The 288,358-nt window shown below is 45.7% G+C and overlaps 3 protein-coding genes across 3 annotated transcripts; 1 reads left to right on the top strand and 2 right to left on the bottom strand.

Moving 5' to 3' along the window:
• Positions 1-71,627: 71,627 nt before the first annotated feature.
• On the top strand, positions 71,628-119,367 carry APCDD1L (APC down-regulated 1 like). Its single transcript, XM_060396973.1, has 4 exons — positions 71,628-71,826; positions 111,667-111,793; positions 114,134-114,686; positions 118,365-119,367. Exons 1-4 carry the CDS (start codon positions 71,778-71,780, stop codon positions 119,256-119,258), a joined length of 1,623 nt encoding a protein of 540 aa, XP_060252956.1. The 5' UTR covers positions 71,628-71,777; the 3' UTR covers positions 119,259-119,367.
• A 10,753-nt stretch (positions 119,368-130,120) lies between these two features.
• VAPB (VAMP associated protein B and C) lies at positions 130,121-182,807 on the bottom strand. The gene is made up of 6 exons (XM_027977012.3): positions 182,441-182,807; positions 157,656-157,808; positions 144,915-145,018; positions 141,323-141,403; positions 139,364-139,540; positions 130,121-137,064 (listed from the first exon to the last, which is right to left on the bottom strand). Exons 1-6 carry the CDS (start codon positions 182,496-182,498, stop codon positions 136,906-136,908), a joined length of 732 nt encoding a protein of 243 aa, XP_027832813.1. The 5' UTR covers positions 182,499-182,807; the 3' UTR covers positions 130,121-136,905.
• A 22,453-nt stretch (positions 182,808-205,260) lies between these two features.
• RAB22A (RAB22A, member RAS oncogene family) lies at positions 205,261-257,021 on the bottom strand. Its single transcript, XM_004014439.5, has 7 exons — positions 256,721-257,021; positions 255,646-255,725; positions 225,680-225,761; positions 217,394-217,465; positions 217,195-217,301; positions 216,537-216,646; positions 205,261-212,360 (listed from the first exon to the last, which is right to left on the bottom strand). Exons 1-7 carry the CDS (start codon positions 256,754-256,756, stop codon positions 212,263-212,265), a joined length of 585 nt encoding a protein of 194 aa, XP_004014488.1. The 5' UTR covers positions 256,757-257,021; the 3' UTR covers positions 205,261-212,262.
• Positions 257,022-288,358: the final 31,337 nt, after the last annotated feature.

A 288,358-nucleotide genomic window follows, 5' to 3' on the forward strand; every position in this document is an offset into this window, starting at 1 on the left:
GAATAAAATGATGCTTCAGTTCAGTTCATTACCAAGGAGGAAAGGGGTGGTGGGATGAATTGGGATTGACGTATATACACTACTGTGCATAAAATAGGTAATTAATGAGAGCCTATTGTGTAGCACAGGGTACTCTTCTCAGGGGAGGAAATCCAAAAAAGGGGAGATATGGATAGCTGACTCAATAGCTGATCTATAGCTGATTCAGTTCGCTATACAGTAGAAACTAACACAGCATTCTAAAGCAACGATACTCCAGCGAAAATTTTTACAAAGAAAATAAAGGGGAAGAGGGTTTTAAAAATGTCTGTTCTACCAAAAGCGTCAAAATGTAGGCAGGCAAGAAGCAGCTTGAAGGAGAGGGTGGAGGGAGAGTGGGAGGAAGACTGAGGCCGGGACCCAAGGTGGGATGGGAGTGTGACATCAGCCGCACTGTCACGGCCAAGCTTTGGCCAAGGACTTGCTCTGTGCCCTGCACGGTACTAAGAGCTGAACATCCCCATGTGCTTCATTCACTCAACAAGCACCAGGAAGCTGTTTCTCATGAGCTAGGTACTGAGGACACCATGGTGAATATGCCTTAACCAGGGAGACCATCTTCCCAGTAACCCACAAGGATGGGGAACAGCTGCTGCAGGCAAGTCTCAGAGGCTTTCTCAAAGCCACAGAGCCGAGAGTGTAAGGCAGGGCCCCCTGACTCCCATGCCCAGTCTCTGCTGAACCAGTGGGCAAAGGAACGAGTTTAAAGCACGATCAATCCCATTAGGAAATCAGTGACGTGCCCGGGAGAAAGCAACGTTGGCAGAGGCCAAGCTGGATGCTCATGATGGATGGAAAGTGGAAAGAGGTGCAGCCAAGAAGACAGAGCGGCCGGGGCCACGTGGGTTCTGCCTGTGACAGCAGCGTCTGGCCCCCGTCTCTCACCCTGGGGCCAGCTAATCCCATTATGGTCCAATCCTTCCCGGCAAGCTGACTGCTGATGGTCAAGATCTCTCTCTCCAGCCACCCCCTCCCCACCCCGACCTCTTCTCAAAGGACAGCTTTGAACAGCTGTGGGCAAGACCCTGTCTCCTTTGCAGAAAGCCTTTGAGGAGCACAGAGAGCTGAAAGACCGCTGGGGGTGCTATGATACCAGTGGATGGTGTGGCCAAGAACAGTGCAGATGGCCACTCAGATGTGACCCAGAGGGGACAGCTCAGCCCCGTTGGCCACCGTCTGTGTCCCCACCCCTCTGCGTTCCTTCAAGCACCCCCAGCTCCCTGTGGTGCTGCGGTTTGGAATCATCTCTCCAGATACAGTCTCTATGAGCTTCCTGTGGCTGCTGTAACAAATGGCATGAAATTAGTGACTTCAAGCCACACAAATTCTTTATCATACGGTTCCAGAAGTCCAAAGTCCTAAATTCAAGAGGCTGATTTCCTCGTGGAGACTCTGAAGGAGAATCTCTTTCTTTGCCTTTTCCAGCTATAAAGCCAGCACATGCCCCTTCAATCTCCCTCTTACAGGGACCCTGTGACACATTGGGATAATCCAGGAACCTCTTCATTCTCCTGGTCCTTAGTCACATCTCAGAACCTCTCTGACATGTAAGGCGATATGGTCACAGGTTCTGAATTTTAGGGTGAGCACATCTCTCAGGGGCTGACTTCAGAGTCTCGCCCTCAGGCCTCTGGACTTCACTGGTGGCCTGTCCTACTGCTGAGGGCATGAGCCTGAGCTTGGGGTCTGGAGGGTTGCAGGCGACGCCTGGAGGAATTTGCTCTTTGTCCTCCAGGCTCCCCCAGAATGCCGCACGGGCTGAATCTGGCCATCTATTTCCTCTGGACTTGGACCCAGTTTCTCCTCTGTAAATAGGGTTCACATTTATAGAACCGCTCTTGGGAGGACGAAATGGTACAAGCACCCCTCCTGGAATACTCTAGATGCACAATGAACGTTGGCCAAGTGAATGAATTGCTCTGGATGAAATGACTGCTGGACCCTGGAGCAAATACCTTCCCCTGTGAAATTGGGGTATTCACCCCAGCTCCTCCTCCAGAGGCCTGCTGTGCCCCTCACCCACCCTACAGAGGTGAGGAAAAGCTCAGAACAGCACCCCAGAGAACAAAAGGTTAAGGCTGCTGGCCATAGCACAGCCTGAGAAAGCTCAGCCTTCCTTCATGTCAGGGATGCTCCCGCTGATCCTGGGGCAGGTAGGGGTCAGACCTGAAGTTCAGCGTGGTGAGTGAGCTGCCTGAAGACCCGAATAAGTGGTGAAGTCAGGACTCCAACTCAGGACACTGGGTTCCTGAAGCTTATGATCTGAACCTCTAGGATGGGCGGCCTCCAAACTCCAGCAGAACCAAGAGGAGAGATATGGGTATAGCTCACAGACCAGGGGACAAGCAAGCACAGCAGGACAGAGGGACCATGTGAGAGCAAAGAAGTCTGAAATGTTCAAAGTACACAGTGGTGAATCCCTTTCCTGAGAGCCAGAAGGGAACTCTCAGTGGCAACAGGAGTGGCAGGTGGCAACCACATGACCCCCACCATGACCGGTGGTGTCCGCAGGGAGGGCGCTCTGTGCTGGGACAACTATCCCAGCTGACCCAACCTTTACCGCCACCCTCTAAGTCACTCCTATTCACACACATTTTCTCAAACAAATTTAGAGGTAAAAATAACCTGGGAGAGGGGGCTTTGTATTGCTCAAGGTCTCCATCCATCGTTAAGACCCAATCAAAAATGTTTTTTTAAGATACTAAAACCAGCTTTTTAAGGTACACTCTTTGAGCCAAGAACTGGTTCTAAAGAAATCACTGTGGATGTTCCCAAAGGCCCATAAACAGGCATATTCACTGCAATATTGTTCACAATCATGAAAAATGGAAGCAACCTAAACGGCCCACAGAAAATCGGTTAAACAAATGCAATGCATTCACACAATGCGATACCGTACAAGCAGTAAAAACGGTGGTGTAGGAGACTCATGTTTATTGGCACAGAACAGCGTTTATAATAAATCGTTAGGAAAACAGAAAGTCACAAAGTAGTATATTTAGAAGGATCTCATTCCCATTTGAAATGTGTGTATTGATAGATGATAAGTAGATATAATTGACAGAGAGATGATAGACAGATGGATGGATGGACGGACAGTCCTGCAGAAGAGACAGCTATTCATAGTTTTGCTTAATTCCAATGTATCTGGTCACAAGCCCTCTCTCCTGCTCAGCTTCTCTCAGCAACTTCTAGAAGGACTATCCTGAGGCACACAGACACTCAGGTTCTGTTGGCAAGTAAAACTTTGCTCTGTCGTTTTTAACTTTCTGGTTTGTGCTAAGAAAACTGCTCCATTGCCAGTTCCTCTAGGGCAGTGATGATGACCTCTTCCTTCTTCTGCGTCCTCCAGGCCTGACATCCACACGGAGGAGGCACAAAACAAATCTCCCTGAGAAGCAAATGAATCAGTTCACCGTTTGTTTAAACTGGGGAGTTCTATAGCTGGCTTGGGGCGGGTGGGAAAAGAACTGTTCTCCCCTTGGAAAATGTGAGGTGAACGATATTTAATAAAGTACAAACTTTTGGTACAGATGGAACACAAACCAATGACATCAACAGAACCACCAGCCTCTTATTAGAGCTACACACAGAACCCAGCGGCCACAGCACCGAAAACCTAAAGGCTCTGGGAGGCACAGGCCCCAGCCTGGTGGAAATCAATGACAGGTCACAGAGGTGAGGCCGCCAAGGACCCCTGACGACTGTCATCCCTCCACAGTGTTTATAACAAATTGTTAAGGGAAAACAGAAAGTCACAAAACAGTATGTTTAGAAGGATCTTATTTCCATTTAAAATTTGTGTTGGATGGATGGATGGAGGGATAGATAGTCCTGCAGAAAAGGCAAGACTGGTCACCTGGCTTGAGAGCCTTTATACGGAGGGCAGGGGGTTGGCTGGAGAGGAATTCTCTTTCTGCTCTAACCACTGAAGAGTAGAATCCAAACTCCTCCCCAGGGCCCCAGGCTCTGTGGGATTTAGCACCTGCCTGCACAGCCCACCTCCCCATCCTCCGCCCACCCTGATCTATCCCCTCTAACCTCACCAAGCTTGTTCCTGCCTCTGGGTCCTTGCGCCTGCTGCTCCTGCTATGTGGAAAGCTCTGCCCAGAGCTTTACTTGCTGCCCCTTCTCATCACTCAGGGATCAGTTCCAGTGTCCCTTCCTCAGGAGTCCCAACTGGCAACCCCACCTCTCACAATGTAGCCTGCAGGCTCTTTTATTCTCTTTAGAGCATTTCCATTTTCTGAACATCTTTGTGTCTGTTTTCTTAAGAACTGCCTAGAAGGTGGCCTCCACAAGGACAAGGACCACATCTACCCTTGCTCTTCACTGTGCAGCTGGCTACCAAGAAAAAAGTGAAAGTGAGGTAAAGTCGCTCAGTCATGTCCGACTCTTCAAAACCCCCATGGACTGTAACCTACCAGGTTCCTCAGTCCACGGGATTTTCCAGGCAAGAATACTGGAGTGGGTTGCCTTTTCCTTCTCCAGGGGATCTTCCCAACCCAGGGATCGAACCTGGGTCTCCCTCATTGTAGGCAGATGCTTTACCGTCTGAGCTACCAGGGAAGCCTCAAATACCTGAAATGATGAAAGAAGTGAGGGAGGGAGGGGTGGAGGGGAGGAAGGAAAGGAGCAGATGAATGGATGGCTCATATGACTTTGCCTCCATTACATGATGTGGGTTCTTGGGTGAGGCCAGTGACAGAGGAGTACAAACTGTAAAAATGATCTACATTGGTGTGTGTGTGTGTGTGCGCGCGTGTGTGTGTGTGTGCATGTGTGTGTGCGCATGTGTGTGTGTGCGCGTGTGTGTGTGTGCGCATGTGTGTGTTTTCCCCCAAAGCGAAAGTACAGAATCGTAGCAAAGATCGGGTTAAGTTCTTACAAGGTACTTAGGCAGCATTCTGAGTACTTTAGATACATTTTCATAACTTAAATCATCATCCTAACAACCCTCCGAACTAGTTTCCATTCTTATACTCACTTTACAGATGAGAAAGCTGAGGCTCAGAGAGTTTGAGTCTTTCACCCAAGGTCACTCAGCCTGGGGCACGTCCACCCCTTAGGCTGGTGCCCAGCTAGGACCCCTCTTCCTGGTGTGACCCCCCACTTTGTCAGAACAACATCTACATTTACAGCTTAGTGACAGGAGTGAACTATTGTGTATGGCCCCGGGGACCCCCAAAAGGCAGGGAGCCCTGAGAGTTCAGTTCCTGCCTTCTTTCTCCTGATTGCGGAACCCCGCAAGTGGACTGGGTCCGTCCATTGTGCTGTGTTGGTGCATGGCCCAAGGGAAGGCAGAAACACAGGAAGGCCAGAGTAGTGTTTGTGTGGAATCACAACTCAGGGCCACGTGCAGGACAGATGAACCCCAAGGCGTGGAGAGGGCTGTCGGATACATGAGCCGCCCCACTTCTGCAGCAGATGGATCCCTCTGAACCGGAATTGCCAGCAGGTGACCCCGAGGCCCAGCGTCCCAAGGGTTAAGCCCCCTGTGCTTGACTGTTCTGACTGCCCTCCCTCCACCCCCAAGGGTATTGAGGGAAATGTCAGTAGAAAAGATGCCTGGGAGCCCTACAGAGAAACTGCCCTATTGAGTTTTTTAAATTAAATCTATTTATAATTTATACCCTGCCTGCTTCCAAATAAAGGATTGGAGGCGGTTTACGATAAACGACACATGAAATGGGAAGGCTGTTAACTAGAAACAGAAAAATCAAGACCACCACCCAGGAGGAGGGTCAGAAAAGCTCCCGGATACTTAGGTTTAGGGAACTGGCCACACATTTAAATAGTTCAGCTTGCATCCTGGTAGATGAGAAGCCACAAAGGGAATCGATGCTCTGGGCCGTGCAACTCTCTCTGAGTGACTTGGGGAAGCTCGGTGATGCACTCCAGCTCCTGGGCTGGCACTGCAGGAAGCAGAAGGCAGGCTGGCTCTGCAGTCGCTGCTGCCCCTTCTCACACCTCTCTCCCCTGCTCCTCTGCTGTTTCCAGCAAACTGCTGCCATGTTCTAGGAGTCCTGACAACAGCCTCTCCTCCTCCCTGTTGGTTCCACTTGTGGGGGCCCCTGGGTCACTCCATGTCAAGGATGCTCCGCCCAACACCAGTACTTCTTCTGTGGAATATCCCGATTTTACCACCATCATCTGCTCCCAGTGCATATAGTGGAGGTCAGACTTACCTCCTGATCCCTGGCTCCAGGGGTGGGTATGTGACCCGAGATGGTCCAATCAGAGTTAATCCTGTGACTTCCACAGGGACTATGAAGATTGCTGAGCTAAGGGAATGTAAGCCAGAAGCTGCTGCTTGGCCATCATTCAGGGACAGTCTGCCCGAGGGTTGGGCCAACATAAAACCTTCAGGTTGATGGTGAAGGGATCCAAGTCCTGATGACATCATTGGAGCACCTGGATCCAGTCATTCCTGAAGCTGATACACTCCTGGTCTTTTCTGGTAAAGGAGCTAATAATGTCCCCTTTTCTGGCTTATACCTGTTTGAGTTGGATATTCCCTGATAGCTCAGTTGGTAAAGAATCTGCCTGCAATGCAGGAGATGCCAGTTTGATTCCTGGGTTGGGAAGACCCCTCTGGAGAAGGGTTAGGCTACCCACTGCAGTATTCTTGGGCTTCCCTTGTGGCTCAGCTGATAAAGCATCCATCTGCAATACGGGAGACCTGGGTTTGATTCCTGGGTTGGGAAGATCCCCTGGAGAAGAGAAAGGCTACCCACTCCAGTATTCCAGCCTGGAGAATTCCATAGACTGTATAGTCAATGGGGTCGCAAAGAGATGGACAGGACTGAGCGACTTTCACTTTCACAGTTTCCTTGCAAACAAATGCCAGTTCACACCTTCCACATCCACAGCTTTGAAGCATTTCTACCCCAGGTCCCACCAACATGGTTTTACATGATTACCAGTAAGAGTTCTCCTTGTCCTTGTCTTACAGGTGAGGAAACTGAAGTGTACAGAGGTTACAGCAAGCTGCCAAAGGCCCCACTGCTGAGCAAGTTGCAGAGTTGGGACTGAAGGCAAGCAGCCTGGTTCTCCAGCTAATCTCGCTACCAGGTCTTCCTCTCCATCTCTCCCGAGAGCCTTTCCTTCCTTGACATGGGGTGGCCTGGCCCATCTGGGAGATGACTGTGCAGACTGGCCCTGATTCTAACTTGCAGGTTGATACCTGATTCCCCATTTGCTTGACCTCTTCAGACCCATAACTTGTGGGATATTAAACACTGTGTTATTCCCTCCCTTTTATACCTTCAGCTGCACCTTTATGGAAGGTTCTTTGCTTCCTTCTTACCCCCACTAACTCCTATTCCCATAGATGTGCTGCGGCTGCTGCTAAGCCACTTCAGTTGTGTCCGACTCTGTGCGACCCCATAGACGGCAGCCCACCAGGCTCCCGCGTCCCTGGGGTTCTCCAGGCAAGAACACTGGAGTGGGTTGCCATTTCCTTCTCCAATGCATGAAAATGAAAAGTGAAAGTGAAGTGTTTCAGTCGTGTCCGACTCTTCGCGACCCCATGGACTGCAGTCTACCAGGCTCCTCTGTCCATGGGATTTTCCAGGCAAGAGTACTGGAGTGGGGTGCCATTGCCTTCTCCGCCCATAGATACAGGGAAATACAAATAAAAATGACAAGGTGGTATCACTTTGCACCTGTGAGATGGGCAGAAGGTATCAATGCTGATAATAGTCGGTGAGCATAAGGATGAGGGGAGAAGACAGACGACTGCACATCCCGTTAGCGTGGATGGGACAGGGTGGTGATAGCAGTGAGACTGTCAATGTGCAGGTCGGTCAGCCCAACAGAGCTGTGTCTACAGACCCAGAGCACGTGTGTGGGCACCCAAAGGACACGAAGAATCTTCTCATGGCAGCATGACTCAAAATGGTAAAAAAACAGCAAACGACTACAATTCCATTGATAGGGGAGTCATGAAATAAGCTCCTATGAGCCACAATCTGGAATACTAGGCAGCAGGTAAAAAGAGTGATGACTCCTCAATAAGATACTTGTGGAGTTTCCATATGGCCAAGTCTATGCCCTGGTATACCCTCCACCCCCAGAGAAAGGAAAAGCAGGGATCCTATGGAAGCTTTTGCACACATGTTCACAGCAGCACTTCTCACATAGTCAAAAGCTGGAAATAACCCAAATGTTCATCATCAGAGGAATGGATATAAAAGATGTGGTCTAGCCATACAATGGAATACTCATCAGCCATAAAAAGGATTGAAGAATTGATACATAGACAAATCTCAAAAACTTGATGCTAAGTAAAAGAAGTCAGACACAAAAGGCCACACCTTGTATGATTCCATTCATGGGAAGTTCCCAGGAAAAGCAAATCCACAGAGATAGGAAGTGGATCTGTGGTTGCCAGGGACTGGTGGGGGTGGGGATGGGGATGGGGTTGAGAGCTAATGGTGGTAGGGGTTTCCCTTTATGGTAATGATGTGAACTAGACAGCAATGTGGATTCACTTAATGCCATTGAATTGTGTATGTTAAATAGAGACAATGGTATATTTTACATTCTATGTATTCATCACAATTTTGAAATGATAAAGAATGGGGTAAAAACTAATCAGGGTGATTTGTTTAAAAAAACTGGGGGCACTTCTTGGTATGGCTTGTAAGGGCCTCTGAGACATACTAAGTGGAAAAGACAAGTTGCAGGATGAACTTAAAATACAGTCTGTTAATGGAAGAAAATGGTTCACATGCGAAGTGTTCACACTTGATAATGAGGCTGCCTTCGGGGAAAATGAAGGACCAGCTCCTCACTGAAGCGTCTGGGAAAGGACGCACCCTTGGATCCTTGAGTCCGTACTGTTTCCCGCTCTTTGCATCCTCTCCTTCCCCGCCCTCCAGCAAATCCCTCCAGTGGACTCACTGGCCTTTCCTGGGATCATTTAGGGTATTTGCTAGGGACCCCCTTTCACTCTTTACGTTTTCTTTCCCTTCTGTCTCACACTCCACCAACCTTCTCTGCAGCTTGTTCTGGCCAACCAAAGGCAAGATGCCCAGCCCACTGCCCCCAAGAACTCCCATCCAGCAAGGGAGGAGTCCCCCAGCAGGCCACTCCATGCAGAGGATGGCAAGCAGCCACAGAAGGACCCTCGTCTTCTCTCAGGGCATCAAATTCAAAGATGCTTTCTGGCTAGAAGATTCTAGATGAGCCTCCTGAAGACCTGCGGCTGAGGACACTCATGGTTACCTGAGAGGCTTGTGAAAGCCCCTACACCCCAAGCTGGACCCCAAATCCACTGAACCAGTATCTGCAGCCCAGGGGTTCCTCCATCCAGGCAAGTTCGGGGACACTGGCCATTGGCCACTCTAGCTGCTGCCTCCTGTCCTCAGGGCACCTCACACTTCTCTGCTGCAGGCAAGACACTTGGCCTGCTCATCCACAACTGACCCACCGTCCGCCAGGGCCCTGGGGTGACGGTAATGCTCGCTTCACATCAGCTTGGTTGGCACTGGCCTCTGGTTCCACAGAGGCACCTGAAAATCAAGGATGTCCCAAATCTGGAGATTTTCCAGCCGGACCAGGGGGCCTCTGGGTCAACGGCAGACCACCCTCCTCAGCGGGATCAGTAACCAGTAGCTGAAAACCATCTGGGTTCTGAATGAACGTGAGGTTGGATCCAAGCTGTCAATTAGCCCTCAGCCCCAGCCCCTACCGGTGGGCCTGTTTGTTCAAGGTGATGGTCTGCTTATGGAAGTTATGAGCTTTTTATGTGCCAGCCCGCACCCTCCCAGCCTCCTGGCAGGGCCATTCGGCTGTCTAAATCAAGACATCTCCGTCTGCAGCGACCGTTAGTATGTTCGCGCGTCGGCCGCCTTGCTCCCCTAGTAATCTAAATCTAATTTATTGGCCCAGGGCTGCAGGGAGCAGTCGGCGCACAAAGCTGGTGTGCACTGAAGAATGTAATATACAGCGTTGCCGTGTAATAAGGCTCTTTATAGAAGGCATTAAGGAGGGTCTGGCTCAGAGCGCAGAAGAAACCGTGATTAATTCCTGCCTGGAAAATACCTACGGCACAGACCTTGGGAGGCTCAGTGGGGACAGCACAGGGCCCGGCGCGTCTGAATTCTCACACTGCTTTACCATCTGGGCTGGTTATAAGATTAGATGTGCTTAAGCTCCCTGAAGGCAGGAGTGGTGTTTTACAGCCCCTACTTCCCCATGTAGCCATGATGAAAGGTGTACAATAAACTCACTGAATTCATCTGGATGGAACTGAAGTGCAAAGCTACTCTTTGTACACTTGCTGTGACTTTGGGGTTGGCTTGCTCGGCTGATGAGGAACTGCATCTCCAGAGGCCCATTAATCTGGATGTCACTCGAGCCAGGAAACCTGGCCCCTGCCAGGACCCCTGTGACCAGCTGGCATGAAGAAATCCTGGATTTCCTGGGGCCCTGGTTCCCACTCAGTTGCCGTGGGACAGCGGCAGTCTCCAGGAAGAGCCAAGGCTTCTTGGAGGACGTTCACGAGATATTCATAGAACCCATGGCTGGGGACTCAGCTTCCCTGGCCAACACTCAGGGGCACCCACTCAAATGTATCATTCACTCACTCACTCATTCATTCACTCAGCAAATATTAGATCTCCTTGATGCTAAGATTAAGATGTGCAGCTTTTCATATTATAATTTCTCTGAAACCAGAATGGCTTGTAACACTGACATTGAATCAACAACATACTGTAGGAGTTCACAGACTGAGACCCACAGCCCCAATCTGGCCCACCAGTTGTGTTTGTAAGTAAAGTTTTATTGGAACACAACCACAACCATTTGCATGTTGTCAAGGGCTGCTTTTGCACTTAGCCACTGGGTCAGAGACGGTGGTACTGCCTGAAAGCCAACAGCGTTTGCATCTGGCCTTTATAGAACAAGGTTGCTGACTCCTTTTATCTGGTATTTATGAAGTACCCACAGTGGCACCTGTCAGCACAATGGTTAGAGGCCAATATGGTGGCTTCGGGGGCAGTCAGCACTGGATTTAAATCCTACATCCCCCTCTGGCCAGCTGTGTAGCCTCCAGCAAGCTGCTCTCTGTATCCCAGTTTCCTGATAAAGATTAAGTAAAAGTTTGGTGCCTGCCACATGTTAGTCATTCCTTAATGAGAGCCTTCTCCTTTTTTGAGGACATGACTGAAGTGACTTAGCCCACACACATGCAGCATTGCTATTATTGATGCAGGCTAAGCCTGAGCTATAAAGGCTTGGGAATGGAATCTTGAACAAAACAAACTCTTTGCCTTTAAGGTGGACTTTACAACCCAGGTGAAAGGAAGGGGGAAAGGAAGGTACATTACAGAGAAACAAACCCTGCATAGAAGACCCCAAAGGGAGCCCAGTGGCAGCTCCTAATCCAGTTGTGGGTAAGTCAGGGAGGGCTTCCTGGAGGCAGTGAGGTCTATGCTCAAATCTAAGGGATGTCTAGGAATGAGCCAGTGTTCAAGATAAGAGCAGGGGTCTTGAGAATTTGTCAGTCCTGAGTTTGAGTCTCTACCTTCATACTTTCTTGTGCAACCTTAACTAAGTCTTTTAATCACTCTGCTTCTGTCTCCTTACTTATAAAACATGGGTGAGGACTGATGATAACAATTGTTATTACTAGTGGTAAAATAATAACAATACCATCCCCAAAGGGCTGTAACAATAGTTATTTAACAAATATCCATCCATCATTTTCTGTTTGCTTAGCTCCAAGAATAAGGTAGAAAACACATGCCAGTTCTCAGGAAGGGAGGGAGACAGCAAATAAACAGGTAAAACAGAATGCAGGAGTAAACTGGGATAAATGCTCTAAAAACTGTGTGGCGGTAGAGAACAGGGGGTGCAAGATGGGATGGGGTCAGGGACACAGGCATGGGTGTGAACACCCAGAAAGTGCCAGGGTCGTAGTTCACAGCAATAGGTTCAGCTCAGTACCCAACACCAGCAGTCCCCCCATCCCCGATGCCCACCTTGGGCCCTTCCTGGCCAGGAGAGTAAGTTTAGCTTGATGCTTCACACGTGTCCATCTCATGGTCCTCACTGCCCAGAAGCCCATTAACCAGCCACTCAGGAGTGACAGCCAGCTCACAGACAATTTACATTTGTCCTGCCCATAAAATGTTTTCTTTTCAAAAACTTGACTATTAAAATTCGAAATCAAGAGAAAGCTCATAATGGGATCTCCTTGGCAGTCCAGTAATTAAGAATCCACGTTGCAGGGGCTTCCCTGATGGCGCAGTGGTAAAGAATCCAGCTGCCAATGCAAGGGACACAGGTTCGATCCCTGGTCCGGAAAGATCCCACATGCCTCAGAGCAACTAAGCCCATGTGCCGCAACTACTGACCCTGTGCTGAAGAGCCCAGGATCCACAGCCCAGGTGCTGCAGCTACTGAATCCCAAGCACCCTAGAGCCCATGCTCCACAACAAGAGAAGGCACCTCAATGAGAAGCCTGTACACTTCAACTAGAGAGGTGGGCCCTGATCCCTGTAACCAGAGATAGTACATGCAGCCACAAAGACCCAGCACAGCCAAAAATAAACAAATAAAATTTTATATATATATATATACATATATATATATATATATATATATAATCCGCCTTGCAATGCAGGGGATGCGGGTTCAATCCCTGGTCTGGGAACAGAGATCCCACATGCCATGGAGCAAATAAGACTGGACGCTGTCAAATAAATAGACAGCTCATAAAAAATTAAAAAAAAACAACTTCCAGCTTCTATCAAAAAAAAAAAATCCTGGAGATACGCCCCTCTCCTTCCCAGGGTGAACACATTCATTTGCCACACTCTCTACCCCTCCTTTACGTTGCTTACCTGCAATATATAGATCTGTGCTGGCTCAGCTCCAGTGATCCCCTCAGAGCCACATCTGCCCTCCCCTCGTCCTGGCTGCAGGAGGCTGCTCCATATGGACTTTTGGCAGGCCACAGCCCACCGGCTTCTGGGTTCTTTGGCCAGTGGAGTGACCCACCAGAGAGCTGAGGGCATTTCCTCTCCAGGCTCTTTTCTGGCCAGGTAGCCAGATGCTGGGTCCTCTTTCTAAAGGCCAAGGCTCCTGCCAAGCAGCTCCTGTAGAGTCGCCCTCCCTGGGCTCCGGGCATCGCCCCGTCCCCTCAACCCCTCCCCCAGGGGTGGGAACATCTCCCCACTGGTGCCGGTCCTTGCTTTCCCTAAACCCTGCCCATGCCACACTCCTTTTAAGAGTCAGTTTATCACTTTGTAAATGACCCCACTCCCGGCCAGCTTTGAGCCATGGGCTTGGCACGTGGTGAAAGCTCGGTGTGTAGATGCCAAAAGAAAGGATGGAGTTTTGCCCCCATGTTCTCTGGGCTTCTCCTTTGACAAAGGAGCTGGTCACCTGAGGTCCCCATCCCACCCCCCAGTGGTTACCCCTCCACCTTCTCAGCCTCAGGGCCGCACCCCAGAAACAGCTGCAGCCCCGAAACCACCCCGTCTCCCTCTCCCAGGATCCACTGAACTGCTTCACATGCAGGTCTCGTCCTCCCGCAAGAGCATAAACAAAGCGTGTTTTAAATCATTTCGACGTGGGCCGGCACTCATTCGCAGGTCTCTGGGAGGGAGTCCCAGCTGCCAGCAGGTATTTTAATGTAGCCACGGAAAGCCATGGGCAGGCATGGGTGATGCCTGGCCTTTGTTGGCGTGACAAGCGGAGGCTGTCACAGAGGCGGGGAGGTCAAGCCACCTGACCTGGGTCAGCAGTTTCCTGCGTCTCTGAGGACAGAATCAGAGAGTAAAAACACCACTTCCCTGCCCCCACTGTGGGCACCCAAAAGGACCTTGCTCCAAAGCACTGCCAGTCCTCTCTGGAGCCCGAGCTTTGCCGTCAGTCAAGAACAGGGGCCATAAATCTTGCATGGTGTGTTGGGTGCCTACTCGGCAGGCCCTGTTTTATCTCCAGTTTACAGAAAATTAACCGAGGCTCGAGGATGACAGGGCTCTCTCCCAGCATCGAAGAGCTAACTGGACGAGGAGTGAAGGTTGAGACTCCCCAGCCTGCGATTGAGACCCCTGCTTGCCATTATGGCCCTGACACGGAAGGGTGCCCTCCCAGGAACAGCCAGGCGGACCCTCTGGGAGTTGCAGGGAAGGGGGTCTGCTTGGGGACCCTGCCCAGGCTGCAGATATTGATAGAGGATGCCAGACTGCAAGGCAGTGAGGCGTGAACCTCCTCGGGTCACGCCAGCCGTCTGCAGACATCTGGTTTCATGAGGCTCCTTGGACGGCCCTGGAGAATTGATGGAGGCAGAGCTGAGGCCAGCCCGGTGTGGGGGAAGATGGAAGTCCAACATTAAACAACCGGAATGGAGCAGCTGGTCCATTTCTGCAGGCGTGAGACAGGAAATGAAGCATGAACTCAGAGAATGGTTCCTCCGGGGCATCTCAGGGAGGCGGTCGCTGTCCTGGGATCTGAGGACTCCTTCCTCACTAAACATTTACTGAGCACATACTAAGTGCCAGCCCCATGCTTGGCACAGGGGTTAGACATAAGCAGAGTCCCTGCCTGCAAACAGTTCACCGTCAAGTGACCCTCACAGATATGCATTTCAAACATATAAGTCAAACTTATTCAAGAAATTAAGAAAGAATCTCACACTTTAACTTGCATTTTTTCGTAGAACAACAATAAAAATGATACTAAAGAAAGAAACCCAAAGAACAGAACAGGAAAACTTCTGGTAGAGTGGGGGAGGGGAGCCTAAGAGCTGTCTTTAGATGATTTGGGCCAAGTGGAAATTACCCTGTGAAGGAGGATGGATTGGGGTTTGAAATTCCTGAAGAGCCCTAATGTGTCCACAAGAAATTGCAGGTGGCACTGCAGATAAGACAGACGAATGTGAATAAAAGGTCAGGACCCATTTCTTTGCTGAGAGAGGGCTCGGGTGGTTCTGGTGAACACCTGAGGGTGAAAATGCATTATGGCACCACTGCCAACTTGCACTGAGAAATTCTGTTGGACTCAGATTGAAACGGTCTATGTTTCACCCTAAAACAGAAATAGCGGCACCTGTGAGCTCTTGCTGGCCTTTGAAAGTCTGAGAATCACAGCTTACATTCTATTTTTTTCTCCCACCCAGTTTCCCTCTGAGACTCATTCACTTCACCTCCACTCACTCCTGTCCCAACACCACAGAGTCTTTTCTTTTCCCTCTTTCCTTTCTCTCCTCATTCTTTTTTAAATGTAGGTTTGCAGCCTATCTCACCAAATAAAAGAGATGGTCCCCTTCCCTCCTCTTATCCAAATTTCTTCAGCCCTTTCTCTGGGTCTTGGCATTTGGTTGACGGGACATAATCACTACAAAATGTACAAGTGGTGGTTAGGTAGATATATGGATGGATGGATGGATGGTTGGATAGATGGGCAGATAGATGGTGAGATGGATGGATGGATGGACGGTGAGATGGATGGATGGATAGATGGACAGATGGATGATGAGACAGTGGGATGGATGGATGATGGGATGGTGGAAGGGATAAATGAATGGATGGGCTTTAGAGAAGCCAGCTAGGAACCTATTGCCATCATCCAAAAGAGAGAGTGGTGACCTGGAAAGAGATAGTGATAGAAAGAAGGGGTTGGTTTGAAGAGTTATCTAGGGCCATACTCTGCTGACCCCTGTTGTAGGATAGAAAATGGAAATTCGCCACATGGACATTTTACCTCAAATATCCGTTCTCAGATTTGTACCTATCAGTCAAAAATGGGCATTTACTGCAGTCTGGATGCTGTCTGGTGTTTTCTGCAGAAAGATGTGTAAGGAATCTCACCTTGGTATGTCTCCATGGGAGATACTGAGCTGATAGGGTTTTCTGATCGAATGCTAAGCCTCCAAATGGCTGGGTTCATGAAAAGGTTTTCTTTTTTCCCTCTTTCAACGTCTTTTAGGGAAATAAGCCACTATTTCTGTGTGGGTGAGGGGGAAAGGCTGTGGTGGCCTGACAAAGACAGGTCATCTCCTCAGCCACTCAACCGACCGCCATCTTGGAGCTGCACCTCTCCTGGGAGGACACCGCTTATGGAAATAAATGTGATTTTCGGTGGAAAGAAAGTTCAGATGTGTTCCTCAGACGAGCATATTGCTTCTGGACACCAGTACTGGAGCTCTTGGAAATATTTTCCAGAGCGCAGGGCTGGTAGGGTTGAGGCCACTTTCTTACTAAAGCTTAGATCTTCTGCCGTCTTTCCATGGTGCTGGGGGCTTCCAAAGTCATCACTGCGTAGGCAGGAGGAAGGGAGGGGTGGGGGGAGGAGCACAGAACATGGGCCTTTTGGAACCCTGGGCACATTTATAACAGAATGGTAACTGTACAATGTTATTGTATCATTTAACTGACATGTCTACTTTGGAATGTTTATAACTACCGTAAATCAGGAGGCCGCAAAGCCAGGGCAGCAGCCACGTGTAGACATTCCAAGGAAAACGTATAAAATAAATAAAACAATCACACAGGATCAACATTCCATTCCTGCCTAGAAAACGGAAAATGTAACGGCTCCGGCACAAACGCAAGTGTCCAAAAGCGAGTTTGGTGGGAGCTGAGGCAACAGGGGCCTCCTTGCTCACTCTCAGTAAAGATGTGAGGGCAGAAAAAAGTCATTAAAGCAGTAAGAACAAAATGCCCAACCCCAGAGAGCAGCCTCACCACCTGGCTTCATGGGCACCCTCTCCCACATTCCCCTCTGGGGCACAGACACATTTCTAGACCTGAGGGTCCATGATCTTCTGAGTCTGGGAGTGGATAGGAAACCACAACCATTTTGTTATTCCCTGTTTAGGACATCTGCCCAGTTTACTGAAAGAAAAAATAAAGATTTGTTCTTCCCAGCCATCAAACTTTGTGCATTGACAAACTGCTTGCTTTCTGACTTTTGTAGCAGTTTGTATCATACACAGCTAAATGAATTCTGGCTAAATAAACATCTGGTTATTAAAACTATGTGGGCTCTGGGTTTGAAGGGAGGAGCTCTATAATCCTTCTGGGTTCGTCAGCACTTTCAGGACACCTGGAGCCTGTAGCTTTCTTTTACCCTATTAACTGGGACCTGGAAGAATACAGTTAGAGCAATGAATCCGAAAACTGTAGCGTTTCTTGGCATTTTTTCTGGTTTATTTGTTTTTTGTAAGTATTTGCCAAATTCTTTTGGGCCATCTTTCCTGTCTTAGGGCCTTTGAGGCAGAATGCATAAGCTTGGGTAATTAAAGCCATCAAAAGTTAAAAATTAATAACCTTGAGGAATTAATCACCTCTTGGAGAACTTTGAAGCCGTTTTTCTTTCTCCCAGGAGAGGGTCTCTGCTTTCTGACTGGAAGAAAATGCCTGAGAATATTTCCCCTGAAAGGTTCAAGAGGACTATTGCAAGATAATTTTCAATGTCTCATTTTGTCCTTTTGACTTCAGTTATCCTTTGGTCATCAAATCAGGGAAAAGGACAGACTTTGGGTTTTCCAAAGCTTGGGATCTGAAGGTAGGAATCTGGGGTTGTTTTCCCCAACCTCATCAATGGCTTGGAAACAGTTTAGCAAGTTTAGAATAAAAGAGGCTCCAAGCACACAGAAAAGAGAATTTCCAGAGGGACTCAGCACAGATAACCGAGACCCTGGGCAAATTGCAGCCAATTCAGCCTCCTGGAGGGCAAAGCATCTTCTCCTTTCCCTGACCTTAATTCCAGAAGGAAAAAGACAAAATCCTCAGATTCCTGGTCTAGAATTCATCATTTTAGCCCAGGATAGAAGCCCATAGGACAAGTGCAAATATTTGACCAAGCCTGGCTTCTTTCTTGGGGCTCTTCAAACCTCACTGGTTCTGAGGGTATTTTTCCCAGGCCTCTGTTGGTTCAGGTTTCTTTGGATCATCAGTCGCTGAGGGTAGAGACCTGACCGATGATGGCCCTGCACCCTTGGAGCTCCTCAATGACAATCGCACTGAGAGATCTGCTTTCCCCAAACGCCTTGCTCTCTGCCCATGAACAGAGAAGACATTGTGCCTGATTAGCATTCCATTTCTAAACAGATCAGGCAAAGAGAGAGACTGCAGAATTCCAGATGTTGATATTTGTATTATTGGATCATAATTACATTTCAAAACAATCACTGCTCCCTGGAAGTTAGAGCTATTGTCCCTTCTTTGTCCTTTGTCAGTCTCCTTGAGCAGCCCTCTGGTGATTTATTATTTCACAGACCCCAGAGGGGACACGCCACTGCCTCTCTGGAAAGGTCACACGCTGAATGCAGACTTTATCCGGGTCAGAAGTTGCCCTCAGACACCGAGGGGAAACTCCTGGTGAAGTTAATCAACATCCAGTCCAGAGCGGGTCAGTGATCAGGTGCTGGATGTGGGTGGGGAACTCGCCCTCGTGGTGAGCAGGTTTTCTGCACCACCCACCTCCCTCTGGATGAAGAAACTGCTGTTTCCATAAGATTTACAGTTCTGAAACTAACCTTACTTGCAGATGAAACCATTGGAAATTCATTATCCATGGAATGATGCATAAGAAGATCATTTAGCTTGAGGCTTCCCCCCACCCCAGCCCACCATAGGTAGTTGAAGACTTCAACTATGTCTGGGGCAGGTCAAGCAAGCCAAGGTCCCAAGGCTGCCCAAGGTGAAGTTGGGCCTGCTTGGTAGGACCAGCCAAGCAGATAGAAGAGGTAAAAAGTAAAAGCCAACAGATAACTCCCCAGCCAGAGCTGACCCCCACAGTTCCAGGTAGAGGCAATGTCCTGACAACCTTGCAGAGCCCACAAGTCCTGCTCTCGGGGTGATGCTTCTAAGCTTTAGCAGGGTTCGAGCCCACTGCCACCCATACCTGTCCAGTCTGAGAGGTTCTTCCATGGCCTCGGAGGAGAGAGTCCAGTCTACCCTGACCCAGGCCAAGACCACAACTTAGACACTTCATTTTAACCGGCACACAGCATGGCGAAGAGTATCCATGGGAGTATTTTGTGTCTGAGAAGGTCCAGGACCCTCCTCGGGCCCCTAAGTTTCCTTTCTGTGGTTTTCTCTGGTTAAAGAGATGCAAGCAGGGAGGCAGGGAAGCCTGCTCGGGGTGATAGCTCTTAAGTAGATGACGGGAGGGAAGCAGCATGAAAGATAGCTGGGTTTAGGGAAATCATCCTTAATTCCATTAAAAAATGCCCAGAAACCCCAAAAGCAGCGCCTGGCCCTTCCTCTCCGTTCCGGAAAGAGATGTAAGAAGGGACAGCGGCTGCTCAGATCCACCTGCCTCCCCAGGGGCTTCGAGGACACCTCGGGACTGGCAGCCTCTCGTGGAACTAAGCTGGCCTCACCAGCCCCGGGCACACACCGGATGGAGCTTTCATGCGGCTTCCAGGGCTGAGACAATGCGGGCAGAGAACAAGCCAGGATCAGTACAATCACCGTCACTGGCTGTCTCCAGCTCGATATTAATCTTTCAAAAAAGGCTTCACTCTGGAGGCAAGGTATTAGGTGGCTCAGCCAGCTTCTTGAAAAGTTCCTCTTTCTTTACAGAATGTCAAGTGAGATTTCAAGGGGGTGTACTTCATAACCGAAAGCATGTTTTCCTTAGGACAAGAAACCACTGAGAAACTTATTCTCCCTCCTGCCCGCCCCAACTCTCCCGGACTTCTAGCCAAAAACCCTCCCATGTTTTGCAGAGAAATAACAACACCAAAAAACCTGTAGGTGTTTTTTTTTTTTTTTTCTTCAAGTGTAGTGAAGGTCCCTCTTGGGTGGCAGAGGAAAGTTAGGCGAACTTTGTAAATCTGGAGGGAGAGCTGGTTTAGGCGGTATTAAGGAGCCAAGAGGTGTTTTTCAGCCAGCATTGTTTTAAATGGTACCCAGAGGAGCTCCATCACCTTCGGCACCCCTAGCCCTGTGTGCAGAAGGGCAGCCACAGAGTAAAAAGTCAGGTTGCCCTGTCACCTGGGTGACCACCATCTTCTCCAGGGCGTCCACTAAGGAGAGCCAAGATCAGGGGTCTGAAGGGATAGAGTGGGGAAATGGGAGTTAGGTGGAGACAAGAACCAGTCGATGTAACTGCCCTCATCATGGGAGCCACACAGCACAGGGCATGCTTAGTCGTGTCCAACTCTGCGGCCACGTGGACTGTAGCTGCCAGGCTCCTCTGTCTATGGAATTTTCCAGGCAAGAATACTAGAATGGGTTGCCATGTCCTACTCCAGGGAATCTTCCCAACCCAGGGATCAAACCTGTGTCTCCTGCTCGACAGGCAGATTCTTTACCACTGAGCCACCTGGGAGGCCCCCAAACAGCACAGACCCAGGTATAATTTGTGCCAACTGAGTAACAGCCATCGCCCTGGGGAGCAGCTTTGTTGAGATTATGGACACACCCTCCTGCAGAAATCACAGGTGTGATACTCTAAAGACTTTCCACACTCAGTGGAAAGAAGGCCCCTTTCTCGTAGCCCTGTGAGGCTGAGGGGACTTTTCAGGGGTAGGGGACGGTGGCAGGTAGGAAGAGGGGCGGTAGGCTTGGGAGACCACGGCTGCTTGGCTGGGAGGAGCAGGCAGGGGTCTATCCCCTGCTTCCTGCAGAGCAGCCAGGACTTGCCCAAGGTCACAAAGCAAGTTAGGAAGAAACAATCAGCTTAAGCTCAGTCCCTCACAAGCAGAATCCTAAAAAAAAGAAGAAAATGACCCTGGGGATTTGAACAAAGGAGCCGGGCTATAAATCCACTCTCTGAATAGCTGCTGGTGATCTTCCTAAAATGCACATCGGGGGCCTCCACGCGGCCAGGAGGTGCCCTTCAGAGGTGCCGGAGCCTGCGGGAGAGAGGCCCACATCCTCAGTCCAGGCTGCAGGGCCAGGTGATCTGCAGCCCAAGGGCATCTGGATCCCACTGCCAGCCCTCTGCCCCTCCTTGCTGTCCCCACTCTAACCACGCAGGCCTTCTTGGAGTTCTCTCTGTGTGTGCGTGTCTCTCCGTGTCTCTGTGTGTCTTCTCTGTCTCTCCCTGTCTCTGTCTCTCTGATCTAGGGACTCATTTCCTTGTGCAACCACAACTTCCCAGGCACTCACAGCTGGCTGCGTGCTGTGTGGCACCAAGGACACGATGGGGAGCAGTGGTATACCCCTGTCCTCTGGGGCATCCAGTGAGCAGGGGAGGCAGAAGTTAAACAAAGAATCACACAAATAATTAAAATGTAAAACTATGTACATATATATCTTGAAATACCAGCCCAGGGGCCAGGAGGGGATTCCAGAGGCCCTGCTGTAGTAAGGGCTGGGGGACACGTCCCTGAGAAAGGCAGTTTTGGGGACTGAAGCGTGACCAGAGCTGGAGGCCAGGGAGACAGGTATGTTCCCAGGTGAGCCCAGAGCCTGAAGGGGGGGCACCCTGATCCAAGGGGGCCAAGGGGCCCGAGAGGAGATTGGATGGAGTCTCAGGCCAGGGGGGTTGGGTGTCAGGGTCCTGGTCTGAAGGCTGAGCACGTGCCTCCTGGGAACGTCTGGTTCTGACTCTCACGTGTGGGGCGCAGGCTGACTCCTTGACCTTGGCTCACAGTTCCCACGCCCTTGTTGACAGGTACTTGCTCCACCCCTGTCCTGCTCCCTCTCACCCACCACAGCCTCATGAGGCAAGTTCTGGGGAATCTGAGGGCAGGGGGAGCTCCGACACCTGCCTAGGTACAAATCCAGTGGGTGGCAGAAGTGGAACTCAAACCTGAGACCCTGGGGTGCGAGCGACCGCTTCCCATCCCTCCTCCAGCTTCCTCCCAGGCTTCGCCTACACCTGGCACATCACAGAGATTGGTGACTGAATGAGCAAGCAACCTCAACCTGCTGGGGGCTCACGCTTCTCGGGGTGAGACTAGGCCTTTGTTTGTGGGCTGCAGCATCCCCAGGCTGAGGGCAGAGACAGACTCCGGGAGGGGAGGGGCGCTGGTTTGTGTCAAAGCCTTGCGAGGCCAGAGAAGAGCGGCCAGCTCAGCTCATTACCTGCCCTGCTGTGGAGCCCACACTTTGAAGACGGAGTGTGGACCAGCTCGTGGGGATATGAAAGGATGTGCTGAAAGCCATCGACACGGCGTGCGGACTCATATCGATCACAAGGAAACCTATTGTTTTGGAGGAGGGCTTGGTTGGAGAGAAGACAGTATGTTAAGACTAAGCTTAGGGGTGGGAGTGGGGCCCAGACAAACCGAAAGAGGAATCAGAGAAAAATCAAGAACATACATCCTTATTCCCTCTCACAAGTGAGAGGAGCTGAAACCCAGCTGGGTTTGGCCCAATAAGCAGGGGACCGAGGTGTCATCCCTGGGCTGAGAGGTGCCCCCTCGTGCCACCCCACCCACAGGTGGAGGACATGTATCTTCTCTCGCAGGAGAGAGCGAGGCAAGGCCAGGGGACAGGGTGCACGACTAGGGCAGCCCCACAGAGCCCTGGGCTCAGGGCATCCCACACTCGGTTTTAATGCACTGATGTCTCCACTTTGAAATTCTGAATGTTATTTGAATGAGTGCCTCACATCTTCATTCTGCACCAGGTCCTGAAACTCCTGCAGCTGCTCGTGCTTGGAAAGGAAGTGGACAAAGAGGGATGCCTTGGGGGTGGAGGCTGACAGCATGTTCAGACACTGGGGCCCCACCATCTGCTTGGAGCCTTCCTGGGACAGCTGCAGGAGGTGTGGGCTCGCCTGCCGGATGCGACTTCCCACTGCCACGGGAACGTGCTCAGGAAGAAGTGGAGCCCATTTACCTGGGACTTCGGTCACTTCTCTGATGTTCACACTCACTGTGGCTGCTTGCTCTCGCTGGGGAAGGGGACACCCCTCGGAGGGGAGCAGACAGGGAGGAAAAGAAAAGCTGTTATCTCCTGAGAAAGGGAGAAGTCCCCGCAAACGGCAACAGGAAAGCTTGAAGGGGGTCTCTCTGTGCGGTGCCTGACTCCCAAGCCCTCTCCTCCCTCTTGCAAGGGGAGGGGACCTGGCCTCTTGGGGAACCAGCTCTAGACAGCGTGGCTTCATCCACAAGGGCTGTTAGCTAGGCTAGTACTGACCCTACAACGGGGCCCCTGGACCTGATGACTAGGCCTGGCATCACACCACGGCCTGGCATTCGAGGCTCAGCACATCTGGTACAGAATGCACTGTACTCAGGCTCTCCCGCCATCCTCCCAGGTGGCCACTGGGCTGGTCACCTAGAAAAACTAGCTGGGCTTCAGACTCTTCTCTGCTGCTCAGAGCTTCGAGACTCAAGATCCCGTCTAACTCTGGGAAGCCCGCCTGCCCCTGCAGCCCCTCCCCAGCCTCCCCCATCCAGCTCAGTCTCTGCGCGGAGCTGACTGCTGAGTTCAAGGTTCACACTGTCAGCTCAGCACTTGTGAACACATTGGAGCCAGGTCTACCCAGATCTGAATCTCAACACTGTGCCAGCCCTGGGGACCCAATGGTAATCACAGAGACAGTTCCTGTCGTGGCAGATGACATGAGATAATGTGCGAATAGGGCATAAAGAACTGGAGCCAGGAAACAGTCATAACAATAGCATCCTCGCTCTCATTAAGAACTCAGCAGATTGAAAGCAGAATTAGAGAGAGGGTGCTACAGATAAGAACACTGACAAGAATTTACTCTGACAACCCAACGGCAGAAACCAGCTAGAAAAACTATCACAATTACATGAGCACATAAAAAGACATACTGCTCTGAGACCCAGCAGGGCAGTGTGTGGTTGTAGCAGACCTGAACCATTAGTGGAGTTGATGACCAGCAAATCTCCAATGATCACCAACCAGGGGCACATATGCAAAGCAATTGGATTGTTGGATCAAATGATAAGAATATATTTCACTTCTTAAGGATCTGTCCAGCTTCTTTTCCAAACAACCACGTAGGAAAATTTACCCTTTCATATCCTCATCAACACTTGTTGTTATCTGTCTTTTTAATTTTAGCCAGCTTATGAGCACAGTGGTATTGCACTGTTGTTTTAATTTTCATATCACTGATGACTAATGATGCTGAACATCTCTGCATGTGCTCATTCTGTTCAGTTCAGTCGCTCAGTTGTGTCCAACTCTTTGCGACCCCAAGAATCGCCATTCATACATCTTCATTTGTGAAGTGTCTTTTCAAATCCTCCACCTACTTTAAAAACGGTTTATCTTGTTATTATTGAAGCATAAGAGCTGTTTTACTGTTGAAGAGTAAGAGGCCTTCCCTGGTGGCTCAGTCGGAAAAGGGTCTGCCTGCAATGTGTGAGACCCAGGTTCGATCTCTGGGTTGGGAAGATCCCCTGGAGAAGGAAATGGCAACCCACTCCATCGCCTGGAGAATCCCATGGACAGAAGAACCTGGCGGGTTACTGTCCATGGGGTCACAAAGAGTTGGACACAATTGAGTGCCTCAAACTTTCACTTTTTGAGAGTTGTTCATATATTGTAGACCCAAGTCCACTGTCAGATGTGTGTGCTTCAATATTTTCTCCTGGTCTCCCCGCTCTTGTCCTTTGTTTTCTTTTTAATATCTGTTTTGTTTATTATCTGCTGCATGCGGGATCTCCCATCTTCATTGCAGCATGCTGACTCTTGCTTGCGGCACGTGGAACTTTAAGTTCCCTGACCAGGGACTGAGCCCAGGCCCCCTGCATTGGGAGCACAGACCACAAGGGAAGTCTGTCTTTCCATTTTCTTAACTGTGTCAGAAGTTCTTTTTTCATACTCAAAAAAATTCCTTCATGCCCCTTACAGATTGCCGTTACAGAGTGTTCTGTAAATGGAAGCATGTAGTACGTACTCTCTCAAGCCCGGCTTCCTTCAGTCGTCATGATACCGTTCACACTCAGCCAGTTGCGGTGTGTTTCAGTATTTTGTTTCTCTCTGTTGCTAAACTGTGCCTCTGTATGAATTTCTTTTGTATGGATGTACCACAGGGTATTTATCCACCCTTAGCTGATAGACATCTGGGTTGTTTCCAGTTTGGGGGAGTTATGAATCTGTACACTATAAACTTTTATATACACTCTTTCCGTGTATTTTTTTAGGGGGTGAATACCTATAAGTGGGATTGCTGGGTGTTATAGTAAGTGTGTATTTAGCTTTGTAAGAAACTGCCAAACTATTCATCAAAGTGGCTGTACTGTTTGACGTCCCCATCAACCAAGGGTGAGAGTCCAGTTATTCTGCCTACAGCATTTTCGGTCTTATTTTTTAAGTTATGATCTATCTTGGTAAATATTCCACATGGATATAAAAGAAAGTGTTTCCTGCTCTTTGGTGGAGGGTCCTATACATAAAAACCTCAATTAGACTAAGTTATTCAGCCCTTCTATATCCTTACCAATTTTCTTTCTACTTCTACTGACTCAGGGGATGTGGGGATTTCCACCCTATATTTGAATTTGTCTATTTCTTCCTGCAGTTCAGCACTTTTGACAAACACCTGTGACTCTGATGGAGAGGATGACCACTCTGTCTTGTGAACAAGGACTCTGGAGCCAGGCCGTTGTCTGGTCCCAGTTCCCTGGTCACAGGACCCCTGTATCCCAGAGTCTTCACCTGTACTGCATATATAAAAACCTCCTTGGGAGGTGGTGAGAGTGGACCCTGGACTCAACAGGCTTCTCCTTCACATCCATCTCTCCATCCTCCCCTTGTTCTAACTCTTCCAGCATCCATCACCATCTCACTGCTTGTCAGGCGATGGCAGGGGCTGCATCACTGCGCTTACCTCTTCTATTCCATGGGGTGGGTGGAGGTGTCTCGTTTTGCAGTGACAAGTAGCCCAGGCTCTCACAGAGACTTCAAGAAACCAGGCTGATTCGGCCACACTCTGATAATATGTGGTGGGGGGGGGCGCTGATCAAGGGATAGTTCAATACTCAAGTGGGGAGGAGAGTCATTTAAAACACAGCAGCCATTTAAAAGACAGGGTTCTCACAGGCCAAACTGGAACCGACCCCTCCCCACCCACCCCACTGACCCTGTTCAACTGCTTTGGAAAAACCCATCCAATAAATTCAATATGACCCTTGGCAGGAGTTAACCTTCCTGGCCCTGGGGAAGGTTCCGGATGACTGAACATGTTCCTGACAAATCGGAATTTCTCCTGTACTCGGGGAGGGCAGGTTTGGAGGTGAGAAAGCCATAAACCACTGCGGTGCCTTCAAAAAATGAGACGATGCACTCAAGCGGTACCAGCATTAGACCAACAGGGGAATGGCTGAAATGCTATTTCCTCGGGAGGGACCACGTGCTCCATGGCCCAGGGGGCCACAAAAAGCAAGGAAGTTATGGGGTGGGGGTGGAGGGGGCCAGAAATCACAGTCTCCTGGACTCCCGGGACTTTTCCTTGAAGCAAATGATAACTTAATGGGGCGAAAAACTTGGGCTGTTTTGAAATTCAAGCACAACTCCTCCCCCCCGCCTGCCCCCCTTCCCCGACTGAGCCAAGGGCACGGTTTCAGCCACTATTATTGATGTTTTAATGCCGCCCACCGTCCAGATCTGACAGCTGGAAGGGGGCAGCCATGGGGGACCGTGGGGAACAGCGACAGAGGTGGCTTTAACCAGAATGACGGCAGAGACCATCCACGTGGCTGTGACTCAAGTCCAATTTCTCCCTCTCTGCCTCTCGCCTTGGATAAACTCCACGTAGGTGATACCAGAGTGATTGTCTGGCTGCCATTTGAAGGCACTGTGACATATAATAAGCCACTCAAACCATAAGTCAACATTTATCTGTAGGGAGCCACATTCTGCATGTCCAGAAAAGGCGAATCTTCCAGATGAGAGGGACCTTGAAGATTCTCTACTTCAGTGGTTTCCATCCTGCCTGCTGCCGAGCATCACTTTGTTCTCCTCCCCGCCAGACCTCATGTTTTCAAAGATTGTGTCGTCTAAACTGCCTTCGTTGAGTAATAATTAATTTGTTTCCCAATTGTTCAATTAATCAAAGACATAAATAACTGCCAACCTGAGCTTTTAATCAGTGTGTGTGTGGTGCGGCGGGAGAGGGAGCCAAAACGCTGACACTTACAAAGCACCTGCCGTGCACCCGTCCCTGGCCAGACACCCTCCCTGTTTCCTTTTTTCTCGTCCTTACACAACCCTTCCAGGTGAGGTTGCAGACACAGAGAGGGAGAGAAGCCAGTCTCCTCATCCAAGGTCACACAGGCAGCCAGAGGCAAAGCCAGGACTGAGCCCATCGGGTCTGCTCGGTGTCAAAGGGTTCCCTCTTTCTAATCTGTTACTACCTCTCTGCTCACCACCCTGGAGTGATGTAAATCTAGCTCACAGCAGGGGGGAGGCAGTGCAGTCAGCCTGGAACACTGAAATTGACTCCTATGTTGGGTTAAGACTCTTTCCACTGCAGGTGACAGAAGCTGGACTGAAACTGATGCAGGAAGCCAAGGAGGGGGTGGGATTCATATGACTAGAGCTAGACAAGGTGGTCAAGCTTCAGGTATGGCTAGATCCAGGAGCTCAGACCAGAGTTGTGCACTCTCCCGCCTACCATGCCACTTCCCGACTCCAGTGGGTTCTGCTTCTCCTGGTTCCCAGACTTCCCCATTAAATCCAGACTTATACATGCAACTTCTTCCTTGATGTCTAAAACGCATCTCTCATGCAACAGGGTCATGTGGAACTCTGACTCTCCTGCCTCCCAAACCTGCTCTCCCCACCTGCCTACAGCCCAGGAAGTGCGGCCACATCTACCCAGCTTCTGAGGCCCTGATTTGAGTAAACCTTCAGGCACCTCTCTCTCCCACCTATAACCAATCAATCAGGCTTCACCTCCACAACAACCTCAAACTCTTCCCTTCTCCCCAGATTCCCTGACAATGCAGTCCAAAGCCTCTGGTCCTGCAGCCCGTCATTGGTCCCCAGGCTTCGACTGCCATCCCCGTCACACCCCTCAACCCCACATATAGAGCAAGGATTTCAAAATGAAACTCTGGACTTCCCTGGTGGTTTAGTAGTTAAGAATCCACCTGCCAGTGCAGGAGACACAGGTTCGATCCCTGGGCCAGAAAGATTCCACACGTTGCAGGGCAACTAAGACCATGTGCCGTAACTACTGAGCCCGTGCTTAGAGCTCAAGCTCCATGAGAAGCCACCTCAACGAGAAGCCTGCACACTGCAACTAGGGAGTAGCCCCAGCTAGCCACAACTGGAGAAAGCCTGTGCCCAGCAATGAAATCCCAGCGCAGGCAAAAATAAATGAATAAATGTTTTACAAGAGAGCAATTTAAAAATGAACAAAACAGAGCTACTCACCTAAACCCCCCTGTAGCTTTTTACTACACTTAAAATCAAAACTCCTTCCCATGGCCTACAGGTCCTACTTGATTTTGGCCTCTGCCCAGCTTCCCAGGTGGCGCTAGTGGTAAAGAACCCACCTGCCAGGGCAGGAGACGTAAGAGACACGGGTTTGATCCCTGGGTCAGGAAGATCCCCCAGAGGAGGGCATGGCAACTCCACTCCAGTATTCTTGCCTAGAGAATTCCCTGGACAGAGGAGCCTGGTGGGCTACAGTCCATGGGGGTCACAAAGAACTGGACACAACTGAGTGACTTAACACACACACCTCTTACCAGTGACTTTCTGTACTGTCCCTCACCTTGTTTGAGGCCCTCTTGCCACACTGAGACTTCTGCTTCTTAAAATGTCTTAGTTCCCCTCTATCCCAGGGCTTTGCACTGGCTGTTCCTTCCTCCAGCCCTTCCCTTGTCTGGCTCCTTCTTGGCACCCGTGTCTTGGCTTACACCTGCTTGGGAAGCCCTCCCCGACTACCTCTTAACTCACTCTCTAAAATTGTCCTCCCCTAAACTCACCCTCGTGTACATCGTTTGAGAGTTTATGTCAATGTGCAATTATCCCACTGAGTTGTTTGCCGGCTTAGCGTGTGTCTCCCCTCATTAGAATGCTGCACAAATGGTTCTATTGGGTAAAATTTCTCTGCAGAGGATCAAGGCTCTTCTCTCCTTCTGTGTGTGTATGGGGATCTCATCAACTCTCTGCTGCCTGCCCGGGGGCAGAAAGTCCCGGAAAATCAGCATCCAAGGGTCCAGGTGCATAATGCTGGGTGCCAGGTGGAGACAGGCTAATGCACCCCCAGCGTAGCTGCAGGTGAGGCTGAGGGCCCTGTCCCTGAGGGCTGTGATGACAAGCACACCTCTGCGTTTGATTCTAAACGGAACTGCGTGTTCTTGAAGCCAGCACCAAGGAAGGCACTTGGACTGAAGAACGAGGGTTTGTTAGAGACCATCTTGTCAGTGCTGGGGCCTCTGGGCAGCAGTTTTCATCACTGCTGCAGCCATGACTCAGCCAAGCAGAGATCTGATGAAGAAGGGTGTGCAGGGTGACCCTCCATCAGCCTGCCCTTGTGGCCATGTGGTCCTCTGTTCATACTGGTCTCAACTGCAGGCAGCCGTCACCCAGCTCTTTCTCTCCACATCCAAATCTCTCCTCCAACTAAACGGCCACCTCCTCTTCCAAGGATTCACCTGAGGAGGGGAGCTTTTGCCTTCTTGAGCTTCTAGCACTTCATTTCCCCAAAGACAAAAATCACTTCCAACGGACGTCTGGTTATTTGTACACCAGAAGATCCCCAAAGGCACCTTAGACCTACCAAAGTCCTATTATTGAGCCCAGAGCATGGAAAGACCCATTCAGGAAACATCTGTCAGCTAGATGCTGCTAGCTGGCTATCCAAATGACAAGTGGATGGATGGTTTGTTGGATGCATGGATGGATGTTGGATGGATGGATAGATGGATGGCTTCATGCATAGTTGTGTGAGTGGGTGGGTGGGTGAGCGGGTAGGTGGATATTTGGGGATATGGGTGGATGGAAAGACGGATGACTGATTGGATGAATGGACAGATGATTCAATGACTAAGTGGTTGAATGGATGAATGAATGGTTGCTTGCTGCCATTATAAAATTTATTCCTGATGACAACAGTGGTAAATGGGGCAATAATATCAGATTAAAGCAGCAAATCTCAAGCTGATTCCCAGGAAGTCCTCAGTCCCTAAGATATATATCTCAAAACAAATATTCATACTTAAATAAGTTTGAGTGACACTGTATACCATAACCTCCTATGTAATGGTCATGGTGCCTATCAGCATATTAACAGAATTAGTGGTGAGGGAACGTGTTTAGTTCAACACCCTTTTTACTGTTGGCTTAAAGCCTTTACTCACAGAGCATCCCTCATCCAAGGTTTTTAAAACTGGTTAGCATTCTAAGCAGGTGGATGAGATGGTGAAGACCCCAAGCTCAAGGACTGGGGCCAGGCACCTGGATGTCTGGTAAATGAAAAATATGTTTGGAGCCTGGGAAGACATTTGCTCCCACCAGCCTGTATTCCTCTTGCACCCAGGCTGGAGAGGGGGCTGGTGATGCTGTCTCGCTTTCCTGAGCTCTCACAACCCAAAACTGAGTCATCCCACTTTATCTTCCCTTTGTTACACTGGCAAGCATTCAGATGGTTTTAGCTGTAGCTATGATACAATGCCACAATGATAAAATACTGTCTATTCTCCTTGGAACAAGAGGTCGTGAGGAATCTGATCATTTTTCCTGAAGAAATCATCTTACATTTCAAACTAAAGGCTCTCCAACCTCTTCAGGGGCTCCGGAACACAAAAACTTAAGATGCAAAGGCTTAGAAACTTCAGAAGAAATCTACCTGTCACCCCTTCCCCACATCCCCTAAGGGGAGGGAGGCAGTCTATGGAGACCGCGCCTGCAGAACTTGGGAGGGCGGGTCCTATTGAGGCCAGTGTCAAAAAGGTCCAGCTCTTCTCACCTCTCCCTTCCCTGCCTCAACGCCTCCAGTCACATGGACCCTCTGCTGATTTCTGAAATGCCCCATTGGCCTCTGCATATGCCCCTGTTTCTGTTTGGACCACCCTCCTCCCACTCAGCAGAAGGGTCTCTAAGCATCCTTTGGTCAGCTCAGCTGTCCCCTCCAAAGAATTGTCACTTGGACCACCCCCTTCTACTTCCTCCTTTCTCAGAGTTTGTTCCCATCTGGAGTTATATCTATTTGTCTGCATCTTTGCCCTCGCCGACCTCCCTCTCCCGATGACCAAACTTGTGTTTACAGTACTTCACCTCACACATTACCTGCCCCTGACATAGTGTTTGGCTTCGCTCACCCACTCACATGCCTGCACGTGTGCTAAGTCACTTCAGTTGTGTCTGACTCTGTGATCCTATGGAGGGTAGCCCCCCAGTCTCCTCTGTCCATGGGATTCTCCAGGCTAGAGTACTGGAATGGGTTGCCATGCCCTCATCCAGGGGATCTTCCCAACCCAGAGACTGAACCTGTGTCTCATGTCTCCTGCTTTGGCATGTGGGGTTTTTGTTTTGTTTGTTTGTTTGTTTGTTTTTACCACTGAGCCACCTGGGAAGACCTGCTTGGCACATAACAGATGCTTAATAAAGATTTGTCAAATTAGTAACTACCTAAAAGTGGCATATCCATGCAGAATTGGAGAGTGGTATTTTGAGATGGCGTTACCCATCACCACTCAAAAATCTACCTGCCCACCTGGCACTACCTCCACCTTGAAGGTCACTCATGGGGCCGAAAGAAGTTGTTGGGATGATAATCCATCTTTCCTCTTTCCTTCCTTCTGGCCAAACATGGAGTGATGGACCTGAATATTTATTTCAGAAAGAATTTCACTTTCATCCCAAAAAAGGAAATTGCTCCTTGTCAAGAGCCAAGATGAGAAGTTGGAACAGAGTACCCAGCACAGGGCTCACTCTGCCATGCCTCACACCATCACACAGATTTTCAGTGCAAGTGTCTAGAATCCACTGTGATTAACCCCAGAAAGAGAAAATGCATGCAAGTCCTGGCCTTTGGGTCTGCGGATGCTGGTATTTCAGTCCTGGCAGTTTAGATGCTGGTTTAGAAGCCACTCCACGCACACCATCCAACCCGCTGCGCAATGAGTAACCGCACCCTTGCAGAATGCTGCTCTGTAATTAGATCCCTCCAGCAGGACCTGGCTGGAGCCATTTCAGAATTCTCTCTTGCTACTTCAAAGCCTTGGGGTTCCCCCCACCCCTTCCTTAATTAGATAATGATAGAGGGAAGCAGCTACGTAATCTCACCAGCAGAATCCTTTTCTGCTTGTGGTTTTGCTCTCACTCCTTGGAGAATCCATCTTTAGCTTTCAAAAGGGGTTGTGGGCACTAAGCACAGAAATCTTCAAAGCCATTCCCAGCTCCCTGGCCCTAATGAAATCCCACCCACTAGAAAAAAGCTCCCTGCACCCACCCCAGCAAGGCAGAGCTGATGAGCAGCTAGGCACCATCATGCTCCTTCCTATTCTCTCTCTTCTGCTTCCACGAGCCCCACATCCCACCCACCAGCTAGTTTGCAAGTCCTAATATTCCCTGGATATGCCATCATCAATCTCAGCTTTGATCCTTTGCATATAGAGCTTCTGTTCTTGAAATGAACTTCCCCTTTACTGAACTCAAGGACTCCTCGGCACCCATCAAAACCCCAAGCTCAACACCCCTTCTTCCAAAGATCCATTGCTGACCTCCCCAGTGGGTTTCAGTGACCTTCCCTGTGCTTCCCCAGCCCAGCAACCATGTCCCAATTATCCTCCAGCCCAGCAGTGTGGCAAGACTGTCTTTGTACAATCCAGCACCAGACTGCACCCCAGGGTTTCTGGGGGAACCAGGAACACGTAGGCAGCACTAGTTGCGCTCTGCTCCCGGCTGTGCACTGCACCTGGAGTTTCTAATCCTTGGTTTAAGTCCTGGATTTGGCACTGGTTATTCACACTACTTCAGGCAAGTCACCTCGCTTCTTGGGCCCCCAAATTTCCTGTCTTGCAGGAGTGTGGTGGGGGTTGGGAGAAAGGATGACTATGGATGTCAGATGAAGACACGGCTTCACCTTTCAGCAACTGAAGGAATAAAGGCACTGTTATGACTGCTTCCTCTCCCTTTTTTCCTTTCTCTCCTCTCCTGTCCTCTGGACCTTCCTACTTCCTGCATCACACAAATAAGGTCTTCGAGAAAACTTCCCCAGTCCTTGAAGGAAAACACTAGCTGACACCCCCAAAGCTGCCTGGTTCTGGGGTTGAATTCCTCCTCCCGGTGAAGCTCTGCCAGGTCCAGGCACGGAGACGCCGAGCCATTTCACCACTTTGTTAAGACTCCATCGATCTCTCCAGGAAAACCTCCTGCAACAGCAAAACTGCGGCCAACAGATTACAGGGGGATTAATCACCCCGCCCCGCTGTGCCCAGGACATTCTGTACCACCTCCTCTAACTACAGTTAATCAAAGGATGGACGGAGGGCCTCCCCTCGCCCACCTCGGGGACTTCACTTCATGTTTTAAGACTTGGCTCAAGGCTACCTCCAGGGGGAAACTTCTCCCAGCCCCTCCCCCTCAAGTATCTGCTCAGGGCCTGCAGAGTCTCCCCAGCCACCACCCCTGCCCACAGCACACCGTCATACCATCTTGCTGGCCTGACCTGTTGACTTCTCTTTGTTCATGGGGTACAGGTGCCTGGGGGAACCGCTGCAGGGCTTGGAGACCAGCCCCCCACCCCACCCCCAGGTCCCCTTAGACCTACTCCAAATTTCCTGTCCAAGCAAATCCTATTTCTTTAACCTGTAAGCATTTATGTAAGAAGTAAGGTTTCTGCGGAAGACCCCAGATGTTTCATTTACCCACTCTGAGCTTTGAGTTCCTCATCAGTTAAGGGGGGTTCAGGGAGTGGGTCATGATTCTTGCCTCTGGGGGTTGACATGAGCTGTTGTAAGTGACACTTGAGCATGAGGCCTGGGCCCTCGAAAGGCAGAATAAATACAAGCAAATTGTGTTACTATTATCGAGACAAATGCAAACTGATGCATCTCATGGGGAAAACAGGAGTCACGGGAGGAGAAACAGGATCAGTCTGTCGTGATGGATGAAGTGTGCTAGGCTTCAGCTCTGATCACGATTGTCGGTGTGTGGGGTGGTGATCAGGATACAGTTGCCCCTTGGGGGAGATTTCTTCAGCTCAGCCTCCCAACGACTTCTCCCCTTAGATTCCAGCCCAGTGAGGTAATGTGTGGTAGCCACTGCAGTCGGGTCCGACTCTGTGGGACCCCATGGACTATAGCCCTCCAGGCTCCTCTGTCCATGGGACTCTCCAGGCAAGAATCCTGGAGTGGGTGGCTTTGTCCTCCAGGGGATCTCCCTGATCCAGGGAGTGAAGCTGCATCTGCTGTGTCTCCTCGATTGGCAGGCAGGTTCTTTACCACTAGGTCCACCTCAGAATCGCCCTACAGGGGGGCAGCATTTGACCCACTTGATTGACGAGGAATCTGAAGACCGGAGAGATCGGCCCTGATATGCAATGAGATGCTGATACAACTTGAGACGCTGAGTGAGAGAAGCCAGAATCTTAAGGGCCAAGGTGGGAGGACTCCATTTACAGAAAGTGTCCAGAAGAAGCAAATCTGTAGGCACAGAAAGCAGATTAGAGGTTGCTTAGGGCTGGAGCGGATGGGGTGTGGGGTGGAGGTAGCTAAAAGGTACAGTTTCTTCCTGAGATGATGGAAATGTTCCAAAGCAGACTGAGGAGATGGCTGCATACATCAGTGACTATATGAAAATCCATTAAATTCTAATTCTTTAAATGAATGAATCACATGGCATGTGAACTACGTCTCAATAAAGCTGCTCAAACAGAAAGGAAATGCATCAGCTTGCAGCCACACAGCCAGAAAATTGAGGCCTGACTCCACCTAGGTCTGCTCCCTGAAAGACCATCATCTAAGGGATTTCCTGAGAGTTGGACCGTAAAGAAGTCTGAGCACTGAAGAACTGATGCTTTCAAATTGTGGTGATAGAAAAGACTCTTGAAAGTCCCTTGGACTGCAAGGAGATCAAACCAGTCAATCTTAAAGGAAGTCAACCCTAAATATTCATTGGAAAGACGATGCTGATGCTGAAGCTGAATCTCCAATACTTTGGCCACCTGATGCGAAGAGCTGACTCATTGGAAAAGACCCTGATGCTGGGAAAGATTGAAGGCAGGAGAAGGGGATGACAAAGGATGAGATAGTTGGATGGCATCATTGACTCAATGGTCATGAGCTTCAGAAAGCTCTGGGAGATAATGAAGGACAGGGAAACCTGGCATGCTGCAGTCCATGGGGTCGTAAAGACTTGGACATGACTGAGCAACTGAACAACAACACCTTGGTGGTCCAGTGGTTAAGAATCTGTCTTCCAACGCAGGGGATGCCAGTTCAATCCCTGGTTGGGGAACTAAGAGCCTACATGCCACAGAGCAACTAACTCCACCAGCCACAACTACTGAACCTGCCCACTCTGGAGCCTGTGTGCTACAACGAAAAGATATCCTGCATGCTGCAACTAAGACCCAATGCAGAAAAATGAATTACATTAAAAAAAAAAAAAGGACCACCATGTGAGCCCCGTGTGCTCTTTTATAGCCCCACCTTCACAAACAGCTCTTGAGTCTCTGCATTTGGAGCACATCTGTCCCCGCCCACCCCTGTCTCCCATCCGACCAGAGCCCTGTTTTTCAAAGTATGTCTGATGATCCAGTTCCTGGTCACACAAACAGACTGAGGATGGTACTTTCAGGAAGCCCCCCGCTTCCCTGAGTCCCAGCTTATCTGATCTGGTGCAGACAGCTATAAATAAACAGTTACAGACTGCCCTGTCTGGATGAGCCATTTTCTGAGATCATATGAACTTGCTTTTAAGTACCAGCTTTTCACAGATCGGTTGCTATGAGGCACTTTATTAAAAACCACCCATTTGCAGCTAAATTCCAGCTCCAACCAAATCCAATTTTCGTATCTACTGCGTTTTTAGACATAATGATCAGAACATCGTTTCTGTTTCTATGGGGAAGAGTAGATTCAAAGGGTTGTTTTTCTGTGTTTTCTCTTTCTTAACAGGCAGGTGGACTGTGCATGTTTAAGGCTGCTATTTGCCATGGCCCTGGAGGCCTTCAATAGAGAACAAATATTTATGCTTTGTTAGTGCACACAGACATTCTCAGCAATGTTGATTAGTGCTTGGGGCTGGTCCAACCAAGGTCAGGGGCTCGTGGTCCCCCACCCTGAAACTGGGCCTATTAGCTTTTCTTAAAGGTAAGAGTCTGGCTTTAGCCTCCCCTGCTGACAAACATATATTACTGATCGTTTTAAGAGACTGCGTGGAATACATTGGTGGGTAAAAAATGCTCTGCACCAGGACAAAAACAAAGAACATATCTTTTTGTAAGGGTCCTCCACAGGACCTGTGCCTCACACAGCCTTTACAGGAGCCCAGGGACCACAGCTTGTCAGTGGGAGGGGCCTTGAGTCCACCCCCAAGGACTCATGTATTTGCTTAGGGTCTCCTGCTGTGTGATGGTAGCTTAGGCTTTCTAACCATCCACCACTTGACCTACAGCCAGGGTCAGTGCAGGACGTACTTCAGATGATTTTCTAGGGTCAAAACAAGCTCCTGCATGCAAAGTCCTTGGCATGGAGCTCAGGAGAGACCTGATGCTCAATCCATGGGAGCCATGATGACAATAATGATTAGTACATTCCCAAGGGGGCCAGTGTACATTGAGGTCTTTTCAATTCTTTTTTTTTTTTTTTTAATTTGCAGTGAGGTAGGTCAGAACTGATCAGAGCTGGAAACCATTTCTTAGCCTTCTGTTTATCAAACCCTCCTTCCCTTCTTTCTTTCCTATCGATTGGGTTTGAATATATGTGCATTCATTTAAGATGTATTTGCAGAGAACTATTGGGTGTCAAGGGCTTCCCCAGTGACTCAGTGGTAAAGAATCCACCTGCAATGCAGGAGACGTGGGTTTGACTCCTGGGTCGGGAAGATCCCCTAGAAGAGGCCATGGCCACTCACTCCAGTATTCTCGCCTGGAGAATCCCATGGACAGAGGAGCCTGGTGGGCTACAGTCCACAGGGTCACGCATAGGCAGACACGACTGAAGTGACTGAGCAGACAAGCCCTGGGAGTTCAGCTCTTGCAAGGAAATTCAGCCAAGCAGAAGCTGACCATGCCGTGGGTCACATGTGTCTCCCTGATGAACCAGAAACAAATCTGGGGGATGAACACAGTGGTCAGATGGATATCAGGTCCATAGGAAGCCAGGGCTGCCCCTGCACTTGGGGGTGGGACGTGGCCCCTGGATTAAGGTTTTAAAACACAGGGGACAAGGTGGGGCAAGATGTACTGCAGGAGAATTGTGCACAGGACATCCTGTGTGTGGGTCTGGAGCTCAGAAGACAGATGACCCCTAACGCTGTCCTTCAAGAAGCCTTGTAAACCTCCATACCCCCATAGCGCCCAACCAGCTGCTGCACCTGGGCCCACTCACAATGGCTTTCTCCCAAGCTGGGCTTCATCTGGAGAACAGTCTCTGGACTTTAGCGCATTGGTGGGCGTGGAGGGTGGGAGGAGGGTGGAGGGCGGAATAGCTCTCTCCTCAAAAAAATTAAAACTCACGGTCATCAGGCTGAAATAAAACTCTTGCCTCTGCCAACAACTTCAAAGTATAGATTAAAGGCTGATCTTGAGACTTAAGGCCACCCAGCTGACAGCTTTGGGTGGGAGCTGGTTTCTGCAGAATTAATAGTAATAGCAATTGTACAAACAGGATCTAATAATAGCACTCAGGAGAGACACACTGTGTCCTGAGGTCTCCAGATGATAAAGTGGATGGAAAGCACTGATTTCCCTCACCAAATTCACTAACAGAAAGCAGTTAGCCAGGGCAGATCGCGGGTAATGATGCTCGGTTGTCTGTGAATTAATTTCGGGACAGTACTGCCAGGAGCTAATGCGTTTTTCAGGGAAAAGGGGCATCAAGAAATGTTGATGCTCATGTGGACTGGTTCATCGTAATATTGACATCTTCTCAGTGGAGCAAGGGGCCAGCTGGAATGTCCTCTGGGATTAATGGACATTTTGGAAAATGTGAGAATGTAGGCTTGGCAGGGCAAGATTTGTAAGCCGTCTCTTCCAACTCCAGGAGCGGGGATGTTCTGCCTGTTGTCAGGACTGCTGAATTGCTGCCCAGTCATCTTGGAATTAAAAACACATCTACCTTCTGATTAGCAGAGTTCAGCTTCTTTTGTGAAACTTCTCAGATAGTCTTATTCCCTGGTTCCCTCCACGTTTATTCTCAAATCTGTCCTCCAAGGAGAGGTCGGCGTCAGGTCAGAATTGATTTGGCAGCTTAGTGTTAACCTGATTTATTGATACCGGTGTGTGATGATGTACAAATCTGGCTTATCATTTTGATGTATTGGCCATACCCGATGATAAGGTATGCATTCCTATAAAAATAAACTCTTCGGGGCTTCTGAATGCCTGGGTTGTTTTTCTTTTTTTTTTCTTTTTGGCTGCCCAGCATTCCTGGGAAATGATTAATAAGATGTTTCACTTAAGTAGCAAGCCATCTAGAAACTGAACAGGAGCCCAGGCGCCCGGATGCAGGAAAGCCTGAAATTAACAGGCAGCCATAGAAAGTATAAGATTAATTTCATTTTCTTTTCTTATCTTATGCTCTCTTTTATGTCTTTGCCTACGCATAGGGGAGATTAATTAATCCAGGAACAATCTTTTTGTTGGCAATTTTATATTATGTTTGACTACTTAATAGAAATCTGAACTATAGCGGGTGCGGCACAGAAAGTGTATCCTGAAGGATGGAGGGCAAAGTCATTTCTGAGAGGAGACGGCAGATTTCAAGGCTACTGTCAAAAGCCAAGAGCTGGAAGGATAAAGCAAACCAGGCATTCATCCCTTCCTGGAGTCATTCCTTTGGAGACACCGTCTGACACCTGCAGCAGAACCTCCCTGACTCTGCCCTCTCCTCGAGAAATCCTTGGAGCTGCATCTGACCGAGTTTTAGGGTGATTTGGAGCAGATCTGAAATGCAATTCCATTCAGTAAATATTTATTGAGTGGCAGCCATATGTTTGGTACCATCCTGGCTGTGTGGGGATATCAAAAGGGGTGAGACGTGGTGCCTGTCACCGAGAATCTCCCATCTAATTGGGGAGATGAGATATACACACACAATACCAGGCAATTATGGTAATAGCATGCATTTAAATACCGCTCTCCTGTTTACCCACATTTTCATATCACTCTCTCAGACATTGTGGGAACCTCTCAGCAACTCAGGGAGGGGAGGCAGGGCAGATTCAGTGAGTCTCATTTTGCAAATGAGGGATCAGAGGCTCAGCGGGGTGGGGAAGCTGGCCTCAAATCACCCAGCCATAAATGACAGCGGCGGGCCACCAGCCAGGGTCCTCCACCATTCTGTGGTATGTTGCAACTAATCAGTTACACTGATTAAATGCTGAGAGAGGGGGTGCAGAAGGCAGGCTAGAGGAGTGCCGATCCCCCTCACTGCCCTGGCCCCAGAGAAGTCTGCCTCTGGGGGGGGATGGGTGACGTTGATCTTGCTCTTGATTCCCGCCCCAAGTTTCCAGCAAGCATATTGAAAGACAGCTTCCTTCTCTTCAGTCCCAAGCCCAGTGACATGACCAGCTCAGCAGGAGGGGAACGGTGGGTAAGAAAACATCAGCCTTCGTGAGGGCGTCCCAGGGAACCAATGACTGGTCCAAGAGCACTGAACGTGGAAAAGTGGAGCAAAGTCTTACAGATCCCCTCTTTACATCAGGAGCAAGCATCAGTTCTAGGGGACCATGTCAGCCAGGACAGATGATGCCGGGGCTCAGGTATCTCCGGGATCCGAGCACAGGGCACAGTCTGGGGACTTATAGGCAAGCACCCGAATGAATGAGTCTGGCCACCTTGACTGTCAGATGCCTGGCTGTCTTTGTTCAGGCTCTCCTTCTGTCTCTTGTTCCGAGTCAGAAGGATGGATGAAATCATTCCTATTCAGCCCCATTAACCACACAGATCAATGGCAAAGAATAAAGTTTAGATTTTTCAAAAATCTTTGCAGAGATGGCCCCAGGAGACCAATTGCTGGCTAAAATATTACAAGATTCCTAATTAAATATAATTAAATAAGCATTAAGAGAAGGACTGACGCTCTATCCCCACACTACACCACAATGTGCCAAAGAGTTCAAAACTGAGAATGTCAGATTCTGGGAAAAACCACCGTGATTGTTGACCTAGCTGAGAAGTCTAAGGACAGAGTTATGGCTGTGACTTCAACCAGGGCCAACGACAGAAAGCTGATGGAGAAGATCAGACTCATGTACCAGTAGAGGTGATGCCGTTAACTTCTTAAAGATGTTGCCACTAGGATGCTGTGTGGCCTTGGGCAAGTTGCTTAACCTCTCTGTGCCTCTTTTCTTCCTCTAGACCAGCACTATGCAATAGAAATATAACGCACGCCACAGCTGTAATTTTTATTCTGTGGCAGCCAAATTTTTATACAATTAACAACAAAAGTGAAAACCCTAAAGAAGATAATTTTATCATGTTTTATATAACACAATATGTCCAGAATAGTAGCATTCTAGAATGCATAATCAGATTGAAAATTAATAGTTCACATTCCTTTTTTTTTTCCTCCCAAATCTGAAATTCAGTGTGTGTTTTACTCTCAATGTGGACCAGCCAGACTTCCAGTACTTAAGAGCCGCTCGCCATGAGCTGTCATGGTATTGGCCAGTGCAGGTCCAGAGAACACGCCCAAGGATCGAGTCTAACTCAGGTTTCATGTTTGAAAACAAACAAGACAAGCAAGCATTTACCAGTACCTGTGTGTCACCAGCACCCAGGAAACATCAGCTGCGATTATGATCAGAAAACTAATGTCAGACAGTTCATCCAGAAAGAAGTGTGATCCAGGGCTCCTATTTCTGAAATTTTCACTCTCAAATCCCTTCCACAAAAACAGCCCCAGACAGAGCTTACAGGGTGGGCTATGGAGGATTGAGGGGAGGGCAGGGATTTCTTTAGGCTCTGGGTAAAGCTATTCAAAGCAAATGGCAGCCTCTGGGGCTTGCCCTTAAAGCAATCGGGGGATCCCAAGATTAAAATTCAACTGCGGCCAAATTCTGTTATAAACGGCTTCACTCCACCTGGGGTCTGGAAGCCAGGCAGATGTAATCCCCTCTGCTGGGCACAGGCTGATGAAAACCCCGCCTCACTCCATCACCCATGGCTTTAAATCAGCCGTTATCCCGGGGCCTGACGCTACAGTCACTGCAAGGTTTTACTCCCCTCCGTCAGGCTCTCAGTTATGGGGCTGGAGCCTCCTAAGGCTTCTTCGTAGCCAGCAATCCAAATACAAATAGCACTATTGATCACAAAGGCATCAATAACGTCAGCCCTACAGCTACTCATGCACATTTTTAATTGTCCTGTCCCTTTTTATATCTGCAAATATTACCATAAGCTTCCAGGAGACACATCACCCCTGGCTGTTGGGGGAGGGAACCGCCCTCCTGGCTCAGACCCACTCATCTCAGCGTGGTAGGGAGGGTGGCTGGCGCACTATTAATAATCTTGAGGTCCCTCTTCGTAAAAAAGAAAATAAAACACCGGCTAATCCCATTTGGGGGCTCGGTGTTATAACTCGTCAGGAAATGCTGCCCAATTACACCTAATTTCTCCTTGTTTTTCCGACTGGTCCGCGTCCCGGCAATTATGCTTCATTTGCGGTAACAGAGAAAAGTAAAATACCCAGCTGGTAGGCAATTTCCCCGTGATTAAAGCATAGGGCTGATCAGAAAGCTGCCGTCCAATAAATTAATCAAGAAATAAGGAATGAACGCCCGTGTTTGACGTTTGGGGATCACACATGTGGATCTCCAGATGGTTCGACTTAATTTTTACCTCCGTGAAAACGAAGGAAGAGAAAACCAGGAGTGACTCTGACAGCCAGGGGAACCACCCGGCCTCTGAGCACACACCCTCGACCCCAGCACAGTGGCTGCTCTGCAGCCTCTGGAATCCTCTTCTCACCTTCTGGCGAGAGCAAGGCTGCTCCTCAGAGCCTGAAGCACGGGCCTTTCTGGGGCCTGTGCAAGCGCGTGCCATGTGAAGAAAGATGATCGGCTCTGCAATTCGACACGAAAGCAGCAAAATCAAAATTAATAAGTGCTTCATTAAACGCCTGCCAAAGGCAGCAGTGAGCCCCGCCGCCCCACCACCCCCACCCGCGGCTCGTTGGCTGCAGTGTTACGATGTCATCGTCATAAAATCTTCATTACCTTTGCGAAAACAGTTTCGAGCATTCCTCAGGATGCTATTGGTTCTGGGAGGGATCAGGGTAATTGCGACGTTGATGAATTACCCGCCAGCCAGATAATTGAAGAAGCAAAATCATTAAACTCCTTTCAAATATTTTTACTGCCAATAAATTACAGTTAAAGTGTGGGTGTGTTTTAATTTGTGGGAGATGATGGGGAGTGAGACATCGGAAAGAAATTCTTCCCAAGGGCTCCCATACTTCAGATGTTACCCACGCACAGAAGGGGGCCCCTGAGATGCTCAGAGAGGGCCCCACAATCTGCCAGAGCCCAGGGGCTGCCTGTCAACAAAGGCCCAGTCCCTGTCATCTCCACTTTCAAGACCACTTCCCCCATCCCCCCCTTCCTGCAAGGAGCACCCTGTTCCCCTGTGTCCCGTGGCTGAGGGTGCAAACTGGTAATTACATGCAGCAACACATCCAAACAGCTCACAGCACTGATTAACCACCTGGTTTGCAGACACAGCTCAAAGGGACACCTGGAAGGCGGGCCACCATGACCGGCAGCAAGGTTGTCCCAGCAAAAAGATAATCCCTGAGTCAGAGCATCTCTGATGCCTGCCACCCCACAGCCTCACTCACCTAACCCAGTTTCTGAGGCTTTCAACCACCCAGTGAAAATGAAGGGACAGCAAGGGGCAGCCTTGAAAGGGCTCATGGGACCCCACAGCTCCATGAAGGACTACCAGACTGACTTTGACTTCTGGAGCCATTTGGCCATGACTGGAGACATTTGGGGTTGTCCCAACTGAGGCAAAGGGGCAGCTAAGAGCATCCAGTGGGTTAGGGTTTGGGATGCTGCAAAAACCCCTACAGTGTACAGGATGACCCCACAACACTGGATGGCCCAGCGCCGAGGACCAGTAGCACCGTGGCTGGGAATCCCTGCCCTAGGGAACCAACCAGACCAAAGCAGCCTGCCTCCTGAAGGGTCTTTCTTGTGGACTATTGGACTATTTACAACTCAGAAGGGCAGGAAAACTCAAATTGAGGGACCTCACAATTTCACGTCACACATTACACCCAGGTCCCCTGGCTGGAGGAGACACTGTGTGGGGTCTCACAGACGGCAGAAACCCACCTTTTTTGGCAGCTCTTGCAACTAGACATAATTTTGATGGAGTCAGACCCCCAAATGAGGTCGTGAATCACCCACTTGCCAGAAGAAAGAGCTCTCCATTTCTAAGCCATAAATTAAGGGACCCGGCCTTCCAGCGTCTTCCGTGGCCTCCAGACCTCCCCCCACCCAAGTGTGTTCATGTCTTTTCTTCTCCACAAACATTCTCTTCTTTCACCTAGATTTCCCTTTTCAGGAAAGTTGATTTTGTCTGTGGCTGGTTTTAGATTATTCTTTCAAATAAAATAACATCAGAAGAGATTAATCATAGCCTGCAACAGAAAGGAATGAAGCCACATCCCACTGTGACCTTATAATTTCCACCACGATTGCCTGCCCAGGCTCAGGAAGAAGACACGGCCCTGGGTGGGTGGAGAGTTTTTGCCAAGTGGCCCTCGGCTCTGAACCCCACTCCTTGTGGTGACTATGACAGCTTCTTGGATTTATGAATTAAGTGGCAACCTCATAAGTATGAGTTTGGAGCCTCACAATGGAAATAGTGATAATAAATACCACTCATCAGCAACTACGCTATCAGATATAATTTGGGGGCTGTTGGTGGATTGCCTTCCGCCAACAAAGGTAAGAGATTAGCCCTCTGAAAAACAGTGACTAATTCCTGTGCTACTATGAGTAGGGTTGATATTAACTCTATTTTCCAGAAGATGAAACTAACACAGAAAGGTTAGACAAAGCCTGCCCTGCTCCACAGGGAACTGAATCTGGGGTGGAAATTAGAACCCCAATGTTGTGGGCACCAGACAAGAGATAAAACGTTCATCCACATGATAAATTACAGTTTGAGAACTCCGTGTGTCCGTGTTCAGGCTTGAGAGCACAACACAGCCAAGGATTCGAATAAAAATCAGGATGGAGAAGAAAAAATGGTGGTTGGGGAGTGGGCTGCTCCAGAGAGAGGGTGGGAGTGGGCAGAGGCCTTCCTCCTAGCAAAATGCAGAAACCATCAGACTAGAGTGAGAATTTACCCACCCAGCTACACCCCAGCCTTTTCCCTAAATCTAAGCCCTTTCCTTGAAATCAGAGACTCCAAGAAGCATCTTGGAAGCAAAGCCCAGTCCTCTAGTCTCAGGGCTCCCAGCTCCGCAGCAAGACGGATGAAAGACCCAAGACTGATGATTATTAATCGTAAGACATGAAGTTCTGAAAAATGACTCCTCGCTTGCTTTCATAACTTTTTAGGAAATGCGGCACAATTATCTTTTCTCTTCTCTCGATTAAAAATCGAAACTGAAATTAATTTTTTTTAAACAAGCCAGTTATAAAAGAAAACCATAATACCTTGCCACTGAGTAATTCCTCCTTGATTAAAGATGGGGATGTTGATAAAACTGATGCCCACTAAACTCATAACAGATGAAGACCTCTGTCTGATGCTCATTTGTGGCCGGATGGGTTTTCCAGGCAGAGAATGGACATTTGGGGAAGTGAGTTTTCTTATGAGGGCTTCCCTGGTGGCTCAAACAGTAAAGAATCTGCCTGCAATGCAGGAGACCTGGGTTTGATCCCTGAGTCGGGAAGATCCCCTGGAGAAAGGAATGGCTAGCCACTCCAGTATTCTTGCCTGGAGAATTCCATGGATAGAGGAGCCTGGAGGGCTGTAGTCCATGAGGTGGCCGAGAGTTGGGCACAAATGAGCGACTAAGCACTACCCAGAACAGCATTCTCCCTTCAAACTGGGAGTGGGTGGATTCCATGGTTGAAGGGTAAAGGAAGAAATGGGAAAGATGACGGATTTTTCCTGCTCAGAATTGACTCTTTTTCTAGTAATAACCCTCCATTTTACTTTAAAGGCTCTCAATTCAAGAAGTTCATTCCAGGTAGCCTTGTAGCAGCCTATCCCACCTTCCCTGCCTTCAGGGAAGGACACACATCCTAGCCTGGACATTGGCTCTCGATTTCCTGCTCCTATTATTGAGGATGAGGTACTCTCTCTCGGAGGGCATTATGAAACGGGCAGAAAGTAAGCCTGGTCCTGCTGAAATCACTGGTAACACAAAAACGGAGAACCTCCTGAGAATTGAGCCACTCTGGAGGAATTTAAGACCTGAGAACCAGCTGGAGCCACCACATACAGCTGGGCAGAGTGTGCACTGCACAAATCTTCCCACGGAAGGGGCAAGTGGGGCTGAAAACTAGCCCATGCTGTGCGTACTCATGTCCCCTTTACCACGTGCAAAGCCCACCAACACACCAGTTTCTGCACAAGTCTATGAGCTATATTACTATCATCACTAGAAACATAAGGGATAAAACAGAGGTGGTCTGGTTCCAGAGTCCATGCCTTTAACCTCTAAGTTATTCTGCCTTTTGTCAGATTCCAGGGCAGAGAGAGCAGAATATTCAGGAGACTCCAGCCTGGCTGAAGGCAGGGAGGCAGAGATGATGGCCCATGGGGAGGCTACAGAAGTAATGAGGTTAGAACACGAGGGCCAGAGAAAGAGGAGCCATGAGGGTGATGTGATCAGACTTCTCTTTGGATTAGATTCACTTTTCCATTGAGTCACATACTAATGGCAAAGGGTCATATACCCAGATTATATTAATACCAAGAACTACTACAAGTCAAAGAGAAGATACAAGTAACCTAATGCCAAAAAAAATGGGCAAAAGACCTGAACAGGCACTTCACAAAAAAGATATGCAAATAACCAATAAGCAAAGGAAAAGAGACTTAACCTAATCAACCATCAGGGAAAGGCAAACTGAAGGCACAATGAAGTGGATGCAACCTCAATATCCATGGACAGAAATGGAAAGAGAGGCATGCATCTGTACAATGGGAAGCTCTTCAGCCTTAGGAAGGAAGGGAATCTGATATCTGCCACAACGTGGATGAACCTTGAGGACAGGATGCTCAAGGAAATAAGTCAGACGCATGGTTCCACTTGTACAAGGTATCTAAAATAGTCAAATTCATAGAGACAGAGAATAGAATGGGGTTGCCAGGGGCTGGGGCGGGGGGTGGGTAGGGAGCACAGAAAGATTGCAAGCTGTCATTTGATGGGTAAAGAGTTTCAGTTTTGCAATATATAAAATTTCTACAGATTTATTGCAGGTTACTTAATGCGTGTGTGCTCAGTCATGTACGACTCTTTGCGAGTCCATGAACTATAGCTTTCCAGGCTCCTCCGTCCATGGAATTTTCCAGGCAAGAATACTGTGAGTTACCAGTTCCTACTCCAGGAGATCTTCCCAACCTAGGGATTAAACCCACGGCTCTTGCATCTCCTGCATTGGCAGGTGAATTCTTCACTGCTGCACCACCTGGGAAGTCCCAATAGTTAACACTACCATGGAATATACTTTAACATGATTAAGATGGTTTAAAAAATTGAACACATAAAAGCACAGGAAGATACTATATCCACCCAGAGAATGATAAACTAAAGACACAAAAATAAACACAAAACCACCAGACAGCAGGAAGTGTTTCAAGGGTACAGGACAGCTAGAATTCTGGTACACCGCTGGCAGGCAGATAAACTAGGAGCACGGCTTCAGAAAACTATCTGGCCATCTATAAAAACTGACCATACCCTATAACCCAGAAAATCAACTTGTGCCAACAGAAATAAACAAGTATATTTACATAAGTGTTGTTTGTAGGAGCTTCCCAAATAGAAACAACCCAAACAGCCATCAGGAACACAATGGGTACACAAATACTAGCAAATTCATCAAAAGAATACTATATGGCAAAGCAGCAAAAGAACTATACCCACACACAACAGCACACTTGAGTTTCATTTTATAAATGTTATGCAATACAGAGTGAAGTAAGTCCGAAAGAGAAAAACAAGTATCACATATTAACGCATATATATGGAATCTAGAAAAATGGTATTGATGAACCTATTTGCAGGGAAGGAATGGAGACTCAGATGTAGAGAATGGACTTGTGGTCACAGTGGGGGAAGGAGAGAGTGGGACGAATGGAGACAGTAACACTGACATATATACACTGCTGCTGCTGCTAAGTCACTTCAGTCGTGTCCGACTCTGTGCCACCCCAGAGACGGCAGCCCACCAGGCTCCCCCGTCCCTGGGATTCTCCAGGCAAGAACACTGGAGTGGGTTGCCATTTCCTTCTCCAATGCATGAAAGTGGAAAGTGAAAGGGAAGTCTCTCAGTTGTGTCCGACTCTTAGTGACCCTGTGGACTGCAGCCTACCAGGCTCCTCCGTCCACAGAATTTTCCAGGCAAGAGTACTGGCGTGGGTTGCCATTGCCTTCTGCAACTACTGTGTGTGAAATAGATATCTGGCGAGAAGTTACTACATAACACAGGATGCCCAGCCTGGCGTTCTGTGATGACCTAGAGGGGTAGGAAGGGGGAGGGGTGGGAAGCTAAAGAGAGAGGTGATATATTTATAACTATGGCTGATTTGCATCGTTGTATGGTAGAAACCAACATAACATCGTAAAGCAATTTTCCCCCGAATTTAAAATAAATTGAAAAACATACTGATGTTAGAAAAAGAGAGAGGGAGCAGGGGAGAGAAAGAAGTGAAGGACAAACAGGGAACAAGAAGGAAGAAATTCTATCTATTGTTTGATATTTCAAAGGTCTTTTTCAGATCCTAAATAGAAGACTGGGGATCATTTGTTTAATGCCACTAAAAAACTTAATCTTGTCTAGAAAATGTAGCTCATGGGATTTCTACCTGTACAGTCTTAACCTCGCTTGGAGGAGGTGGTCAATGTTGGTCCCAGTAAAAGTACAAAGTAGAATTTGGCAAACCTGTAGGACATACCTAGTACCTCTGTTCTATAAATAAAGTTATATTGAAACATATACCAAAAAAATGTTGGGCAAAAGGAACCAGATGTAAAAGAACACAATCTCAATTACTCTCTGCTGTGGTGGTGGGTGAAGAAGCTGTAAGACATGTTAGTGAGCAAGGGCTGGACAACACTGACCTGCGATGGGGATGCCCAATGAAGGGCCAAGCACCATGCCTGGGCCAAACGGCTTCATCCTCCTAATACCCTTCGGAGGAAGGGCCATTTTCTAGATAAAGAAGATGTGATATATACATACAGCAGAATATTACTCAGCCATGAAAAAGAACGAAATAATGCCACATGTAGCAACACAGATGGACCTAGAGGTTATCAAACCAAGTGAAATAAGACAGAGAAAGACAAATATCATGATATTGCTTATATCTGGAATCTGAAAAATGGTACAAATGAAATTACTTACAAGACAGAAACAGACTTGCAGACACAGGAAAAAAAAAAAACAACAACAACAACTTATAGTTACCAAAGGGGAAAGGTGGGGAAGGGATAAATTGAGAGTTTGGGATTAACATATACACACCACTATATATAAAATAGATCAGCAACAAGACCTACTACATAACACAGGAAACTATACTCAGTGTCTTGTAATAATCTATAATGAAAAGGATCTAAAAAATAATGTATATATATTTATCACTTTCACATACATTTACGTATGTATGTATAACTGAGTCACTTTTCTGTACACTTGAAACTAAGACAACATTGTAAATCAATTACACTTCAAAAAAAAAAAAAGCCCACTTTGTACCTGGACCACTTGACCTTTAAGAAAAGGTTTGCCAAGTCTTGGTTTAACCAATCAGAGAAGAATCATATTTGGTGATTTAAAAATATACTGATAAAGATGTGCACTCTGGCTGGACAAAAAGAACTGCAAAGAGATCTTAAACTCTTTTTAGGAATAATGATCTTGTTAGTAATAATATTGCTATCATTACTTTGAAATGGCTACACGAAGGGCTTCCCTGGTGGCTCAGCAGTAAAGAATCTGCCTACAGTGCAGAAGACTCAGGTTCGATCCCTGGGCTGGGAACATCCCCTGGAGGAGGCATGGCTACCTACTCCACTATGCTTCCCTGGAGAATCCCACAGACAGAGGAGCCTGGTGGGCTACAGTCCATGGGGTTGCAATTCAGACTCGACTAAGCGACAGAGCACCCAGCTACACAAAACCGAAAGAGAGTTATTTTAATTATTTGCAGCCTAAGAGAGAAAAGACCTATTGATACAAATATAAAATCACAGCACTCAAATACTCATGGTCAGGACTCATGGTTTGGTTGGGATCCAGCCTATAGCGCCTGGCCCCTGCGTGGGGGGCTTGTGTTTCCACCTGTCCTTCTCCCCAAGATGTTCTCCCACAGCCCCACCTCCTCCACCCCACTGCCCATGTCCTAGTCACCTGCTTGCCCTTCAAACCTCCGCTCCAAACTCACATTCTCAAGGAAGTCTCCGCAAGCCCTCAGACCCTCCAGGGTGTCGTGTCAACCTCTGGAACGAACAATTGTCATTGGCTCCGTGTGTGTGTGTGTGTGTGTGTGTGTGTGATGACTTGTGACCACAGGTCTGAGTCAGTGCACCCATCATAATATTCCCCACCCAGCAATGCCTGGCACATGGGAGAAGCTCCATACAGATCTACCAAGAGAAATTATAAACACATCATAACAGCTAGTGTTTACCAAGCACTTACTATGTGCTGAGCTACAGTGAGTGTTCTCTCACCTCATCCTTGCCCCAGTAATAATCTAACATCTATGGAGAGCATACTGTTTGCCAGGCCCCACCCTAAACGCTGTACAGATAACCCCTTATCTTCTTTCCTTCAATTCTGTGCATCTGGGATGGACAGTGGCACATGTCCGTCTGGCTGGTTTACTGCACCTTGCTATTCCACCAAACATGAACCTAGGTACTGCGGTGAAGGTATTTTGTAGATGAGTGAGCATTGACAGGTGACATTTAAAAAATTTTTTATTGGAGTTCAGTTCAGTTCAGTTTGATTCAGTCGCTCAGTCGTGTCCAACTCTTTGTGACCCCATGAACCGCAGCACACCAGGCCTCCCTGTCCATCACCAACTCCGGAGTCCACCCAAACCCAAGCCCATTGAGTCGGTGATGCCATCCAACCATCTCATCCTCTGTCATCCCCTTCTCCTCTTGCCCTCAATCTTTCCCAGCATCAGGGTCTTTTCAAATGAGTCAGCTCTTCACATCAGGTGGCCAAAGTATTGGAGTTTCAGCTTCAATATCAATCCTTCCAATGAACACCCAGGACTGATCTCCTTTAGGATAGACTGGTTGGATCTCCTTGCAGTCCAAGGGACTCTCAGGAGTCTTCAACACCACAGTTCAAAATCATCAATTCTTCAGCACTCAGCTTTCTTTATAGTCCAACTTTCACATCCATACATGACCACTGGAAAAACCATAGCCTTGACTAGACGGACCTTTGTTGACAAAGCAGTATCTCTGCTTTTTAACATGCTGTCTAGGTTGGTCATAACTTTCCCTCCAAGGAGTAAGCGTCTTTTAATTTCATGGCTGCAATCACCATCTGCAGTGATTTCGGAGCCCCCCAAAATAAAATCAGCCACTGTTTCCACTGTTTCCCCATCTATTTGCCATGAAGTGATGGGACCGGATGTATCATTGCTTAATAATGTTGTGTTAGTTTCTGCTGTACAGCAGAGGGGATCAGCCAAACGTATACACGCATCCCCTCTTTTTGTTATTTCCTTCCCATTTAGGTCACCGAAGAGGACTGAGTAAAGTTCCCTGTGCTATACAGCAGTTTCTCATGAGTTATCTATTTTATTCATAGGCAGCACTAGTGGTAAAGAACCTGCCTGCCAGTGCAGGAGACAGGAGAGGTACAGGTTTGATCCCTGGGTTGGGAAGATCCCCTGAAGGAGGGCATGGCAACGCAATCCAATATTCTTGGAGAATCCCAGGGACAGAGGAGCCTGGTGGGCTACAGTCCACAGGGTAACAAAGAGCTGAACACCCCTAAAGATGCAGTGTATATACATTTTTTCATGCTTAATAACGAGCACTCATGAATCACACAAAGCTTAAGGGGAAGAATTTGGTGTTCTCTTACTTAATTTTCACGACATTCCTACAGGACCTATACTATTATTTTCTCACATTGTGCTCTTATTAAATGATATAGAGGAAGGTTACACAATTCCCAACGACCGTAAAGTACCAAGAGATAAATGTGACATCGAATCCATCTCCGTGTCCCCAGATGCTCGGCTCTTCGCCACCCCATGTCACACATGCAGCTGAGAGACTGGATCAGAGCCCAGCAAGGCGCCTTTCTGCATACATTTGAACTCCATGTGCCCTTTTCTTTATTTTTTTGAGCTGTAAATTGACTTCATTCAGAAAACAAAATTTGAGAGGCTTCCTTGCTGGCTCAGTGATGAAGAGTCCTCCTGACAATGCAGGAGACTTGGGTTCGATCCCGGGTCCGGGAAGATACCACATGTCGAGGAGCAGCTAATCCTGTGTGCCACGACTGTTGAGCCTGTTCGCTACTGAGCCTGCACGCCATAACTACTGAAGCCTGCACACCCTAGAGCTCACACTCCAAAACAAGAGAGAAGCCACTCCAATGAGCAGCCCATGTACAGCAACTACGGATTGCCCCCTTCCAGCCACAGCTGGAAAGAAGTCTGTGCAGCAACTTAGACACAGCACGGTCAAAATTAAATGAATAAATAAAACAAAATTTTTTAAAGGAAAAGAAAAACTTTAAACTGACGTGTGACCTTCACCCCCAATTTTATGGGTTATATGAGTAAACTTTTTACTCTGTGGTTCCACTGCTAAGTCATGTCCAACTCTTTTGTGACCCCATGGACTGTAAGTCGCCGGGCTCCTCTGTCCATGGGATTTCCTAGGCAAGAATACTGGAGTGGGTTGCCATTTCCTTCTCCAGGGGATCTTCCCCACCCAGGAATTGAACATACATCTCCCACACTGCAGGCAGAATCTTTACTGCTGAGTCATTGGGGGAAATTTTTTTTTTTTTGGCTCTAAAAGAAGTAAAAAATTAAATATCTTTTTGAAAAAACAAGACAGGTGCCTTTAAATAAAGGAGATGGTCCATGATAACGTGAGGGATTCACCCAATTGGTTGAAAGGCAGAACGGAAGTTTCCTTGAGGAAGGTAGTCTGCCTGTGGACAGCAGCCTCAAGCATCAGCCTGCAGATTTCAACCTACCCCCTCTCCATCCTGTAATACAATTCCTTAAAATGCATCTCTTAGGGCTTCCCTGGTGGTGCAATGATTAAGACTCCATGCTTCCAATGAAAGGGATACAAGTTCAATCCATAGTCAGGGAACTAAGATCCCACATGGTACGTGCCATGTCCAAACAATAAAAATAAATAAATAAATGCATCTCTTAATATAAATACCCTACTGGCTCTGTTTCTCTAGTATAACCCTGACTGATATATCGTCCAAATTTCTAAACAGGGAAACTGAGGCAGAGGAGAGTTTCTACGGCTGATCTGCAGTTAGCATAGTATAGGTTGAAGTACAGGCTCGGGCTGGGTTTCAAACCCAGGCAGTTGGGCTCCAGAGCCACAATTAACCTCCAGTGTTCAGTCTCCAGCAATGAGAGCTTCCTCCTCCAACTAGCCTCCTTGATTAAAGAGAGGGATGGTTGCAGGGGAATGGGGGTGGGGGTGCAGGGGGAGGGAAGAGGGGGTGGCAATGGAGAGAGAGAAGGTCTAGAACAAAAGTTGAGTTAGAAATTCCTGCCGCAGTTGGCTGTGGGTTGAGTTGGGTCAAGGGTGGCAATCAATAAGATGAATACAGCATAACTCGAGTTTTTATTCCCTTTGTCGTGATGGATGAGGCCTTTGAAGCAACTGGCGGAGGCCTCACCCTGAGCGTCCAGGAAAGATTTGTGGACACGTTTATATGAAGGATCTCCCTCCAGCTCCCACGAGTGTTTAAGATGACTTGCTTCAAACCAAGATCAAAGAACAGGCTGGAGATATTGTTTCACCGATTTGTATAAATCAGCCAGACAAACCGTGGCCTCGACAACTACTGATGTTTCTCTGGTTGGAGGTAACTTGTTAAGAAACATGTCAGGCAGCTGCAAGAGTCCCAGTGCCTCCTTGGGAGAGAAGCTTCAAAAAGAATTGATCATGTACCGACTGGCTTCACCTTAACTATTCCTGAAGCCGTAATTGAGAAGGCCCTGAGGTCCACTATCCACATATCCTTCACCCTTTCAGCATGGATTGGAGTGATCATTTTTAACACTAACGTCTTCTATGTTTGTGGAATCTTCACATGGTTGAAGACACTGCCCCATATTAACCTCATAACAATCCAGGAGCTAAGTGAGGGCAGCAAAGATGTCTGCCATCTTGCTGGTGGGAAATTGAGTCTCAGAGAGGGCAAGGGTCTTGCCCAAGTTCAACCAGACGCATGACTGACAAAAATAAGACTAAGCCGGGAGTTTAGCCCCAGCCCTAGCTGACTATTTCCTCTTTTTCTCATCTTGCCAGTGTTTGCTGAGTGCTTTCTAGATGCCCCATGCTAGGCTGACTACATCCACCTTCTCTCACTCCTTAAAACAGTTCCTGATCTAACCATTCTCTTAGGATATGATTCCAAGGTGGGGGTCGTGCAGAAGCTTCCTCACGCTGGTCAGAATGGCCATCACTAAAAAGTCTACAAATGATAAATGCTGGAGAGGGTATGAAGAAAAGGGAGCCCTTCTCCTACACTATTGGTGGGGATGTAAATTGGTGCAGTCACTATGGAAAAGAGTATAGAGGTTGCTTAAAAAAGCTGAAAATAGACTTGCCATATGATCCAGCAATCTCACTCCTGGGCATATATCCAGATGAAACTATAATTCAAAAAGAAACATGTACCCCTATGTTCATAGCAGCACTATTCACAATACCCAAGACATGGAGACAACCTAAATATCTATCTACAGATGAAGGGATAAAGAAGATGCTGAACATGTATATTATGCCATATCACTCAGCCATAAAAAAGAAGGAAATAATCCCATTTGCAGGAACATGGATGGACCTAGAGACTGTCATACTAGGTGAAGTAAGTCAGAAAGAGAAAGGCTAGAATCATGATGTCACTTATACGTGGAATCTAAAATATGACACAAACGAACTTATCTATGAAACAGAATCACAGACATAGAGACTTGTGGGTCCCAAGGGTTAAGGAGGGTAGGGGAGGGATGGAGTGGTGGTTTGGGATTAGCAGATTCAAATTATTATATATAGGATGGATAAACAACAAGATCCTACTGCACAGCACAGGGAACCTTTATTCTATATCCTCTGATCAACCTTTATTCTATATCCTCTGATCAACCATAATAGAAAAGAATATGAAAAAGAATGTATATATTTATATAAGTGAGTCACTTTGCCATACTAACAAAGTACACTGTAAATCAACTATATTCAGTAAAATAAACTTAAAAAAAAAAAAAAGAAAAGAACCCAGTCATTTCTTATCTGTGGGCTTCTAGAAGTGCCTCCCACACTGTGAAAACAGTTTTCAGATTTATGAAAACGAATAACCTCCCTTTACTGAGCACGGAGCATGAATCATGCCCCATACCAAGCACTTTCTATATATTCCCAGGCTCCTCCATCCATGGGATTCTCCAGGCAAGAATAATGGAGAGGGTTGCCATTTCCTGCTCCAGGGAATATTTCCCACCCAGGGATCGAACCCGGGTCTCCTGCACTGCAGGTGGATTCTTTACCACTGGGCCATGAGAAGTCAATTAGCTCTTTTAATTCTCTGGAGTGGTCACATTTGATTCCCAGTGTACAAAAGAAGAAATGGAAACAGAGACTTACTGAGGTCAAGTCCCTCACCCAAGGTCACACCCAAGGTTACACAGTCATCTTGTGGAATGATGGTTCCAAAACTCCTGCCCCTACCCCACAGTTTTTCTAGATTACAACCTTGCCTATCACCTCCCCCCTCCTTTTTTTTTTTTTTTTTTGGCCATTTCCTTGTACTACCCTTGGTTTCATGTTATGAATTTATTATTTAAAGGAATATTTTTTATTTAAAAAAGTTAACTTTAAAAGAAGTCACACAGCTTCAGATGTAGAAAGCTAGAAAGAGCATCATTTCCATCCTTCAGTTCAGTTCAGTTGCTCAGTTGTGTCCAGCTCTTTTCGACCCCATGAATCGCAGCACGCCAGGCCTCCTTGTGCATCACCAACTCCCGGAGTTCACTCAGACTCACGTCCATCGAGTCAGTGATGCCATCCAGCCATCTCATCCTCTGTCGTCCCCTTCTCCTCCTGCCCCCAATCCCTCCCAGCATCAAAATCTTTTCCAATGAGTCAAGTCTTCGCATGAGGTGGCCAAAGTACTGGAGTTTCAGCTTTAGCATCAGTCCTTCCAAAGCAACCCCAGGGTTGATCTCCTTCAGAATGGACTGGTTGGATCTCCTTGCAGTCCAAGGGACTCTCAAGAGTCTTCTCCAACACCGCAGTTCAAAAGCACCAATTCTTCGGCACTCAGCTTTCTTCACAGTCCAACTCTCACATCCATACATGACCACAGGAAAAACCATAGCCTTGACTAGATGGACCTTAGTCAGCAAAGTAATGTCTCTGCTTTTGAATATGCTATCTAGGTTGGTCATAACTTTTCTTCCAAGGAGTAAGCATCTTTAAATTTTATGGGTGCAATTACCATCTGCAGTGATTTTGGAGCCCAAAAAATAAAGTCTGACACTGTTTCCACTGTTTGCCCATCTATTTCCCATGAAGTGGTGGGACCGGATGCCATGATCTTCGTTTTCTGAATGTTGAGCTTTAAGCCAACGTTTTCACTCTCCTCTTTCACTTTCATCAAGAGGCTTTTTAGTTCCTCTTCACTTTCTGCTATAAGGGTGGTGTCATCTGCATATCTGAGGTTATTGATATTTCTCCTGGCAATCTTGATTCCAGCTGTGATTCTGCCAGTCCAGCGTTTCTCATGATGTACTCTGCATAGAAGTTAAATAAGCAGGGTGACAATATACAGCCTTGACATACTCCTTTTCCTATTTGAAACCAGTCTGTTGTTCCATGTCCAGTTCTAACTGTTGCTTCCTGACCTGCATACAGATCTCTCAAGAGGCAGGTCAGGTGGTCTGGTATTCCCATCTCTTTCAGAATTGTCCACAGTTTATTGTGATCCACACAGTCAAAGGCTTTGGCATGTCAATAAAGCAGAAATAGATGTTTTTCTGGAACTCTCGCTTTTTCCATGATCCAGCGGATGTTGGCAATTTGATCTCTGGTTCCTCTGCCTTTTCTAAAACCAGCTTGAACATCAGGGAGTTCACGGTTCATGTATTGCTGAAGCCTGGCTTGGAGAATTTTGATCATTACTTTATTAGCATGTGAGATGAGCGCAATTGTGAGGTAGTTTGAGCATTCTTTGGCATTGCCTTTCTTTGGCATTGGAATGAAAACTGACTTTTTCCAGTCCTGTGGCCACTGCAGATTTTTCCAAATTTGCTGGCATATTGAGTATAGCACTTTCACAGCATCATCTTTAAGAATTTGAAATAGCTCAACTGGAATTCCATCACCTCCACTAGCTTTGTCTGTAGTGATGTTTTCTAAGGCCCACTTGACTTCACATTCCAGGATGTCTGGCTCTAGGTGAGTGATCACACCATCGTGATTATCTGGGTCGTGAAGATCTTTTTTGTACAGTTCTTCTGTGTATTCTGGCCACCTCTTCTTAATATCTTCTGCTTCTGTTAGGTCCAGACCATTTCTGTCCTTTATCGAGCCCATCTTTGCATGAAATGTTCCCTTGTTATCTCTAATTTTCTTGAAGAGCTCTCTAGTCTTTCCCATTCTGTGTTTTCCTCTATTTCTTTGCACTGATCGCTGAAGAAGCCTTTCTTATCTCTTCTTGCTATTCTTTGGAACTCTGCATTCAGATGCTTGTATCTTTCCTTTTCTCCTTTGTTTTTCGCCTCTCTTCTTTTCACAGCTATTTGTAAGGCCTCCCCAGACAGCCATTTTGCTTTTTTGCATTTCTTTTCCATGGGGATGGTCTTGATCCCTGTCTCCTGTACAGTGTCACGAACCTCTTACTAGGATCACAAAAGAAGAAGCCAGACAACTTGAAATTCTGCAACTTTTCTTTAACCCAGCAGAGATCTGAGGGTGTCAGGGAATCAACTCACTGAAATCTAAGGAAGATAGATGCCTCCAGGCACAGACAGAGCTGGGGCACTTGCTTACCCAGGGTACTTGCCATTGGACAAACAGCTAAAATATTTCACAAACTGCTAAAGGTTCAATGTGGGCTAGAGAGACAATGCAGGACATCTGGGAGCCAAAGACATAAGAGAAATTCATTCTACATGTGGGGTTTAAATCAATTATATTTAACTTTTAAATTTTAAAATTATATTTAATTTAATTTTAAAATAAATTTCCTTAAATGGATTATTTACTTATTTTATCTGGGCGGTGCTGGTCTTTGCTGCTGCTTGGCTTGTCTCTTGTGGAGAGCAGGGGCTACTCTCCGGCTGCAGTATGCAAGCTTCTCACTGCACTGGCTTCTCTTGTTGCGGAGCACGGGCTCTGGACCACAGGCTCAGTAACTGTGGTACATGGGCTTAGCTGCTCTGCAGCATGAGGGATCTTCCCGGATCAGGGATTGAACCCATGTCTTCTGCATTGGCAGGTGGATTCTTTACCACTGAGCCACCAGGGAGGTCCTGTACATGCAGGCTTGTTTCTACCACTGAAGTGGTATTCAGATAAAGATAAGACAAGGCAGGCTGAAGATTCTGAGAAAGCTCCCTCATAGGGCAAGACTGAAGGATGGGAACGGTGGCCACTGCAGGAAAAGCACAAAGCCCCACCCAGGTCTTTCTCCCCATCTTCTAAAAGTTCTAGGGGCAGGGCAATAAAACCTGGTACCCTTAAGACACTGGTGAAGACCAATGAAGCTGATTGAAGGAAATAACAATAAACCCCCTCTATTCCTGTGGTCGGGAAATGCAAAGGAAGACATCCTGAGCCCAGACCTCCAGCTGGGGCTGGACAGGATCACACAGGGCCTGGCTGTGATCAAGGCATATTCAGAACAGAGAACACTTCCACCACCGGGCCCATCAGTGCAGAGTCACTGACATTTTAACAGCATCTGCTGCCAGGAGAGGGGCGAAAGGGCGCAGAGGGATTTTCTCTCTGGTGAAGTGCAAAGGAAGACTTCAGCTGAGGGTGGAGCAGACATTAAGGAAAATGCTCTCACAAAGCAATCCCCAAAATAAACACAAGCTAACAAAAGAGGACTCTGAAGCTAGTGGTGCATTGAGGGTAACCATAGCAACAACAAAACCTTAAGATCAGCTGAACTCTTCAGTGATTGACTCATCTCCCCATCCTAAAGACCCGGCAGAAATAAAGGCACATTCCGATTCCAGACTTTAGAAACTATTTATCTCAGTCCCTATTGTCTGACACTCGATGTCTGGCTTTTAATTAAAAAAAATTTGAGGGCACTCAGAGGGGGGAAAAAAAAGGCAACAAACTGTCAAGAGACAAAAGAATCAACAGAATCAGACTCAGATATGGTACCTTGTATGTGTGTGTGTTCAGTTGTGTTCAACTCCTTGTGACCCCATGGACTTTACAGGCTCCTCTGTCCATGGGATTCTCCAGGCAAGAATACAAGGGAGTGGGTTCCCATTCCCTTCTCCAGGGGATCTTCTTGACCCAGGGATTGAACCTGCATCTCATGAGTCTCCTGCATTGGCAGGCGGGTTCTCTACCAGCTGAGCCACTGGGGAAGCCCAGATATGGTACAGATGTTGGAATTATCAGACAGGAACGTAAAATAACTGATGAATATGTCAATGGCTCAAGTGGAAATGATCACAGGGGTGATTTCAACAGAAGAGTAGAAACCGTAGGAAAGAATCAAAGATTTGGCAACAACGAAAATAAAAACCACAGTAACAGCGATTTTGACAGAGTCGTTAAAAAATACAAGGCAGGTAATAACAAACTTGAAGACAGACCAAGAGAAATTATTCAAATTGAAACTCAAATAGGAAAAGAGTTTTTAAAAAATCAGAGCATCCAACGGTTATGGGACAAAAACAAATGGTCCAACAGAAGTATATTTTGAATCAAAGAAAGAGAGGAGAGAATGAGGCAGAAAAACTATTTGAAGAAATAATTATTTCACTGACATGTTTAGAAAATTCCATCCCAGTACACAAGGAATATTCAGCAAGACAAACCGTATTCTGAGCCAGGAAATCAATGCTAACACTTCAAAATTAATCATCAAAATCAAACAGAAAGTATTTTCCGAAGCTAATGACTGACATCAAACCAAAGATCCGAGGAGCTCAGAGAACACCAACCAGGATGAAATAAATAAAAATGAACACCAAGATACACATATTCAAACCGCTGAAAACTAAGGACAAGGAGAAAACCAAAGGCAAACAGAAGGAAAATAAACACCTTTCATATAGAGGAACAAAGATAATTATTACATCAGACATCTCATCAGAAGCTAGGCAAGAAAAAAGACAATGGAAACAGCATCTTTGGAGTGCTAAAAGGAAAAAGGACGTACCAAGCCCAAATCCATTCCCGAGTTTGCGGGCCATATTCCACCTGCTGTTTATTTCTGTACATAAAGCTGTATTGAATTTACACAATTCAAACATGTATTGGCTGTGGCTGCTTTCACGTGGCAACAGTAGAGTCAAAACCCTGACGGAAACCACATGGCTTGAAATCCTAAAATATTTACTGACTCTAAAGAAAAAATTTGCCAACTCCAAAAGATAACTGATTTTCAAAAAAGGAGTAGCAAAAGTATTGGCAAGCTTCTGTGTGCTCATATCATATATGAAAGTGAAATACTTGACCCCCCACTGACACAAAACATTTGAATGAAGAATTACTAGTATATTGTTGTAAGTTTCCTAGACTAGACATAAAGCAGTATCATTTTAACTGAAGTCAAAAATTTTAATTTAAGATTTACACTGTAAAACCTAGGGCAACTGCTAAAAAAAAATTAAGATATAAATACTAAGCCACTAGGGAAGATAAAATAGAATCATGAATAGAAGAATGGAGATAATAAAGATAAGAGCAGAAACTACTGAAATTGAGGACAGATGAATAATAGGGAAAACGGATGAAACCCAAAGCTGCTTCTTTGAAAAAATAAAGCAGATAAACCTCTAACTAGATTAACCAATAGGAAAAGAGAATAACACAAGTTATCAATATCAGGAATGAAAGATTGGACCCTCACACTGCAAAGATTAAAAGATAATAAGGGAATATTATAAGCAACTCTATGCCTAGAGACAGAGTAATCCCTGAGAGGCACCAACTGCCAAAGCTCATTCAGGAAAAAATGAATAATCTGAATAAACCTTCACCTATTAAATAAATAAAATGTACAGTTAAGACCTTTTTAAAAAAGGAAATCCCAGACCTGGACGGCTTCAAAGGTGAATTCTACTAAATATTTAAGGAGGAGATAATACCAATTTTACACATATTGTCCTGGAACATGAAAGAGGAACGGATACTTCCCAACTCATTTTATAAGACCAGCATTACCCTGATGCCAAACACAAAGACATCACAGTAAAAGAAAATTATAGATTAGTAACCTCAGTGTTCTTTGGAAGGAATGATGCTAAAGCTGAAACTCCAGTACTTTGGCCACCTCATGCGAAGAGTTGACTCATTAGAAAAGACTCGGATGCTGGGAGGGATTGGGGGCAGGAGGAAAAGGGGACAACAGAGGATGAGATGGCTGGATGGCATCACCTACTCGACGGACGTAAGTTTGAGTGAACTCCGGGAGTTGGTGATGGACAGGGAGGCCTGGCATGCTGTGATTCATGGGATCGCAAAGAGTCGGACACGACTGAGCGACTGAACTGAACTGAACCTCTGTGAAGACAGATAAAAATCTTTAACAAAATATAAGTACATCAAATCCGACAATGTATATAAAGGATAATTCATCACAGTCAGGTGGGCTTTATCCCAGGAAGGTATGGCTGGCTCAACATTCAAAAAGCAGTCAGTGAAACTCACTGTACCAACAGGTTAAAGAAGAAAAATCAAATGATCATGACAAAAGATGCAGAGAAAGTATTTTATAAAGACACATCCATGATTTAAGAAAAAAAAAATCTCTCAGAAAACAAGGACTAGAAGAGCATGTAAACTGATAAAGGGCATCTACAGCTAATATCACACATATAAAGACCAAATGCCTTACTGTTGAGATCCAGAATAAGCAAGGATATTGGCTCTCAAATAGTCCAGAGGGAAAAAGAGCATATTCATTGGAAAGAAAGAAATGAAACTGTCTGTATTTATAGATTACATAATTATCTACACCAAAAAAAATTCCAAAAAATCTATGAAAAACTTACTAGAACCAAACTGTTGGGGAAGATTGAGGGCAGGAGGAGAAGGGAGTGACAGAGGATGAGATGGTTGGATGGCATCACCGACTCAATGGACATGAGTTTGAGCAAACTCCGGGAAACAGTGAAGGACAGGGAAGCCTGGTATGCTGTAGTTCATGGGGTTGTGAAGTGTCAGACACAGCTTAGGGACTGAACAACAACTGGAACTAAAATGCAAATTTAGTGAGGTCCTAGGACGGAAGGTCTATATGCAAAAACTGATTGTATTTCTGGACACTTCCAATTGAAAATGAAAATATTTGAAGGTACCATTAAATACAATAGTACCAAAACCATGAGTGATTAAGTATGAATCTTACAAAATAACATGCAAAACCCATATGCTGAAGACAAAACAGTAGTGATGAAGGAGACCAAAGACCTCAATAGATGGAGAAAGATGCGATGTTGACGGATTGGGAGACCATATTAAGGTGTCAGATCTTCTAAAACCAATGTATAGAATCAGCACAATTCCAATCAAACAGTCCCGTGTTTTCTAGAATGGAGGTGTTGATTTCTTCGTGAAAACCCAAGTCTTGGCTCCCCTCCCATTCCAGCCTCAACAAGGGTCTGCTGAATGAACGACTGAAGGACGAGTAGATGCTGGTCTTCCTGGGGGCTGTTTCTGCTTATTACAATTTTCTGTAATAGAAAAGTATTTTAGGCTGGAATTAGAAAAACAGAAAGAGAGGGAGAGGAAAGAAACCTGTACCACTGGAGACCAGAAGTTTCAGGCTGTCAGCTTCTCAAGATCACTTCTTACCTCCCTCCAACGCACTTTGGATGTTTTATGGACAAATAGGCAAAGTCCAAAAGGAGGCAGGGACTTGCTGAGGTCACTCTTATGGTTTGACTGGGCTGGAGCCAGAACTCCTAACACCCTGCCTCTTTCCGTTCATCATTATTGTCATCGAAAATCGACACCATTCAACAGTCACCATAGGCCAAGCACCAGGACTGCAGCTTTACATGCATCTTCTCATTTACTCAGAACAGCCATTGGAGACCCATCGATGCGGTCCAACAAAACGTGCATCTTAAACACCAGGATCGAGCCAGCCCAGGGCACCTGCGTCCCACCGTGTCCACCCTGGGGCAAAGCTCAGCCCATTAACATTTCTGCTAGAGCACAGATGGCTGAAACCCACCACACACTCTGCATGCGTACCAAGTTGCTTCAGTTGTGTCTCTTTGTGACCCTATGGGCCATAGTCCACCAGGCTCCTCTGTCCAAGGGATTCTGCAGGCAGGAATACTGGAGCAGGTTGCCATGCCCTCCTCCAGGGAATCTTCCTGATCCAGGGATCGAACCCCCATCTCTTAGGTCTCCTGCCTTGGCAGACAGGTTCTTTACTACTAGTGCCGCCTGGGAAGCCCCCACACACTTTACTTTCAAATAAACCACACAGCCCAGCCTGGAGACACTTCCAGAACCTATGAATTTAAGTGGGGCGGGAGTGGGCCACCCAGTGTGGTGTCAGGGACCAGCTTCCAATGAAAAGCCCACTGGCTCTAGGAGTATGCGGGGAGGTGGGGGGGCGCGGGGAGGGAGGTGGTGGTGTGTGTGTCAGTTGCAGACCGCATATACCCCGCCCCGCCCTGTGCTCCCCCTCCTTCCCATTCCCTGTCTCCTCCTCCACTTTGGGAGCCTCCATCAGAAAGGACAGGACCACTGACGGTGTCTCTTCAAGATCCCAGGCTTTTGGCGGGGTCTTTGGTTTGACTCTGCTTACATTGTTCCCTAAAACTAACGGCATGCTTCTTAATTTCCTGGAGCTTTGGGGTAATGGGCCAGGGAGAGGGGGGAAAAGGTCTCTGATTCATTTTCTCTCCACCTTCCACAAATGAAAGAGAAACCGGAATGAATGGTGTGGTTGATAAATGAGAGCAGCTTAAATCAAAGACCTGCTTGCCCCACAGCGAGATAGCACTGCATAGTTCCCGAGGGACCTGGAAGCCGCTCCTCTCAACAGGTTTCAATCTGAGACCCCGCCAGCCTTGAGGCATAGCAATCTCAGCCGCATCAAAGCCACCTAGAGAGCTGGCCAGGAGATGCTTGGAGAGGGGAGGGGCAGGGGAGGCAGGAACAGTATCTTGCTAACCCTTTTCCTTAGGGGCATTTTGCACCATCACCCCAGGTTCCATTTACCTTGGCGTCGCAGAACTGGGACATTCTGCAGTACACTCTATAAATTCTTTTTTAAGCCAGCTTGAGCCAAATATAACAGGTAAGCCGTCCAGACCTGTTTAAAAAGGATAAACCCCAGCTAAGAGCATAAATTACACCCCACTGCTTTTATCATATAAACACGGCCAGAGAGCCAAGTGCATTAAAGAGGCGAGACACAGGCCCTGGTTGCTATCTCATTAAGCCCATTAAATATTAGGAAAGAAAATACCTTCACATCTTGGGTCTGGTTTAAACTATCAGGGAACAGATTAGAGTTAATTAATGTCGTGAACTCTGAAGCCGCCAGCCAGGAGGCTCCCGGCGGAATCCACACCTGTCACAGACTCGATTTCAGAAAATCTAAGTGGACACCCAGGAGCCCTCCCCTCCTCCCTACCTCCCCTGGATGTGGGAGCCCTAGGTACCTAATCTGTAATTCCCGAATCTGGATCAAGAGATAAACCCCACCCCTGAGACAGAAAGTCGGTGCAGTCCAAGCAGAAACCGTGCAAAGGTCTCTCACTGGGCACTCCGGAAATTGCCAGGGGTTCCAGGCCGCAAGGCGAGACAGCTAAGTTGCTTCTGGCAACTTGGAAAGAGCTTATCAATTATTCATGCAACTGGATAAACAGGGATTTTATCTTGTAGCATGAATCAAGAGATAAAAATTCCATTTCAAGAGGGAGGGTGGAGACTGAACTCTGAATGTTAATTGTAAAAAGAAAAAAAGAAAAAGAAGGAAAGGAAAAAATATGTAAGGTCTTCTGCTTGGGCTGTGCCTTGAGCCCTTGTAAACTTTCCCCCACCCCCAAATTTCTGTCTGTTCACCGACTGTAGCTCACCTGCTCCCCAGACAACGCGCTGTCTCTTCTATTGATGTACCAAAGCAGCCGCAAAGCCTCCACTTGGGAGGGGCCCTCCGGATGGATTTCTCAACCCCCAAACACCACCACCTTCGAGGTATTTCTATTTAAAATCAATTTGCTAAAAAAAATAAAAATTAAAAAAAATAAAATCAATTTGCTGCTTCCAGACTGAAATTGGAAGCAGAGGAAAGTTTACAAACAGATGCCTGTCAAAAGGCTCAAACAAAACAAGAGCTAGTCCCACTCTTGGGACACGCAGGCCAGGAAAAAGAATATGACTTCCATTGCTGGCCTCTTGTCCCCTCTCCCCATGTGGCCCTGCACCTGACAGTTCCTTAAAGGCTGGAAAATTAAGCCAAAAGATGAAATTGGGGGATTACTGATTTATTTAGACATTCACTTTATTAAATTTGACCACAGGTTGGAAAATACACACACAAATGGAAAAGAAAGTGGTAATGTCCCAGTGTCAGCTGCACTCATCCTCCTGTGGCCAGACACCAAGTGACTTTCATTTCTATCCATTCTACTTTGTATTTTCCAAGAAAATTTATTAGGAACGTGTTATAATGGGAGAGAAATAATCAACTTTGTGCTTTTTAAACACTATGTTAGGTGTATATATAGATGTTTCTAATTAGGGCAATGTGGGAGACCTGGGTTCAATCCCTGGGTCGGGAAGATCCCCTAGAGAAGGCAATGGCAACCCACACCCTTGTATTCTTGCCTGGAGAATCCCATGGACAGAGGAGCCTGGCAGGCTACAGCCCACGGTGTCACAAAGAATCGGATATGACTAAGCACTACCACCACCATAACATTTATTGTTAAAAAAAAAAAAAAATCAACCATCTGCAGTCATGCGTGCCCCCAACATTTTTTTTTCATAATTTTCCTCCTCTGACAAAAGCTCCTCAAAACAGGAATCGTCACAGTAGGTTTGCCTTCTAGACACTCGGCTGGTGGGTGGGCAAGGGGCCGATGGCTGGGGAAAGGTAAGTCTCTGCTCTGGGCAGCCCTCTTGCAAACACCACAGACAGGAGAAGTTGGCACCTGCACGGTGCCCCAGGGTCGAGGAGGAGAGATGAAGAGCAAAGAACCACCTGGGCGGTGCCTCCTGCCCTTGCTGCATCTCAGTTGCCCCTGTTCAGGAAGGGGAGTCCACGTTCTCCTCTCTCTTTTGTTCATCTTACTTTTCAGACTCTGAGCAGAAAGCTGCAATCACGTAACTGAGTTCATGGTGAGCTAATAACTCAGCTCTGTGTGAGGCCTCTCATTTGTTGTATTTTATCATTTTTCCCTTCTCCCACCCCATGCCCACTTCCCTCCTCTCATGCCTGAAGGCAGCCTCTCAAATCTGTCGGACGTGTTGCCTTAGATACACACACATGAAAACCTGTGGATGCAGCTTTATGTCTGGAGCTTCCGTGAAGAAGCCCTTCTGCTTCCTACCTCTTTCTCAAGACACTACATTTTCTAGATCTCTCTGTTTGGTTGTGTATATCTCATTGGTTTCTCTGACAGCATCAGGAGCCCCCCTGCAGTTTAGCTAGGCAAACCCCTGGACACTGCTGCTAAGTTGCTTCAGTCGTGTCCGACTCTGTGCGACCCCATAGACGGCAGCCCACCAGGCTCCCCCGTCCCTGGGATTCTCCAGGCAAGAACACTGGAGTGGGTTGCTATTTCCTTCTCCAAGGCATGAAAGGGAAAAGTGAAAGTGAAGTCGCTCAGTCGTGTCCAACCCTCAGCGACCCCACGGACTGCAGCCTTCCAGGCTCCTCTGTCCATGGGATTTTCCAGGCAGGAGTACTGGAGTGGGGTGCCATTGCCTTCTCTGCCCTGGACACTAGGAGGAAGCTACTCATATGGGAACACATGGCCCCACCTCTGTGAATGAGGACACCTGTGGATGAGGGACTGGGATGTATCTCCACAGTGTGGGGACAGGCAGCCCAAGGGTGAGTTGGTATGTTAGTGAATTATTACGAATCAGTTAATAAATGAGAGGATAAAATCAACAAACCAGCTTGGGGACCACCCAGAACAACAATCATGACAACTGTAATGCTATTCATTCTATCCGTCCATCCACCCATCCATCCAATCACCCACACAAACATGTATCTATCCATCCATCCACCTACTCATTCATCTACGCATCCATCCATCCAAAATGTGTTCACTCAAAACCTCTGTGTCTGTGTGCTGAGTTGATCCCTCCAATGTCCCCTACCCCTACTACCGCCTGATGGGGGAAGAAGACTGAGGTGTGAGGGCTGGTGGGGAGGTTTCTGGGCATCCCAGGACGTTCTCACAATCTGCCTCCCCAGGAGCTGGTGAACTGGAAGTCATCCAGGACTCAGGCAGTTTAGGGTCAGGTTGAGGAGCAGGACTCTCAAGCCCCAGAGCAAGTTCTCATTCAGGCTCCATCTCACACCAGCTGTGTGACCTTTGACTTTCCTCCAGGGAGTCTCAGGGCCTGAGAAGACTGGATCCTATACCCAATGTCTACTTCTGTAGACACTGTCTTCTTAATCCTTCAGGGTCACGTGGGCATTATCCCCATTTTACAGAGGAGGAAACTGAGGTGGGGAGTTGCAGGCTAGGACCAGATGAGGCCAGGGAGGCACCCAGGGCTCAAAATGTAGGTGGTGCTTAGCTTCAGGCACCCACCCGGTACCTCCATAGCCTGAGAGTGAGCAACCCCTCAGCATTCGAGCCCCAGTCCCTCACCCTGGCTGTGGCCCTGGTGAGCTGCTAAGTGGTAGCATTAAGTTTTGCAATTGAGGGACTTCCCTGATGGTCTAGTGGATAAGACTCTGTGCTCCCAGTACCGGGAGCCTGGGTTCGATCCCTGGTCAGGGGACTAGATCCTGCATGCTACAACTAAGACCTGGAGCAGCCAAATAAATAAATAAAAGTCTTTTTTTAAAAAGACTTGCAACAGAGTCTTCTGACAGGGCCCAGTGCTCATCCTGTGACAGTGTGTTTGATCATTTACTCATTCATTCAACAAAATGTAGTAAGTCCCCATCACACACAAGGTGAGATGTACCAGTGCCATGGGGGACTAGATGGACAACTGCGGGAGGATCGAGGGCTCTCCCAAGGGACAAGAACACAGGCTCCCTGCCTCAGTTTCTCCGTCTGAAACAGAGGGGTGGTCATGAGGCTCTGGGGGGCTCCAGGACAGGCAGTGTGATGCTCTGCAGGCAGAGATGGTCACCAAGTTGGGGGAAGGGTGTTCAACCTGCCCCTCACTTCATCTAGAGCAGCCCCCGCCTGCCTTTCCCACCAGGGAAGCTGGCCTGGATGTTTACTGGGTTATTAGATAACCAAGCCCGGGCAAAATTTCTTTGATCAGACACCCCTGATAACGAGCAGGGGAAACAGACCATTTTACAGCAAGATTTCGTGGGGTGATCTTATCTTCCCGTGGTGCTGTTAATATGCAGGAGGATGAGGAGGTAAGTGTTTGGTGGGGAGGGGAGAAAGAGGCCCATTCTGCAAAGCTCTCCTATTGGGCCAGCCCCGGGCTTTGATTTGGGGGGAGGGGAGGGTAGACGTTTGGCTCAGGGCCCCTCCCTCACACCAGCTGTGCATGGCTCCAGAAAGCCTGCCCTGTGTCCCTGCACTGTTCCTGCAGCTTTGACCACTTGGGAAGACCACTGCAGTGATCAGCCCAGAGAAGTCAGCTCTGGAGGCCGATGGTAAAGCCCACAGACATGACTCATGGCTAGCAGAGTCGAGACTCAAGAAAAAACCTGCTTCTCCCTCAGACAACCTTATAATTACTAATCATTTCAAATGTTCTCGGTGACAGGTCTGTAGGTACGAAAGGGGTCAGGAATCGAGCAATTAATACCCTTCCTGCAGCAATGTCTGGACAATACAACTTTGGGGGGTTAAAAATAAATATCTACGTTTGAAGTCAAGAAAGTTTAGCTTCAGTTCCTTCTCTCTCTTTTGTTGGATCTTCTAATGATCAGAGGGTTGTTCAAACACTAATTGTTCATTTTCTTTCTTTTTTTTTTTTTTGGAGTAAAATCTGCATTGAACAGGGAACTTATCTGACCCTGTGATTCTGTTTTCTCACCTGTAAATCCAGGAGAGCAGCACCAGTGGGCCTTGAAGACCCCGCCTAGCTTCTCCCATCCTTCCAAGCATCACCCACTGTTCATGTCAGGCTGGGTGAGTACGATACCACCTATAATTCTCAATCTCAACAGAGGAGTTTGGCTAAGACCTAGGCAGCACTTTGCAATAGGGCTTCCCTGCCATTCCTAAGCCTCTTCGAAGAAAGGGTGTTATCATATTAATAGAATGGGCTTTCTCATTTAGGAACTTGAGATTCAGAATGGAGCCAAGAGCCCGGTCAGTCAGGGAATCCCATGGAGACACAGAGCATCCCAGACACAAGCAGGGTCTAAGGCGTTCTGCCACCTTCCAGCTGTGTGGCCTTGAGGCAGTGGCCCAACCTCTCTGAACTCAGTTTCCCTGCTCTGTAAAATGGGGCCAACAATACTTCTTACTTCTCATCAGGCTGTCCAGATATAAAGTCTATGCTTCAAAGCATCTGGCCCACACCAAGGTCTCAATGTGGGTGTTAGTTGCTCAGTTGTGTCCAACTCTTTGCAACCCCATGGACTGTAGCCCTCCAGGCTCCTCTGTCCATGGGATTTCCCAGGCAAGACTACTGGAGTGGGTTGCCATTTCCTTCTCCAGGGTGCAACAGTTATCAGCAATTCCTCTTATAAATAAGCCAGTATAAATAAATAAGCCAATATAACAATTAATACATGAGCACCAGGCTTTGCAGGGAAGTTCTATTTTCTAATAGTAGTACAGTAGGTTCTGAAAGTACCAGATCATAACCCCACGTTGCATCAGTGTAACACCCACCTCCCAAGCCAAACCATTCATACTCAAAGCCCCATCAGTGACCTAGGACTGCAAAATGCCCTCAAGCAGGAAGCCCAGAAAGTACAGCCTCAAACAGTCAGGGCCAAAAGAGCATGCAGTTGTTAAAACTATCCATAATTGTAAATTTTTTTAATTTAAAGGCACATAATTGCCACAAACAATCACCATTATGCAATTATAAATAATCACACCCCACCCCCCCTGCCCACGTTACCCCTTTCACCGAAACTTAATATGTGGCGCGCGACTGCTGTCTGCCGGGGAGCTGATGGCATCTCGGCTTCAGCAAGGCCACCTCGAGCCTCATGCTGTTCTCAGCAATCCATAGAGACCAGAAAAAATGTCATTTTCAGGAAGGGAATTGATCGTTTCTCTCACATTTCCATTTGTGTAAAATCACGCTGTGGCCTCCTTCCACACTTATTGAGTCTGTTCCTCCAGAGAAAAGGAAAGCTAAGGACATCCCAGGGACGGGGGTCCCTGGCTGGGGGTTCCCTGGTGGAAGTTGAAGGGCTCCAGAGGCCCAGGGTAAAAAATCAAGAGACGGGGTGCTGTCTACTGACCCCCAGGGTCAAGCAGCCCACAAGCATAGACAGGTGGGTCTATAAGCCCTTCAGAGGGCAGGCCGGCTGCCTGGACACACACCCTGGGCACAGACATGTCCCCACCTGGCCAAGTCCTCCCCAAGGGACATCCTCCATCTCTCTCTCTCCCTCTTCCCCCCTCTTTTTCATTCTGTTCTTCTTCCTCCCTTTCGGACCTGCCTTCCTGTCTGCCTCTCTTCTCTGCCTTTTTTCTTTGTCCCTGCCTTTCTCTCTCCCTCTCTCTGCCCTTTTCTCTTTCCTTATCTTTCTTCTCCCTCTCTCCTTCTAGGTTCTCTCTTTCACCTCTCTTTTGGTTCTGTCTACTCTCTCTTCCTCTTTCACTGTTAAGGACAACACAATGGAAATGGACACCTTGATCTACGCATCTCAGCCCCCCAGCAGCCCCCACTTCGCGACTTGACTTCTGTCCTCCTGGTGATCCCCGCAGGTGGGAAGCGCGTCAACTTCCTCTTCTCCAATCCAAGTGATTTTGTCGCTTCTTCATTCATAAATCCAATAACTTGGGAGGCTCCTTCCCAGATGCTACTCCTGTCCAAGACTTCCCTACCACTGAGGAGCTGCCTGGGGGAGCCCAGACCCTGAGGTCAGGCCCTGAGGTGGCCTGACCCATCCATCTCCCTCCTCCTTCTCCCAGCTGCCTTGCCTCTGAGCAGCCACCCTCAGCTGACTCACTCAGATGGGGATTAGGGGTGGGGGCAGGAGGAGGAGTTGGGGGTGGGGGGAACCGCCCTGGTCGGCTCCACACTGTTTGCCCAGATGCTCTTTGGAGCAGAGAAGAGCTAATTACAGGGAGCGGCTGTGGGCTGCTGGGCGCCCAGGTTGGCCACATTCACTGCGCTCCTGCGCTCCAAGTTGACGCGACTTTTCCAAAAGTGTCTGGAAGGCCTGAAGAGAAGCCTTAGGGGTCTGAGGACCCAGCGGGCACAGATGAGCTGCCCCCCGACCCCCTAGCCCTTGGAGGGGACAACCTGCATAGGGGTGCGCTTTGGCGGAGGAGCGCACCGTACCGTCTGGCTTGGCCAGGACAAGAGTTTTCGGGAGGCCTCCTGGCTCAATGCAGAGACTTGGTGGGGAGAGGAAAGAACCAGGGCACGGAGGGGGGTCGACTGGGTTCTGAATGGCAGGAGGAGCTGCGCCAGAGGGCTGGGCGCGCTGCGAGGCTGTGCGCGCAAGGCCGGGGGCTGTCTCCACCTCTTCTGGAAAGTTGGACCTATGAGTGCGCTGCTCTCCTTACAACTATCAACAGCCCAGGAGGGCGAGCGCGTGCGAGCGCGGAGGGGGGCGCAGGACCCTCGCGACTTCTTCGCAGGGCCCCAGCCGGGCCGCCGCTGTCCGAGGCCGCCTGAGAGCCCTGCGCCGGCGCCTCGTCTCCACGCAGTGTGGAGGCGCCCCAGGGGCTGTCCTGCCACCCTCGGCGGGATGCCGGCTGCCATGCTCCCCTACGCTTGCGTCCTGGTGCTGTTGGGAGGTAGGTGCCACCCTCCCCCCACTGGCTCGCCGCCTGAGGTCAGAAGGGAGGGAGCTGCCGTCTGATATTCCTTGGGCTTCTTGGGGACTGCTGTGTGGGCAGGTGAGCCAGGCCGGCGGTTCTGCGTCTTGCGCGCTCTTCTCCAGCCTCACCTGGCCGGGCACCTGCTGCACCTCCAGCCTCCTCCTGGACCCTGTGCTGGGAAGCCGGGCGCCGAACCACGTGCGCGCCCCTCTGTGTTCAGTGCCCGCGCGGCCTGACCTCCAGGGATCCCGAGCCCACTGGGAGCCCCTCAGCAAGGCGCAAGCTCCATGTCACTGGGCTGCGGAATCTGGTCTTGCCCACTGCATCCTAGATGGGCTGGGACTCAGAGATGGTGTCCTACAGCAGAGCCGCAGCAGAAGTGAGGGGAGGGCACAGCGACCCTCACACCCCTCCTCAAATTCTGGTGCCCAGAAGGCTTAGGGTAGGGGGGCAGGGAACCCAACCCCCCGAAGAGGGGACCGCGTCGACTCCAGAACTAACTGCCCTCCAGCTGCCTCTTCTTAGAGGATAGGAAGATCAAAATTCTGTAATGCCCGCTGACCGTGGTGTACCACCATTGGCAAAAATGACAATAATAACCACAGTGTGCCGGGCTCACCCCCAAGCACCCTCACTTTGTGAAGGATTAAGAATCCTACCCCTGGAGTCAGATCACCTAACTCAGAAGTCCAGATCAGCTTCATATCACCCTGTGTGAACTTGGACAGGCATGTCCATCGGTTCTCTTAGCCTCAGCTTTCTCATCTGTCAAACTGGCTCACGAGATCCTCACCTCTGTCTGGGGTTATTGTGAGGGTTACAAGAAGGAGAGCAGGAGAAGCGACTAGCACACTGCCCAGCCCTGAGGCGTCCATCCTGCAGGAGGACACAGCTGAGCACACTTTTCTCCACTTACAGGCAAGGAGCAAAGTCAGGTCTCTCTGCAGCTCTTCAATCAGCCCAGAATTTCTCAGCTAGATATCGGAAAAAGAGATGAGCTGGGTCTGAAGGAAGGTCGAGGGACGATGTGTAGGTGGTTTGAAGAGCTGCAGACGTCTCCGCCAAAAGGGGACATTTACCTCAGGGCTGGGGCGAGAGGTCCCACGGCTGTCCATGGCCAAGCAGTTCTCACTGGGCACAAAAATAGGCCAGGAAAGTAAGACTGGAAGGAAGGGGGCGCGGAGGGGATGGCTGGGCAAAGAGTGTGTGTGCTTGCCCTGTGGGCACAGAGCTGGGAGGGGGAGGAGGAGGAAGCTGTGTCTTCATTTCTCCTCCACCTCCTCCCAGGTGGTTCCATCCCGTGGGGATGGGATGGGCCAGCCCAGTAGGGCACATTTCCCCAGAAACCTGCAGCCTTGGGCACAGCACAGGGCCGTTGTCCTTGGCAGGCCCCGTGCTTCTGTCTCGCCAATAAAATCACCGCCAGTGTGGCTCTCTGGAGTCCTGCTGCTTCGCTCCCAGGTGGCCTCTCGCCACCCCAAGTCAGGCAGATTCCACAGGAGAGAAGCCTAGAGTACCCAGAGGCCTGGGTGTACAGAAAAGGCGGCTGCGGAGCCTGCGGTTGAGACCCAGGGTCTCAACCCTGGGGTGACAGACCCTTGTGGGCTGCCTTCACAGCTCCTCGCTCTGAGCTGGGCCTCATTTTCCACTGAACCCTTTTCCCAAAGCCCTTCTCACCACTGGCTGCATCACCAGGCAACAAGTTCCTTGTGCTTTAATGAAAGGAAACAGAAACCTTTTACTCCTTCAGATACTTAGATAATTGAGGTACCTGAGCGAAGGCAAGCCTGGACTTCATGTCTCCAGGTTCAAGAAACTACTGTAGGCACACCAATGGCCGCACACACACACACACACACACACACACACACACCCCACCAGGGTTTCTCAGCCTCAGCACTGTTGACACTGTGGTCCAGACCCTTTTCTGCTGGGGGCCATCCTGTGCCCTGGAGGACATGGAACACCATCTTTGGCCTCCACCCCCCACACGCCAGTAGCAACACCTCCCAGCTATGAAAACCACAAACGTTCCCAGAAGCTGCTGGATGTCCCCCGGGACATCCATTGTCCCCGGCTGAGACCCACTGGTGTGGGCAGATCAAATTCAACGTTCAGATGAATCTGTCGAAAATCACCAGGTTGGATGGATTTTGTTATTCTTGCTCTGAGCAATCAGGAAATCAAAGGCTCAGTGGGACCTCAAGAAAAACCACACAGTCGAAGTAGTTTCTAATCTAGACGTTGATTTTTCCCACTTGTCCTCTCTCCCCTGGTCTCTGAAAATGTCCTCCCTGGGGGTGACAGGAGCTAGCTGTGGGTGAGGGTGGCTAGTTACCGGCTGCAGCAGACCCTCGTCAAAACCCTGCATCGCCAGATGTGTCTTGTGCCAGTGCAGCGGCTTCCAGCTTCGGTTCACTCCTCAGCAATTTCTGGCTCTTAAAAATCTCCTTACTCAACAATTTATGCTTGAGGGGGAAAATGAAAAACCACAGCTTCTTTTTTTCCCCCTCTCATTTATATTTCTTTTTTCTAATTTCAGCCCTGCTTTTATCTCTAGCCATATACTTTGCAATGGCAAGTTATCATTTAAAGACAGATTAACTAGGACAAAATCACAGGCTATTCCATAATAAATTGTTTGTGGATATGGGGCTCTGTTTCAAAACTGAGAGTGAAAGCTGGGGAGAAAATTAACTTAGTAGATGGGTCCAAAAAATCAAAGGTGAAAGGAGATCGGTAATTGTATTTATTACTTAAAACAACAAAAAAAAATGTTTTTGAATGAAAACTTCCTCTCACCACTTGGATCATTGTGGCCAGCTGTTTCACTTGTATTCTGACTGACGCTGGAATCTCCAAAGTCTAAATAACTAGCTCAAGACAAACAGAACAGCTTCGTTGGTTTCCAGACCATCCGGATGGCAAACTAGTAAGAAGCTACATGTGAAGAACTATTTGGGAAATGTATTGGACGCTCACTATGTTCATGGAAACTGAAAGCCAAATGAGCCCCTGTTAAGATTTCCAAGATATAGTAGAGCTGAGTCCCTTCATGGTTCATCTGAAACTATCACAACATTGTTAATAGGCTCTACCCCAAAGCAAAGTAAAAATTTAAAAAGGCAAAACATAAGATAAAAGACCTGGTGCAGCCAAGTAAATTAATCAATCAATCAACTAAAAAGACCCCAATGCAAAAAGAGGTCACTGAGTTCGGTTTGAACTTGAGGGCAGTTCAGGCTGAGCTGGGGGTAATCCGGGGAAGGGACTGAATTCTGAAGCTGGTGCCAGAGGTGGCCATGAGTTGTAGCCAGGTGGTGGGCAGTGTGACTGATCCTCAAACCAGAATGGCTTTCAGAAGCATATTGCACAAAGCCAGCCCCCGACCCAGAGTGGGGAGTGCAAGGGTCATGGTGAACAGATGTCCCAGAGAACGTCAGACGTCCCTGTGTGAAGGACCACCACGGGTACACCAGGGAGGCAGGACTAGTCCTCCAGGACCTCCACCAGTGCACTGGGAGGTTGGTTGGTCTTGGCTGAGTTTAACACGTCTTGTGTGCTATGGAGAGCTTGAGAGCAGCATCTTAGGAACTGAACAGACCTGGGTCCCATCCTGGCTTTGTCACCTTCCGGCCCTGTCACCTATGTCCCCATTAGCGAGTTGGGAATGATGATAGCCCCACCCTCCAGGGACACTCGGTCCCAGCCAGAGCCTCTGTCCAGCTCAGCTGTGTTCATACCCGTGCCTTCTAGCTTCCCTGGTGGCTCAGGGGTTAAAGCGTCTGCCCGGAATGCGGGAGGCCTGGGTTCGATCCCTGGGTCAGGAAGATCCTCTGGAGAAGGAAATGGCAACCCACTCCAGTACTCTTGCCTGGAGAATCCCATGGAGGGAGAAGCCTGGTAGGCTACAGTCCATGGGGTCGCAAAGAGTCGGACACGACTGAGTGACTTCACCTCACCTCTCCTTCGAGCCCCTGTCAGTGCTCCTGATCCCTGTGTGACCCTCCTCCCCTCACACTTCACAGACAAGCTTTCTTCCTCCTGAGAGAAGGTATCACCAGCCACCACCAGGATATGGAAACACACTGTCAGCCTGTCCTTCAGGCCATGCCCCTTTCCACCACAGCCTATACACACACACATGCTGTTCCTCTGCTTAGAACACTGTTCCCTGCCCCAGCCTCCCCTTCTTCTGCAGATTTGGATGTAAATCCCTAGTCGTGAAATTGCTGCAGCAAAATATGTGTATAAATTCTCCCCAGAGCCTTCCTTTCTAATGGCTTGCACAGTCAACAACCTCCATGGATGGGCTATGAGACCCTGTTCCCCACATCCTTGCCAACCTTCATCATTACTTTTCTTTAAAAATCTTGCCAGTGGCAATGCCTGGTTTATTTATACTTGCATTCCATCAGTTATGAGTAAAGAAGAATGTCTGTATATTACCCCTTTCATTGACTTTCCTATGACACGTCCAGTAATCTCCTTTGCCCATTTTTATATCGAATTTAAAAAAAATATTTTCTTCTTATTGATTTGTTAGTGCTTTTTATATAGAGAGAAGTAGCTGTCTCCCATATACATTTTCCCTAGCTTTCTGTTTGTTCACCCGAACTTCCTTAAAGAGAATTTACTCTTTGTTCCTGGTCTCTTTCACATTTATTCCACTGAAACATGCGAAGGCATGTGGTTTCTAAGCAAAATGTGCATTTTTTCACCCAAGAGGAGAATAGATGGCCAGATAGTCTTACTAGGAATGACCACATATGGTGTCTGTGTGTGAAGGAGAAACTGACTTTCCTTGGGGGGAGAGATATAGCCCAAGCACTATGTTAACAAGCATCTCATAAGTGATACCCCATGATTCTTGCAACCTCCTGTGCCATGGGCACCATTCTACAGATGACACAAGCAAGGCCACACACCCAAGGTCATCCAGCCTGCAAGCCCAGGGGCTGAGATTTGTGGGCCCCCGAGCTTCCTGCTTCAGCTGCCCTCTCCTGGGGCAGTTCAGCTCAAAGCTCAGGCAAGAGGCTCCCTGCCCTGCTGCTGCTCGAAAGAACTGGGCTTTTGAGCCAAGTTTGGGCGCCGGGAGATCCACAGGCTCTGTGGCATCTGGGCTGATGGTTTACATAACACGACTTAATGGGGAAGATCGCAGCGCAGAGACCACAGGCATGCTAACAAGAACAGCGTTTTAAATCCCCAATTAAATGTTAATCTGAGAGTTGTTGAAGAGGGAAGGATCCTAATTGTCCATCTGCAAAGGCTGCAGAGCTGCTGGGCTCTGGAATTCGGCTTCCCACATTCCAATTCCGGCTGCTCCATTTGCTGCAGATTACCTCATCCTTCCATGCCTCAGTTTCCTCCTTCATGAAGTTGACCCCAAGGGACTGCTATGAGAAGTCGGTATTGCTATCCATGTGGAGCATTTAATACAGCACCAGGCACACAGCAAGGGCTTGGTGAGGTCACTCACATCACTGTTAAGGTGACAGGACACTGCCCTGCAAGGTCCAATCTGGGGAGTATGCTATCCTTCTCCTTGCGGGATTGGGGGGCAACTGCAAGGCAGTCTGGGATGTCAGGAGTGTGGCTGGGGAGGAGGGGTCAGAGAGGCTGATGGACAGAGTCAGAGGAGGACAGGGATGCAAAGTACGAAAAGGGAGTCAGAAGCCTGAGTTCCTGCTTTCAAAGGCATGTGGGGGTTTGGGTTGCCTTTGCCTGGTAGTGGACCCAAAGTGCCCATCCAGTGGGTGGGGTGGCACCATGTATTTCAGGAAGGAGGGATGGGGGAGGGTCTTTGTGAGGAAAGCTATGACAAACCGAGACAGCGTATTAAAAAGCAAAGACATCACTTTGCCAACAAAGGTCCAAATACTCAAAGCTATGGTTTTTCCAGTAGTCATGTATGGATGTGAGAGTTAGACCATAAAGAACGCTGAACGCTGAAGAATTGATGCTTTTGAATTGTGGTGCTGGAGAAGACTCTTAAAGTCCCTTGGACTGCAAGGCGATTAAACCAGTCAATCATAAAGGAAATCAACCCTGAATATTCATTGGAAGGAGTGATGCTGAAGCTGAAGCTCCAATGCATTGGCCACCTAAGCTGACTCATTGGAAAAGACCCTGATGCTGAGAAAGATTGAAGGCAGGAGGAGAAGGGGGCAAGAGAGGATGAGCCCTGGGTTGGGAAGATCCTCTGGAGAAGGGAATGGCTACCCACTCCAGTATTCGTGCCAGGAGAACTACGTGGACAGAGGAGCCTGGTGGGCTATAGTCCATGGGGTCCCAAAAAGTCGAACAAGACTGAGCAACTAACACACATGCACAGAAAATGGACTTGTCGACACAGTGGGGGAAGGAAAGAGTGGGACAAACAGAGAAAGTAACACCGGCATAAACATACTACCATGTGTAAAACGGATAGCTGGTGAGAAGCTAGTGTATACACAAGGAGCTGAGCGTAGGGGTCTGCAGTGAGCTAGAGGGGTGGGATGGGGGAAAGGGAGGAAGGCTCAAGAGGGAGGTGATATGTATATAATTATGGCTGATTTGCATTGTTGTATGGCAGAAACCAACACAAGATTGTAAAGCAATTTTCCTCCCATTAAAAATTAAAAAAAAAAAGTAAAAAAGTCAACATCCACTGGGCACCTGCTTTTGTTAAGCATTGTAGGAGCATTATATTACTTCTTTACGATTGCCTTATTGTTTGCACACCGCAGTCATTGCCATTTCATGCCTGAAGAAATGGAGGCCAACAGGCTAGGGTTCCTAAAAAGTTTGCAGACCAGTGAGCTCTTTGTTGCTCAGCAACCATCCACAGCATGTGAGATACCAACCCAGTAATTCCACACAACTCACTGCTCCCTGGTGGCCCTAAGGTACTAATAGTCTGTCTACACAGTTAGCTCAGGGACCAGGAGACCCATTCCTCATCTCCGAGAGGAACCAGGGGAGGTGGGATCCTTCACAAATGTCAGGGAGATCCATGGTGCTACCTGTTGGTCTCATTAGCAGTGGAGGGTGTGCCCTGAGTAATCCTCTCCCGCCACCCCCTTCTCAAGTCTTCTTCTGTTTGAAGCCAAACTGCAGTGGACAAGTGCTGGGTCTGCCTGCCTAGGTTTCTTGCTCCCTTTTTCTGCCAACAGCAAAGTTTCCCTTATTGACTCTAGTCCTGGAGGACTTGTGAGCCAAGGTGCCTCCCCTCCTACCTGGGACATGAATCTCAGGCCTGTGCCCATAGCTATCCCAAGAGCTCAACATGCATTACAAAATCTGAGCTGCCCTCTCCAAACCTCAATATTAAATTATACAAAAAGGGAGAAGCAAAACAGTCGCTCACACCCAACCCTCTTCTTGCCCCCAAATACGGGTAAAAACAGAGCTCAACACAGAGATGTATTTAGCTTGGAATTACCAGTGACCACAGCAAAACGAAATTACTTGTCCTCTGAAATGTACAATTAAGAGTTGTTTTAACATGTGTTTTTGGTGGTTGGGTGTGGTTTCTAGATAGTTTGAAACTGAAGTCTACTGTTTGGTCCATCAGCTCTAACCGGATTCAGATGGGCTCCGCTTTCCTTAGCAGCAACCCCAAGTTAACTGAAATGAAGACCAACTTGCCAGGGGGTGAGAGTGCCTGGGCTTTTCCGGTTGATGTTTGCCCTTATTTTTTTTTTTTACGATAGTTTTACATTTCATCTGCTTTTACAGGGAGGTCAACTTAAAGTAACCAATGAAAGCTCAGAAAACTGTTAACCTGGTGATGGAGTGACTACCTGCGTTTTCCTAGTTAACCCCACCCCAAGCCTTCAGGGACTATAGATGCCTGTTTGGCGCCAATTCAGAGATGTATTCATCTCTGCCATAGTGAAATGCCATCATGTTTAGCAGTGAATTCCTGAAAACTTCCTGATGCTGACTTCCTGAAAACTTGGTGTTCTAGATACCAGGTAAAGAGCTTAAGCCCAGTCCCATTATATCAGGCTATCCATTATCACTGGGGATAGTGAATAGAGGGAATAGAGGTTAGGGGCCTCAGGGAATAGAGGTTAGGATACCGAGCTTCCAGAATCCTTTAAGGGCTTCAACAAAACGTGGAATCGCTTGGAATTTGCATATTCATCATCATAGAGCTTCTCAGAGTGTTTGAGGCCAGAGCTGCTGGAGATCATTATTAAGAGGGTAAAACATATTCCCCTGTTTACACAGATAATTTGCTCAGAAAGTTCTTTTTTTTTTAATCCCACTTAAGTACAAACTTCTTTCTCTCTCTCCTCCAAATTCTAATTTAGAAGAATTAAATGAATGAGTATGCATTTACTATGTTTTTGGATAACTTGGTATAATTTCAACTCAACGATGGAAATATTTCTTCATTCAAGTATTCTTCAAGGGGTGTTCAGTGGATGCTGACACCGTGCCAGGCACTGTTCCACGTCTTGGGGACACAGGCATGAACAAGATGGGCCTGGTATGGCTTTCGTGGGGCTTGCCTTCCAATTGAGTGGTGGGTTGGGGTGGGGAAGCGCAGACGATAAATAAGAAACGAGAGAATGACTGACGGCAGAGGCACTATGGAACGAAGGAAAGAGGGTGACTGGGGAGGTGTGGCTGCAAGAGGAGGTGAATTGAGCTGCTTGGTGATAGGAAGAGGGGGTGTGAGAGAGACCTGAGAGGACCTGACTAGGTCTGAGGCCCAGGAAAGGAGGTTGAAGATCCCAAAGGAGAGAAGAGCTAGAGGGAGGGGCGTCTGGGCCAGGGGACACCATGCTCCCGGGTCACATGCTCTGAGAACATGGGGGCCTGCTGTCTTGGTGGTGGGGTGGGATGTGGAGCAGAGCCTCAGGAGCCTATGCTGGTGAAGGTCACAGCCAGGGACAGGGCAGAGCGGAAGGCTTGCGTCTGGAGAGCTCTGCCGGACACAGCAGACATACCAGCCCCAACCGCAGATGAGAAATGAATGTCCACCCGACCTTGGTGACTGCTGCTGAGGGTCTTGACCACAACACCCAAAAGTGGTCCTGATGCAGGTGAAGGGAGTGAGCAGTCAACAGGGTCTGAAGCCAGGATGAGGCCAGCCTCCGAGGTGGACACGGGATGGAGATGAGACTCCACAGAGGGCATGGAGATGTGAGAGTGGGGCCCATGGCCTTGGTGAGAGAAGGACAACAGCTGGAGGTGACGTCTAGCAGGAGGTGATGAGGGTCAGGGCAGCCTCCGCGGATGATAGGCTTTGGTCAGAGGGAGGAGGACCTGTGATCTCCAAGCAGCACCGGCTCAGGACCTGCCATCAGGGAGGCTGGCATTCAAGTGGAAACCAAGGTTCTCAGGGATGGGAGGTGTGGGTTTGGCTGGTCTCCACGTCCAAACCGGACTCCGCGTCCAAACTGGCAGCCAGTTCAGGCAGACACCTTTGAACTTCCTCCTCCATCCCTCCCAGCCCCTTCAACCCTTTTCCTGGCCAGGTGTGTCCCATCAGCTCCCACTGGACAAATGGCCTTTCTTTGTGTACAAGGGCCAGTTCAGGATAACCAAGGGTGTGAACAGAGTCCTTCTTCCCTTAAGAAATTATATCTTTGTTAATCAGAAATGCAGTATCTGAAGCCGCGCTTAAGCATCATCTAATAGGTCCCCAATTACTGAAGGGGTGCATTTCGGGGGCTGAAATTTCAGCCGCACCACCACCAGTCTGATTATCTTGCTGCTTCCCTCCCCGTACCGAAAACATTTCATTATTGAGCAACACGCTTTCGAAGCTAGTTTACATTGTCTTTGCTTGGCTGACCTTGTATGCTATTGAGTTGGAAAATGTGGTTTGTATTGTAAGGCCTCTTAATAATGTTTTTTTTTTTTTTTGAAACGAGGGACTTTTCCATTGCAAATGAGACAACACCATATTTAGCACAAAGAACGCCTCTGTCTGTTTTGAAACATAATTTTCATTAGCTAGGTTTTTCACCGTAAAGAGGATTTAAATCTTGTTTTAAAAACAGTCTGCCCCCCACCCACCCACCTGCAACACATATTTCTGTGTATCCCTCCATAACAAAGGTCTAGAAAGACAGACAGATTGATAGTAATGGTCTGCTGGGAAAGGAGGTTGAAGGCTGATTAAAGGGAATTCTGCTGCCCTGCCTTATTTCTTAGTAATGCCAATACACTAATAGGGGCTAGATAGAGTCCTGCCTCCACCAGCCCCGCAGGCAGGGGCCAGTGTTATGGGTTGAATCGTACCCCTCCACCCTGCCCCCCAAAATTCGTATGATGAAGTCCTAACCCCAGAACTCCGTAATGTGCCCTTCTTTTCGGAAAGGGTCTTTACAGACTGATGGCATTAAAGTGAGTTCATGGGAAGGGGAACTGTAATTCAAAATGACTGACATCCTCATAAAGAGGAGAACCAAGGTGAGGATGAGGGGAGGGAGTCATCTGCAAGCCCAGGAGAGAAGCCTCAGAGGGAACCCCCCCTGCCACACCTCTACCTGGGACAGCTGGTCTCCAGAGGGAGGGAGAATCCATTTCTGTTGTTTGAGCCCCCAGTGTGGGGGGCTAGGTGATGCTCCCCTGGGACCTAATGGAGTGAGGCATGGGTGGGGCGGGGGTCCAGTGTCCTCCTCCCTGAAGTTGGACAACAGGCCCAGCCCCCACCCAAGCAGCTCTCACGCCGGCACCCCTCCCCAGTCCCTGTCTGCCGTTGGCACAGGAAGCCAGGCAGTTTTGGAGGGATTAGGACCATCGCATCTCACCCACCTGGCCCCGCACGGTAACCACGTTCCCCTGTTCTGTCCTCAAAAGGCCCACTGAGACCTTAGCACTGCTGACTAGGTGTCTCACGTCCCCACCAAGATCCTATGATCCCCCTCAGCTGGGTCCCCACACGGCTCCTCCTCTTCTCGGGGCATCCAGGCCTCTGTGGGGCTCCTCCTGGGCGTGCCCTGCCCTAGGCCCTTCCTCCCCCTCCTCCCCCTGCCTTCCCCTCCTCCCTTCCCCTCCTCCCCCTCCTCCCTCCTGCCTGCTTCCTGGCCCCCTGCCGGCCCACCCAGCCTCCCTCACTCTGACACCCCTCCCTCCTCTCTGGATATCCCTCTTCAGCCATTTCACAGGCTTCTATCACTCAAACCAGCACCGGCCAATGGAAATTAGATGCTGGCCACATAGCCGCTATTGCACGTGAATCCTAGTTCCTTGACCAGGGATGGAACCCATGGCCCCTGAAGTGAAAGTGGAATCTTAACCACTGGACTGCCAGGGAAGTCCCCATATATGTAATTTTAAATTTTCTAGTAGCCACACTTTTAAAAGGAAAAAAGAATAAAATGAAATTGTATAATTACATAGTTTGATTCAGTGACTTGATGGACATGAGTATGAGCAAGGCATGCTGCAGTCCATGGGGTCATAAAGAATTGGATGCAGCTGAACTGAACTCATAGTTTGATTCATATTTAAAGATATTCTTATTTAACCCAAGATATCCAAAATACTATCATTGCCACACACAACCAATATTTTAAAATTATTGAGAGTTGGCATTATTTTTTAAATAATGTGCGATAATATTCAAAATATTCAAAATTTGGGGCACAAAATTTCCATCAGAAATCATTATATATTTAAGGTTTATAAAATTTACTGAAAAGGAGAGGCACACGCTTACCCAAGTTGTTCCAGAGCTTAAAAGTGTTCTAATAACTGAACTGAATTTTAGTTTTTAAATGTGAGCTAAAATCATGTTTCTCAGAAAAGGGGCATTAGATAAAACTGGAGAAAATCTGAATAAAGTATGTATGGACTTTAGTTAATAATGTACCAAGATTGATTGTGTAATTGTAGTAAGTGTGGGCTTCCTAGGGGGCTCAGTGGTAAAGAATCCGCCTGGCAATGCAGGAGATGCAGGTTTGATCACTGAGTGGGGAAGATCCCCTGGAGAGGAAAATGGCAGCCCACTCCAGTGTTCTTGCCTAGGAAGCCCCATGGACAGAGGAGCCTGGCAGGCTACAGTCCATGGGGTCACAAAGGGTCGGGCATGACTTAGCCACTGAAGAGCACAATGGCAACAGGCACTGCCCTCACAGAAAATGCTACTAACGGGGGAATCGGGGCTACTGTAGATGAGGGCTCTCTGTGCTTTCTTCCCAGCTTTTCTGCAATCTGAAACTCTCCTCATACTCTCTCCTGCAGCCTCGATCCCCACAGGGGTCCCTGTGAGCAGGTCTGAGTTCAGACCTAGCAACGAAAGGGAAAGCTGCTCAGTCGTGTCCGACTCTTTGCGACCCCATGAACTATACAGCCCATGGAATTCTCCAGGCCAGAATACTGGAGTGGGTACAGCCTTTCCCCTCACCAGGGGCTCTTCCCAACCCAGGGATTGAACCCAGATCTCCTCTTTCAGATGGATTCTTTACCAGCTGAGTCACAAGGGAAGACCTCACACGCTTGCAAATTCACACAGTGACTTTTGTTTTTCATATAGTTTGGCTTGCCTATCTTTTTTTGTTTCACTCCAAGTAGATCAGAATCTCATTAACATCTCCTCAGTGCCACTCATAAGAAGCCCTTTCCCTTTTCCCTAGCCCCTGAGTGCAGGCATAGCCTCACCCATCCCTGCCTGGCGCCAGGAAGACCCCCAAGGGGTCCCCTGCTCCCCGCCATCTCTCCCCTGCAGGTCCATGCCCCCTCAGTTGCTTCTGCCTGAAGCACCTCCAGGGCTCCTTTGCCTCCAATATGGCCCCACCTGCCCAAACCAGCCTTCTCCACCCAGGCAGTCTCCGTACCCTGTGGGCCCCACTCTCCCTGCAGGTAGAGCTGCAGCTGCAGCAGCTTTCTGTCCTCCCCTTGCCCGTTTCCAGCTCAGCCCATCCTCAGGGCCTTTGCATGTGCTGTTCCCTTAGCTTGAACGTACTTTCCACGTGTCATTTCCCCAAATTCCCCTGGACCACCAGCCAGGGAGCCCTCCTGGCTAGCTTTCCCCTTCACTCCCTCAAATCCATCCTCAGCATTTGTTGTGATATTTCATCCCTGAGATTATGTGAACACTATCTGTCCCCACTCACCCAGCACAGCACCCACCATCCCACCCCCCACACTCCACTCTAGGGACCCACCTCCCTGCCCCACCACACACTGTTGATTTATCTGGGATCTGGCTCCCAGGCGGGGCTGTGAACCCCTCCAGGGCACAATGGGTTTTATTCTTCTTTGAGTCTCTCCCACACCTGACCCAGGGTTTGGTGTAGATTATTGCTAAATAAAAGCTGTAATTGCATACACTAAAACTTCTTTTCAGGATTCAGAAAATCAACCTGAACTCATTAACCTCGGGGGTAGCAGGACTGAATAGAAATGCCCCCTTGCCCTCCTCTGCTCATAAAAAATATTCATAAAGCGTGAGCGTGGCCGCAGCTCGCCTCGTGGCAGGCCCTGTGCTCAGCTCTCCACCACCTCAGCTCTGTGCTTTGTCCCTGTGCTGGAAGTGAGTGATGGGGCTGCATGATCACACAAGCAGTGACCCCAGGGCTGAGGGTCCTGACTCCTGCCAAGGCTGGAGGAGAGCAAGGAGACAGCACTTGTCGTGTGGATGGTTGGGTCAGTGCCGAGGAAACGGGGGTCCCTTAGTAAATGCAGCACATCACAGCCTGGCGTTTGACGTTCTAGGTTACAACAGTAATCACATGCATGGACTGAACGTGGATTACTTCACCTGTGTTACCTCCTTCTGCACAGTAAGCCTCTGAACCCACATATAGATGGAGAAACTGAACTTCTCCCTCAAAGCCACTAACCTGGATTCCAGCCTGGATCTGCTGGGTCCAGTCTGGGCTCTAGCCACCATGGTCCTTGCCTTCAAGGGGCCTCAGCATGGAGGTGAAGCACAGGTGTGTACTGGGAGCTAGGGAAGCACAGAGGCCCCCTCCTGCTCCTCGGGCAGAGGCGTGCCTTCAGTAGGGACATGATGCACAGCCTGGTTAGATGACACAATGTGATCCCAAGGCTCTGGCGTGCCTTCTTAAGACCACACCCCTTTCATGCACTGATCTGCAAGAGGGCAGCTGTAGACATTCACACATGGAGCCTAGTGGGTGTCACACTCTGCTCCCAGTCTTGAAATTCTTAACTTTCTGAACAAGGGCCCTGCTTTTTCAGCATGCACTGGGCCACCAGTTTATGGAGCTGGTCCCAGTGGCCAGCGTTCTTGGATGCATCTGGCAGGAGTGGCATGACCCTAGGCAGAAGTCGGCTGAAGATGCCCATGATCCCCAAGTGCTGCATGAACAGCAGTCATCGCTGGGAAGGTGGTAACCAGAACCTCCCTTGTTCCCTCTGGAGACAGTGAAGTGGGGCTGCAGGCCAAAGAGGGAACTGGAGGGCAGGCTTGAGACAAGATCATGGGGAAATTGTCACTAAAGAGGTGACATCTGAGCTGAAGGATGAGAAGGAGCTGAAAGGTCCAAACGAGCATTCCTGGGCCAAGGAGCTGCCAGTGCAAAAGCCCTGGGGTTAGTACAAGCTGGGCGTCTTAGTTGTTTCTGGCAGCTGTTACCACATGGCTATTACCATGGCCTGGGCAGCTTCACCACAGATGTGTTTCTCCCAGTTCTGGAACCTGGGAGGCCCAGGATCAAGGTGCCAGAAAATTCCATATCTACTAAAGGCCTGCTTCCCTATCTACCTTCTTGCTGTGTCTTCGGGGGGCTCAGGACTTTCTCTTCTTATAAGAGGGCTAATCCCATCCTGGGGGCTCCACCCTCATGACCTCATCTAAAATGAATGTCTCCAAAGGTCCCCACCTCCAAATGCCATTGCACTGGGGGGCAGGGCTTCAGCTTATGTATTTGAGGCAGGCACAAACATTGTCACAGTACTGGGTGTGATTACAAAAAACACTGACAGTAGATCAGTGTGTGATGTGCCAGGTGCTGGGAGAAACTAAGAGAAAGGAATTGGAGGCAAAGACTGGGTTTTGAAGGACTCGGAAATGGGAAGGATTTTAAATAGGTACCCACTCACAAATAGGTTTTTATGGCATAATGTTTGATAACTATTAATGCAAAAAAATAAAAGTAGAGCTTCGCTGGTGGCTCAGATGGTAAAGAATCTGCCTGCATGCAAGAGATTCAGGTGTGATTCCTGGGTTGGGAAGATCTGCTGGAGAAGGGAATGGCAAGCCACTCCAGTATTCTTGCCTGGAGAATTCCATGGACAGAGGAGCTTTGTGGGCCACAGTCCATGGGGTCACAAATAGACACCAGTGAGCCCATCTCTTACGCCAAGAACGAGAACTTTCCTAGTATCTTTATCCTTGTCTATTTCTTTCCTTCCTGAATTTTGTGTTTTCCGTTCCTTGCTTTTTTCATGGTATGTATACCCTGGATGTAAGTTTGTTACCTTTGTTGCTTGTTCTTGAGCTGAATAAGTTACCACCTGCTGTGCATGGGCTTCTGGGCTTTGGCCACTCTGTATCAGGTCTCTAAGTTGTGTGCGCATGGTGTTCTATGTGGCTGCCGTCATGCTTTTTCACCGCGCTGGGTTATATTCCGATATGTAAAACAGTCTAGATTGTCTTTCTGTTCTTCGGTCTGTTACATTTGTTTTCAGTTTTAGGCTATTACAAGCAAAGCTGTTACAGACATTCTTGTACTTGTCACCAGGTACACGTGTGCAAGAGTTATAAAATCAGTGTCGTGATCTATTAATGCATCGGGAAATCACACTAGAGGACCTTAATCTCTGTGTTTTCTTAAATGTTTTGTTTTGTTGCTACTGTTTTTAGAGAAATACTGATTTTAATTCAACATAATAAAGCAAACTCTAGGCATCATTTTTCAGCCTAAAAATTGACAAAACTACTGAAACAAGGGAAAATTTCCCCCGTATTTGATACATGGCTCCAGTTACCAAAAGAAAAATGATGAAAATGCTAAAACATGAAAAGAGAAGCCTAAGATTGTTTAAGTATATGAAAAAACTCCCACAAAACCTGTCAACATTGTTCTACAAAACAGCACCAGTAAGAAAGGCATGGCTGTCTCATGGTAAGAACCCATATCATTTCCTAAATCCTCCGGTTCTAAAATTTGCATGTGTGAATGCTGCTTGTTGATGTAAAATGGATTTCTGACCGTGAGTACCAGCAAATATTTGTAAAGCCCACTGGTCTCACATTGCTAACTTTTATGATGTTCATGTATGGGAGTGGTTTTATAAAACACCAGGGTTCCCACTAATCTTTACCTACACTTGCTATTTGGGGAATTCCTGATTTTTGCTCATCTCGTGAGTGTAAAATGTTACCTCATTGGGCCTTAATTTCCATGGCCCTGACAATTAATGGGCTGGAATGTCGCTACCGAGCTTTACTTAACATCCTGTTTTCTCTTCTGTAAGATCCTGGCTTGTGTGTTGCACCTATTTTTCCACCGTGTTGTTTTTCCTTAAGACCTATGGGACCTCTTCACATTCTGTACATCAGTCCTTTGCTGGTTCTCTGTGTGGCAGCTGTCTCCTCCTAGTTGGTGGTCTTCCTCTCACTCCCTTATCTGAGTAACAGGAGTTCCTAACTTTAATGTATTTATTCGCTTGTCTTTCAGTATAACACGTTTTGCATCTTGTTTGAGAAATCCTTCCCTACCCTGAAGTCATAAAGATATTCTTCCATATTTTCTTCTGAGAGTTTCAGTACTTTGCAGTTTACACTTGGCCTTCCCTGGTGGCTCAATAGCAAAGAATCCACCTGCAATTCAGGAGGCATGGGTCCAATCTCTGGGTTGGAAAGATACCCTGGAGATGGAAATGGCAACTCAGTCCAGTATTCTTGCCTGGAGTATCCCATGGGCAGAGGAGCCTGGTGGGCTACAGTCTACGGGGTGGCAAAAGAGTCAGAAATGACTTAGCGACTATGCAGTAACAACAATTTACATTTAAGTTTTTTATCCATTGGAAATTAATTTGGGGGCTTGGTGTGAGGAAAGGGAAGAATTTCTTTTTATTTTCCGTGTGGATAACCAAAGGCTATGTATTGAATAGCCTTCATCCTCACTGATCAGCAGTCCTGTCCCTTATCAATCTTCTGAATTTCATGAGTCAGTATCTAAGGGATCTATTCTATTCTTCTGGTCAATTTGTTTATCTCTTCACAGAATGTACAATGCTACAATTACTCTAGTTTTCCATAAATCTCTAATACAACACACCCGCATTTCTTATTTTTCTTCAATTTCTGACACTTTTGCTCTTTCATATAAATTTTATAACCACCTCGTCAAGATCCTAAAATAATAAAATAAAATAGAATAACCTATTGGGATTCTGATCTGAATCCATTGTATCTATGGATCAGTTTTCAGTGGACAGACATCTCAATATTTCCTACCCATGAATATAACATTTCTATCTTCTTTAATATCTATCAATGTGTTTTTATAATTTTCTCCAAATATGTTTTGCATATCTTTATGAGACGTAGTCCTGGGTACCTTATACTTTTTATTACTATTATAAATGGTATCTGCCCCCTCCATCTCTTTCTTGCTGTTATAGAATGTAATCAATTTTTTTTACATTGATTTATTTTATTCAGGGATCTTGCTGTTTCCCATCATTTTTCTGCAGATTTTGACTTCTATTCTAAGATAGTCATATCATCCACAAATAGTGACCATGTTATTTCTTGTTTAATCCTTAAATCTTTTATTTCTTTTTTTATCCTTCCTACTTTAGTAAAAGTTGAGAGTAATTGGCATCCACTGTGATGTCATCTCATTTCTGATCCCAGCTGGCCAGTATTTTACTATTCAGTTCAGTTCGGTTCAGTCGCTCAGTCGTGTCCGACTCTTTGCGACCCCATGGATTGCACACACCAGGCTTTCCTGTCTATCACCAACTCCCGGAGCTTGCTTACTATTAAGAGATATTAGGATAATGCCCTTAATCAGCATAAGGATATCTTTTGATAAGTTTTTTTTTTTTAATTGTGAAGAGGTGTGGAATTTTATCACAAGTTTTCCTGCATGCTGAGTGCTGAAGAGTTGATGCAGTTCAACCACAGTTGAACTGTGGTTTTGGAGAAGACTCCTGAGAGTCCCTTGCACAGCAAGGAGATCCAACTAGTCCATCCTAAAGGAAATCGGTCCTGAATATTCATTGGAAGGACTGATGCTGAAGCTGAAACTCTAATACTTTGGCACCTGATGCGAAGAGCTGACTCATTTGAAAAGACCTGATGGTGGGAAAGATTGAAGGCGGCAGAAGGGGATGACAGAGGATGAGATGGTTGGATGGCATCACCGATTCAATGGACATGAGTTTGAGTAAGCTCCGGGGGTTGGTGATAGACAGGGAGGCCTGGCGTGCTGCAGTCCATGGGGTCTCAGAGAGTTGGACATGACTGAGTGACTGAACTGAACTGACTTTCCTGCATCTGTGAGTCACATCACATGGTGTTTCTGGTCCTATGGGAACGTGGTGAATGACATTTATAGATTTTTTCCAACATTAAACACATTGCAATAGACCCCAACATGGACATAATGCATGATCTTCTTATATACTATGTATTTCAGTTGCTAATTTTAAAAAATATTTATTTGTCTATTTTTCCACCTCAGGGCTTCGTTGCGTGGGATCTTTTCTGGTAGCACGTGGGCTTGGTTGCCTCTGCAGCCTATGGGATCTTAGTTCCCTGATCAGGGATTGAACCCACATCACCTGCACTGTAAGACAGATTCTTAAGTGCTAGACCACCAGGGAAGTACCATGCTAATAGTTAATTTAGGACTTTTGCAACCAGGTCCATCAATGAGGCTGTCCTGTAACTTTCCTTTTTCACATCATTCTTAATTTCCATTCCTCACACGGTCCTCAAAAGGCTTCAGGGTCTCTCTCTCCTTAGTGTCCTTTCCAAAACCGGGAGGAGAAGCAGGACCCCAGAAGCAAGTACTCCAGGAGAAGCAAGACCCCACATATCTTCATGTGGACATCAGTGTTTGCAGACATTGGAACTCTGTCTGCAAAAACTATGTAAGCTGTGTGAACATGAGTCACTTAGGAGACAGTCTCTTCCTTTTCTTTCCCTGGTCGGTCCTTTTACCCCCGACTGCCTTCCATCCCTGCCTCTTGCTGTAAAGTGTTGCAGTGACCACAGGCACTCAGGCATCAGCTTAAGGAGAAGTTGAGCTGGAGATTCTTTTACTTAGTGAGATGTGTCCATGTGTCTCAAAGCCACTCCCCTGTGTAGTTATAGCTGGCTGAGCATCTGGGGAGGCTGGCTTCCAAGAAGACGTGCCTCTCAGTGGAGTCCCTTCCCACTGTGAGGACGTGAAGGCATGTGTGAATTTGTCCTCTGGCATCAGAAGTTCAAGGGTGGAGGAGAGATAAGGCGTGAGCCGCCCAGAGCTGGGGCTAGTCTAGGAAATGGTACTTCATATCTCCTAGCCTGTAGGTGAAAGCAGCTTAACAGAGGTTAGGGTTTTCCAAAGTTTGATGACAACCTGGAAGATGTTTGCTATTATAAAGAGCTGTGAAGCTAAAAAGAAACATTTCTAAACTATCAATAGCCAAAAATACATTCAGCCAACAAAAACAAAAGAAAGACTGAATGGCCTTTCCACTCTTCCCATAAAGAAGGAAAATACAAAGTCTTTGTCATATAAAGAGGGAATCGAAGCCTGAACAACCCAGAAGACACAGGAAGAAATTGCTGTAGAAGATTCAAGTCATTGATTAATGAAAATAGTATGTTCTGGGTTTTGTAATGTGTATTCAGTTCAGTTCAGTTCAGTCGCTCAGTTGTGTCTGACTCTTTGTGACCCCATGAATTTCAGCAGCTCACCAGGCCTCCCTGTCCATCACCAACTCCCGGAGTTCACACAAACTCTTCTCCATTGAGTTGGTGATGCCATCCAGCCATCTCATCCTCTGTTGTCCCCTTCTCCTCCTGCCCCCTATCCCTCCCAGCATCACAGTCTTTTCCAATGAGTCAACTCTTCACATCAGGTGGCCAAAGTATTGGAGTTTCAGCTTCAGCATTAGTCCTTCCAATGAACACCCAGGATCTCCTTCAGAATAGACTGGTTGGATCTCCTTGCAGTCCAAGGGACTCTCAAGAGTCTTCTCCAACACCACAGTTCAAAAGCATCAATTCTTCGGTGCTCAGCTTTCTTCACAGTCCAACTTTCTTCACAGTCCAACTCTCATCTATACATGACCACTGGAAAAACCATAGCCTTGACTAGATGGACCTTTGTTGGCAAAGTAATGTCTCTGCTTTTCAATATGCTATCTAGGTTGGTCATAACTTTTCTTCCAAGGAGTAAGCATCTTTTAATTTCATGGCTGCAGTCACCATCTGCAGTGATTTTGGAGCCCCAAAAAAGAAAGTCTGACACTGTTTCCACTGTTTCCCCATCTATTTGCCATGAAGTGATGGGACCAGATGCCATGATCCTAGTTTAACATTTGTCAACTGTATAAAATTTGTAATCTCACATGATTTTTTTCTCATTTTCAATCAATATGTACTTTTATGCCGATTTTGAATTTTTGTATAAATTTGCACCGCTTTTCTTCGGAGGGTCTTGAAAATTGAATAAACTTCAGGCTTCACAAAACCTGGATCTGCCCTGTGTGGACAAAGGGCCACAGAGGAGCTTGGGGCTGCCCTTTCCTCCTGCTTTTTGCAGGAGATTTAGTAACATCAGAATGATCTGCCTCTTTAGCCTTTAGTGGAACTCTTTTGTACAAACATCCTAGCCTGGGTCTTCTGTTTATTTGGGGGATAGTGGTAAATTAGTGTTCAATTTCTCAGTTATAGAACTATCCATGTATATATACCAGTATGTATAAATACTAGATCATGGATTCTTTTAATGAGACATAGATGATTTATATTGTTGTTGGATCAGAAGCTTATTTTCAATATTGCTGCAGGGTCTGTAGTTATGTCCCCTCCCAGTGTTATTAATTTCCCTCTCATCTCTCCCCACCCAGCCACTATGCTGCTCTTTCTTTCTTTTTCTGATCAGTCTTACCAGAGATGATTCCCATTTATTAAGGATTTTAGAGAATGAACTTGAGCCTTGTTGATTGTCTGTTTTCTATTTTCTCAATATCTGCTTTCTTTTTTTATTATGATTATCTCTTTCCTTTATTTTTCTTTGGAGTTACCCTACTTTTTGTGCTCTACCTTTTTCAGTTGGATAAATATCTTTAACTTGGAGACTTTCTTCTTTTAAGTATAAGCCTATAAGCTTACTTTGAAAACTTGCTTTCTCCACATATGAAATGTGTTTTTATAGGGACTGTTTTCTCTTTTTGCTCAGTTCTAAGCTCTATTTCTTTATTTTATTTGTATTCCTTAGTTGATGTCTGAGTGTTTCAGAAGTATTTTAAATTTACAAACACAGATTTTTTAAATTGTTTTTATTTCTGATTCTTCTTTTATTTTGGTTATAGAAGTGTCACCTGTATGATACCAGTCCTTTGAATTTGTTGAGACATTCTGTGGCCTCATATGGATCAGCTTCTGTAAATGTTCCATGTGTGCTAAAAAAAAAAAAAAAAAAAGGTGCATTCTCTAATTGCTTGGCACAGTAATAATTGCATATATACATTTAAACAATACATACAAATGTGCACAGGTACATGTATATGTGTACTGTACACACATCTGTATAAAATGAATTATGTTTGTTGTGTTTTTTAAAGTCTTATTATCATAACATTACTACTCTTGTCTGCTAGACCTATACATAATTGAAAGAGCTGTGCTAAAGTCTTTCATTAAGATGATGGATTTTTCACTATCTCCCTATATCTGTAGCAATTTGTGCTTTGTGTATTTTGAGGCTGTTTTATAGTCATATCTTCCTGGAAGATTGGATCTTTTATGGAGTGATCACTATCCTTAACAATGCTTTTTCTAGTAATCCTATTTTATCTGATATCAGTTTCCTTTTATTTTGTATTTGGTAAGGACTCTCAATTCTGTTAACTTTCAACCTTTCTGTGTCTTTACACATCAAGTATATAAATAAAATAAAGCAGGAGTTTTAAACATCCAATTTAATAGTGTCTGTTAAGAGGTTAGTAAATGAGATTTGTTTTATCATATTTAGTTTTCAAAAAAATTGTGCTTTATATTTTTTTTCCCCTATTTTCTCTAAACAAGGGTTTTAGGTTTTTTTTAAAAATAAGGTTGGGTTCTGTTTATACCATTTTTTCTTTCTTCCAATTTAGAAGTTATATAATACTATTTATTATTTTAGTGGCTACTTCTGAAATTATAGCATCTTAATATCTTAATCTTTTTCCTGATAGTACAAAGAATTTAGAACATTAACCTGATCATTTCTTCTCCAAATTACATGTTACTATTTTCCAGTAATTTTGTTGATGTCCTTTTTTTAACTACACAAAATTACAGATCATCAGTTTATTCAGTTTTTTTTTTCAGATTTACAACATTTTCAAGTTCTTTGTTCATTATATCTTCTTAAAAATCAGACCTTCCTTCATCATAAATTCCTTTGCATAGAAGATCATTTCATACAGTCATAAACATTCTTAGTATTGTTTATCTGAAAGTGTCTTTGTTTCATCCTTAATCTTGAAGGGTTGTTTGGCAGGGTCCAAAAAAGATCTTCACAACCAAGATAATCACGATGGTGTGATCACTCACCTAGAGCCAGACATCCTGGAATGTGAAGTCAAGTGGGCCTTAGAAAGTATCACTACGAACAAAGCTAGTGAGGGTGATGGAATCCAGTTGAGCTATTTCAAATCCTGAAAGATGATGCTGTGAAAGTGCTGCACTCAATATGCCAGCAAATTTGGAAAAATCTGCAGTGGCCACAGGACTGGAAAAAGTCAGTGTTCATTTCAATCCCAAAGAAAGGCAATGCCAAAGAATGCTCAAACTACCGCACAATTGCACTCATCTCACACGCTAGCAAAGTAATGCTCAAAATTCTCCAAGCCAGGCTTCAGCAATACGTAAACAGTGAACTTCCAGATGTTCAAGCTGGTTTTAGAAAAGGCAGAGGAACCAGAGACCAAATTGCCAACATCCGCTGGATCATGGAAAAGCAAGAGTTCCAGAAAAACATCTATTTCTGCTTTATTGACTATGCCAAAGCCTTTGACTGTGTGGATCACAATAAACTATGGACAATTCTGAAAGAGATGGGAATACAGACCACCTGACCTGCCTCTTGAGAAACCTATATGCAGGTCAGGAAGCAACAGTTAGAACTGGACATGGAATAACAGACTGGTTCCAAATAGGAAAAGTAGTATGTCAAGGCTGTATAGTGTCACCCTGCTTATTTAACTTCTATGCAGAGTACATCATGAGAAACACTAGGCTGGAAGAAGCAAAAGGTGGAATCAAGATTGCCGGGAAAAATATCAATAACCTCAGATATGCAGATGATACCACCCTTATGGCAGAAAGTGAAGAGGAACTAAAAAGCCTCCTGATGAAAGTGAAAGTGGAGAGTGAAAAAGTTGGCTTCAAGCTCAACATTCAGAAAACTAAGATCATGGCATCTGGTCCCATCACTTCATGGCAAATAGATGGGGAAACAGTGGAAACAGTGTCAGACTTTCTTTTTTGGGCTCCAAAATCACTGCAAATGGTGACTGCAGCCATGAAATTAAAAGATGCTTACTCCTTGGAAGAAAAGTTATGACCAACCTAGATAGCATATTGAAAAGCAGAGACATTACTTTGCCAACAAAGGTCCATCTAGTCAAGGCTATGGTTTTTCCAGTGGTCATGTATGGATGTGAGAGTTGGGCTGTGAAGAAAGCTGAGCACCGAAGAATTGATACTTTTGAACTGTGGTGTTGGAGAAGACTCTTGAGAGTCCCTTGGACTGCAAGGAGATCCAACCAGTCTATTCTGAAGGAGATCAGTCTGGGTGTTCATTGGAAGGACTCATGCTGAAGCTGAAACTCCAATACTTTGGCCACCTGATGTGAAGAGTTGACTCATTGGAAAAGATTGTGATGCTGGGAGGGATTGGGGGCAGGAGGAAAAGGGGACAACAGAGGATGAGATGGCTGGATGGCATCACCGACTTGACGGAGAAGAGTTTGTGTGAACTCCGGGAGATGGTGATGGACAGGGAGGCCTGGAGTGCTGCGATTCATGGGGTCGCAAAGAGTTGGACACGACTGAGTGACTGAACTGAACTGGAAAAAAAAGAATCTAGATTGATGGCTCTTTTCTTCTCTTCAGTATTCTGCAGATTCAAGTGTTGATTTGTTTTTAGTAATCCTGCTTAGTATTCACTGTCCTTCTGGGTACCAGTGATTTGGTTTCTTTTATCACTTCTAGAAAATATTGAGACATTTTTTTCCTTTACCTATTGCTTGTTCTATAACTTTCTTTTCTCTCCTTCCAGGACATATTATTTAGGCTTTCTCATTATAGCTGCTATGTCTAGTAAAGCCTTTTAAAGTTTTCAGCCCCCTCTCTTTCTTTCCTGAATTTTGGTTAATTTCTTTCCATCTATTTTCCAGTCCACTAATTCCTTTTCCAACAGTATCTAATCTACCCCATGATCTAAGTACTAAGTTTTTATACCAACAAGTACATTATTTTATTTCTTAAAGTTCCATTTGATTCTTTTTTGAATCTGGTCATTTCTATAGGTTCATGTCTGTTGTTCATTTTTTTAATTCCATATTTTACTTCATTAAATATTTCATACATACTTTTCCTTATTATGTGACAGTAACTCCAATATCTGAAGCTCTTGGTATGTTAGCCTTTTCTTTCTGCTAACTCTTACTCCATAGTGGGTTGTTTACTATGTATTTGGTGATCTTAAACTGGGACATCACGGAAAATTTTGGAACCTAAAATGATCATGCTTTCCACAGGAGAGTATTCATATTTACTTCTCCTAAGTGTCAAGGGGCACCAACAACCCTGTAAGTCCTGGTTCCCTGCCCCTCAGTGCTGACGTTGGCGTCTGCCCTCAGTAGAGTCTCCACAGGTCCCACTTCAGCTCATTCAGGGGACCAGGGAACTCAGAGGCTTCCCTAAATTCAGGTGAGAAATGATGGCTTTACCCAGAGTGGTGGCAATACGAATAAGCATAAGAGTATGAATCCATATCAGTGGAGTAACTGCTTATTAACCTGTGCCCCTTTATTTAGCAGTATTTTATAATCACACACACACACAAATATGTGTTTGGCCACAAACTTTCATTAGCTTCTAATTTCTCTTCCATTGTTCATATGTTAGATTTGCAAAAAGGGAAAAATCTGATAATATCCAGTGTGGTCAAATGTGTTAAGGACATAGATACTTTCATATACCACTGATGGAAGGTAAATTGAAATGGCATTTTTAAAGTGCAATTTGGTCAAATCCTATCAACATGTTAAATGCACATACAAATTTGTTAGGAATTTCTCTAAAAGCCATCCATAAAATTTATACCAAGATATATTAAAAGGATGTCCAACATGTTGTTTTATGTTAAAAAAAAAAAAAAAACTGACCACAATCTAAATAACTATCTGCAGCGGATTGGTTAACTAAATCAAGATTCATCTATATAATGGAGTAATGTTTTGTCTTTTCCACAAAGAGAGAAGGCCAAGATGGAAAGATAGCCCCAATAATTTAAGTGTAGAAGGCAAAATGCAGAACAATGTGTATAGGAAGATTGCATTCATAAAAAAAAAATTAACAGCCAAATAAAAAAAATTTACATTTATATGCAGAAATTGGCATGAATGCATTTTCTGGGAGGATGCACAAGAAACTGTTAAAATGATTCACTTTGGAGGGAGCAACCAGGGCTTCAGGGTAGAAAGCAACTTTCACTTTCCATTTTACACCTTTTTTATACATCTTGAAAATTCCGCTGCAAGCCACATATTGTTTTGTTTGAAGAGTTTAGCCTGTTTTTATTGGACTCTTCTTGATTAGGACACCACTTTCCCTGGTTATTACCTCTTCTGTTTGTGCCATTTCATCATTTCTTCAGATTCTTCCTTCAAAGACTTCCTTCAAATTCCCTCCAGTCCTAAAAGGCCAGCCTTCCTCAAAGATTTCCAAAATCCATCATTAACTTAAAAACATAGATTTCATATAATATACATAGTATGGTCCTATTTTGTTTCATATATATAATATGAAAACACATATATATATATATATATGTTATAGTTATGATAGCTCAGTTGGTAAAGAATCCACCTGCAATGCAGGAGACCCTGGTTCAATTCCTGAGTCAGGACGATCTGCTGGAGAAGGAATAGGCTACCCACTCCAGTATTCTTGGGCTTCCCTTGTGGCTCAGCTGGTAAAGAATCTGCCTGTAATTCAGGAGACCTCGGTTCAGTCCCCGGATTGGGAAAATTCCCTGGAGAAGGGAAAGGATACCCACTCCAGTATTCTGGCCTGGAGAATTCCATGGACTGTATAGTCCATGGGGTCCCAAAGAGTCAGACACGACTGAGTGACCTTCGTTTTCACTTCACTTCCATATATATATTTTGAATATGCATGCAAGTGTGCAAAAAGAAAAGTCTAGAATGATTTATTCATTCATTCAAGAAAAATGTATTGTGCGCCTGCCATGGGCCAGACATTGTGGTAGAGGATCAAAGGGGACCAGGGTCCCTGTGCTCAGCTCTCTTGATAACACAGACGCTAGAATTCAGGGAGTCACCTGCGTACCAGCAGGTTAATGGCAGTGTGTTCTGTGTGAGGTTATGTGGGTGAGCTTTTACATCACCTTCATGCTTTTCTGTATCTTCTGATTTATTTATCTATGTGTTTTTTGCCCTGTGGAGGGCATGGAAGAACTTATATAAAAATAATAATTAAGCCATAAAACTCAATCTATCTATCCCTTTGGTCTTCTCTCTTCTCCAAACCCCTACACTCATCAGTACAATCACTGAGACATTGATGCTAAAGCTTTTTTTCGTCTGGATATCAAATATAAGTGGGTGTCTCGTGTTGTATCTGCCACTCTACTCATACACAACCTGCTCCCGGCGCTTCTGCATCTCCGGCAGGGATGGGGCGGGAGTGGGGGCCCCTTGGCCCCTGCCTGGCCCTTCTAGCAGGGTGGCTTGCCCTGGGACTCTGCCTCTGGCTAACGTGACCTCTGTCCTCGCCCCATGTATGTGCTGTGGACAGGTGTGTGGCCGAGCCAGCTCCTCATGGCTGGCTCTTCCTGGATGCCCTGCCGGCTCCTCAAATGACACACGCCCAAAATGGAACTCTCCCCAGGCTCCCTTCTCAGGAATGGACCCTCAGACCCGTTTCCCGGCTGGGAACCCACACAGCCACACTCCCTTCTCCCTATCATCACCCCACATCTCAGCCGCCCTGGCACCTCCTCCTGAGAACCCCTCTTCCCCAGCCTCACCTTTGTGCTGGGATTTGAGGTGGTCTCCCACGGGTCACTGTGAGCCGCCCCACCACCACCGCATACACTGGACCATCCTGACCACAAGCCAGCAGAGCCTTAGCGCTTCGGTCCCCGGCCACTGTCACTGTGAGCCACCAACAGCAGTTGGTCACATCTGATCCTTCTGTCCTATAATAGGGTCAACCTTTCTCTCCAAATCAACTAACTCGTTTTCACTTATTTTTAAAATTAATCTATGCTTCCCTGATTGCTCAGAGGTTAAAGCGTCTGCCTCCAATGCGGGAGACCCAGGTTCGATCCCTGGGTCGGGAAGATCCCCTGGAGAAGGAAATGGCAATCCACTCCAGTATTCTTGCCTGGAGAATCCTATGGAGGGAGAAGCCTAGTAGGTTACAGTCCACGGGGTTGCAAAGAGTTGGACACGACTGAGCAACTTCACCTTCACCTTCACCTTAAAATTAATCTATCCTTGTATGCTTTAGCCTCGTGCTAACAAAACTCCAGGCTGGATGTGTCAGTTATCAAGCTGAATCGAAATAAGACAGGTAAACTTCAAAGGTAAACTGTCCATCACCTACCCCTGTGCCACCCAGGTGGGCACAGTGCCCTTGGGAAAGCATGCCTTTCAGAATCCCCACTGGCTCTCCTCCCGCCCCGGGGCTTCCTCACTCCCCCAGGGTGAGGGCAGGCAAGCCTCCATGCAGCTCCTGCTGCTCCCTGCCTCTCCACCTCCTGCCCGCCGGCTCTATGTGCTCTCTGCCTGGGGACTAATGACTTCCTGCTCAGCCGGCTTGCTTTTCACACCTCCCCACCCCTCCAGCCTCTGCCCAGGGCCCATTACGGCCCTCTCCACACATCTAGCCGCTCCTGCTCCAAAACTCTCAAGGAGCACGGAGGCAGCAAGGCTCCTCTTGGCAGACGGGACCAGAACACCAACCTCTGTCTCCCTGGCGCAGAACATAAGGTCGCGTAGCCCCTTGTCGAAGCACCTTTGCCATCCCATGGCTGGGCACTTGGTAGGTGCAATGTGGCTCAGAGACCTGGGCCTGTGTGTGAACTTGGAAGGACTGTGGGGTTTGCAGGGAACACAGTTGGTTTGGACTTGGGGCCTTTCCACCCACCAACTCGTGTGACAGAAGCTAGACACTCTCAGGCACTCCTTTTTGGAACCTCTGTTTCCTTGTGTGTGAAATGTGGGCAACCCCAAGACCTACCCCAAAGGCTTGGTATGAGGACCCCACAGATAAGTAAACGTGGGTTCTGCATACTCTAGAGCTACAGGAAACCTGTGTCTTGTTGTCAGTATGGTAACTAGACGCCCAAAATTTAATCCACTGTGGTCACCCAGGTAGCCCTGCTGTGTCCCCTGGGTGAGCTGGGAGCTCCCTCCCCAGGATGCCTCCCTGGGATGCGAACCCTTGATCCAGGGTGGCAAGGGAAGGTAAGAATTACAAGCCTGTTTACTTAACATTTAGGAGGCCAGCACATTTCCTGTGCCTTGCCTGCAACTCTTAAGCCAATATTTACGTCGTCTTTGGGATTCTATTTGTATGGTAATTTAAAAATAGGGTTCGGACTTACAGCTCACCTTTCTCCTGAAACTCTGAAAGCACATTAATTTTCTAGACAGTAAAATAATGCAGTAATTAAATATTACCATTTCTTTTAAAAAATAAAATCTGGTAATGCCTAACAAAATGGGTTTTTCAAAACATGATGTAGGTTTTCTCACAAAACTACACCCCCGGGAAATTCCTGATTTTGAATGTATGGAAGAGACCATGAACTCCATCTCAACACAATGTAAGAAAAATTGACTTCTTAAATTGCAATAATTTTCTTGCATTTAAAATCTCCATGCTTCCCAGCTTGGCTGACCCAAAGGCCCTCCCATGTGCGTCTTTGGGGAAAGGCCGAGAGGAGCTGGGATGGTTTGTTTGATTGTTTATGAAGCTTCCCGGACCCCTTTCTCACGGTTCCAAGTTGGAGCGTTTGTTCTGCCTTGCAAACTTCTTCCAAAGGAGGCCAAGCTTGGTGACCCCGTGACCCTCACCCTTGGGTCTGCAAATGAGTTCTTGGTAGGAGTGGAGCCCAAGATTCCCCCACGTGGAAGAAGGCATGGGCCCCCTAGTCGGCCTTCCAAGGGCTCCTTCTCCACCAGCGCCAAGGTGGGCGGAGAGAGTCCCTGGCCCTCGGCTGAACGCCAAGGCTGGAGGAGACGGTGCTGGGTTTCAACCGAGGCCGCCCAACCGCCCCAACCAAAGCTCAAGAGGGCCCCCTTGTGGACACTTCCAAGAACAGCCCCGTACGTGGTGTACTTCCCCCAACGCCGGGGGCTGCGACCCGGGACCCCCCCACACCTCCGCACCGCTCTCAGACCCAAAGGCACCCAAGAGGCGACCAACAGTCTCCATTCCTCTCTCCTCGAAACCTAACTATTTCCGTGAGACAGGAGGACTCTTGGCCCCTCCAGGCAAGACCTGGTGGACAACCAAGCTTCCCAAGGTGCCTCCCCAAGGTCCTTTGTCCTGAGCCTCTTTGCGGGAGTCTTCACGGCCGAGGACACAACGTCTTCTTTCTTACTGAACATGTCAAAGCCTTGTGATTGCCTTGCCAAATTCCTGTCCTATAGAACAATGGAACCTTCAGTCTTCTGCCAGGAGAGCGAACAAGGATTCGATGCAACTGGAGACTTCTAGACACACGTTCTGTTTCGCAAACACTGACTTGTAACTACAGCCCTCAGGGCAGCGCTAGAATGCTCGGTGAGACCCAGGCAGGTTCAGAAGCCGGGAGAGATCTCACGCTCCAGCACCCCACCCCATGCCACTTATTACTCCCCTCAAAGCACAGGGCTGAAATTTGGTATCTGTGGAGAGTATGGACCAAATTTGGTATCTGCTGCATGCATGCCCAGTCATGTCCGGCTCTTTGTGACCCCATAGACTGTAGCCTGCCAGGCTCCTCTGTCCCTGGGATTCTCCAGGCAAGATCACCGAATTGCCATTTCCTCCTCCAGGGGATCTTCCCAACCCAGGGATGGGACTCACATCTCATGTCTCCTGCATTGGCAGGTGGGTTCTTTACCATTATCGGCACCTGGGAAGACCCTTCGCTCCCCACTGCAGTCACCCAGCAGTGGCTGGGACAACCCCACCCCAGAGGCTCTGGGCCAAATGTCAGGCATTCTCTTCCTGGGGTCGTCAGCCACTTTTCCCTGAGAGAAGGCAGGTGCTGGTGAGGGTGAAGCAGGAAATTTGGTATAAATTATGAATATCTACAGGGCCAACGTGCAGATCTGGGAACACAGGCACTCAAGTCGAGCTCAGGAGGACATGTGTCCAAGACACCAGAACATCTGGGTGAAAGAGGAAAAGCTCCCATGAATCATCCGGACGCCTTGGCTGTTTGGAAGCTGCTGGACCTTGGCTGGGAATTCCCAGTTTTCATCCGGGTAGAAGACCCGGCCAGAGAGAGGAGTGATTAGCATTATCATGGGGCTCAGGGAGTTTTGATGGGAACGGTTTTCGTGCTGGAACATTCCTAAGCAAACAAACAAATTAAAAAAAAAAAAAAAAAAACCTGGCTGATGAGCCAGGCCTGGTGGGCCAGACTCTGTCTCCCAAATCCCCCCTTCCCTTCCCATCCCATGATCTCTGCATTTTCTCTCCACTTAGCAGGAAACACTCAACACAGGCCTTGGGGAGAGATCTACGTGGTCAGCCAGTCCTCTCGACAACATGTTTTCAATTTTGGAAACACAAACATAATAAAACAGTCGCCTTCTCCAAGCAGCACCTATAACGTCCACCTTTTCCAACGATCACTTGGTCCAGCCCAGGCTCGAACTTTTCATGGGAAACAGGGTAGATAGTGACAAACCAAGTACGTTCCTTCCACAGCCTTTCAACACACTGACATCTGAGTCTGAGGCCCTCCTGCATCTCAGAAGCTCAGAATCTGTTTTCCTAGGCAGATTACTGCTAGGGAATCCCTCCAGAATTTCTGCTCCCTCAGGAGGGACCATGTCCTGAGGGAGCAGAAAGTTGCTCCCTCAGGACAACTTTAAACTCTCCAAACTCGCCATGCAAAGGCAGGTACATTTCTCAGTCCTGGGGAGCTGCAGGGCTGGGGAAGCTGAGTGTCCTTTTTCTAGAGCATGCCATTTCTGAGTTTCCCAAGAATACAAAGTCTATCTTGCCCAACCCCTCCCCGACAACGCCCCTTCCCACTGGCCTTGAAGGCAAGACCCTCAGATCAGATGGATAATGAGATTCAATTAAGGCCAAATGAGGGCCATATGAGGGGTGTGAGGGCTGGCCGTCCACAACAGAGGGGGAAGTTTAGGCTCCTTAGAATTCTCTAAGTTTGTATTCATATTTCTGTGACTTGCTGGTGCTGTCACCGCATGTCAATCTGTGACCTTCTCAGGGGAGTTTAAATGGAAACCTTGCGTGGCTTTTGTGCCGTGGCTGCCTTGCAAAGCACGTCTTTTGCTGTAGCAACGTGGTGACGGCTGCCATCTCAACAGCCGGTTTCTGAAGCTTGTTGGCCAAACATCCTCTGTGTGCTGTTGCACGCCAGCATTTCTCAGTGTGTAAAGGGCGGCCGCCTCTAATCAAGAGAGGTTATTTTGGGGTGGGGATTTTTATTGAAAACGTGCATAAGCTTCCAAGTACAGACATTCTAGGTGAATTACCTCAAGCTCAGGATTTTGAAATAAACCAGAGGGTTTCAGATTTTTTTTCTTAAGCAAGAGAACACTTTTTTCAAAGCAGATCTTAATTAGCCTCCCAGGACATAAACCAGAGCAAAGGGTGAGGGGCCGGCGTGGGCTGAAACAGAAGGTGAGAGGCCAGGGTCCCACTTACTGGGTCTCCCCTTCTCTCCTGAATAAAACATCTCTGGTTTTCAGAAACTAGCTTGAAAACCTCTGATACAGTGAAATTTGATGCAGACATCTCTGTACTATCCAGTACAGCAGCCACTGGCCACATATGGCCCCCGAGCCCTAAAATGTGACCCATCTAAACTGAGCTGTGCTGGAGTGTAAATGTACACCCGACTTCAAAGACTTGTGTTTGAAAGAGTGTATAAAATATCTAACTGCTAGTTTTCGTATTTATACGTGTTGAATTTATTACAGACACTATTGGGTCTGGATAAAATATTGTTAAAATTAATTGCACCTGCTACTGTTTGGCTTTTTATTATGTGTGACTCACAGTGTGTGTCTATTGAGCAGTGCTGTGGAGCCAGGTTGGAGCCTGCCCTGGGATGAAGAACCGTATCAGGGTCCTAGTTTTGCGGGGCAGGCCCCAAGGATCAAAAAAGGCTTTAAAGCCAAGGAGCTAGCGTCAGGTGTTTATGCCAGATCTGGCCCATCCTCAAAACTCTCGGCAGGACTTGAGACTCAGACTTAAATCTCCCTTTGACCACTTCTCTTTCTTTCCTCCCTGCTTGGATAAACCAGGGTCCCCTTCCTGCTGGGAACTCCCTTACTATCCTTCTTCTCTCAGCCAGATTCTTAGTGATCCCAACAGCTGCAAGCCTTCTTTTTCTTCACTTCCATTTCAAGCCTGACCCTATTAGCCACACACATGATGGAAATCACCAGCCAATTTTTAGGAGGGGAAGCCCCAAGGGATGGGAGCAGTGTCAACAAGGAATTTATGGGCATTGATCTCATGGAGCATGAGTCATTCATTCATCCATTCAACTAAAAGCAGCAACCACAACCAGCATTTACTGAGTGCTTACTATGTGAAGGCATTGTCCTAAGTGCTGTCCATGTCTTGACACAATAGATCTTTAGCATCCACTGGACACTGTCCTGAGGGGCTGGGGAATCAGCAGGGAACAAGAGAGATAAGGGCCTGTCCTCATGGAAAGGAGGGAGAAAGAAAAGAGGAAATAAAGGAAGAAAAGAAGGAAAGAGGAGAGGGAGGGAGGGAGGGAGGGTGGGAGGAGAAAGAGAGAAAGAAAAGAGGGAGGGAGGGAAGGAAGGAAGGGAAAAGAGAAGAGAGACTTGGGGTGCTTAGAGTGACACCTCAGTAGCAGTGAGCACCCAGCACCCAGATCTTGGTTTCTAAATACCATTCTCCAATAAAAGGAACCAGGACACCTTGGAGAAATATGTTCATGAGCCTAGAAGATCTAGTGCCAGAAAGTGAGGACATGCTAAAACAAACAAACAAATAAATAACAAAGACATGTAGAAAAGACCCAGGAAGGAAGTCGATAGTGCTCCCGATGGCCACAGGGATAATTTGAGCTACAGACTAAATAGTGATAGCAATGGATTGTAACCTGTAAAACAAATATCGCTGAGTTCACACTAATACAAATAATAATCGAATAAAGAGATAAGCAGGGAGAACAGAGCATGCTTCTTTATAGCACAATCCCAATCAATAGATTCAGAAAGAAGGGTGGAACTAGCAAATGACCATTTGGAAAACACCACAATTTTTTAACTTGTAAGTAAGAATCATCAATGGTCATCAATAGATGCTAAAATTAGTAGGGGGAGTATAATGACAAACGATATTTGCATGATCTCTAAGTATATCCCCATAAGATAATTAATTACAAAGAGAAAAATAGTCGTTCAACAGATGGCTCCTTAAGTGAGTGGTCAAAGTTAATATCACCAGTGCTTCCTAAAGCAATGCACTGAGAAGGGTGCAAAATCACCTCTTTGGGGTTTGGGCCAAAACCATGTAAACTGAGTGTAATCGTGAAGAAACGTCCAAAAATCCTAAATTGAAGAACACACTTCAAAATAACTGGCCAGTACTCTTCAAAAGTTTTCAAGTTTATGAAAAACAAAGACTCAAGAAGCATTTCTGATTGAAGAACTAAAGAGATATCAATGCGGACTGTGACGGCAGCCATGAAATTAAAAGACACTTGCTCCTTGGAAGAAAAGCTATGACAGACCTAGACAGCATATTAGAAAGCAGAGACATCACTTTGCTGACAAAGGTCCATGTAGTCAAAGCTATGGTTTTTCCCTGAGTCATGTAGAGAAGTGAGAGTTGAACCATAAAGAAAGTTGAGGGCTGAAGAATTGATGCTTTCAAACTGTGGTGCTGGAGAAGACTCTTGAGAGTCCCCTGGACAGCAAGGAGATCAAAACAGTCAATCTTAAAGGAAATCAACTCTGCATATTCATTGGAGCAACCGATGCTGAAGCCAAAGCTCCAATACTTTGGTCCCTGATGCGAAAAGATGACTCGTTAGAAAAGACCCTTATCCTGGGCAAGATGGAAGGCAAAAGGAGAAGGGGGTGATAGAGGATCAGATGGTTAGATAGCATCGCTGACTCAGTGGACATGAATCTGAGTAAATTCCAGGAGATAGTGAAGGACAGGGAAGCCTGGTGTGCTGCAGTCCATGGGGTCACAAAGAGTTGGGCATGACTTAGCATCTGAACAACAAAAAGACCTGACAACTGAATGTGATGTCTGACCCTGCATTGGATTCTGGACCAGAAAGGAAACATTACTGGGACAACTGGTGATATTTGTATAGAATTTGCAGGTTAGGTCATAACATGGGATCAATGTTAATTTCTTGGTTTTGACCATTGTACTATGTCTATGGAAGATGGCAACCTTTGGGGAAATCAGGGATAGTAGAGCTCTTTCTACTGCTTCAGCAACATTTTTATAAGGTATGAAATGATCTCAACTTGAAAAGTCAGAAAATAAAAGTAAATTAGCAACAGTAAGCAGGTAAGTAATTGAGAGAGGTGATGAGTGCTGTACAGGTGAGAAGAGAGGTAGAAAAGAGCAAAAGGGAAGGTTTGACATCAGCCTGCCAGGAATCCCAGTTATGCTGAGGCTGCAGAAAGCGCAGAGCACCCAGCTCAAAACAGAGGGAGGGTGCTCTGGCCAAGAAATAGCTCTGCAGTGGCCCTGAGGCGGGAGAGTCTGCTCATCCCCAGGAACGCACAGTGGAGAAGTATAGTGGGAGCTTATGGATGGCCTTGGAAGACAGCCAATTTTGAAGGGCCCTGGAGATCCTAAGGAAAAGCATGGAATGCTACTCCAAGTGTATTAGGAAGTTTTTGGCCATTGTGTAAATTTCCTTTGAGACACTTATGATTCTTTGAAACTACAATCGGGAGCAAGTCTCCTTGATTAATGCCAGCCTCCCCAAGAGAACAGGAACTCTGGCCATCACGTGCTCCCTTACAAAGCATGTAACAGCCATTCAAGGTTCATGGTAGGGGAGGGCAGAGAGAAGTGAATGGACAAAGGCTATGGTGCTGGGACGCCTGGGTGGCTTGGTATGGGTTGTGAATTGAATTGTGTCTCTAAAAAGACGGTACCAGTAAATGTGACCTTATTTGGAAACAAGGTCTCTGCTGATGTAGATGCAGTCGTACTGGATAAGGGTGGACCCGAACCCAGTGACTGATGTCTTTATAAGAGAGAGGAAAGGGAGGTTTGGCTACAAAGACATAGACACACACAGAGAAAAGACAGTCATGTGAAGACAGAGGGAAAGAGTGAAATGATACGCTTACAAGCCATGGATGCCCTAGGCCCCCAGAAGCTGGAAGAGGCAGGAAGGACCCTCCCTCGGAGCCTCCAGAGAGAGGCAGCCCTGCCCACACCTTGATTTCAGGCTTCTGGTCTCCAGACTGGGAAAGAGTAAAGTCCTGCCATTTGCAGTCCTGTAGCTTGCTGTCCTTGGTTACGAAGGCTCCAGAATGCACAGCCATGGGGGGAAGAGAGGTGATAACCTTGGCCTCTGCCACTCTGTGCACCCCTTCAGGCTGCTGACCACATCTACATATTAAATAGTTGCTTATTAAATATCATTTACTTAAAGTGTTACTTAATTTTTTAAAAATCCAATGCAGACCAAACCCCTTTTAAAACAGCCTTATCTTTGGCAATGTGGGCTGTGAAAGCCTGATTTTGCTACAGTAACAGCCACTGCTGCTGCTTTTTAACACCCTCTAAAATCGATGTGTAACCACTGGAATAAGAAATGCTCACCACTGCACCTAAAATCACCTGGCACACCTCCCAGAACCTCAGAACAAGCCAATTAGGATAGGAAAAAAAAGCGAGTGTTTTTCTTTTGCTTTTTGCCCCCAACAGAAAGATATCTGAAGACCTGATATTTCTCCATCTGCTCTGGCTACGAACCCCACGCCTTCTCTCCCCCACCCCCGCCCCTATTGATCCAGACCCACGCTTTTCATGATCTTTGAAGAAAACAGGACGGTGCACCTGGGTGTAAACCAGCTCCCAAGACTCCATTTTTCATCTGGAAAATGAAGATAATCACGTCCACCTAATAGAAGTGTTGTGAACAGCAGATAAGAAAAGGGCACATATTTTTTATTTTACGAAATACCCCAAATAGGCCAATCCACCGAGACAGAAAGCAGATTAGTGGCTGCAAGGGTTTGAGAGGAGAGAGGTGTGGAGAGTGACTGCTAATGTGTGCAGGGCTTCCTTTTGGGGTGATGAAAAGATTCTGGAACTCGACAGAGCTGATGTTTGCATGACCTGCTGAACATCTTAAATGCCACTGAATTTTAATCGTATGCTTTAAAGTGGTTAAAATGGTAATGTTTATGTTAGGTGTATTATACCCTATTTTATTTGTTAACTGAATATGAAGCACCTGCCTGGGGTAGCCAACTCTCCACCCTCTGAACCTCAGTTTCCTTGTCTGCAAAATGGGGGCACAGACGGAACCTGGGCCATGGGAGGTCTTGCAGATGGTCCGTAGGAATGGCTGGCATGTGGAAGCACTCCATCAGGGTGCCGACCGGCTGCCTCCTGGGTGGTTACAGGGTGAGACCACCTCTCGAGACCACAAAGTACCGGTGCTCAAGACAGGCTCCGAAGTCGTCTTCTCCCTAAGGCCCCAGGCAGGCTCCGCGTGATGTCTGCAGTGCAGCCCACTGCTGGTATTCTGACTCACAATCACACAACAGGCTGGAGCACATCAGAACTGAAACCCCAATAGTCTGGTCTGAGCAATTGGACGCTCCGGATTTCATTCTGCAGGTAATTTCAACAACACGATCTAATTTCAAATGTCCTGCTCTTATGAGTGCAAAAGCAGCATAATTTTTAATTAGTGGGTAAACAGTAAATAATGGATGGCGGCAAGTGGACACCACTGTTAATTAAAAATCCATGGTTGATAAAAATCAATTTGGCCCACGCATTTAACTCCGTCTATCAGGTCCCTGGGAAAAGTCGTGCAAGCCAGCCCATGGCACCATCTGCTTTCCGTTGTGGTTTCCTGAGCCCAGACTTTTCTAGGGGAGAAGAGAGGGAGAGAGAGAAAAGAAATCTATAAACAGCCTCCAAAGCTGGGACTGGAAGCATTTCATGAGTTCATTTCTCATCGGCTGGTTTCATTTTTTGTAACCTTGAAGTTGAAGCTCCGGCCAGGAGGCAGTATCATGCTCCACTCTGAGCTTTTTACCAAGAAGGGCTCCATTTTGTGTTTTGTGTGTACATGTTCTGAATATGGTGAGATTCCACCATATCTCATCATCTCCTGAATTAATTAAACCCCAAATTTTCGCAGAAAAACAAGACAAACTAAAAGACACTTAGTGGGAAGACGGTATCTGAGGATTCATGTCAAAATACAAAATGTTTTTGGTGTCCAAAAAAAAAAAAAAACTAAAATCTTTTTAAGTTAAAAAAAAGAATACCATGTTGTGAAAGCAATGTCTTCCTGGGAGCTCAAGAAGAAGATGTGAAGCGTGGATACCCTTGTGTGTGTATTTCAGCTCCAGACTCCCAATCAGCCTTGCTGGGCGTTTGGCCCAACTCAGGTGCCTCAGCGTCCTGGCTCTGGTCCCCAAAAGACTAGATGTGCCCGAGTGAACACAGAACTACTCTTTCAAGACTCTCCTTGCATGGAGCTACTCTGAGGAGTGCCCCTGACAGCCCTTGGGGCAATCCAAGTGCCCCCTGTCCTTGGGGACAGCGCAGCGCTGGCGCGCCAGCTGTCTGTCTCCATCTCTCTTATTTGGCTGATTGAAGTCCATAAATCAGGTGTAGGGCACAGCAGGAACATACGACGATCCAGTGCTGCAGCGTTTTCACTCATTCATCCCTTCAACCCCTTCCCCTGCCTGTGATTCAAAAGAAGCCACAGTTAAGCTGACAGGCCAGAGCCCACAGCCTGGCTCCAAGCCTGGCTCCATCCCCTGGGGCAGGCCAGGCCCGGGGCCAGCTGAACCCAGTTCACTGAGCCCTTGGCTCTGCCCATCATGGGAAGTCGAGACTAACACCGTTCCCTAGGGTCATTGCGATGGTGAGCTAACGTGTAAAAATATTTATAAAATAACATAAAAAAGATGCCCAGAGTCAGTACCCAGCTAACAGGGGCTGCTGCTGCCTCTTGTCGTCGTCACCATCAGCGTCATTCCAGCTTTCTCAGCCGGTCCCAGGGGAACCCAAGAGTCTCCCAGGGAGACCCCAGACCTCCAGGAAAGTGAGGCCACCATTCTGGCAGGCCAAGGGGGAGCAGAGAGCTTGGGGGGCCCGGAAGACTGCTGCAAATGGGCAAGGAGGGGACCCCAAGCCTCCTGGCCCGAGTGCCTTTCCTGAACCTGGTGCAGTGGAGGGGGAAACACCCTGGGAAGGCTGGCGATGGAGTGGGGCCAGTGGGTTGCAGCGGCTGTAACATTTGGAAGCTGCTCACCACCAAGCTTACAGCCTCCCGCATCTGGGCCATGTCAAGCCCGCCTCTCTGAGTGGGGATGACAGTTTCCAGGGGAATTGCTGCTCTTTAGCAGATGAAGGGCCTGGTGCTCTCACCTCCGAGCCACTCCTAGAAGTGAAGATCTGGCCAGGCCTGTCTGGTCTCCACCAGATGATCATATCTGGCAGGGGAGGAAGGGGTCCCTGGAGACGGTGGGGGTCCGTCTTCCATGAGCCCTCTGAGTCCCCAACCCCCACCCCCACTGCCCCTCTGTTGGCCTCATGCCTCAGCCCGGGCCCTACCACACACATCCTGAGCATCACTGTGTACCCCAGTGCCTTCCTGGTCCACCCATGTCGAGATGGACAATGTCTGGGCCTGGCACCACCGAGAGACCACAAAGGGAGTGGCCGTGAGGGGCAGGTGCAGGTCTGGCTGAGGTCAAGCTGAACCTGGGCTCTTAGGGGAGAGGATGGCAGTCCACTGTCCGGCTCCTCTGTCTGGCTCCTGACTGCCTCCTGCCCCTGGTGCAGGGCCTTTCCACAACTGCCCAGGGGCACTTGGCCACAGGAGGAGGTGCAGGTGGGCGCAGACCCTTGCCTAGCTCTCTGCTGCCCCCTGAGCCAGGAGGCTGGTGCCAGTCAGCTAGAGAACCAGGGTGTGCCTAGATCGCTGACCTGGGTCTGTCTGCTTTGCACTGCAGAGGCAGCTGGGATGGCAGGGGCAGGCCGCCTGCGCTGGGAACCACGCTGCCAGCAGCTCCTGCCCAGCAGAGCCCCGGTCACCGCGCTGCTGCCCCCACGCCTGGACGGGCCCTGGATCTCCACTGGGTAAGACCCAAGGGTCATACAGACCACAGGCCCCTGGGCTGGGAGATCTTGCCCTGAACCTCTATGTTCACATCTATGAAATGGGCACAATTCATCCGGTTGTCCAGAGGCTGCCCAGGCATGGGCTTGCTTGTCACCCTCCCTAGAATGAGCCTAGGAGGCCGGAAGGAGCCATCCACCCAATTCTCCTTTTCATCTGATAGTCTCACCTGACGTTTCCGAAGTCCCACTGCTGCTCTGAGGGGTGGGCTTGGCGCTCTGCCCTCACTGGTGGGGCAGCCAGGAGAATCCTCCCTCCCAGGGTCAGAGAGAAGGCAGGCGGCGTCCTCACCCGCCATCCCCTTGGGCCAGTCCCACTCTGGGGTCAAGGACTGGACTTTGCACATCCTCCATGCACTCCTGAGGTCAGGGAGAAAATTCCACTGACAAACATCTGTTAGCAGCTCCCTGGGGTGGGTGGGGACTTGAGATCTGCAAAGTTGCTCTGGATGTATTCCCAGGCTCTGCCCCCATCTTGGGTCCATGGGCCAGGTGGAATTCAGGCATCACGGGCCAGGGTCACTGTGAGACAGAACATAGGGAGGAAGGGGGCTGGCTGCAGGCTGTTCTTGCCCTGGGACAACAGCATTCCAGATAGTTCTAGAAGCTTCTAGTATTTTCTTCCTAGAAAGTCCTCCATTGTACCCTTCAGATAGGGTCTGCCGCTTTCTGGGAGCAGCATAGGGAAGGGCCCAGAGTCTGAGAACCACGAGGACATCTAGTGCAACCTGCTACCTTCCCCTGGGCAAATCTCCCCACGCTGGGGTGTGAGCCACTTCTCTCTGTGTTTAACTACCACCTGTACTGATTCTTACAGGCGGTAGTTCTTCTTACGACTCTTCTTAAGAAGAATCTTTACGATTTCCTTACGATTCTTCTTTAAACCAACTTGCTTTTGTTGGTGTAATTATATTAATGTATTTTTACAGCTCTATTGGGGGATAATTGGTATACTGTACACATTTACAGTACTGTGATTATGTTTTAAAGGAAGTATAATATCACTATGAATATGGAGAGCTGAGCCACTTGCCATAAATAGGAGGTAGCCATTAAAAAAAAAGTCTGAAAACAAAACAACATCATTAAGTTCTCACCCGATTCTCTCACTGCCTGCCTAAGGCCCCACGTCTGTTTGCTTTGGGAGAAAGGGGAGGTTGGTGTTAAAAACATAGGATAGAAAGAAAAGGCTGGTGAGAACATGTTTCTCCTGCTCCAGCAGCCCTAGTACGAAAAATACTGAGAACAGTCCAGGTACTGCCTGTTTGTGGGGGGACTCGTCCACTGTCCACCCCAGCTGAGTACCCACGGGAATGTCCCAGATGCTCCCTGACCCCAGCCCAGGGTATGACAGGGTCCAGGAGTCCTGTTTTCATCACCAGCAGAATAAGGCCTGAGGACCAGGGCTGGCTTTGTAAATAAAGCTTTACTGGCACACAACCACGCCCATTACATACAGTGCTGTCTCTGGCTACTTTGGCTCCAAGACCACAATCTTGAGTAATTGCAACAAAGGCCACCTGGCCACAAAGACAAAATAGTTATAGTCTGACCTTTTCCATGAAAAGTGTGCTGACCCCCCCAGTTTAGATCAACAAGTCTGTCACAGACTTGGATGAAACCTGGTTTTGGGTGGCAGGGGAGCGGTGGTGGTCAGCTTAGCAAATGGGGAGACAATGTAAGCGTTCATCATTCATGAGTCACTCAGTTAGGACCAGGGTTGGGGGATCCAGTGTGTGCCTGGTCCTGGAGCAGGTACCAGGAATCCACTGGGGAGAGAATAGGCAGGACCCTGCCTCCTGGAGCTGGAGCACAGGGTTCCCCGCACAAAGCAAAGAAGCCCCCATTTCTTAAACACCTCCCAGGTGCCATCACTGTGCTGGTTGCTTCCCGGGAGCCCGGACTGTGGATCTGATGCCTGAGTCCAGAGGAAGAAGCTGGGCGTCATCCCGGGTCACACTCCTCATGAGGGACTGAAATGGAGTTTGAACCAGGGGCCTCTGGCTGCAAAGCCTGTGTATTTCCTGGACCAATAGGGATCCCTGGGGAACCCAGGCCAGAACCGGGGAGATGTCAGCTGAAAAAGGTGCTTAGTACCGAATGGAAGGAAAGCTTACGTTGAGACCATAAGGCAAGAGGGGAAGGCCCCCAGCATGCAGAGTGGGGCTGAGGGCAGCTGGGGGAACTGAGCCTGCAGGCCTGAGAGGAAGGCTGCGGGAGGTGGAGCCTGGAGCCGCCCCGGGCTTCACCATGCACGACCTCAGCTCACTGCCCTGCACCCCGTCTCCCTCTGCCCCGCAGCTGCGAGGTGCGCCCGGGACCCGAGTTCCTCACCCGCTCCTATACTTTCTACCCCAACCGCCTGTTCCGCGCCTACCAGTTCTTCTACCGGGACCCCTCGTGCAGCGAGCCCGCCTACTCGCTGCTCATCAAGGGCAGGGTGCGCCTGCGCCGGGCCTCCTGGGTCACCCGCGGCGCCACAGAGGCCGACTACCATCTGCACAAGGTGGGCGTCGTCTTCCACAGCCGCCGCGCCCTGCTCGACGTGGCCGGGCGCCTGGACCACAGTAAGGCGGGCCGGGACTGCGCGCACCGCCTGCCCCTGGCGCGGGCCTGGCTGCCCGGGGCCCTGTACGAACTGCTGGGCGCCGGGGCTGAGCGTGACTGCGCGGCCGCCCTGGGCTTCACCATGCACGAGCTCAGCCTGGTGCGCGTGCAGCGCCGCTTGCAGCCCGAGCCCCGGGCCGCGCCTCGCCTGGTGGAGGAGCTCTACCTGGGGGACATCCACACCGACCGGGCCGAACGGCGGCACTACCGGCCCACCGGCTACCAGCGTCCTCTGCAGAGCGCCCTGGTGAGTCTGGGGCCCAGGGAGGGTGAGTTCTGAGAGCCTGTGGGGCCTGTCCCTGCCTGGAGCCCTCTTCCCCCCTCACTCCAATCCCACACTGGTCTGCTAGCCTCAGGACCTTTGCACATGCTTTTCCCTCTGCTTGAGGCCTTTCCTCAGGTCTGGACAGGACTGGCTTTTTCCAGCAGGAGCTCTTGGGTTGCCTTCTTGAGTCTGGTCCTCCTGGACTCTGGAGGGTTCTTTCCTGCCCCTGCTGGGATGGTGCAGGTCCCTGTCTCTGAGGTCTCTGCTCCACCGTCCCCTCCCATCCCCACTCTGCACACAGGGCTGCACTGTTTATTTGTAGGTTGACTGTCTTACCCCAGCAGAATGGGATCCTCTGCAAGGGGGAAGCCCCTTGCCCCTCTGTGTCCCCACCCAGAGCCCAGGGGCTGGCACACTTGCTGGGCCCATAAACGCTGCTATATGAACTGGGGGGTTGGAGGGCACTGAAGCTACAGGGCTACAGGGCTTTGCTGCCCATTCTCACTATTAGAAGAATTTTTAATTCTTTGGAGTTTAGGTTGAGATTAGTAGAAATGAAGTTAAGGTTAGGATGCTGGTTTAAGAATGTCTGTAACAGATACCCAAGGGATATTTTTCAAAAGTGAAAATCGTTCAGGTATCCTATCAAGTGCTCTTTGAACCCATAGGCAACCCTCACACATTCAGCATGTATTGAGTGCCTGCTGTATGCTAGACACTTAAGGAATTAAATCAAATGAGGTGAAGCACCCACTGTGTATGGGGGGGCGGTGAGAGGTGGGGGCACCCTCTGCTCTCTCTCCTTCTCCCTCTTCCCTCCTCCCAACTCAGGATCTGGGAGGAAGCACAATAAGAAGTTCTCACACTCAGAAAATTAGCCTGAGTTCTTTTCATGACCTCGAAACAATTCTGTTTGCCAGCCAATGTTCCAGGCTGCTCTGATGTCCATCCTTCTCAGAGCGGAGAAAGTGCTGGTGCTGGGGTGATTCCTGGCACCCATCACCTCATTGGGAGGGCAGTCTCCTCCAGACACAGAGAGAAAGGACCGCAAGGTGCAGAGGATGACACCATCCCTGGGGCCACACACTCCTACCCTTCTGCTGCCTGACCACCCAGGGTACCCATGCAGCCTGCAGTGCGATCGCTAAGCAGGACACATGTGCATGTGAGCCCGGGCTGGCAGGCCAGATGTGCAGACATTAAATTAAATGTCTTCAAACCAGCTGTCCCCCTCCCCATAGAAAAAGAAAAAGGAAGATAATTTCAAAGATGGATACACTGCAGATAGACTCTCAAGCAACGAATTAGTCATAACCTTAAGCTCTCTGGGTCCCAAGCCTTGCCCACAACCCAAACCAGATGGTAAATATGAACATTTCCAGAAGTTAATTTAAAGCCAATTTGATCCCCAAATTCATTGCCTGGATATAGAGTCCTAATCGACCAAAATCGTCTAAGCCTGGTGTCACCTCTAGGGGTTAATTAGAAACTGTTCTGTGTTGTTGGTATAACTTTATATGACAAGCTTAAATCAGAAGGAGTTTGGCTTGCACACAAGTGTGAATTCTGCTGGCCAGGGTCTTGTGTATTAACACATGCAACTCCGGACCTGTGCACAGTGATGCCCGGGAAGGTTTTTTGAGAGAGATGGGTATTTCCTTCCACCCTCTTCCAGAGCATCGGAGAAGGAAATGCTTTCTCTCCCCCTCTCTCACCTTCCAGTCATGCTTGTTCTCCATTTGTTTCTGCCATTGCAGAAGACTGGTTGCCCCAGATCATCAGCCAGCATCCCCAGATAGCCTGTATGCAGAAGATATCTTTTGAGGGAGAAAGGCAGCCCAGAGATTATTTTGATATAATACATTATGTCCTGTCAATACACGTTAGTGTAACAACAATTGGAATGTGGGTTAAAATGCCTAAATTAGAGGAGACTCTTATCAGCTAGCACTCCAATTACCAGCACTCCAGCTAACTACCCAGCTTTCTTGCTTCTTTGTTACAAACATTTCTGTAGCCATTTATTTAGCATTGCCAAGTGCTTTCAGGTCCCCTGGGTCAAAATCCCCCAAAACAAAAAGAATATCATTTTCTGTATGATAGAAGTAGAATTCCGGGCAAGTGTAGGTTCATCATAGAAATAAATAAGAAGAGCTTATAATGTAGCAATCCAAAATAGAAAAAAAAAGTTCTCAGTCATCCAATATGTCCTTTCTAAATCAGAACTCCCAAATGCCCCTTGTTTGGCATGAGACTCACCCAGCGGCAATCTTTGGAAATATGGTTTTTTTTTTGTTTTCTTGGCAAGAAAAAAAAATTGGATCTGTTTTCCCAGCTGGACCCTCAAGAAGCATTTCCCTTCCTGGCCCTGTTGTACGCCCTTGGCCCTGAGTCCCCTTCTGGAGCAGCTAAAGCTAGAGATGCTTGCTTTGACAAGAGGCTGTTCCAAGACATTTACCTTTCAGAATGATGCTCTCAACTAAATTCTGGGCAGCAGCTCCCTTAAAAAAAAAAAAAAAAAATCAGTATCTTGTTTCTTCTTGGCCTGGACTGAGCTTTTTCACTCCAAAAGCAGACTGACTCCTCCCACGCAATTTGGTTCAGCATCTGCTTCCTGTTGACGTGTTTTACTGTAAACCCAACTCATGAGAATTTATAAGGCAGAGGCAACTGTAAATAAGGCCAAAGCGAGAGGAAAACAAATCCACAGCCTTAGGCACCTGAGGACTGTGACCTCACCCGACAGTACAGTGGGGACTGGGTTTCCAGTTCTAAACAACACAGGAATGAACATCTTTGTGTCTCATCACTTTGCCAACTTTTCAGCCACCGCAGCACAGACCCTCCGCAAGTGGGTTCTGGGGGCATGAGGATTTTAGCTGCTCTAAAGTAACAGCGCATGGAAAGCGCTCAGCCCAGCTCTTGGCCCTTAGGAAAGTGAAAGTGAAAATGAAGTCTCTCAGTTGTGTCCGACTCTTTGCGACCCCATAGACTGTAGCCCACCAGGCTCCTCTGTCCATGGGATTTTCTTAGCCCTTAGGAAGCACCTAACAAAGAATGAGTTGGGAGTGAAGGGAGTAGCTACAGGCAAGGATAGTAAACGTTAATGGTCAAATTTCAGGACCAAGCAGGCCAGGTGTGGGAAAGGACACCTCCTTTCAAATCCCAGGATACAAGTTCCATCTCTCCTTCCTTCCTTCCTTCACCCAATACACCTGCTGTGAACAGGAACCTTGCTCGGCTAGGGGTGGAACAGCCAGGGAAAGACGGTTTGCTCTCTGGAGCTTATGAAGGGGTAGGGGCGGAGAGAAGAGGAAAGAGGGGATGATGCATCTCTGAGGGCCACCATCTAAGGCAAGGTCAGAAGAGGTCTCTCTGAGGCCAGTCTCTGAGCTGAGACTTAGAGGTTGGGAAGAGGGCAGTCAGGCCACATGTTGGGGCAGAGGGGAAGGTGGGTTCCAGGTAGAAGCAGCAGCAGGTGCAAAGGCCTAGAGGATGGAGCAGCTGACAGAGGTCCAAGAAGAGTAAAATGACCACAGGGCTGGAGGCAAGAATGAAGGAAGTGATGGGTGCGGGGGATGGGATCATGAGCCAGCCCACTCCGGGCGCACCCTTGCACTCCACCTCTGACGTCACCCCCTTCCCCTTTGTCTCTGCCAGCACCATGCCCACCCCTGTCCAGCCTGCAGCCTCATCGCCCGCTCTGATGAGCACCACCCACCCGTGCTGCCCCCCCAGGCGGCCCTGCCTCTGCGCCTGGGCGGCCGCTGGGTCAGCCCTGGGTGTGAGGTGCACCCCGCCGTGCTCTTCCTCACCAGGCTCTTCACCTTCCACGGGCACAACCGCTCCTGGGAAGGGTATTACCACCACTTCTCAGACCCCACCTGCCGGCAGCCCACCTTCACTGTCTATGCAGCCGGCCACTACACCAAGGGCACGCCATCCGTCAAAGTTCGAGGTGGCACTGAGCTGGTGTTCCAGGTCACAAGGGCCCGCGTCACCCCCATGGACCAGGTCACCACGGCCATGCTCAACTTCTCTGAACCAAGCAGCTGTGGGGGCCCGGGGGCTTGGGCCCTGGGAGCCGAGCGGGACATCACCGCCACCAATGGGTGCCTGCCACTGGGCATCAGGCTGCCCCACGTGGAGTATGAGCTGTTAAGGATGGAGCGGGACCCCCTTGGGCAAAGCCTGCTCTTTATCGGACAAAGGCCCACTGACGGCTCGAGCCCTGACACTCCGGAGAAGCGGCCCACATCCTATCAAGCACCCCTGGTGCTCTGTGACAGCGTGGCCTGGGGCTTCTCCCTGCAGCATGGGGATCGGCTGCAGACGTGGCCCCTCTCCCCGTCCTACTCCTGGTCCTCAGGCCGGCCTTCCTCCAGTGGTTGTGAAATAGGTATATACTTCCAGCTGGTGCCTCAGGACACTCGTCTGGCCCATGGACTCCCTCCTGGCCATAGACTCCTACACCCATGGCTGTCCTGGACAGTGATACAGCCTGGCTACGTCAGTTCAGCACCTGCAGGGTCTGCACTACAGCCAGCAACTTAAGTCACAACCACAGACTCAGGCCTGGCAGCAAAGTCACCTGCTCCGAGTTTCTACATGCTCACTCTGATTTTCCTGGATAGTCTGAGGAGTGGACTATGCCCATCTCCCTGCCCGATGGTGCCCCAGTTCTCTCCTGGAGCCCCAGGATTCAGTGAACTGGGAACACAGTTCTCCGTGTGCATACTGCCACAGTTCTCCTGAGTCTGTGGGTTGCTGTTTAAAGATTATTAATTTGCATTTAGCAATACCAACTCAAAACCAAGCCATGAATTAAAGATGCTGCTTTGGGCTTCCAGCACAACTCAGCTCGCCGGCAGGGGCTCGTCTCTCTTTGGGGGCAACTCGGCTTTCTTGAGTTGTGACTGCTGGCGTTTGTCTGCGCCCGCCTGTGCTTCTGTGAGTCAGGCCTCAAGCTGTCAACAGCGTGTGCAGAGAAATTGAGCCCTCCTGGGCCAGGGAGCAAATCAAGGCGGCCCCATCTGAGCCTAGAAGCTCGGCCTCCCTTGCCCACCCCGTATGCCAGCACGTGGAGCTAGCGGCCGGGGCCAGGTCTTTGGAGGAAAGCAGTGTCTCCAGCCTTTGGAAAGTAATTAATACTAATGACAGCGGTAACACTAGCGTGCTCTGTAATTAGGCCTGCATTGGCATCCTCTGTTTTCAAGATTCCCTATGCTTGGCTGACAAGGAGGGAGATAAATCTCCAGTGCATCTCTGGGACCATCCGAGGGTCACTGGGCTGCCCAGCAGTGTCTGGAGGATGAGGTGGAGAGCCACGCCGCGCCTGGCCTGTCCTCTGCAGTGCTGCTGTGCCCACGCTCTTAGTTCAGAGGGAGCTGTCACCACGGTGGGGACAGGCTGTGCCTCTCCAGGGACCCTGCCTGCGTTCCCAGGGCCTCGTCTGTACACCGCGAAATTAACTGGCCTCCTGGTGGGCTCAAGGGTTTCCGGGACACTGTGCTGATGAGTCACGCCCTCCTTCCTCTGCCCGAATCCTAGAATCCTATCTATCTCTGGCTCTTATGGCAGATCTTGAACAATTGTCTGTGAGGCTAATGATGCTTTCAGAGGGAGGCCCTTGTCCTCTGTTCAACAGTGTGGGGTTCAATCAGTCCGCTGAAATTGCTAACTTATCTACCCATCCTTCTTGAAAAAAAAAAAACCACCAAGTTAATATTCTCTATAGGTCTCAGAGAGCTATGAGTGTTCCTGGCATATTTACCAAAGTACAAGAAATAATTAGATTATTTACAGTCTCAGACTGCATCACAGTGGGGGTTGTGTGTGTCTGTGTTCTTGGTGGGGATGAGGGTGGGTGGCGGGAACATGTCCACGGCTGAGCAAGTCTTGTATCTGAGGCTTGAGGCAGCCATACTACCATTTATCATCAAATTTGAATCTTTTAATAAAATTAAACAGCCTGAAAAATGTTCCTGCTGGTTATTAAAGTCAACCAAGGGGATTATGGTTCTAAAGAAAGGAAGTGAAGTATCTTGTGGAGAACATGTGAAAGAGAATAAAACCAGTGGAGGTGAACCCTGGCTCTCTCTGTGCGGCTCCTTCAGTTCACACCACTGCCCTGTGCTAATTAAAGCTCTCCAGGGGCTTCCAGCACACACAGAATAAAATCCCAGGTCTGGGCATACCACGGGCTGCCCTGGCTTCCCTGGGTGTGCTTCTGTCTCCTGACCACACGAGGCTGTTTCCTGCCCCAGGACCTTTGCACGTGTCATTGCTGCCTCCCGGTTCCTCCTCCCCCAGATCCACAGAGATGCGACTCCTTTCATTCACACCTGAGACTGCATGCCTCCTCCTTGGGGAAGCCACATAAATATTCCACCCCCTACCCCCAAGGCAGCCTCCGTTGCCTGCTCTCCTCTCTACCCACCCCATCACTCTGCTTTATGTTCCTTATAATGCTTGCTGATCACTGTCAGATCTATTCATGTTTATTCTCTGCCTCGAGGGAAGGACTGACTCAGTCACCGGGATCTTTTCCAACTGGTACAGCCATACCTGGTGCTCAGGATGAATATGGTTGGGTAAACCAAGGCTGGTGATCGCAGTTAACCTTCACCAGCAAAGAAGGCACTGCCCGGTAAGCATCCCATGAGAGGGGTGCCCCGCAGTGTAGGGTGGGACTTCTGCAGCTTGCAGAGAGGATCCAGGCTTCGAGGAGAGAGGGATCAGTCCCAGGCCACTGCAGCTGGGCCCCAAGAGCCTGAGTGCAGAGCCTCTGACTCGGGGTGTCCCACTGGGGCACTGGTTCCTGGCAGGGGCGGGAGTCCTGACTGTGTTTGAAGAAAGCAGTTCAGGGCTGCTTTGGAGGACATGACTGAGCCTCCCCTAGTTGGGAAGCCTATGCTGAGGAAGAGAGAAGGGTCCTGGCCTCAGGGACTAGATGGAGGCACCCTCCCATCCTGGGCTTCCTGGTTCTGGAACATCCGATGTGTGTGTGCTAAGTTGCTTCAGTCGTGTCTGACACTTTGCAACCCTAACCATAGCCCATCAGGCTCCTCTGTCCATAGGATTCTCCAGGCAAGAATACTGCAGTGGTTTGCCATGCTCTCCTCCAGGGGATCTTCCTGACCCAGGGATCGAATCCACATCTCCGACATTGGCAGACGGGTTCGTTACCATTAGCATCACCTGGGAAGCCCACTCATTGCTGACAGAAAGTTCCAGGCTCTTTTCTCCAGGGCAAGAAGCCAAGCTTCCCAGACCCTGGGCTCCAGTGAGGGGTGGGTTTTGACCCAGAGGACTGAGTGAGGGGACTCTTCCAGGGCTGGGGACCCACCTTATCGTTATGTCTGGACCTTCCACAGAGAACTCAAGATGACTTTAATCAGAAGAGGGGAAAGTAAAACCAACAGTTCTCATTCAAAACAAAACAAAATTAATGTTCTCCATTGTATGTTCAGTCACGTTTAAAAAAAAAAAAAAACCTGTGCAGTTTATAATTTCATAGCGCAGGCTCCCAGGAGGGTAAATGAGCTTTTTTCTTTTTTAATAAAAAGTTTAAATTGTCTACAGCTCTCAGAGGCCTATTAACTAACAGATGCTGGTTATCAACAGAAGTTATTTCTTTGCTTTCTCTAAATGAATGTGCTCAGTCTCCCAGCGGTACAGCTGGCCTGAGCCACGCAGCTCAAGGTGACGCGGTGGCTCTGGTCCCTGGGGCCCATGACGCAGCCAGGAGTGGGGAAGGGCAGAGCCTCCGGCCGCAGGGAGGGACCAGCGTCAGTGCTGGCCCAGCCTGGACCCCCTCCCGGCCATTAGTGGAGCCGGCTGGGGAGGGGCTGCTCTGCTCAGAGAGGGTCACCTGGGCAGCAGTGTGAGACCCCCAGTCTGTTCCTTATGGCCTTAAGTGAAAGACAGCCGTTGCCTTGTCACACATAACCACCATCACATGGACGTGAGCCCGGCAGTCAATTACCTGCCAATATTCCCTAGGACTCAACTTTTCAAATTCGAGGCCGACCCTCCTATGAACCCCGGATTTCCCTGAGACCCCTTTGGCCACCTCCATCGTCCATCAGCCCCAGCCAGCTGCCCCTCTGCTGTCCCGAATGTGGTCCCTCTCAGGTTCTTTGCCTCTGATCCCCCCTCTGCCTGGAGCATTCTGCTCACCTCACCCCACTGTGTCACTGCCCACCAGGGCATCCTTTTTATCCCACCACAGAAATTTTCAGGATCTCAAATACCCTATTTGTTGGTTTCCTTCTTTCTGGTCAGCCTCTCTCCTCTAGGGGCTTCCCTGGTGGCTCAGATGGTAAAGAATCCGCCTGCAATGCAGGAGACCCAGGTTCAATCCCTGGGTTGGGAAGATCCCCTGGAGAAGGGAATGGCAACCCACTCCAGTCTTCTTGTCTGGAGAATTCCATGGACAGAGGAGCCTGGCAGTCCACAGGGTCGCAAAGAGTTGGACATGGCTGAGTGACTGACACTACTACTCTCTCCTGTAGAGTATGAGTTCCCTGACAAGCTGACCCTTGTCTATCTGGTTCCCCACTGTCCCCCTGGGTGTGAAACAGAGCCTGGCACAGAGCGGGGGCTCAGTAAACACTGGTTAAATGAAGAAATGCTCTGAGAACTGCCTGGGAGTGCTTTGCATTCAAGCATCAAGATGATAACCACGTTCTTTAAACCAGCTTGGAATTTTGCTTTTTTAATAAGATGGACAAAGCAGAACTCTGTGAACTTGAAGATACCTATTTTCTACTAGCCAGACTCTCTCTAGGAAGGACATTAGGTACAACTGCTGTCCCAGGAGAGGGGGTCACAGCACCCAACACAGGATCCCCTGAGAATCCATCTCGGGTTTCTCATACTTAACAGAGGTCACGGAGACTGAGGACACCCTCAGCCTCACAAACGCACCTAAGACTCCATGTTCTTGCTGCTCCGGTTCCCCCACAAGCAAGATGAGCTGAAACCTGATAATAATTCCTGGAGCCACCCATCTTCAACAGGAAAGACCATAACTGTCAAGTGATTCAAGAGGAATCAACAACATAGTCTAAGAGGAATGGCTTTAAATTAGGAAACTTGGTGAGGTTGGGTCTTTTCTCAGTGATGTCACATTTATTCACTAAAGGCTATTAATTACTAATGTACTATTCTTCCTCCTACATCTGGTATTTTTTTTAATACCTCAGGAGAAAATAAATTAACAAAAAACTTAGGTGGTTTATTGCTTCTGTTAAAATCAGCCATGTCTGTTTAATAAGACCTATAAATATTGACTTAGCATCCACCAGGAAGGTCTGCCAAGCTTCTGGCTAAAGTGGCCAGATAGAACACATGCTTTTCCCTCTACTTTCTTCTGAAATCCCAGTAAATGTCAGGAAAAGAATAAAAAGGCACAAAATCACACAGATGAAAAAAGAAAAGAGACAACAGCCAACAAGAGGAAAATTCTGGGATCTGGAACACAGATGGGCCCCTTTCTGTAGTAGGCTACAAGAAAGTCAAAGAAAAGAGCTGGCGGGTTGGCTGAGAGGTGGAGCTCAGAGGTGTGTCCACTGTGCCCTGAAGGCTAAGGAATTGGTGGGCCAAGGCAACTCAGAAGCAGGACAGCAGTAGGGCTGGAAATAGGAGGACCATTTGCAAGTCTATAAAAGGAGTTTTGCCCCCCAGGTCCTGTCCCTAACCCCTCTAACAACCAGCAGTTTAATTAGAGTATCTTTGGACGTGGAAACTATTAAGGGCAAGGACAAGGTATAAGGTAAAAATGAAGTAATGACAATTCTACACGTGAAACAGTGAAGCTGTACGTTCTCTTCCTTGTTAAGGGATGATGGCCAGACTTATGCTGCCAGGTAAGATTCCTCTTTGGAGAAATGAGCCCCAGCTAAACCAACTACAGGTACTGACAGCTAGAAATTCCTCAACGAGGTATCTGTTAGGTCCCTAACGAATTAGCTTTCATTGAAACCCACTGTTCAACAAATCCCACCTTCACCCATGCACCTCCCCATCAGCTTTTTAGTGCTTCACTAAAAATACCTGCTTCTCTGGTGGCTCAGTGGTAAAAAATCCACCTGCCAATTCAGGAGACACGGGTTTGATCCCTTGGTAGGGAAGATCCACTGAAGAAGGAAATGACAACTCACTTTGGTATTCTTGCCTGGGAAATCCCATGTACAGAGGGGTCTGGTGGGCTAAGTCCATGGGGTCACAAAAGAGTCAGACATGACTTCGCAACTAAACAACCACAAATAAATAGCTAAGGATGGTCAAGGATCACCAGGCATTTGAGAAAACCTCTAAAATGGTAGAGATAATGCAGGGGATAGGCCCACAACAAAAACTATACTTTCTTCAGTGAAAAGAATGTTAACCTTTTAAAGACCACCACCATTTTTTAGTCTCTCTTATAGAACAACAAAACAGAAGCTTCTAGAACAACAACAAAAGAACTATAATATCCTCAACGAAAAGAAAGCAGCATATACATCTAGCAACAGCAGCTGGCCATAAACAAGAATAACTGGAAAAGAAAGAAGTCTTGAAAATGATAAATACATTAACAGAAAAAAAAAATCAAAAGAAAGTTGGAGATTGAAAATTTTCCCCAGAAATAGAAAAAGGATCACACATTAAAACGGCCTCTGACTTCTTATGGGCAACACTGGAAACTAGCAATCAGTGAACAATGCTTCAAAATCCTCTAAATGATTTCCAACCTTGATTACTATACCCACTACAACTATCAACCAAGGAGGGCAGAATGGAACACTTCCAGGAACGTGAAATTCTCAGAAAAATGATCTCACCCTTACTTCTCCATTAGAAATCTGCTAAAGGATACATGCTGCCACATTCTTCAGCAGGTAGTAAAACAAGGAGAAGGCAAGAGAGCCAGAAAACAAGAAACCCAAGCCAGGAGAGAACAAAGGAAGCTCCCAAGATGAAAGGGAAGAAAGGGGCCTCTTCGGATGAGAGCTGGGCAGGCAGGCCTAGAGATATCAGTCCAGAAAATAGCAAGGGATGCAGAGGTCCCAGGAGGGAGCTTTCTAAGAAAACACACACACACACACACACACACTCACACATAAAAATCACAGGCTACCCAATATGTGAAAGTACTAAAGAGAGTTATACTTCTGTCAGAGTTGGAGGCTGAATTCCAGATACACAGAAAACTAAGAAACAAGACACTGAGATGCAGTTATTCTGGGGGAGGGAGGGGAAGGTCCTGGATACATACACTCATGGAACATACAAGGCAGAGCTGTGAAGAATATTTTCCTTGGAAGGAAAGCTATGACAAACCTAGAAAGCATATTAAAAAGCAGAGACATCACTTTGCCAACAAAGGTCCATCTAATCAAAGCCATAGTTTTACCAGTAGTCATGTACAGATGTGAGAGTTGAACCATAAGGAAGGCTGAGCACCAAAGAATCGATGCTTTCGAATTGTGTTACTGGAGGAGACTCTTGAGAATCCCCTGGATAACAAGGAGATAAAACTAGTCAATCTTAAAGGAAATCAACCCTGAACATCCACTGGAAGGACTGATGCTGAAGCTGAAGCTCCAATACTTTGGCCACCTGATGAGAAGAGCTGACTCATTGAAAAAGACCATGATGCTGGGAAAGATTGAGGGCAAGAGGAGAAGGGGGCAACAGAGGATATGATGGTTAGATGGCATCGTTAACACAATGGACATGAGTTTGAGCACACTCCGGGAGATAGTGAAGGGCAGGGAAGCCTGGTGTGCTGCAGTCCATGGGGTCACAAAGAGTAGGACACAACGTAGCGATTGAACAACCACCACCATGCATAAGGATACTTGCATAGCCAGAAACGATGACATGACATGCAAAGAGGGACAGGAGAGGAGACTGTGCTGCAGACAGGGGTGGGGAGAAAGGTTATTGGAGCTAAACCCTTATCTTCCTTAGAAGGAAATCAAGAAATAGTACCTAGACATGAAAAATCGAGAAAAAAGCAGCACATGCACACTATTCAGAAATATAGAGGTTAATTACCAGAAGAAATTAGTGCGAAAAACAGCTGCCTCTAGGCAATGGAAGCCAGGAGTGATGAGGGTCTGCTGGTTTTCATTATGAGCCTGTTAGAACTATTTGGCTGTTAATACTATTAAATGAAATGCTTGGGTTAAAAAACAAAATTAAAAATACCACAAGGCCAAATCCAATGACAGAACCTAGAATGTCCCTTCAAATTGCTTTTAATCCAATAAAGGGACAGAGAACTGGGGGCAGGGGTGGTGGGCTTGGGAAGGTGCCTTAGAGCCGGCAGTCTCAGCCAATGTCTGTAAATCTCGCTTGTCCTCAATGGCTGAGACTTAGGGGAAATACTGAGGGTATGATGGGGCATAGACTTCCCAGATGGCACTAGCAGTAAAGAACCCGCCTGCCAATGCAGGAGATGTAAGAGACGCAGTTTGATCCCTGGGTCAGGAAGATCCCCTGGAGGAGGGCGTGACAACCGACTCCAGTGTTTTTACCTAGAGAAGCCTGTGGACAGAGGAGCCTGGTGGGCTACAGTCCAGAGGGTTACAAAGAGTCAGACACGACTGAAACAACTTAACACACACATGACAGGGACACGGGGACTGGATGGCTATCCTTTGATGACTTTATCATTCATTCCTAACGGAGTTTGGAGTCACGTTTAGAATTGGCAATGTGACTGCAAGGAGAGGCTTAAAATATGACAGCGGGCCTTGGCTTGATTGTAAAGAGTCCTGCCCCTATACACATTTTCCTAACATTGTTGAAGTAGCATAAAGGTACTTTTTTCCAGAAGTCCATAACACTCATTTTGTGTTTCTCCAAAGTTTTGCTATTTCTTTGCTTCTTTGAAGTGACCTTAGTGGTCAAATATTGCTCAGAAAACAGAAGTTCAACTTGAAAAAAAAAAAAAGGAAGTCAAGACTCTGAGTATGATTTCCGAGGGCATTCTGTGTCTGATGCAGTGCGTCACTCCCATTTAGGACCCGGCAGGTTCTTAAGGAGTAGATTTGTCTTCTAATGCACTGACGAAAGATAATGGCAAATTGGTGTGGTTACTTCTTCAGTACAGCACCTTTTCTTGTTTAAAAAGGCCTCACCTAGAGATTGTCATCAGAGAAGGCAATGGCACCCCACTCCAGTACTCTTGCTTGGAAAATCCCATGGAAGGAGGAGCCTGATGGGCTGCCGTCTCTGGGGTTGCACAGAGTCGGACATGACTGAAGCGACTTAGCAGCAGCAGCAGCAGAGATTGTCATACTGAAGTGAAGTAACTCAGAGGAGAAATATGACTGACGTCCCTTATATGTGGAATCTCAAAAGAAATGATACAAATGAACTTATTTACAAAACAGAAAGAGACTCACAGACTTAGAGAAGGAACTGATAGTTGCCAGGGGGGAAGGGATAGTTAGGGAATTTGGGATGCACGTGTATACATTGCTATATTTAAAATGGATAACCAACAAGGGCCTATGGTACAGCGCAGGGAACTCTGCTCCGTGTTGTGACAGGCTGGATGGGAGCAGAGTTTAGGGGAGAATGCATAGCCGTATATGTATGCCTGAGTCACTTTCCTGTGCACCTGAAGCTATCACCACATTGTTAATTGGCTACACTCCAATACAAAATGAAAAGCTTAAAAAAAAAAAAAAAAAAGCTTCCATTTCACAGCTGGGATTTTAACCCTGTACAGATTACTACCATTTTCAGTACCTTTTATATGAGAAAGCTTTGCCATGGACTAGGAGGCTGAAACACATCCTGTTAGAGCCACAGTCAAATGACCCCAGGAATGTGATGTGTGATGTTCAGACCCCAGTGCAGTAGTGAGGCTGCTGATTTGGGTCAACAGTCTGAGCTCAGTTTGCTGGCCACACAGCGTGATTTCCTCTCCCACCTAGTCCACTTCTGTACTCTTTTCAGCATGTGATTTTCCTGTTAGTGAAATCACATAGATTCCTATTTGCACATTCATAAATGTGTCCTTAGCATCTTCATTTTTGTCATTCTGTCATCAGCCCCTTGTGTGGTATGCCTTTCAATGTCACTGCTGATCCTTTACCCAATGAAAAGCTGCTCAACCTCACACACAGAAATCCCAGATTAAAACTGGGAAACCAAGTGCATGCTTCCGATGAGCAAAGATCAAAAAGATGAGCGAGGCAAGATGCTGGTGAAGAAACAGGAGGAAAGGAGGCAGTTCTGGGGCCACATGCCCCCACGTCCTCTGTAAGATGTGGAGTCACGGGGTCAAATTTTACACGCAGGCATCTTTTCCTGTGGGGCTTCCCAAGTGGCACAGAGGTAAAAGAATCTGCCTGCCAATGCATGAGATGCTGGAGATGCGGGTTCTATCCCTGGGTCAGGAAGATTTCCTGGAGGAGGAAATGGCAACCTACTCCAGTATTCTTCCCTGGAGAATCCCATGGACAAAGGAGCCTGGCAGGCTACAGTCCATGGGGTCACAGAGTCGGATACAACTAAGTGACTATGCACGCACACAATGCCCTTTCCCAAGTCTCTTTCAGGAACTCTCTCCTGATATTTCAGCTCACTTACAGGAGCATTTGCTGCAGCTGTGTTTGCAGCAGCGAAACTAGAAATGACTTAGGTGCACCTCTCAGAAGGCTGGTTGAGAAAAATCACCCAGGGGAGACCCACGGAGCCATTCAGATGTGTGTGGCCACGAAATGATCTCTAAGATGCACTATAAAGTAGCGCTCAGGACAGGGAGGGGAGTGTGTGCTGCTGCTTGTGTGTAAGAAAACACAAGGGCTCTGCACACACAGCAGCACACAGAGGGCATCTCTGGGGAGAGCTGAACAGGAAATGGAGTGTGGGGAGCCTGGGGAGAAGGGAAGTGGGTTTGGGACTGGAGGACACTGAAGAGGAGCTGTCTACCCTTCGCTCTTGCATGAAGCCTTCCCGTTGGCATGTGTAACTTCCTCCAAAGAGGTCAAAATGTTTTCATTAATATTTTAACATGAAAACACTGGAAGATGGAGACTATCTGCCACGGCTTAAAAGACCAACACCACCCCAGTGTGTGGGCTTGGAGGAAGTTTACACCAGTGAGTAATCAGTAAGTCAACAACAAACACCTCCCCTGACAGGAAAACACAGGGATGCAGGCCTGGTCCCCATGCTGAAGCTCTCTGGGCAAAAGTTTCCTCATCAGTAGAATAAGCAGGTTGACCTAAGTCGTTCTGTAAGGCTGATTTCGGGCACAAAATATCTGATTGTTCATTTAAACCAATTTTGTGTTCCCAAGGAACAGTAAGAGAGCTAGTGATGGGCTCTAGTATCTGGTCTAAAGCACGGCTAAATGCTCTTAGGCCATCCATTCCAAATAATTTTACACTGAAGCATCCTTCAAATACATTCAGAGCACAGAATTTATTGAACATAACACGGAGACGGCTAGTATGGAAAGTTCATGCCTCGGCAGGGCAGGTTTCATCAGGCTAACATGGAACATGTGAGAACATGCTGTGAATGGCTCCTCTGATCTGGACACTGCAGAAGCCCCCGCCCCCACTTCCCTCTGGAAGGTGGAAAATCAGCCATGAAACCATGAATTTATTACATATCAGATAACCAACACGTACCATGGTAAAGAGTCCTCTCCTACATCAACTTTTTAAATGCACTCCAGGTCAAAACAGGTCATACAACTTAAAATACATTAAAAGAAAAAAACGATGAAAATGAAAGCATTCTAAGACATGTCTTAGAATATTCAATGCCCAAAATGTTAACATATATTGAAGTCAGAATAAAAACCCTCATCACAAACTGCAGAGATCTTTTTTTTCAAGACAGGGAATGAGATATAAACTATGGAAAGAACAGCATGTGTTACTGAAACTACTACTTTTCTCAAAGAGAGGAGGTGAAGGGAACATTTAAATAAAAATAGATCATTTTGAGTTTCTTCTAAGAAGTTCCAAATGGCAGCAGCTTATAAATTGTGTTTTTTAAAAAAGGAAACGCTAGTAAGAGAAATAAGAACCAAATGCATTTTGCGTTTTTCTCTGTACGTAGAAGAGTGAGTCAGTTCACTGAGGCTGCTTACGAATGAAAAACACAAAAAGACAATCATTCCTGTTGAGTAGTTTCTCAGCATCTCATTCAGGCTCTGACACTGAGAAGGTAAACTGACCGATGTTTGCTGAATGAGGGGGTGGTGAAAAGCAAGCAGCAGTTCTCGTGCACACAGTGTCAGTAGGACAGACAATAAACTCTGACCTTTGAATCCAAAGAAAATTATCAATGGAAAAAAAGATATTTTTAAATGAATGCTGCACTAGAGGCTCACAGATGAATTCAGTTTACTTCTAAAATACAAAGGAAAGATGGCAATGCAGGCGCCCAGCTCATAGAAAGAACCAGACCTTTCTGTATTACGTGGAAAAATGTCGAGTCAATGTGGGAAACACGCACGCTAATTTATTATCTGAAATCACAAAAACTATGCATTCTTGTTAGCACTAAGCCTTAATGAAATCGTGTTAAGATATCTGATTTGTCTCCCTTAGTCGGCAGTTGCTGAAGGGCAATGAACAAATAATGTAACCTTTTCTGTTCTGGCCAGACTTGTTGGGCCTCAGTGAAACAAAACCCTCTGGGGCTAGAGCCGCACCTGCGGAAGCCAGGGCCAAGCTCCCTTGGCTCAGGATGCAGAGGTGGGCAGGACAGGAAGCCAGCACCTGTCCTGCCCCCACATCCCTGAGCCCGAGGATTAAACACATCCACCCTGTGGTATAATAGAGTAACTGTAACAGGGCATTGTCAGAGGATCGATGTTTTCTGGTCTAAAAATAAACATCAGTATTTATTCAGCAGCAGCAGACTATTCATATTACCCCACCATACTGTTTTATTCAACTGACATCTTTTAATCAAAGCAATCCATATCATGGCAACATTCCCAGGTATTATAATTGCAAGTATTTATGGCAAGTTAGATGATAATAGCTTTATTTCTGTTGCGAGTTCTTTCTTTCCTCCCTACTGATTGGGTGCAGACGTTTTCTAATGAGTTATTTCCATTAAGAATACCTAAAATCATTATAGTCATTGAGACAACTGCTCACCCACCTCTACCAGCTTCACTTTTAACTATTATACACAACTGTTTATGTGTGTTCCTGTCTTCTAAGTTTTTCAAAATACCTCTCTAATGATGATAAAAGTGAAATCTACTTTTCACGGTGGGGTTACAGTGAACAGAGGGAGGTCGGGTCTGCCGACTCGGGGGTGGGGGACCTTGTGCACCCTGGCGTTCCTGGAGGCCGAGTCTCATGTGTACCAGGTATGTGGCTGACGAAGATTCAGACGCAGGAGGAAGTGAGTTAGTGAATTTATCTTGCTGGGGATGCAATTCCACAGCCTCCTCAGCCTGCCTGTCAGCTGACGTGCTTTAGTGGGGTCTGCTGTGGCGGGCCCCCCTTCAGTGATTTCCCGGAAGGGTCTGGGACCAGTGGCTGTGCTGCTGTAATCCCCAGCAGGCCCCTTCTGTGATGCCAGTTTATAATGCTGGTTTTTTGCTTCACATTTCACTTACAAGTTATGTAAAGCCTCCACGGAAAGCCTCATCATCACCTTGTGAGACAGACTAGTTATTTTCTCTCTCAAGCCCCCAAATTCATTCCCCAGGAGCGTCACGCAGAGATCTTCAGGCAATGAGAAAATGGAAAATGCACGTTTCTTCACTGTCTGAAGTGTGTTTAGTTTCCAAAAGAAAAATAAAGAAGCATCTGAATGAGATTCCTGACTCTGTCTACTTTGTATGTAAAACCAACCGCAGAAGGGATGAAGGCAAACACAGACAAGGTGCATAAAGGGCCCGCATTGTGGAGATGGGCCCCCGCTAACTCACCGAGGCCTTTCTTACTGCCCCTCTGAGGGGTTTCTGAAGCTGAAACAGCGTCTTAAGAGATTTAGGCCCTCGCAGGCGGCTTCCCAGACTAAATTCGTTCCAAACTAGAGGTTCTAAGTTGCCCTGTTTAACCTCCTGGAGGCTTCATTTCCTCTTGTGCAAAACAGAACCCTTGCTCCCCAATATATCACAGTTGTCATGAGGATTGAGTCAATGAATGAGCATAGAGGAAATGCTCTGCACAGGGTGGGGAGGGCATCCTAACAACAGCGACTTTCCTTGCAAGGTTACTATCAGAGAAGCTCTGGAAGAAGGCTTTTAAAAAAGAGTTTTCTCCAAATCCAACCAGGCTGGGAACTCTGAGGGACCCCACTTCTCATGGGGTACAGGGGGTCCCGAGTGCCTTTTCTGGTCTTGTGGGACCTGCTCGCCCAGCTGGAGTTATCCGTCTTAAGCAGCGTGGCGGACCTCCTGAACACAACCCCATTCCTGCTCACATCTCAGCACTGGCGACTGCCACCCAAGGTTCACTGCGCAAGGTCTCCTGAGAGGGAACTCTGGTGAGTTAATGTATTCCTTAGGGCTCCTCCTGCTCCAGCCCCACAGCCTCAACAGGAAGGGGCCAGGAGACAAGCCGCTCCTGCCCCAGGGCCCCAGTGAGACATGCGTCAGTGAACTGCCATCACCAACAGGGGGTGCAGGGGCCTCTCCACCTGCCAATGCTGATGTTACTCAAGTGTTCAAGGTGACTTTCAAGTCCACATCCACCTCTCTCGGTATTTTTTTCTTTTTATCAACGATTTCACAAACTGTAAACAAAAACTTGTAAATGAGCCAGTTCTTTAGAGAAGGAACTGAAAATGATAAACGGCATTCTATATTGGCGTGGATTCTGAGTTTGCAAATATACTTTTGTGTGCAAAAAAAAGACACCATTTGAAAAATGTTAAGCTACTTACATATGGTATATATGCTACACACACACACAGCTTGTTTGCAAATTAATTTGAAAGGTTATTTAGCTGTGAGCTATCACTGCATTCAGTTATATCTGACTCAACACAGCCTGCAAGTCCAGTAGCGATACTTTCCAATAGCAATTCTTTTCCTGGGATTTGTTTGAAAGCGTTTAGGTTTTCACGGATCACTGGAGGTTCTTCATTTTTTTCCCCCTTCTGTGTCATGTAGGTATAAGCTGTCTCTCTAGACATAAACTGTCCACTGGTAAAAATCAATTTTGATTTTATCAGTATTTATTACCGCTGCTGCCAGCAGTTTAGAAGACCAGAGAGAAGGAAAACATGCAAACGAGGAGGAGAAAAAAAAAAAAAGAAAGCCAGGTCCTCATGCCTACAAATAACACAGCCTGCTGGTCTTTAAGAGGTGTTCTGTATGGTGCCAAGGGAGCCTAAATTATCAATTGTCAGTCAATAAAAATTTATAGGACTCTGTTGCTGCTTGCAGTCTCTTTTGTATCTGTGAGCTCAGGGGTGGCTATTTCTAAACCAGGGAGGGCACTGCCCTCACAGGTGCTATGAGCAGTGACTAGGGCTGTAGGCACCGGAGCCGTCTGACCGTGCCTGCCTAGCCTCCCTTCCCAGCCGACACTCTAACCAGCTTCAACCTAGCCTGTTCCAACCCAGTTTATTCCAGTGACTTGACTCACCAGCTCAGGACAGAATAGTCTACGGGCAGGACCACCATCTACCTGCCTCACTCTCAATTTCCAGAAAAGAAACCCCAAATGTGCACACTCTTCCAGGTTCAAGATCATGAGTGTCCCTGGCTCTTAAAATCATGAACCAAAGCAGCAGCTGCTCCACACACGTTTTCCTCTCCTGACATGCTCTTCCCTGACCAGGGTCAGTGACATGAGGTGGGGGGTCACCCACCTTCGCATCACTACCCTTCTCTCCCTGGCGGGGGTTCCCTTCTTCCACTCAATCAGAAAGTTCAACAAACTAACAGGTGTTCACCAAGTCCTAACCCCTAAAACGGCAAGAGGTTTAATGAGATGAATAGTTTGAAAAGACAACCTTGGATTTTAAATTTTGATTTTTAGCTACACACAAATAGCCCACATCCTCTGAGACACGGATTTCTTTTTTCTAGATGTGCACAAAATACTAAGCAATTTTCAAACACCTGAAACACAGGCGCCCCAGGGCACTCTTTTTGAGAACGTAAGACACTTGATACAGGCACCAGCAAAACTGTCTCACGGGCCAGATCCCAGCAGCTGTTCTTGTGAATAAAGTTTTATTGGCACACACGGCAACCTCCTTGAAGGAAAAGTCTTCGGACTCCTGCTCTAAGGAAATGGGACTGCGCTACATCCACAGGCACTATTTGTGCGTGCTCAGTCATATCCGAGACCCCATGGACTGCAGCCAGCCAGGCTCCTATGTCCATGGGATTCTCCAGGCAAGAAACTGGAGTGGGGAGCCATTTCCTCCTCCAGGGGATCTCCCTGACCCAAGGATCAAACCCATCCTCCTGCACTGGCAGGCAGGTTCTTTGCCACTGAGACACCTGGGAAGTCCCAGGCATGATGTGAGGCCCTCCACGTCACTGCCCTTTCGAGGCCAGGAGCTGCAGCAGGTTTATCACAGGAAGATTAACCTGCTCCAACTGCTACACTTAACAGGAACTGGCAGGACGCACACACTTCCCTGCTCAGTCTTCTCACCCCTTTTCTTAAGTACCTGGATCCACACGGAATAGACACTGGAGACGAACTCACAACTGCTGGCCGGGCTTCCACAGCTTCACGCGATGGGTCTGTGATTGGGAACTAGGTCTCTTCAATGTTTACCGAGAGTGCTCAGCATGTAAACATATGTATTTCTCATACATTGGGTCATTTTTATTTTTAAATAGGGGTCATTTTTAAATCAAGCTTTCAATGACAAAATAATAATGATAAAAATAGTAAGTACCCCCACCCACTTAGCAAAAGTGACAAAATGACAAAAGATTTCTTAATTGGGGGGCTTTATTTTTTTTTTTTCTTTTTAAGATGCTACATAGTCAAACAGAACTGGATTGGTCTTTTACGGCATAAAATTAATTCACAGTCAAGCTCTCCATCACTACTTGACGGCTCATCCAAAGTTCCTCTCAAAGCCCCTCCCGCACCACCCCCACGCCCCGGCCCTGCCTAGCTGGCTCCCTCTCCCCGGCCCCTCTGCTGCCTGCCTCTCTCGCCCTGATTCCAAGTCAGGGCTGCCTGGGAAAGCCAGGACTACACTGGGGCATGGGTGCTGAAGTGTGGGTGGTGGTGAGGAGCAGAGAAAGACAGCACAGGAACTGGCTACTCTTTCCCCTAGACAGTGGCCTCGAGCTGACTGCCGCTACTGAGTCCTCTCCCCATGGTGCCTATTACTTATCTACACAGAAAACATTTCCTGGCAGTTGTTCTCCAACGTTGCCATGAGCACCCCTCCGTGTGTGTGTGTGTGCACACGCACACAGCCCTGAACCCTCGGCAGCAATGCCAGCTTCACTCCATGGTGTTAGGTAGCACAGGTGGGTTTTAGGCCACAGAATTAATTATAATCTTGTGACAGAAGACATGAGATGAAATACATTATATAAGTTAAATATGCATTAAACATCTCTGAATAATAATTCAATCTCACTACATGAACCAATAGTTATCTAGCTTGGTCCCTTGAAGAGAACAGCATTCAATGACTTTGACTTCCAGAGCGTTGGGTCAATCAGCAACACACACTCCCCACTGCTGATGAGCACAGCGCCGTTCTTGGTGCCTTCAGGCCCTGTTCATCAGTCCCCAGCAACTGGCAGCCAGGGTGATCGTGGAGAAGCTGCCTGCAGTGAGTGAGTGGCGCGGGGAAGGACATCGACAGGGTAGGCTCCAGCTTCCCAGAGGCCAGCACCAACAGACAGGGAAGAGTGTCATGTTTGCAGAGAGGAAATCCAGCAACGTGGACCAAGGCTACAGACGCTTAAAATGACATTTACAACATGCCATTACCATTTAATCATGGTTTCCCTTGTCATTAATAAGGTTCACTCTTTGCCCCAATCATTTACTATGCGTTTTAAACTTTCTAAAAGATTGTTATATTATGTTCTATTTGTGTGTGTGTGTGTGCGTGTGTGCACGCAGATGCACACAAGCGGGAAGGGGTAATTTAAAGGCAAGACCTGTGAGATGTCATCATACATTAATTTCTCTTTACACATGGTTATGATAAATTTAAATCCCACACTATGGCGGCCCCATCAATCCAATCCCCGTCTCGCATGCTGCCTCTACAAGGCGATCTTCCCTATGATCACGCCAACGATAAAGAAGAGGACGACGAGCGCCAGCAGCCGGGTGCTCAGGCCCTCCTCCTTCCCAGCCGCGGCTGACGCGGGAGCGGGGCTGTTGCTCTGCACTGTCTTCCTCATCCGAAGTCCATCTTCCTCCTAGGGGAGCAAACACGTTTCAAAGACAGTCCAAAGCACCAGAAGTGGAAGGCAGCAGTACAGCTTAGCCGCGGTTTGGCGGGGGCTGGGGGGGGGGGGGTGGGCAGGGAGTTATGCCCTGACTCCATCACACGAAATGGTCCCCACCTCCTCATTTTGCAAATGGAGAAACAGCCTACAGAAGAGACTGGCTTGAGGCCCCTCTTCTTCCAAGCATCCACCACAGTGCTGCTGGTCCCTTTGTTTGAGCAGGGCACTAATGCGTTTCTCTGAGATTTATAGAAAAAAGTTCTTCACAGAAAAGAATCCCAAGAAATGACCGAGTAGGGGACCTGCATGCTTTTAAATGTAGAGCTCTGTCCATGGTTGATACTTGGTGAGTTACACGGAGACTGCTGGACTGAAAATGGGATGTCTGTAATATCAAAGTATAACTGAACTGGATATACACGTCTCAAATATTTTCTACTTAATGCATGGAATTTCTACCAAAGAAGAAACAATCTTTTTCATACACATGAAGATAACTTGGACATTTTCCCCACCTACACAGACCTGTGAGAATCGACACTTTTCCTTTCTTCACAAGCCCAAATAGGGCATGCATCAAGGCCTTCCTGTTCTAATTACCCTCAATCCACCCCTGACACCCTCCACAACAGCTGCACTTTCTTCTCTTCTCCTTCAGTTCGTTCACACTAATCAAGTGTCTGACAGATCTGATGACAAGAGGCAGCCAGCACCTTAAGCCCACCCCTCACAACACTCATGGCCACCTCTGTGGGACTGGTTCAGTATTTGTGTCTCCCCGGCTACCCTGGGGCTTATTTTAAGGGCAGGGACCACCCACGTCTGTATCCCACAGTGCTGGGCACACAGGAGGGTCTTAGCAAATGTGTGGCCAAATGAAAGTATGAAACAACACAAAACAAGAAATCCTTGTTTGGCAAGATAAAGAATCTTCTAATGTCAAGACTGGTCTGATAATATTTTAAAGACACTTTGCTTGAGGGGCATGGCCAATATTGCTGCATGCTGATAAATGACTGGTGCTATTCGATTAACTTCAAAAAAAAAAAAAATGGGCACAGCAAAGTACAGCATTTATTTTATTGGGTTTATATAGAAGCTATTTCCACCTATTTATCACTTTAAATGGCAAAGAAGAGAAATACATTCAAGAAGAAGCTTTAGGCGTATCTTAGACTTTTAGCCAAAAGTAGAGTGTCAGCCTCATAATTTACTCCATACCAACAGCAGTCACTGAATGAGGCAAAGCATGATTACTGCAGAGAAAGACAAGGATGCCACTTTCTAAACCCCGTTGGCCCCCCATGTCTCCTACCTCATCAGAGTAACAGAAGGAAGAGTCACCTGCAGTGAATTTATGGTGTGTACCTGGTGCTACGCAGTCAGGGAGTGACAGTCTATGGTGGCTGGGGACATGATCAAGATGAAAAGAACAGATCAGCCTCAAGACTTAAGCTGCAACAAAAGATCCTACAATCAGATGTTCAGAAACACTCTCTTTAACCCTGTGTATGAAAGGCATACTTTCAACACTGGAAGGGCCTTAACAGGGTCTTGCAAACAGAGGCCAGAAGCCGCTGTGATGGACAAAGTTACACAGTGAGTCCAAGTTTGGCTGGTCATTTCCACACTACCGCAGGCCTCCAAAGCCAAGAGGAGCACACCTGCCTCGCTCCAGCACCAGTGCGACCTCACCCCCCAGCGCCAGGCCACTCGCCAGGTCCAGGGCCACAAGCTGGAGCCCCTGGTTCCCTGTAATCTCCCCCATGGATGTGACAGCATCCCAGCTCCAGTCTCCGGACCATACTGATAGAGGATGAGACCCCACTGCTAGACCTATTTAGGATATTCAAAAATCAGAATGATGATTGCCTTAAAACAGAATACACGTCAGTCTTTACTCTCTTCAAAAAGATTCTCATCCAATGGGGATGGAAAAGGGGCTTGAAAATGTGAACTCAAGATAACCATTGTTGTTTTTTTAATTTCAATTTACACTAATGGATTTTTTATTTGTCTGTTGTCATTTTATGAGGAGACAGGAGTTTAAATAGTTGAAAAAATACTGCTCAAGGGACACTGGTTCTTACTTTGGGATGCACGTAGGCATGTGTCCAGGGATTGTTTTGAGAACCTTAGGAAACTTCAGCCTGGAGGAAAAACGTGCAAATACAAGACAACTCCACAAATTGCATCAACCTCCTCACCCAAGACCATAGTAGCAAAGCCCCAATTCCCTGAAGACGATCAGGAAACAAAATGCCATTACCTTGAACTGCTTGTTCTCCTCCCGCAGCCTCTGGACTTCGCTCTGCAGCCTCTTACACTCTTCCATCACCTTCTTAACTTCAGTGTCATCCAAGGAGGAACTCAGAGCTTTAGACACCGTTGGTGTTTCTGTCTTTGATGTAGTTGTGGGTATAATTTTATTTATTTCTACATCATGCTGTTCAGAAATAAATGAAAGCCCAAGTGTCACCAACCACGTATTAAAGGACTTCTTCATGCAAAGTAAAGTAGGTCTCAGCAGACACCACCCAGGGTAGCGTTTCATCCAAACTGTACAATGTCACATTTTTTTAAAACAGATCACTTTATCACCTAGTATCTTCATAATCTAAAACTGGGCTCCAGAAATTATGGATGAGGGCAAATAATGAAGTCCGGCTGAGACTAATACTTCAAAGAAAGAGAAAAGGGGCTGTGCGCACTGCACTATCAAATTCCTGCCATGAAAAATCAGCAGAGCATAGCTGCACAAGCTCAGGAATCATCAGCCACAAGTCACTATGAAGACGCGAACATCCCCCAAACTGGCTGGGCGGGGGCAGAAGGCCAGAGGGGACGTAACCCAGAGGGTGATTTGTCTCCTGAACTTAAGACAACTGCAGCGATGGGATGAAGGTGCAACAAATTCAGTGTCTATGGTATTTCATCCTGGGGAGGCAATGTGTTCCTCACTTCCCCAGCCACGACTGCGCTGTGATCCCCTCTGAAGACCTACTGGGGATGAGTGAGTATGTGGGGGCCGGGGAAGCATGGAAGCCCTTGGGGGTCCATGCAGCAAACGGAGAACAGCGAGCTCTACCCTTAGTCTCCCAGGGGAGAGGAGTGAGGCCCTGGCAAGCAAGACCTCAACACACAGAGCTAACCTCCAAGAGCACAGCTGGGGCCAGAATACAGTCCTCAACTATCCACAACTGACAGAACATGCTGTGGGAAGAGGGAAGGGAAAAAAGGAACGAAGACCACCAATCATTCGAAGAAATGGGATAGTGACGGTGGTCCATTAGTGAGCAGAAAAAAAATGCTAAGTAGTTTTGACACAAAGCATCAGCATTCCTGGAGATTGTTATGGATAACGTTGAGAGTTTGAACATTTCTATTCCCACCACCAGCTATTAACAGCCAGGGTGGTTTAATACTCTGCATGGGTTTTAAACTGTGTTAACACAGTTTAAGTTTTTTGACTAGGGTGAAGGGAGGTTCATGCCAACCGGGCTCATGCTTTGGTTTCACACAGAGAAAAGTGAGCCAGCAGCTGGGAGGGAGTCACTCCTTACCCTCAGTGCTCAGGCAGCAAAAAGGGTGATTCTCAACGGGAACTGACTCTGCCTCGGGAAGGGCATACCTGGCAACATCCAGAGACGCTTCAGGTCATCACGACCAGGGATGCTACTGGGGTGAGGTCAAGGATGCCACAACACACCCTGCAAGGCACAGGACAGCACCATAGCGAAGGACTCCTGGCCCGAAAGTCAGCAGGGCTAAGGGTGAGAAATCCTCATCTAAAAGCACATTTTGACTGAAGAGAATCTGGGGTTCAAGAGGTGGAGAGTTGGTGCTCAGGAGAAATGCAGACAGGGAAGCCTGCAGACAGCACTGTACAAGAGGAGCTGAGCGCTCACCGTCTTTCCCACTGTTAAATATAATAGCAACCTAGAACTTTGCCCAAGTCAAAGAAGCTCTTCGGAATTTATGACATTTCAACAGTCAACAGGTTGTGCTTTTCAAAGGCAAAAAAAATTTCAATGAGTTCTTTCTGTGAATCTTTCAAAGGCAGATTTCACAAAGGCCCACTTATTTGTTGACTTCAGCGAATTTTTCTCTTCATACATCAGAAGAAGGAAAATAATTTGCCAACTTAAATCTTGGTTTTGCAGGAGATGGTATGCAAATAAGTATCAGCTTGCAACATTCAATTATTGTTAACTATAAACATACTTACTGGTTTATCATTTTCTGCTGGCAATTCAAACACACATCTAAGTTTTGAATCCATAAGGTCTTCCGGTTTTGCCTCCTTCCACTAAAACAATTTAAATTCAATAATCAGGATATTATAAAGCTGCTAGAAGAATGATTTTCTTCCTATAACTGACAATTTCAGAAAAATACGCTTAATGAGAAAGCCCTGATGTACATCAAATAAAGAACTTAAGTCTGCTGAGATTTCAATATTTTTAACGTGACAAGATTAAATACACCAGCTCCCCTGAATATTGATTATTCTTCACCAGCCCCAGTCGTGCTGCCTGACTCCTCTGTGTCCACCAGAGCTCCTGTCACCAGGCTGTGAAAAGCACACAGGACAGAGAAGACCATCACTGGACCCAGAGGAGTCTTCTAGCCTGCATCCGGATGGCCTAAGGACATCTGGGCTCTCCTTAAGAAAATACAACTTACTTAGCAGGGCATGTCTTTCTAAGCGGAAGCCCATACTACTTGGAGGTGATTTTAGAACACTGCCAACTACCAGCAGGGCATGGGAATGGGAAGGCCACTCTCTGTGACCCCTACTGTCTGGGCTGAACCCCACTCCCTCAGCCTGCTGGGAGGAACACGTTCCTGACTAAATCCATGTTCTGGGAGGAGGCACTCCTGGCTTACTGCTCCTCGTTTTGGCAGAGGAGAACAGGAATCCCAGATGTTCTGAGAATTATAGAATAAACCAGCACAGCAAGAAGGTGATACAGCAAAAGGAACAAATCCCCCCACCCTGGCCCCAGAACCATGCAAGAGGCAGAGAGAGCAACAGGTACCAAAAGTCAAAAAAGGGAAATAATCTGTGTCAAGCAAAACAGGAATGCCAAAGTAAGCCATGGTGGGCACAGTCATGGAACAGCATGCCATTCAAGGGATACTGAAGACTGTTTAATTACATGGGGAAAATTCACAGAAAATAAATGGAGAAACTGCAAGCAGTATTTTAAGTCTGTTCCTCTGTACACACACACGTGTGTGCACAGATACATGTGCCTGTGCGTGTATCGTGAGAACTTCAGGCAAGGGTCATCTCAGCATGCTAAAAGTCACCGAGTGAAAGACTGCTGGCAGGCAGGAAGTTCAGTGATCTTCGAGGATCTGACTGCTCTGAGTGTCAGAGGTTACCCCTTAACCGCGGGGCAGATGTGCTCTGCACTGGACAGAGGTGGCAGTCACCACCCTAACCAAGTAATCAGACCTGATGTCACCAAAGGAGGGACATGATGCCCACAGGACACTGCCTTGCAAAAAAACCCAAAAATACCGAACCTGAATTTAGTCATGAGGGGATAATTTGATAAATCCAGAATGTGGGACATTCTCCAAGGCACCTGGTCTGGACTGTAAACAGGATGAGTGTGCACCAGTAGAAGAACAACAAAAGGCCATTTCTTGAACTGGGAAATGCCAATATGAGTTTCTCTTTTAAGCACATTACTGAATTAACGTTAAGCCTCTTAGCCATGAGTGACAGGCTACTTAACAGAGCTGAGTCTATGAAAGAACCTGCCCTTGTTACAATGCATTCAGGGATGGTGAAGTTTCATGAACAGTCAGGGAACTCAGCAAAAAACAAAGTTTAGGACAGAAAAGAAGCAAACGTGGCAAATTGTTAAAAGGTGAATCTTAGTAAAGGTTAGACGAGTAGGCACTACTGTTTTTTCAACTTTCAGTACATCAAAAATATGAAGAATAATATTTTAAAGTAAAGAAAAACCACCAGGCTCTCTCACTAACAGTGGTTGGGTCTAGTATAAAAAACTATGTGACTACAGGTCACATAGTTTTATTCTTGCTTGTTTGTATGTATCTCAGATTTCTAACAAAGTACATTTCATTTTTTAATTGTTATGAACATTATCATGAAAGAAAGTAAAATTCACTTTTATTGTATCCTGAGGCCTGGCCTACAGCAGCACTCAGATAAGACAGCTGCCAGACACTCTGCCTCGTGCTCTACACATAGCACATTTAATCCCACAACAGCCCTGGGAACTAGGTTTTTTCCCCCATTTTACACATGACCAAACCCTCAAGAGAGTTAATGAAAACTGCCCAAGGCCACAATGTTAGTAAAAGGCAGAGTCAGCTTCACACCCAAGACACCCAAGGCCATGCTCTTGCACCAAGCCATGCAGCAAAGCCAAACAGGACACATTCCGGAGTCCACGCTGTGCATCTGCCATACATTCTTTTGCTCACACAGAGTAACATGAAGCGACACACCATGTTCCAGGAAGTGAAGGTAGTGACTGTATCAGTAATGATTTCTATGAGAAGGAATGTGGACACAAAGCCTAAGATTGCTGGTCTCTGTGAAGCCTCACTTGTCTGTGAAACTTCTTGTCTGTTTCACTTCTCTGCGAAACCTCAAATGTCTCCTTTACCGCTCACCTCCTGCCCACGTGTTACATAAGCATGAAGGTGGTCGGCTATGCTTTTCTAAGACTGAAAGAAATGGCTGTGTGGTCACACAGGGGCCTGAAGGTAGGCTGTTCAAATAAAACTTCGAAAGAGAAAAAAAAAAACCTAGTGTGAATCCTAGCTAACTCGAATTTGTAGGCATTCCTCGGACGACTCCAGTCTCTAAGTTTCAGCTGATGATCTGGAAAGTGGTGAGTATGTTGAGGCAGTCCTGCCCTTCTTTTCCAAACTGTGAGGACTAGACAGTCTGTCCTTCCTGGGCTGTGGATATTAGGGGTCTATCAGTATCCTGTGACTCTCGCTCACAGCACCAGGATGTCTGCTGATTTATTCACGAGTGTAAAAGGCTGGGGGTAGAACTGCCATTATCATCATCTTCTAGAAAAATCAATACAGGGGACTGGCTGTGGTGCTCTGTCCCCATGGCGACCAAAGTCCGTGGACGCTCAAGCCCTTCATATAAGATGCTGCTGCTGCTCGCACTTCACACCCACAGAGCAGAACCCAGAGAAACGGAGGCCCAATCATAACGTATCAATTGCTTATTTTATGAAAATGAAGTCAGCTTATTGTTACCAAAATTAAAAGATGCAGTTGAACATGTATTTAAGGGGAGGGTGTAGAAAAATCGAAGGAATCTGGGGGGGGGCAGGGATACAACAACAAAAACACAAAGAATGGCACTTACTAGAACCAAGCAGGGGGAAAAAAGCCTAAAGGGTTGAAGGATACTTAATATTCAACTCTCCCCCATCCCTCTAGATTCTGGGGGATCGGGAAGAAGAGGCAGAAAGCGTTTTCTAGAATAAAAATTGCCCTTTTCTGTAGGGGGAGGGAAGGGGGTGAAGGTAGAGAACCCTCAGACCATTCAAGACACAACCCACCAGAACAAGGAACTGCTGAAGGAAACCAGGTAGGAAAGTCAGAAGAGTGTTCTGAAAGTTACATAAAATGTTAAAATCAAAGTTCTAGAAACCCATAAAGGCAGTCAAAGTACCAACCTCCTGAAAAGCACCATTCCCCTTTAAAAACAATTTTGGCATAGTTTGAAATGCATGCACCCACAATTCTGCACCTATTTTTTTTTTTTTTTAATTACTTGGGGGAAAAAAAAAGCATTCAGTACTTACTACTGCTTCCATATCAGAAGTGTCAGTTGGAGCAAACATAGACTGAACCATAAACTTGTGTTTACTTTTCTCATTGGGATCATAATCGAAAGGCTGTAACATCACTGAGAAAGAAAATATTTCATTAGGAGGGTCAGAGCTTGGTTACCGGCAACCATTTGTTACGTTAATACTTGCACTTTGGTGGTAAAGCAGTTCACCAGGATGCTCTTTTCTGAGCCTCATGAAGCCCCTGAAGTGAGCACTTTGAGATGAGCAGCCTCTTCCCCACCCTGCGGGTGTCAGACCTGAGGTCAGGGACGTGAAGGGACCTGCCCGAGGTCAAACAGCAGACAGTGGCAGAGCCAGGACCGGGGCTTAGGACCCAGGTCTTCAGACGCGCAGCCCCTGATCTGCCACCACGGCACACCTGACCAAACACCTGCCACAGGCCTTCCATCCAGGTCAACCAGATACAGACAGCTGTGCCTGTTCTGCTCAGGGAAGCACCCACCAACGATCTCCTCAAGAACTAAGGACGGTCCACGACATCTTAGGAGTGGTTCAGGCTTCTCTCTGTGCTATTCTCCGTGTCAAGATCGTCATGGTCACACTTCAAATACAATTTTGCTAAGGATGTTAGAGAATTTTCACAACCCACACCCTCACAGCATGGAGAAGACCCCATCAGCTTCCACAACCTTTCTTCCAAGAACCTAGAGGACTCTCCCTTGCAGGCTCCCCGGACCGAGCACATCCACAGAAGGAGGGGCTGTCCTATTCTGGCTAGCCTCCCCAGGACCTACCACCCTACCCTGCTAAATGACAGCTGCTTTACAACACGAGGTTTCCTACAAGGCTCTGAGAAACCACACATCTCGTTGAGCTCCCTGAAACCTAACTTGTTCACACGCAGGGAAAGCCTGCTGTAGCCCTGATGAGCGACGAGCTCCCCGGGACTGAGCGTCCCCCTGGGGCCAGAAGCTGGACTCTGCCCTTTAGCTTTACCATCACTTTAGTTAATCCTTCAGAGGCAGGGAGTGTTGCGGAAGGTATTCTGACGTTTACTTGCAGATGGAAAAACTGAAGCACAAAAAGGTTAGCTAACTTGCCCAATACCATGACGGAGTGGCCTGACTACAGGGTCAATATTCAGGGCCACAAGAGGGCTGAATCTCTGTCCATCCCCACCAGCACCTCCTGTACTGGCCACTCACCAGTGCTTTCCTGCCTTTGAGCTCACTGAGAACTACCTGGGTTCTTAAAGCCTCACAGTCATCCACCCCTGCAGCAGACAACCGGCCCTGCCCTAAGCCTGGTTTATAAAGGAATCCGGGACCAGACAAAGTGAAGGACCTGCTCAAGGTCACCACTCTGGGAAGCAGCAAAACATGCAGTTCAGCACCCCTTCTGCCACACTGGATACTCTGAGACAGGTGGGGTCACATCGCCAGAACCCCCATCACGGATCTTACACGTGATGAGGAGGAGGAACACAAACATCCCTCTCTGTCTTGGAGGTGCACGGGTCCTTTCTCTCTTAGGGACAGAGAAAGTCTATCAATAAAATAATACGTTCAATCTGAGGATCTGATATTCAAAGTGAAACCATCAGCAGAGAGAACAAAAGGTCATTTAAAACAGGCACAGGGCTACTCCACTTGAAATTTTATTCTTGCAGGTGTAAAGGCAAGGCTCTATCCTGGAAAAGCAGTCCTTGCTGGTGGCCTGGGACCTGGGATGGAGACAAGTCTGCTGCTGGCCTCACTGAGCAAGTAGGAGCTCTCCTGGAGCATCGCTACACACTGGGGTTTGACATTGAACCCCAGGGACAAATGGCCAGACTAGCAGGTCAACATCACAGACTTTTATTCTGAAAGCTGAATTTCCATTGCATTTTTTCCACCTCTAAGATTGCAGCAAGGAAGATGTATGTGATAAAGAAGCCACTATCTTCACATGCACTGTGATCCTGCCTGGACAGGGAATGTCAGCTTTACTGGAGTTGGGTCACAGTCTTCCAACTACTATCAGATTAATGTTTATTTAAAAAAATTAAAGTGAATTAGGTTTTGAGAATTTCAGATCTCACCTAGCTATGACAAAATCACGCTCTAGTATTTTTTAGAATGGGAAAGAACTTAGTCTTAGACTGCATTTAGATTTCAGTAGAGCACAGGTCTAGCAGAAACACTGTCTCATCCTGAGGCTCTGCTTTCCCGGCTGTGAATGGGTTCCAGTCCTCCACCATGGAGGCCTCTAAGGCTGAGCCAGGATTATCTGTAAAGATGCCCAGGAGATGAGAGCCATCAGAAGACACTGCTAATTCTCAGAGAAGTTGGCTCTTTAGCTTCAACGACACTGGGTCACACACAAAGAACGGCCGCATCCAGAGACCCTAAGACAACCCCACATAAAGAGCTGTTTCCTCCCACTCTTTTCCCCTTTCCTCCAGAGGTGCAAGCCAGAAAGAAGGGCCTGTGAGTTGCAGGCCCGTCCTACAGTAAACTGACCCTTCCTTTTCATCTCTCCATCTTGTACCATGCTCTTGTCCCCAGTGCCTTCACAATGTCCCCAGAGCAAAAGAAAATAATTCTTACTGGCACCTAGTATGGACCAGGCACCAACGAAGGCATGTTTTCCTTAGTTCTCCCATCAGTCTTCAAAACAACCAGAAAGATGGTCATAGAAGACAGGGCTTAGAAGGGCTAAGCAGTCTTCTTGGGCCCCACGGCCAATATTAACTGATGGACCAGAACTCCACACTGGTTCTGACTTCCACGGCACAGGTTCTCAAAGCATTACTCGCAGACCCCGAGACACTCCCACCCTCATGTCAGGTGGGCCATAAAGTCAAAGCTGGTCCTGATGATACCAAGACATTACATGTCTTTTCCACTGCACTGCTACCCCCAGTAACAGTGGGCACAAAAGCAACAGTGGGTGAACCTGCTGGTGCCTAAGCGTGGACACCGGATGGCAGGCACTGCCACTCACATGCAGTGTGTTTAAAAGGCCATCTCACTTAAGAATATTCTTGATGAAGCAATAAACATCACTCACTTCACTAAATCCCAACTAATATGGACAGTGCATCTTGGCACTCTGCTCTATGAAAACACACATCAGGCACCTCTGCTGCCCTGGGAAAAGCACCTGCATAACCGTTCTGGGTTATCAGCTAAACTGGACACTTTCTCATGGAACCACTGACAGAAAAACCATGGTCATTCACACCCGGGTATATGGCAGATATTTTCCTAAAAATTAATGAAGTGAACCGGTCACTGTAAGGAAAACAATTTGTAGCTGCTGTTGGTGATAAAATCCAGGCTTTCAAAAAAACTTAGAATCTTGGGAAACCTCTCTCAGCCACCAAGTGCTTCAGTCTCCCCAGTGAGATCAGTAAGGAGAGTAACAAATGTACGTTTTTGATACTGGATAATGAAATCTGTCAACAGCTGGAAGGTCTGTGTAACTCAGCTGGCATAATACTACCAAAGCCATCAAGTGCAAGGGAAAGTGCAATGCATCTTGGTGAAACAAAGTTCAAATGGTTTACTAATATGGTCTCAAAGTCTACACTGTACTGACGAACTTGAAGAAAAGTGTTGCTCGGCAAGTTCTGGCATAGTATCAAAGAAGAATACCTACAATTACAATACATATCAGTGGTAAAGGTGGTTTTACTTCATATACATTCACCGAAACAACACACTGTAACAGAGAGAAATGCAAAAGCAACAAAGAATCCAGCCTGTCTTCTATCAAGCCATAAATTAAGGAAACTTGCAAAACGTATCAAATAATGCCATTTTTTGAAAAGTCATCTTTCACTAAAAATGTGTGAATTGTATTTATTAAAGTTATGAAAGAATTAATACTTTAAAAATTTCTCAGTTTAATTTGCAATACGACAAATATTGATACAACCCACACACCAAAAAAAAAAAAAAAAAGCTTTTTTGGTCTTTAATTTCTAAGCATATACAAAAGAGGCCCTGAGACCAAAAGGTCTGAGTACCATTATTCTACATCAGGGTGCCTCTCAGGCCCCTCTAGGAGGAAAATTATCTGCTTGCTAATTCAAGTGAAGGCATTGGTGGCTTCCTACAGTCCCCTCTTGGGAGAATGTGCCATTTAAAAGAAAAAGCAGTTCACACAAACCAAGTTTCAAGCCCCATGTGCACACACCTGTCCCTGAGAGGAGGAGACTGGGGCACCCCGTGCTCGGCTAACCAAACCACCTTGCTACAGCCTGCTCCCCTCTGCAGGTGCTGCCATCTTGATACCCCTGCCACCCTCAGAACTCACAGATGTCATCAGCCCAACTCCAGGCCTAGACTGCACTGCCTGCCAAGTCGCCATGTGCAGAGTTAGAAGGACCTCAAGAAGACAAGAACTTACACGGAGACCTCCAAGCTCACGAGAACGCAAGCACACAAAGAAGTGGGTACTGGTGGCAACTAATCCACCTCACAGGAGCACTGGAGACAGCGGGGGGTTGGGGGGGTGGGGGGTGGTCAAATACCCTCTGTAAAAGGCAGGGACTCAAAACATAGAAGCACAGATGCCCAGTGCACCCTTAAGGCTGGGGAGGAGAGAGCTTCCAACTGAGTGAAAACGGTGACCACTGGTGACCTTCAGGAAGCACAGGGTGTGAGACGGGTGCTTGGCCCCTCCCTCTCTGCAGCGACGCTCCCTCCGCCTAGACCAGCAGGTGGAAAACAAGGCATTTGCCACCTACCAGCCCTCCTTTTCTGTGGGCTCCCCGATCAGTGAGCAAGAGTGAGGAGGGCAGGTGGCACCCAGACTTCCTGAAACTTCATGAAGGCTCCTGGGCTTCAGCATCTGCATCGTATTGCCCCTAACTCATGCCCAAAAGGCTGTATTTCTCAGCCGCTATCATCTCATGTCAAGTTCAATTTGCTATACCCTATTAGCTGGAACTTTACGAGAACATGACAGAATAAATGTTATTAATCGTTTGTTCTCTCAGCTCCATACATGCAAATTGTGACAGAAATTATGTACTTTTTTCCATGACAGGCTATAAAAGAGCTTCCCATTAACTTATTTCACTTGAATTCCAGAGACACTGATGATAAAACCCTCTTAAATGAACCATCTATCCTACTCTTTAAAATGTATCGCTGATACTACATTAAAAAGAAGCCCGTTACCAGGAGACGGCCTGGAGACCAGGTCACCACTCACCAGCATTAATGCTTTGTGACACATTGTCAGCTGAATGCAGTTGTAAAAGTGGGATCCTGATAGAAAAGGGCCTTTCATAAAACACTGGATCAATAAGATCAGACTTTCTTCAGAAGATATGCAGAATACACACTACTTAACACACACAAGCGCACACACCTCGGAGAAGTGACTTGATTAAATGCTGCATAAAAGCTTTTGAGAACCCGGGCAAGTCACAGATCACTTTCATCTCCATTATAATGGCAACGGAGCAAATGAACAAAAGCTTAACAGGCACCTTGGCAACTGCTTTATTATTATTTTTTCATCTCAGAATTTTATCTTTGACGTGCCTCTCTCCTGTTCACAGGACCATCTCAGTGCAGGCCTCCTCCAACATCCAAGTTTCTCCTCCCAGACCTCCTACCTCCTCCCAGTTTCTCTCAGACAAGTTCTCTGCAGAGCCCCCATAACCCACGTATTCCATCTCCCCCAAGCACCCGGCTCTCCAGCTCGATAGTCCTCAAACGAAAAAACCCCCTTCCCAAGTAAGAGGTCATCAGTCCACGCCCATAGTCTCGCTTTCAGAGTGTCCTGATGTGATCCAACAACTGGTCGCGCTGCTGGCCCAACAGGCGTGCACAGGGCACCGGCCACGCCCACACCCCCGGTGCTCTCCACGGCTCCTCCCACCACGTTGGCCTTGGGTGGCTGGCTCCCCCCACAGTCCACGGGCCCTACTCCCATCCCAGTACGCCACACTTCTCAGGCTTTCTCTGACTCTGAACCTTCTACTGGTCTGACTCTGTCACTAGGGGGTCTCCAACTTCAGCTTGCAGCAGACGTACCTGGAATGTGCGTTAAAACACAGCTGGCAGGGTCCCACCTCCAGTTTCTGATTGCACAGGTCTGGGGTGGGGTGACCTGTTCCCAGCTGTTGCTGGTCCAGGAACCACGCCTGGAGAAGGTGGGCTGAAAGCACCCCCTGAAGGCCGTCTCACCCTCTCGTCCTTCCTGGGGATTTACTCTGTCAGCGGACACCACCCACACAGAGCTCTCCCACAGGCTCACCTTTCCCACACTCCACTCTTCATCTCGTGGTTTAAGACAGTGGTTTCTAAACTTCTTATCACCACTGTCCTCTCACATCTCTTCACTTTATGCCTCTGTCAAACTGTCCTCTACCAAACTGCATTTACAACATCATAATGAAGTCACTGTTCCACTTCTTGGGAAACTGATCAGAGACAAACCAGAACTCTGCCAACAGCTTAGAATAACCAGTGCTACCACAATGAAGTGACAGAATTCTAGCCTAAAGCAAAGGACTCAGACATTTTAGTTAGACTAGGTGCCCTCATCAGGAATAAATTTACTGTTTCCTTCAGGATACTCAAAATGTTGAAAACAAGACTAATTTCCTGGACTTCTGCCTATTCAGGGACCCATGGATGGAACTATGAGTCTAGTGGGTAATTAATCTTATCTACTTATAAATTAGTTGACGTGGAATTGTCCTTGCATTCTCTAAAGGATCTTCCAGTTCAGCATAGATCATCTTGGATAACAAACTCCTCAGAGTCTGATTATTTGTGCAGTGTTCACAGCACAAATGTACCCCAATACTGCTAGAAATGAGGTACATCATATACACGCCTAAGAACATGGCTCACTCACTCTCCTTCATAAATATCTTTTAAAATGCACATCTATTTTCAAAATTCCAACACACTTTCCTATCTCCATTAATGCTTTGTTGTAGAATCCCACATAGCCTTTCCTGAGTCCTCTCATGTTCTGATTATCAACTCACATTACATCTGTCTTAATATGAACCACACACCAGGGCCACTGTGCAGGGAGAAAGGTTTGTCCTGAGGCTGGGGTTAATTTCAGACCCCTGTTATCTCTCCCATACTTGTCCTCTGGAGTGTTCCTGTCCAGGCCTTCACTGTGGCCACCTCTCACAGCTCTTCCCTTTCATTCTGGCTTGTGATGGGCTGGACATCGCAACAGGTTAATAGAGAGTCTAAAGTAAGAGTATAAACAGGAGAGTTAAGGTTAGAAGCCCAGGTGTATCAGTGTGCAGGGAGCTGCCATCAATGAAGGAACATGACTTTTGGCTGCTCCCAAGTTGTGCTTGGTTTCTGCTCCTTGGCCACACTGTAACAGCTGACATTACTTTCGTCTAAGTGAGGTGGACTGAATGTACTTGGATAAACCCTCTTGACCATGATCTTTTAAAATGGAAAGACTAAGTAAACTGTGTTAAACTCATAAAAAGTGAAACATGGGATTCTTCTTAAGAAACTTAAAAATTATAGTAATCTTTTAAAGAAACCATTAAAAGCACGATTAAGCTAAATTTTTATTGGTAATCTACCCCCCTCTTTTTAAAAAAACCAGAATCTCAACTGGGGAAAAAGATTAAAGACATCTTGTAAGTATGACTCTGAGTTGTTCTTATCTGAGAGTAGTAAGCCTGATTCATGAAAACCATCTATAACAAGGTTTCGCTTATCAGAGACTTCCAAAACAGACGATCACACGAAGAATGATGCTGTTAAGATGCCCGAAGCCCCCAAATACAGCTCCCGCTATCAGCACTTAACAGACGGATGCCTGACTTCCTTCTCTAAGGGCAGTGGGCTTAGACTCTGGTGCTAATCACATAAAAGCTGCTGCCCAAGGTTGGCTGGTCCAGGGCAAGCGGGCTGCTCCACTAAACTGAGTCAGCAAAATCTTAGGAGGATTAATTATCAATTGCGATCCTACCCAATTACATTAATTGACCAGTGATTCCATCCAAGAAGAGCTGCTAATATTCATTCTCTGTCCTCAGGATTTTACTGGAAGAACTCTGTGCTTTAAATGTGATTGAAGTGAGTGCTGAAAGGGGCTATATGTCAGGAATGAACATTGTTCCTGAATTCTTTGAATTTAAAATACAGATTCAGACACCAGAAGATTTGTGTCTGTTTGTCTTTAATCCACTTTTGATTCCCAGGGTACACTTAGTAAAGTGTATCTGTACCTACATACTGGTATCTTTAACAACTCTTTCCAAGGCCCAACCCGCCAAACAGATATTTTGCATTTCTAATTTGCTTGGTACATAGGCAACCAATGTGCATAATTGAACTGCAAATGGAAGCGCGCTTGCTACCTTAGTGAAATTAGAATTCAGTGAAGGTTATAAAAATATTAAACTTAATATCATATTACAGGAAGCGTAAGTATTTTTGATGGGCCCATAATTTTACCACTTCACCTGCTGTATCTGCTGGCAAACATGGTTTGGAATATTAATGGAAAACTCCCTCGTTATTAAACAGCAGTATTAAAAAAAAAAACCTACAACCACTAACAGCTTACCACAAAGACATTTTCAGAAATTATCTACCTTAAAAATATTTCCCCACCAGACAGTTCAGAAAACAGATTTAATTTTGTAAAGCTAGAACAAATGGAGAGACCCCCCACCGCTTCAAACAATTCATTAATTCAAAAAGTTCTATTTTCCTTGCATTTAAAATCTCTGGGGGAAAAAATCCAATCTCCTCTTCTCCAATCTCCATTTAAGTGTGCCTATTTTGCTGAGGTTCAGATTTGAATAATTCAAAACCATCTCTAGTAGATGGTGTGTATCAAAGAGCAAGGGGCCAAAACCATGGCATTGTGGGCCAATTAATGCAAACACAAAGCACCCAGCACCCTCCCACCCACTGCAATGCCTCATCCAGCAGACAAGACCCTGACGGGGCAATCAGAAAGAGATGAAAGGAGGACCTATCCTTATCTAAAGGGCAAAGAGAAGGACTCACTCAAAGACTTGGGTGACTAGACCCCACCCACAACAGCCCGCTGGGAAGTCCATAAGTTTCCAGCTATGGCACTTAAAGCTCAGTTCATACCGGTTTCCAATTGTAACTTCACCATCTGAGTTTATAACACGGGGATTTGTTCCATTTAAGGACCCCAGTACGAGACAGAAAGTGCCACTTTCTGAAGAAAATAAAACAGGTCAGAGCCGAGATTTTTGACGCAGAATGCGAGGTCCCGAGTATCAAACTAAGCTGACAGTGGAGAAAAGGTTCACAGGGTACATCTTGGAAGACATCAGACAGCTAGAACGTCTCAGTCCCCCATAAAAACCCAACCTGCAAGCCTTCAAAACTGCAGTCTCTCTGGCCAGCTCCAGATACCATCCTCCTCCTCCTCTTTCTCTCCCTGCTTGCTCCCCTTCTCTAAGAATGATTTATAACCTTTCCTAATAGCTATTAGGGTTTTCAGAAATGGGGAAAGAACAACTTCCCTGTACAGTATGTTGCGACAGTCTGTGTAGACAGGGCAACACTGCTAGTTATTTTTGGTTGACCTGATGACCTCCTTTTCATATTTGAAAATCTACTAGTGACTTATCGCATAAAGAAGAAAAAGAAAAAATTTTTGAATTAGAATTAGAAAAATTCCATAAATTAGTTAAATACATCAAACTGATGTTATTTCTAAAAATGCAATTCAGATATATGTACAACCCACCTTCAACAGAAACCAGCCAGTCTTTGTCGAAGTTAGTCAAAGAAAATGCAACCCCACTCTTGTACCACACTTCCAGTTAAAATTCTGCAGCACTAGTAAAACACTTTGTGACATGAATACTATTCCCTCCATCTTGCAAATGAGAAAACTAGAATCTTCAGAGGTTAGTTTTGGCCAAAGACCGGCCAGCAGGCTCAACAGCAGAGCTTGGGTTTCCTCCCAGGTTTCTGCACCCAGGTCTACTCATCTCTGAGTAGAGTGGGTGCAATCCAGCTCAGCCATGCGTGCCCACAGAAGGGAAGCTGGCCTGAACCCTCTGCACTGCCCCCCGCTGGCATCCTCCTCCTCTTCCTGAGGAGAGGCTCTCAGCTGAAGGAACCCCGAACTCCACGTTTTCACCTAGATGGCATCACCTGGCTGTATTGTAAGAGAACCCTTGAAAAAGTACAATGCTTTCTGCCCCAATACAAAGCTGTCTAATAAACAATACAGTGGCACCTCAGCACAGAAAACCCCAGCAAGCAGAGGCTGGCCTCCTTTGCTGACAGGTGAAGCTGTCCCGGAAAGGCAACGAAATCAGGCTTCACCCAGGTGCACCTCAAGCACTGAGGCCAATGCACACCAAATAAAAACAAAGGAGCCCTTTCTCACGTGTAAGCATCATCTTGTCTCATTAGAAGGAAGGCCTGCAAACACAGGACATTTTGTTATTCAACTGCTTTTCCCCCCAAGTACATGATACTCTGAGAGCCAAGGTATTTTGTTCTATATTTATTTGTAAGCGGGGCCATCCCCTGACACTGCTGAGGCAGTTGTTGTTGTTCAGTCACTAAGTCATACCTGACTCTGCAACCCCATGAACTGCAGCACGCCAGGCTTCCCTGTCCTTCACCATCTCCTGGAATTTGCTCAAATTCATGTCCACTGATGCCATCCGACCATCTCGTCCTCTGTCGTCCCCTTCTCCTCCTGCCCTCAATCTTTCCCAGCATCAGGGTCTTTTCCAATGAGTCAGCTCTTCACATCAGGTGGCCAAAGTATTGGAGTTGCAGCATCAGTCCTTCTAGCGAATATTCAGGGTCAATTTCCTTTAAGATTGACTGGTGTGACCTCCTTGCTGAGGCAGTTGGTGTCACCAAAGAGCCACTGGATCAGGACAGACACCTGGCTTCCACTACCAGCTCTGCCATCATCATCACGTGCCTCTGATTACCCAACCCCCCCCACCCCCTGAACCTTTCCTTCTTATCTGCAAAAGGAAGGCCACAACCACAAAATCTTGGTCTTCCTTAGCAGACAATCATAAATCAAAACAAATGCCCAGGGTTAGTTATTACTTTAAAAACCACTCCTCTGATGGGGGAGGAGTGAGTCTTTCTGAAAGACATACACTTCTGCTCATCCATTCATATTTAATATCAGAAGGCACACCTACACTGTACATCTGCCTGTTGAGACTATTTTATATTCAGAAAACGATGCTGCTGCCCCAAATTTACTGTGAAAAGTGGGTAAGTCTCATCTACTGACAACCGTGCTTAAATATGTCATGGGCAACGAAATCAAGAGGTAAAAAAGAAGTCAACTTTAAAAAGGGAATAAAAAACATCAACTGCCCTTGATTTCAACAGAAAAACGCAAACCACATGAATCCAAGGAATGCTGAAATGCCAATATCCTGGGTCCCCCTCCCTGACCAGTGAGCTACAGTGCAGAAGGTTTGGGGACCAGAGCCAGACAAGCAGGATCTACATCTTGGTTTTGTCACCGGCCAGCTTCGTGAGCCTATGGCCACCGGAGTCATTCTGGTACAACAGGGTAACAACAATACATTCCACGCTGGGCAGATAACAGAAATTACATGAGATAATATGGGTGCAGACCCAGCACAGAGATCCTCAACAAATGTTGGCTCCCACCCTCCTGATTCCTCCTGGATAATAACCTGATTCGAGAGTCCGAATCAGGTCTTGCAGCCTCAGAGAGAAATACACAGGGGGACAGCCAGTGTGGGTGCACCCTAATGAGAGAACCCAGAGGATGCAGGGAACAAGAGTCTGCAGAAATCATGAGATAATGAAACACCTTGTATCTTTCCAAAGAGGTGAGTCATTTTCTTTCAGGTGTCAAATGAATAGCCAAATGTATCACAATCAAAATTCGTCAGGAAAAAAGTCAGCCAGATACCCATTTCAAATGAGGAGTAGCTTCTAATGATGCCTCAGAGGCCCTGGTGACAGTCTCCTGATACTTGAAGGATTAACACACACTCCCCCACACCTCCTCCACAAATACAAAAGGCACTGCTGAATCCAGAAGTCCTAATGAGCTCAAAGTTTATTTCATTTCTAAAATACATTTAAACTCAAACCCATCGCTTACATCTCCTTAATTCTGAAATCCAATTCTCAGTTTGGGCACTCTACCAGCATCTTTTCAAAAGTTGGACTCTGGAAAATAAATGCACTCTCAGACAGAAGGGGGGAAAAACCCATCAGACATGCACAAAACTTGCACCCTTGAATACATTCCAATTTCCTCAGCCTTCATCTCCCTTAGCTTTTCACAATCAGTAAAGTGCAGTTACCAATCATTGGAAATGACATGAGCTTAATGTCAGAAATCATTTAGCTTAAATAAGAAAATAACTCCATTTAGCTTTCTCCCACAAAGTAAAATTAAGTTTGTTTAGCCTTTTTTTAATTTATTGCCAAAGGGCAGATTTAATTTCAAGGGAGTGAAAACCCAACTCATTCTCAAGTAAAGTCTGATGTTACCACTTTAATTTTGCTCTAACTATTGAGGCACAAAGGCTGTAAGCATTAAACTAAAGAGGCATTAATTATGGAAAAACAATAGGTGAGTGGGACCCACCGAGCTTTTTAATCAGAGGGTAGGGAGCTGGGGGGAGATGCCTACCATCTTCCTTTGCTATACTGTAAACACAAGCTTGAAGAGATCCCACTGAGTCTAGGGAGCCTTTTCAGCCCACCCTTTAGGCCTTCATTCTCAAGAACTTACCAGATACGTTAATCGAGGCCCCTGCATCAATGATCCCACTGTTGGGCCTCACGCAGTACCTACGTGGTGCTGTGGTCTTCACTTTAAAACACACATTTCGATCTGTCGGGTTGCCAAGCTTCAGGTTGGTGGTGACAACATCGGTGAAAGGACCTGCAGAATGAGACAGGGACTGGTTGGGGATCCCATGAGGACCATGCGGAGGAAAGACTGATTTATGGTATGGGGTCAGGACGGATGTGGAACGTGGTTGACTCATGATCATTTCATCATGACACACAGGAGAGATGGGCTGAGGCCAACACACTAACAGTGACAGCTAAAATCCACCACGGTCTCGTCATACCACCAGGCACCTGGGCTAGTGAGCATTCCAGCAGACAGGGTCTCCCTGATACCTCACAACTTTACTGCCAGACAAGAACACTGAGGCTTGGGAGAACATACCACTTGCCTAAAATTTTCATGGTAGTTAGTGGTAGCGAGGGTCTGCAACCAAGCAGCCTGAGTCCAAGGCCAGCTCTTAACCTATGCTGAACACTGATTCCCACAGTAACCAAATGAAATCTAACACAGAGAAGGTAAAGGACTAGACTTGGGTCCAAAATGATGATCAAAGGCAGCAGATTCAAGAAAGACTTCGAGGTGTTAGTGGTCTGTAAACATAACCCCCCAACAAACAATACAGTGATGCTACAGCAAGGTCAGAGTCCTGCAGGGCAGCCCACACCTAAAATAGCGCGTTCACTTTTAACTACCCAGGGTATTGGAAGATTGAAACAAAGCTCAGTGCCCTAAGGGTATTTTTTATTATTATTTATTCATTTTCTACTTTATTAGATTTTTTTAATTAAAAAAGTAAAACATGCTTCTTAAAACAAGCCAAACAATAAAAGATGTATAAAGAGGAAGTTAATAAGCTTTCCCCTGTCCCTTGAGGTAACTAATATTAACACTGTGGGAGATCCATCCGCATCATCTATGCTTACACAAACTGTACATACATACAGGAGTGTGTGAGTGTGTGTGTGTGTGTGTCAGGGGGAGGGGGGGTAACAAAAATGAAATCATACTACTCACAGTACTCTGAAACTTCCCTGAAACCTGACCCGTAAGGTTTACAAAGGAGTCAGGTGGGAGGGTTGAACTATAATGTCTCTTAGGTCCTTTTCAACCCCTTTTCAAATTTACATTTTTTCATTGTGTACAGCAACGGTGTCTTTGTGCATCTTCCAGGCAAGCTCTTTACTCCTATCTTTATGTTCACAGGGAATTCAGAGATAGGGTGGGGAGGTATATGTGGCCCTGTGCTCACAAACTAGGAAATACATACATTTGGTTCATCTGCTCCATAAGAAGATCCTCAACAAAGATATTTACATCTGTGCCTCGAACATTTTTCAATGAGACTCTGAGCTTCTGAGGACAAGAATGATACCGTACCAGTTTTCACATCTCCGACACAGTGCCTGGGATCTAGTAAAGGGATGGGGGCAGGGGGTGAGAGATGGAGATTGACTGACTGAGAGTCCTTCACCAAGGAGGAAACCGCCTCATGGATTACCACCAGCAAAATTAAAATCTCAGGCTGCTTTCTCGCCTCTGGAGGTACTCTGGGTATGAAAAATCAATCTGATATGGGCTTAACAAATATAAATTAAGAAATCAATAACGGTGAAAAGAAAGAAAGGAAAAGAGACTCAATTCCAAAATAAAATAAACTACAGCCAGTTCTGCTAGAAAGCTTATTTTGAAAATGTGAATCTGTTTCAATGTGATTGATGTGCATATTAGAGGGACAATCTGAGCATAAAATGAATTTCACATTTGCTTATGTGTGATTTTGTCTGCAAGTAACGCTAAGTGATCACAGAAAACAACATCCAGCTGAACTGAATGGCACACAGATACAGAAAACACAGCTTCACACATCTCCATCACCACCAGCTAAGCGGGCTCACCCTGTGGCCCTCGCAAACTGTACCTCTTCCAACGACCACTTCCACAGGCAAATGTCAGTTTTTCATGGTAAAGTATCATATTTATTGCAGTATTTATCTATTTCTGAGCCATTTAATGTGTGCTAAACTGCGCTTCTGCTTATATTAGGTTCCCATTTTTATGTCTCTGACCAACAAAGCTTTTGAGTGTTACGCACCTAACCTTGTTCCTTCCTCTTAAGTCTCAGTCTTTTGTGCTATTTTGTATAGGATGGCGATTTTTAGGACTGCATATATCATATTGTAGCAGGAACTACCATACTACTGGATTATCTATAGTTTTGTAGTTATTTATACCAAAAGCTACTTTCATTCTTTGAGCAATGACACCTTCAAGAATGAAATGGCTAGGGAATTTCCCAGTGGTTCAGTGGTTAAGACTCCAGACTTTCACTGCCGAGGGTGATAGTTCAATCCCTGGTTGGGGAACTAAGACCCTACAAGCCATGTGGCAAGTTAAAAAAAAAAAGTGAAATGCCTAATAACAATTTCTCCATTTGCTTACCTTTCCCATAAGCCCTGCCTTTGACCCTCTGGCAGCCAAACTGGAAGCCACAAGAGCAGGGCATTCTCCAGGTCCAATTGTGGCTAGACATGGGGTGTTCTGTCTCACCTACTGACTCCACCACACAAAGCCTCTCCCTACAAGCTACGTCACCCCCTTACTGAGGGTGGGCACCCTGTGGCTCCAGGGGATTTGCAGCTACAGTGAGGGAAAGCCAGATGCTGACCACGCTTCATCCTTGTATCAAGTTGTTGGGAGGGAGAAACAGGACACTTGGTGCTGAAGGCAGCACCTTTATGCCCGACTATTCAGGGCCCCACCCCTTTCTAATCCCCAACACACGCAGCCTGGCTCAGAACGAAGATGGAGGAAGTTTTCTCCCAGTAAGTCTCTTTGCTTGAAATGGTGTCACTTCAGCAATGGTTAAAAAACAAACAAACACAACTCTGGTTTCCTGGAGTCAAAGAAAGCGATTAAACAAGCACACAAACATAGCTCAGACCTACACGGGCATGATCACCATGTACATGCATTCTCTGTCCCTCACATAAAAAGGGCCCACTACAAGAACTCCACATAACCATAGCTCCAGCTCTACAGGCGCCACATTACTTGGGGGGAAAGGAGAAGAAAACAGATTTTAAAAATGTAGACATCTGAAAAAAGGTGAGCTTTCAAATACAAAGCCTATGGGGGAACAGTACTCTCACTGATGATCTGAATCTGATTCATAATCCACCAGGCCTTAAAGCTTTCTAGATACAAGGTGAAATCTGTTCAACAAAATTCTGCTTCAAGAACATGGAAGCATCTTCAGGTAAGAATGCCAAGAATTCATAAGCGCCCACAAATCCACATCCACTACCCCACCCCGGCAAAAAACAGCATTTTCTAAGGTGGTTTGAAGCGTACTAAGCAGAAAACAGGGATTTGGCGAGATTTCACTGTGATGAAATTAAGAATACTCATTTCCAACTCAGTTTCTCCTGTCCCTTCCTCCTCCTGCTGCCTCATTAATCGGAGTCACGGATAAGTTTAAGTGCATTTACCCTTTGCAATGACCTTTTCTTCTAGGTAGTCCACAAAAATAAAGCAAATTTAACTGCGGACACTAATCTGCTTCTGGAAACTCCATTGGTTAACCTATTACACAGCAATTTAAATAATATTTTAACCTATATGATTCACTTACAAGGTAGTTTAAACTATTAAAAAACAAACATTATTTGTAATAAATAAGCAGAATAAATATTCCAGATTTCTCCCTCAACACTCAGTCCTAAACCTTTAAGTATTAGAGACTTATTGGGCTTACGTAGAGCTTTTATTTTTAATCTAGAGGAAACAATACTAAAAATATATGCAAGTGAACAACATCACTGATAAAACAGCAAAGTCTAATGTGAAAAAATCAAGACATTCTGTAAAAACAGGCCAACCCTTCAATCCACACTCCGGACAATTCAACAATTTTATTGAAAACAAATTCTATTTGATTTCAGTAATTACAAGAAATAAACTATGTTAGTGTTCTCCTTTTCTCCTGTATTAATGAATTAGAATACACAAAAATCCCAATAAAAATGATGTAAGAGCTTGTGAGCATCATTCAGATTTTTACTAGTTACTTTCCTTTCATAAAACTGCCATTTCCATTAAAGCATTATGTAAAAATGGGATTTTACTATACCAACATGGGTGTTTATCTCCAATGAACGTAAACACTGCTTACATAGTAGAGTCAATTTTATAAATGAAATATTCAAAAACTAGCCTTTCTTCTTTGAAGAGATGAAAAAACGATTGTTATCTCTAGAACTGCAGCACATTCATTTAATCAGTTTTCTTTCTAATCTTCTAGTCTTTCGACAGTTATGCAGATATTTTAAGAACATCTAAAATGTGAAATAGGAGGTCCCCCAAAATGAAACAACATGAGTTTGAGAGAAATTAGGAATATTCCTTAAAGTTCTAATTTTTTTTCTTTTCAGCCATTTGAATAATGTTCTTTATGCCCTACATTATGCATATTCATCTGTGAAAATGCTTGTGAGTTTGATAGATGCTCATGAATAGCATTAACTAACTTGAATTCAAATTCCGTAACATGCTTTAGAATGTATTAAGATAAAACTAAGCACAGTATAAACCATTTCCTCACTCAGGTTCAGCTTATTGTCATTTGAAAGTGTATATTTTAAGATACGAAGAAGATCTAGAATTGTCCTGTCTTAGAAAGTAAATAATAGAATGTCAGCAGAAATATGCATAGCATTAAAAGTAAAAGCAGATGACGCAGCATACAGCATGCTTGGGACTGGTGCATGGGGATGACCCAGAGAGATGTTATGGGGAGGGGAGGTGGGAGGGGGGTTCATGTTTGGGAACGCATGTAAGAATTAAAGATTTAAAAATAAAATAAAATAAAATAAAAAGTAAAAGCAGAAACAGTGAATCTTTCAGTCTTACTTACAGAAATGGAGTCTCATAATTATAAAGCTCTGGTTTTAAAGGTCAAGGAAACAAAGTCACAAGCCAGCAAACTTCTCAACAACATGACATCAGATTTCAGGTAGTGGCAATTTCATAAAAAAATGGCAGGATAAACTTATCAATCAAGAAACACAAGAGCATTTTGTGGAAAAAGTATTCCATTAAATCTTGAAAGATTTTACCAATATATGCATGGTTTAAAGCATGGTTTAAGTACTTCCTTTCTGTGACCATTCACTCCAAGATCCATGAGAGAAAAGACTATAACAAAACTCTTCCTTTCAGAAAGAGGAAACAACCATTTTCATGAAAGAATGACCTAAGTATTCAGGTCCCAATGACTTTTTAAAAGGTAACAGTGGAAACGCCAAGTGAACTCAAAACTCAATCTTGACCTTACTTATCTTTGTAACTCTAGCAGATCATATCACCCTGCATGTAAAGCGCAGGACATAATTTAAGCGGTATTACTTTTACTTCGCAACTCAACTAGAAAATAAAGATACACACACACACACACACACACACACACAACTATAAACCCCCCAGAAGATAACATAAGAAAATCTAGATACCTTGGGTTTGACATGACTTTCCAAAAGATACAACATGGAAGGCACAATCCATGAAAGAAATAGTTAATAAGCTGGACCTCATTAAAATTAAAAAGATTTGTTCTGCAATGGATACTGTTAAGGAGAATGAGAAGACAAACAAGCCAAATACTAGGAGAAAATATCTGCAAAAGACATATTTAATGAAGAATTGTCACCCAAAATATATAAAGAACTCTTAAAATTCAACAATAAGAAAATGAGCCACCGAACTTTTAAAAAAATGGGCAAAAGATCTGGACACCTCAGGAAAGATATACAGAAGGAAAATAAGATCTACAGATAGCAAAAAATATACAAATGAAAAGATGCTCAACATATGTCATTAGGAAATTGCCAATTAAGACAACACATGAGATACCAATACACACTTATCAGTGGCCAAAATTTAAAACCCTTACAGCATCAAAGGCTGGCAAGGATGTAGAGCAACAGTTCTCATTCCTCACTGCTGCAAATTCAAACCTCTGGAAGACAGTCTATTTCACACACACATACACACACACACACACACACACACTCAATATACTCTCTTACTACACAATCCAGCAATCACACTCCTTGGTATTCACCCATGGGAGCAGAAAACCCACATGCACACAAAAACATGTACACAGTGTTGACAGCAACTTTATTTATACTGCCCAAACCTGAGAGCACCAAGATGTCCTTCAGTAGGTGAATAAGCTGTGGGACATACAGACCATGGAGTATCATTTCACACTAAGATGAGCTATCAGACCACAAAAATTCAGACGCAGGTGAGTCTTAAATGCACATTACTCAGTTAAAGAAGCCAATCTGAAAAGACTATACCCTACATAACTTCAATTACATAACATTCTGGAAAAGGCAAAACTATGGAGAGAGCAGTTTCCAGGGTTTATGAAGGAATGGAGGGGTAAACAGACTGAGTGCAGAGGGTTGTCAGGGCAGTGAAACTCTTCTGTATGATACCACAATGGTGGATAAGTGTTATCACACACCTGTCAGAGCCCACAGGATGTACAGCAGCAAGGCTGAACCCGGACTTAGACCGTGGACTTTGGGTGACAAGGACATGTCAGTGCAGGTGTATCAGCTGTAACAAATGCACCACTCTGGTGCTGGATGCTGACAGCAGAGAAGGCTGTGCATGCAGGGGCCAGGCACAACTCTGCTCAAGTTTGCTGTGAACCTAAAACTGATCTTAAAAAATAAAGCTTTCCACCCTGCCAAACAAAAAGAAGCACCCTCAACATCTCAGATATTAAGTACCACTGATTTTTAACAGACATTATGTAGATATAACTGGATAAAGATAAATGAACAAAGATGCTGTATTTTGCTTTTCCTTTTCTGGAGTTCATGAAAAATTCTGGTGTTGCAAATAAATATTCTTCCTATGTAATATGTCTCCTGATGTAGCTACAATACTTTGAAACTCAAACTGTGTGTTACCAAGAAGTTATATACCAATCTGATATATTATCTATCAGGTCTCAGCTTTCCAGATATAAACTTAGAGTTATTAGTTCCACACCAGTTTTTTTCACACTGCATAAAAAGAGCTATATTATTTTATACTCTTGCAAACACAATTGAGGTACATCATCTCTCTTTTCTTCAACCCTTCCAAAAAACATGTTACCATATTTCACTTCAACTCTGAAAAGATTACCTTCTGGGAAGGTAATAATCTGTCTCCAGAAGCCTAGGACTCATGATGGATTTTGTTAAGACAATGCAATTATGCTTGAGGTTTCAATACAAGAGACTCTGTGTATGGGAAAATATATTAATATGGGGGAAATGGCCACTCTAAAGTAAAAACTGGCTGGATATCTTACAGATGTCTTCAAAACTGATCCTTTGACAGTCTGTTTTCATTAAAGGTGTCCTAATGCTTCCTGCCTTCCCAACCTACCTGCAGTAAAACAGCCTTCTCTTTATTCTTGTTTATGTTAGCTTCCGCTTTCAGAATGTAAACTGCCTGAACAGAAAGACTTTTCTTGTTCACTCCTGATCACAGGTTTCCAGACGTAGCATGGATGCTCAATAAATGTCCTGGAAAATGAGTGAATGGCCATGCCACCCTTCCATCTATTTTATTTTATTATTCTATTTATTTATTTTTACTTTACAATAGTGTGTTGGTTTTGCCATACAAGGTTTTCACTCTTCCTGCACCCTCCCTCCTGGAGGCACCACTAGGCTCCGGGTGAATCAACACTGAGCTAGCTACTGCTCCCTCTGCATGATGAGTCCCCTTTTCATCTTCTGCACAGAATCAACGGACAGCTCACGTGTTCCTTTCCTGATCGCCTCCCACCTGGAGTGAACCTCCACACAATTCAGCACCGGACGTCCAAAGCCTAGAACTGCGGGTACAACACGCATAGTAAAGGGCTCACTAAGCGTGTGCAGTCTGAATGAATACCAGGCTTCCTCAGAGGCCACCCAACTCTGATTCTGACACGTTTCCTGTAAAAGAATGCCTCATCCATAACTTCGCTCTGAAATCATGATATATTTGCACAGACCATACACAGGTTGAAGGGACTATGAATAAAAATGTTTACTTGTGTCAATAAGGCTTTCGTCACTATTATTCTATGATAATTTTTTTTAAAGTTGTCCCTCTAAAAAATGAAAAACAGATTTCATAGTAACAGATATTCAAAGAGGGTAAACTCTTAAATAACCATGAATTCAAGAATAACAACACTGGGAGATTTTTTTTTTAATCTATTTTCTTGATTTAATTCTTAGCTCACACATTAATTCAATGTTTTACAAACAAAATAAAGCTTTGCAATTAATGTGCCTTTACTGGCAGACACTGGATTCCAACATTTCAGCAGAAAGCCTTATATCTCTGATTCTGAAAATACCACAAATAAAAAGAACCTGACACACACAAAAAACTTTCCTAAAGAAATCTTAGAATGCAAAGTGTTCTAAATTAATAGAGCAACCAACCCACCTAATATTCCTGGGAGACAGCCAGCTATTGAGAAGCATCACACCCATTATTATAGCAAGAGAAATCAAAACCCAAGAATATTCACTAGTGATGCCATCAAAGGCACACTAGACGCTGGCTTGACTGAAAAAGACTATACCGCCTCTAAGGCCGCTTATTCAACTCACTAGTTTCCTAGCTCCTCTGGAGCAAGAGGAAATAAAATTCAGTCTCCCATCAACTCCATGGGTGGGAAACTACACCATAAGGCGCCCTACTGTAGTGGAAGAACTCAGGGGATCAAAGTACTATGGAAGCTCAAGAACAAACTCAGGAAAGCTCCCTGAGAAAAATAAAAAGCTGGACAGCAAGGGACAACCGCCTAACAAGTGGAAGGATATTTGGCGCTTACGTTAACAGACAAGCAATTATTCAGAACATATAAAGAACTCTTATTAAGAACAAATGCGTCAAATTCTTAAGAAGGAACTCTACACAACAACTGAAAAGAATGAAGTAGATCTGTATTTTAACAACAGATGGTCTTAAAAACATGTTAAGTGATACAAACAGCATAATACCACATTAGGTAAAACAAGAAAAAAAAACAACGAAATATTTCACACTAAATTCCTCTGAAAAGTAAAAAAGAGGAGCATGAATGGGCAGAGGCGGAGGGCAGACATGTCTTCAAATTCTTGGTGAAGTTTATTCATTACAGAAAAAGTTCAAAACAAGTCTAAAAATTATTAACATTTAGTTATTTTGTATTTAGATGTTTATTACATGATCTGTATTTTTCTGTAATTGTTTTTCCACATGAAAAGAGCTATAGTTTATGTAAGATTCAGACAATGTTCTGAGAGAATTTTCTTCTTGCCTAGAATACTCTGTATATATAAAAATACTAGAATCCTGAATGGTGGAGTTTCTTGAAAACCTATACACTCACACACACACAGACATACACATCAATAGCCATTCTTATTTTTATAAAAATCAAATTATTTAAAACATGTTTAGAGTAGCAGTGGTCTCAATTCAAGACAAAAACCCAAACCCCAAATTCTTACAAAATCTATTGTGAAAACCTTGAAGACTATAATAAGCCTTTACACAACTAGAAGTAAGACTAGAAGCCTTTACACACCTAGAGATAAATTCTATGACTACTTTCATTAATGCAACACCTCTTTTTTAAACAGAAAAATGGCAGAATGTTTATATAAGAGCTGAAGTTTTGTACATTCCATCAATACACAGCACTAAGACAGATTATGGTACACCAGTGAAGATTATTTTAAGGGGATGGCACACCTGTCTAGTGTGAATTTTACATCAGTTCTAAAAAGATCTTAGACTCAATTTTTTTTCAATGCAGAATCTTTTGTCCCACTAACAAAACATCTAGTAATTTTTCTCTATTTAGAAGATCAAAATTTGTGATTTAGAGAGATCAGGAAAATAAACAAAAAGGTAAGCAATACCTTACCGAATTAAAACTCTACTTAAATATGAGGGGCAAAACATGACATTTTTTTCACACAAAGCAGGAAGAAATCAAGACAGAATTATGCCCAAATGAGAGAGACATGCGTGATTAGAGAGCAAGGGGTCCCAATTTCTCCCGGTCATGGTTGTGGCTGTTAACTTGACTGAGTTATAAATTAACAGCTCAAGTCAAGTGCTGAAGAGTCAGTATCAGCAGAAGTACAAATTTCCCCAAAATGCTCAACCTTTAATGGAGATGAGAGATAGCATACAAACAGCCGCCACACCAAAATCAACACATCCCAATTCACAGCAGACACACAGAGGAGAGAAGCAAACACACACTTAGCATTCTGCACCTCTATGGTCCAACGTGAATTTTCAATTTGTGAACAATGAGAAACAGCAGAATTCGGTTTATCAGTTAGTATGTAATCTGCTTTGGTTTCCTTTTCAACAGAGAATCTAAGTGGCTATACCAGTGAAAAGAGATTATCAACCAGGTCAGCAGCTTCTTAAACAAATTCAACAAGAGGCCAGGGAAAAAGGCTGTGAGACTTAAATGAAAAATATCTTCTATTTTCCTCCTCTGCCTTTGGAAATCATATTCATTCTTCAAAGTTTTGCTCAAATGCGTTCTCTTTTGAAAAGGCTTACCTAATCTCTCAGTTGGAAAAATTATTCCTTCCTATACTGTGGTCTAACAATAAGCTGATGATGACCAAATTTATATCCTGACCCTCTCCTCTGGTGTCCACTTGTGGCTGTAATAAGCATCTTAAGTTTATCATGGCCAAACAGCAGAGCCCCATTCCCTTCACCCAAACACACTGCTTCCCATCTCAGGAAAAAGAAACCACCATTCACCAAAAAGCCTGGGCCAAAAGCAGTTACCTTACTTCCCCTCCCATTCCACATTTAATCCTTCAGCCAGCTCTACCTTCAAAAGAGATTTGGAATCTGAGCACTTCTCATCCCATTCTCTTCACTGCCACCATGCTGGTCCAAGCCACAGTCTGGGTTAGGGATACCTTATGGATGATGCATGCGTGGACAGATTATCAGGTAAATGTGTGGAGGGTGGATGGGCGGATGGATAATGGATAAGTGTAGCAGCCTCATGGCTTCCACACACCACCAGCCACACATCTAAATAGCCTATTTTCCCCACACCAGCCATGGTCTTTTAAAAAGACTCCTGCTCAGAATCCTCCATGGTTTTCCAGCTCAGAACAAAATCCAAAGTCCCTCCCATGGCCAGCCTGTCTACCGGGAAGGTGTCTCCTTCCCCTCTGAGCTCCTCTGCAGGCATAGTGTCTCTGCTGCTCCTTGAACATATCAAGCTTATCGCCACCCTAGGGCCTTGCACTTGTCCTTTCTTCTCTCTTGAACGTTCTTCCCCCCAAATGTGTGCACAGCTTGCAGACTCATTTTACACAGGTCTTGGTTCCAATACTGTATCGCCTTCTCAGAAACTTGGCCTTCTCCAATTGCCCTCTTTATAACAGAACCCACTTCCAAACCCCTTTAAACTTCATCCACCATCCTCTCAACTTCATTTAGCACCTACCATTATCTCAAAGTATATTCTACATATTTCCCATTTTCTTATTTAGTGCCCATCTCCACTAAGAGAAGATGAGCTCCATAAGGCAAAGGTCTTGTCAGTTCTTTCATCTCAGTCTCTCAAGCATCCAGAACAATACTCAGCACAGTGCAGGCATTCAATAAAGTAGCTGAGGACTGCACAAGCCAGGTACTGTGCTAGGCCCTCAAGCTCAGCGGCAACACTGCTCTCCTGCCCAGAACCCTGAAGAGGCCGAGCCAATACACTTGGACAGCCGTCCCAGGACCCAACCAGAACTAACGAACAGGAATCTCTGGGACTGAGGCTCCGGAATGATATATCTTGAAAAAAGAAAAAAATCAAACAATAGTGACGTCAGTTAACACTTAACAGGTCTATTCTAAGCACTTCATATGCACCAACTCACTTAATCCTTCTAACATACCCAGAAGTGAAGAATTCGAGGCATGGAGACATTAAACATTTTATCCTAGATTTTCAGGTGGCAGATCCAGCAGTCACTTCCAGGCAGTCTGGCCCCAGAATGCACACTCTCAACTGCTGTGTTGTACTTGACCTCTCACTGCACAGAAGACCATGTGGAAGTTAACACATAAAGTGTTGTGTAAACACAGGAGGGTGTGGAGGGCGGGGAGCTGAACACCAAGGGGAAATCCCAGAGTTTGGAAAGATGAAGGAACACACTTTCTGAGTTGAAGGAAAAGTGTTGGTGTGAGTACGGTGTGGTGTGATCAAAGCACATGGGGGCCTTGAGAAAGGAGGCCACATGGCTACAGCAGAAGGGGTCTGAGCGAAAGGAGTGAAAGGAGAAATGGGGCGAGGGGCAATCCCATCTGCTGTGCTTTTAACACCTTATAGTTTCAAAATAAGCTGTAAAACTTCATACCTATACAAGTCTGGCAATGGGCTCTACAGGAGAAAATGAAAGGAAGAAAATCAAAAGTGTCTCTAGGAATGCAGGTGTGATGAAGGAAAATGGGCTTCCCTCTTCTCTTCATGGGCTCTAAACAGTATCCACTGCCTCTGCCAGCCTCTGGGGGAACCCAGATGTAAGTAAGAGGAGACGCACTCACACAAGTCTGTGTGTGTCTGAGTGTTTGAACATTTCAGGTGTTTAAAATGGAGAATAAAAGCTAAGACTGTTTTAAAAATAAAAAAAGCATGGCCCAGTTTGAAAGCCTGTGATGCTGGCCTAAGAATTCTCAACACTAACCTGTAGGGTTGAGGGACCCAACAAACGTTTTCAAGTTTAGAAAAATAACTCTGACAAGTGTACGCAGGGTGGCCTGAAGGGGCGGGGAAGGAGAGAGTATATTAGAGCCAGAGGGGCACATGGGGCAATAATCCTACATTCAGGATACGGCAGTGAGGAGAAGCGGAAGCAAAGGGGTACAGGAGACACTGCTGACGACAGTGACTGATGAGATGGGAGTGGGATGGGAAGAGGGGGCAGTGAAAGACTGGTTTAGGGTTCCTGGCTTACCTACGTGGGTTCAGGGGCCACTCCCAAGACAGGGAAGGCACATTTGAGAGTGTAAGTCAGGAACGCAGCGTGGAATACAGCGAGTCCTGATGTACTTTCATGACAACCAACAGGCAGGAATGTCCAGCAGGCAGAAAGCCTCGAGACCAAGATATGCTTGCAGATATAGATTTGGAAGTTTTCTGTGTAGCAGTGAGAGTTGAAAGGACTGTGAATGCGATAACACACAAAGAATGCTTAAATGGAGAAGATGGAGAACAGAAGCTTGGGAAATGTCAGCATCCAGTAACCATGATCAAGGGCTAGGGAGTTCACCAGAAAAGTCAAAGGGGAAAGTCGCAAAGAGAAAATGGGTGAATTGCAAAGGGCTTCAGTGGAATGTAAGGTACGAGAACTGAAGGGAAACTAGATGTAAACCACTCACTGAGATTCACTGCTTCCAAAAATTAGCTGTGACGTAAGACTGGGCATCTGCTTAAGCGGGGGAAGATCTGGAGGAAGGTCGTTTCTTTTCAGGAAGGGGAAACTTAAGCATGTTTGTAGGCCCTGGGAAAGCATCAAGTAGAACAGAAATCTGAGGCACCAGGAGGAGGCTGACTAATGGAGCAAGACACCACAGGGATGGAAAAGGAATGGAGCAAAGCACACTACATGAGAGGTGGTGCTGAGTCTCTGAAACAGGAGGGGAGGATGGTGGAAACATACATTTGTAGAAGAGAAAGAAGTGACCAACCCTAGGTAGAATATCTTAATACTGAATGCCAGCTGCACACAGCAGGCCTTGTTGATGGGTTCCACCATTCCTTTCCACAGAAAGCTGTCTTTTGTTTTCCCTCTTTACCTTTCTCGACACTCTCAGACCTGGACACCGACTCCCTGGAACGTGCCAAGCACCGTGCATCGTGCTGAGCACTGGGATCAGGGGTAAAGAAAACCATCCAAAAGGGCAAAGGCATTGCTGGTTAGTGGGGAAGGAAAGCAAGTAACCAAACACAGCTGACTGTGCCAAGTGCAGGGGCACAGGCATGGTGCGTGTGGACAGTGTCAGGAAAACGACCACAAAGACACGGAGGAGGGAGCAGTGGGACAGGAGGAGAGGTGAACGCAGCTCTGGGACTGGGGGAACCAAAGGCCAAAATGCAAGCACGAGGCAGTTGACGCCGGGGAGATCAAGGGCACAAACGACTTCCCAGGTGTCATTAGAGAATGCAAATTTTATTCTTTTGGCAATGGGCATACAAAAATTTAAGATTTTTAAGAAAACAAGAGAGAAGCTGAGATTGGCCCATCTCAAAGTGCCATCAGTACAGAGACAAGCATAAGGACTGGGACAGGAAGACCAGGTAAGAAACAATTACAGTCATCCACGGGAAAAGGAGGCAGTCACGGAGGGGACAAGAAAGAAAGGGCAGACCTGAACACCGGGCTTTCAGAGTGTGAGCTGCTTAACTGTGTGCATGTGGGCACCATTCCAGAAGGTGTGTGTCAGAAAACGCGGTCCAAAGGAAAAAGGGAAAGGGAGTGGGGAAGAAGACATTTTGGGGCGTGCGGCAAGTAAAGTGCCTGCAGCCCACATCTGAGCTTGGGTCAGTCCTAGGATCATTCTAAATGCTAGAAGAACCCAAGGGAACTGGCAGAGGAGACAGGGAGACTGGGCGGGGGCTGAGAGAAGGAGAGAAGAGGAACAAGAGCCGGGAAGGGAAACCTGTGCCCCTCAGCACCATCCTCAGGGCTCCTTAAGGAGCAGGCCTAAACGGCCAAAGGAGGGGGAGACAGCCAAAAGGTGGTGCTGGTGCGGGAGGAGGTGAAGGGGAGAGCATTGGGTCCCACGCCGTCACAGATGCCAAATGCTCCAGAGAGTACTGTACATGTGAGGTAAATAATATAAAATAACGGATGAAGTAACAAGGCAGTGAAGTTCCCAAGTCATGGCTCAGGAGTGAAGCTTGCTGGCATATACACTCCATCTGGAAGGAAGGAATGAGGAGAGCAAGCCCCCCCGCGAACCTGAGAACGCAGTTAACTCCTGTCTGAAAGTGGACAGGGAAATATTCAGATGTTTACTGAAGAGGACTAACTGCCAAAGTTGGGCATGTATGCCTAGAGTTAGGCATGTAAAAGAAAAAAAAAATAAAAAAATCTTATTATGAAGGGCACTGAAAGCATAACTCATTAAAAAAAAATTTTTTTTTTTAAGGAATAAAATAAAGAGACCCAGGTAAACTGACTGAGTTTTCTCTGGACTGCTCCAGATGACCTCTCCCATCTTTTTCATTTCTGTCATTCTCTGGGCAAGATGGGAGGTTAACCAGGCAGGCACAGTAAACTGTCTCCTCCCTGCACCCAAACTACATGAGAAGTTCTGAATGACTGGATTCTCCAAGGAGTGATTCAGGACTTTGCTTTGTTCAATTAGTAAAGCAGTGTCTGACTTTTAAAAGGTCAAAAAGTATGAATTTGGATTTTCAGAGCAGTCCATCAAGATACATTAATATGCCAACAAATCAATTCAACCAAGAGAATGAGAATTCAAATAAGCCTCCACAAGGACAAACCTTTGGTTTTTCAGCAAATCCTTCTTTTTATTCTTTACGTATGTGTCTATTTCAAATGGTCAAGCAAAACACTGAAAAGATGACCTAGTCCAGGACTGTATCCCTTCTTTGGGGTTGCTATTAAATAGCAGAAGACAAGAACATACCCCATAGTTACCACCGGGGAAAACTACAGAAACAAAACCTATGGGGCCTGCAGTCTACAGCACGGAAGCCACCATAAATGAAGCACAAGGAGCAGGGGCCATAAACACGCACATGGTGCCCGGTTTGTACAGTTTGAGGTGATGCAGAAAACACTGGAGCTGGATAAGAGTACCCAAGAATGCTCAGGAAAAGTTACTAGAATACAGTGAGCTTTTCAACAGGAACAAGAGGGCTCATTAATTAAAGATCTGACAGCCCACTAGTGCAAAGCACTGGTCTGTACTAAGAGAAATACAAACCCCAGTTTCTGCCCTCAGGGGGCTTTCCATCTTTCTTCTTCAACTAAAACAAATTTCAATAGCATGTTCTCAAGACTAGAGCTGGAAGGAACTCCAAGCGGTCTTGGGGTCAAGCTTCCTCATCCAACAGGAAAAGGGATCAAAGCTGGGCAGGGAGTGACAGGGAGGGCAGGAACACAAGCCGCCCTTTGTAATACAAAGCACACAAGCTTCAGGGGCTGAAAGCCGGAGGTGCAAGTTCTGCATTCCGCCAAGTGCCAGTCCAGTTCCTCTCATCTCTGAAACGCAGAGCATGATAATCCTGGCTGTTTTCCTAGATCTGAAGTGCTGGTGATGGGGCTTGGAACATTTAGGACTCTAAAGGCTGGAGAGTGCTCAGACTATGCAGAAGCACAGAAAACTGACCCAGGTACCCTTCCTTTCTATCCCTTTCCCCCATTATACTATAAATGTTGAGTGATGTAATTAAACGGTAAAACAGTACCCAATCAGCCTGCATTGTTTGTGATGACAAGCACTGAGGCAACAGGACACGTGAGGAATGATGGTAGAAGGGAAAGTATAGTGATAATAGCAGCACATAATTTTCAGCATTAATACAAAAATGACACAATCAGAAGTCACTGAGTTAGGATGAAAAGTTCTTAGGGGAAACAGAATTGGTACAATTATTTTTTTTAATCAGTCACTCTAACACTCCAGAACAACACTGCACTTAACGGAAGCAGTGACAGGGAAGCCATTACTAGATTACAATGACAATTAAGCACTTTTCCTTCGTTTTTATACTTCATTTGTCTTTCAGTGCTCTTTCTCAATTCCCTGTGTCCCATTTCTAGTCCTCCTTTCATCTTCCTAACAACATAATAAATAAGATAAAGTCCTGGGCCTTCCTCCTGGGTCACAGGCCCACTAACTTTTTAAAAGGAGCAACATAGTCAATGTAATGATAAAGAACAGGGGCTCTGCAGTCAGAAAGATCTTGCTTCAAATCCACATCTAATTCAGGTTACAAACCTGAGAATCGTAACTATCTACTTCCTAGTCCTGTTTTAAGAATAAATGAGCACTTACTTATAAGAGGCTGGACACTTTAGGGCCAGGACGCCTCTCCAGCCCTCACCCCAGGGCCTGGCCCACAGGAAGCTTTTGGGATGTGGCAACCAGACCAACCCTGAATCCCAACCACGTTATACTCCATCAGACAAGAGGGGGCCCTCTGTCCGTGAAGAACACCTCAAAGCCTGGGCTGTGGAAAAAGAAGAAACTCCAAACATTCCCAAGTAGACAATCGTCTACTATGCACACAATCACCACACCCCTGCACATCTCATGATTCCTATGAGTGGCTGTCATCATTGAAGGAAGGAAGACTTCCCAAAGTATACCCCCTACAGAATGGAAGGGCACCTTCTAATATTCACTGTGAGTCAGTCTCTTGCAGCGTTTGAGAAATCGCTAGTCATCTTAGCCCCACCTGTAAGCTTTACGGTAGCACCAATGAAGGTCATATTTCAGACATTCTTATCTCTTTTTATTATGTGCATAATATCATATATAGTATTATAGTATAGTAAAACATAAATCTTTCATGTTGTTAGTCACTAAGTCGTGTCCGACTCTTTCGCAACTCCGTGGACTGCAGCCTGCCAAGCTTCTTTGTCCATGGGATTTCCCAAGCAAGAATACCAGAGTGGGTTGCCACATCCCCCTCCAGTGACATTCCTATTCCTAATAAACACCCTTTTGAACTCTAAATTCCCACTTTACAGATCTTCAAAAACCTGTGATATCTCTACCTCACACAAGTTTCATCCTATCTTCCAAAGACTCCAGAACAGATTTGCAGATTACGTGAAAGTTAGTGTGTTCTAAACATACAAAATCATTAAACACCAACAGTTTCTGTTACAAAAAAGAAAAAAATAAAATTCACAAGGTAAATCAAAGAATGCTTTGGAGTCATCTGTAAGACTTTTTAAAAGAAGTAAGAAATTCCTTCTAAAAATTCCACAAATAGTAACTCTTAATTAACTAATATTCTTAAGAAATTATCCTGACAGCTACTAAGACATCCATAATGGTTAAAAATTCTCTGCCTTCCTTCCCCGCAAAACGAAACCTTGTTCATGAGTTCCTTCCAGAGATGATGTGAAAGAAATGGGCTTTGCCACTACACACCTGGGCTAAATCCCTGCACCACTTTTTACCCAGTGGCCCCATCCAGGGGCACGCCTCCTGATCACCGAGTAACTCGTATCACAGAACTGTGCTACAGATTAAACAACAAGATGAAGAACCTAAAGCCTTTACCATTGTCCCCAGGCTTTGTGGACCACCTTCTGGAAATCAAGCGTTTCTCTTCTAGAAACTTTCATTCTTCCCTTCCCTTTCCTTTCATATTGCATAACGGGTGGGAGCATCACTACGGCCACTGCTTTAAATTCCAGACCCAAGTAACTGCGGGGGAGTGGTGGTGTCAGTCTAGCACTTAGCCCCTTACAAATATGCCCTCTGTTCCGAGCTCAGCCAGTTTTCTGCTCCTCTCCACTCTCTGAGCATCCTTTAAAGACAGCCCAAGGAACTTGGTTCCTAAAGGTTATAAGCAATTCAAACCTAGATAAATGGCCCCAGGGGGCCATTATACTGTCTTAAAGTGGTTCAGATGGCAAAGAATCTGCCTGCAATGCAGGAGACCTGGGTTCAAACCCTGAGTGGGAAAGTTCCCTTGGAGAAAGGAACTGCTACCCATTGCAGTATTCTTGTCTGGAGAACTCCATGGACAGGAGGAGCCTGGTGGGCAACAGTCCATGGGGTCGGACAAAGAGTCAGAAACGACTGAGCGACTAACACACAAAAAGCACAATCCAAAACACACAACAGCCTCAACCTCACTCTCCTCCAAAACATATTTCCCCAACCCCCTCCCAGACAGGTTAGGGCTGAAGGACCTCATTGAAATGCCAACTGTATACTAATTCAAGCACATCAGCTATCTGAGTGAAGGTGTGCCCACATGGGCCTGCACACAAACGCACAGGCACAAACACACACACAACCAGAAGAAGCCTGATTAAGACACTACTTGACAGATGAAAAGAACTGCTAACCTACTCGTCAGAAAGTAATAATAACCCTTCTGAAAGGATAAAGGAAACCTCTAGGAAAGTATTTCTATACCTTTAGAGTTTTGTGCCATCAATGCTAAAATATTATTAAAAGAAAGCACTATTTTCTCAAGGATATTTTTTCCCCCATGCCAGGGGCAGGGGGCCAGAGGCGGGGAGAGGGGGGATCCAAAAGCACATTAAGGCATTGTTTCTAGACATCAACAGCTTTTGTTAAAACAACAGTTTAACATTTTGAAAAAACAGATATTCTAGAGATACTATTTTGACACACTGGCATTTTAAAAAATAATCTTAAATTGACTGTTGAGTTCAGTAATTTCGCTTGCATAATGAAGCTCTTTAAACAACTCATGATTTTGGAAAGCCAACAGCCTAAGTCTGTCAGGTAAAAACTTCAAAGAATGAGCCGATCCAGCAGGCAAGGGCCAAAGCAATCCTGGATTTGCTATGCCGATGACAGCCTGAGAGGGGCCTAAAACGACAGAAAATGAGGGCACAAGCCCGCAAACCATAACGCAACTTTGTTTCTAACACAATCCCAGTGCAAAATAACTGCAGAAGACTTTTATTTTACTAAAGACATTCGATGGCAACCTTGTCTTGACTAGTGGAAGTCAGCACTCTTTTTGTTCCTCTTTCTTGTGCTGAAAGCTGTGCTCATTTGTTTCAAATCATGGTCATCCTTTAGACGGCAAATTCTTCAAATACAAATGGGAGATCTACGAAGCAATCTCGGAAATAATGCCTTATGTAAAAACTCAAGTTTCAGGTTCTAAAAATCAAGCCTAAGGGCCATGTGTGAGCATAACCAATATAGTTTATTCCCCTGATTCCTCCCCTAATTTTCAGCTACTTAGTGGTAATATTGCTGGGTCAAAGTTCTCATATTTTGCCTTCAGCACTGGAAGGAAAGATGCTATATAATTTTAATAAATAAAAGTGTTAATAATGTTTAAGAGTTCATTTCTTTAATAAGCATCAATTCAGACTAATTATTTCAACAAATCTACACTTGCATGCAGACCTACCAGGTAATTATCAAGATAATCGTGTTCACATTACAAGCACACACAACAAGGAACTATCACCATTTTCCAAATATAAGCACACAGCCAAGAACTATCCATTTTTCCCTCAAGGAGTTAACTGTAAAGAAAAGAATAAGTGAGTAAAAATAAGTTAATGTCTAGTTCACATTTTTCTCCCAGGAACAAAAATTTAGGAGTTAATAACACAATCTATGAAGACTTAAGTTTGACTAAAGGTTGGTAAGTTTAATGCCACTTGCTTCTGATGAGCAAGCTGGTTAATAATTAAATAAATGAACATAATCTATTCAGGATGGATTTAAACCACAACCATAAAGAATCTTAAGCACACTGCTGACATTTTGTTGTGCTGTAAAACACAGTCTGCTCTATGTGATCATGAAATGTTAAGGAAAGCAGGGCTATGCTAAAACTAAAGAATTAATGCTGTAATTAGCATCTGAAAGATAATTACTGCATAGAACAGACTATATCTACACCGTTTTCTATTTTTTAGCTTCCTAAACAATCTTCAGCTACAAGTTAACTAAAGAGGGTGAACTAAAGATTCTAAGCACTTTCCTCAGACAAAGAGAGGTCCCTAACCCACTGACCCAAGCTCCTCTTTCCTCCGCAAAGTGGTAATCAACCACAACAATCCAGTGGTGCTACCCCACCTGTTATCCATACTGACCAACAGGACTACCTGAGGTTTCCTGAAGGTCACTGGTTCAGTCGCAGAATCAAGCAAAGGTAAATGGGTCCACAGTGGATTTAAACCTTAACTAACCAGCTCCTGAGGACAGTCAACAGACCATTCTCACGTGACAGTATCATGAGATGGAGGAGGACGCTAGAGTATGAAGAAAGAGGAAGAGTCCTGGGCAATGACCAAGAAAATACACAACATACTACTTAACTATGGATGAATCAATGGAAGGGGAGGGAGAGGAGAAAGAAAAGAGATATGAAATGCCCTTAAAGTTGACTCTTTCAGAAAACTCTCATTGAGCTGGGCAACAACTGGAACCTCAGAGAGAAAGTAAATTAGGATTTGGCCTTGAAGGAAGAACAACAGAAAAGAATAACAATGCAAAGCACACTTTTCACAGGTTTTAAAAGCCTTTAACTCTTTTCAGAAGGGTGACTCCAATCCAAAGAGATCCTACTGTTCCACCATGGCAAGTATCATGGCACCGTGCTTCTTTTGGGAGGCCAGGAGGCCTTCTCCTTCTGACACTTAACCACGATGCAGATCAGCACTTTCTTTAAGACTGAACAAGGTCCTGTAAGGCTGTGTCCTCTTTTCTTCTGTAACATTCTTAACTTCAACATAATCACACAAAATTTCCAAGATGAAAAATATACAACTCTATACCATCTCGCCGCTGCTGCTAAGTCGCTTCAGTCGTGTCCGACTCTGTGGGACCCCATAGATGGCAGCCCACCAGGCTCCCTGGTCCCTGGGATTCTCCAGGCAAGAACACTGGAGTGGGTTGCCATTTCCTTCTCCAATCCATGAAAGTGACAAGTGAAAATGAAGTCTCCCAGTTGTATCTGACTCCTAGCGACCCCATGGACTGCAGCCTACCAGGCTCCTCCATCCATGGGATTTTCCAGGCAAGAGTACTGGAGTGGGGTGCCATCGCCTTCTCTGCTATACCATCCTAGGCTACGCTTAAAAGATGACTAGTTCTTCTCCTCTAGATGACAGACATTTAAATTATATCTTCTTATGTAAAGTTAGCTTAGAAGTTTAATTCATCTAAGTGAACTGTCCGAAGTCAAAATCATCATTCCAAGTAATCTGGAAGATACTAGTTAAATGAGCCAGTTCTCATCCTGAAATGAATGCTCTCTATACAGCAAAACAGGGTATTGAACCTCATTTCATGATTTTAGTGCTCAGTTTAAAACAAACCCACAAACAAATAATGAAAGTGCTTTACTGAAGACTGCATATGCCTCTTCTGAAGCCACAAGCAATAGCCCTCAACAATCTGATACCAGGACTTTCCTGGATCACTTCCCCAGGCAACATATCCAGCGACTTTGGCCATCATTACTCTGGCCAACCCTAGGCTGAGAGATCACTCTTCAGCCACACCGTTCAGGTAAAGAAATTGAAACGATGAAACCAGTTGTGTAAAACACAACCAATCTCTGTACAATACTGCAGATTTACGAAGCAGCTGAACAGCCATAATCTCAACCAAACTTTCTATAGGAAGCAAGGTAGATATGAGCGCCACTCCCATGGAGAAAAGAGTAATCCTAGGTTTTGGAGAGCAAAGTGGTCAGCCTAAGCTCAAACATCATTAAGCAAAAGAACTGGAACAAGAACTGAGGAGAGTGTATGTACAAGAGTGGGGTTAAGGCTGCAGGGAGAGGTGGGGTCAATCAGGGAGAACTAGCTGAGGAGACACAACACAATCTGCACTTGGACACAGGCTGTATCTGTTCACAAAGGCCTTGGAAGATATGACTCCTGTCAACCAGCCAGCCTCACAGACTGTTGCCTCGTGACCCCAACAAAGGCTCTGTGCCCTAGTCATTCAGATATACTAATGGCATCCCAAAGGAGCCCAATAGTCTCAGCCTTTGTGCCTCTGTACCTGCAACTTCCTCCAACTGACACACTCCCCACTCCTTTCTCCCTTTCACCCACTTCCATCTGACCTTTGAACTCAGGTCAAATGATACCTTCTTTGGGTGTTGATCTTGGAGCAATCTGGATTGCCTTGTATCACAGCACTGTTCTGGCTGATTCTGTTGTTAGCTATCTTGCCAAGACCTAAGCTCTGGTGTGGGGGGTTGAGGGAGAATGGGGGCATCTATGTGATGTGATTCATCTTTTCCTGTTACCTGTCACAGGGAGCAGGCAATGGGTAAATGCCTGTGGACTCACAGAATGGACCTGCCAACTTCCGGGAGGAGTTAAGCCAGGCTTCCAAGGTAGAGAATTTCAGACAACTCAAGTGGAAACCATCACCTTCCACATTCACTTGAGTTACCAGATTCCTCTCTCAGCCTGGCTCCTCTAGAAGGCCTGACCTTAAAGTACTGCCATGGAATTATAATCCACGTCACGGTTTTGTGGTCTGTGTTTGTTTGAACTGGAAAACCTTCCACTGTTTATACATTTGGAATCACTTCCAAATGTGACAACCTGAGATTGTTAACCTGGGAGGCAAAATGACAGCCACCACAGTGGAAGAATGCCCAGGGATCAAGAAAGCATAACTGTTAAAAGAGCGTGAGCTCTGGAATCTGGGTCCCAATGTGCCATTTGCCAACTGGGTGACTCTGGGTAAATTACCCACACTACCTCCTGCCTTAAAGTGGGGTGTGTGTAGCCAGCAGGCATAGCAATGCCCCCAAACATCTACTGAGGAGCTACTCTGGGCCAATGGAAACCATGCTTGCATCATGCCAGCCTGTGTTAGTCCCTCCTGAAATACTCTGGAGTACAGGCTTGCCAACCTTCACTAGAAGCTAATCTTTAAGAAAGCAAGGGTCTTGTCTGTCTTGTCCACTCACCCCTCTCAAGTGCCAATCAAATGTCTGCCACACAGTCACTCAGTACATTTGGAAAGAAGGAATGGTCAAATCAGATGAAGACCTTCTTGTCCCCTAGCACTGTGTTTTGGTGAAGAAAGTAGGGAATAATAACTAAAGATGAAGGCACACATTACAAGGGGCTTGGGCTCGCCACAAACATATAGGTGGCCCCCTGGGCTTCCTCGGACTCCAGTTCCAGGCTCTTCTGGGTGGGGAGGGGGAAGATCTGACAGCCCTTCCCCCACCCCCTTCCCTCGGCTGCACAGCTATGAGCCACAGGCACAAGAAAGGCAGAAGAAGGAAAGTTGAGTCCAGTCCCGTTGAAACTTCTGAGGAGGTTTCTATCATTCACTTACTCAACAGGTGCTTATCAAGGACCTAAGGTGTGCGGGGGATAAAGCGGAGACGTGACCAGGTCCTGTCCTCATGGAGCTTCCCTCCCAATGTGGAGGAGACACAGTACTCAAGTGTGTAAAGTGGTCCTCGTACGCAGGACTAAGTTGCCAAGCTGCCAGGAGTGATGCTACAGGGGCGGCCGCTGGTGTCCTGGGCGGGGTGGCGGGGTGGCGGGGTGGCGGGTCGGCGCGGGCCTCCCGGGGAGGCGACCTCTGACCTAGGACCTGAGCCTTCCGGGGACAGGCGGTCGCCGGGGCCCACACTCTGGGCGGAGGCCGCAGACCGGAGAGAAGGGTCACAGCGGCAACTGTGCGAGTGTCTGGAGGGCGAGGCGCGGGAGGCTGTGGAGGAGCAGGCCCTGGACTCCCGCACCCGACCCTCGGGGCCGGGGAGGGGGCGCAGGCGGACTCGCCGTCGGACGGGGGCGGGGCGGGGGCTGCGGCCGGGGGGCCGACGTCACCACCGCGCCGCCGGGCCCTCCGGAGCGCGGGAGGGAGCGCGGGGCGGCGGGCCCGGCCCGCGGCCGAAGATGGCGGGCCTCCGGGCTTACCTCGGAATTTGAGCTCGTGCTGCGGCTCGAGGCTCAGGACCTGCTCCACCTTCGCCATGTTCCTCGGCGGCGGGGCAGCTCGGGCGGGGAGACCCCTGAGAGGTCACCTGGGGCGGGACGCGTGAATGCTGCGCCCCCTTTAAATTTGGAAAGGGGGGGCCTGCCGGGGCGCGGGCGGGGGTCGCCTATGGGTTGCGCGCGGGGGGGGGGGGGGACGGCCTACGCGGTGCAGGCGCAGGGGCGGAGGGCGAGGGTGAGGCCGCGGTGCCCAGCGAGCGTACGACACGCACGCACGCACGGACGCGCCGACGCACGCACGCACACACGCAGCAGGCCGGCCGCCTTAACCCGGCGCGCGCTCGGGAACGGCGGGGAGCAGAGCGCGCGAGCCCCTGCCGAGCAGTGCGCAGGCGCGGCGGTGGCCGTGGGGGCGGGGCTGCCGGGAGGCAGGGGGCGGGGCGTCGCGCAAGTCCGGGGGAGGGGCGGGTCCGGGACACCCAGAATTGAGGACCATCATCCTGAAGATTATTTATTTAGGCAGGGCGCATGGGAGGCAGATTTTGTGTTAAGTGCTTTAGTCAATAATTAATAAAAATGAACTTCCACTTCTCCTTGCTAATGTGCCAGGCACTTAGAGATTTTGAATAATAATGAAGTACGATTTATTCTTATTATAAACATGATGTTTGTGAGTGAATGATGTGTGTTAGACACGGTGACTTGTGGTAAGCAATAAATATAAATTTAGTAAGCTACCAATTATTGCTTGCTTATTTTGTGCCACTCTGCTGAACGCTTCACATAACAACAGCATCGATTATAATAAATAAAAGCTACTCTACTTTAAATGTTTACTATGTAACAAGCACTGTGCTGAATCCTGTACTGCTAAATGCAACAAATATTTAGAAATACAGTGATCAGAAAAAATGACCTGGTTCCTGCTTCTTACTAGGGGCCATAGATGAGACAGCCTTTGAATAAATAACCACCCACTCAAACAAATACACTTTTAAAAATTACTGAGAACCTATATCTGTTTGGTTTTAAAGTGAACACTCTACCTCATTATCTCATTATTGACATTTAAACTTTACTTCATTATGTAGTGTGTACTACCTGAAATATGTGTTAAATATTTTCCTTTTCATATATAAATGAAAATAGCAAATAGCTAACATTGACTCTACATGACAGACATAGAGGTATTCTTTGTACTGTTCTTTGCACTTTCCAATTTGAAATTTTTTGTAATTTTTTAAAAAGGGTTTTTTTAAAATATAATCTTTGTCTTTTAACTACAGCATTTGGTCCATTTATACTTATTATATTTATGATTATATATGGATATATTTCTACCATCTTATTTTGTGCCTTCCGTTGGTCACATTTGTTTTTTTCTTTTTCCTTTCCTTTTTGCATTTTTAGAGCTAATTTTTTTCTCATTCCACTTTTCCTCCTCTTATATACTCTATGCTGTTTCAATGATTACTCTTTACTTGGCTCCCTGAAAATAAAAGGACTTAAGTGTACTTTAATAGCCCATCCTCTAAATTATATGCCTTAATTATACTATATTTTAAGTTTAATCTTTTCCTTTTTCACCCTGTGAGCCATTACTAAGTTATTTTATACAGTCAATATTGATTTGGACTCAACCACACAGTTACCAATTTCTTTGCTCATCTTTTCTTCCTGCATCTCAGAATTTACAATCAGGATCACTTTCCTCATGCCTGAATCTTGAAATTCTGTTTCAGGAAGTTTGTTGGAGCAAATGCTGTTGGATTTTGTTCTTCTAAAATTGATTTTATTTTTCTCCTGTTTTTACAAGATATTTTGGCTGATTTACTAGAGGGACAATGGTTTTCTCTGAGAGCTGTTGGAAGCTACCACTGACTTCCAGCTCCCATTGTTACTGCTGAGGTTTCAAATGACAATCTCCTCATCATTCCTTAAGAAATGTCCTGTTTCTTCCCATTGTCCTGGGGTTCTGCAGTTTTATCACAATGTATCTTCTAATTTATTTGTCTTAGCTCATTCAAGCTGCTTTAGCAAAATACCATATAGACTGGATGGCTTAGATAACAACATTTGTTTCTCACAGTTCAGTTCAGTTCAGTTCAGTCGCTCAGTCGTGTCCGACTCTTTGTGACCCCATGAATCGCAGCACGCCAGGCCTCCGTGTCCATCACCATCTCTCGGAGTTCACTCAGACTCATGTCCATCGAGTCCGTGATGCCATCCAGCCATCTCATCCCGGGTCGTCCCCTTCTCCTCCTGCCCCCAATTCCTCCCAGCATCAGAGTCTTTTCCAATAAGTCAACTCTTCACATGAGGTGGCCAAAGGACTGGAGTTTCAGCTTTAGCATCATTCCTTCCAAAGAAATCCCAGGGTTGATCTCCTTCAGAATGGACTGGTTGGATCTCCTTGCAGTCCAAGGGACTCGCAAGAGTCTTCTCCAACACCACAGTTCAAAAGCATCAATTCTTCGGCGCTCAGCTTTCTTCACAGTCCAACTCTCACATCCATACATGACCACAGGAAAAACCATAGCCTTGGTTAGACAGACCTTAGTTGGCAAAGTAATGTCTCTGCTTTTGAATATACTATCTAGGTTGGTCATAACTTTTCTTCCAAGGAGTAAACGTCTTTTAATTTCATGGCTGCAGTCACCATCTGCAGTGATTTTGGAGCCCCCAAAAATAAAGTCTGACACTGTTTCTACTGTTTCCCATCTATTTCCCATGAAGTGATGGGACCAGATGCCATGATCTTTGTTTTCTGAATGTTGAGCTTTAAGCCAACTTTTAACTCTCCTCTTTCACTTTCATCAAGAGGCTTTTAGCTCTTCTTCACTTTCTGCCATAAGGGTGGTGTCATCTGCATATCTGAGGTTATTGATATTTCTCCTGCAAACTTGATTCCAGCTTGCGTTTCTTCCAGTCCAGAGTTTCTCATGATGTACTCTGCATAGAAGTTAAACAAGCAGGGTGACAATATACAGCCTTGACGTACTCCTTTTCCTATTTGGAACCAGTCTGTTGCTCCATGTCCAGTTCTAGCTGTTGCTTCCTGACCTGCGTACAGATTTCTCAAGAGGGAGGTTAGGTGGTCTGAAATTTCAAGACTGAAGCACCAGCACATTCTGTGCCAGGCGAGAGCCCACTTTCTGGTTCATAGTCAGCTGTTTTCTTGCTTTCTGGAGTCATTTTTATAAGGGCACTAACACTATTCGTAAGGTTTCCCCGCACGTGACCTTATCACCCTCAAAGACCCCATGTCCTAACACTGTCTTTCAGGAATCGCATTTTGCGTATGAATTTTGGGGAGGATACAAATGCTCAGTCTGTAGCATTTATCCTGTTTGAATACTCAAGAGTTTCTGAATTTGTTGACTGGAATTTTTCATCATTCTGGAAAATTCTCAGCATTTTAAAATTTTTAAAAATTATTGTAAAATACACATATGATTTACCATCTTAATCATTTTAAGTGTACAGTTCAATAATATTGAATACACTTACACTGTTGTGCAACCATGACCACTATCCATCTCCAGAACTCTTTCATATTGCAACTCCATATCCAATAAATAACACCCTCTCTTTATTAAAAAAGAAAATTTATTTATTTGGCTGCATTGGGGCTTAGTTACAGCACACATGTGGAATCTAGTTCCCTGACCAGGGATCAAACCCAGGTCCCCTGCTCCCATGGAGTCTTAGCCACTGGATCATCAGAGAAGTCCGAATAGTTATCTCTTTTACATGTTACCTTAGCTCCATCCTCTCACTCTTTTCTCCTAGATATCTGACTAGTAGTTTATTCAATCTAGATTTTTCAAGCTGTAGGTTGTTTCCCAAAGGTGACTTATAAAATCAATTCAGTAGGTTGTTACCAGCACTGAGAGAGAAAATGAACATAAAATATCAGACTGCATTATATATTTTCATGAAAATTTTGTTTCATTGTGTTTATTAACAACATACCAATACATAAAACTGTCAGTTCAGTTCAGTCGCTCAGTCGTGTCCGACTCTTTGTGACCCCATGAATCGCAGCACGCCAGGCCTCCCTGTCGACCACCAACTCCCGGAGTTCACTAGACTCACGTCCATCGAGTCAGTGATGCCATCTAGCCATCTCATCCTCTGTTGTCCCCTTCCTCTCCTGCCCCCAATCCCTCCCAGCATCAGAGTCTTTTCCAATGAGTCAACTCTTCTGTAGTGAGTTGCAAATAAAACCCATTCATTAGACCTTCTCGCACCATTCTCCCTGTCTCCTTGCCTCTCTGTCAGGGCTTTGTCTCTCATCTCTGTATCCCATATTGTGGGTATGTCTTCAGATCTTTCAGTCCATAATTGTTCCTGAGCCTGCAGATAAACCTATTCCAGGAGTTTTTCATTTCAGTTTTTTTTTAAGCCTCTACGTTCTATTTGGGCTTCCCTGGTTGCTCAGTTCCTTTACACAACTAAGGATCACACAGGCAGGTCTTTAACATCGGTTCCAGCCACGCCCCACCCCATTGAGGGGTTTTGGTGTTGGTCTTCACTATTGTCACTTTAGGCAGCGGCAATGGCCAGGTCATCTTGATGGCGGCAAGTCCATGTTCTTGGGCCCATGCAGAGCTTCTACACCTGCCTCCACGGGCACTTTAAAATAAACTCAGCATGTAAGCAATGGCTGAGGGGCCCAGAATGAGTCACCCTGTCCACTGGATTATTACTGAGTCACTGATGCCCTTGGTGAGCATTCACAAGGGACACTGTGAACACCTTCAGATTGTGCCCATCCCAGGAGGCATCCCCATAACCCCTTCCCACACCTCCTTCTCATGAAATTCATTTCTGCTGTATCCGTTCCTAGCTGCCCACTACCAACGGGTCAGTGTACATCTATGCTTCTGGTCGTCTCTCAGCCCAATAAACATCTGAATGGACATCTTGAGATTCTGGAAAATCAATGGATTCTCTTTATGTTGTAATTCTGCAACCTAACCAATTAAGTTTTGGGTAAGTGTGCATGCTAAGTCACTTCAGTTGTGTCCAACTCTTTGTGACCCCGTGGACTGTAGCCTGCCAGGCTCCTCTGTCCATGGGATACTCCAGGCAAGAATACTGGAGTGGGTTGCCATGCTTTCCTCCAGAGGATCTTCCCAACCCATGGATCAAACATGAGTGTCTTATATCTCCTGCATTGGCAGGCAGTTCTTTAACACTTGTGCCACCTGGGAAGAACCAATTTGGGGTATGGTTTTCAGCAAGGTCAAAAACCTATAGTTGCAAGAAATAAAGGATTATTTTAGGGCTCCATGGAATCCCTCTGGCTTTCCCACTGGGACTTAACTGAATGTTTAGAGAGCTTGTCATTTTCTTTCCATAATAGCTCCAGGGAACTCAGACATAGCTACTACCCACAGTCCCGGGATCATCACGGCGACATCAGGGCAGCAGCCGCAGGACTCTCCCGGGCCCTTGTGGTTGTGGGTGCTAGTCACCCTCATGATGTGAAGGCAAGTAGTAGGGCTGCCACTGCATATACTTGCAGATTACTTGTAACCCGTGCTCAATGCTAAACTGACCCTCTGGGGTAAAAGTAACTCTGAGCTATAGTTTTTGCAGATTTCTGTGGTGCAAACACTCACTCCATGACTAATTTTAAGCAACCTGGAGGTCATTGCTGAACACAGAATTAAAAGAGGAGTGCACCATTGGCTCCTGCAAGCTAGTCTGAGCCCAGCACACCCCTGCCTCTATTCCACGCCCTGTGGACACCTCAGTCAGGCATGAGGATGTGGACTAGTCAGACTCTGCATCCTGTCTGAGGGTCCATCTCCTGGGACCACTCTTGGTACTAAGTCTTCTACCAGTCCAGGTCCAGCCAGGAAAGCAGAAGTTACACCAGTTATTTTGACAAAGATAACTTAGCTTGAACAAATGGTTAGTGGGGTAATGGGGAACTGTAAAAGCAAGATGAAGACACCAAGGTGTCTTGTGGGTAGGGGAGCAGGAGAGCCAAGAGACACAGGCAAGATATTGGGTCATTAGGACCCAGAAGCTCAGAAGAGGGACTTCATTCAGGTAGGAGCAGAATTCTTCTTCCTCTTTTTTAATACTTACTTATTTGGCCATGCTGGGTCTTAGTTGTAGCACATGAAATCTTAAATGCTGCGTGTGGGATCTAGTTGCCTGACCAGGGATCAAACCCAGGCTGCCCCTGCCTGGGAGTTCAGAGTCTCAGCCATTGGACCGCCACAGATGTCCCAGATGGGAGCAGATTTCTGAGGAAGGGGTACAGACTGGCCAGTGCCCAGTGCCTCTGGGCTAACCCCCTCAAAAGCTGCAGGTTGCTGCCAAGGTGAAGGGTGGCTGCTCAGATGACACTGAGAGCAGACGGGAGGAGCAAGACCCCCTTCTTAGTCCTGGGGTCTCCCTCAGTTGCCTCAACTGAGGAAAGTACCTGAGGAGAAAGAATAGAGGGAGCCTTAGCCCCCGCACCTCAGAGCAGACAGCAGAGGGTTGATTTAGAGACCAGGGGAAATGGATTCCTAATGCCCACACCCTCTTTGACTTCTTTAAACACTGAAGACACACTTCTGTTTCTAGCCTCCTGTTGCTGAAGTGTGTGCCATTTCGAATTACAGTTCCTGCTGACTCAGGGCGTCCTGTTTCCTTGTGTGTTTTATGATCTTTCAACCTATTTAGGGGAATTCTTTGAGGCCTGGTATTGCCATCACCTATCACCACTAGCTAGTCACTCCAAAGTTTGGTGCTTCGGACATCAACAATTCACATCGTCGGTCTCCCTCAAGGGCATTGGGGTTGCCTGGGCTCTTGTGGGGCAACAGGAGGAGAGTGGCTAGAGCCGGGCAGGGAGTTTAGGTGCCCCCAGCCCCTGAGGGCACCCTAATTTCCAACATCAACAGCTAAGACTCTGCTCTCCCAATGCAGAGGGCCCTGGTTCAATCTCTGATCAGGGAACTCAGATAAGAAGTGGCGCTCCTAAAACCACCCTCCAGTGTGACAGTTCAAAAAGAGGACTCACAGAACTCATGGAATCGCTATACTCATGGTCATGGTTTATTACAGGCAAAGGACGCAGATTCACACCAGACAAGGGAAGAAGCACACGAGGAAGACAATTCTAAACACGGAGCTCCCATCACCCTCTCCCTGTGGAGTTGGGGTATATCACTCTTCAAGTTCAGTGTGTAACAGTGTTCGCAGAGGATCACCACCCTCCTCCTTGCAACTTTTTTGTAACTCCAGATCTATTTTAAATTTAAAAGTCTATTTCAAATATTTTTATTGGATTCTCATCCTTCTAAATTGGCATTCTCTGCAGTGCAATCAGTTATTGTTACTCTCTGGCATTCAAATTCTGTGATAACCAGGATGCAGGCAGGGGGCTGAACCACACTGAATGGATAAGAAAGCTGTGGTACATATACACAATGGAATACTACTCAGCTATTAAAAAGAATGCATTTGAATCAGTTCTAATGAGATAGATGAAACTGGAGCCTATTATACAGAGCAAAGTAAGTCAGAAAGAAAAGAATCAATACAGTATATTAACGCATATATATATATATATATATATATATATATATGGAATTTAGAAAGATGGTAACGATGACCCTATATGTGAGACAGCAAAAGAGACATAGATGTAAAGAACGGACTTTTGGACTCTGTGGGAGAAGGTGAGGGTGGGATGATTTGAGAGAATAGCATTGAAACATGTATATTATCATACGTGAAATAGATCGCCAGTCCAGGTTCGACGCATAAGACAGGGTGCACAGGGCTGGTGCACTGGGATGACCCTGAGGGGCGGAATGGGGAGGGAGGTGGGAGGGAGGGTCAGGATGGGGAACACATGTACACCCATGGCTGATTCCTGTCAATGTATGGCAAAACCCACTACAATATTGTAAAGTAATTAGCCTTCAATTAAAATAAATTTTTTAAAAATTAAAATAAAAAAAAAGAAAAAATGGGTGGCTTTGTGGAACTGGTGTCTCACCCCTTTTCTTGCTTCAGAAATGCTCCTGGTTGTCCAAGTCCCATCCATCCTCCCTGCGGTCACTCTCATTCATTCTCTCTCTCATTCATTCACTCATCCAAGTGGCATTTCCTAAGGACCTGCTACTTCAGCATCCCACAGTGGGTGGATTTAACCCTGGCTCCAAAGGACTTTACATCTGCTAAGGGGAGTTTAAAAAAAACAACAAAAAACCACCAAAATTGTTACAATCTGTGATAAACACTAAAATAGATGAGAAGAAAGCTACTAAGAGAGACTTCCCCAATGGTCTAATGGCTAAGACTCTGCACTCCCAATGCAGAGAGCCCTGGTTCAATCTCTGATCAGGGAACTAGGATTCTATATGCAGCAACTAAGAGCTTGCATGCTGCCAAATAAGACCTGGCACAGACAAACAAATAAATAAATATTTTAAAAAGAAAGCTACCAAGACACAATGAATTTTACTCTGGGTGCTGGAAGAAAACTTAAAAGCTCATATAGTATTAGAGAATAATCTTGGAAAAACAGTAAGAAAGATCTCGCCAGACAGAAAAGAGAAGGAAGAGTCCTCCAAGTGGAGGGAAAGCAAATGCAAAGGCCCAAGGGTACATGCCTGCTGGGGCTGATCTGGAGGAAAGGCAAGGAGGAATAATACTTTCTCAGGGGGACCTCTCTGGAGATCCAGTGGTTAAGATGCTACGCTTCCAAAGCAAGGAACATGGTTTCAATTCCTGGTGGGGAAGCTAAGATCCAACATCACACAGCACAGCCAAAAATAAGTAAGTAAAAATTTTGAAACTTATAATATTTTCTCACATTTATTTAGCTCCTGCTCTGTGTCAGGCAGTAGATTAGCATATGTTTTCATTTCCTATGGTGCTGTAAAATGACCCACAAAAGTTCTGGAGGTTGAAAGTCCGAAACTGGCTCTTACGAGGCTAAAATCCATCTGCATTCCATGGTCTGCAGGCTCCTTGCCTTTTCTAGCTCCTGGAGCTTGGCCAGAGACCTTGGCTTCATGCCCCTTCCTTCATCTACAAAGCCGGCAATATAGCATCTTCAATCTTAATCTCCCTTGGACCTCTAATTCCATCATATCAAGTGGATAACTGTGGGCCAGATACTGCACCAAGGGCTTTGTTTATGTTATCTGGTTTAATCCTCCCATGTCAAGAGGATCATTTATCCCCACGTTACAGATGAAGAGACCAAGGCCCTGAGAAGTGTACCAGGATGGCCCAGGGGTGATGGGTCTTCTCTTGTGCTATGCAGTCTAGCTGTCGTGGTTGGATGCCCTTGGTTGTCCCAGAGGACATTCTATCCAGATGAGTAACATCATCAAACACAGTGGTTCTTTGTGTGTGTGTTCTGTTAGTTTGCATTGTTAAATTTTTTAATTTTTGTTTTTTAAAATGTATTGTGTTTACTTATTTTTAAGTTGAAGGATAGTTGATTTACAATGTTTTAGGTGTACAGCAAAGTGATTGAGTTATACACATTGAATGTATTGTTTTTCAGAAATAGATCCACAGACATAGAAAACAAATGTATGGTTACCAAAGGGGCAAGGGGGGAGGGATAAATTAGGAGTTTGGGATTAACATATACACATTATTGTTGTTTAGTTGCTAAATTGTGTCCAATTTTTGCTGACCCCATGGACTGTAGCCTGCCCGGTTCCTCTGTCCATCGGATTTCCCAGGCAAAAATACTGGAGTGGGTTGTTATTTCCTTCCACAGGGGATCTTCCCGACTCAAGGATTGAACCCGAATCTCCTGCACTGACAAGCACATTCTTTACCACTGAGTCACCAGGGAAGCCCCAACATATAGACGTTCAGTTCAGTTCAGTTGTTTAGTTGTGTCTGTCTCTTTGCAACCCCATGGACTTCAGTATGCCAGGCCTCCCTGTCCATCACCAACTCCAGGAGTTTACTCAAACTCATGCCCATTGAGTCGGTGATGCCATCCAACCATTTTATCCTCTGTCATCCCCTTCTCCTCTCGCCTTCAATCTTTCCCAGTATCAGGGTCTTTTCCAATGAGTCAGCTCTTCACATCAGGTGGCCAAAGTATTGGAGTTTCAGCTTCAACGTCAGTCCTTCCAATGAATACTCAGGACTGATTTCTTTTAGGATGGACCTGTTGGATCTCCTTGCAGTCCAAGGGACTCTCAAGAGTCTTCTCCAACACCACAGTTCAAAAGCATCAGTGCTTTGGTGCTCAGCTTTCTTCACAATCCAACTCTCACATCCATAAATGACCACTGGAAAAACCATAGCCTTGACTAGATGGACCTTTGTTGGCAAAGTAACGTCTCTGCTTTTCAATATGCTATCTAGGTTGGTCATAACTTTCCTTCCAAGGAGTAAGCGTCTTTTAATTTCATGGCTGCAATCACCATCTGCAGCGATTTTGGAGCCCCTCAAAATAAAGTCTGCCACTGTTTCCACTGTTTCTCTATTTGCCCTAAAGTGATGGGACTGGATGCCATGATCTTTGAGATTTAAGCCAACTTTTTCACTTTGAGCTTTGAGCCAACTTTTTCACTCTCCTCTCACTTTCATCGAGACTCTTTAGTTATTCTTCAGTTTCTGCCATAAGGGTGGTGTCATCTGCATATATGAGGTTATTGATTACTATACATAAAATAGATAACTAATAAAGACCTACTCTATAACACAGGGAACTATGCTCAGTAATAACCTATGAGGGAAAAGAATCTGAAAAAGAATATATTTATGTATACATACACATATATATATGTATACATATATATATATAACTGAATCCCTTTTCTGTACATCTGAAAGTAATACAACATTGCAAGTCTACTATAGTTCAATAAAAAACAAAATAAAGAAATAAACAAAACCATTCCAATAGTCAGTTCAGTCAGTTCACTCCCTCAGTCATGTCTGACTCTTTGCAACTCCATGGACTGCAGCACGCCAGGCTTCCCTATCCATCGCCAACTCCTGGAACTTGCTCAGACTCATGGCTATCGAGTTGGTGATGCCATCCAACCATCTCATCTTCTCCTGCTTTCAATCTGACTATTCCAACAGTCAGGAAGCCTTAAAAATAAATAAAATGTTTAAAACAAAAAATAAAATGTATTATTTTAAAATAAACTCTCAATCTTGCAACCATTTTAGACTTACAGAGCAGTTACACAAGTGGTCTAGAGGGTTTCTTCTACTTCTTACCCAGTTTTCCCCATGTTATCATTTTACACAACTACGGTGGCAACATTGGAACATTATCATTGTAAACTCCAGACTGATTGTGGATGTTACCAGTGTTTCCACAAGTGTCCTTTTTCTTTTCCCGGATCCATTCCAGGATACCACATTGCATTTAATCAGTTTGCTTTCCACAGAGATGCCCTGGAAGCTGACTGGGGGACAGATTGATGTCAACAACAATCGTAGCCTCTGAGAACCAAGTGCCACGTGCCTGGCACCATCCTGAGAAGCATGTGTGTTTCTCTCTGCTCTCACAACGATGATAGGTGACATCAATTTCTCCGGCTTGAGGCTGAGAAAACCGAGGCACAGGGAGGTTCAGACACTCACCCAAGAGGAGTGAGAAATCGGAGATGGAGGATGAAGACCTGGATGAAAGGGACCACGGGGTGGGGGAGGGGTGCATGTCTCAGAAGCGGGGGTTATGGTGAGGGTTGGGGGTGACCGAAGAATTCCAGTGGCCCTTCCCCAGGCCCCTGCAGTGGCTGTTCCTGCTCCTGCAATGGTCTTCCCATGGCCACCTGACATTGCCACTGTCATCCGATCACTTCCTGACCACCTGCTGTATGTCAGGCACCTTGCTCAGTCCTGGCACACATGGAGACAGGTGCATACAGGTGAAAAAGAACCTCCGGGGGGGGGTGGTATGAAAAAACATGGCTAGAAAGCTGTTCCGTGAGGCTTCTGGGACACCAGCTCGTCAGGCAGGCTTTTCCTTCCCAGCACTTTGGTGACGTGCAATCACTTATTTATCTGTGGCCTGTCTCCCCACTCGGAGAAGGCAATGACACCCTACTCCAGTACTCTTGCCTGGAAAGTCCCATGGACGGAGGAGCCTGGTTGGCTGCAGTCCATGGGGTCGAGAAGAGTCAGACGCGACTGAGCGACTTCACTTTCACTTTTCAGTTTCATGGATTGGAGAAGGAAATGGCAACCCACTCCAGTGTTCTTGCCTGGAGAATCCCAGGGACGGGGAAGCCTGGTGGGCTGCCGTCTATGGGGTTGCACAGAGTCGGACATGACTGAAGGGACTTAGTAGCAGTCTCCCCACTGAGACACGAGATTCATGAATGATCCATCCCTGATTTGAGCTTCTAGCAAAGGCCTGAAGCAATCCATAGAGGGATGAGTGGAGGAAAGAAGGAAGGAATGGAGGAAGGCAGGGCAAAAGGGAGAGAGAGAGGAAGATCCAGGGTCACCAGGCGCTGAAGTTTCAGAACTAGCTCATACAGTGTTGTTGTTTAGTTGCTAAGTCATGTCCAAATCTTTTGCAACCCCATGGACTGTAGCCCACCAGGTTCCTCTGTCCATGGGATTTCCCATGCAAGAATACTAGAGTAAGTTGTCATTTCCTTCTCCAGGGGATCTTCCTGACCCAGGGATTGAACCCATGTCTCCTGCATTGGTAGGCGGGTTCTTTACCACTGACCCACCAGGGAAGCCCAGCTCATACGTAGGACTTGTTAAAACTCATGCAGACTGAGCACCTCCAAGCTGGCCTGGATGGAGGTGGGGGTCATACTCAGAGCCGCCCCACATCTTTGCACACAGGGGTGCAGTTGTATGGCCTAACCCTTATCCAAAGAAATGGGCCCTCCAGGATCAGGCAGGAGGACTCAGGAGGGGCTGTCTGCTCAGGGAATGGGGTGGTTGTTGGGAGGTGCAGAGGAAGGAAACCAGTGTTTTTCTCCCTTTGCCCCCATAAGCAAACTCACCCCGTCACCCCGAACCCCCTTGGTCTCTAATTCCTAACTGGGAGCAATCAGAGAGGAGATGGATTCATGGTCCCCATCTCTGTGCCTGGCACATAAAAGGTGCTCGTTACATGTTTGATGAATGAATAAAATAATGTAATTAAAAATTTGAAGGGAGGCGGGAGAGAAAGTCTTTTCCATCCTTAGGCCGTGTCCCCAAGCACCCAGAAGGCCACATTTGCATACAAATAATTGATATTCTAATTACAAATCATTCGTATTGATTTATTAACAGATCCCCAAAGGATTTCTAGAAGATAATTAGATTCTAAGCTCCTTAGGGGTTAGGAAGGCATATTTACCTCGCTGCTCCCCCCGGGCCGTGCAAGGAGCGGAGCTACCTGATAAATGTTTGATGAGGTCAGGAGTAAGCCTGGTCTCCTTGTGGGAAGAGGCGATAGCTGCCCCACAGACAATTTCCAGTGTGTATGGGGTTCTGTGGCAGGGGGAAGACGGTGCATCCACTTGTATGTGTGTGTTCTTGTGTGTGTGTGTGTGTGTGCGCGTGCTTAAAATGTGCAAAGCTCGCTAGTCTCTAAGCCCCAGTGATTTTTCACTGTATATGCAGCTTTCCCTCCAGAGTCCTCGCCAGGGGGTGGCAGGGGGCTAGGGGTGTTAGACCTTCCTCATCATCTCTATGGGCCTTTCCCCGACACCCCAAATAAATAACATTAGTACATTAAGAAAAAAAAAAAAAGCAACTAGCGAAGGAAGTCATCAATAGAAAACTTGACAGTTTTCATTGATCTGATTAAAAACTCTGCTTGCTCTCTGAATGCAGCTTCGAGTCCCCCACCTCTACTGTCTTGCTGAGCCATTGGCCACTCCCCAGGGCCCTCTGAGAACAGAAACTGTGTTGCAGCCCCGGACGCCAGGCTCAGAAGAGGATGAGTCCCTGCAGCCTCACCCCCCCAGAACGTGGTGGCAAAGCAGCGGAGCAGGGGCCCCAAGGGGAGGGTGGAGGGAGGCAGGGGTGATGGGGTGGAGGTGTTTAATGCTTGGCTTCTCCATTTTCACGTTCCTGCGATAGCTCCCATGAATCCTTAGCGCCACGGATTCTCAATACTGTCACGACTCTGCGTTTTTATCTGGGGGAATAAAACAAAACAAGTGATCCCAATATGTAAAGCAAATGCAGTGTTCTCAGGAAATCTGAATGGTTGCCATAAACACCATCATTTCATGCTGGGAAAGGTGTGATCCTATGTGGGGCAGTGGAGCCTGCTACCTAGGCCAAAGCCCAATTGAGCAGGTCTTGACCCAGATAATCACGATGGTGTGATCACTCATCTAGAGCCAGACATCCTGGAATGTGAAGTCAAGTGGGCCTTAGGAAGCATCACTACAAACAAAGCTAGTGGAGGTGATGGAATTCCAGTAGAGCTATTTCAAATCCTGAAAGATGATGCTGTCAAAGTGCTGCAGTCAATATGCCAGCAAATTTGGAAAACTCAGCAGTGGCCACAGGACTGGAAAAGGTCAGTTTTCATTCCAATCCCTAAGAAAGGCAATGCCAAAGAATGCTCAAACTACCACACAGTTGCACTCATCTCACATGCTAGTAAAGTAATGATCAAAATTCTCCAAGCCAGGCTTCAGCAATATGTGAACCACGAACTTCCTGATGTTAAAGTTGGTTTTCGAAAAGGCAGAGGAACCAGAGATCAAATTGCCAACATCTACTGGATCATGGAAAAAGCAGGAGAGTTCCAGAAAAACATCTATTTCTGCTTTATTGACTATGCCAAAGCCTTTGACTGTGTGGATCACAATAAACTGTGGAAAATTCTGAGAGAGATGGGAATACCAGACCACCTGACCTGCCTCTTGAGAAATCTGTATGCAGGTCAGGAAGCAACAGTTAGAATTGGACATGGAGCAACAGACTGGTTCCAAATAGGAAAAGGAGTACGTCAAGGCTGTATATTGTCACCCTGCTTATTTAACTTCTATGCAGAGTACATCATGAGAAACGCTGGGTTGGAAGAAACACAAGCTGGAATCAAGATTGCCAGGAGAAATATCAATAACCTCAGATATGCAGATGACACCATCCTTATGGCAGAAAGTGAAGAAGAGCTAAAAAGCCTCTTGATGAAAGTGAAAGAGGAGAGTGAAAAAGTTGGCTTCAAGCTCAACATTCAGAAAACAAAGATCATGGTATCCAGTCCCATCACTTCATGGGAAATACATGGGAAACAGTGGAAACAGTGCCAGACTTTATTTTTTTGGGCTCCAAAATCACTGCAGATGGTGACTGCAGCCATGAAATTAAAAGACGCTTACTCCTTGGAAGAAAAGTTGTAACCAACCTAGATAGCATATTCAAAAGCATAGATTAAGGTCCATCTAGTAAGGCTATGGTTTTTCCAGTGGTCATGTATGGATGTGAGAGTTGGACTGTGAAGAAAGCTGAGCGCCGAAGAATTGATGCTTTTGAACTGTGGTGTTGGAGAAGACTCTTGCGAGTCCCTTGGACTGCAAGGAGATCCAACCAGTCCATTCTGAAGGAGATCAACCCTGGGATTTCTTTGGAAGGAATGATGCTAAAGCTGAAACTCCAGTCCTTTGGCCACCTCATGTGAAGAGTTGACTCATTGGAAAAGACTCTGATGCTGGGAGGGGTTGGGGGCAGGAGGAGAAGGGGACAACAGAGGATGAGATGGCTGGATGGCATCACTTACTCGATGGACAAGAGTTTGGGTGAACTCTGGGAGTTGGTGATGGACAGGGAGGCCTGGCGTGCTGCGATTCATGGGGTCACAAAGAGTTGGACATGACTGAGCGACTGAACTGAACTGAGAGGTGCTAGGTGTGTGACCTCTGGCAGGCTCCTAGGCTCTGGGCAATTCCCTCCAGCCAATGCTCTGAGAACACACCTGTAAAGGAATGCATGCCTGAGTGCTCAGTCATGACTGACCCTTTGTGACTCCATGGACTGTAGCCCACCAGACTCCTCTGTCCATTGAATCCTCCAGGCAAGAATACTGGAGTGGCTTGCCATTTCCTCCTGCAGGGAAAGTTCCTGACCCAGAGGTTGAACCTGTGTCTCCTGAGTTTCCTGCATTATAGGTAGATTCTTTACTGCTGAGGCACCTGGGAGGCCCCTCTAGAGGAATGAGGTGGGGTTATTACTCACTGTGGCAGGGAGGAGAGAGCTTGCAGAACGCCTGAAGGACTTGAGGAAGTAGGGTTTTGCTCGGGGTTAGATGCCATGTGGCATGCTACAGTCCATGGGGCTGCAGAGTCAGATGCAACTGAGTGACTGAACAACAAAAAAGATGCTGCCAGGAAGGGGTGATTCCGTGATCCAATGGGGATCCAGAGGGGGCAGACCAGAGCCAGCCTCAAAGTGTGAGCAACTGGCAAAGCAGCAGCCTGCCCACCACTCAGGTTAGCTAGGAGAGGTCAATTTAGGTGGGGTTAGACAGTTTTCTTGTCTGGGCTCAGAATGACGACTGGAGTAGATTCTTGTTATTGTCTGGACTCTCTCTGGTCATGCAGTGGCCTGTGTGATGCTGGTGTCCTGTGAAATTCTGCTCAATAAGAGAGAGCATCAGGACCCACTGTAAGTGCCTGGCCAGTTCCTGGCCACCATGAGTGGCTTTTCCTTCCCTGTCCATGCCCTGTCTGTAAGGTGTGTGCATGATCAGTTGGTCAGTCCCTCAGTCATGTCTGACTCTTTTTGAGCCTGCCAGGCTCCTCTGTTCATGGAATTCTTCAGGCAAGAATTCTGGAGTGGGTTGTCATTCCTTTCTCCAGGGGATCTTCCCGACACAGGAATCAAATCTGCGTTGATATGAACACAGGGCCTTCTGCATTGCAGGTGGATTCTTTACCATCTGAACCAATCTGTAAGGTGGGATATAGTCAGTTTCTCTTGCTAAGGTTTGGGGAGGATGCAATGAATTGGTCAGTGCCAGGAAAGTCCTTAGTGCCCTGTTCTGGGCACATGGTAAATCCTCAGTGAAGTGTATCTATGACCATGAGGGTGGCATTTCAAAGAGCTCCCCTGGTCCCTTGAGTTACATCTGGGAGGCTTGTATGCTGTGTGGGGTTGGGAGCAGTGATGTTCCTGGAGATTTTAGTTATTTCAGGGTGGGTTTGTTTTTTTGGTAATTTGTAAAGGAAATAAGCAAATATGTCTCACTCTAAGTACAGCATATCCAGGAAACAGCATGAAAAACAGGCTCTTCACAATCAGTGTGTAACTTGGTGAAGACATCCCCTATCCACCTATCTTTTATTCAACACAAGCAAGCTATTCTTCATTCGCAGCAATTAGAAAAGGGGGCATGTAGTAAATGCCTTCTGTTATTTCCTCCCATGGGAAAGGTATCAGAAAGAACCAGCTTTATCTCTTAGAAGATTAATTCCCTCATGGGGTCCTCAGGTATTTGTGTTGTGATAACGCATGGTGTGTGATAGGGGTCATAAAACCTTGTGATTTTTCATCCAGTTATTCCTCCCTGTCCAAGATGTAGGGCTTTGCAGTGGCAGGAAAGTTTTAACATTGGACGATATTAGTAACAAATGATGATGGATCAGCCTCTGAAAGCTGGTACCTGGGAGGGCAGGGAGTGGCATTTATCTTGCTGTGGCCGTGGGCATCAGTGCCTCTGGGCCCAGGCACTTCATCACTTCAGCTATTCTTGTCCACTTCCATCTCCTCTGTGCTTCCCCCTCATAGCCTCAAAGTTCTCCAGTCCAAACCCTTCTCGTTCTGTGCCGTTCTCCTGAGACTGGGGCTATAAGACCGCTTCTTTTTTCTTCATTTTACTTTGCCATTTAAGTCATTGCCTTTGCTCATTTTGTGTTAGTGTGTGCACTCAGAGGCATGTGTGGGTGTGTATTTTTATTTTAACTACAGCATTACGAAAAACAAAGACAAACTTTTGTATTTTTTAGGCTGTAATATAGAAACAAGCAAACAGTCCCTAAAGGGGCCATGGTGGAATAAAAGCAGGCACTGACCCTGTGTGGTTTTGTAACAGGCTATCAGATGCCAGAGCTAATAATAGAATTTGTATGTTTATTATTGATGCAATTAATAATATTGATTTATGGAGCTTGAGTGCTTGCCATCATTAGCTATTCACAGTAGCCCCATGAAGTTGGCATCGCTATCATTTAGCAAATAAAATCACACGCTGCCTCACAGAGGAGGTAGCCAGAGTTGAAGCAGTCACTGAGTTGGCAAAATACTAAATGTCTTCGGGTTGGCCTTGGAACCCCCTTCGAAAAATGAGCCCTGAGTCATTCATCTCAGAGAACAGCTCAAGGAAACGTAATCTTATTCCATGTCTTGAAATGCTCTCTTCAAGATTACTGGATCACTGAAGCCTGCACATCATTTTAATCCAGTTAATGCCAAAGAGTCTTTCCAGATTGGTCTTCCCTTCAAGGTGGCCTGAGGTTTCTTTTTTTTGGGGGGGGGGATAATTTGATACACACAATAATCATCACCATATTCGTATCATAAGAGGCTGTCCTTTCAGCACCGTGAGGTCATTAACAGGCCATCTATAAAAACTACCACTTGGCTGCCCATGTTCCCATCTCCTGTTACATTCAGAAGCAGATTTGTCTGGCAAGGAGTAATTTAAAACCAGGGAAAAGAAAACCCACAGAGACTCTACTTCTTTAATATGGGGCTATCATAGTGGAAATATCAAATATAAAAATAAAATTAAAAAAATTCAAATACCCTCATTGTTCAGCCACCAACTCATGTCCGACTCTTTGCAACCCCATGGGCTGTAGCACTCCAGGCCTCCCTGTCCTTCACCATCTCTTGGAGTTTGCCCAAGTTCACATCCATTGAATCAGCAATGCCATCCAACCATCTCATCCTCTGTCACCCCCTTCTCCTTCTGCCCTCAATCTTTCCCAGCATCAGGGTCTTTTCCAATGAGTCAGCTCTTTGCATCAGGTGGTGAAAGGATTGGAGCTTCAGCTTCAGCATCAGTCCTTCCAGTGAATCTTCAGTGTGGATTTCCTTTAGGATTGACTGGTTTGATCTCCTTGCTGTCTCAGGAACTCTCAAGAGTCTCCTTAGTGGGATCTTTTATGATTTGATGGCTCCAGGTACTCATAACTGGTAATTCAGGCAGGCCTTCTATTGCCTTGCTGGTAAACAGCACCCAGGTCATTGCTATCATGTCTGCTCATTTTTTCCTTTGCCATTTTCCCAAAAAATTACGATGTGTTCTCATTTATATGCAAAGAAAGAGGTGACCTGACCTGGTTGCTGGAGTGGGTGATTGAAATTCCAGTGTTGATGATGGTATATCGTGGGCACAGATTTTGTGCCCAAATACCGAGCATTATCCTCACATTTTTATTCACGACCCTACAATTTTCTTCTTAAAAGCGACCTTTCTCTAATGGAGTGGAGCCTTGGTAGCTTTCCCGTTATGTTTTCCATATATTTTATTTAACAGAGGCCTGAAGGTAATAATACTGAGTACACTGAGTCTTAATAAAGAGAATTCTGACCCTCTTGTCCTGTTTCCCACCTCTTTAACAGTGATACCTGTGGTTGTGTCAGCATGACGCACACATCTTAAAAGGTGATCTCTGCATTCTTACATTGTTTTCTGGAAGATGCTGAGAGGTTATACTGAAAATAAAAAACCTGAGTGACCAGAGGTCTGATTAAAATTATTAACACAGTGATTCATTTTGACAAGGTGTTGGCTGTAAAGTCTTTCTTTTTTCCCCTTCTTCTCCCTTATAAGGGCTTCCCTGGTAGCTTAGGTCTGCCTGCAATGCAGGAAACCCCGGTTGGATTCCTGGGTCAGGAAGATCCGCTGGAGAAGGGATAGGCTACCCACTTCCATATTCTTGGGCTTCCCTTGTGGCTCAGCTGGTAAAGAATCCGTCTGCAATGTGGGAGACCTGGGTTCAATCCCTGGGTTGGGAAGATCCCCTGGAGAAGGAAAGGCTACCCACTCCAGTATTCTGGCCTGGAGAATTCTACGGACTGTATAGTCCATCAGGTGGCAGAGAATCGGACACGACTGAGTGACTTTCACTTCACTCCCTTTCAAGCTCCAGCAGTGGTGTCTCAGAAACAGAATAAAAAGAAGTGGTTGTTTAATATTCCTGGTAAATTCTAGAAGCCTGGTGATGCTTTACTTTTCAACCAACACTGACATTTTCAGTGGAGAATCATGTTTTTGGCTAGTGTTATTATAAGCCAAACAACTGAAGTTTTAAAGGTTTTGCATTTTAGATTTATAATTTACCATCTTAATAGAAATGTAGTTCTAAAGTTTTAGTGGGAAAAGAAAAATCTGCAATAAACATTAAAATTGCTTAGAAACCTGGGTCCGTGATTTAGTTCCTATTTGTTCTAAGGCAATAGCCAGTTGCTTGTGGAAAAATAAAGCACAGTTGTTTTGTGCATGTGTTCAAAACATCCTTGTTTCGGGTGGGCGCTCATTTGCTGCTTCCCCTTTGGCACGGAGTCTTCTCTTTCTTGGCATCTCTAAATAAGACTGGCTTGGGTACTATTTTGACAGGTTAACAGCCTAATATGCGGGCTTCCCAGGTGGTGCTAGTGGTAAAGAACCTGCCTCCTAACGCAGGAGACATGAGATGTGGGTTTGATCCCTAGATTGGGAAGATCCCCTGGAGGAGGAAATGGCAATCCATTCCAGTATTCTTTCCTGGAAAATCCCATGGACAAAGGAGCCTGGTGGGCTACAGACCATAGGGTATAAACGTGTACACATGTGTAATTTGTTTTATATACTCATACTCTATACATCCTGCTATTTTTCACTCAGCAATACACTGGGCACACCTTTCCACATTAATTTGTATCTGACATTTTATTCCTTTCTGCTCCTTTTCTAGAAACTATGTACAAGGCTGCAAAGACTATTCTGTTTGTGTAAATTCTTCCACAGGATCTCCATGGGGTGGTGCCTTTAGATGAGGACTGAGGGGTGGGGTGTTCTCCTCTAAGAGGTTGGGTTGTGTTTCCTTTTCACCAACAGGCCAAACACTAGTTCACCAGTTTGGATGTGCATTAGTGTAGTTTAATCCTCTGTAATTTGTTAATTTGCTACTTGAATTTTTTTGTGAATTGTTTTCTCATGTTATGGGTCCTTTCATTTCCCTTTTTGGGGGTGGTTCTTTCTGCATCCTGGACACTCTTCGTTCACTATAGATAGTAATTCATTCTCTCATATATGCAGCAAGTATTCCCCCACCAGGTTCTGGTTCCCCTTTCAACTCCATCTATTGTCTGTTCTGTTGTATCTGAACAGACTAAGGACCTGTGAGTCGAGCCTGGGTCTGGGGCTCCCCATACATGCAGCTCTAGCTGTGGCTGTCGTATCACTTGTAGCACTGGAGGATGTGGACTAAAGAACCCACATCGAACGGGAAAATGCAAATTCCACTGTAAGATATCACTACCCCCCTGCCAGAATGGCTGAAGTGGAAAAGAACATACCAAGTGTTGGCAAGGATGCTGAGCAACTGGAATTTCCTATATGTCTCAAAAAATTGGAAGAAACGAAAAAACCCAAACTAATGACAACTATTTTAACTGAAACAGATGAAGACTATCAGGGAGATGAATTTTCAAACAAATTATATGTGAGGACGTACTCTTTGTTAACACTGTGCTGAATGGCAGTTATACGAGCATCTCCCCCCACCAGTTAAGTGTGCTTGGCTCTCTTTCACCTTCTCATTTTACAGATGCAGGCCACAAAACTCAGAGAGGGTAAGAACTTTGTCTAAGGCCACATAGCCCAGGAAGGGCTAAGCTGAAGCACAAACTCCAGTCTGTCCATCTGCAGGCTTCTCTGCTCTCTCAGGTTCCCTCAGGTGAACACACCTGCTGTCAACACAAACACGGCATGAAGACAACCGTGCTTCTATATCAGAGGGAGGTCAAAGAGAAAACCAGTGTGTGAAGCCGTGCTTCTGTGGGCACTGCATGGCACTGAGGACATCCAAGCTGAAGTCCACTCTGAATGGCAATGCTGGCATCTTTGATGAAACCAACCAGATATCAGAAGATGGTATAAAACCTTTTGCTCATGAACCTGAGTTAGTGAGAAAACAGTGTTCCCTCAAAATGCTTGCTGGAGGCTTTGCGGGTCTGTCTCCAGGAGGGTTCCCCATCTGAACCCTGGGAAGGACATGGGATAGGAAGGAGGAGGTGACTAAGGGAGAGATGCTGGGAGCTGGGTTGATGGATACAAATACCATGCTGCTCACCAGACACCACAGCTACCAAAGTTCTGGCATTTCAGTTTTCAAAAATAATTTTAAAATGACTTCAGGAGATTCAGTTAAGAAAAACACGTGATGAAGGACTGGAATGATGCTAAAGCTGAAACTCCAGTACTTGGCCACCTCATGCAAAGAGTTGACTCCTTGGAAGACTCTGATGCTGGGAGGGATTGTGGGCAGGAGGAAAAGGGGACGACAGAGGATGAGATGGCTTGATGGCATCACTGACTTGATGGACATGAGTTTGAGTGAACTCCGGGAGTTGGTGATGGACAGGGAGGCCTGGCGTGCTATGATTCATAGGGTCGTGAAGAGTCGGACACGACTGAGCAACTGAACTGAACTGAACTGAAGGACTTCCCTGGTGGTTCAGTGGTTAAGACTCTGTGCTTCCACAGCGGGGGCGATCCCTGGCTGGGGAACTAAAATCACACGTGGCCCAAGACACAGTCAAAAAAAAAAAGGAAAAAGAAAAATGTGTGATGAAGACTATCACAAAGAGAAACCAGCTGAAGGACAAATATGTTATCTGTAAACATAGCACTTTATTAACAAAATGTTTACACTCGCCTTACAATACAACAAATTTTGTAGTGACTTAGCATGTTATACTCTATAAAAGTTTAGTATAGAATGTTCAAGCTGAAACAATACAGTTTAGAAGTATGCCAAATCAACCACCATTTGCAAATGATCTATTACCAGCCTAAACATAAAAAGAAAAATCTTACAACAAAAGTTAAAAGATCAAGTTTTCTTTCGTCAGCATCTACAAACAATACAGACACCATATGGTTTATATATAGACTTAGGTCCAGCCCAAGGTTATGACTGCAAAAATAAAGTCTTCAAACATTCATACAAGCTTGGCAAACCATCATTACAATGTTTCATCACAGGTAGTCAAGCAACGCATCATGCAGGGGAGCCATGGCTAAGAATCTGGGCTGCTTATAGTGCAACAAGGCGGTCTAAACTGTAAGCAACTTGATTTGTTTTTTTTTTTTTTTCCATAATAGACACTATTAGAAAAAGGCACAAATATCTTACTCCTTGCATCAGGTCTTGAAAAGGCATGACATTCTTAGGAGAAATAAGAATTGCTGGTACATCGGCTTTAGCTTAATTTTTTTAAATGTCTAGGCTCATCTACCTCCATATCTCTTTTCAAGAGTTCAGGCTTAGGGTTTTCCAAAGTTTAACAAATGTTCTAGTACAAACTAAGTGAAAGTTCTGACACTTAACCTGCCTTGTTGCCAGTGGTCGAAAACATTTTGTGACACGGTCATATTGCCACTGTAAAGCAGTACCGCCCATCTCCTCTCCGGAAATACTGGGCTTCTTCCCCTAAATTAGTCTGTGTGTTGTCTGACATCACTGGTTGCCTCTTGCTTTTTCCCCCCGCCATGGGCCGAGGTGGGCAAATCTCATTGCTGTGACCAAGTAAGGCAGAACAGGAAGGCACATCGCACACACTGAGGTGGTGGCGGGTGCCCTGCGTCTTTAAGGGAGAGCCCGCAGCAAAAAGCGAAGGAGAAATAAGGCAAGAATCACGGCCTCGATCACAAGGAAGTCAAGATGTCAACTCTTAAGAAGGTCAGAGGCGTGATGGACCATTGTGTGAGTGACTCGTAACGTAGGATGATGGAGAGACTGAGCTGCTGGAGGAGAGTGAAAGAAAGAAATCTTTTCCAGGGCCATAAAACTGTCTACACGACACAACAAATGGTTTAAAAACAGAGGCACCCATCGGTGGCTCTGACCAACCAGATGCTGGTAACTCTCCCCACGCTGGATTGACCTGACATTACGTGCATAATCCATATTAAGAAAAAGTGTCCTAAACTGTGGAGTAACCTCATAGGAAAAGTAAGCGGAGGTATACAAATTTAAGCCCTGCTTTCAAGGTTTTTCCAGTGGGTGGGTATGTGTGTGTGTGTGTGTCAAACTGACAATTCAAGTATAAATTTCATGAAGAAATTAGTAACAATTAATTAAGCGTTAAGCTCCAATGTGAAATCATGGGCTGCTGGGTGCTGACTATTTCTGAAGTGGGAGGGGGCGTGTTGCCTGCAGCCCTGGCCTGCCCCACGGCAGCTGGGTGCTCAGTGTGGGCTCTGGCCTTGCCTTGTGGAAGAAGGGGTGGTGGGCTTGTCTCTGTGACCTGAAAGGTGGGTGCTTCCTGAACAATTTCAATCCTGAGTGAAGATTACTGGCTCTGTGTGTGAAATGCTGTTTTAAAGATGGATTTCTTCTTCAGTATCGCATTAAACCATTCACTTCCGGAAACACGAAGACGTTCCCAAATCAAGAAGTTGCATCAAACCAGTGTGTTTTGTTTCTTTTGCGGGATTAACCAGATGATTAAGGTCTACACTTTAAAACTGCCAATTTAGAGAAGGCGCTTTCAAAAAGCAATCAGTACTATCTGAGGATTTTCCATTAATTAGCTGAATTCTTGGCACTTGAATTCCTGCTCATGGAAAGCTACCCAGAATTTTGTTTCCATTATGAAGCATTTTGATGAGGCACTGGACGCCAGGACCATCCACACTGATCTGAAAATGAACTGACAATGAATTAAAAAAAAAATTCGGTTAAATTTGTTAAGATTCCATGGTTTTAACTCTACTATCTATTGATGATAGATTCTAATCTTACTATCTAACTAAAATGTTGAAGGTAATAAAAGGAAAAGATGGAAGATTCCATATTTTTCTTTTCATTAAACTTCTGAATCCTTTTGTTTGGAAGCCACACATATTCTAACCTATCTGGAATTGATTATGCTCTAAGAGGAAAGAACACAGACATTAGTTATTTCTGATGGTACAGACCAAAAATTAAAGTTGATCTATGACACTGGAAGTCCTTCTAGATTTGGAGGGTAAATCATTTTCCTTATATGCTATGAGAATCCTAAAGGACAAACTGAGAAATAAGGAGAGTCTTGGTTCTATTTATTCCCTTTCTTCATTATGTCTAATGAAACTTCATCGTAACAGTTCGCTCACTTATCATTCTCTTGGACTGAAAAAGTGGAGGCTCCTGAAAAATGTAACACCTTCCTAATTTTTTTTTGAACTTTCATTTGCACATAGAACAGGACAAATGCCCCAGAATTTCACTAATGTTTCTTGCAAATCGGATGATCACATTGCCTGGATTTCTATTACTAGAAGTTGAGACAAGTAACCTTACCGTCAAGAGAAATGGGCAGAGGTCATTTCTTTTAGTCCAAGGCCAGCCAAACTCTACCCCCACTTCCCTCTGCTAAAACCATACAGCATCATGTTTATCTCCTGGATAATTCTGTTGCTTGGACTGTTTTTTAATTACAGTACCACAGGAGTTAGAACACATCTCCTAAATATTCTGAATCACTGAACATTTTTGATGGACCACGTGTTAAGTGAGAGCAGGTCTATAGTTACTGCCCGACCCCTGAAGGTACATCCTGTTTCTTCTTTTAAAAAATACTAACTTTATTAAGAGGGAGACGATCTCCCGCAGACAAACAAGTCATGCTGCTGGCCCCTTTACAACAAATTTAAATAAGGAAGGATTTTCACAGGTCTCCACTCGCCAGCTTATCACTGTCGTTTAACTTTCATTATGGAGATGGGGGAGAACATCTGCAGCCTAATGACTTGAGAGAGGAAAGGCAGCCTGAGTCTGTGGGCTGTCATTACCCCCAGATGTTCTACAGCGGGTCCCTGGTACAGATGACAGTGAAAGGAATTCCAGTCACTTTTCCCTAGAAGGGAAAAGTTTCCTCACTGCTTATACAGGTTCTTGCAGAGACATCTGAATGTATGGGGTGGGGGTCTCGTCTGTCACATATGTAACATGCTGCACACGTTATTTCTTATACACTAAGGGGCCATGAATCACGTTCTCAGCGTGTTCTGAAAACAAAACAAAACAAAACAAAAAAACCAACAACAGTGAAAAGATGCTTGTAAGAATTTATATAACCTCTTTTGAAACATACTTTCAGATCATTAAGGATGCATTTAACAGTGAACAAATGCCTTTTCAAGCTCTGAGGCTGACATGCCAATTAGTGTATTGCTGTCTCAATTAAAATTCCCCATTTTAATGTGATGCCGTAAAAGTTTGGATACACTGGTCTGACGTCTCCAGGAAAGCCATGGAATGTCATCTGAGGATGTTTTCATTACTCTGTCAGGTTTAATTTAGAAGGTCTTGCAGACCTATGTTCCTTCTTGAGAACAGAAAAGAAATAAATACAAAAACGTAAAGAGAAGTTCTGGAAGTAAATATGGTTTTCTTTACCTTTCTACACATTTAGAAATAACAAAACCTGATAGCCTCAAGAAGGACACTGACCCACTTAAGACATGGAGCCTCTGGCACAAAGGGTCCAGTCCTCTCAGATGTGAGGAGGCACCCAGGAAGTGTGTATATAATGGGGGGCAGGCACTTCCCACAAAATCATACATGGGCGACAAGGAAGTGAGTTATTGTAAAGGAACCGAACCTTTCTGTTGCAACGTGTAGCACTTGGGCCTGACTGTGGCTGAAGAGCAGGTGATGGAGGTTTCATTTAGAACCAGAAGGACTTGCAGTAGGTACTTCTCCCTAATCACTTCTTAAAAGGAGTTTAAGATGAAGGACACTTAATCATACTCCCCCTTTATGTTCTTTTAATCACCAAATGTTAATTAATGAGTTATTACAGAATCAGAAAAACACTTGTGTGAAAGGAGAGTTCTGGAGATCACTGGTTCCTAGGACTGGACGCCAGCAAAGACCTGATTTTCATTTCTCTGAGAGGAATCAACAGACACTCAGAGCTAATGAATGGCTTTTCTCTTTTCAGTCCCCCAAGTTCTTAAAGATGGCCCTGCGTCATAAGAGAACCGAAAGCAGATTTTTATAGATGGGCTGTGTCTCAATTTCTTCACAAGCTAGCTTTTTCTCATGATAAGAACTAAGAATAAAGGATGTATGAAACATGTATTAAATCACTGTTTACTCAGGTGAATAATCCAAAGTGGGCTCAAAATAAAACACTGCTTCTGACGTTAATATCCATCTTTGTGCTTTAGAAGCAAACAAGGTAACGGAAAACATCCTTTCCCCTGTTCTCATCGAGTATGGATTAGGGACTCTGAGAGAGCAAGGTGCAGTTGTTACTGTTGAATATTAAGAAAACATCATGTGAGGTACAGAGCCACATTGATTTCTGAGACAGATTGAGGAAAATGAGGGCAAGAGAGGGCCCTGAACTGTGTGGGGAGCATGTGGAGAGGACCACGAGGATTAGGAGGAGAAGGCGGCTACAGGGGCTGAAGGATGGACTGTGCTGGGCTCTGTGCAGCCTACGTCACAATGAGGTGAGAGACGCTTGGAGGGGAGGCCTCACCCACCAGAGAGGCATGGAAGTGCTCTGCCCGCCCTTCCCTGTGCACCCAGACACCATGAAACCAGCCATGCTGATGGACAGCTGTGGTGGAAAAACTGTGAAGGTCATAGATCAGAGCTGTGTCATCTTTTGGTGAAATAAGAAAGGGCCACACACACCTGACCTCTTGGTAAGTCGAGTGTTTTTATTTTGTTGTCATGGAGACAGAGGCCCAGTGGGGGGAACGTCAGGGACCAACCAGGGCAGTGGCCTGATGGCCAGTCCGTTTGGATGTATGTGAAGTAAAGCCTAACCACCCTCAGGTGTGAAGTGCCTGGCCCTGGAATCACGCATGCTGTCCAAATCTTGCTAATCTCACGCTGGGGAAGAAAGCTAGATGCCAGGGGAGGAGAGAGTCCACGCGCACTTTACACAAAGCAACATGAGAGTGTTCACTACCTACATTCCTTCTATACGATTTCAGTAAGAGAATAAACAATTCCAAGTGCTCAAGATATATACACTATGGGGAAGGGAATTGTTTTTCACTTAATCTGAGTTATAATTTTCCCATTAAAATCTAACTGTATCAAGTGGGGGGCATGAAGAAATAACCATTATTTTTAAAAGTTTTGACTGTTCAGTTTAAGGATAGCTCTGAAAACACAATTTGGTTTGAAATTCAAGCTGTTTCATTTCCTATTTAATCTTGTAAATTTCCTTCCCTTACAATACTCAGGTTGGAAGGGTGCCAGATTAGACCAGGAACAAATTTTCACCAACTTCACTTCAGTGCTTTATTTTTAGATTATATTAAAAAGCTCATTAGGCTCCCTGAGGGAAAAGAGTGTTAACCACTAAGAGAGGCAGGGGAAAATAAGGGAAAGAGATGTGGAACTGTTAACAAGAGAAGAAGCGCTCTTCAAACAGTTGGTCTGAGGCTGCTGTGAAAACTAGCAGCAGCTTTATTTCCAAGACCAGGTAAATGACATGGGCTCAGGAGCTTGGTCTTGCACCCCGAGGCTAGGAGGGACTCGTCAGGCTTCTCCAAGTGGCATCTGTCTGCACGGTGGCTTCCAGATGGGACTGCAGGGGAGGGGTGGTGGGAAGGAAGGCAGAGAAACCCTTGACAACCTAGAGCCACATGCTCGATGCTTCTGCACCGCATAAAATGTGCTTCAAAGAACTTCCCGTGCACGAACTGAGAAATGGGGGGCGCGCGCCAGGCCGGTGCAAGAGTAAATGGAGTGGTAAACGAAACATAGAATTTATTAATGTATTTACATAATTTATAATCTGTAAGCAGTGGTCTCATAAATATATGACTACAACTTTACATGTGCTGAGCAAGCGGCAGATAACTGTTTCCCCCACCAAGACAACTCGGTTAAATAAAAAACGGACAGCATTTATTCCACTTTCTGGGCTTCCTCTCTTCCTTTGGAAAACATGGCTAGTCAGTTTAAACTGAATCTGCAATTCAACATGTTCCAGGCAGCCTCTCTACCACGACCATCTTGATCAACAGAGCTTACCTAAAAAGGTGCCAGTGACGTGCCTGGGGACACACGTGCGACAGGGTCCTGGGCTGCTGCGCCCAATGGAAAGTGCGTCAGAGACGGCAGGAGTGGATGCCTCTCCATCAGCCCCGGAAACCACCCACGTTAGCTTCCGACGATCCTAACTGCCATCTCTCCACGGTGGTAACTGCACACATTCTAAATGCTACCACTCCCTCTAACAGTGGCAATGGGAAACCAAGGAAAGGAATGTCTCCACAAGGCCGTTTTTTTTTTCCCTCAAGAACCACGAAAGTGCTAATTTTCCCTTTACAAATGTGACATAGAATCTTGACTACAAAGCTACTCAATGATCTCATTCTACCATCCACACAACTGTACATTCCTTCTCAGCAAGATCAGGAGCCAACGATGCAGTCCCTGTGTACAGAGATTCTTTACAGGACGGAAGTCCACAGACTGACGTATTATTGCTGCAGTCTCCCAAGAGGAGACGAAACCGGTCAATTCCTGTGAATCCTTGTTGCCCGAAGAAGATCCAAGACTGGCAGGTGACCCCCGGAGGCGGGGCCCAGCCCTCCCGAGACCTGTCAGGACCACCTACTTCATCAGGAAGCCCGGGGGGCCGAGGCCCGGTCAGCAGCAGCTCCGCTTTGGCTCCGAAGGCTGTCTGCGGAGTTTGAAGCCCTTTCCTCCAGAAGGTGGGCTAGCGTCAGTGGAGGGAATTCTTCGACCTAAACCAAGAGGACAGGAGGGAGGGCAGTGAGCATTCACTTTCTCAGGCTTCATTCTCATACATGACCATTCTACACTTGCAGTTTGACAGGTCTCACTAAAATTTAAAAAAGGTAATAAATCTCTAACTTTGGAAGGTGTTTACATGTACAGAAGAGCTGCAAAGGTGACATGTAGCTGGGTCCCCTCACCCAGCCTCCCCCGGTTTTGGGACTTCATGGGATGACCGTGGGATTCGGCAAAAAGGAAGAACTTGACACTGGAACATCACTATTCACCCAACTCCAGACTTTCTGTTGCCATCAGTTTTCCCACTAATATCCTGTCATTTTTTTTGGTCCCAGGGTCCAAAGAGGAGTATCACCTGGCATTTAGTACACATTTTTTAAATGTGTAAAAAGATTTAACATGTTAAAAAAAAAACTGCATCAGAACGTTGCTGTCCTGTCTTGTAGCAGAGGCCACCTTCCAGAGAGAGGTGTGCGCAGACGTGCATGGAACACATATGCACCCATCCCTGTTCTTAAAACCCAGGCAGGAGCACAGACTCTTATCATGTCATGCATCTGGGCAGTGCTCAAGCAGAGTTCGTCTACAAGGCTCTGTGATGCTGAGTCTGTGGATGTCCTGCCATTGATCCCCAATTCACAGATAGTTAGCTTGTTTCCAGTATTCTCATGTCTTTAACAGCAATGCAAAGACTATCTTGGTATAGGATAAATGGACTGGCTGGGAAGAGCTGGGTCACGCAGTTCCACTCCTGGGTGTTCGTCTGATACAGACACTGCACTCCCAGGGTCTATCCAGCACAAATGCAGGAAGGACGTGCAATTTAAATTTTGACAGATGCTGCCAAATTGCTCTCTGAAGAGGCTGCACCACTTTATTCTCCAACCAACAGTGCATGAGAATGAACGGGTTTCACTTTACTGCTCTGTGAAGCATAGTGTGTTCGAGAGAAGCCTTAAATCACCCAGTCACCCACCCTCCCTGATAACTTCAGGGCTGCTCCCGGTACAAGGAGCAGTTCCTAACTCTGTCTAGCACCTTGGATGCTCACATTAGTCAGGAGCCAGAAGCCCATTATCCCGCTTTTGCTCAGGCAGCGATCTCCTCACCCCTTGAATGGGGCCCCATGCTCTTGGAGGAAAGCAGCATGCCTCTGGCTCTATGTTCCCAGTGTCCATTCAGCACAGCACCTGGTGCTGAGGTACTTTGAAACCATGGGACGAACTGACACCCACGTTTGGCATTAACGAGGCAGAGCAGCAATCTGCCAACTCCCAAGTCCTCAGGTGCCTAGACTGGAGCCTCCAGCATGTCCAGCAGCCTCCAAACTGGGGGGCGGGGTGGGGAGAGGGCAGTACATAGCGTGGTGCCTACAAGGCGAGGAAGCACCCCTAGTAAGTCCTACAAGCACTTTGAAATGCCTGCATGCACTGTTATGACCACAACACAAATTTATTTAAAAGTTCTACTGACTCTTGTCATCATTTATTTCTCAATAAATGAATGCTGGAAACACAGCTGGTATTACAGAGCCATCTCTGAAATACTTTTAGAAGAAAGCAGAGGAGAACACCTTCGTGACCTGGGAATAGGGAAGGATTTCTTAAGCAGGAGCTAACTGCAAGCGAAAGTAAGGACAAAGTGGATACAATTAAGATTTAAAGCTCCAGTTCACCAAAGGAATTGATCCAAAAATGAAAGTCAAGGCGCAGAGTAGAGCTTTCCAATAGACATAATCAACAATGGACTCACAGCCAAAATAAACTATAAACATTAAGACAAAGGCAGATAAATCCAACAGGAATACAGGCAAAACTACACAGAAGAGGCTATCTAAATACCATAAAAATGTAAACAAATGCCGGAAAGGTGCTTGACTTCATTCACTGTCCGAAGTGGTGGGTCACGACCCTGGCGGCCCTACATGGAGTGACTGGGGTTCTCAGATCCCACTGCTGTCCGCGTTGACGGGTGTGATCACCCTGAAGGCTGCTGGGCAGTAAACCTGCACTCAATGTGCGCATACCTGATGACTCGGCAAATCTTCTCCTGGGTGTAAACAGACCCCTAACAGAAAGCGTCCACATCGTGCACACACTGGACATGAAGCAGAATGCTCACAGAGGTTCTACTTATCATAGCTTGAAACTGGGGACAACTACCAGATGCCTATCCACATGGCGGGTAACTGCCCTGTGGAGGTGGCCCGCCCTGACACACACTCCACAGCGATGACAATGAGTCACATGCTCATGGGGACCTATCTACCAGATGTGATGTAGAGTCAAACACACCAGACACACGTAAGCAAACCCAGTTCGTTTTAAAAAGCATAAAGTCTATAAACAGGTAAAACAAGAAGAGCTGGTGGTCAGGATGGGGGTTCCCTGTGGGAGGGGGAGGAGTGAGGTTCACATGCGTGCTGACCCAGGAGGCTACTCAGTCCATGAACACCCCTGGAGCATTATACTTCTGATGGGAGCACTCTGCAGCATGTATATTAGACTCCGATAAAAAGCCAGCAAACCCAGGCCCCATGCTAACTCAATTTTACAATGCCCAGTAAATAATAAACTCAATTTACATCTAAGTTTTTCTAATCTTTTGGAACAAACTTTTTTTTTTTTTTTAATTCTTCACAGTTAAAATCAGTATGTACAGGCTAGTTTTTATATAGGAATTTTCACTGTTGGTAGGCTTCACTACCTTCCTATTCTTAATATTGCTATAGAACACTTTACAAAAACAGTGATAATTATGATACCACATACCTAGATATTTTAGCTTGAACTAAACTGTGAAAAATTCCCGACTACCTTTACACACTGCCTTTTAGGAATGCATCTGAGTAACTGCTATTTACAATCTAGGAAGACGAAAAATATTGTTGCTGTTTAATGTTGGAAGGAAGGGGCTGGACTAGAGCTCACACACCAGTGTCTACCAGCTGTTCCAGGTGGCAGATAGGCCCAGCAGGCCTGCATGGTACTCTGAAAATATTTCAGTAAGTGGCCAGATTTAAAAAGTGTGACATGTTACATAAATTTCAGATCTCTGAACAAACTAAAAACATCAAAAATTAAAAATAAAACCAAAAGTAACCCCAGTAATGGGGTGGCCATGTAGCCAGGGGCCCGCCTGCCGCTGCTGTCCACTTGCCGGGGTCACCGGGGCTTCCTGCAGCCCCTGGGCCCTGGCGCCCCGAGGTCTGCTCCCCTGGGGGCCGTCCCAGCCTGGCCCTGCTGGCTCTTCCTCTACATGCTGGCCAAGCGCCCTTCCACTTTCAGATCTCCCCGAAGGATAGATCTCAGTGTGGCTTACTCCTATCCTTCTTGTGCAAGTCTGACCTGTTCAGTTAACATGAACCTTAGGGCTCTGCACATTTGCTGTGTCAGGGTCTGGCTCCAATAGTGCCTCCTCAGAGAAGCCTTCCCTGACCATCTGCAGAAACTCTTTCCTTTCAGTCTATCTTATGTACTTTGTATTCCTGCTCATCATCAGAAAGGGTCTCGCTTCCCTGTGTGCTGTCTCTCCCCCAGTGGACTGCAGAGGCCGCCCCGTCATGCTTGCTGCTGTCTCCCCCGAGTCTGAAACAGGTCTCAGTGAACATTCTGATGAATTGGAATGAAATGAATGAACAGATACAATTCATGGATGGTCCCAGAGGTATGTGGCAGACTCTCCCACTGAGTGTCATCACTGTAACATTTCTGAAAAGGGAAAGAGGAGAGGAGGGGAAGAGTGTCTCAACCTCTCACTGGCAAGAGCCTCATATTAATTTCTGAGGACTTTTTTACGGGGGAATTACACACACAGTCCACGTCCCTTTTTTTATCTTATTCACGCTCCATGACTTTGGATGACTAACTGAAACACATTTAAAGAGAGAGAGGACGATGACAGCTTCCAGGACCCCAAGGCCTTGCACATTACTGATTCAGGAGCAACACTCCTCCTAGAAAGCAGGGCCAGTCGTCAGGCAGCAGCTCTCCAGCAATTACGTCCCAACATGAAAACCCGTCGTCACTCTTCAATTCTCAAATCTCATTCCACTGAGAACACCACCAGGCTAGACTGCTCTGTGTAGGGAGGAAACTCCCCCTGACCAGATAAAGCTGCATTAAGTTGCTCCGCACAGAAGAAATGCATGAGGTAGGGATACTCACTAATTTCTATAAAGAGTTCATTTATGTTTATCGCATTCTTCGCACTTGTCTCTACAAAGACTGCATGGATGGAGTCGGCGTAGTCCTTGGCATCTCTCTCCATGACCTCTCTGGAAAACAATAAACTGTAGATCACAAACTCTACCTGTCAGGAGCTTAATGTGATCCCCATCTACCCAGTAATTAACCAGATTTATGATGATCAGAACGGAACCTGGAACCACTATCAATGTGTCTAATGGAACAGTCAGAGAATCACCATGGTTTCTCCCCTCCCCCCTCCCCCAGTAGAGCCCTTGCTTGGAAGATCATGGAAGTGGTCCAGAGAAACTGCCAATCGACGTGCTTTCCTTAAAATATCCTTTCCCAATTCGAGAACCCTGTGCTACGGGAGCTGAGGCTACATCAATCTCAGATCATGTTCAAGTGTACTGCAACTGATGTTTAAATAAATTACACACCTGTCTTGATACATAATCTAATGAGCTCCAAGTGTCTGAACTCTTAATTTTAGTTTGAAACTTCAGGACCCCAACCAAACAACAAATAGGAATTTTTCAATGTTAGAGATAAAACAGAAACTAGATTCTTCTACTGGATAGTGCTCTGTCAGAAGAACACACAATCAGCACTGGTATCTCCTGCACTAATAACTTACCTTACATCAATTAGGTCACACTTATTTCCTGCAATGGCAACTACAATATTGGGTGGGCCGTGCTGCCGAAGCTCTTTTACCCAATTCTTTAATGTTGAAAATGTCTCCTGTAACACAAAGGAGGAAAGCAACTGGAGACTGAAGCGACCTAAACAGAGTTTTCAGAATAGTCTCAAGAAGATGGTATGTCAGGCCTTACTTCTTTCGTGATGTCGTAAACAATTATAGCTGCAGCCGAGCCTCGGTAGTACATTGGCGCTAAGGCACGAAACTGCAGAGAAGAGGGAAAAATAAACAACAAAATCGGGAAAACTGGTTAAATATGCTTCTTACTAGACTTTGAAGCCCATTATCCCCACACAAAAGGTAATCTTTCTCTTAAGCCAAGAAAGATGACATGGTGCTTTAAAGCAAATGAACCAGTAATTACCAAAGGCAAAAACTTCAAATCTAACACTGAAATGCCGCTCAGAAGGTAGTTTAGAATACAGTTTTATGGGAATTAAATACGTGCTATAAACAATTGTTTCAGCTGAAAAGGCTAATTGAACTCAATGTTATAATTTCCAAATTTATTTGTTCAGTAGTCCTTTAAACTTTGGCTCCCCAAACTAACAAGGAGATAAAAATAATGCTGTAAATAGTTCTCCAGAGAAGCGCCTGCATTTGGGTGTCATAAAGATAACCTGCAATCTAAATGCTGATTGTGGTACAGAAACGAGTATACATTTACATTCATGACCTGGATGAGCTTGTAACTCGCTTTTTTTATATCGTCCACATATGTGGCAATTCCCCAAAGCGGGTACATATCTCATTCCACTTACATGCATTTAACTCTGTGTACAGGGCTTCTTCCCACCAGTCACCCTCCAGCTCTCCCCCTCCCCCCAACACAATAGGGAAGAGAAGGAAGGACAATCTAAATAGTGAGGCTGATTTAGCGGGCCATTTGTTTTGATAGGGTGTGAGATGGAAAATGGGATGTGCCCACCCCAGTCAACCCTGGTTTCTGGGCATGTGTGTGTGTTGGGTCAAGCCTCCCACTCAGTGAATGTGAGGTCAGCGTACAAGACAAGACACTGACTTGTGCTTGATCTTTGTCGTATCCCCTGACTTTGAAACCTGACCCCTACACGTGATGTGAGAGGTACTACGGGACTCCCCTCCTGCTCTCTGTTCTGTGGCTTCCCTCCAAAACAAAAGAAGACACCGTTATCAGAAGTGAGTACCTAAGAACTGTTTAGGTGCAGGGCAATGTCAAAATAAATGCCAGCCTCAAACATCCATCCAGGTTCAGTTCAGTTCAGTCGCTCAGTTGTGTCCGACTCTTTGTGACCCCATGAACCACAGTATGCCAGGCCTCCCTGTCCATCACCAACTCCTGGAATCTACCCAAACCCATGTCCATCGAGTTGGTGATACCATCCAGGTTAAGCGTTACTAGTCTCAGGGGGAAAGATCCCTGCCTCTGGGGTCAGAGTCGGAAAACTTCCAATAAAATGTTCAGTTTTAGAGAGAGAAAAACACAATAAAACTTGTAAGAAACTAAGGAAACCAGATGATTAGGTGGGAGACTCTGAACTGTCCTCCCTGGGATGACAGTCAGAGAAGCACACAGACGGCGCAAAGGCTATGGTACTAGCTCTCACTCGTGATGCATTGCCCCAGCAACTTCCTTTACAAGGTTGTTGGATTTTGTGTGTGTGGTATTTAAATTTGTAAAGTAAGATTCATTTAGAGAAGTGTAAAGACTTTAAGGCTGATAAAAGGTCTTACTTTTGATAAAATGACAAGTGTGTATGTATACGTTCATCCTGTCCCATCCCAAGACAGAAAATGTCTTTATCAACACAAAAAGTTCCCCAATGCTACTCTTTTTACACCCCTTCTTTGTTCTCGATGGTAACCTTTCTCTTCAAGTCTATTTATTGATATAAAAACTACAGTTTTCTCTTGCTTATGGTCTGCACAGAATATCCACTTCCATTCTCTTTATTTTCATGTGATGTCTAGGTTTCTATGTAAGGTAATCCCTTCTATAACCAGCATATTGTTTGATTTTGACTTTTGATCCAATCTGAAAACCTTTGTCTTTTAAGTGGAATATTTAGTTCCTTTACACTTAATGTACTTCCTGATATATTTGTTTTTTACTGATATTAGGACTACCATTTTGCTATTTGCTTTAAATTTTGTTACATTAAAACAAAATAAAGCCCTGTTCTTCCTTTCCTCCCTTCTTTTGCATTAACTATTTTTTACTATTTACTTTTAACGTATTTAATTAGTCCACTGGTTTTTTAGTTATACCTCCCTGTATTACTCTTTTAAGTGGTTGCTCTCGTAACTACAATATGTCTCTCATAGCTGACTTAGATTTTAAAATGCACCACCTTATGTGAAAGATCAGAACCATGCAAGATTTCTTATCCCACTGTCCTTTGTGCTGCTGTCAAATATTTTAAATCTATATGATAACACACATAATTCAATATTATAATTTTTACATTAAATTACCAATAATTTCTTTTTAATAAAAAGAAAAATCCCCAGATTTTTATATTAACCATTCCGAGTGCTTCTTGCTCCTTCCTTGGATCTCGATTACTTAGGCTAGAGGTGGTGCATCCCCCCTAGCCTAAGAACATTTCTGAGGCCACTGCTGCTAAATCCTCTCTGCTTTTCTTCTTCTAAACATGTCATGACTTTGACTTCATATCTGAAAGATAATTTTGGTAAGTGGATGATTCTGACTCTCTAAAATGGCTCCACTGCCTTCTGGCCTCCACTGATGGTGGAAGGCTAGTCCTCTTTCTTAGTGTGTCCTGCATGTGCCTATGTTATCACCTCTGGCTGCTTTTAAGATTTTCCTCTTTAACTTTGATTTTTAGCAATTTGACTATGATAGACATAGATTTCTTGATATCTATGAGTCTGCTAAACTTTTGGATTTGTGAGTTAATTCCACCAAAATATGGAAAAATTTTAGCCACTATTTCTCGAAACATCTTTTCTTTCTGTCCCCCCACTTTTTTTTCCTTTTTAACAACTCTGGGTCTCCAGTCACACATATGTTTGATCATTTGAATTTGTCCCTAGGGTACCATGTTCCTATATTTCTACTCTCTGTTCTTCTGATTGGTTAATTTGTCACTTATCCGGTGGATTTTTCATTTTAGATCTTACAGTTTTCAGTTTTAGCATTTTCATTTATCAGTTGCCATTTTGTGGGAGACTCCCCATCTGTAGTTACATATTTAAAATATCTGGTTTCCGTTATCTTCTCTGAAGTGTTAAAACACTGGCTTATCACGCTAAGATGGTTTTACACGTGGTTAGGGTGGGTCTATGTGGGTCTCTACTCCTAAGACATGGCCCTCTGGCAGTTTCTGGGGGACCTTAGGGTATTGATTAAGCCTTACATAACAGGCAGGACTGGACTCTAAACCCTGCCTACTCTCACGAGCAGCAGCAGGATCTCTGCTCAGTCCTGTCGCCTCTCCAGCTGTTGGTTTCTGTTGAGTCCCTTATTGTCGCTCCCATGCTTTCACAATTTGAGGGTTGAGCAAAGCCAGGAAAGGGATTTATAAGCTGATTTTCAGGGCTTCCTGCCTTGCGGGATTCATCTTTTCTGGGATGTGCCTCCTCTTTTCCCAGCTGCTCTAGCAACCTTAACCTCTGCCCTCAAATATAAAGACAGCGCCCCACGTGAGTTCTAGCTACCCTGTGCTGCATGGTCGTGGGTGTGCCCTCTGGGGGAAAAGCCATGAAAACAGGAGTCTCATTTGATGCCATTCCCTTTTTAGTCCCTGACTGTATCTGGCGGCTCCACAGGACCTTCAGAGAGTTGTTTTTTAATGCTTTGCCCAGTGTTTATACGTAACTGTTTTCTGTGTGAGGGTTAGCCTGTTACAAGCTACTCCTCCATGACTGACATTGAAACTTTCTATATACTGTACTTGCGGTATAAAAAAAGAAGGCAGCAGCTTACAAAGAGACTCAAAGGATGTGTGCATAGTTCTGCTCCCAATCAGGCCCTAGATCAGGGGCTGGCCAGCTTTTTCTGGAAGAGGCCAGTGGTAAACACGTTAGGCTTTGTGGATCACGTGATCTCTGCCATAACTCCTCAACTCTACCATGGAAGCAAGAGAGCAGCCACAGACAGCAAGTTAACCAATAAGCACAGCTGTGCTCTGAAAAAATAGGAAGTAAGCTGGATCTGGCCTGAGAGCCACAGTGTGGACCTTGGTCATAGATGTTAAGCGATGTGTACACATTTTCCTGATTTCAAACTTGAGTCTATCCCTTATGTGACTCCTGTGACAACAAATGACTCCAAGTCTTCCTGGCGCTCTGACCTTTAGAAATGGTCATCAGGAGAAACCACATTAAGATTCAGGATATAAATCTTCAAGACTGGCTGCAGTGTCTATTAGACTTCGGTTAAGAAACTTTTTTTTACATGATCACACGCAAATGGCAAGTATTTGAACTACTGCTGCTACAATTATGGAGCACTTCTGACATGGGTGTGAGGTGTATGTTTGTGCAGCAGCTAGGTCTGTCGCTATGCTTCTGGAGGAGACCCTGTTGGTGAAGGAAGATTGGTGGGAAAAGATCATTTAAAATGAATTCATTTAGGGATGAAAAGGTCTGAAAAGGCTCTGTCTTGAGGAAAAAAATTATGAAAACAAGTTTCATTTTATCTGATATTAGAAAAAACTTTGGTTTATTATTGCAACCAGTTTCTTGAATGAACACTGAGTCCAAGTTGACTGATAACTGGACCATGATTCTTCTGATAGAACCATGTTGTTCTTGTTCAGTCACTAAGCCACGTCCGACTCTCTGCAACCCCACGAACTGCAGCACACCAAGCTCCCCTGAACCATATGCTGGCACAATATGGTATCTATTTTTCATTTTGTGTTTGCCTTTCCTAGTCCTGTCATAGGAAGGGAGCTTTTACAAAGTATGTGAGGACTCCCATCGGTTTTCTCTAGGCCTTCTGATACACAAATCATTATCTTCTGGGGCACTTATGCCATCATTTTGATCAGGAGCTTTCTCTTCACTTAATTTAACAAGCTCCCTACCATCAATGGCTTTGTATAACATCTGCGGAATTCTCCAAATCACTTTCACTGACTTAATGAAATTACTTTGCAATCAGTTGTGACTGGACCATCAAGGATAATCCATCTGTGAAGACGTGAGGGTCAAATGGGAAGGCTGTCCGAATGGTCAGTTCATCATGAATGGCTGCATCTTAGGATGACTTCTGATTCCATGATAAATCTCATTACAGAGAACTGAATAACAAACACATAGATATCAGAAATGCCTAATTTGAGGCATGCGCTACTCACATGACAAAAGTAGGGGGAGGATCTGGGCCTGTTTCCCTGTGCCAGAGTAGGGCTCGCAATTAAATGACATAAATCCATGGGTATCAGTGCTGAGCATCAGGGGCTGAGCACACAGATGTGAGGACAGGCCCTGCCCCCAAGGAGCTAACAGAAGATAAACAGGCAAGGAGACGGGGGGTACAACCTGGGGGTTGTAGGCAATCACAAGGATGGTTCAGGATATAAAGAAATACTCTGAACAGTCTACCTGCTAACTGGTCTACCTGATACCGGAGCACCAGGTCAGGCCCCGTGCTGGGCCCTGGGAACATAACCCCGTAGGCCCGGTTCTCAGTTTCTCATCTGTGGGGAGAGCCTGTCGGAAGAGGCTGTGGACAAGCATCTACTTACAACTTGGAATGAGGGTCCTGAGGGAAATGAATAGAGCACAGTCATGTACGAGGAGCTGGGGTGGTGCTGAGGGGCCGAGGGATGAGGGGAACTGGGAGGGTGTGGCACTGAAGCTGGGACGGAGAGGCTGCTAAGGAGCCAGACAGCCATGCTCTGCGTGAAAGGGGACAGCCTTCTGGTGCAAGGAATACTATATGTGCAGGCCGACTTTGGTGCGTCTGAGGAAGTGAACGGAGGCCCTGGGCTGGAACTCAGCAGGTGACAGGAGGCTGGACCAGAGGCCCTGAGGGCTCTGCACACCCCTGGACAGGGGCAGCCGGCAGTTCCTGAGGAGGTGAGCAGGAGGGTAACAGGGTCTGATTCAGGTTTTCACAAGGGAACCCTAGTCCTGTGAGGAGAACGGACACAGGGTGACGGGGCTGGGAGGAGGGAAGGCAGGGAGAGCAGTGACCAGGAGAGGGCTCTTGGGTGGGAGTGAGAGGCGGCAGGCCGCTGACAGTGGGCACAGGGAGAAGTGAGTAGACTCAGAAGCTGCAGCTGTCAGGACAGCTAACGGGGAGGGAGCACCTCCAGACTCACGCGTGAACGAGGCGGGCCTGTGGCAAACTGAGGAAGGCAGGGGTGGTGGGGAAAGCCCCCTCAAGGCGACATGGGATGAGAGTTTTGAAGGCTGAACTTGTGTTCTCCAGGCTAACACCAGGAGGGAGGGTGGTCCAAGCAGAGGGAACGACAGGACGTGGGTGTAAAAGCAGGCACTGGCCTGGCGACGGCAGATCTGAAAGGTTTGGTTGGTCTTGGAGGATGAACTGGTGGGAGGAGGTGACGATGGAGAGTCGGGCGGAGGCTGGCACCATCCAGGCCCAAAAGGCTGTTGTCTGGGACAAACAAGCAGGAAAGGCTCACAGAGGCGCCCTGGAGGATTTTCATTGCATTTCAAACAGTCTCTGATTCGCTGTTGATGTTGAGCTCTTCTTAAACCCTATGATTTGGCAACGACCAGCTGGAGCGGCGGCGCACGGCCAGCGTCCCTCTCCTGACAGTCTCCATGGCACGGGGCTCTGCTGGGCAGGCCTCCCGGGCCTGGCTGCCTCATCTGTATTCCCAGCGCGAGCCCTTGGCTGGCTCAGTGATCAAGCTCCAGGTAGGGGTGAGGGACATTTGCATCTCAGAGCAATGACTCCTGGTGCAGAATCAATTAGAGGTGGGGAAACAAGAGGCAGGCAGACCAGCTAATTACAAAACTTAACAGAATCCTGCTATCATGGCAACAGCAAGAGAGACACATAAACCCTCCTGTTATTCTTTTTTTACGTTCTGAGAAAAAAAAAGAGATGTTATACGTCACTGTGTCTATGAGGACAGGCTCTGATTCAAGGCATAATGGAATCTATATTATAGTAGGATGCTTTATGATGAGGGCTTTGCTGTCTCATTAAATATATGGGAGGGGTAACTGAGATGTGGGATTCACTGAAAGGGTACATATATTACTGGTATGAAAAGCCATGAGTTTGTGTCTAATAGGCTGGATGCCAGGGCTATGTCTGCGGACATACTCAGGGAGGCTCTGTGGGAGGCGGCCCTTCTGAAAGATGGGCGAGTGATGCTTGGCCAAGGCCCAGCCACCTCAGAACACATGGCCCAGACAACGCAGGAGCAGTGGGGACTGGAGACCAAGCAGACACATCTCAGATGAGGAAGTGGACACAAGGTGTGACATCCAGTGGTTTAACAAAATAACACAAAACAAAAGAAACCAAACAGAGCGAACTTGAGACATGAAATCTGTACAAATGTGCGATGTCTACATCCAGGACAACAGTAACGGCTTATTGTGTTTTCCTCCATTTGTCTGTGATGATGCTTGTCGGGTTTTACACCATTCGAAGCATCTATGCTGTCTCAGATAAGACTGTGAGGACAGACTATTTCTCCTGATTACTTCTGCTATACTTTTAAGAGCTTTAAGATAGCACAGTGCATCCATCACATGTTCTGTTTTGATAACACTGTTTGAAAACAAAATTAAACAGGAGCTGAATAATAGGGCAGCTGCCAGACACACCTCAACAGGGAACTCAACACAGGGAAGAATGGGGCAGCAGTAGCAGCCAGACCCTTCCCCACCTTCCCTTCCAGTCCCGTCCCATTTGGGTGGGCTTTGTCAAATCTTCTGTACCGCAGTCCCATGGCCCTCGCCCCACTTCTGGCCCAGGCCCTCCCGAGGCAGACAGCCATCCAGGACACCTTTATCATTAGGCGTTTATTAAGCACTATTGCATGGCACTGTGTTAGCTCATCCATTTCACTTAGTCTCAAACTTTGTACGCTGTTAAAGTTCCCTCTTTAGCTCTTAAAAGGCGGCTATGAGATGTGCTTCACTCTCGCTTCCTACCACTAATTCTTTTATATCTCTGCTCGAGGATGGAGCCCCAAAATTACACACCATGCTCTGAGTGGGGTTTCATCAGGCCTGTTAGTCAGAATTTACTTGAAGACACTAAAATGTATAAAAACGCCCTCAGTGCCCATGAGCACTTTCTCCATCCGTGGACTTCGTGGTTCCAACTGAGAAGGAAAGGGCTGGCCGCGAAAATGGGAATGTGTGTGTCTCTGGTGCAGAGAAGGGAAGTGAGTGACGTGAAGTGATGGGACCCAGCAGTTGCACTGGTGCTTTCATCTGGGCCTCAGAAAAACACATAGTAATGTAAAGAGTGACTTACTCGTTCTTGTCCAGCTGTGTCCCAGATGAGGAATTTATGTAGTTCATTTTGGTACTGGACAGTCTTGGTCATAAAAGATGCCCTACAAAGAGAGACCTAAACGATCAGAACACAGTTATTTAAAGGATGTCACCAGCCCCAGCTGGCAACATCCCTTAGACTCCACAATTCTCACACTGCTGCTCCACACTACATTCTGACTCTGGTCCGCTTGGGAGTACTGATGAGACACTCAGATGCTGGCTGCATGCTCTAAGACGGAAGGGTTCTTTGGCTTGTGGCTGCCTAACCTTCACATCAAAAGAACCATGAGATAATTTGATAATCCAGACATTAGCCTCCCTTGTAATATATTCAAGCTGTTCTTCAGAAAGATGGCACCATGGGAAAACTTTCGTGCAAACCTGTGTGTCCAGGAAATGAGTGCACTAGTAATGAGCAGGAGGTCATTTGGCTTTGTCCTCAGCCCATTCCTAAACCAAAGGATCATGTGAAGAGCTAGAGTTAGACCAGGGTTAATAAAACTAAAATGCCAACAAGAAGCAGGAAGACTCCCAATCACCACTTCTGTGTTTCAGTAACAGATTGGCCCCCCACTGGTTGTCCTGCTGGGCCATGTAGGGCCTTGGGGCCACCCCAGTCCTGGGTGGAGAAGGAATGCTCCTGTGCAGGTCTTCCTGCTCTCTGTGAGGGACTGCTCCATGCAGGGGCTTCTGAAGGCAGGGCCAGGGGCTTGTGCTTTTGGAAGAACCTGTGAGGAGCTGTGGAACACATGCCTAGACCCTCTGGAGGCTCCTGGCCGAAGATTCTAGAGGCCTGTCCCAGGCCAGCACTAGCTCCAATGCTACCTTTTACCCTCCCAACCCACCAGAAAGCTCCCTGCTGGGAAGTCCTTTGTCTCCCAGCCTCCTCCGGGCAACCCAGTCTGGCTAAAGAACCCAGAGATGATTATGTCTTCTTTCCCACTGAATAAAACTTCTGGGGCTGAGGGTCAAGCTGTGCTCTTGGAATCACACCCTCATCATCCTAATCAGGACAATGAACTCAATGGCTAGACATTTTCACATATTCTAAATCTGAAATATTTTTGAAGACATTCAAGTAGCAGTTACATAATTTTCAAGAAAGTGCAAGCTGAAATCGATAGAATGACTTTCTGAAGCATTACTGAGCTTACGTAAGTATCAGAATCCTTACTTTTAAAAACTTTTTACACTTGCCATGGTTAAATCAGAATGTGCACCAGGACTTCTCACTTTAAGGAAGATCTAAGCCTTCACACGGACCACAGCCTTGTCTAACTCAATGAAACTAAGGCATGCCCTGTGGGGCCACCCTAGACAGGCGGGTCATGGTGGAAAGGTCTGACAGAATGTGGTCCACTGGAGAAGGGAAAGGCAAACCACATCAGTATTCTTGCCTTGAGAAACCTATAAACAGTATAAAAAGGCAAAATGATAGGATACTGAAGAGGAACTCCCCAGGTCGGTAGGTGCCCAATATGCTACGCAAGACCAGTGGAGAAATAACTCGAGAAAGAATGAACGGATGGAGCCAAAGCAAAAACAATACCCAGTTGCGGATGTGACTGGTGATAGAAGCAAGGTCCAATGCTATAAAGAGCAATATTGCATAGGAACCTGGAATGTGAGGTCCATGAATCAAGGCAAATTGGAAGTGGTCAAACAGGAGATGGCAAGAGTGAACGTTGACATTCCAGGAATCAGCAAACTAAAATGGACTGGAATGGGTGAATTTAACTCAGATGACCATTATATCTACTACTGTGGGCAGGAATCCCTTAGAAGAAATGGAGTAGCCATCATGGTCAACAAAAGAGTCTGAAATGCAGTACTTGGATGCAATCTAAAAAATGACAGAATGATCTCTGTTTGTTTCCAAGGCAAACCATTCAATATGACAGTAATCCAAGTCTATGCCCCAACCAGTAACATTGAAGAAGCTGAAGGTGAATGGTTCTATGAAGACCTACAAGACCTTTTAGAACTAACACCCCCAAAAGATGTCCTTTTCATTAGAGGGGACTGGAATGCAAAAATAGGAAGTCAAGAAACACCTAGGGTAACAGGCAAATATGGCCTTGGAATACAGAATGAAGCAGGGCAAAGGCTAATAGAGTTTTGCCAAGAGAATGCACTGGTCATAGCAAACACCCTCTTCCAACAACACAAGAGAAGACTCTACACATGGACATCACCAGATGGTCAACATCGAAATCAGACTGATTATATTCTTTGCAGCCAAAGATGGAGAAGCTCTATACAATCAGCAAAAACAAAACTGGGAGCTGACTGTGGGTCAGATCATGAACTCCTTATGGCCAAATTCAGACTTAAATTGAAGAAAGTAGGGAAAACTACTAGACATTCAGGTATGACCTAAATCAAATCCCTTATGATTATACAGTGGAAGTGAGAAATAGATTTAAGGGCCTAGATCTGATAGAGAGAGTGCCTGATGAACTTTGGACTGAGGTTCCTGACACTGTACAGGAGACAGGGATCAAGACCATCCCCATGGAAAAGAAATGCAAAAAAGCTAAATGGCTGTCTGGGGAGGCTTTACAAATAGCTGTGAAAAGAAGAGAAGCGAAAAGCAAAGGAGAAAAGGAAAGATATAAGCATCTGAATGCAGAGTTCCAAAGAACAGCAAGAAGAGATAAGAAAGCCTTCTTCAGCGATCAATGCAAAGAAATAGAGGAAAACAATAGAATGGAAAAGACTAGAGATCTCTTCAAGAAAATTAGAGACACCAGTGGAACATTTCATGCAAAGATGGGCTTGATAAAGGACAGAAATGGTATGGACCTAACAGAAGCAGAAGATATTAAGAAGAGGTGGCAAGAATACACGGAAGAACTGTACAAAAAGATCTTCATGACCCAGATAATCATGATGGTGTGATCACTCACCTAGAGCCAGACATCCTGGAATGTGAAGTCAAGTCGGCCTTAGGAAGCATCACTACAAACAAAGCTAGGGGAGGTGATGGAATTCCAGTTGAGCTATTTCAAATCCTGAAAGATGGTGCTGTGAAAGTGCTATACTCAATATGCCAGCAAATTTGGAAAACTCAGCAGTGGCCACAGGACTGGAAAAGGTCAGTTTTCATTCCAGTCTCAAAGAAAGGCAATGCCAAAGGATGTTCAAACTACTGCACAATTGCACTCATCTCACATGCTAGTAAAGTAATGCTCAAAATTCTCCAAGTCAGGCTTCAACAATACGTGAACTGTGAACTTCCAGATGTTTAAGTTGGATTTAGAAAAGGCAGAGGAACCAGAGATCAAATTGCCAACATCCGCTGGATCATGGAAAAAGCAAGAGAGTTCCAGAAAAACATCTATTTCTGCTTTGACTATGCCAAAGCCTTTGACTATGTGGATCACAATAAATTGTGGAAAACTCTGGAAGAGATGGGAATACCAGACCACCTGATCTGCCTCTTGAGAAACCTATATGCAGGTCAGGAAGCAACAGTCAGAACTGAACATGGAGCAACAGACTGGTTCCAAATAGGAAAAGGAGTATGTCAAGGCTGTATATTGTCATCCTGCTTATTTAACTTATATGCAGAGTACATCATGAGAAATGCAGGGCTGGAAGAAACACAAGCTGGAATCAAGATTGCTGGGAGAAATATCAATAACCTCAGATATGCAGATGACACCACCCTTATGGCAGAAAGTGAAGCAAAAAGCCTCTTGATGAAAGTGAAAGAGGAGAGTGAAAAAGTTGGCTTAAAGCTCAACATTCAGAAAACGAAGATCATGGCATCCAGTCCCATCACTTCATGAGAAATATATGGGGAAACAGTGGAAACAGTGTCAGACTTTATTTTGGGGGGCTCCAAAATCACTGTAGATGGTGATTGCAGCCATGAAATTAAAAGACGCTTACTCCTTGGAAGAAAAGTTATAACCAACCTAGATAGCATATTAAAAAACAGAGACATTACTTTGCCAACAAAGGTCCATCTAGTCAAGGCTATGGTTTTTCCAGTGGTCATGTATGGATGTGAGAGTTGGACTGTGCAGAAAGCTGAGCGCCAAAGAATTGATGCTTTTGAACTGTGGTGTTGGAGAAGACCCTTGAGAGTCCCTTGGACTGCAAGGAGATCCAACCAGTTCATTCTAAAGGAGATCAGTCCTGGGTGTTCACTGGAAGGACTGATGCTAAAGCTGAAACTCCAATACTTTGGCTACCTCATGCTAAGAGTTGACTCATTGAAAAAGACTGATGCTGGGAGAGATTGGGGGCAGGAGGAGAGGGGGACGACAGAGGATGAGATGACTGGATGGCATCACCGACTCGATCGACATGAGTTTGAGTAAACTCCGGGAGTTGATTATGGACAGGGAGGCCTGGCGTGCTGCGATTCATGGGGTCACAAAGAGTCAGACACGACTGAGCACCTGAACTGAACTGAAGCCTTCAGAAAGCCTTAGTTATTGTGAAGATGAAATGATATGATATACTGAAAATGCTCTACAAATTATAAAGTAGTGTCTCTAAACAAGGTATTATTATTGTTATTATTACTATTTAAAGGCAGCACCAGGAAATGTCTTAGTTTAGACTTTGCTATATTAGTCCTAAGAGGCTGCAACTCAGTCCTCCATCAATTATGGCTGTGCTGTCAGAAGTACAACAGGCACCGGGCCTTTAAACGGAGCCAGAGCATACAACATGCCCAAACTAACTGCTCAAAGGACAAGAGGAGAAATATGCTTCAAGGAGAGAAAAGCTGAGAAAGTTACACGCAATGTTAAAAGGTAGCGTTTCGCTACTGGGATCAGAATTCACTGAGGTTCAAACTACCTGCCAACCATCTCCCTTTTACTGAGAGTATAGATTCATGACTCAGACAAGAGGAGACAGACAAAATAGCAGCTGCTATGTAATGTAAGGATGTTATGGATGTTATGTTATGTAAACCCAACTTCCGGTCTGTGACCTTAGACCATCCATCCCCTTCTCTCCCGTGGATGCTCTGAACACAACTCCTTCACAACTCCTTGTTATGCCTCCACATCTACTGGTCTCTTGTCCTTGCACTGCCAGTGTCACTGGCCAAACTGCCAATTTTTAGGGGTCTTATCTGTCCTTCTGTCTCAACCACCCAGGACAGCCTCTCTCCCTAGTTATTCTGCACACAGATGGAGTGGCTGTCTCGCTGGAGGAAAGTCCCCAAGCCATGAGGACCGGTGTAGGGATGATCCTACGTTAGCTGGGCCTATCCCAGGCCTCTCACTCCACCCAGCAACAACCCCACAACCCTATGACTGACTGTTTTCCAGCCCCCAGTCACTGCCTGCCACCCTTGTTCCCAGGCAGCAGCTTGTTTCTTCCTTCTCAGAGAAAACAGAGGTTATATGCCCAAGCTCCCCAACATGGTCCCCAGTCAACCCTCCCACTTGACCATGCACTCATTTCATTCACACCAGCTGTAATCCCCACTTTTCTGATTCTGCTTGTCTTTATTCACCTACCACCTCTGCCCTGACCATGAGCCCAGCACAACCTGCCTAGGCCACTGCAGACATCAAGCTGGTCTCCTTCCCCCAGACTTGAATCCTTCTAATTGTTCCTGCTTCTGACTTCACGATGACGGTTCCTTTTCCATGAATGCTTTTCCCTCTGGCCAAATGCTCCTCAGGCTTTAGGTCTGAGCTCAACTGCCGACAGTCACAGAAATGTGTGTGGTCCACCTAAGCCAGGTGGCTTTGCATCTCAACTTCACCCTGCAACACACACCATTCCATTTTGTCCTCAGAGTGTCTGCCACAAGGCCTGTACAATGTCTGCCTGGCTTATTTGTCTATTTTTAAATTTATCTGTTCAGTGCCAGGAAGTATGGAGCTTGCGGTTCACATCTTCCTCGGTAACAGGGGCATCTTCCTCACCTCCCCACTGGCTACCCTGGAATTCTGACAAAACATCTACTATGTTGCTATAAGCCACCTGGCCTTCCATGATGTCCACAGTTTCAGGGAGTCTCAGCCAAGCGCTCCCCAGAGTACACAGTGAGAAGTACTTTTGAAGCGCAGAGAGAGCTGAGATTAGAGGTGACTCGGGGGGCTCTTGAGCCAGGAGTGTGGCCTCTAGAGGGTGGGGTGGGGTGCCACCAGCAGGGCTGACCATGCCCAGGGACGTCCTCATGACCTGCTCCCGCTCAGCTGTTAGGCCAATTGCTGGGCATCAGCCAGGCATCTTGCCAGAGATGGGTTCCTGGAACCCTGCTAAGGAAGCAGCTGCGATGCTGGACGGGGCCCAGTGCAGGTGGTGGTGATGGGACGACCACACCCCTCCTCCCCGTGCCCCCGAAGCCTCTCACTCCAACAGGCATCTCTGTGGATTTCTGAGAACCAGAGGTCTTGGCCTGTCACACCAGTAAGGACCACTTCCTCCCCGTTGGCACTTGGATTTGGCTGGACTGATCTAGAGTGATGACGCTGGGGCTCAGGGTGGGCATGGGGCGCAGGGACGCACTAGGCAGAAGGCCTCCTGCATGGCCCCCGCTTCAGGGTTTCATCTGTGGAGGACGTGCTCTCCTGAATCTGACTGACTGCAGCTCTGCTGCACCGTCGGGACACTTCATCCCTGTCCCCACACTAAAGGCAGTGAAGACAGGGCTTAATTCTACTCCACCCTCACCGCAGTCTGTCTGCAGTTCTGAGTTCTCAATCAGAACGTGGTGTCGGCCTTCCATGCAAACGGTGGTCTGCAGCTCTTCTTTGTTACTTCCATCCACTCTGAGAGAACTGTCTGGCTCTCTACTTCATATTTAATCTACACTTGAACTTCAGTCCCTGAGGTAAATTCATAAATTGGACCCTCATCTTCAAGCGGGATCACAATTTCTCCCTCCCAGCATCACTCCATCCCAGGATCATTCCTTTAATGTTCAAGTTAAATGACACGGATGGTAGGATAAGCTCATATCTGGCATCCTGAAAAACAGGCAATGGCTTCCTGCCATCCAAATGATACATTTTTATTTTCCAGCCTGCCATTTACTTGTATGATACCCTTATTTTTCACTACTAAACCATCTCTCTTCACTCTGCCTAGGCAGATCTTATTACCTCTTTAATCTAAAATCCCTACTAGCATTATTTCCTAAAGCAGGCTGCCTTTCATAAACTTCTCCATTTTTCCAGACATTCCACGTCACCACAATCTCTGGTGGGAGCATGAGTTCCCAATGGAAGTACTTGCTACAAGGGGTTTTAAAAACACCTTTCCTTTACCTGCAGTGGACTCGCTGGGCTCCTTCAAAACACAGGTGTGCCCTGCCTCACAGTCCAGTACCTCTGAGCCCTTTCTTGGAATGATACACAGATGCTGTCATCCTCATAATGGTGAAAGTGAAAGGTGCTCAGACGTGTGCCGCTCTTTGCGACTCTATGGACTCTACAGTCCATGAGATTCTCCAAGCCAGAATACTGGAGTGGGTAGCCGTTCCCTTCTCTAGGGGATCTTCCCAACCCAGGGATTGAACCCAGGTCTCCTGCATTACAGGTGGATTCTTTACCAGCTAAGCCACCAGGGAAACCCCCTCATAATGGTACGTGGTGCCTTTTAATGAGTGTCCATAACCTCAGCTCTGTATGCAGGTTCCAGAATCTCATGTACCTTTAAACTCTACCATTTCTCAGACTCATGAGATCTAAGGGCTGATGTGCCATTTCGTACCACCCTGCAGAGGGGCCCCTCCTAGGTGGCTCTGCCCACCTGCACCAGAGCTGTGGGTGCACATGAGATGGCTGAATCTGCAGGCTCATTCATGGGTCACCCTGAGCAAATTCTCCAGGACCTTCTACACTGTTGTCATTCTAAGACTGTTTGTGAAAATATTTAAACTCAATGAAGACATTACTCTAAACCTAAAGACAATTAAATTTAATGATGAAGAGTTTAGCATCTCTTTTCCTAAGTTTGTTAAGAATAACTTAACCCAACAGGAAAACCGTTTGCATCATATACAGTAAAATCAACAGTAACAGGGAAGGAATGAGCTGCCCCGTTTGAGTGGTCATCATGGTGAGTGCTCTTCTCGTCCATCATACATGTGGCCCCACTGAGTCCTTCGTGTGAGCCTCTGGGGTGGATCTGATTCGTCAGCACCAGTTTGCAGACAAGGTATGGAGGGGATGGAGGAGGACAGCAGCGCAGCTAGGACCCTCATCAGGTAAGACCTTGAGCCTGGTCTTGGAACCACAGCACCACAGGACTGTAGTGCGCTGGGGGAGAGGGGGGTGACTCCCTCAAACACATGCCTCCTCTTGTTGAGCAGGAACTCCAGGCAGGCAGAGTGAGTGCAACCTCACCCCCATCCCCAGGAGGCTCACAGGTAAAGCCACACCTGAGTCCCTAGGGGAGCGGCGACTCCAGGTGTGGGAGGCTAGGAGCGGCGACTCCAGGTGTGGGAGGCTAGATGACCGCCCTGCCCCACCCCCCACTCCCACCCTAGAGGATGGCCACATTCCAACCCTAGAACCTGTGAATATGTTACTTCCCACTGCAAAAGGGCCCTTACAGATACAATTAGGTTAAAAATCTCATGTTGGGGTAAGGATCCTGGATTAATCAGACAGTCCAACATAATCACAACAGTCCTTAGAAGGAGACCAGAAGTTAGAGCCAGAGATGGTGATGTAACGTGGAGTAGAGAGCAGGGCTGTGTGCCCTGAAGATGGGTGAAGGGCATCTTCCGGGGTGCTGCTCCCTTCCCCTGTGTTGTGAGGAGCTCTCTTGCACTGGAGCTTGTTCTTCAGAGGGTGCTGGGCCTGAAGTGACCAGGGGCCCAGCACCTGGCCTGGTTTCAGGGCCCTGGCATGGGGGGAGGAGAGCCATGCCCTGCTTCTTCCCCCAGCCTTCTGATCTGTTACTATTCTGAACTCTTAACACCTAACAATAAACACTGCCCATGCGGACAGAGGCTGGACGACAGGACGCCCCTGGAAGTTGGAGGTCAAGGAAGCCAGTTCCCTCCTCACAGCCTCAGGGTAACCAGCTCTGTCAAGACCCCGGCTTTAGCCAGAGAAACTGATTTTGGACTTCCAGAACTATAAGATGATAAATTTGCTATATTTTGTGACAGCAACAAATGGAAACTACTACACCAGGGAGGACTTCATGAAGCCAGAAGTTTAAGGGGGGTGTCTGCCCAGCAACAAGACCTGAGAGGGGGTGGGGACACATTCTACAACAGAAAAAGCAGGAAGAGAAGCAGAGAACGATGAAAATGTGCAAGAAGAATGCCAGTGGTTCTGCAGAGTGAGCTTGGTGAGGCAGGGCTGGGGTGGTAACCACATGAAAGGCTCTGGGAAGGGTGGGGGCAGATGTGGGGTGAAGGTCGGCAAGACGCTACACTTCACACTGATGAGCCTCGGCTCTGTGAGGCCCTGTTTCCTGTTCATCAGGATCTCCCAAAGGTCAGGGCGTCACCATGACCATTTCTGCCACACTCGTGCTCCTGTGCTATTACTTACTGCTGAATGGTGTAAGAAAGTTGATTCTTCTATTTTTTTTAACTTAAACTTGTCTGAGCATTAATACCGGTAAAATTAAAATCCCACAGGACTCAGGGACTAGTTTTGTATTTTCTAATACACAATGAAATACTTCACAGTATAAATTTAAAACTTCCACCTGTGTACTTATCTGAAGGGTGATGTTCTGGGAGAGACAGCTGAGAGTGCGAGGAGCCCCAAGGGGAGAAAGGGATGGTGTCATCAAATCTATTTGAAAGCTGAATTCTGGAAGCGCACAATAGGCCTCTCGTCCTTCAGCCAGATACCAAGCCCTTAATAATCCATGGGTGAGTGAGATGGATGGCGATTTTTAAGGAACTTATGGGGCAGAAGTGGAGATGGAATTCTAGGCAAAACCCAGGGAAACTGAGTATTGCTGAGTGCTCAAACAAGACGGAGGGAAAAGGAGGTGAGCTCCGAGGCCATGAGAGGGTCCTGCAGAAAGATGGGGTTGGCTTGATGGGTGTGAAGGGAGGCTTCACACCTCCCATGAGGCTGACCCCCTAAGGCCACAAGGTGTGGGCTGCTGAGAGGGACAGTCTAAGAAGTCTGAGGCAGGCTTCTGCTGGCTCAGGCAGCAGTGTGTGAGATGAGCTATTCAAGTACTTCCAAACTGTACTCTGCACCTTGATTTTCAGAACAGGCAACATGCTCACGGGCTTCATGACCCACAGCGCACAGAGCGGGTGCACTGGACTGAACTCTCCCGCACACCCCCCTCTCCAGCCACTCAACTCCTCGCCCTGGAAACTATCTCATCTGCTTCTCAGGTCACCTTTCCAATACACCCATGATTTACACAGTATATGTACATGCAGTTTCCCCTGCAACCTTCTTTATTAACACAGAGGGTAGAACATAAAACACACTTTTGATTCTTTCACCCTGTGCTACAACCTAGGAGGTCATCCAATGTAAGCACAGGAAGTTTTCTCAAGCTGGCCTTTCCCCCTGTATCACATTTTATCGAGTGATTATACTATAAATTATATAATCAGATCCCTGCTAATCAACAGTGCTGCAATTACTAACCTTGGACAGTCACTGCCCTTGTTGTCTAAAACTTACGTGACTAAGTTTATCTGAAAGATAAAGTCCTAGAAGTAGAATTTCTGGGCAAGGATATGAGGCAACAGCATTCTCACTAAGCATGCAGGCTTTTTAGACAGACTACCCACTCTGTGTGTAATTACTCTCTGAAACAAGATACAGAACATTTCCGTAAGCCCAGAAAGTTTCCTTATGCCCATTTCTAGCTAAGTCTTATACCTACCTCAGGCAAACCATTTTTGACCTCTACTTCACAGATGAGTTTTGATTGGCCTTTGGTTTCCTATAAATGGACCACCAGGGAAGTCCTCTCCTGACCTGACTTTAAATATAAATTTCACTAGATGAGCTTAATGGCTAACTGGATGCAGTGGAGGAAGGATCAGTAAATGCAATCACAATTCTGAGGAGTTATCTTGGCGCTCCAGTTCCCCGCCTGGATGCCTGTGCCCTGGCTCCAGTCACCCAATGTCCAGCGAAGATGGGGACTCCCTCAGAGAGGTTTCTCTGGATTCGCCCGTGGCCTCAAGCCTCCACAGCTGAGAGCCCATGGGCCCGTCTCCAGCAGCTCCCACAACTTCTGTCTCTGTAGAGATGGACAGCAGCCAGGGGTCACTTCTCTCTTTTGAGTGGCTTGTCACTGTCTGAAGTTGTGTTCATTTAGGTTTCTTTGTGAGCTCAGATGTCTAGTGGGCTTTTAAAAATTAATTTTGCTTATTTTTTTGACGAGAATCTTCTGACTTCTTATATCTGAACTGTGAGTGCACAGGGCTGTTTTAAGGGTTAAGTGACCACATTTGAAGAATGGAATATGATGAACATTATCACTATTACTTGCAGCATGGAGTGCTTGTACCAATTTCCACTCTGTGGTGGACTCACTGACAAGGCAGGCTGAGGCCTCTGGGATGAGAGGGTGGGGAGAGGAGGTCAGAGGCGGACATGTGGTGTCCAGAGTGTGTCTGTAGCGACACAGCAGGCATACAGAGTCACTGGAGAAAGGGGATCTTCTTAAGGCTGTGAGTGTGAATGAAGTCACCTGGAAGACCCAGGACCATGGCAGAAACCCTCCCTGCTCCCACATTTTAGGAGTGGATGCCAAGGCCAAGAAACAGAAAAAAGAGGACCATCCCATGAGGTAGGAGGGAGGAGAATCAGAACTGTATGCCAGGTAACAAGAGGCTCTGCAGGGAAAAAAGAATATCAGATACTTCTAGAGAGGACAAATACAATCAAATGGCCATTCATGAGTTGATGTTAAACTCTGAAACAGTGGTTTCAGTGAAATAACAGGGCAGAAGACGGTAAGAGGAGGATCTGAAATGAATCAGACTGGTAAAGAGAAATAATGGCTGTATTCAACTATAAAAATCTTTTAATTAAAGAATTTTTTTTTTTTACTGAGCAAACAACTAAGCGCTAGGCACTGAGGATACATCAGTGGTTATTTTGGATAAGGTTCCCTTTCTCATAGAACTATGGAGTGGTGGGGTCAGACAAAAAGTAAGTAAATAAATAGAAAAATGACTATAGTTTTCAATATTTACTAAGAAGATAACAAAAGATTGTATCATAACAGTGATTAGTACGGTAATTTCAGCAAAAACAAACAAACAAACAAAAGGTATGCTAAAAAAAAATCAACAGTATTCTAGAACTTTAGAAAAATAATAACTGAAATGAAGACCTTCATAGATAGGTTTAAAATGAGATTAGAATTAGTTGAAAAAGTGATTAATAAACTGGATGAAGGGCTAGGAGAAAATACCTAGTCTAAAGCATGGAGGAAAAAAAAGGAAAATATAGAAGAGTGGAAGAGGCGCACACACAAATTCTAAACTATATGTAATAGCAGTCTGAGAATGTGAGGAGAGAAAATGGAGCAATACTGAAGAGATAATGGTTGAGAATTTTCCAACTTGAAAGGCATCAAACCACAGGCGCAAGACATCCTATGAACCCAAGCAGAATGAATAAACCAAAAATCTCACCTAAGCATATCTAAGATAGACTGCTGGAACCTAAAGACGAAAAGGAAATCTCAAAGGCTCCCAGAAGAAGAAAATGACACATTAATATTGAGACAGCAACAAGACTAACACCTGACTTCAATCAAGACAGATGAAGTCATATGAAAATGGGATACATTATAGTCAAAGGCCTGAGAGGCAATAACTGAAAACTGAGAACTTTGTATCTAATGAAAACAGGCCTCAAAAAATGATTGCAATCTGCCAAAAGAGCTAAAATTAAAAACAACTGATGAAAATGTGGAGCAAACGGACTTTTCAGGTAGTGTCGGCAGGAACGGAGAAGAGTATGTAAGCACTCTGGAAAACAGCAAGTTCTTATAAACATGCCTTAAAACCTACTGTGGTGCCAGCATTCAAGACGGCCCTAAGGGTATTCATGGTATGGATGTCCTTGTGTAGTCCCCACCCACAGTGAGTGAAGCTGTCCCATGTAACCAGGAGGATGTCATGGAAATGAAGGTGAGGTCACACAGACATTGTGGCTTCCATCTTGGGCTCCAGTGTTGGGAGGACACTCAGGCAGCCCTATAGAGGGGTCAGCAGAATAGCCAGCTAAGCTGCTCCTGATTTTTAACCTTCAAAATCTGAGAGACAATACATATTCATTGTTGTTTTAAGCTGCTAAGCTTAGGTTAATCTGTTATACACAATGATAAAAAATATGCTCAAAAGTATACTTTTCAGGTATATGCTCAAAATTAACATGTACAATGCAAAGCAATAGAGGAAAACAACAGAATGGGAAAGACTAGAGATCTCTTCAAGAAAATCAGAGATACCAAGGGAACATTTCATGCAAAGATGGGCACAATAAAGGAAGGAAGTGGTATGGACCTAACAGAAGCAGAAGATATTAAGAAGAGGTGCAAGAATACACAGAAGAACTGTACAAAAAAGATCTTCACGACCAAGATAATCACGATGGTGTGATCACTCACCTAGAGCCAGACATCCTTGAATACGAAGTCAAGTGGGCCTTAGGAAGCATCACTACAAACAAAGCTAGTGGAAGTGTTGGAACTCCAGTTGAGCTATTTCAAATCCTGAAAGATGATGCTGTGAAAGTGCTATAGACAATATGCCAGCAAATTTGGAAAACTCAGCAGTGGCCACAGGACTGGAAAAGGTCAGTTTTCATTCTAATCCCATAGAAAGGCAATGCCAAAGAATGCTCAAACAACCACACAATTGCACTCATCTCACACGTTAGCAAAGTAATGCTCAATATTCTCCAAGCCAGGCTTCAACAATACGTAAATCATGTACTTCCAGATATTCAAGCTGGATTTAGAAAAGGCAGAGGAACCAGAGATCAAAAAAGCAAGAGAGTTCCAGAAAAACATCTACTTCTGCTTTAATGACTATGCCAAAGCCTTTGACTGTATGGATCACAACAAACGCTGGAAAATTCTGAAAGAGATGGGAATACCAGACCACCTGACGTGCCTCTTGAGAAATCTGTATGCAGGTCAGGAAGCAACAGTTAGAACTGAACATGGAACAACAGACTGGTTCCAAATAGGAAAAGGAGTACATCAAGGCTGTATATTGTCACCCTGCTTATTTAACTTATGTACTCTGTCATGATGCAGAATACATCATGACAAATGCTAGGCTGGATGAAGCACAAGCTGGAATCAAGATTGTTGGGAGAAATATCAATAACCTCAGATATGTAGATGACACCATCCTTATGGCAGAAAGCAAAAAAGAACTACAGAACCTCTTGATGAAAGTGAAAGAGGAGAGTGAAAAAGTTGGCTTAAAGCTCAACATTCAAAAAACTAAGATCATGGCATCCGGTCCCTTCACTTCATGGAAAATAGATAGAAACAGTGGAAACAGTGACAGACTTTATTTTGGGGGGCTCCAAAATCACTGCAAATGGTGACTGCAGCCACGAAATTAAAAGATGCTTTCTCCTTGGAAGCAAAGTTACAACCAACCTAGACAGCATATTAAAAAGAAGAGACATTACTTTGCCAACAAAGGTCCGTCTAGTCAAAGCTATGGTTTTTCCAGTAGTCACATATGGATGTGAGAGTTGGACTATAGAGAAAGATGAGCACCAAAGAACTGATAACTTTTGAACTGTCGTGCTGGAGAAGACTCTTGAGCATCCCTTGGACTGCAAGGAGATCCAACCAGTCCATCCTAAAGGAAATCAGTCCTGAGTATTCATTGGAAGGATTGATGCTGAAGCGGAAACTCCACTACTTTGGCCACCTGATGGGAAGAACTGACTCATTTGAAAAGACCCTGCTGCTGGGAAAGATTGAAGGCGGGAGGAGAAGGGACAAGAGTTTGAGTAAACTCCGGGAGTTTACTCCACACACAAAAATGTATACAATTATTCAAAGCATCTTTATTTATAAGAGCTTAAAACTGGACTCCACTTAAATGCCCATCAACAGGAGACCGGATAAACAAATTGTGGTATATTCATACAACATTACTGAGCAATAAAAAGGAACAAACTTCTGATACATGCAAAAACATGGATGACTCTCAAAAACAGTATTGTGAGCAAAAGAAGGCAGCACAAATGAGTACATATAGTAAGATTCCACTTATATAAAGTTTAAAAACATATATTTACTCTACCGTGATAGAAGTCAGATGGCGGTTAGGTTGGCGAGGCAAAGGTGGATACAGCAGGAAGGGAGCTTTCTGGGGTAATAGAAATGTCCTATAGCTTGGCGGCACTTAAGCACAACATAAAGACTAGGTAAATTATACATTTTATTGTATGTAAATAAAAGCTCAATTTAAAAAAGATGACATAAAGACATTTTCAAACAAAAAAACCCAGCACCAGAAGAGTACAGTAAAGGAGATATGAAATGGTGTTTCTTCAGAATGAAGTAAATAACCCAGATGGAAGGACAGAAATGCAAGGCAGGAATGTAAAGCAACAGTAAAAGTAACATGTGGAAAAAAGGGACAGGAATGGTGACTGTGTAGCAATAATAAAGGTCCTGTGAGGTCTGGAATTACAATACAAGGTAAGAGCATACAACCCAGGAGATAGAGAAATTAGATTTGAGATTCTTGCGTTGTTGGAATGCGGTGAAAGTAACTATGCGGTGAAAGTAACTTACATTAGACTGGAATAAGGCTAGGATACATAAGATGATGGTGAGAGTAAAGAGTTAAAAGAATAACTAATGAATTATTTAGTTGTTCTTTAACAACTAAATGGCATCACCATTTAATAGCATCACTGACTCAATGGACATGAGTCTGAGAAAACTCGGAGACCATGAAAGACAGGGAAGTCTGGTGTGCTGCAGTCCATGTGGTTGCAAAGAGTCAGACATGACTGAGAGACTGACCAAGAAGAATGTATAAGTACCGAGATAACTAAGGGTTCAGAAACATGGCATTAAAACCAAAACAAAATTCAGTCCAAAGAACACAGGACCAGGTAAATAAGAAGCAAAGTGTAAAACTGCTGTATTTAAACACCAGTAATTATCTTAAAAGCAAAATTAATTAAAGATTCAAATGAAAAGTCAAAGTTGAGAGCTCTGGAGTCCAGACTGGTGGTGGTACCTGCATGGGGAGGACCCTCCCCAACTGATCAAGCAGAAAACTGCTGGCTAGATGACGGGGTCTGGGGCTACTGTTGTGCTGGAGAGGGAGAGGGGCTGCCCTGGGAGGAAGATGCTGCAGAGGAAGCCTCAGATGCACACATCAAATCCGCTCAAATCCAGAGTCACTTTAAACCACTCACACATGGCGGTTGGGGGGGAGGCGGGGGGGGGTTTGGGAGCAAGGGGTGGGCTGAAAGGACAGCAAGACTGGAATACTGTAAAAGCCAGGCAGAGATTTCAGTGGCTGCCAACTGCAGGACAGGAAGAGTTGGCAGTTTTGATCCTGCTAAGGATCAAAACCCAGATAGGCCACATTTCAGAAGTAAAGACCATGCCCCCAGAATAAGGATGTGCCATGAGGCTAAATACTCCAATGGAACCATCCTAACAGAGTGTAAAACCAAACCTGAACAAGTTCAAAGGGATATTCATCACTCCTTAGCAAAAGATAATATAAAATCTCCATAACAACATATCTTCTGCAGCAGTCAGCATACAACAATAATTAAAGAAAAACTACTACAATTGCAAAGAAATGCGATCCAAGGTCAAAAGGAAAAAAAAGAGTAAACACCAACAGATCATGAGCTGATCCAGATGTTGGCACTAGTAGACAAATGCTCTAAAAGCTGTTATAATCAGGATTTAAAGAAAAGGAGTCATATTGAGTGAACAGAGAAGCTTACAAAATATTAAAAAAAACCACCAAATAAAGACTCTAGAATTAAAGACAGTATCTGAAGTGAAAAAAATATACAGGATGTGCTTAAAAGGCAGTAGAAGGATCAACTGAACTTAAAGACAGATCAACAGAAACAATGTGATCCTAAGAATAGAGAGAAAAAGGTGGAGGAACAAAGTGAAACAAAACCTAGTCACCTGTTTGAATAATATTGAATGGTTTAACACACGAATAACTGGAATCCTACAGGCAGAGCAAGAGAATGGGGTAGACAAAATATTTAAAGAAATGATGGTTGAAAATGTCCCAAGCCATCGTATTTCTAATCCAAGCAACTCAGTCACCCCAGAGGACAACAAGCACCTAGTACACAACAGTAAACAACGGAAGACAAAAGACAGTGAGATCCTAGAGCATATAGAGATCCACTGTAGAGCACAGAGGACTCTGTTCAACATTCTCCTGTGAGCTACATGGGAAAAGAACCTAGAAGAATGGATATATGCATACGTATAACTGATTCACTTTGCTGTAAAGCAGAAAATAGCACATTATAAATCAACTACACTGCACCAAAAATTAATTAAAAAAACAGAGATCTTAAAGCAGCCAGGTAATAAAAAGATGTTACATACAGAGGAATGATGCTAAGGATGGTGACAAGCCACTCAGCACAAACCATTGAGGCCATAACACAGCAGAATACCATTTTCAAAATGCTAGAAGAAAAAAGCCTGTACATTATACCTCCAGGACCTATTTACCGTATAACTGGAAGTAGGTACCTCTGACACCTTCACTCACTTCACGCACGTAACATACAACATGGTGACTACAGCTAATAATACCATACTGTGTATTTGAAAGTTGCTGAGTAAATCTTGAATGTTCTCACCCCAAGAAAAAAATTTCTAACAATGTGTGGTGACTGGATGTTTAAACTAAAGTTATTATGTTACCATTTCACAGTACCTTCCAGTATCAAATCATTATGCTGTACAAAACAAAATACAAAAAGGGGGAACATTCCAGAAATCTTTACCTAGCAAAAATATCCTTTAAAAGTGAGGATGCAATACAGACTTTTTTAGAGCAACAAAAACTGAGGGATCTATTACCAGTATCCCTGAGAATACATGAATTGCTGAAACAGTTCTTTAGGCAGAAGGGAAATGACATCAGATAAAAAGTCAACTCTAGGAAGGAATGAAGGGACATGGACATAGGTAACATGTGTGTCAAATAAAATGAAAAGAGTTTTGCATTTCCTTCTTTTCCCTACCCTGAATAATTACTCAATCTCAGAGTCCCTGTAAGGTGGGCCAAGCAGGGAGGTATGTGGCCAAGGGCTGGGGTGGCCCAGGCTCATGGAGCAGGCATGAGGGCATCAGCAGCTCAACGTTATACTCTTTCATACCGAGCAATCAGTTGTCTTTTCATGACACTAGGGAGATAACAGTTGGTTGTCTCTTAATGCCTTTATTTACAGTAAAATAGCCATCATTAAAAAACACTGAAACAGTCTCTAATTTAGAGAAAAGTTACAAATACAGAATTTACTTATCTTGAGCCATTTGAGAGTAAGTTGCCTCATTACCTCTGAACATTAGTGGACATTTCCTATAAACAAGATTATCTTTCCTACAAACATAAGCAGAATAAGATAATCAAAACTGTGAAATTAACACCAGCACATTACTACCATCTAGTCCTCAGAGCCCATTTGAGTTTTACCAACTGTTCCAATAATATCCTTTGTGGTTCAAAACACATGCTGTATTTAGTTGTCATGACTCTTGAGGCTCCTTCAGTCTGGGTCCGCTTTTCAGTCTTTCCTTGGCTTTTTAAACTTTGAGACTTTTGAGGATTATACACCTGTCATTTTGTGAACAGTTTCTCAATCTGAGTTTGTCTAATGTTTACACATGATATGATTATACAGTAATAATGATTAAATTAATGTAAATCAAATTAATGTGATTCTGTTAATTATAATAAAGTATGTTCATTTTTTGCCTTTTGATACTCCTTCTAGACTGGAGCTTAATTCCATACCCTGTGAGTCTGGAATGGGCTTATTAGTAACTTCCTTCCAAGGGGTCATAAAAATACTTCAGATTCTTCTTTGCTCTCTCCTGGGTCACTTGTCCTGGGGAAAGTTAGCTACCCTGTTGTGAAGACACTCATGCAGCCCACGGGAGAGGCCTACATGGTGAAGATTTCAGAAACTGAGGCCTCCAGCCAACAGCCATGTGAGTGCGCCATCTTGGAAGCAGATCCTGAACCCCAGCCAAGCTTTCAAATGACTGCAGCTCTGATTTGATTGGGACATCTTGACTGCACCACCACCACAAAAGGCCCTGAGTCAGAACCATGCCAGATAAGCCACTCTGATTCCTGATCCACAGAAAATGTGGAATAAAGTTTGTTGTTTCAAGTGGCTAAGTATTGGGATAATCTAAGTATTGGGATAATTAGTTACTTAGCAATTGATAATGACCACAGTTATCCACCACATTCACAGAAAAATGGTGGCAAGAAGCCATAGTATCATCTAAAAAGATGCATAAAAGTATTAAGACAAAATTTAAGACCCATTCTTGATTTAAAAAAAAAAAAGAAACTTTCAGCAAACCAGAAAAAGAAGAAATTTTCTTAACAATGAGCACCCTACAGTGGGCATCATACTTAAGGGTACAATGTTAAATGCTCTCCCACTAAGACTGGGAAAAGGCAAGGATATTGTTCACTAGTTTTATTCAATATGGTTGTTCTAGACAATGCAGCATGGTATTGAAAAAATTAAAAGGAAAAGAAGGCAAACTGACTTTATTCTCAGACAACATAATCATGGATGTAAAAAATTATAAGGACTCTACAAAACAGTTATCAAAAAAAGGTGAATTTAACAGTATTAAAGTATACAAGGTAAACATGTGAAATTCAATGGTGTTTCTACAAAAAACTGCAGATAAAAATACTACAATTCCATTCACAGTAGCTTAAAAAACATTAATACTTAGGCAAGATTTTTCAACAAAAACACTTTTTTAAGACTCCTGCACTGAATACAAAATGATGCAGAGACAAACTAAAGGAGACCTAAGTAAATGGAGAAAGACACCATGTTCACGGATCAGAAGACTCAATATTATGATTTATTAAGATGCCAAGGCTACTCAATGGGGATAGAAAGGCTTTCAACAAATGATGCTGGGACAACTGGATAATTACATCAGAAAATAATGAATCTTACCTCTACTTCACAGAATACAGAAAAATTAATCTGAGATGGATCAAAGAACTAAAACTAAAGCTAAAACAACTAAAAGTAAAGCTAAAACTATGATGAAACATAGGAGAACATCTTTGAGAACTTAGGGCAAGCAGTGTTTGTTTAGAGGACCAAAAAAAGCATGAACCCAGGAAGACCAATTGCTAATATGGACTTCATTAAAATTAAAACTCCTCATTAGAAGACATCATTAAGAAAATGAAAAGGCAAGCCACAGAATGCAGGAAAATATTCACAATAAATATATCTGACAAGAGTTCTATTTGTAATATGTAAAGAATTTCTACACGTCTGTAAGAGATAAGGCAAAAAGTAAGAAAAAATGGGCAAAAGACTTGAGTAGTGACTTCATAGTGAATGACAAAGAAACACATGCAAAGATGCTTAATATTACTAGTCATCTGGGAAATGCAGATTAAAAGCAGAATGAGATACCGTTTTAAATCCACTAGAAAAACTGAAGTTAAAAAGACAACTGGTGAGGATGTAGGGCAACTGGACTTCTGTACACTGCAGGTGGGAAGGTAAAATGATACATCCAAGTTGACAACTTCATACTAAGTTCTATAAATGCATCTTTCCTATGAACTAGAAATTCTACTCTTAGTTATTTACCCAAAGGAAATGAAAACCTATGACTACAAAAAGCGTTGTAAAAGAATGATCACAGTACTATATTCAGAACAGCCCCAAACTGAAAACAACCTGGATGTCCATAACCAGGAAAATGGGTAAACAAACAGTTACCTATTCACATAGGAGAGTATCAGTCACCAATTAAAAAAAAAGATTATGATACATACAACAATATGGTTGAATCTCTGAAACATTGTTTTATGGGGAAGAAATAGGACACCAAAGAGTGCATTCTGTATTATTTCACTTACGTAAAATTCAAGAACAGCCAAATTAATCCACAGTGACTGAAGTTAGCACAGATGCCACTTATGGGGAGTGGGACTCACAGAAACAAACTTCTGAGATGATGGAAATCTCTGGATCTTGATTAGGGGTGGTTATATGGAATATATATAATATTATAAAATTCAAATCATAAGCTGCTTACAAGAAACCCACCTTAAGTAAAAAGATACAGAAAGGTTAAAAAACAAAAAAGAGACAAAGATGCGCCATGCAAATATTGACCACAGGAAATAGTGCTGTTATATTAACAGTCACAATTAGACCTCAAGGCAAAGTGCATTGCCAGAGCTAAAGAGAACAGCTCAGATGGTAGAAGGTTTGTATTGTAGTAAGATATAGGATTCTAGATTTGTTAAGTACTTAATGCAGCTGCAAAACCGATAAAGTATGCCATCTTTTCAAACACATATGAAACACTTACCAAAATCAACATATGCCAGGCAAATTGCAAATTATATCAGTAATAAAGGATTTAAATATGTTCGCTAATTTCAATGCACTTATGCAGTAATCACTAAAAATATTAACTAGAAAATTTCCCTATATTTGGGATTCAACAAACACATCTAAATGATGTTTGGATCAAAGATGAAATCATAATAGAAACTTGAAAATATTCCGAAATGAATGACTGAGATGATATTTTATAAAAACTAGTCTGATCTGGTAAAAGCGATGACTACAGTTTTAAAACAAGGAATGCAACTGAAAATAAGGAGTGAAAATCAATTATATAACTATCTATCTCAAGAATTTAGAAAAAATTAGCATGTTGAACAGGACAGAAACTATAAAGAATAGGAGCATGGATTAATGAAATAAAGAAGAAAGACTGTAGAGCTCATCAAAGGCAAAACCAGTATCAGAAATGTAAAAGGGATATGTGTAAAATGTAAACAGAATAAAATATTAACATCTTTTTGCCAATAAATTGAGAGAAGTATATGAAAATAGTCAAAATCCTTTAAACAAACCACAATCTATCAAAATCAAAGCAAGAAATAGAAAACCTGAAAATGAATAACCTTACAACTATGAACGAAATTGACTTCTTAAACCCTATTACACAAGGACAACTCAAAGCCCACCTGCATTTTGCTAATCATTTAAAAGTCACAGCAGCATTTTTTTTTTTTACAAACTCTTTCATAAAAGAGCTTCTCAACTATTAATAGTTTCATCAGGGAAGCAAAACTTTCATACCAAACCTGACATGTACATTACAGAAAGGGATACTTCATGACAATCTTACTCATAAACATACATGGAAGTTCTAAAAGACAGTAAATTAAAGCCAGTGATATGTAAAAAGAATAATATATCACAATATAAGTGGATTTATTCCATGAAAATTCAACAATTTACCACATTAATAGCATAAAAAATTACACAATCAAGCCAATAAATGAATAAAAATCTCCATCCACACTTCACACTTAAAAAAAAAAAACAAAAAACTCCAGCATATGATTAAAAAAAGACACTCTGTAATATGCTAAGGTGTGTGTATAAAAACCCTACAGCAAACATATTTAGTGGCATAATAGTGAAAGCTTACCTGCTAAGATTAGAATATCCAGTATGATCATTTCTATTCAAAACTGAACTAGAGATCCTACTCAACTCATTAAAAGATACAAAAAGTTTAAGGATTAGAAATAAAGACTTCAAAGCAATACCACTTAGCACAAAAACAGCAGAAAACTACATTGAAACATCAAACCAGTTGGATAAAATCTGACAAAAGATGTACCAGGCCACTAAACAGAAAAGCAGAAAAAATGCTCAGGAAAAATTAAAAAAGCCTAACAAATGGAAGAATACATTTCATATATTAGAGATGCAATATCATATAGATGTCATTTCTCTCCAAACCAATCTATAAATTCAATGAAATGTCAATCAAAAACACAATGGGAATTAGTGTGTTGGTATGAAAAAAGAGAACACTACTGTTCACATGGAAATGTAACAGGCCAAGAATAGCCAAGAAATTATTGAAGAACAACACAGAAGTACTCACTCCACTGGACAGAGAGACTTATTACACAGATAGAGGAATTAAGAAACCGTGACACTGGGACAAGGACCAAAAAAAAGGACTAATAGTTTCTTTCAAAGATCACTGACTAAGGCAAAAAAACACCCCAAAACAAAACAACAACTGTACTGTGGATTTTATAAGATGCAGAAGCAAAATATATGACAATAAAAACACTATGGATCAGCGAGGAGAAATGAAAGCATACTCCTGTAAGGTTCCTATACTGTATGTGAAACTGTCTATTATTTGAAGGAAGAATGATAAAGAAGTATATTGCAAATCAAAGCACAACCGCTAAAACAACAGAAGAGGTAGGGCTAAGAAGCCAGTAGCAGAGAGAAAATGGAACCATTAATAAGGGGCAAGTAGAAAAATACAGCAAGATGGCAGATTTAAGCCAAGCCATATTGATAGCTGTAAAAAATAAAAATGGTCTAAATCAGTACTGTACAACAGAGCCTTCCACAAGGAGAACCTGGATGGTAGCTAGTGTGACCAAGGAACTCAAGTTAAAATTTTTACTTAAGTTCAGATAGTCACATGCAGCTACCTACAACTGTATTAGACGGCTGGTGCAACTACTCCAATTAAAACGTGAGACCCATAATGCTGTCTATCTGCAAAAGCTCACTTTAGATACAAAGATAGAAATAGGCTGAATGTAAATGGATGGGAAAAGATATGCAAACACTAATCAACACGGAGCTGAAGAGTGTGTATTCATATAAGACCGAGAAGAATTCAGACTCAGGACTGTTGCCAGGGAAGAGCAGGGACATTTCATGATAGCAAAAGGGTCACGCTATCAAGAATAAAAACAATAAAATGTTTGTGGCAAGACCAATACAGAATTGTAAAGCAAAATAAAGTAAAAATAAAAATTAAAAAAATAAATAAAATGTATTAATAGATATGCTCAATAGTAAAAGCTTCAAAACATATCAACCAAAACTGATTAAACTAAAACCAGAACTAGACAAATCTTCAATTCGGGTTGGATTTTAAACACTCCTTTCCCTGCAAATGAGGGGGAAAAGAATGAGTTAAGTATACAGAGGAAAGGAACAGTGCTATTAGTCAAGCTGATTGTTTAACATTTACAGAACACATTTACAGCAACAGAACATATTCTTTTCTGCTAAACATGGAACATTCATGAAGATCACATGCTAGGCCATAAAATAAGCATTAAATGTAAAAAGGTGTGAAATAAATTAATGAGTTACGTCCTCTGATCCAGTGGATTTAAACCACAAATCACAGTAGTTGAAAATTTATGGAAAATCCCCAAATAATTGGAAGTTAGAAAACATACTTCCAAACAACTAAAAAGTCACAAGGGAAAGAAATACTTTGAACTAAATGAAAATGAAAATACAATCATCAAAATCTATGATATTTCACCCAAACCAGTACTTACAGACAAATTTATAGTTCTAATTGCATACATGTAAAAAGCCTTAAAAGTCAATATTCTAAGCTTCCACTTGAAAAAACTAAAAAAGAAGAAATTAAATCAAAATAAGAAAAGGAAGGGAAAAAAATGAAGATAAAAGTAAAGATCAATGAAAAAGAAAAGTGGGGAAAAACTGTGAAATATTAACATAATAAAAAACTGGTTCTTTGAGAAAACCATTAAAATAGCTAGACAGATTCTAATGACATTAAAATGATAGTAGAGGAATATTATGAACAATTTATGCCAATAAATTAAAAGACCAAAACAATGGACAAATTCTTTGCAAGACACAAACTATTAATACCAAAACTTACTCAGGAAGAAATGAATAGGCCCATAACTATTAAAGGAACTGAAAGTGAAGTCGCTCAGTCGTGTCTGACTCTTAGCGATCCCATGGACTGCAGCTCACCAGGCTCCTCAGTCCATGGGATTTTCCAGGCAAGAACACTGGAGTGGGTTGCCATTTCCTTCTCCAATGCATGAAAGTGAAAAGTGAAAGTGAAGTTGCTCAGTCGTGTCCGACTCTCAGCAATCCCATGGACTGCAGCCTACCAGGCTCCTCCGTCCATGGGATTTTCCAGGCAAGAGTACTGGAGTGGGTTGCCATTTCCTTCCCCAATTTGTCAGAATTCATCAAAATGTTCACTAAAAATGGGTGCATTTTATTGTATGTAAACTATACTTGAGTAAGTCAATTAAAAACACAGATCAGGGCTTACCTGGTGGCTCAGCAGCTAAGACTCTGCCAGCCAATGCAGGAGATAAGAGTTCAATCCCTGGTCAGGGAAGATCCCACATGCCGCAGAGCAACTAAGCCCATGCACCACAACTACTGAGCCTGTGCTCTACAGCCAGGGAACCGCAACTAATGAGCCCATGCACTGCAACTACTGAAGCCCACACACCCCGGAGCCTGTGCTCCACAACAAGGGAAGCCACTGCAACGAGAGCCTGGGCATCGCAACTGGAGAGCAGTCCTTGCCTGCCGGAACTAGAGAAAAGCCCAGGCGGCAACCAAGATCCAGCATAGTCAGAAATAAAAACAAATAAATAAAATTACAAAAAAAACTAAAACACAGATCAATGGGATACAATAAAAAAAAATCCATAAAAAGTGCACTAGAAATACAGATGATCAATTTACGACAATCACAGCTCTCGGTACACAACAGTGAATTATGGATAATCTTTAAAAGAAAAGGGGAGATGTAAATCTCTGCTAGAATTAAAAGGAAAAAAAAAAAGACAATCCCTCACAACCTAATTTTACATCTCATACAGAAATTAATCCTAGGTAAAAATTAAATCTAAATCTGAGAAGCAAAACAAAATTTCTATAGGATAACAGGAGTGTATTTTCATGACTTTGGTAAATCAAAGTTTATTAAAAGGACATAAAAAGCACTAACATAATATCTTTCACTGAAAGACTGATCAAATGGATATATTAAAAGTAACAACCCTTCATTAAAAGATGCAGAGGGTGAAAAGGATAGTCACAGAGTGCGAGAAAGTATCTGCAACAGTCAGATGCAACAAATGACCAAAGAATCTACAATATCCAGAATACATCACACCCATAAGTCAATGAGAATATGACTAACAACTCAGAAAAATGAACAAGATTCTCAAACAGGCAACGTATCCAGGTGACCAATGAAGACATGAAAAAGTGTTCAGTAGCTGTAGTCTTATGTGAAACAGGAATTAAAACCAGAATAAGGCAGTACCACCAATCCTCCAACACAGCTAAATTGAGACTGATGACAGCTAATGTTGTAGGGGACATGAAGCAACCGGAACTCCCAAACACTGCTGGCAGGAACATAAACTGACACAATACTTCAGAAGACATCTACTAGAGTTAAGATACACATTCCTTCTGAGCCCGGAATTCCCCCGCCAATTCCCAAACCCTGACTAGAAACAACCACAATTCTGACAGTAGAATGAACTGGTGCATTTAGTGTATTTATCCAATGGGATACTTACTGTACAGAGATGAAAAAGAATAAAAGTATCATTACATGAAACGACACAGATGAACCTTACAAAGTATGAATAAAATAAGCAGATACAAAACAATATCTACTAATTCCATTTAAATACAGTTTAAAAAAACTATAGTGTTAGAAGTTTATCAAAAAATATCAGTTGCTGTTGCTGCTGCTAAGTTGCTTCAGTCGTGTCCGACTCTGTGCGACCCCGGAGACGGCAGCCCACCAGGCTCCCCCGTCCCTGGGATTCTCCAGGCAAGAACACTGGAGTGCGTTGCCATTTCCTTCTCCAATGCATGAAAGTGAAAAGTGAAAGTGAAGTTGCTCAGTCGTGTTCGACTGTTAGTGACCCCATGGACTGCAGCCTACCATGCTTCTCTGTCCATGGGATTTTCCAGGCAAGAGTACTGGAGTGTTAGAAGTTTATCAAAAAATATCAGTTGCTAAGAAATAACAAATGCTTACCATATGAAAGTACCATTCTAAGCAATTTTTACCTATTTTAACTTGATTTTCACAACTCTATAATTAGAGGCAACTAATTATCCCCAATGTGCAAATTTAGTCACAAAGAGGTTAAGTACTTTGCTCAAGGCCACAGAGCAACTATGTGTTAGACCTGGGATGTGAAGGCAGCTAGACCGGCTCGAGACCTTGCAGTCTAAACGCTACACTGCCGCTCAGTGCTAGAGCTGTAATGGAAACACGGAAGGAGGAGGGCAAATAAAGCAGGAGAGGTAAGAGAAGCAGGATTACTAAGTTTCCATCTCCCAAGAAAACAAGCACTAGAAAATGCCTAAAACTGGGGGGTGGGGAAAGGGAGAAGAGAAGGGATCAAGAATTAGCAGTATATGCTTGTTAACATGCACATACTGTATACTGTCCCTCTCTCAGGGAGGAGAAGCGACAGTAGGAGGGGATCTAGAAAGGATGCCCACGGTTCTGGCTTGAGTACCTCAGGACATGTTGGTCCTTTTCTCTACCACAAGGTCCATGGAAAGAGGTGCAGAGGGCCAGGCCTATGATGGGGAGCTCCTGAGCTTAGTCACGCATATGCAGAGCCCCTACATGTTTGGGAAAGGCACAGAGGAGTCAGGCAGGATGCGTGAGGAAGACCTACAGGTGTGAACTCAGCAGAGGAGGAGGGGCAGGCAGAAGACTGAAGAGCACGCAAGCACACAGGGAGAGAAAGAACACCCGTGGCCTGGGCCTGCAGCCTGTCCAGCCTCTGGGCCGCCCATCCAACATGCCCTGTCCCCCATGCTACTCACCGCCCTCAACACCACCAACAGCTACCTTCCACTCTTCAGAAACTTTTATCTCTAAACTATCTTCTGAAATATAATCTACTCATTTATCAATATTGAGATGTCAGGGCTTCTAAGTGCCTCATACTTTCACCGCAAGGCACCTTGGGAACTGGCAGAGCCCTGGGCCAGGGTCAGGCCCTGGCTACATGCTCTCGCCGGGCCTCCACATTCCTCCTTCAGAGCACAGAAAATGGCCAAAGAACTCACTTCCTGTGCTTTGCTTACACAGTATGTCTCTCTCCTTCTTGGCAGGTACCTGAGGGCAGGAGGGACTGGTCAACTTTTCCTGAAAAGCTCTAAATAATAAATACTCTGGGCTTTGTGGACCATGGGGTCTCAGTCACAGCTATTCAACTCTGCCCTGGAGCCGGAAAGCAGTGGAGACCACATATAAATGAACAGGTATGCTGTGTAAGGCTTTATCTTTGAATCGAGAAGTGGGCCAAAAGGCCAGGGTCTGCTGAGCCCTGCTCTAAATCGCCAGCACCCAGGCTAGCATCTGGCATACAGCCGGCACTGGATGAGCAATAATGAAAGGAAACAGCCCTTGGCTTTGTCAGTGAGACAGAAGCAGGTCCTGAGGGAAGGTGATTTCAGCAGAGCAGGGGGGTGGGATGGTTGGCAGAGGGCTGAAGAAGCAGTAAGCTCTTGTTCCAGAGCCCCCAATTTGCCCAGCAGGCCTGGGGAATGGCCCTGTCTCAGGGGAGCAGGTCTGTAGGCAGGGCTGGGGAAGGAGTCAGGGGTTGCTCCTGAGCTCAGGCGTGCATGGGGTTGATCATGAAGGAGGAAGACACATGCCAAGGACAGAGAAACAGGGAAGGGTGGAGGAGATGACGGGAAAGCCTCACATCACTCTTGCCTGTGAGACATTCACCCAGACTAAACAGGGAAGACAGCTGGGCTTGGGGACTGGGTGCGGTCAAACGGGGAGGACTGGCCGCCCAGAACAGGGCCACGGACCTCCGTGTGAGCACCAGAGAGACCCTCAGCACCCCCTCTTCTCTGGTGAGGCAGCACCTCTAACCAAGCTGGCGGTGGGGTCTGGGGCGCTGATTAGCATGAGGTGTGTCACTCCCTGAGGCAGCAGCAGGGCCTGTCACTTCCTGTCCCTTCACTTTCCCACGCAGGTAGTGACAGGCAGGCCTAGAGGAGGATGAGTTCACACATTACACGTGCAGACACGCCCAGTCCTTTCCTGAAGAACATTCAAAGTCACTTGAATTTCAGAGAGTCAGTCAGTGGTTGTTTCATCTTGACGCCTTCAAATGTGAACGTGCACGCTGTGAATTATTTCCCAATTAGGCAGAACAGAATTTTTCTTTAAGTGGAAACAACCAATTGGGTGAGGCTTTGCATAGCAGCTACCTAGTTTTATAAGCTTAACAAGAGTATTAAAAGACACAAAACACAACTTCTCACAGAGGAAGTATTAACAGTATGATATTTAAACACCCTGAAAAGTTTAGAGTCAAAAACCTATAGCCAGTCAGTTTCACTTTTCCTATGAACCAGATACCTCCAAAAGGCTTACATTTTGATATTACTCTGTTAATTCATCACTGCTACTGGAATGTGCAGCCATACTGCTGAAATGTGTGAGAAGGGTTCAGACTCCAAACTATTTTTCAGGAAGAGCTAAAGCCATCTAAAGTATTTTTTAGTTGACATGCCAGGGGAAAAAAAGCATTAAGACCTCTTTTCTTCTGCCTTACTTTAAGGTGCAATTTGCTGTTCCTATTCACAGATCGAAGGCTCTAAGTATATTCTAGTAAGTAAAACTTTAATTCCATACTTTCACTTTCAAGTTTTCACTCCTCACAAGTTAAAAGACGATTCTCCTAAAACACATCAATCCTTGCTCTACTGTTTCAAGTTCTTCTAGAGATGATGGTAATCAGTGTCTCCAAATTCACTAGCTTTTAGAATGGGGATGCCTACCCTTGTAACACATCTTTGTTTGAAAGGACTTTTCAGTACACCTTTAGATGCATATTCAGTAAACATAATCTCTTACCCTATTGTTGGGTTGATGTTCGGATCAAAACTGTCTTCCACGAACCGCCACACAATACTTGATTTACCCACACCTGTATCCTGAAATACAATGAGTGAGGTGAAGAAGAAAAAGTTACTTGCTGGCACTTACCAAAACCTGCCTTGTGCCCTAAGTTCAGGATTTTGGAAGCATCATCCTGGATAGGTGAATTTTAAAGAAACGTAAAGGAGGTTTTCATAAAAATTCAGTGGAGTAATGATAAAGATTTCAAAACGTATTGTAGGAGAGGATATCTGAGCTTACAAAAGATGTGAGGATCTTCTGAAAGACCCCAAGTTTCTGCGTAGTGTGCAAAGTGACAAACTCAATTGCTCTCTAACAAGTCTATGTTAAGAATGAACTCCTGAACTACTTCTGAGTAATTCCTGATACATCCCAGCCCCACCCAATCTGGGAAGGGGTAAGACTAGTTATTGAAATCTTTCTCAGTCTTTAAAGCAGCAACTCTGGTAAGAGAGCATCAACTTCAGAAAGTATGCTCTGAAATCGCAAAGTTGCCTTGACAAGTTAGGAAGCTGAAGCTTCAAACCAGTTTGGGGGGCTTTCTGATTTGAATGTCCCCACTCCCGCCCCAGAAAGGTAAATCTGCGTGAACTATCAGGGATATTCCACAAGTTCAAAAACGCCAAGCAGACAGGAAAGCAGACTAATGCTGCTTGTAAAACATAAAGACCTGTTCCTAGTCTTACTCTGCAAGCCTTGGCCAACTCCTAACCAGTACCTGGGGAAACTATTTAAGACTGCTCTTAACCCAGAAGCAATGGAAGGGCAGGGAGGACTCTTCACCCTTTGGGGGGCAGGAAGAGTCCCTGGGCACCAGGGAGGGACAAGGGTGAACCCTACCGACAGCAAATCCTTCAGGAGGGTGCGGCCAGGTGGGCGGGACGGCCCAGGGGACCGAAGCGAGGGTCTGGGCAGGTAGGCGGTGTCCCGCACCCAGTCTGGGGGAAGGGGCGGAGGGGACATGGGCACGCCCGGGTCTGCGGCCCGCCCGGCCTCCCGCGGCCCTCCCGGTCGGCCCGCCGCCACTCACCCCCAGCAGACACACTTTGAGCTCCCTCAGCGCCATGGCCTGGGAGCCAGGGGCGCGGGCCCGCCGCCGCCCTAAGTTGAGAAGGGAGAGGCCCGGCCCAGCACGAGCATCCCCCGGCGCCGCCGCCACACGGCCTAGCCCCGGCCGCGGGGCGCGCAGAGGCGGCGGCCGCCCGTTCGCTGGCCCTCGGCCCGGGCCGTCCGTCTCCAGCCGCGCGGGGCCCGTCTTAGCAGCCCGGACGGTGCCGCGGGTTCCCGGGCGCCACCGCAGCCGCCATCTTGGGACGCCGGCCGGGTCACCTGACCTCCCCGCCCACTTCGGCAGCCACCTTCGCCGAGAGGGCGGGGCCGGCCGGCGCAGCGAGGCTCGCGGGGAGGCCCGGGCTCGGGGGCGGGGCTGGCAGTGAGGGGGCGGGACACTAGGCCATATGCCCCGCCCTTATCCCCTCAGGCCCCGCCCATCGGGAGCCGGCCCCGCCTCCAGGTCATCCCAAGATGGCGGGTGAATGGGGTCTAGCTCCTGGGGCACCCCCCTCCCCTTCAGCCGGAACCACCCCACGAGGCCCGAGGACCCCGCCCCCCGCCCGTCCCTGAGCCCACCTGCCGCAGCCCCCTCGTAACTCCTTGTGTGTCTCTTGGTTTTCAGAGATGCCCCTGTACTTTGTGGACTTGCAGGATGACTTAGACGATTGTAAGTAACAGTTGGGGCATCCCGCCCCTCCCTGGGAACTTCTCGCAGAATTAGGGGTGCTCAGAAGCCGGGTGTGGGATCTACAGGCTGGGCTCTTCCTGTTGGAACCAGACTAGGGGGACCCCCAATTGCCTTGATCACTTGTGGCGGTCCCTCCTCACTGGGCGGGGCGGCCGAGGACCGGGAGCCCTCCCCGCGGTGGGGAGGATTTTTGTTGTTGGAAAACTTCTGACTTCCTGTTACTTTGTTTCTCTTCCTCCTCCTCCTCCTGCTGTGGCCCGGGAGAGCTAGTCCTTCGTTCATCCTGGCGATTCCGGGTGGGAGGAGGCGTGGTCCCCTCCGCGGTCGGGGGGCTTCCAGCCAGGGTCTCCAGTTGTCCCCCAGGACTTTTCAGAATGCCAGGGAGTTTGGGAGGTCCGGCTCTCCATGTGGCCGGCCACAGACTCGCACAGACTTCTCCAGTGTCTTGGCCACAAGCCCAGCCCTGTTTCATCCTGAGGAGCCCACTGGTACCCGCCTTTCTCGGATGGGTCTCCCTCCTACACCTTCCTGCCCTCTCCTTTAGACTCACTTTAAGGACTGATGGGTGGAGAAGATGTACCTGTTAAGGCAAGTTCGCACTGGTGGTGAATGAAGCATTTCTTTTCTACTCAGCAAGCTTTTCTTGAGGACCTCCTGTTTGTGGGCCAGGCCATGTGCCGATCCCAGAAGCTACAAAGATGAACCTGAGACTGTGACGGCTCTCACAGGCCAGGGAGAGAGCCAACTTGTAAACAGATAATTACCAAACCCTGGGTGCTTGCTGATGAAGGAAGCCTGTACAGACCATCACAGTAACCAACATCAATGGGGCTTACTGTGCTCTTTCCTTCTGCATCTACAAGTTTCCTACTAACAAGAACTGGGGTTTACGGAAAATACCATAGGTCAGGCACATTTCTTTCAGAAATATGTGTATTTTATTCTTTCAGAAACGTGTAATTTATACACATCATTTCTTTCAGAAGGAGGCAACTTTATTAAAGTAAAATGACCCTTGAAGGGGCCAGTGGTTGTGGGTTCTGGAGTCAGATGGCCAGAGGGTGAAGTCCTGAGCCACTCTTTACGGGCTGTGTGTTCCTGGCCAAGTTACTGTACCTCTCTGAGCTTCACTGGCTTCATCTGTAGAATGGGCGTAATAATGGTCCACCTCAGAGGGCTTTAGTAGAGGTTAACTAATAAAAGGTTTAGGAACTTCTTTGGTGGTCCAGTGGCTAAGACTCTGTGCTTCTAATGCAGGAGGCCCAGGTTCAATCCCTGGTGGGGGAACTAGATCTCACATGCCACAACTGAGAGTTTGCATGCCGTAACTCAAGATCCTACATACTGCAATTACAGGGTCCTGCATGCCTTGATGAATATCAGAGATCCTGTGTGCTGCAGCTAAGATCTGGCACAGCCAAATAAATACATAAAAAATAAAAGGTTTAACATGAAGTCTTGTTCATAAGAAACAGTAAATATTACCTGCCATTATTATTGATGTGATCGTTATTCATAATTATTGACTACTGTGGAGCCAGGTACAATGTGGGCTGTGAGTTTACAAAATGTTTCAGCCAATGGGTGTCTTTGAATGAAAGGAATGTAGCATTGCTCTTGATAAGCAACAGAAGGTGCTATTAAGGCACCTCTCATTCACAGATTTAACATTTGGCCTGGCTGGGAAAGCTGGTTTTAGGCTATTTCAGTTATCTAACAAACTACCTGAACACTTAGTGGTTTAAATCAACAGCATAACAATTCTGTGCATTGACTGGGTGATATAGAAGCCTCATGTGTTCTCTGGAACTCTGGGGAGATAGGAGGGTTCAAAATGGCTTTCCTCACCTGGCTGTTGGCAAGGATATCTGCTGGAACTGTAGATCGGGGCCTCAGTTCCACAGTTGCTTCTTCCACTTGGCTAGCTTGGGCTTTCAAAGGGTGGTTCAGTTCAGTTCAGTTCAGTTCAGTTTAGTTGCTCAGTCGTGTCGGACTCTTTGTGACCTCATGAATTGCAGCACGCGAGGCCTCCCTGTCCATCACCAACTCCCGGGGTTCACTCAAACTCACGTCCATCGAGTCAGTGATGCCATCCAGCCATCTCATCCTCTGTCGTCCCCTTTTCCTCCTGCCCCCAATCCCTCCCAGCATCAGAGTTTTTTCCAAGGAGTCAACTCTTTGCATGAGGTGGCTAAAGTACTGGAGTTTCAGCTTTAGCATCATTCCTTCCAAAGAAATCCCAGGGCTGATCTCCTTTAGAATGGACTGGTTGGATCTCCTTGCAGTCCAAGGGACTCAAGAGTCTTCTCCAACACCACAGTTCAAAAGCATCAATTCTTCGGTGCTCAGCTTTCTTCATAGTCCAACTCTCACATCCATACATGACCACTGGAAAAACCATAGCCTTGACTAGACGGACCTTTTGGCAAAGTAATGTCTCTGTTTTTCAATATGACCATCTAGGTTGGTCATAACTTTCCTTCCAAGGAGTGTCTTTTAATCTCATGGCTGCATTCACCACCTACAGTGATTTTGGAGCCCAAAAAATAAAGTCTGACACTGTTTCTACTGTTTCCCCATCTATTTCCCATGAAGTGATGGGACCAGATGCCATGATGTTAGTTTTCTGAATGTTGAGCTTTAAGCCAACTTTTTCGCTCTCCTCTTTCCCTTTCATCAAGAGGCTTTTTAGTTCCTCTTCACTTTCCGCCATAAGGGTGGTGTTATCTGCATATCTGAGGTTATTGATATTTCTCCCAGCAATCTTGATTCCAGCTTGTGCTTCTTCCAGCCCAAAGGGTGATGGTGGCAGGCAATTGGATCTCTTCTGGCAGCTAACTTCCTTTTGTCTTTTCTGTATATGTGTACAGAAAGGAATTAAGAGATTATATAGGAAAATAACTCTGATTTTGGCTCTGTTTGTACATATCTTAGGTGACACTTGTAATAAAGAATGCATTCAATACTGTTTAGGAGACTGCTGAAGACTTGTCCTGGTAAGGAAGGAAACCAGCATCGTGGCTCTGAACACACCCAGCCCATGGGTAGGGCCACTCGGGGCGCCTCCCGAGGCTTCCTTATTGTGCAGAGGTGGAGGCTTCAGGATGCTGTGTCTATGAAATTACAATATAATTGGTCTAATTAATAGCCGTAATAAGAGGGCCTTTTCCCCCCAGTAACTTACGCTGCCCTAGGTCCCACCTTTACACTTTACTGTGGTGGTATTAGGGAGGCATTATTACACTGTGATTACGGCAAAACCCCTGAGGTCCAGTGACCCATTCCTGTCTTTAGCTGAGTCAGCATAAGCCGATCACTCACCTTTGTTCACTTTCTTCATCTGGAAGACGTGACAACTGGAAATGCTTCATAGGACTGATACGAGGATTAGATGAAACAGAAGACACAAAATGTTTTAGGGACTTCCTTGGTGGTCCAGTGGCTAAGACTCACACCCCCAAAGCAGGGGGCCTGGGTTCCATCCTTGGTCAGGGAACTAGGTCTCACATTACCCAACTAAGAGTTTGTATGCTGCACCTAAAAAAATCACACATGCCTCAAAGATTGAAGATCCCAAGAGCTGCAACTAAGACCCAGCAGATAAATAATTAATTAATTAAGTATTTTTTTAAAAAAAGACAGCCCTGTGCCTGGCATAGAGTATTACATTCAGTGATTATTACTGTTATTATTTTAACTGTCATCATTTACTGCTAGGCATTCATGTAAGATTTTCTGTTCCTTTGTTAAGGGTTGCTACTGTGTGGTAGGCGGGATTGTTCCTGTTTTATAAATGATGAAACAGAATCAGAGAGGTTAAGTGACTTATTCAGTACGGCATAGGTCATAAATGATAGAACTAGCAAAACTAGCAATCAGACTGCTTTGACTAGTCCTGACTCTTCCTTTTTTTATTCCATCACAGATATCAATCTCACAAATATTCTTAAGCTAATGGTAGGGCACAGTTTGTTGGTTTGGGTGGGTTCTGCATCTGTTGTCCTCCTTGGACTTTTTTGGGTCTAAATGATGGGATAGCCGTTCCATCTAGGCTGTAAGTCTCCTTGGGCAGGGACACTGCTCATCCTTTTTATAACCTAGTGTCCTCCATGATCTAGGCGTTCAATTAATGTCATTACTGGTAACCAAGATGGATTACAAGGCTTGTCTGATTTACTTTGTGATTTCTTGATTAAATTGGCTCACTTCAAAAAGAAGCCATCAGGAAAGGTTGCCATGTTTTTTCAAAATCATTCAGTCTCCAGGCCATTGGAGCACAAAAAAGACTTAATTTTAATGAATTAGCCTGCTGAAGCAACCCAAATTCCTTCTCTTGAGAGCAAAAAATGTGTGAGATGGCCAGACACAGTGGTCCTGGTGGTAGATTGCACGTGGAAGGTGGAGCTGGACGCATCTCTCCCTCAAGGGCTTATAGCCTGTCAGCGGCTGGGTTGATTAAAGCATGTGGGGACTAAAGAGGTGTCACTCCAGGTAAGGCTTGCTCGACCAATTAGAATTTAAATGTGTACTGGTGGTGGGTGAAAAAAAGTGAGGGGACTCTATTGTAGATATAAAGAGACCTATCAATAAAATATAATATATGGTCATATTTGGATCCTTAGTCGAACAAATGAGCTATACAAAGACATTATTGAGACAGTGGGGAAAATTAAACTTGACCCAGGTATTAGGTTATATTAAGAATTATTATTAATCTTGTCAAATGTGATAGTGGTGTCATAGTTTTGTTTGAAGGAGAAAGACCTTATTTAATAGAAGCAAATAGGCATTTGTGGGTAAAACAATATGATCTGTGAGGTCTGCTTTAAAATACTGCAGCAAACAATAAATAATCAACAAGTTGGAAAGAAAGATGAGTGGGAAAAATAGGCAGACTATTTATCTTGTTGAAACTGGCTGGTTAAGGGTGTGGGGATTTATTATATTAGTATATTTTTGCATATGTTTGAAAACTTTCTTAATAAAAAGTTTAAAAAAATTAGGTGAAAGTTTCATACATGATCAAACATCTATATGAAGAGTTTAATGCTGGATTTCAGTTCTGAAGTCACCTGCCATGTTATTGTAAGATATATTTAGCTTCAAAAGACAGACTTGGAAAATGTATTAGTATTTGCAGGACAGTGTATTTCTTTCCCAATGTTCAGGTTTTAAGAGGTAGCTATGAAAGAAGTTGGAAAAAGGTATACTCCTATTGATGAAGAAAACTAGATGCCAACAAATGGTGTGTGTTTCTTTGTTGGAAATAGGATTAGCTAAGTTTGAGGAATACAGGTAGACTCTTGGAATAGAAGGAGTGGAGTATGTTCAAGCTTGAATAAAAGACACCCTCTAGAGCAGGAAGGAAGCATTCTGTTTCACCTGCCCACTTTGGTCAGGTTTGTAACAACGTTGTGCTCAAGGACCACAACCAGGCGGAGAAACTATATTAATTTGAGCCCCAAACCAAACCACTGAACTTTTTCTCGAACTATTACATAAACTTGAATAAAAGATTGTCAAAAATTTTTTTAAGTAAAAACCTCCCTGTTGAGTGAACTAGTTTGAATAGGAACTCGAGTGTATTAACAGTTGGGAAATAGAATGAAATCCAGGCATTAGATTGTTCTCTAAATCAGAGATGGGCACTTTTTTTCCCATAAAGGATCAGACAGTAAACATTTTAGACTTTGCTGGCCTGAAGTCCTAATGCAATCACTCAAGTCTGCCATTGTAGTCTAGTAGCACCCACTGCTGCTGCTGCTGCTTCTAAGTCACTTCAGTCGTGTCTGACTCTGTGCGACCCTATGGACAGCAGCCCACCAAGCTCCTCTGTCCATGGGGTTCTCTAGGCAAGAATACTGGAGTGGGTTGCCATTTCCTTCTCCAAGTAGCACCCACAGTTCAGTTCAGTAATGGACATAGTTGTTTGCTAATAAAGTTTTATTTACAAACACAGGCAGTGGGCTGGATTTGGCCTTCTGCTCTAAATCAAACTTGATTCTATTTTTACCCCCCTTTTTTGAGGGGGTGGTTTAATTGAAGTGTAATTTACAATGTTGCGTTAGGTTCAGGTGTACAGCAAAGTGATTCAGTTTTATATATATATTATGTATGTATATAAATCTTTTATATATTTATCTTATAGATATTCTTTTTCAGATTCTTTCCCGTCATAGGCTATTGTAAGAGTCAGTGTGGTGGGAGCCAAGTCAGCCTTGCTTCCTGTCTGATAATCATAATGCATTTTACTCCAGTTGTATTTTCCATTTCCTGTGAGAAAAACAGATGAACCCCAGAGATTCCCTGGAATCATCTCTGTTTAAAAAGAGAGTTTTATATGGCTTTCTACACCGCAAATTAAGATTTTTTTTAAAGCAGAAATTTCTGCAACAAAGTCTAGCTAATGAAAGAGGAAGCAATTCTGAGCTTCAGAACATCACTTAGCCTTAACCAATCAGGGGAAAAAAAAATTAGAGATGAGGGCAGGTGCTCACTTTCCCTGTGTGGAAAATCATCTGGGTAATAGAGTTCCTCCAGCGCCTCCCAGGCACCAGCCTGCGGGAGGTGCTGGGGGAAGAGGGATAAAGTATCCCTGGGCTCCATCCCAGAGCTGCTCCCACCTAGAGGGCAGGCAAGAGTAGCGATGGCGCAGACGGGAGGTGCCGGTTGATTTGGCTCAAGCCCAGGAGGGCCATGGGCAAATGACCTCAGTGAGAACTTCCCAATGAAGCCAAGGAGCAGAAGCCAGGCCAGAATGAGTTGGGAAGGCTCCAGGGGTTGAGGCAGTGTTGGCCTGCAGTCCTGTAGCTCAGTGATCATGCATTGAGCACCCACTGTATTCCAGATGCTGGCTGGCCTTTGGGCATTTTGAGGAATAGTCACTGCTTTGGAGAGCTCCCAGTCTAGCAGGGAAAACAGACCCTTTCCAGAAGAAGCAGTTGGAGAGGTTAGAGAGGTTGAAATTATTTGCTTTTCTTCTTAGATAGAAGAGCCCAGAACAGATTTGTGTTATTTGTATCTATTCTGAGAATCTTAAAAAAAAAAAAAAAAAATCAACAGTTCCATGCCTGGTTATTTGCCCAACAAAATGTGAACACGTGTTTTCAAAAAGTCACTGTCAGAACTTCCCTGGTGGTCCAATGGCTAAGACTCCGCTTTCCCAATGCAGGGGATCCCTGTTCACTCCCTAATCAGGGATCTAGATCCCACATGCCACAGCTAAGAGTTCACATGCTGAAACAAGATTCTACATGCCAAAATGACCCAGCACAGCCAATAAAGGAAAGAAGACAGGGTCATAGTTGCACTGTTCTTAGTAGTTAAAAACTAGAACCCATCCACATGTCCTCATTGAGTACAATGGATTATAAAGTGTAGTTATGTTCACACGATGGAAACAATGCCGCTGTAAGAGAGTGATCTCCAGCTCCACTCAGTAAGATGGATGAACATCATATAGTGGTCGGTGAAGGAAGCCATACACAAAAGGTAGAGACTGCGTGACTATTTACACAGAGCACAGAAATGGCACGGCAATCTCTGTGATCTGATGAAGAAGGCAGGAGAGTGTGCCCCCACCCCCCAACACACGTAAGGCAGAAAGTGGGAGGGAGAATGGGATGGGGAGGGCAGGTTGGAGAAGCTGGAAGGATTCTTTCTTGAGCTGAGTATATTCAGTTTAAAAGTTTGTCATGTGGATCACTTACTAGCTCTACACTTTTCTGAAAAGCATTGCTTTTTAATGAAAGGCACAGGGGAGAGCATAGCCATGGGTTGGGGGGAGGGGGTCAGTGCAAAGAGGAAGATGGTGGAGAGCAAGCGGGGCAGGTGAGGGCAGGGCAGGATGCGTGAGCTGGGCATGGAACTCGTGCATCCAAACGCGCATCCAAAGTAGCACATCCTCAGAGGAGTGTGCTTCTTTCCACAAGGAGGAAGGTGACCCTCCTGGCAACTTGGCCAAGGTGACCGTTAGGAAAGTGGTATAATGTCGGCCTGCATTGCTTGATTGCATCAAGTATCTTGAGCAGCAAGAAAATAGAGCCAAGACTCCACCTGCCAGTGCAGGAGACATAAGAGACTCGGGTTGGATCCCTGGATCAGGAAGATCCCCTGGGGGAGGGCATGGCAACCCTCTCTGGTGTTCTTGCCTGGAGAATCCCATGGACAGAGGAGCCCGGCGGGCTGCAGTTCATAGAGTCACAAAGAGTTGGACATGACTGAACTAACTCGGCACACACATGCACCCACCCATAACGCTCACCCCTGAGGTTGTTGGTTTTCTTTTCCAACCTTTTTTCCTTTTTGAATCTGCCTCATGTCTGGGGGGAAAATCACTGCATTTTATAGCAGCACTCTTGCACTCATTAACGCTGTGTAGACTCTGGCCCCCTCACCCCCACCTCCTCCAGTTCTATCCCCAGCCAGGTGGGTCGGCAGGAAAATTGAGATGTGTAATATCACCGTGGAGCCCATGGCAGCTGGGAGCTAAAGAGGGCTTGCCTGTCAGGTAACCTGAGTCAGTGTGTCCCCTTGACCGTCACTGTAAAAGTCAGACTCATAAATAATGGCCAAGTTTTGGAAGCTGTGATTAAAGCCACAAATCAAAGAGGAATTTCCATGTATGCAAGGTGTAGAAAGGCCAGCGTCTTGTGAATTGGGTTGGTCTGTTCAGCCAACCCATAGTGCTAGTAGTAACAACCATCAGTAGCCCTCCAAGATTTGTGATTGAGAATATTATGCATTAGACGGATCTGCTCATACAGGAGCTAATAAATCTGTGTGGGTCTTGTTAGAGAATGGCATTTATACAGAGAAAGTTTGCCTGAGCAACTTGCTGTTGAAATTTAGTTAAGTCAACAAGGACCTGCAGTGTTCAGGGGTCGATCCTTCTCCCGCCTCCCCCAAAGCCAGTGAAGAATCAAGAATGCTCTTTCTTTTTCAGATGGGTTGGGTTTGTCTAGTCTAGCTTTTAGAAATAGTCCCAATTTAAGAATTCGCATTAGTATTTATAAGCCTGTTAGCAAGAAGGATGAAGCCACTTTAAATAATACATTAATGGATGGTTTACTCTTGTCTCCCCCCAAATCATTTAAGGCCTTGCAGAGACTTAGTTATTGTTCATTGAAGAGTGGCTAATGAGAAGCACAAGAATTATCAATTATGTAAGTTCTACATTAATTCAGTTTTATCACTCTCTCCCCCCTTTTTTTTAAGTGCACATTTGGCAAATAAGGCTAGACTCCTTGTCGGCCGTCATCAACCAGTCTTCTCACATTTTGAAACGGACACCGATGGGGGCCCATCTGTCATCTTCTCTCAACCAGTGTCCCCGAGTGCTGTGTTAAAGAATGGAAAATTGAGATTGGGTGGCTAATTGGGCTGGCCCAGGGTGGCCTGTCTCACTGAGTCATAGTGACAAGATGGCATGCTGAATGGAGAACCCTAAATTCTGGGCATGTCTGGAGAAGGAACGCTTAATGAAAACACTTACTGGGCTAGTCATGCTCTAATATCCTGCCTCCATTTCTACTCCTGTTCCTTTCTGGGCCAATAAAGTTATCTCTCTGGGCATGTTTTACTGTCTTTATTTTTTCTCACCTTTCTGCTTCCAACCAGTTCTGGGGTAGCTGCTCAGCCAGGGTTTGGTGGCTTCGAGGGAGGTCTCTGGCTTCCCAAGCCACTCCGAGGCAGCAGCAGCCTTTCTTTTCCCCCTGCTGTGCTCTTCCGTTCATCCAGAATCATCTCTTTCCCTTTCCCAGATCCCCTCTCTCTTCCTCTGTGGTGGACTCATACTGAATCTTCAAAGTCCAACTCAAATACCCTTCTGTCCTAGGGAAACACTTCCTTCCACCTCCTTCTGTAAGCAGAACCAGTCTCCTCCCTGCTTTGTTTATACCTGGACTCCATGGCTCTTGTCACAGGGGGATTGTGTGTTGTTATGTGTGGGAAGGTCTTTGTTCCCTGGGGGGCCTCTGGAGTCTGGGGACCATGCCTTTGCCATCTCTGAATCTCCAGTACTCTGTTGAATTATGGTTTACTGTCGTCTCCTGAAGTCAACCACAGTGGATAGAGAAGAGGGTGCTTGCAATGGGTCTGCTGTGAATACACCTTCTGTTTTTTTTGTACTAGATCCTCTAATCCTTTTCTTGATGGGAAATGATGTGTAACATTGCTTTTCTTTCTCTCTTTTTATTAGCTTGTATCTAATGTACTTTGAACCTGTACGTCATATCCACCTAACATTATACGTGAGGTGTTAGTTCACACTCAGCCTGTTTTAAGACAGATTCGTGTCTTATGAAAAGCACTGATGCACACGCAGATGTCCACTGTGTGTTTTGGCCAGAGCAGCCTCATCCAATGTATTCTTTGCCCCAGCCTGTTTTAAAAGATGAATATACTGACAGTGTGCATTATTTTTGGTAGATGACCCTTGAGTAACCAGTTAGTATAGAAGAGGCTATAAACCCCTTTTCCCACCCCACCCCCCAGGTTTATAACTTTCAGAAATATAGTTAATGAGAAAAGAGTTTTGTTTGTTATTTCTACTTAGCCACCTAGCATCAGGGTCAAAGGGTAATAGTGCTATTATAATTCGTGAACTGACCGGGACCTCACTGAAGAGAAGCCAACCTCATCTTTGGTTGTTGTGAGCTTAAGACTACTGCTCCACAGCCACTCTGGCTTTGGTTGGATGAGCATTATATCTCTTAGTTGGTCAGCTGGGTTTTCAAACTTGGACCATTCCACTGGAGGGCAGGTAGCCACCACAGCTACTGCCTGATATGCACCAGTCATGGGAACAAGGACCCTATAGTTCAGGAACCATGTGGATATGGAGATGTGCAGTGGGGGACAGGGTGCTGAGCAGAAGGTGTGGTGGGAGGGGGCCCTCACCCCTACAAGGCAAAGAGCCACTTCTTAGCTCTTCAGCCTTTGTCATTATTTGTCATTTTTTGGTAAGAAATCAGTGAAGGTGAAGGTGTTAGCCGCTCAGTTGTGTCCAACTCCATGTAACCCCTGTGGACTGTAGCCCACCAGGCTCCTCTGTCCATGGGATTCTGCAGTCAGGAATACTGGAGCGGGTTGCCAATCCCTCCAGGGGATCTTCCTGACCCAGGGATTGAACCTGCGTCTCCTGCATTGCAGCAGACTCTTTTCTGTCTGAGCCACCAGGAATCAGAGCCCAAGAAGTCAATGTGGTCCTGTGTAGACTTGCCAATGAATCTAACACATGGCACAAACTTAGCAGCTGCTGCTTGAAAGTCATTGCATAGATGGCAAATGAAGCCAGTCATGATCAGTATTGTTTTTTAAATGTTTTACATGGGACCAAGAAGCCTTGAAGTTATTAGAGTCTATTTTCTTAAGAAGTCTTTGCTTTTCCATACTATTTTAAGCTCTCATGAATGGGGTAGGTAATTTTTTTTTTTTTCAAATGTGAGAAAGTATAAATTTGAACAAATTCATACCCGACTTCATATTTCATTTCTAGCTTGAATGCTTGAGATTCCTGATGTTTCTGGGTGACCTGGACTCGTGGAGCTTCAGAATAATCAGCTGCTCCTGGTGTCACCGTGTCCATTAGACCTTTACTTCTTATTCCCGTGAACAGTTGCCAGACAGTTTGCTCCATGGGCAGTGGCTAGAAATGTACATCCTAGAAAATTCTTTCTGAGCAGGGGCCATTTTGTGTGTTACTGGCACTGTCAGGAAGGCACAGCAGGCTAGCTCGACAGTTCTTTACCATGTATCCATTCGTTCATTCAGCAGCTTCTACCGATTGCCAGCTGTGTGCCAGGCATGTCAAAGAGTCAGTGACAGACTTTTGCCCTGGGTGCAGCGGCGGGGGTGTGGGGGTAGACCCGCCGTAAGCAGCAGATGCAGGAGGAGAATGTTCTCTGTGTCAGGAGATGATCCAGTCCCTGAAAAAATAGAGAAGTGGATCGGGGTAGGGTGGGGCATAGGGGGAGGCGTGCAGTTTCAAAATCAGGTGGTCAGGGCGGACCCCAGTGAGAAGATGAGGGAGCAGAGATTTAGCTGAGAAGAAGGACTTTATCAAAGAGGACACCTTGGGAAGCAGACCTCTGGGCAGAGGGAAGCCCCAGGGCGTGTAACGACCCCCCCACACCAGGGAAGTGACCAGAGTCGGGGAACAGTGAGGAGCTGCGTGGTTGGAGGACAGGGTGCGTGGGGGTGGGGGCAGGAGTAGTGGGAGGTGAGGTCTGAGAGGCCAAGGAGAGCCAAGGGGGCATTCCTGCTGACCTGAAGCCGCTTCCCTTATGGGACCATCCACTCAACCAGGGGCTGCCCAGGTAACGACACCTGACACGTCTTTCTTTTTCAAAGTGGTTCTTAACTAGGGACCTGTGGCAATGTCTGGAGATGTTCTTATTTTCAGAGTGGGGACAGGGTGCTCCTGGGCACCTGAGAGTTGAGGCCAGGAAAGCTGCGGGGTGTCCTGTGACGTACAGAGCAGCCCCACAACCGAGACTGACCACGCCAACTCCTGCCGGGGCTGAGAAACCCTGCTCTGTTACCACATAGCTCATCCGCTATTGGTTGATTTTGTTTGTCTTTGAAGACTTAATTAGAAAAAAATTAAAATGTCATAGTGTGAAGGTCACTCAGTCATGTTTGACTCTTTGCGACCCCATGCACTGTAGCCCACCAGGCTCCTCTGTCCATGGAATTCTTCAGGCCAGAATACTGGAGTGGGTAGCCATTTCCTTCTCCAGGGCATCTTCCCAACCCAGGGATCAAACCCAGGTTTCCTGCATTGTAGGCAGATTCTTTACCCTCTGAGCCACCAGGGAAGCCCTAAAATGTCATAGGGAGAAGTTATTAATCCCAGTGTCTGGTCAGAATGCCATCAGAGTTGACACTGAACTTGCTGGCTCTTTTCATTCCCTTTATGGGAAGGGGTTCCACATCGGCCTTGCATGTTCTTCTCAGTAAACTCTGCTGCTTTTATGGAGTAGTTAAACAATTTAAATACTTTATTTACAAGTAAATAGTAATACTCTCATTGATATGGTTTCAAGTAGGATTTTTGAAAAGGGCCAGCATGTTGATCCACACAAAAGAAAATGTTCACCTACATTTGGAATTTGGAATAAAAGATACTATTGATTGCATACGAATGTGATCCTATTAGTGGGAATATTTTCCCTGGATTACACAAATCCAGTAATTTTCAGGAGTCAGTCATTTATGTACCACTTTTCTTATTTCTGCTTCATCTATATACTGCCTGTAATTGTCTTTATATCAACTAATTTCTTTTGTTTAAAAACATGTTGAGAAACTTGTATGAGTCCTACTCTTTGTGACCCCATGGACTGTAGCCTGCCAGGCTCTGTCCACGGGATTTTCAGGCAAGAATACTGGAGTGGGTTGCCAGTTTCTTCTCCAGGGGATCTTTCCTACTCAGAGATCAAGCCTGCATCTCCTGCACTGCAGGTAATTCTTTACCAACTGAGCCATCAGGGAATAAGACAGAAGTAAAATGACATGATAAAACTCTAGATAGACACAGTTGTCTGGTAAAGATCTAAGTGTGAGGTCTGCTCTGTATTCGAAAGGAAGATGAGCCAGTTTAAAACAGACCAGTGTGAAAGAAAGCTTTCTTTCTTTCTTTTCTTTTTCTAAATTGTTCTTTGCCATATCGTGAGACGGGATCCTAGTTTCCTGACCAGGGATTGAACCCGCACCCTCTGCATTAAGGCAGAGTCTTTTTTTTTTTTTTTTTTTTTGGTCTGATAATCTCTTTATTTCTCTTTCTTTTCTAAAAGAAAGCTTTTTGTTTTATATTGGAGTATGGCCGACTAACAGTGTTGTGATAGTTTCAAGTGGACAGCAAAGGGACTCAGCCATACATATATCCATTCTCCCTCAAACTCCTCTCCCATCCAGGCTGCCATATGACATTAAGCAGAGTTCCCTGTGCTATACAGTAGGACCTTGTTGGTTATCCATTTAAAGGATAGCATTGTGTAAATTATAAATTCTACGATACCAAGTTATATGGTTTGGTTCGTATTGCTTTTAAACCATCATGTATATTTTGAAGAAATTAGGCAGAAGAATAGTTTTTAAAACTTTTACCCATATATATACCATTTCCAGCACTCTTTACCTTCTGAAGGTAAAGTTTCCAGGTGATCCCGTTCTTCTTCAGCCTACAGAACTTCCTCAAATGTTTCTTGCAGCCTGCATTAGCTGGCAATGTTTAAGAGGATGTATTAAATAAATTCTTGATGTGTGTGCTTTTTTCAGTTTCTTGTCTGATGGCGTCTTTGTTTCATCGTCCTCCCTGAAGGCCGTGTCACTGGATGTCGAGTTCTGGATTGATGTTTTCTCTCTTGGTGCCTCAGCGGTTTACTTTCACGGTCTTCTCCCTCCACTATTTCTGGTTGAGGAGTCAGGAGACACCCCGACCATTACTCCTTGTATGTCATTTTTTGTTTTTCTCTTGGCTGCTTTCTAGATTCTCTTTGGTTATCAGCATTTTGAGTGTGATTTGTCTAGCTGGAGTTTTCCGAGTACAATTGACCCTCGAAGAACTTGGATTGGAACTGTTCAGGTGCACTTATAGGCAGGTTTTTCTCAGTAGTAAATACTCCAGGGCTCCATGGTCTGTGGCTGGTTGAATCTGTGGATGCAGAGGAACCTCTCATTTGGAGGACAGACTCGCAAGTTCTATTTGGATTAACCCCGACGTGTTCAGGGGCCATCTGTATTTATCTTCTTGATGTTGCTGAGATCCTTGAATTTATGTACTTATTTATTTCATTGAATTTGGGGAATTCTTGGACATTATTTAGTCATCTTTATCCTGTTAAGTCTGCTCAGTGAATTTTTGAATTTGAGATACTGTTTCAATTTTAAGAATTTTATTTGGTGTCTTTTTATAGTTGACATTTCTTTGCTGAGACTTACTGCTTTTTCAGTCATTATAGGCATATTTTCTTCTCATTTTTAAAAAAAATTGTATTTATTTGGCTGCTTCAGGTCTTAGTGGTGGCACGGGGGCTCGTTCTTTAGTTGTGGCATGCAAAATCTAGCTCCCTGACCAGGGATTGAACCTGGTTTTGCTGCATTGGGAGCCTGAATCTTGACCACTGGACCACCAGGGACATCCTTAAAGGCATATTTTCTTTTACATCCATAAGCATTTTATAATAGTTGTTTTAAAATATTTATAATTCCAATATTTGGATCCTTTGAGTCTGCTTTGACTTTTTTCTCTGTTAGCTAGTTTATGTTTTCTTTTTTTATTGAGTAACTTTGGATTGTACCCTAGGTATAGTGAATAGCCTGTACTGTCAAAAGGTCCCTGGATTCTGCTGTATGCCTCCAAAGGGTGTTGATTTCTTTGTTTTGTTTTATTTCATTAGGCATTCAGATTGACAGTTCCACCTGTTCCCATTGCCTCTCCAGTAATGGAGAGTACCCCCAATCTCAGTTCGATTCCCTTAGTCTTAGCTGTGCTGGAGCTTGCCACACAAATGCATGGTTTAGGGGCCAGGCCAGAGTTTAATGCGAGGACTTCCCCTTTATGATGTTTTCCTTTCTGGTTCTCCCCACCCCCAACTCCCACCACACACACACACACACTTTCTGGTGGCTGTGGTTGCCCTGAACTGTGGAGGTAGACGCATACACAATGTCAATAATATAGTGTATGCAGTGATTTAGTAATAATAGCAGCTGACATTTTCAAAGTGTGTATATATGTCATATGCTATGTAACTGTATCTAACTGTCTACTACTGTCTTTTAATCTGCACTACAATAGTCATCACTGGTAGGCATACATTTTATTAGAGTGAGAAACTGCATCAGAGAGGTGAGCTGTTTAGCTGGAGTATGGACCTTCTAAGAGGCAGAGCTGGGTTTCAGATAAGGTATTTTGACTCATTCTCCTATTGAACATACGTTATGCCTCTGATGTCTATTAAGTGAGAGGCCCAGGATTTAATCTTTAATTTTTTCTCTGTTTTCTTCAGATGGCTTTCTTGGCCATTGGTATTCTACATGGCTTCTAAATAAGGACTTGTTATTAATCATTCAGTTCAGGATCTGTAGTTCTTCAAATTGAATATTCACTTCCCCTCCCCCCTCCCCCATTCTGGAAGGTTGTTAGCCATTATCTCTTTGACTATTGCCTCTCCCTATTTTCACTAATCCCTCCTGGAATTCCTCTTGGGCTTATCTTAGACCTGAGCATTCCATTCTTCAGGTGCCTTAATTGCTGTCCCAGATTTCCAAGCCTTTAGTTCTCTGTGCAGAGTTCTGGGTGATTTGTCAGCTCAATCTTCCAGCTCACTAACTCTCTCTTGAGCTGTGTCTAAACTGCTATTTAAGCCAGCTACTGAATTTTTAATTAAATTGTCTCTATTTTTCATCTCCACTTGGTTCTTTTTCAAACGCGCCTGCTCCTCCCACCCCTCGCTCTCCTCTTTTTCCGTTATGATATCTACTTCAAAATTCTGTTCATTCTATGCATAATTATTTTGATAGTCTATTTCAGATTTTTTTCCCTCATATTTCTCATCTTGGGGTGCAAGTTCTCAATCGTTGTGTCTGCTCTCTCTTCCTCTGGGTGATAGTTTGAAGGTTTTTTTTTTTTATTGCATATTTATCTTCAGCAAGAATCATGTGATGAAGGCACATGCTTACTGAATTGTGAAAGTCTCTTTAGAACAGCTTGGGTGCTTCTGCAGACATACTTGGTGTTGGAGTAATTCTGGACAATGAGCCTCCCAATTGCTCAATGAGAGAGGCTCCTATGCTCTGTAGGCTGTGTCGGTCTGGTCTCTGCTCCCATGGGTCGTGCGAGGCTGTGGTTTTGATTTCTCAGGAGCGACTGTCCTTTACCTTGTTCCCACCTTAACTGTATCCTCTTTCCACAGCTGTCTTCTACAGGAGGCTTGGCTTCAAATTGACCACCCCTCTCGTTTATCCCCAGAAGTCTACTGCCTTAGACCTACCTGTGTGTAGGTCTTAAATGTTGACCGTAGGGTGTCAGCTTCTGCTAAGCAGTTGTTTCCTAGCAACGCACAAATAGTTATCTTCCAGGGGGCTGCTTTGCTGATCTCTGTGGCTCCCTCCCTTCCCCAGCCTCCTCTCACTTCCTGCTTGGTGGCTGGAAACCCTTTAGGCGGTCAGCCGCTGCGGCCCCGGGCACAAACTAGGAGAGAGAGAGACCTTCTTTCAGGTATCCTCAAACTGGGCTGCTTGCTGTCCAGCACCTGAAAACTTTCCTTTCGTTGATTCCCGCCCCCTCACCCCCCGCTTTCTGCTTGTGTTAACCTGGCAGGTCTTTTTACCTTCCTGCTGGAAGCAAAGTCTTTTCTTTCCTTGCTTCAGTCTCCTCAGAAGCCGTGACCCTTCCCTTTGGCTTTGTTGTTCTGTCAGCCTTCATCTCTGTAGGTTTTTCTGCTCATCTCTTGAAATAACACTGGGCTGGAATGGAAAACATTTAGGTTCTAAGAATCCCAGTTTTTGCTGCTGGCAATGGGGGCCCTGAATCTTAAATGAGGGAATTTATCAAGGTATGTTCTAAGGTCCCTTCTTGCTTCTTTATGATTCCATATTATAACATTCTTTGTTTTTAAATTTAATATTTGTTTTCATTCAAGTTTCTTTTGGTGTTTCTTCATTTCAGTACTTTTTATTGAGCACCTGTTAGTTGTCAGGTCCCATACTAGGTGCCGGATTGACAGCCCCTCCCTGGAGTGGGCAGAGCTGCTGGAGGATGAACACAAGCAGTCACAGATCCTGGTGCAGCAGCTTTCTTGGGATGAGGGGTCAGGACAGGAGAGCTGCAGCTCCAGGAGGGGCTGCTGCCAGAGACTGGCCTTCCCCTAGAGGCCGGGGAAAGGCTCTTTTGGACAGCACTGCCCAGGCTTGGGTAGGGCGTAGGGATTAAGAAGCAATAGTTTCTCAGGCAGTGGGACAAAATCATTGAGATGAAGCCTTTGGTGCATTTGAAGAACTAAGGGAATGCCTCATTAGCTGAATCCCAAATAGGGAGAAGGGAGGGACTTCTTTGAAAATTAAAATTTTGGTTTCCTCTCTGGTAGTACAACACAGTGCAGTGTCTAGGGTCTGACTGAGTTCAAATTCTGACTCTGTCACTTTCTAGCTGTGTGACCTTTGGCAACTTTCTTAGCCTCGCTGAGCTTCAGTTCCCTTAACAAAACTAATATGGTATTGTCAGGGTTCAGTGAACTACTGCTCCACAGAAAGCTCTTAGCACAGTTCCTGGCTTACAGGAAGTAGCCAATAAAGTTTAGTTATTATCTGATATTTTATGGCTTATGGCTTTTACTTCCATGTATATAATTTGTGTAGTTTTATATAGTTAGTTTAGTAGAATCATTAATATTCTCTAATAACTATTCTTTTGTGGAACTAATTGCTAGGTTCTCTAGTTCTCTGATAAATAGAGTTTTCTGAAGAAAGCCTAGATATTGTTTGTTACTTTTAAAACAGGAGTTCTTAACCCATTAAGTACACAATTGGGCCTTAGAGAATCTTTTGAAACTTGATCCTTATGAAAAGTTGTGTTTGAAAAGAGTGTGTGTGTCTGTGAACATCATCCGGTCCCAAAGCTTTCTGCTTTAAACTCAGTGTCTTGAATCCCACTCCAGGCCGAGTCCGCAATGCTCTGTAAACGCCTGTGTCCCGGGACACAGGCTGGCATGTTCCTCCTGGTCCCTGAAATGCACTGAAAAAAGCTCATGCAAAGCACCTGAGGTTGAGGGGCTGGTCCTCCCCATCAGGGATCCTGCAGAGAAATGACAGAGTTGGTGGTGTCACACACATTATTTATCCAAACCTGTAATTCTTTAATAGAGTGCTCAGGGTCACTGTTACACAGTGTGAATTTTTAATAGGCTCTAACTACTAGCCTAAAAGAATCAGTTCAGAAAAAAATGTGATTAATGTTTCAAAGAGGGACTTCCCTGTTGGTCCAGTGGTTAGCACTTTGCCTGCCAATGCAGGTTGTATGAGTTTGATCCCTGGTCAAGGGAGCTAAGATCCCCTGTACCTCCCCGTCAAAAAAACCAAAGCATAAAACAGAAATAGTACTATAACAAATTAAAGACTTTGGAAATGGTCCACATATAAAAATCTTTAAGAAAAAAAAATGTTTCAAAGAACAGTAAGCACCTAGGCACAAACTTGTCATTTCTTGTTCTCAAGTCTGATCAGTTATTGCCTAAGGGTTTCTCTGTCTTCTGGGTAGGAATCCCCTGCTTTTCTGCTCCAGTGGTGCTTCTTGCTTAGCTGCTGCTGTGCTGGGGAAGGGAAGGAAGCCTTTCCACCCCTGAAGCGTGGGTTCGTAGAGGTTGGTGGCCAGGCTCAAGGCTGGACCCTTAGGGGCCAGATCTCACCATCTTGACACACATGAACTCACTTGTTCCAGCGTCTGGACAGGGCCAGGTAGGGTGTAACACCCACCCTGCATATTAGAACATGGGAATGTAGACAGGCTGTCACTCTGGTCACACTGCCGATGCATAGAAGTTGGCGGATTCATTCCATTCCAGGAACGTTTGGTTCAAGAGCCCCTGAGCTCAGCCACCCCGCTACATTGGAGGGAGGGGGTGCCTGCCTCGCTGTGGGGACAAGGGGAAGTGGGGTTGAAGAGGAAGAGTCAGCGTGACAGTGGGCTTCTCCTGGAGGAGGGTATGGCAACCCACTTTAGTATTCTTACCTGGAGAATCCCCGTGGACAGAGGAACCTGTCAGGCTACAGTCTATGGGGTGGCAAAGAGTCAGACACAACTGAGCGACTGAGCATGCATGCATAGGCTCCTTTTTGACCAGGGTGAGCTGGAGGCACCGTTGACATCCATGTAGGGGGGTCTGGTTGGGGGCTGCCAGGCCAGGGCTTACTTGATGGGGATCGACGTCACAGGGTGGGAGAAGCTGCGTGGTGGGACTTTCAGACTGAGAGAAGATATGGTGCTGTGGACTTGCCGTCAGATTCTTGCTCAGGTGTCAGACTTCTTTCTCTTTTGACTGTTTTAAACCATCATGTTTGTGTAGAGCTCCATGGCCAGTTTTCACGGGGGCGAATACTTTGTGAATGAACATCCTCTGCATCCCAGATGGCGGGGAGGGTCCCCTCCACGGTGGTGACAGGGGACTTGACATCAGACCCGCAGCCCAGAGGGGTGGCGTCCGGCCCTGTGCCACGGCTCTGGTCTTATCACCTTCTTCTGGTTAGACACCTGCCCGTGTCATCACCAATGAATTGTCAGCAGCTTCAGCTGGAAAGACCTGCGAGAGCAGAAGGCATGCGAGTGGCCACATCTTACCCAGGTGTGACCCGTCCAGTCATGCGAACTTACAGTGTGGTCCCCTTCTTCTCCTCCAGATGGATTTGAGGAGTATGGCCCTCAAAAACTGCAATGGCATGAGGGTGACAGCTTTCTTGGACATTCCAGGCCAGGACAATCTGCTTCCCCTCGCTCATCTGCAAAAGTATGCTTTTTCAGCAGTCACATCTTCAACTGGTAAGCTGCACCCAGCCTCCGCACGGTTAGGTGGCCACTGGTGGCCACGTGTCTGTGACAGTCTCATGCGAGCATGTGGAGGAAGAAGGCTACAGGCTCTTCCCTGGATGCTGGGATTCTTGTTATTAGGCTTTCTGGTTATTCTTGTCACTGTCTTACTGACCACCCGGTAAGCCAGGAAAGGAGATAGTGATGGAATGTAATGGGGTTTAAACAACCAGGAAGGGGGACGCATCGGTGGGCCTGCCGCTCACCTGCCTCGTGTCCTGATGGCACCAGGCTTCTGGGACCCTCGTGCTGCTTGTCCTGTACGCTCCATTGTCACTCTTCATGGTGCTGGCAGGACTGTCCCCCGGGCTCAGCCCATGCCCCTTCCCTTCAGCAGCTGACCCTGACTGTTGTATCAGAAAGCCGAGACATGGCTTGTCAGTTCACCGTCCGCCCAAACCTACGTCTGCCAGCACTGCCCCAGCCTCAGAGAGGAGGGTGTGCTCAGGTTCCTGGCATCAGCTCTGTCCCCCGGCTCCTGTCTCCTCCTTCTCACCCTTCTACCAGCCCTTTCCTTCCACTTCTCTCACTCGGAACCGTCCTCTGGGTCCACTTGGGCCTCCCGCATCTTCCCTGAAGGACAGGTTCTGTCAAGACTGGTTCCTACTCTGTTCACTGAGTGTCTTTTCTTATTTCTGCTACTCTTTAAAAAAATTATATTCTCTGCTTTACATCTATTAAATGATAGAAGGCTCGCAGCAATTGCCACAATTATTATCCCAGTTTTACAGATGGGAAAATGAGGGTACTCTGAGCCGTGTCCTTGATGAGCCACTCTTCACTGAAATGTGGTCCACGATTCAACAGCTTTTTCTTTTAGCGTTGCTGCTCTTCACATCCCGTGTAAGGCACTAGCGTATTTTCTCACCCTGAAATTTTATCGTTTCCCTTTCACCACCGGATCCACCGTCCACCTTTAGTTGCTCTTCTTGTTCCTGTCTGATGCGAGGAGGGAGCCAAGTTTCGTTTCCCTCTACAGTCTCTGGTTAATCCAGTCCCCTTTATTGAAAGTGCTTTGCTCACTGAGCCCTGCTGCTTGCCCCCTTCGCCTTCCGTCAGGTGTCCCTTTCTGGACTCCCTTGTCAGTTGCATCGGGCCGTTTGTCTGTGGTTGCACCAGGAGCACTCTGCCTTCATCACTGCAGCTGTGTCGTCCCAGGCTTGGTATCAGGTAGAGGAAGTGCTTCATGGAAGGACAAGGTTATCCTGACTGCTCTTGGCCCTTGGCATTTCCAAATGTATCTTAGTACCAGTTTGTCAATTTTAGAAAACAAAACAAAAAATGTGCTTCAATTTCCATCTCATTGCATTGCATCTGTAAATCAGTATGTAGAGAATTAGCATCTTTCCCATACTTAGTTTTCTATTCCTTCCATTTTTTAAGCTCTTCTTCAATCTCTTGCTCTGTGTGTATATACATGTATATATGCATATGTATAACACATCCACATAAACAACTATAAAACTATAATACATAGTTTTCTGTTGTAGAGATCTTTCATATCTTGTTCAATTCAGTTCTAGGTGTTTGGTCTTTTATGCTAATATAAATTGTAACCTTTCTTAGAAGTTATACTTGTTGCTGACCTATGAACATGGAGTTGATTTTTATATTCTGATTTTGTCTCCATTGATTATGTTAAGTTCACTTATTAACTTTAAGAATTTCCCTGTGGATTCTCTGGGTTTTTTACACATTACAGTGATGTTTGTGAAAAATGATGGTTTTATTTCTTCCTTTCCTATCTTGTTTTATTTCTTTATTAGCTGCCTTTCATCAGCTTAAGAACATTTGTATTTCTGATTTGTGTCTCTTTATATTCCTGTTTTGCCAGGAGATTATTTTTAAAGTTTCAAGGATAACCTCACCCTTTTAGGAAAGTTTCACGAACAGTAGAAAGAATTCTTGTGTAACTTTTACCCAGATTTGTCAGCTGTTAACACTTGGCCACATTTGATGCATATCTCTAGCCTTCCTTTCTGTTTCTCAGCTATATAAGAGTAAGTTGTACACTTTGTGTTGCTTCTCCTTTAGATCCTTCAGTGTGAATTTTTCCAACACGGACATTCATCACTCACTTACATAATCCCAGGACAGTTATCAAAATCAGAAAATTTAAGTTTGATATAGTACTGTCATCTAGTGAATGGACAAAGGAGTTTTTCGTGTCTTCTAGATTTCAACCCTCTCTCAGTTGTGTATGGCAGACATCCTCTCTCATTCTGTGACTTGTGTTTTAGCTTTCATTATGGTGTTCTGTTGGTGACCAGAGGTTATTCCTTTTAATGTAGTTAAATTTATTGTTTTCTTTTATCCTTAATGCACTTTGAAGTGTCCTTAAAATGTCTTCCTCTACCGGAAGATCATAAGCATGTTCTTTCATATTGCTTTAAAGTCTCTAGTTGTTTTTTTTTTTTCTTTCACATTTAGGTCTGAAAATGTGAAAGTCTCATTTTCCTAATTGTCACAATTTATTGTTGTTCAGTCGCTGAGTTGTGTCTGACTCTTTTGTGACCCCTTGGACTATAGCTCTCCAGGCTTCCCTGTCCTTCACTGTCTCCCAGAGTTTGCTCAAACTCATGTCCTTTGAGTTGGTGATGCCAGACAACCACCTCAGCTTCTGTTGTCCCCTTCTCTTAAATCTTTCCCAGCATCAGGGTCTTTTCCAATGAGTTGGCTCTTTGCATCAGGTGGCCGAAGTATTGGAACTTCAGCTTCAGCATCAGTCCTTCCAGTGAATACTCAGGGTTGATTTCCTTTAGGATTGACTGGTTTGATCTCCTTGCTGTCCAAGGGACTCTCAAGAGTCTTCTCCAGCACCACAAGTCGAAAGCATCAATTGTTCTGTGACTTCTTTTTGGTCCACCTCTCATATCTGTACATGACTACTGGAAAAACCATAGCTTTGACTATACACTTTTGTCAGCAAAGTGGTATCTCTGCTTTTTAATACATTGTTGAGGTTTGTTATAGCTTTCCTTCCCATGAGTAGCGTCTTTTAATTTTATGGCTGCAGTCACCGTCTGTGGTGATTCTGGAGCCCAAGAAAATAAAGTCTGTCACTGTTTATACTTTTCCCGCTTCTGTTTGCCATGAAGTGATGGCACCAGATGCCATGATCTTAGTTTTTGAAAGTTGAGTTTTAAGCCAGCTTTTTCACTCTCTTCTTTCACCCTCCTCAAGAAGCTCTTTGGTTCGTCTTAACTTGTCACAATAACACTTTATACGACCTCTCCCCAGTGCCGCCTGTTATGATCTGATGTCTGTTCATGACTGTCTGGACTGTCTCCTTTCCCAGTGGTCCATTTGTCTCCCCTGCAACCAGAACCACACCGTCTTGATTACTATAGATTTGTAGTAAGTCTTTATATTTGATAGAGAAAGAATTCTCACCTTGTCTTCCTTCTTTGACATAACTTGTTAGTCTTGGTCCTTTGCATTTCCATATAAATTCCAAAATCAGCTCATCAGTTTTTAATAGAGCAAAACAAAAATAACACCTATTAGAGTTTTGATTGGGCTCACATTGAATCTTTATGTCGATTTGGGGAGAATTGCCCTCAATACAGTACAATATTTAGACTTCCAATCCATAGACATGGTATATCTTTCCATTTACTTAGGTTTCCTTTAATGTCCCAGTAAAATTTTGATCATTTTTCTGTAGAACTTTTATGTTCTTTTGCTAGTGTGGTGGTGGTTTAGTTACTAAGCAGTGTCTGACTCTTGGCATTCCCTGTATGGTAGCCTACCAGGCTCCTCTGTCCATGGAATTTTTCAGTGCATTTTAAAGCAAATCTTAGATATTATATAATTTTATCCAACTAAAGACATAAATTTAACTGTAATATCATTATCACAGTCCACAAAATTAACAGTAATACATCCCAATTTCCCCTGACTGTCTCAAAAGCCTTTTAATGGTTGGTTGATTTGAATCCTGATCCAAATAAAGTCCACACATTTCATTAAATAGGTGTTGTCTCTCAAGTCTTATTTTTTGTTTATAGTTTTTTTTTCTTTTGATATTAAATCTCTTTTACTCTCTCATTGATTCTCCCTCTCATCTTCCCCCTACATCACTTATTTGTTGAAGGGATCATTAGTCTTGCAGAATTTTTCACATTCTGGATTTGTGATCATTATTCTCATGGTGTAATTTAACGTGTTCCTTTGTTCTCTGTATTTTCTGTAAACTGAAAATTAAACCTGGAGACTTGATTAGATTCTGCTTCAATTTTTTTTTAAACAATACTTTATATTTTTTTGTGTACTTCTTGTCACAAAACATTGTGAGATGGGGTCTGATTGTCCCACTCTTAGAGCTGTTAATATTGAGCAGTGGGCACAGATGTTTGATTTTTTCATTACAAAATTCCCCACCAACCTTTCTTCTAATGATTTTAGTGGTCACAAATAATCATTGCTTAGATCTGTTATTTCATTGTCTGTTGGAAAATGGTAATTTTCTTTCTATTGTCTACGAAATCTATAGAATAGCCCCATTTTCCATCCTGTTGTTGGCTCTTGTTGCCTTTTCTCTTTGCTTTTCCCAGATAATTCTTTCCAGAGGATTATCCATTTTATTAGTTGTTTTGAAGAATCAACTTTTGCCTTTGAATTTCTCTGTTGTATGTTCATTTTCTAGTTTTCTAATTTTTGCTCTAATCTGCATTATTTTCTTCCTTGGAGGTTTTTATTTTTTTCTGGATGGGGACTTAATTGCTGTTCTTTTTCTTACTTTGTCTGAGGGATGCTTAACATTTTGCTTTTATGGTCTTTCTTTTATAGCATTTGCATTTTACATTAAGTACTGTATTATGAATACTTAAGTATTGTATTAATTGTGTCTTCAAGTTCTTATAAGTAATATTTTCATTCCCTTTCAGTATAAAGTATTCTTAACTTCCATAATGGTTTCTCCTTTGACCAATAAGTTATTTAGAAGTATGTTGATTAATTTTGAAATATTTGAGAATTTTTCAGGCATCTTTCTGTTACTTGATTCTGAGTGTAAGTCTTTTGTGGTCAGAGAACAAACTTTGTGTGATTTCTCTTCTTTAAAACTGTTGAGACTTGTTTTACGGCTCCGTGTCTACTCTTACTTGTTGAATGCTTCACATGTGGTTGAAAAGAATGTGCAGGATTTTGGGGTAGAGTTATCCTATCAACGTCAACTGGGAAAGTTTGTTGCAAACATTATTCAGGTCTTATATATCCTTATCTATTTTTTTCTTGTCCTGTCAGTTACTGAGAGGGATGTTGGGATCTGTGACCTCCTGATGTTTCCTAAATGAGCGTATGTGTATGTGAGTGCTTTTGTGTACACGTGTTGTACATCTGGAGAATCCCATGGACAGAGGAGCCTGGTAGGCTACAGTCCGTGGGATCACAAAGAGTTGCAAGGCTGAATGACTAACACATACATACACACACACACACATTGCACATTGATGTATAAACATTTTTTTGTTAAGAAATGGGCTCATACTATATGTAAAATTATTTTTCTTGTTTTTTCTTTTTATATATCATGGGCAGCTTTCTAACTCAGTGCATTTCTATAGGTACCTTTAATAATGATTGTATAGTATGCCAGTGTATAGCTACATCCTAATTTATTTTAGCTTCCCTCTTCTGATAGGCACTTTGATTGTAATTCTTTGCCTATATAATACTGATTGATGGCTGACTTGCTAGAGGGCTCAGCATGAACCAAGTAGCCAGACTGAGCTTCATGGACACAATCTCAAGATTTCATTTAAGCTTCCTCACACTTTTCTGAGGCACACAATTGTCCTGTGTTCTTTCAGGTCATCAGCACAACAAGCAGTGAGAAGTCTTGAGGCTTATGTTCATCCACTGTGACCTCGCTAGGTCATTCCAGCATCAAGCAGCCAGGTTCTCCAAAGTGCTGGTGCCAGAGCACCAGCCTGTTTGTGTCTTTACTCCCTCACACTCTGTATTTGCTGGAAGGTCTGTGTCTCTGCTCCAGGGCCCTCTCTTACTGCTTTCCTGGCTCCCCTTAAGAGGGCAGGGCCCCTGGGACCACTTGAGGCTGGATGCACTGCTGGGTATCCATTCTGTGGCCCTACAAGCAGATTGGCGATCTTAGCTGCTTAATTTCCCAGGGGAGGCTGCCATCACTGTGGTCCAGTGGAATGTAATCAGGGGCTTGACTGACTGTTTCGGCTTCCCCAAAAGTCCCAGGTGCCAGACCTTGGCCTTGCATCCTGGGGGCGGGGGATTGTGAGGGTGCTGTACACCTCTCCCTGGACAGGCCTAGTCGGGTGAAATTTCCTCCTGGATTGCCTCTTTGCATTACACATTGCCATCATCTTTTTCTGAATATCCTGGTGGGTTTCTGTCTTCCGCTGTTCTCCAGTGCATGGCCAGAAATGAAGCAGAGACAAGTATTATTTCTAGGCTGTCAGAGACCCAGAGGAGCAGGCAGAGACTCCTTTCCATTTGTTCAAAGACACCTCCCAGGGAGTCCAGGCCCTCCTCTCAGGCATCCAGGCCCTCCTCTCAGGCATCCGTCGGCCTCCAGGCCACCGTTAGCGACTGCTGCTTGCATTGACTTCTGTCATCAGTGTCTTTGTTTAAAGTGCCTTTATCAAGGCATGCTTTTCATGCAATAGAACCCACTCACTTAAAGCGTCCCCTGCAGTGAGTTTGGGGTAAATGTGTGCACTCATGTCGTGTGTACCCGTGGTCAAGGGTGAATATTTCCATCCTCCCCGTGTCCTTGTTTATTCCTGCTATCCATCTCTGCTGTCTCACGACCGCTGACCCAAGCAACCACTGATCTGATTTTTGATGCTAAGGTTTTGCCTTTTTAAGAATTTCCTGTAAATGGAATCACGTGGTATGTAGTCTTCTCTGTCTGGCTTCTTTCACTTAGCAGAATGCATTTGAGATTCTTTCTTGTTGTCCCCAGTAGTTCTCTCCTTTTTTTGGCTGAGTTGTGTTCCATTGAATGGATATTCTGTGTTTTGACAGACATGGAGATTTTTTTTCATTCTGTGACTATTGTGAATGCTGATAACGTGAACATTGGCGTACAAGTCTTTGTGTGGACATATGTTTTCATTTCATTTGGGTAAATACCTAAGAGGGAATCTCTGTGTTGAATGATAAGTGTGTATTTAACTTTTTGAGAAACTGCCAGATTGTTTTCTGAATAACCTGCGCTATTTTGCATTCCCACAAAGTCTGAGTTTCTATGGTCCCTATCTTTGCCCAGCACTAGGTATTATAATTATAATTTTAGTTCCTCTCGAGGGAGTAATGTTAACTCATTGCGGCTTTTTTGGTCTTTGTGTTTTGTCTTTAAACCTTCGTGTGAAGTAAGTTTAGATTCATGGGATTGTTGTCAACGTCGTAGCCAGCATCCTTTAACACAGTGGTTCTCAAACCAGGGTGGAATTTTGCCCCCGATAGGCTTTTGACAATGTCTAGATGCTGATGCTGGGAAAGACTGAGGGCAGGAGGAGAAGGGGGAAACAGAGGATGAGATAGTTGGATGGCATCACCAAGTCAATGGACATGAGTTTGAGCAAACTCTGGGAGAGTGAAGGACAGGGAGGCCTCATGTGCTGCCGTTCATAGGGTTGCAGAGTCAGACATGACTGAGAGTGAACAATAGCAACAGTAGCCACTTCTGATGGTCCCATCCTGGGGAGGGGCAGCCAGGGGGCAGTACTGACACTCAGGGGGAGGCCATTTGGGATTGAGGTGGCCATCAGATGTCCCTTTGGACCTTTTCCTTCTGCGTTTGCTGGTCACTTAATTCCCTCCCGCTGTCATGGGACCTCTTTTCCAAGTCTATCTAGGCCTGAAGAATCTGTCAGAGAAAGAGAAAAAGGTTTTCTTTTGTGCACATGGACAGTTTTGACCTCCAGAGACTGCCAGCCTGGAGGATATGGGTCCCCTTGCTAGAGGATGTGGACCCATGTTGAATGACCGCCTTCAGACATCCGTTGATGGGGTTTTCTCCCTCTGGATGTAGGTGCACCCTGATTGCATTACCTGCTCGGAGCACATGCCGGAGTGAGCACACGTAACTGTGTGGACCCTTTCTCATCTCCACTGTCAAGTTATGGCCCGAGGGCTCCTTGATATCTTCATGGACTTCAGTAACAATGAAGAAGACTTCCTAACAGTAATGGGCATCATGGTCAGATTGTCAGAAGACGCAGGTTTGTACAGGGACTGGAGGCTTCTACTTTTACCGTGTGCTTTTCCAAGAAATTGTGTATCAGCTTTGATAGCTAGTTTAAAGTAAAACCTGTTTATTCATTGGGAAACTATACACAGTGTCTAACCATGAGTAGATTTTTGTCATGAAGAATGGCCTCTTAGTTGGCATCAGATTATCCTTACTTTTAGAAAATTAGAATGACTAAGGACATGGAAAAACAGACTGGTTCCAAATCAGGAAAGGAAAATGTCAAGGCTGTATATTGTCACCCTGCTTATTTAATTTATACGGAGAGTACACCATGCAAAATGCCAGGCTGGATGAAGCACAAGCTGGAATCAAGATTGCCAGGAGAAATACCAGTAACCTCAGACATGCAGACCCTTAGACATGACAACACCCTTATGGCAGAAAGCGAAGATGAACATAAGAGCCTCTTGATGAAAGTGAAAGAAGAGAGGGAAAAAGTTGGCTTAAAACTCAACATTCAGAAAACTAAGATCATGGCATCCAGTCCCATCACTTCATGGTAAATAGATGGGGAAACAGTGGAAACAGTGAGAGACTTTATTTTGGGGGGGCTCCAAAATCACTGCAAATGGTGACTGCAGCCATGAAATTAAAAGATGCTTGCTCCTTGGAAGAAAAGCTATGACCAACCTAGACAGCATATTAAAAAGCAGAGACATTACTTTGCCAACAAAGGTCTGTCTAGTCAAAGATATGGTATTTCCAGTAGTCATGTATGGATGTGACAGTTGGACTATAAAGAAAGCTGAGCACTGAAGAATTGATGCTTTTGAGCTGTGGTATTGGAGAAGACTCTTAAGAGTCCCTTGGACTGCAAGGAGATCCAACCAGTCCATCCTAAAGGAAATCAGTCCTGAACATTCATTGGAAGGACTGATGCTGAAGGTGAAGCTCTAGTACTTTGGCCACCTGATGGGAAGAACTGGCTCATTTGAAAAGACTCTGATGCTGGGAAAGATTGAAGGCCGGAGGAGAAGGGGACGACAGAGGATGAGATGGTTGGATGGCATCACCGACTCGATGGACATAAGTTTGAGTAAGCTCTGGGAATTGGTGATGAACAGGGAAGCTTGGTGTGCTGCAGTCCATGGGGTTGCAAAGAGTCGGACACGACTGAGCGACTGAACTGAACTGAACTGAAGGACTCTGAATGCTGTTTGTCCTGGCAGTTAGGACTTTTTGTATTTTGTGAGTTTTGCCAGAATACACGGAAGAACTGTACAAAAAAGATCTTCATGACCCAGATAATCATGATGATGTGATCACTAATTTAGAACCAGATATCTTGGAATGTGAAGTCAAGTGGGCCTTAGAAAGCATCACTACGAACAAAGCTAGTGGAGGTGATGGAATTCCAATTGAGGTGTTTCAAATCCTTAAAGATGATGCTGTGAAAGTGCTGCACTCAATATGCCAGTAAATTTGGAAAACTCACCAGTGGCCACAGGACTGGAAAAGGTCAGTTTTCATTCCAATCCCAAAGAAAGGCAATGCCAAAGAATGCTCAAACTACCGCACAATTGCACTCATCTCACATGCTAGTAAAGTAATGCTCAAAATTCTCCAAGCCAGGCTTCAACAATACATGAACTGTGACCTCCCTGATGTTCAGGCTGGTTTTTGAAAAGGCAGAGGAACCAGAGATCAAATTGCCAGCATCCGCTGGATCATGGAAAAAGCAAGAGTTCCAGAAAAACATCTATTTCTGCTTTATTGACTATGCCAAAGCCTTTGACTGTGTGGATCACAATAAACTGTGGACAATTCTGAAAGAGATGGGAATACCAGACTACCTGACCTGCCTCTTGAGAAATCTGTATGCAGGTCAGGAAGCAGCAGTTAGAACTGGACATGGAGCAACAGACTGATTCCAAATAGGAAAAGGAGTATGTCAAGGCTGTATATTGTCACCCTGCTTATTTAGCTTCTATGCAGAGTACATCATGAGAAACGCTGGACTGGAAGAAACACAAGCTGGAATCAAGATTGTTGGGAGAAATATCAATAACCTCAGATATGCAGATGACACCACCCTTATGGCAGAAAGTGAAGAAGAGCTAAAAAGCCTCTTGATGAAAGTGAAAGAGGAGAGCAAAAAAGTTGGCCTAAA

Source organism: Ovis aries, chromosome 13 (assembly GCF_016772045.2).
Source record: "Ovis aries strain OAR_USU_Benz2616 breed Rambouillet chromosome 13, ARS-UI_Ramb_v3.0, whole genome shotgun sequence".
In the NCBI taxonomy this organism is placed as follows: Eukaryota; Metazoa; Chordata; class Mammalia; order Artiodactyla; family Bovidae; genus Ovis; species Ovis aries.

What these genes read in the sequence shown, in the direction of transcription:
- VAPB (XM_027977012.3), bottom strand. Translation starts at nt 182,498, where the DNA reads ATGGCGAAGGTGGAGCAGGTCCTGAGCCTCGAGCCGCAGCACGAGCTC. An exon ending in CTTCTGATATGGAAGCAGTA is followed by an intron (nt 141,404 to 144,914) that starts GTAAGTACTGAA and finishes AAATTGTTTTAG; the next exon opens with TGGAAGGAGGCAAAACCGGA. An exon ending in AGGAGAACAAGCAGTTCAAG is followed by an intron (nt 137,065 to 139,363) that starts GTAATGGCATTT and finishes TTGCTCCCCTAG; the next exon opens with GAGGAAGATGGACTTCGGAT.
- APCDD1L (XM_060396973.1), top strand. Translation starts at nt 71,778, where the DNA reads ATGCCGGCTGCCATGCTCCCCTACGCTTGCGTCCTGGTGCTGTTGGGA. An exon ending in GGGCCCTGGATCTCCACTGG is followed by an intron (nt 111,794 to 114,133) that starts GTAAGACCCAAG and finishes TCTGCCCCGCAG; the next exon opens with CTGCGAGGTGCGCCCGGGAC. An exon ending in GTCCTCTGCAGAGCGCCCTG is followed by an intron (nt 114,687 to 118,364) that starts GTGAGTCTGGGG and finishes TGTCTCTGCCAG; the next exon opens with CACCATGCCCACCCCTGTCC.
- RAB22A (XM_004014439.5), bottom strand. Translation starts at nt 256,756, where the DNA reads ATGGCGCTGAGGGAGCTCAAAGTGTGTCTGCTGGGG. An exon ending in TGTGACCTAATTGATGTAAG is followed by an intron (nt 216,647 to 217,194) that starts GTAAGTTATTAG and finishes ATTGTTTTCCAG; the next exon opens with AGAGGTCATGGAGAGAGATG. An exon ending in TGAACTCTTTATAGAAATTA is followed by an intron (nt 212,361 to 216,536) that starts GTGAGTATCCCT and finishes CTCTTGGTTTAG; the next exon opens with GTCGAAGAATTCCCTCCACT.